At 42.0% G+C, this 246,636-nt stretch overlaps 8 protein-coding genes across 19 annotated transcripts; 4 read left to right on the forward strand and 4 right to left on the reverse strand.

Annotated features, from left to right (window-relative positions):
- Window positions 1-19,836: 19,836 nt before the first annotated feature.
- kmt2cb (lysine (K)-specific methyltransferase 2Cb) lies at window positions 19,837-80,027 on the forward strand. 6 transcript variants are annotated; one of them, XM_083992147.1, is made up of 61 exons: window positions 19,837-20,046; window positions 24,601-24,789; window positions 29,404-29,492; window positions 30,922-31,069; window positions 31,839-32,045; window positions 33,508-33,617; window positions 33,785-33,894; window positions 34,499-34,661; window positions 34,810-34,981; window positions 36,575-36,689; window positions 39,610-39,785; window positions 39,966-40,318; window positions 43,673-43,750; window positions 43,957-44,681; window positions 46,193-46,315; window positions 48,465-48,581; window positions 48,906-49,010; window positions 50,489-50,593; window positions 50,714-50,895; window positions 51,334-51,498; window positions 51,619-51,725; window positions 51,874-51,945; window positions 52,074-52,286; window positions 53,086-53,205; window positions 53,453-53,578; window positions 53,724-53,854; window positions 54,951-55,155; window positions 57,207-57,299; window positions 57,567-57,614; window positions 58,561-58,701; window positions 58,824-58,856; window positions 59,300-59,446; window positions 59,540-59,681; window positions 59,792-60,027; window positions 60,222-60,295; window positions 61,533-61,730; window positions 61,960-63,936; window positions 64,611-64,924; window positions 65,059-66,644; window positions 66,735-66,846; window positions 67,037-67,106; window positions 67,204-67,264; window positions 67,395-67,627; window positions 69,356-70,990; window positions 71,250-71,441; window positions 72,111-72,275; window positions 72,385-72,514; window positions 73,063-73,210; window positions 73,362-73,546; window positions 73,697-73,833; window positions 74,024-74,306; window positions 74,898-75,037; window positions 75,491-75,604; window positions 75,716-76,832; window positions 76,937-77,073; window positions 77,189-77,331; window positions 77,482-77,656; window positions 77,761-77,877; window positions 77,972-78,045; window positions 78,981-79,089; window positions 79,191-80,027. In XM_083992147.1, the coding sequence occupies exons 2-61, from the start codon at window positions 24,602-24,604 to the stop codon at window positions 79,281-79,283; spliced, it is 14,964 nt and encodes a 4,987-aa protein (XP_083848273.1). In that variant the 5' UTR covers window positions 19,837-20,046; window position 24,601; the 3' UTR covers window positions 79,284-80,027. The 6 variants fall into 6 exon arrangements, with proteins under 6 accessions (XP_083848273.1, XP_083848274.1, XP_083848275.1 ...); XM_083992148.1 differs by having other exon boundaries at window positions 72,388-72,514; XM_083992149.1 differs by having other exon boundaries at window positions 72,114-72,275; window positions 77,482-77,668.
- Window positions 80,028-82,417: 2,390 nt separating this feature from the next.
- On the forward strand, window positions 82,418-106,714 carry LOC311000947 (5'-AMP-activated protein kinase subunit gamma-2-like). Of its 5 annotated transcripts, none has more exons than XR_014596115.1 (16): window positions 82,418-82,726; window positions 84,267-84,332; window positions 86,109-86,370; window positions 94,329-94,555; window positions 96,652-96,703; window positions 97,828-97,934; window positions 99,323-99,404; window positions 101,218-101,276; window positions 101,382-101,427; window positions 101,551-101,605; window positions 101,699-101,825; window positions 102,084-102,249; window positions 102,342-102,379; window positions 102,480-102,626; window positions 102,723-102,915; window positions 105,173-106,714. XR_014596115.1 is itself a non-coding variant. In XM_083991867.1 (16 exons), exons 1-16 carry the CDS (start codon window positions 82,643-82,645, stop codon window positions 105,202-105,204), a joined length of 1,644 nt encoding a protein of 547 aa, XP_083847993.1. In that variant the 5' UTR covers window positions 82,418-82,642; the 3' UTR covers window positions 105,205-106,714. The 5 variants fall into 5 exon arrangements, 3 of the variants coding, with proteins under 3 accessions (XP_083847993.1, XP_083847994.1, XP_083847995.1); XM_083991867.1 differs by having other exon boundaries at window positions 102,723-102,816; XR_014596116.1 differs by lacking the exons at window positions 82,418-82,726; window positions 84,267-84,332; window positions 86,109-86,370 and adding an exon at window positions 89,038-89,653.
- A 2,290-nt stretch (window positions 106,715-109,004) lies between these two features.
- bcl2b (BCL2 apoptosis regulator b) lies at window positions 109,005-136,087 on the reverse strand. 2 transcript variants are annotated; one of them, XR_014596143.1, is made up of 3 exons: window positions 134,991-136,087; window positions 111,331-111,807; window positions 109,005-110,362 (listed from the first exon to the last, which is right to left on the reverse strand). XR_014596143.1 is itself a non-coding variant. In XM_083992185.1 (2 exons), exons 1-2 carry the CDS (start codon window positions 135,540-135,542, stop codon window positions 111,670-111,672), a joined length of 690 nt encoding a protein of 229 aa, XP_083848311.1. In that variant the 5' UTR covers window positions 135,543-136,087; the 3' UTR covers window positions 109,005-111,669. The 2 variants fall into 2 exon arrangements, 1 of the variants encoding a protein (XP_083848311.1); XM_083992185.1 differs by having other exon boundaries at window positions 109,005-111,807.
- An 889-nt stretch (window positions 136,088-136,976) lies between these two features.
- Window positions 136,977-143,513, reverse strand: kdsr (3-ketodihydrosphingosine reductase). Its single transcript, XM_083991748.1, has 10 exons — window positions 143,106-143,513; window positions 142,315-142,404; window positions 141,950-142,006; window positions 141,793-141,858; window positions 141,606-141,701; window positions 140,486-140,677; window positions 140,188-140,271; window positions 140,010-140,093; window positions 139,784-139,885; window positions 136,977-139,685 (listed from the first exon to the last, which is right to left on the reverse strand). Exons 1-10 carry the CDS (start codon window positions 143,292-143,294, stop codon window positions 139,566-139,568), a joined length of 1,080 nt encoding a protein of 359 aa, XP_083847874.1. The 5' UTR covers window positions 143,295-143,513; the 3' UTR covers window positions 136,977-139,565.
- A 369-nt stretch (window positions 143,514-143,882) lies between these two features.
- Window positions 143,883-152,500, reverse strand: vps4b (vacuolar protein sorting 4 homolog B). Of its 2 annotated transcripts, XM_083991262.1 has the most exons (13): window positions 152,035-152,500; window positions 151,036-151,147; window positions 150,720-150,820; window positions 149,192-149,303; window positions 148,781-148,931; window positions 148,556-148,614; window positions 148,316-148,435; window positions 148,050-148,206; window positions 147,817-147,965; window positions 146,062-146,143; window positions 145,756-145,975; window positions 145,507-145,647; window positions 143,883-145,417 (listed from the first exon to the last, which is right to left on the reverse strand). In XM_083991262.1, exons 1-13 carry the CDS (start codon window positions 152,053-152,055, stop codon window positions 145,316-145,318), a joined length of 1,527 nt encoding a protein of 508 aa, XP_083847388.1. In that variant the 5' UTR covers window positions 152,056-152,500; the 3' UTR covers window positions 143,883-145,315. The 2 variants fall into 2 exon arrangements, with proteins under 2 accessions (XP_083847388.1, XP_083847389.1); XM_083991263.1 differs by lacking the exons at window positions 150,720-150,820; window positions 151,036-151,147; window positions 152,035-152,500 and adding an exon at window positions 150,177-150,422.
- An 831-nt stretch (window positions 152,501-153,331) lies between these two features.
- On the forward strand, window positions 153,332-206,259 carry LOC311000346 (laminin subunit alpha-3-like). Its single transcript, XM_083991026.1, has 77 exons — window positions 153,332-153,794; window positions 154,278-154,424; window positions 163,718-163,835; window positions 166,998-167,116; window positions 167,221-167,391; window positions 168,124-168,230; window positions 169,152-169,267; window positions 170,458-170,576; window positions 171,061-171,151; window positions 172,084-172,215; window positions 174,211-174,261; window positions 174,367-174,414; window positions 175,580-175,714; window positions 175,916-176,050; window positions 176,456-176,590; window positions 176,846-176,898; window positions 177,428-177,527; window positions 178,327-178,379; window positions 178,533-178,638; window positions 179,145-179,244; window positions 179,349-179,505; window positions 180,032-180,170; window positions 180,364-180,506; window positions 180,607-180,707; window positions 180,986-181,145; window positions 181,517-181,680; window positions 181,796-181,904; window positions 182,000-182,097; window positions 183,134-183,332; window positions 183,500-183,626; window positions 183,869-184,017; window positions 184,520-184,635; window positions 184,889-185,100; window positions 185,289-185,493; window positions 186,803-186,947; window positions 187,069-187,209; window positions 187,587-187,748; window positions 188,560-188,661; window positions 188,754-188,837; window positions 189,100-189,330; window positions 191,943-192,056; window positions 192,744-192,862; window positions 192,968-193,048; window positions 193,175-193,275; window positions 193,386-193,439; window positions 193,557-193,708; window positions 194,227-194,337; window positions 194,444-194,555; window positions 194,675-194,842; window positions 194,955-195,151; window positions 195,356-195,472; window positions 195,744-195,898; window positions 196,129-196,270; window positions 196,394-196,493; window positions 196,574-196,690; window positions 196,810-196,980; window positions 197,079-197,230; window positions 197,345-197,539; window positions 197,630-197,775; window positions 197,936-198,098; window positions 198,206-198,333; window positions 198,701-198,848; window positions 198,953-199,048; window positions 199,151-199,305; window positions 199,395-199,512; window positions 199,622-199,759; window positions 199,865-199,995; window positions 200,150-200,284; window positions 200,439-200,559; window positions 203,004-203,137; window positions 203,357-203,537; window positions 203,681-203,839; window positions 203,937-204,102; window positions 204,574-204,728; window positions 204,960-205,053; window positions 205,165-205,284; window positions 205,423-206,259. Exons 1-77 carry the CDS (start codon window positions 153,531-153,533, stop codon window positions 205,566-205,568), a joined length of 10,236 nt encoding a protein of 3,411 aa, XP_083847152.1. The 5' UTR covers window positions 153,332-153,530; the 3' UTR covers window positions 205,569-206,259.
- A 1,827-nt stretch (window positions 206,260-208,086) lies between these two features.
- On the forward strand, window positions 208,087-217,490 carry LOC311000385 (tetratricopeptide repeat protein 39C-like). The gene is made up of 14 exons (XM_083991076.1): window positions 208,087-208,555; window positions 209,691-209,739; window positions 210,496-210,624; window positions 211,782-211,896; window positions 212,020-212,416; window positions 212,962-213,130; window positions 213,703-213,796; window positions 213,879-213,986; window positions 214,083-214,192; window positions 214,271-214,394; window positions 214,509-214,606; window positions 214,742-214,846; window positions 214,958-214,996; window positions 216,119-217,490. The coding sequence occupies exons 1-14, from the start codon at window positions 208,410-208,412 to the stop codon at window positions 216,206-216,208; spliced, it is 1,773 nt and encodes a 590-aa protein (XP_083847202.1). The 5' UTR covers window positions 208,087-208,409; the 3' UTR covers window positions 216,209-217,490.
- A 556-nt stretch (window positions 217,491-218,046) lies between these two features.
- Window positions 218,047-238,232, reverse strand: LOC311000920 (oxysterol-binding protein-related protein 1-like). The gene is made up of 28 exons (XM_083991825.1): window positions 238,152-238,232; window positions 237,763-237,953; window positions 237,553-237,638; window positions 237,397-237,471; window positions 237,134-237,245; window positions 236,962-237,047; window positions 236,367-236,511; window positions 236,137-236,204; window positions 235,303-235,347; window positions 234,900-234,973; window positions 234,589-234,652; window positions 234,315-234,416; window positions 234,087-234,206; window positions 233,880-233,958; window positions 232,891-232,997; window positions 226,527-226,698; window positions 224,683-224,875; window positions 222,699-222,774; window positions 221,871-222,005; window positions 221,518-221,615; window positions 221,210-221,392; window positions 221,014-221,121; window positions 220,625-220,714; window positions 220,247-220,373; window positions 220,015-220,131; window positions 219,762-219,885; window positions 219,582-219,672; window positions 218,047-219,137 (listed from the first exon to the last, which is right to left on the reverse strand). Exons 2-28 carry the CDS (start codon window positions 237,884-237,886, stop codon window positions 219,035-219,037), a joined length of 2,904 nt encoding a protein of 967 aa, XP_083847951.1. The 5' UTR covers window positions 237,887-237,953; window positions 238,152-238,232; the 3' UTR covers window positions 218,047-219,034.
- Between the last annotated feature and the right edge of the window lie 8,404 nt (window positions 238,233-246,636).

Raw genomic sequence — 246,636 nt, forward strand, 5'->3', positions numbered from 1 at the left:
AAGGGGGCAGTTGTCGGTCTGAGAAGTGAAGCTCACTTCCGCATTCAAAAAGCTGCAATCCCCTGGGCTGTCGCTGGGGGCTGGCTCCAGAAGGGAGCAACTCCAATCGAGCCCCATGTTAAAATAGCCGATTTTACAGCTTAAAAAAACATGTTTACAGCCTGGTACATTTTATTTTTTTGGTCTCAATCGATAGTTTCTACCCCCGCACACACTCTGAGGGGGGTGAATTTTTTTAAAACTCTACCATTTTACTGTTATTAGGGTTAAAGTTCTGGCCAATTAGGGCGCAGAACCGTTGAGTGACAGGTCCGGCGACCGCTGCTACGAGGCCAGTGGGCGGGCTCTCGGCCGGCCAACGGCCGCACCGCTCCAAATATGGCAAGTAGAATCCAACATGGCGCGGCTCAAACCCCCGTAGTAGCGGCACAAAACAGACTCCCCAAAACCAATGGGTGACGTCACGGACGCTACGTCCATTCTTTTTACAGTCTATGAGTCACACACACAGCAGAGGTACCTGTCTGCAGTGGGAATGCTTTCAAGCCGTTTTCTTGTTAGAAACGCCACATGTTTAATTAGATGTGTGGATACTTGGTTGCATTAATCCTCAAAGTCGGCACAAATGCCGGCTCGTTTGCGCGACCGTCTCGATATGTTTTTGTTTATATTTCGGTCATTTTACGCCACCCTTGACGACCTGTCAATCAAAAGAACAGCTGTGAAGCGCTTCGAACCCGCAGAATCGTTAGGAGAGAGAGAGAAGCAGTGAGGAGGATGAAGGTGCTTCAGAGGCTGAAAGTTCTGACTCATTTGATGAGGAAGATATTGAAAAAAGAAGAGAGTTGAGACTTCAGCCTGCTCAGACAGCAGGGCCACAGCTCCAGCTCTGTACACAGACCTGCTGAGCTCTCAAACCAGTTTTTTTTTTACCTCTCAAACAGCACCACAGTGACAACACATATAGGGTACATTATATAGGTTAAATATTGTAAATGTTGTGTTTTTTGTCTGTTTAGTTGATATTTTGTTTGGAGAAAAAAAGCTAATTTCTCATTTAGGGCTACACACATCTCATGAAGTTTGAAATGTAATGTGAAGTCAATATTTAGCTTCTTTTATTTTACATTTGAGACATTTGGTGAAAATAGAATGACAGATAACATTTATGCTCAAAAAGCAATTTCACAAAATATCATTTTAACTTGTTTTCCACACGTATCTATTAGCTTTTATTCATACAGTATATTCCACTGCTTTTGTGAAGCTAAGACTTTCGTATACCCATTTCAAGCATCACAACAGGTTATTCTCATGTTGTGTATCTCGGGGTCAGAGGGGACATACAGATACACTGCTACGTTATCATTATAATCATTATTGATCATTGTTGGGGGGGCGCCTGGGAGTAATCTCGCCTAGGGCACCAAAATGGCTAGAGCCGGGCCTGACCTGAGAACATCTTCAGTTCACTCACCTACTGACCGTGTGCTGTTCACTTGTATGTGTGACTCCATTCATGCATGCTTATTAAACCTCAAGAAAAGACAGCTGACGTGTGAAAAGTTTCTTTTAATTCTTTGTTGAACGAAGAGAACTCATTATTGCCACCACACCCTCAAACAGTCCTTTGGAGGACTCACAGATGTAGACGTACACACGCACATAAACCCAGGCACAGCATTATAAAGACCCACAGCCTGCATCAGGTTTCAGGGCCAGGTCTCCGACTTCCAGCCACTTTATCTCAGGCTGTGGTCAAGAGTGACATGTAGCCTTCCTGGCGTATTTCCTTTCAGTTGTGCAGTACCACACAGCTCCCGTTTACCACTCCGCTGACATCCACATGGTAATTACAGCTGACCCCAAAAGGGCCACATCCTTAGTATTTACACAGAAAGAAAGCATACAGACTGCATTACAGGCTGTACAGGAGCTGCTCCATATATCCTGCCTGTATATTAAATTCAAAATGTGCATCTTCATCTTTCTCTGGCGCCTGGTGTATAGTGAGACTTCTTCTCCTAAGATGTTTGTTTCAGAGTAGATGAGAAGATTAGCCAATGGGAGGTACAAAGTGTGACTTTCTGTATTAAAATAAACACCCGGCGCCTATGCCACAAACACTCGACAGTGGGAAAAACTAGAGCTCATGTGGAAGCGTCTAAGTGCCACCGGGGGATATTTGCGATGCTCAATTGCATGCAGTATGGCCATTTGTTCTGAGACACAGTCAAATTTGTTTATGGGATTTTGTCAGAGCTTTCATGCTTGTGCTGTATGGTAAACATTCATCAAATAATGTTTTAATGTGACATTCTTACATCAGTGTGAGGTATTCTCGACCCAGAGTTGGTGTTGGGGTTGTATTAGAGGGATAAATCACGCCATTAGTGGCTATGCTGTTTCACAACGCCACAAGGAATATGTTGGCCCAGATTAATCTTCAGAATGAGCCAACAATTCAATAATCTCCACGGTCTATGTACAAACTGTCATATTTTATTATAGAATTTGTCAACATGCGGATGAGAGGAGACAGATAGTACACAATATGAGCCTGCAAGAGATTTGATTTGGACACATTTGTGTGGGATCACAGCATTGTGTTCTGTACCGAAGAGCTAAGCAAACAACATTACGTGCCCGCGCGCGCGCGCACACACACACACACACACACACACACACACACACACACACACACACTGAGTAAGTGGCTGTCATGTAAGGTACATGCAGCATGGATAAATCTCTCCATTTTCTCATCCGAGCTCCATTCCCAGTCATTTGCCATTGCTACCATGCCTTTAAAATGCTCTCAATTGACGCTTCGCGTAAGCCCCGCCCCCTTGGTTACTGTTGCTACGGCGGGCAAGCTTTCACTCCCAGCCATGCTCCTGGCAGTATTTGGTATCGATTTCAAAGGAAATATCAGCAAATTTCTGGATAAACTGTTCTCGGATAATAGAGAGAAGAAGTCACAAAGATCATTCATAGTTTTCAGTGACGTGACTCGCGCAGGAGGATAAAACATCTGTTCAACGACACGACTGGACAATGTACAGAGCAGCAGTAAGGACCGGTCATTTTACCGTCTATCAACCCACCAAGACTTAGGTCATCTCACTGGTCATGAAACGTTGTCAAACTCTAAGTTTTTGGGCGATTGTGAACCACATACAGCTTTCGCTGCTGTTTTGTTTTCTCCCACCGCTGTATCAGTCAGTGAAAGCAGTCCCTGCCTGGACGATCCCTCGCCTAAAAGCCCAGGTAAAAGCCCTAAAAGTACAGCTGTCATTTCGGAGGTGAACATATGGTTTTCCCCATATTTACACTTGCTCAAGTCGAAAAAAAAGTCCGCTCGTATCTGAACATCTCTATATTGCTGCTGCCGCCGCCGCCACCGCCGTAGTAGCAGCAGCAACAACAACATCCTTCTCTACAAACAAATGTTTTTCGTCGTAGTCTTAAAATGTGTCCACAAAAGCAAACGTAATGACTCACTGCGGAAAGCTTGCCAGGCCTATAGTTACGGTTGCTACCGTAGGATTGGACAATAGCCGTTTGTGGGAGGAGTTGGCGAAGGGTCAATTACAGGCGTCAGGAGGTCAAGATGGCCGGTACACTCCAATCAGGTTCTCAATCAAAGAGAGCATCATTCTAAACTACTGCTCCATCACATCATTCCACAGACACCCACTTTCATGCATCACCTTGGCAGAACATTAAGCTTTTTGTGCGCTTTATAAAGAGGAATTATAGAAAAAGGCAAATGTAAGCCAAATATCTCACATCGACAGAAATATGCGGCACACACAAAGGTCATATACCGGCTCGCAAACAATTACTCATCATCAAAACCTTTTGTCTCAGTGTGCTTTGTTGTTTTGACAAAAAAGAGGGGGGCCATTCATCACTATGAATGGAGGGAGACACAGAATTTTTACCGTATTGTACTTCAGCATATTCAGCCACAGTCACTGCTGCCGGATCCTTGGCGTGACGACGACGGTGGTGATTTGTGGTTTATGATTTATGATTCTTTGGCCTCAGAAAACAAGACCACTGTATGTGTAAATATTTCATTCTTAAAAAGTTGGTAACTTGTATTCACTAAGTTAAGTTGAACAGATCGCAGGCACCACCCCAGGTTTAGGTAGTTCGGCGCATTACTCCTGTCCTGTTATAATACCATCATCATAATCAATCGCAAAGGTTGAACGATAAATCCGATGAGTTTTGAAATAATTAACAGGAACAAAAATTTTGAAAAATGTCTTTGCTTTGTTTTTAACTTCTTTCTTGTTTTTTCTTTTAGTCATAACTGTGTAATCTACATTCTAAGGACCTTGACATGAAAGAGCCCCCAGCCATGGGAGATTTTATGGGCAAAAGCTAATATCTGGACATCATTAGCACAATGATAATGTTGGAGACTGTCCTTTCCAACCCCACATGTCGTCTGGGCAACTTATTACAACCCATATTAAAGTTTTATTGTTAGGTGACCTCTTATGACAGGAGCAGGGAGGAAGTTAGTCGAAGCTGTATGAAAAAGATCGAGTAAAACTAGTATTACACTTTCTGCATTTGTGAGTCAATGAGGGTCCTTGGATTCTAGCATTCTGATGTTAAAGCAGAAGTAAGCGATCCGGTCGTTTTGGCTAATGCTGCGTTCCAGGCAGGCTTTTGAAACCTTAAGTTACAGCTTCAAGTCACGACTTACGACTTTGTAGCGTTCCAGGCAACCCGTAACTCGTGTTTTTCCGACCTGTTGCGTGTGAAAGTCACTATAACGGCCACTCGTAACTTCTGACCCGTGAACTCGTACCAGATCGAACTGGTACGACTTCACAGGTCGGAAAAACACGAGTTACGGGTTGTCTTGAACGCACCATAACTTATTGTCAGCCGATGGAGTTAGCAGCACCCGCCCTCGTCATGGATCATTGGATTGGTCCTCGTCCCTACGTCACCACATTCACGCGCATCCCTTGGCTGCACACACAGCCCTTCATGCCGTTCTCTCTCCTCATTGGATAAAACTTGTAGGATACAAGAAAAGTTTTCTCCTCGGCTCAGAGCAGAGTGACTGACAGACCAGTGTTTCAGACCAAACACTCTATGTAAGTGATTGCCGTCGGAAGATATAACTATTTAAAGCCTCTGGAAACCCAAATCCACCAAAGCCTCCTAAGTATGTATTTTAGGGTCTTATGTACATATTATTAAACATGTAAAAATAATTAGAAAAAAGTTTCCATCCAAATTCAAAATATTTGTCTTTTAAGGTTTTGTACAGTAGGTTTGAATTGGGCGGAGTTATCTCTGGGATTTATCACGCAATAAATCCCAACCACTCGCCACGTCAGTTCTCTCATCCAGCCCCCCAGTGGCAGCGAACAAAACCGTTCTGCTAACGGTCGCTCCACAGTCCGCACTCCTCTCAAGTCACAAACAGAGCCATGTCAACTGGGGTTGTGTGTGTGTGGCGATTAGCTTTTAGCATTTATTAGCTTTCCAGCGCGACCTACCTTGTCTGTCTGTCTGTGTGTCTGTCAGTGCCCACAGCCCCTCACAACTCCTCTCTACATACAGCCGGTTTTTGGGGGGGGGGGGGGGGCGGTGTAAATCCGCGATCAGCATTTAGCCTTTATTAGCATTCCAGCGCGACCTACCTTGTCTGTGTCTGTGTTTCAGTCAGTCTGTCTGTCTGTCTGTGCCCACAACTCCTCACAACTCCTCTCTACATACAGCCGATACAGCCGTTTTTTGTGGGGGGGTGAGGGGAGGGAGGGAGGGAGTGTGTAAATTGGCGATTAGCTTTTAGCATTTATTAGCTTTCCAGCGCGACCTGCCTTGTCTCTGTGTGTGTGTCTGTCAGCCCCTCCTGGCGCTCACACAGACGTGAGTGACGGTTAAAAGCTTTTTTTTTCTGTGAGACTACGACCAAAGACGGTTATGACGCTCCAAAACGAAGCTGGTAGTCTAGTTAGCTTTTTTTTTTTTTTACGGTCGCCATTGACGTGTTGCTATGACATTGTTTGAAGTGGGCGGGGCCAGAGAGATGTCAATCAAGACGAGGGAGCTGTCAATCATAGCGTTATCTGCCACGCCCACACTGTCCTGACCAGTGGCCTCAATAGCAAAATGAGCTGTTTTTAAACCAGGTTTTCTAATAGTTATGAATAGTTATTGTCACTCAGACTTTTGTGGATGCTTAATGAGGCGCTTGACTTTGATATAATATAAGCATTTTTACTATATATAGTCAGGTTTCCAAAGGCTTTAAGACTTATATTAACACAAAAATTCCGCTTACTTCTGCTTTAAGTGAATGTCTAGTTTAGCATGTTAAATATCTTAGTTTAGCTTATCAGCAAACTTAACATTTACTAATCATCACTTAACACAACAGCAGAAGCTTACGGAGTTGTTATCATTTTTGCAAGTATTGGTCAAAGTGAGTAATTACATTTTGCCCTAAGAGGAACATGGACACCTGGACCAAATTTCATGGCGGTTCATTCAATAGTTGTCAAGACATTTTATCTACAATCATAAATGAAAACATTAGGGTTCATTGTTTGGAGACATCTCAACATTTCACGCCAGCCAGTCTATCAAATATTTCACAGAATAAGTGTAAACTTTGGAGGCATTAAAAGCAAGATCAAGGATGACCATGATGTGCTTGCTTCACTTCACTGTATAGGGAGGAATGTCTGTACTAACCTTCATGGAAATTCCAGTCCGAAGCAAAAGACTGACCAGCTGATCAGTCAACAGACAGACCAACACTGGAGCCAAGCTGCCAGCATTATCAATCTGACTGAACCAGCAGCAAGAGGTCGAATGCTGATGTAGTTTTACTTTTGGCAGTCATGGGAGAAAAAAGGTTTGAAACCATTGTTCTTCTGTGCAAACACAAAATACTGGTTGGTTGGAGACAGTTTGGTTTGAATCAGTTGGGGTTTTGCATATACCTCAGCTGCAGACGGTGTGTTTCTTACACTGTTCATGCACTATTTTTGGCCTGATAACCACAATGTTTGTCTGAGGATTAGAGAAGACCATTACTGTTTTATGTCTGAGATTATATTTAACATTTCAAAGAGCCCGTGATCTGCCAAACTGCAGGGCCTTTTTTTTTTGGCTGGCTCCAGACATCATGCAGAACCTTAGCAGGAGAATCTGAAAGTGTCTCTCCCTTTCTCTGTCTATCTCTTTCTGTCAGTGTGCTGCTGCTGCACACATAGGTCTCAAACTGTCTTTATCACCACCTTCTTTATTACATCTAACTCTAGCTATGTCAGTAAAGCAAAAGGTGAATACCTGGAACTGAAAACAATCATTACACTTTGTACTTGCCATTTAAGATAACTTCAAAACACCTGAAAAAACCTTTTGTCGGGTTTGTGACGTCTGCAGTCTCATCGCCTGCCTCATCAAACTTTGAAGTGATCCCTTGGTAGCCGGCAAAGAGAATTCTGGCAATTCCCTAATGGACTTGGACACCATGACTTATTCAACAGTCTCACATTCAGCCCAGCACCTGAATTTGGGATAGTTTTCACCCATTTCATGTTGGTTCACTCCTGCATCTTTCCCTGGTCTAACAAAAAAAAAAAACCTCCAGCTATTCTAAAATACATGAAAACATGTAGGTTTGTATGAACTTCTGACAGTTTTCTGGAGGGGTTGTGCAAACAACCTAAGTGACCTCATTTAGACAGCTTGTATACAATCCTAATTAGTCTCTTTGATAATTCCATTAACCTTCACAGACATACTTAGATATTAATTTTAAAACAAACACGGACACTGATTTATGATTTATATCTGGGAGCCAGCAGGAGCAATAAAGCAGTGTCTATCCCCTTTCATAAGGATTTTTGCAGTTGGGCTGCAAACCTTCCTTGCTCCTTTTCCCTACCACAGTTGGCTAGAAATAGAGTTAACTTGAATTGAATGGCGTTTGATTTTCTTACAGACAGATTATAGTAACAGCCAGGATGTTTTCAACCCTTGACTAACCAAAATATTACCTGCAAACTTCATATCTTGAATCCATGAGTAGGCTACATGCTTCATTATTGACAGACGGACTCCTCACTCTCTTTCCAAGCTGAGATATCTAGGGCAGATGCAACTACTGGTTCAAGAAACTGGCCTATTTTGAAAGGTGGCTTTGTTCCCCTTGGAAATAATCCAATTGGACCCTTAGATCAGACAGTAAAGGGGAGGCAAATCAACAAAATGGAGATTGATGAAAACGTAACCTAACACTCATGACCCTAATGGTCATACAACTGTCATCTTGTCATTGAAAGGTTAGATTAATTAGAGCGCTCTGACCCACAGCCGAACAGGAATAGGGATGTCAGTTACTAGCTGGCTCGACTGAGCGCTGATATCAAAACTTAATGAAATGCCCTCAAAATGTATGCCTTTTCTCGGTTTGCTGCCACAAACAGAAACATTTGATCAGGCACAAGCTGCACCAATAACCTGCAGAGAGGACAGGGAACCATGCTAAGGTTATGAGTGTCTCTGGTTGCTCTTGTTGTTGAAGGTGTGCCGGTTACACACAGATCCATTCACTGAACTTGTATTGAAGGCCCGACATGAGAAATTGTTCCAAAAAAATGAAATAAGTCTATATTTTAAGCTTGTTTGTAGCGGAAGCTCCCAGCACTGCTCTTCCTGTGTCCGTGCAAATCTCGCGAGATTTTTCGGAACAATTTCTCATGTCGGGGCTTCAATACCAGAGGGACATTACAGACGAGCAGTATGGAGGTATTTGGATGTTTTTTGGTGTGTCTTTTTGGACGAAGAAAATTGAGCCCCGTTCGCAACCGTCATATGGACATGCAGTGCTGCGCCGAGCCCCGCTGTAACTCAGAGAAGGCATGGAGGACTTCTCCCAGCCCTTAGTCGACATGAGGGTGAGTAGATAATGAATGAAATTTGAATTTTGGCTGAGTTATCCCTTAAGTACCAAACGTAAAGTACAAGTGAAGCAAATGGTGATGCGTTACTTTTGCAGATAGTCTGTCTTTATAAAGAATGCTACTGGACAAATGGGTGCCGGGGGAAAAGTTTAAGTTTATATTTCATCCTGAGAGGAGCGTGAATGAAAAATCTGCAATCTGCAGAGTCAGTAGGATTCCTCTGGGCACCATGAATTGCAACTCCTTCAGTAGTCCTTGACATATTTCAATCTAAGTTGAAGTGGTGATCAACCAATGATGTTTGCATGCACATGTCCATAAATGCATTTCGGCCTCCCTGCAGCCTGTTAACATACAGGAGTCACATCATAGGTTTCGGTTTTATCTCTGCAATGTGAACCATTTTATAGCCCTATATTCTCTAATGAAGCTGAATGCTGTTAATGCATTTAGTTGGTGTCTGAAGTTTTATTACTTGGAACATTCAGTCAGAGTTTATTACAACCCATAATTCAAGAAAGCACTTCATCAACTAACTGAAGGAAACCAAAGCTGTGTGGACAATGCAGATTATTCAAATGCAAAAAGGCCATCATCTAATACTGTGGCTACTACTCTCAATGGAGATTTGGTGAACCACTGAAACACACAGCGTTTAATTGGCTCTGCTGAGGTCTGTGTTAGCCCTGTGGTAGACTGGCAACCTGCCCAGGATGAACCCCATCTCTCACCCAGTGTGTGCTGGGAAACGCTCCATAAACAGATGGCTGGACGAATGCTGAGATCTTCTCTTCTACGCTTCTTGTCCTCTCCACAAAATTTCAACTTTCACTACACAACACAATAAAATGTATTGGACATAAGTCAAAGTAACCTATCAGTTATATCTGAACGACACAGAGATAATCAGTTTAGGGTACAGGAGAACAAAGTGACAGTGTAAATTAAACCTCTCGGTTATCTCTGTCCTTTCCTGTTTTAACAGTTATTAATCTTTTCTCTGTGATTTCTGATGCCGTTCCCAGTCTAGACCAGTAATGAGGAGAAATACGAATGTCTGTAAATCACTTCCAAAACCATACCCACGCTTCATCATAGCTCATTGCTATGTAAACAAACATGACAGCTTGATAATACAAAGTGTAACTTGCTGTATTTCCTGTCAGGTATTCAGTATCACACTTGCAACAAACTGTCATAGATTTCTCCCTTCAGGACAAGCCTATTACCAGGATTCATATTTCTGGGGTGAGAGCAGGAAATAAAAATGAATGTAACAGAAGCAAATTGAGGGATGGTCTGACATTTTTTGGCACAGTTGATATTGGCGTAAATGTGATCAGTGCTGTAATGTTATAGCATTGTTCCAAACGGTCTGACAAGCATCTGTGCAGTGAATATTCAATGAATTTGGACTCCCATCATAGGAAAAAATAAAAGATACTGTAAACACAGATACATCCAATTTCCCTTTGATGTCTTTGGTTATTTATGAAAACACGTCAGGTGGCTGTCATGGCAGGCTACAAGGAGTGAAGTGATCTAAAATTTCAACAGGCTGGGATGTTGTTTAGAACTTCAACTACATTTTTTAAAAAGAAAGTCTGAAGCGCCGCGCCGCACAGACGTCCATCCTTGATCTTGGGAACAGTATGTGTGGGAAAGTCACATGCAGACATAGACCAACCCTTACGTCTAATAAGTATATAAAAATTGTAATAAAAATGTTGAATTCCAAAAATTGAAGAAATTCATCATCCAGGATCTTCAACGATGAAACATTCGGTCCGTAAACCTGCCATCACTATGTCAAATAAGGAGTCTAATAAAACAGACAGGGTGCGAATTCATTTTACCAGAGTAGGAATAATTTTGTAATCTCTTCCTTTCCTGCCCATTAAGAAAATATGCACAGGAGAAATTACTACTAAGAGCGAGGTTACAGTTCAAGTCATGTTTGATCATTATAATGAACAAATATGTTCTTATTGATCTTGACTCACCTCCTGATCTATAGTCCATTATTCACTTTCTTGCCACGCGTGAGATGAGAGGATTAATTTCACTCATGTTTTTGCATAACTAATATGGAGGCAATTAGCCTAGCTTAGCATAAAGACTGGAGGCAGGAGGAAACCCAGTTCTGTGCAGCACCTGTACAGCTCTTTCACTCCATTAATGCTGAAAATCAACACAAACTAAAACTGATTCTGCTTTCATATGCTGAAGCATGAACGTGCTCAGGATCTAACAGACCAACAAGGGTGAATAATGGGATACTATCTGATCTGGTGCCCCAGACAACCCCCTACCCTCACTCTCACCCCCCTCTACACTCCACTGATGAGTGACTGAGAGCTCTGTACTGTCAACAGGCCTTGGATGTCAGAGCAAAGCTCACTTCAATATTCTCTGTCACATTCACTCGGCTTGAGGACAGAGCATCAGTTCTGGTGTCTCACGGCCCACTACCCTTTCTCTCGGGTTTATATGGGAGCTTGAGCCCTATGAATTCATCTCTGCTGGCTCGAGAAATTCCATAAGGCATTATCTGACTCAGACAACTGATTTATGCAGCACGGCGGCTGCTTTATGGAGCCATATGACCTAATGGAATTTTCTGAGATACAGTATATGAGATAACGGTAGGACACAGGAACATTTCTATTGCAGTTTTTCATGAACGAGCAAATCACTACAGAAAAGGTGACAATCTTGAAAGCTCGCCTGGGATGGTGAGAGAACATTGTTTTCCTCCATTCTTTAAAAACAGCTTCCAATAACACATAATTAGGTGAAATAATCTCTGGCCCAAGGCAATACAATCTTAAAATGGCCTATTGCTTTCCTTTCCTCTCAGTAAAAACAGAGAGGCATCCTACCTCAGCTCATTCTAACACCACCAGGACTACTGTATCATCCTGTACAGTGCCTTCTGTGTCTCTGAGGAGTTCAAGTGCAGCAGAGAATCCAGGATATTAGAGAACTCTTTTGAGTGGGTATACTGGTATGAAGTGTAAGACAGCAGAGAGGGATTTAACCTTGGCTCTAATAAGGCCTCCTGGGTGTGCCTGCAAGGGAGCCCACTGCCTACCAACTCTCTGGTTCTTTTCCAAAAGAGAAAGTGGACAGCGGCTGAGTCTCTCCTCAGCGGAACAGAGGGACACTTCAAGTAAGAGAGAGAGAGAAGATGAAAAGATGGAGATGATGTGACAGGGTGGGATGGTGAAGAACCTTTGTTTGACAGACAAGAAAGTCATGTTTTATATGCTGGCAAGATATTTTCACTCTGTCACATCAATGAATCATGTTAGAAGTGGATCAAAGGCTATTGGAGTTTGTGCTATTTGTGTATCCTTACTGTTAAATAATCCATCCAAATAGACTTCAGTTCAATTTTGCTGACTTTTTTTCCACGTATAACTTTTTCATCTTAGTTATGCACCTTTTAAACTGTCCTCACCCCACATGCAGGGCATCCAAATAAAACTTTTTCTGACTTTTTTGTTTGTAAATACATCAAAGTATAAAGCTCCCAGGAACTCAGTGTGCAAAACATATGATACAGGTGTGAGTAAAATATTTTAAATTATATTTTGGCTTGTATAAAAATGATTTGACTATTTATACACACAAGCAAGAAGTACAGAATAAATGAAACCATTTTATTTCAACTCATTTTTGTCCATAATGCCTTAAGATAACTGTCTACAGATGAGTGACATACTATGTGAAAGACCCACATCAGTGATCGATATAATTATGATACTTGGAGAGTTATGTTATTGTACACAACACATGCAGACATTTTTGATCTATGTTGATGAGACATAAACAACTCATATGACAGCAACTAAAGCAGTGTATTGACCTGTCTGCTCATGCTTCTGTTCCACTTTTTCCATGCACGTGTGCCCCGGTGTTTTAGCGATTCACAAGTCCAGTCATATTATTAATGCCTCCATGTAAGTGGTTGATGGGTGGGCCACATTGAACTCGCTGCTTTGCATCTGCTCTGGGTCATATCACTGCATAAACATAGGTGGCTGGCTGCAGACAGCCGACAGCACGCACGGTCATGTTTTTTGCACAAAGCAGTGAAGCTGAGTCGGTTCCTGGCTCTTTGATGATGCAACTGCCGAGTGCGGATGAAGGTTAGACGGAGAGATGATGAGAATTACAAGATTTCTTTTTTCGATATGCATACATATCATAATATTATCTTGGTATATGAGTTGTGATAGTTGGTAAAGAGAGTCTACACATTTTGCTTTTTCCTCTACTTGTCCTCATGAGAAAGATCTACTGTATGTAGTCTACTGTCCCCCATGAGAGCTTCAAGTTGACTAACTTTTCTGAAATTTGTAACTTTAAAGGTTCCCCTTCAACAATGCACTTGGTCCCCTTGTGCTACTGAAGAATGTCTGGTAAACTGTGGCCTCAGTCCCAGAAGAAGAAAAGAAACTCTGTCTTATCTGTAAGAACCTGTTAATTTGGTTTTGCCTGGCTCCCTGAATATGAACTTCTTGGTTTCAGATATCACAGCATGCAGACTGATTTTATGACACTCACCCTCCCCTTTAGCCCCTTCTCTCTTTCTCTATCCTCTCCCTCACTGTTAGCTCTTTGGATATATTCCCCTATGATTATAAATAGATTCTAATTAGCTCCTCCAGCCATGGGCAATAGAATTGCTCATCAAGTAGGGACTGCACTCAGAAGCCTTTATACATTAAAGCTTGTGCAAAAGTCAGAAGAATAGCAAACCCCCCCCCGCCTGAATTAAATTTTTTCAGGGATTCATTTTCCTATATTTTATCAGTTCACAAATAATTCTGCAGTGCAATCAATTTCCCTTGTGATTCAAAATGACTGGAAGGTCAACTTAACCATAGGACTAAGTCTCACAAAATCAGATGACCTTATTGTGCTACAAAGTAATGCATTCGTTACAGTTTTAAAAATAAAAGCAGTAAATTAAAATTAGTTGTGTAATACACCCTTACCCCACTGAAATGAGCAACAGTACATGACCATAACCCATCGAAGTGTCTCTTCAGTGACTGGCTGATGATTAACACGTTGCTTCTTGGTTCTGTCACATATCTTACCCATGTCTGTACAGTAATGATATCTGGTCTTAACATCTAAGCACATTTGATTTGTGTTGTAACTTCACTGAGACCTAAAACTTTCAATCCCACTTTACTCAAAGCTTGCCAAGACCAAAGACTTGTGATTTCTGAGATACAGCCAGAAGAAGAGACACTTCCTTCTTTCACTTTCTCTCTCATATCCACTCTCCCAATTTTGCCTGTTTAATGTAGCCCAATTAAACAAAGTCCCTTGGAAAGTTTTGTTCTTAAAAGTTTGCATTTTTGTTCTTTAATTAGGCCGTGATGAAAACCCCTCTCTATTTAAAGGTAAGTAACAGCCATTTCACACTGACTTCAAACTCCCAGTTGACAGAAGAAATTATGATGCAGATTTGTTTCTGAAATATTTAAACATTTTATCTCTTTGAAATTAAAGATTAAAACAGATTCCCTATCCTGGAGCCTTTTGAAGTTTGTGTACTCTCTGTGGTTTTCGGGCACTCACACTGAGCCTAATTTTTACAACATACTACAGTTCTGAAGTGTGTTCTGCATGTAATTATAGGAAATAATTATCTGGATGTGCAGGGAATTCATATGAGCTGGATTCTACAATACCTGTTCTCTTCTACAGACAAAGAGCCCAGCCAGCATCTGGTTTCATGTTTCTTGTCTCTTCTATTATGTTAATATGATCCATCTGCTCACCTGGTAGCTGTCTGTCCTGTTATTCTGCAACTGCCTCTGCAGCTGCCTTCTGCCCTACCTCCAGCAGCATCAGTGCATTGTCTCTACAAGCCTCCTATGAGAAATATGCTGCAAACTGAAAAGTACGGTAGATGTTAACCTGAAACTCTGATGTTATCAGCTGTCTCATTCTTGCTGCAGGAGCAAGATAATGATGTATGATATTTCACCAGAATCTTTTTTAAATCCATCTATCTAGTTCGTATCACTTCACTTGCAATGTATTCAGTAATGGTGCATCTTTTATACATGTTGCCTATGCTGCATTGTAGAATGCTTTGCAAATGTCACGGTTTGCATATAATGAATCAGGAAAATGTATGTATCACATCAACTCAGAATCACGTAAGGAAAACAACCACCAAGCATAAACAGAAGGCAATTATTGAGAATGAGCGGCATAGCAGATCCCTTGCATTTCAAGGCTTCACACCCACATGATGACTTGCATGGCTAGTAAAGTGTAGGTCATTAGCCTGGAATACGCCTATTTTATCTCCCAGTCACATAGTGCCTCGGTATTCTCTTGAAAATGTGTCTTTAACGCTGATAGCCGAAGGGCATCAATTAAGCTCAACAACCAAAGAAGAGATCCTGCAGCATTTATCCATTCAGCATGTAATTATGTTTTATTTTTGCTGAAATGACTTACTGTATTACAGCACATTTGTCTTCTAATAATTGCATAAACCTACATTAAAGATCCATATATGTTTAGGTGAGCAAAATACGGTGTGGAGAGTCTTGTACAGAATTGTCCACCTAAGCAAAATGTATTTTTACCTTGTACTAAACAACTGAAAATCATCCCAGAAATCCTGGCAGAACATTGAAGAATATGATTAGTTTGGGTGAGATACATCAGATACATAGCTTAATTCTGTCATCAGGCTGCTCATCTCATTTATATACATTTATAAAAAAATGTTTTTTAAAAACTCATATTTTACAGTAAAGAAATGTTTTTGACTTACCGGAAAGTGAGGGAAATAAAACCACCAGTCCGGTTTGAATATTGTTAAGCACCTGAAGTTTTACATAAAAAATAGTAAAAAGAGGGAAAGGAAGAAAAAGACAGATTGCATTTTTTATGCTGACCTGTACTTGGCAGTTTTATCATTCCCAGTGTTGTAAAACAGACTCATGCTGCCCTCTGTCTGTAATTTACCAAAATGCATCTCTACCCTAAACACATGAACATTTTTGATATTGTTTTGAGAGAAACATGTGCTCTAGCATCATATTAAATGCTGATAAATCCTACCTGTTTGTCCGACTACAACACACATCTGAAATAAATCTCTATTAATTGGTAAATTAAGTTCTAGTCAACACATAAGATCATTTATTGCATGAGTAGTAAGTCCCTTCAACTCAATAGTGTCAATCACCTCTGATAGTGACTACAGACTATAGTCTTGAGTCTAGGTCAGTAGGTCCAACCCAGCTCAGATTAGGCTGACGGGAGTAACACTGATACACCACTGAGCAGCAGCTTGGTGTGTTTCGAGGTAATTAGGTCAATGGTAGTTAGTGGTGTAAACACACACCAGCCCAAAGGTCATAATTTAGAAAGTGACTCCTTTCCGTGCTGTTCTCCTCACACTTCGCAAACATTAGCCATTACTGGGGAATGAATGATTTATAACACATAGCCTATAAGCAGCTTGCATTATTAGAGCAAGGACAATTGTCTTATCAATTTTACTGCAATTATTGACATAAATTAATCTAGTCTGAAGAGCTGTTGTAGTCAATATCTCCATGTTTTGATGAGGAATTAGATGATGAACAACAACCAAATCAAACTCGATCCACTCCATTAGGACTTGTGTATCCATTCATTTTAAAGCAAAATGATAATATAATAATCCACTAGCCTACTTTACTGAAATTTCCAAATGACCTATGAATGTACCAATGTACGAACTCTCGTCTGGACTAAAAGATATTCCAATTACAGTATGAAGCTCATTTGTGCTTAGTGTTAAAAAAAATTGTTCTTAATGGTTATATTTTACCGAAAAAAAAGTCTTACTTGCAAAGCTTGTTTTCTCTCTCGATTCAAATTTCAGTGACTGCATAAGCTCCTACATGATGTATGTGATTATGCTGTATTCAGCACTTGTATAGCCTACTTTTCTATAAACTGTCACCTCTATCCCTTTGAATTGGGTTTGCGTTGCGCTTGCCCTTTATTCTCTGTATTAATAGCTTATTTGACTTTTACTATCGCATACTAGGTTTGGATCCCTCTTGTATGTATGTCATCTACAGGCTACATTATGTCTAATTACAGTGGAAAAAAATAACATAAAACGTCTTTGAATCCTCAAGCACAGATCTAGCCACACATGATGGTGTTACTGGGCACCCACCACCTGACATCTGTAGACGATGGTCAGTGCCACTAGATGTCACACTGAACCACCAGCATCTCTGACTAAAACAATTGCCTCTCAGCCTCCATTAGGCCTCAACACCCCCTCGTCCTCCACCCTCCCCCTCTCGCAGGCCCTTCGCGTTTGCCAGCCAGCAATGTGTTAGAGACAACCAGTGGGAAGCGCCACTAAAGCACACAACAAGAAGCATAAACTGAAAACAGTGGCCATGTGCATGTAGCTTCAGTTAAACTTATTAGCCTTTGCTAGCATTGCACAAAAAGGCACTGCAACATGTATGCATCCCATTCATAATGTAAGCAGCCAACTAGCTTAGCTTAGCATTGTCCTGTAGCCTAACTAATGACAATAGACATGCAGCATCATGCAGCACAAGATAGGCTACTCACATTTAGGAGGAGAAAGGCCAGGATCGAGTCAGGTTGGACCCTTTAGCAACTGGTAGGCTCGTCTATCCCCGTGGACCCAAACCGGGGCTGACTCCATGGTACAACTGGGAGGAAGGGTCAGCTGGTTGACACTGATGAGGGTTTAGAAACTTTGAGGTTATTTTGACCTATGGTTTTGACAGACCATATTCGGACCAAGAGCTCAGCATCGTTGGCCCACTCTTATATCTTTCTTTAGCTGGGGCCTTATTGCTTAAAATTGTGTTTTCTTCTTCAGGAGCGGAAATTGAGTGCAGGTGAAATTCACCTGGATGCTGCGGTGCATCATCGTCACGCATGTGGGCGTGGCCTGTGTGTTTATAAAGATGGGGGAGGCCAAACTGGGACTCATGTGCACACACTAGCCTATAACAAAAAGAAAGAGCAGGGAAACGAGGAGGTGTTTTCTTTGCCCCATGATGCCATTACTCAACAATATTTCACACAGAAAATTGTTGTTCCTTTGAAGAATCTCTTCTTTTTGTTAATGGGATGAAATTATTTTTCGAAACCTATGAGCGTTCTTAATCTGATTACTGTTAAATTCATAACATAATATAACATTTATATTTTTATACCTTTCAAAACACAGATTATCTTTAGTTTTCCCCATTTAAATATGTCACTCATTTGATTTGTTTGTGTTGTTCCCCCCCCCTCCCAAAAAAAAATGTAAACACTGTGCGTCTTGCCTTGTATGTGCCAGCAGGGGGAGCTCATAGTCTGTAGGAAAGGGGTGCCAAGGTTTACCAGGTTTACCATTTAAAGGAATAGGGCTGTGTTTATTTCCAGTTAATTTCGTGGGGGCTTTACTCGAAGATAATTATTATGTAGTGACGAAAAGAGCTCCGAAGGCATAGCACTGGTACATACGAAATATCTACTGTCTCCATAAGATATTATGTACAGCCGCTGGAAGCCGACCCCTGTGGGCTTTTCCGAAATTTAACCCCTGCGTGAACAGTATGTCGGCCTGTTTGCAGGCTACCTCTACCATATACTTTATGCAATGTCTGCATCAGTGCACAGACGAGTGTGTACGACAGAGAAACAAAGCAGGGAGGGAAACGTTGTGTTGGGGTTAGTATCTGGAGGGTGCATTTGGTCGTGGTCTATCTGAGTGGATGGTATCAGGACGAGCCCTGAACAACCACAGGATTAATATTAAAGTTAATCATTATTTTCCGTTTCCTCTTGCTGTGGAGAAGGCTGATGACAGCTGGAGTCACTACTGCTGCTACTGCCGGCGAAAGATTTGCATGAGCTGAAGCACCAACGCTGGACAAATCCTGCTCCACAAAAACCCTCCACTCCAGACTCCATCTTTTCGAGCCCTCCCAAGCCATTATTTTATTTACTAAATGCCCATATCCCTCCGCAGGGTCAGAGAGTATTTTGAAGAAATTGTCAAATGGTTTGCGTGGTTTTATTTTCACCGTGCTGTCATATTGGTGTTATTAAGCGCGTGTTGGACTCACGAAACATCCCTTTCTCGACGAGTCACGCCGATTTGGTAAGATTTGCGAGCCGTAGTTGTGGCAGTGGGAGGTGGGTCTAGTTTTTTGAAGAGCCCTACCAGGGGCTGTGCTCCGGTGCCACTTATCATTAGATATGGCCACCGTTACAGAGTACACCGAAGCGTCATCTTCAACTTAATTTTTCTGATATTTCGTAGTAAAAATACACAGTTTTGGCCAGTGCGGCGGGTGGGATGTCGTTTTTGGCAAGCTAATGTTTGTTTCTACATGTCTAGGGAGGCGGTTGTTGCTGCGTGGCAGGCTTAACTGTGAGAATCTCCTAACTGGCCGCTTGGTCCCGCAGCCTGTCGCAGCTGAAGAAGAAAATAGAGCCAGTTGCCAACCAAGCGGTCGGCGAGCAACATTTACTGTGCGCGTCGCTGCACCTTCACCGAGGAGGATTCACGTTTAAAGTTTCATTTTACGGAGTGTTGACTTTTGCAACCGCTTGGATTTTTTTCTCTTTTGTTGCTTTGATTTGTTAATACGTTAATGGTAAGATTGTTGGCCGTAGACTTGGGTGGCTAACACCAACTAGCTCTATATAACCCTAACTCGTGCGACGACAGCTGTCATTGGAGAAAGGAAAGTGATCCCCCCTCCTCTCCTCTCTATCCTCCACACACACAAATGCGTTTGCCAGTGAAGCCGTTTTCTGTTGGATTTACATCATCTGCCTTTCCATCAAATGGGCAAAGTTGGGAATAACATTGCAACCTTGGAGTATAATGATATGCGTTATGCATTTCTGAGAGCTGCGGTGTTGCTTCATTGGAGAGAGGCTAGCTAGCTCAGTTAGCCTGCTAGCCAGCTAGCTGGGTGATAAAAGTGCGACGTTTCATCTCCCCCCACCAGTATTTTGGACATGAAGAGGATAATTCGCTATTCATAGGGGCTGGAAGGTAAGCAGTTAAATTGTTTTTACGTGTGAGCTATTTTTCGTTAGGCATTCACCTTTTGAAGCAAAGCTGAGCCAACAGTATCCACCTCCAGTCTGATGTTGGGGGTTTGTCGCCGCCTTGGCTTTCATGACTCAGACTATCACACGGAACGGGAGCGTTGAATAGACCGGTCCATGGGTGCTATACCATCAGAAATAGGGGGATAAAATCACGTTTTAATGGCTTAACATGACGTACAGCCTCAATGGACGCATACGTCTCTTATTACAATGTAACAAAAAGCAAAAAAATCCCAAAGCTTACGTCATTGTATAGCGTATCATTATCACTTTTTGTGTAGCATTGTAGTTCCCCAGAACAGTTCCGTTCCGTTGAATAGACCGAGCCTTTGTGTGTATGTGTGTGTGTGTGTGTGTGTGTTTATGTGTGTGTATGTGTGTGTGTGTGTATTGGGCACAAATGCTCCCCACCATTGCCTTAGCTACTCCACTTGGAAGTTGTTGGCTAACACACTGTGTGGTTAAGTTTGCCATCATCCACATCATTGCACGTTAGCTTCTGGACAATTAAAACGCTGAAAACATTAATAATGTTTGGTGTTTTGGTGTAGGCGTTACGAGCCCAGTGCGATGAGTTGGCCAACTAACTGCAGCCATGGGTAAAAAAAAAAAAAAAAAAAAAAAACCTGTTTGCTATGTGAACCTCCTTTCTAAGTTTACTGGGGGAAATGTGTCTGAAATCCGAAATCAGTCCAACCATTGTCAAGATACCTACCGAAGATGGATCAGTTTCTTTGTGCATTTTCTGTCACATCTTAGACGATGTCAACGTTACTTTTGTGTGTGGTCGACAGAAAGAAAAGGCGACAGAGTTCAACACAACAGGCTAGCTATCGTTAGCTGTGTGCAACTGCTTTGTGCCCAGGCTTGAGTTAACAAAAGCTAACGTTAGCATGTCTACAATTGTGCCCATGGTGGTCGTGACTGCTCACTAGTCATCACCAGATCCTAACCACGGATGCTCCAGCAATATTCCTTGTCCTCATCACTTTCTAATGAAGCGTACCTGCTTGTAAGCTTGGTTATAAAATGATCCTTATCCAACTAAAATTTCTACCCCCTTGTGTTTTAGGGGGACAGTCTTAAGACCCTGTTTCTGATAAAAGGATGTAAGCTCAGATGAATGATTTTTTCAATTGTACTGACAGTCAGTAACTGTTGTAATGACTAATATTTCTTGTGGAGTTTGGTGGTGTTGGACCGCCATCTGTGCACAGAGCCTGGAGGCTGGTGTAGACCAGTATAAGCATTAAGAGAAGGAGAGAAGCACCACACTTTGCCAGCAAAAGATGGTGTGAGCTCTGCAATGTCGAATTGAACACATCGAGACCCCTTCTGGCTCACTGATACAAAATGTCTGATTAATTGTGGAAATAACCTAATAACTTAAGCACAGAAAAGTTGATTTTGTCATGATTCATTTTAATTATTCGTCATAATGTATTCTGTTGTAATTACATCTTGGTAGAGGGGGAAAAAAGCTTGCAAAAGGCTTTCATAGATTTTTGAATTAACTCGTATAGGAAAACTATCACAAATTCACTGGAAGGAACTTGTCTGCTTCTGAAAAGAAGGATGTTTTGCCAAAATGAGGACTTTACAGCCTTTACAGTGATGTAAACCTTAGTATCGATATTCAAGTGAAAAATGCACATTTTGAAAGATGTCCATCATTATGTAAGATTAATTAGAATATTTATCACAACCCAGCAAGGCTTAATTTTGATATTTCCACATCTTTCATACTGCATCACTGTCTGGTAACAGAACTTGGTGAAGTACAAAGTCTCTCATGGTACGATACAGTCATGCATTAGATGTCATATAAAAACAGGAACCATTTTTCAATTGCAAGATTTACTATATGTTGAGGTTCATGTTTGCAGGATTTTTTTCAAGACTGCAAAGCAAAGCCGCTGGAACAGCCTTGGCTTATTAAGCAGTCATAAATAATGTGTTGGCAAACAGTTACCTGCTCATATTGTCACCAGACACAAACCAACATGAGCATCCCATTGGATAGTAGTGATACTGTTTATGGAATGTAAATTTAGTCTTCCCAATTGGCTTTTACCATATGCACCGGCTGCAAAGAGTCTTTAGCTAGCTGGTTGCTCAAATTTCTTCATAGGCAATTGTTAATGTTGTTCTCGTCCAAGTTGGGTATGTAGTTAAAAGCAGCAGCTGCAGACAGTCATCACTGTCTATGCCAAATGGGTTCTGATGTGAAATTAGCTCTTCGACAGAGCAAGCAGACTATGGAATCATGGAATTTATGCACGTAAGTCATAAAATAGAAATTTGAAGCCTGAATACTCTTAAGTTGTTTGCAATTTTAAAGCAAATATGGAGCCAGTATGTTCTATCAGATGTACATGAGATAGTTGTAACTGAAAAACAGATGAAACCGATCAACTTGATGTTGGTTCTTTTTCACAAACCACTGTGCTTGTTTACTCTTCATAATCAGTTACAATTTGATATTTGCAGGCATGCCAACCTAAACCAATAATTAGTGAAAAATCTTCATTTACATCATGCAACAGTTTAGCTCTGTGTTGAATAAAATACTTGATACGCTGCATCGCTTGCCTGCAGCATGCACAAAGTTGTAACCACACTGCCTTATTGGGAGAGGGTTGATGTTCACAAGACACATTTCAAAGCAGCTATTAAGCACATAAAGAGAAAATCTCTTTCACAAATGGGTTTTAAAAATGGTACATACAGAGGACACAAGGTAGCCAGCGGAAGATGTACCCTCCACCTAATGACATAATGTCTTTTATAAGAGTCGCTCCAGTTGAGTTCCAGAGACTCACAGAGTCTAAGCCAAGATGCACTGGAGCTGCTATGGCAGCATTTGGTGGCCCAACACCCTCTTAAGGTAGTTAATGTTGGTTTTTCCTTTTAATTTGGCATCTACTGTTGGATTTTACTTGCAGTGGTGAGCTTTCCACAGTGCAGTCAAATTGCATAAGATACTGTTTGAAAACCAAGTGAAATGACCAGTGGTTAACTTGGCTGGTTTCCTCATTAGCTATAGAAGCAGTGTTTTTTGGATTAAATTTGAATAAAGGAACACAGAAACACACATTTTGGTTAACCGCAACACGTGTCTAATGCATGGATCACCACAGTTGGATGCTAGGTGTCATTTGCAAGCTCGGGTAATCATATTTACCAAACAAGATGGTCAGAAAAATACAAGCTTTCCCTTCGTTTTATATTTTTTCCAATAACAACTTGGAAGAAATGTCCCAAATTTGTTCCATGGCAATTGAGAGGTCCAGAGTGGTAGGATTGTGCCTCAGGTGGAAAGTGTATGTCACCCCATGAAAAACTGTATGTGCGTACAATGCAAATACAGTTTTTGTCTGGCTTATTTGTGTGAATTTGACTGTTGAAGGTTGATGCAAACAACCAATGGACATGTTCACTTGGTGTGAGTCATAATTTTAGTAAGTCCGTCCCACTGATTTTGCAACAATTATCCATAATGGCCTAACTCAGACAAATATGTTATGTAAATGGTATAGATTTTTTATTTTTTATTTTTTTGCAGGTACCAGATTTGTTATCATATTGCTATTTCACACCATCATGGTTTGCACAACTTACAGTGATTATGAATCAGTTTACCTTTGTTTTTCCAGTGCACTCTCGGTCCACCTTTTAAATTTCACTTCACATTGTAAAATGCAGCCTAGTGGTAGCATTCACCATATGTACCATTGAGTGGTTTGTAGTGGGTTTTCTTTTAGTGGGTGGGTTGCAGCAAAATAGAAAACCTGGGGCGGCTGGATATGGAGTGACTGCAGAATGCTTTGAGAAAGAGGTGGAAATTGCTCCACTCTGCTCACATCGGGTGAGCACTAAACTGAACATTTCTCTGCCCAGAGTTGACCATTTTTTCAGCTCTAAGTGCACAGGGTTATTCTGCACGAAATGCAGAAATCTCAGTTTGGATGAAAGGTAAAGACACTGTGGGCACATGAACAGCATCCAAGATGCTTAAAACCCAGTGATATGATCAGAACTAGTTGTCTTTCGCTGCCAAGATGGATACCCAGAGAGTTTTAATCTGGTGACCTAGGATCAAGCAGAACTAAGAGAGGGATACAGTTTTGGGAGTATTTAGCAGAAATGATTCCTAGTTAAGTCGACATCATCACATATAAGCTATTGAACATGCAACAGTTAAACTCAGGTTCATTTATACTGACCAGCTTTTGACTAGTTGAATATGCTTACTGTATGTCAACAATTGGAGTCAGTGAACTACGCTGCAAGCCTGCAACCAATGCTTGTTCTTTCATCAGGAAGATTTTTTTTCTCTCTGTTCCTTAAAAGCTTGCCAAGAATATGACATCAGTTGGGATGGAAATTGGCACCTGTCTTTCCACTTCCTGTTAGAAAAGCTGCGTCGATTTTCAAAACCTACATTACCTGCCATTCAATCACATTTCATGATCTTTCTCACCTTTTTTTTCAGAATGTCATCAGAGGATAAGACTGTGGAGCCCTCTGACCAGGGACCCTCGCCACCCTCCAGCAGTGTAGGGGCCACGTCCACAGGAAGTCCTGCCCACGCAGACAAGCGACCACGTGGCAGGCCGCGCAAGGATGCTGCTACCATCCTACCCCAGGCACCACCCTCATCCATGCCTAAGAACAGAAAGAAGTAGGTTTTTACCTCAACATTTTTGATTGTTGTGTGAATGTTTTATTTAAGTGTCCTGCACCTTTATGGTGCCCAGTCCATTTGTGCATGTAAGACCAACAAACACTAACAAATTTATCATGCAGCAGTGTATTTGACCCATTGCGATGGTCGTTTCATGTATAGAGTCATGAAAAGCTCCTTTGATAGATGATTAAAACTAAGTTATTTCCTCAAAAGTGCACCATTTTTGAGAGTAAAACAAGACTGAACTGGGCACATAACCCAGAAACAAATAAGAGACAGCTGTCTGTTTAAATTATGCATCAAAACATTTAAAACGAGAAAGTTCTGGGCACAAATCGACCTCTGCCCAGGAGTTATCATATATTAAGTTAACCTTAGCATATCTGAACAAATGCAGACATAATGGACAAGAAACATGCTCCAGAATATCTATGGCATCTTATCACGTTGTTTGTTATGAGTCATTTTTCCTGCCCTGAATTACCACAGCTGAGTTAGAACTAGTGTCCATATTACACTAGTTCTCACAAATGCAGCATATTCAGTGTTTTCTTGGTTGAATGCAGAATATTTGATGGTGTTGCCATTGCAGAAAATGCAGGATGTTCAAAACTGGTCCTGCTCTGGCCACTGAGCTGGCAGCAGTTTTATTTTGGCAGGGTCTATGGGTGAAATTCATTATGATGTAGGGTTTTTGGGGGGTCCACTGCAGCTCTAAATAATTTCCGACAGAAATTTCTTATGAGGCATTTGTGCAAGATACCTGGGTTCTTTGTGACTCCCATAGCAACGTATAATACAGCTTAGAGCTGCTCTGGTATAAAATGCCCGCAAGGTTCTTAACTCTCTCCTTAGCCTGTCCTCTCAATCAATCTTAATACCCAGCCTCCCAATGGATTGTTTAATCTGCAAGCATCCAGATGATGCGTTAATGCCACAGTGGAAGGATGACCTGGGACAGACTTGAATTGCATCATGTTGATGAACAGGTCAAGAACAAACCAGAAATGTGTTCCTCTTGTAGTTACTTGTGTTGCAATGGTCAGTGGCGTTGTGGTCAGAATCAAGACTATAGTTGCTTGTGTAAAAATCGGTTTGAGATAAGACTGCAGATAACAGCTAAAATGTTTGAAACGGTGAGAATTTGGACCGCAGCACCTCCAGAACAATCCTCCACCTCCACCAACTATCAACAATTACCAGAGTTGTACCAGGGGCTTTAGCCATCACCATACGCCTTTATTTCTAATAGAGATGCTCACAAGAATAAAAGACTAATGCAAGGCCCTTTTTAAAAACTAGATGAGAGACCAAACTACACTGCTATGTGACGCACTATGCTCAATCACAACACTCTATCCGTCTTGTGTTCAGACCAACTGGCTGCTTCTTCTAATAAGTATAAGCAATATGTATAAATAAATATTAAAATTTACCAGTGTTAAGTGTAAAAGCCAGTTTGCCTGTGACAAAGGAGGATGTGTCATAAATGGCTCTGCTAGACCTGGTTGTTGGAATTTACTCGATTTGCCCACGCTCCATCTGCTAGTCAGTCCATTTCAGAAAGGCACTGGTCCGTGTCAGGTTTTCCAGGCTGCAGTCTGCTAGCTGGGACTACTTACCATGGCATTATTTTCACCTTTTCTCTTCCCCCCCTCTCTCCCTGTGGTGGGACTATGGAGAGGGGTGGGAGGGGAGGGGGGTTGTGCAGGGTATGGGGTTGAATGTTAGTCTTGATCGTTAGTCAGAGAAATAACTGGCAGTCTCAGTGCTGAAATGTGATGCTTTTAGCTTTGTTACATGTAATTACAGTTCAACGTTGTATAGCCGACTATGTAAAGAGGTCACTACCAACTACTTTGTCTGCATACACTAGGTTGTGGTCATAGATGAAAGTGTCACACACGGCCACTTCAGTGTCATTAGTTACAGACCGTAGAAGTGTTTGGTGTGAGCATGTCAAAGAAAGCCTGTGTTAGAGAAGGTGTGGAAAGTATATGGCTGAAAGATGTAAATGGGTTTTTCTTCTGCTGTGACGCTAAACACGTAGCTGCATACGTAGCTGTCTTACCTGCTTTCGTGTGCTTATCAGGTGCAGTATAGTTTTGAACATGTATATATTTGCAGTTTTCATTGATTATATAATTTCACTGTGTTGTGTACAAGCTTCTTGTCTCATTGTTTACAAAGATTGATCACAGAACTATGTATTGTATATGTTGTTGTTGATTTGCATGTTAGTGCAGATGCCGTTGTTTTTTGCTGTTGTTTTTCACTGTTGTTTATCCATGTCCAATTTTATCATATCACATTTAGACATCAATTATGATTATTAATCATGGAAAAAATCCAGTTCCTTTCCTTATGATAACTGTGTAAATTTTGATCAGGTCACGTGCAAAGCTGTGATCCGAAGTACAGCGGGACAGTCCACATTTGACTCGACAACACAAAAAGAGCTCTTTGTTAAGATCCAGTCACTTGTTTCCACCTTATCAAGATTTTTATGTTTGAGTCATGCTTACAGGTAATTATGTTTTTAGCCAAGGTTTGTTAGTGATCTCCTCCATCATTCTTGAGTTTTTGGGTAGCTCCTTATCTTGACATGGAAGTCATTAAGAGGGAGGGGTTGATTTGGCATCCAGCCATTTGTGATTTTTCTCTCCAGTGGCATTGAAAATTACCCCCACCCCCAACCCCACCCCCAACATCATTACTTGACGTTGCTATTTAATTTGTATCCATGACAATTATCCCCTCCACATGGCGCTTCCAAGATTTGGTTAACATAGCTCCCATTGGAGGATGCTGACACTGACGGATCTCTCCGTACTGTATGTGCTGGTGTGTGTGCATCTGTACGAGTTGGCACACAGGCACATGGTTGGAAATGTTAATGTGGTTGTCTGATTTGCTGACGGGGCACATTCACTAAGATATAGAAGGGGCTGCACTTTCTTTATAATGGTAAAACTTTTGTCGTGCTTTAAGACAGTGATGACATCTTCTGAAGAGATGTCCAGGCAGGGCAAGTGGAAACAAAGGCCACAATTACATGCAATTTTGTCCTCCAGAGGGCAGATCTTGAGAAGGGGCAGTAATGAAACATGAGAAGGGATATACTGAAAATGTTGTTGGATTAATCCTTGCTTGTTAATGACAATGCAGTTTTGTTTAGTTTTTTGTTTAGTTTTTTTTTTCAAGCCCCAGCTTTTTATGTTAAACAAAAGAAACATAAGTTCTCAGTAGAAAATAAAATGGCCAAATGAAAAGGTCTCTAATCGGCAACACTTTCAATTTTATCAGGAACAATTTAATAAAGAATAAACATTAGATAACAAACACATGAGTTGCGTTGGGTAAAGCTTTTTTGACAGTGCCTTCACTTTGTTTAATGGTATTATAGATGTAAAGCTGTATTGTTAAGTGCATCATTGTGATAAATCATTAGTCTGTAGAAACAAAGTTGCAGCACAGTGATAAATTATCTAGTTGTCTAATCTCAGCATGGCCCTTCTGAAAATGACTGAAATGACCAAATGATATTCCATTTGCTAATGATGAATTTACTTTGCACATGTCAGTGGAAAATTAGCTGGAGCACTGACCTTTTCACAAAGCTGCTGTTCTGAAAACATAACCAGCACCTTATTACTGATGTATGTTCAAACCCAGCTATGAGTTTGTTTGTTTTTTCATTGCAAATGACTGTGTGTGTGTGTGTGTGTGTGTGTGTGTGTGTGTGTGTGTGTGGTTTATTTTTAATTGGATGATATATTCATATATACTGAACTGGGAGTTAAATACAGTATGTTTAATCATGGTAGTTATTCCCTTCCATTATCATTAGAACAGGTGGTACCTATCCATTCACTTCCCATAAACACAAGAATAATCAAATGTGCCAGTGTAATGGGAGAGTTAGTTTTGAGGAATTTGTTTCCAGGCTCATAAATGATGATTCCCTTTTTTTAATTGTAGTTTGGAATGATGACTCATTCATTCATTCGTTTTAAGATATACCTTCATGATTACACAAATAATCCTGTGGATATGATTGACAACTCCAAACATGACTCATGCACATTCATGATCAGATATTTGTTTGTGTTCTTCTAAATTACAGAGCTATTATCACATAATAAGTGATGTCTGTGTTCTGATTTGAAATTCAATAAGAGCATGTTCAGTTAGACTCTAATGAGTTGTCATTCCTCAAGGGAAATGATAAAGGTACTTGTTCCATGTTGCACTTAGGATGAACACAAGCATCTTATTATTTTTTTTCACTCCTTACTGCAGTACATTTTGAGTACTGACTGATTGAGTCTTTCGAGCAGATTGTCCAAACTGGCCATCTTCCATCTATAACTCCCCATATTACCAGTCTGTATTATACCACCCCCCCAACCCCCAATCTATTGCCCTTCTGCCTTACCCAGCGGCTTGAGTGCCTCCATTAAAAATCAGTGACAGCTGTGACTATATTTAACTAATTCATGACTGCATCACCACCCCCTCTCATGAGATGAGCCCAGACACTTTTCCTTGTGTTGTGTTCTTTTTCACTTCCACTGTTTATGTATTTGTTTTTCTTCCTTGCCCTAGGGGTCGCACCAGAGGGAGAGTTGTTGTGGATGAGGAGGACAGCATGGATGGGACTGAGATAACAGAGTCCATAGGCCCTCAGGACACAGGTGAGACTTCCCTGTTTTTTTGATCCATTATGTACATGTTGGGTCTGCCGGGAGTAATATAAGACTTGAACTTAGCGCATCTAGGCGGCCTCAAGCAGGGAGTGCTTCAGAGGATATTTCAGTAAAGGTAAAGGAGTCTCCCTCTCCTGGAAAAGAATAGATGAGAGCTTTTTTTTCTTGGCACCTCATGCTTCTACTTCAGGGCTATAATTGAAAGGGTTTAGCTTGAGCTGTGAAGCTGCAGTGGGTTTGTATTTTTTTTTTCCACTCCTTACTGCTTCCATCTCTCCTCCTGCTCCGAGATTGGCATTGAGGTGCAGTGGGAAAGAGCCCAAGGCTAATGCCCTCTAAAAGCTTTTTAAAATCCCATCAGTCTCTCCAGACCCATTTATGTGCTTTTTTTATGTGTGTACATCACATCATGTGACCATGCCTCCCATTCTCATACATCTCAGCGCTGCCCTGTTGCTGTGGTGGAGATATTGGGGAATCAAATTCTGCCGGTGGCTAGCTTTTCTTTTATTAGTTGTAGTTTACCTTACACCAATAACTGGTAATTTCTATCAGTTTTAAAATGTAAATTTTCTCTAATGAAAATGACATGCTCATTAGAATGATGTTATTGCTAAATATGATATTAGGTTAAGAAAACAAAGGGGATATTACATTCCCCCCTCATATCCCCAGACTGTGAGAAGTCTTTCACAGGTAGATTTGGTTATTAGGAGGTAATGAGCTTGAATTTGTCCTTGTGTAATTCCACTGGATGACACTGAATCATTACGGTATTAGCCTAATTACATCGCAATGTAATGTTAATAAAAATGTTGCATGGCTGAAAGTCTCAGTGAGAGGCACTTGTGGGAGTTGTTTAGCGTGATTAGTATGGTGAACTTGGCCTTTTTTTTTTGTAATTTAGATCAAAAGCACTCGTGATAACAACAAAATTGAGTTGAGTTTTAATTCAGGCAAAATATTCCTCATTAATATTAAACCCCACTTCTTGAGACATTTTGGCAGCAGTGATTCTTGTTTTTTTCCCTGCCTCTGTTGTTATTACTATTCTGTACCAGAGCTTGATGTTCCCAGTGGGTTTACTGTAATCAGTGCTTGAGCATATGGTCCCCATATTTTACCATCCTTCTCACTAATAAAGGCAGTGTTTTTGACCTGGAGGAAACTGACTAGAATGCAGTCAACCTGCCCTATGACAGCTTGTATCAGCCAGAAGCTGCATGCTGATTTTACAGTAATAATTGGCAATGAATTGAAGAGCAACTAACAGCACAGAGGCAAAGCGTGGAATGGGTTGCAGACAGTACTCACAAGTCTGATGGGAGAATGTAATGGTTCCTAAATTGTTGTTTGTTTACTGGCTAACTAATCATTTCATGTTTTTTGTTGTTGTTGTTGTTGTTGTTGTCACCAGAGACACAAATCCAGCCAGTGGAAACTGTGGAAGTGGTGACCAGTGAGGTGCCAGAGGAGGACAAGCCCTCTTCCCCTCTGGCCCAGAGCCCTCCAGCCGAGAGTTCAGCAGGACCATCTGTCTCAGCAAGTAGAGAAGTCAATAGCAGGTTAGAAACACTAAAACTTCCTCTGACCACAGTTACAAATGAGAAATTAAGATTTTTTTTCACTTTTTAATAAGCGTTAATGTGAACGGCTACACGCTCAGGCACTTGTATGCAATTGTGCGTGTGTGTCCAGCGATGTGGCATGCTGTTCACCTTGCTGTGTGCACATGCAACGGATGGATTGAAATGGAGTCATCAGCTGGTTAAGGCAGCACTCTCTTCCCAGGTGCCACTCTGGTAAAGGTTATAATCAATCTTCTGGCCTGTCTCTAATATTGATGTTTGTGATGGAGGGCAGACCAGCAGCTTCCCGGGGGATCTTATTAACAAGGCCATCTCATCACTTACAAATGTGATAAATATTTACAGAGCGTTTTTTTTTTTCTTCTTCTTTTTTCTTAACTTTCCATCTTTTGGCTTCTATTCTTTTTCTATTTACCACTCTTCTCCAAAAGCCTTTCTCACAAGGAATGTGCAATATCTCCAAAAACCAGTTATATGTGTATGGTGATGGTTTTTGTTTCCAACTCAGGTCCTTCATAAAAAACAAAACGACGAAACATGCTGAATTAACTGCTTTTGTGTGTTAAAATGAAGCACCTACCTAACAAAATCATCAGCGCTGTGTGTTTGTGTCTGTTGTGCCCAGACGGTTGTAATGCCATTTAAAAAGGAGGCCTTAATTCATGGTGACATGCATGGCCTTGTATTAAGTCACAGTAGGTATATATAATTAAACACCCCCTACCACCAATTCTCTTTGTTTCAGTGAGCGACTCTGTGCCTTCTGTTACTGCGGTGGCCGTAGCCTGCTGGGTCAGGGGGATCTGCAAGTATTCCGCACCACGCCTCAGTTCGAAGCCCTATTCAGCCACATGGGTGGAGGAGGCTCGGCAAGCGATAGCAGTGATGGTGATAAAACCACTCAGCCAAAAATGACTGGAGAGACCACCTCAGGACCGAGGGAAAAGACAAAGTAAGTAGGCTTGGCTGACTGTGTTGTCACAAATGGTTTGGCTGTCAGCGCTGATCAGGACAGCAAAGTTGTCTCTGGTGTCTCCCTGTAGGAAGCTAATGAGCTGCATGAAATCAGAATTTGTTGATGCCATCCCTACACCGATTGTTTGGTTGTCCCAAGCCCCTGTACAAGCTGAACACTGGTCAGGAAATAACAGGTGCTCCAGTGAAGTCCTAATTGTGGTTTAAAAAAACACAACAATAACAATAATAATTATTATTATAATAATAATAATAATAACCTCCTTAAAAATGAGAATAAACTTGTTAATAAATGCGCACAATTTTTACATACAAGTTCACCCCTACACACAAAGAAACATGCACACACAAACACATGCAGACTGCACAGTGATAGTGATAGGCTTGTGTTGTCATCCTACATTTGAGGACTCAATTATCACTTTGCATTAGAGGACATACTATCTGTCAGTGCCCTGAAGCTCAGGGATGCCACATCAGGTGATAGAAATCTCTCCTGTGTGTTGGTGGGTGTGTGCATGTGTGTATGTGTGTTGCCCTTGCATGCATGCACACTGTGCCAACAAAGGACCCTCCTTGGACACTTTTTGGCCAGCTGCCTAATTTGTTTTGGTCCTTTTGTAACCAATTGGGTGTCTCTCCGGGTTTCCAGTGACGTAAGCAGCAGTGTGAGCAGTACAGGTCTGGCAGCGGGCCAAGCCAACCAGTAGCTGTTGTGTTGTTGCTGTGTGATTGGTCATTGGGGCCAGCCCTCGGTTGAACCGCGCAGTGGCGGAGTTGGGAGCCCAGGGCAGGGGGAGAAATTGTATATTGATTTGTCAGAGAGGCTGAGATGGTGAACAAAGGGGAAAACTGTGGAAATATAGGAGGTGGGAAAAGATCGTTTCAAAATTGGTGATGAAACTTTGGCTGGAAACAATAAGCTGTCAGGGCTGTTTGTCATGTTTGTGCCATCATGCTTCCAGAAGCTAGTCTCTTGATTTTGGCCGTTGGTTTGTTTACTGGAACTTAGGTCCTTTTTAAATGCTAATGCTCCCTCTCCACATTTTCCGCATGCTATGCGGCTCACTAGTTCAAGCCAGGGACTCAGAGAAACACATCCTTTTCAACAGACTTTATGAGACAGAACAGCCAGCCTCTTGTGCACACGCCAAACAAGATGGCCCTCTTCCTCCTCCTCCTCTCCCTCCTCCCCCACAGCTTTTTATTTGCTCTCTAACATTTTTCCCCCAGCTCATTCTCTCTGTCTTCATCTCTCTGCTTTTGTAAAAACTGCACATCGTCCTCTACCCTTTATGTCTCTGGTTTTGATTCATTTTTAAGTTGATTCATGTTGTCCCTGTCTCACATAGCAAATCTGTTAGCTGTCTTCGCCTTTAAAAAAAAAAAAAAAACCTGTGCTGCCATGCTTTCTTTGCTAACCTTCTCCTTTGTTACAGTGCGTCTGAAAGCTGCGAGGAAGAACCAGACCCAGCCAGTCGATTTTGGGATGAGCTTTCTCATGTCGGCCTTCCACAAGATCTTAAAGTCCAGTCTGTCTTTGAGTCAGGTAAGACCAACAGACTAAACCTTTTACTTTCTTTTAACAAAATGTAAATTAAATTTAATTGATGATTGCGTTGTCTGTAAAGCTAATTATGTTGATGTGAGTTTATTCATGTAATCTGGCTTGGACTCAATGTCATCATCATATCTTACATGTTTTGAAAATTTCAGGGCAATGCTGGGCACATCAGAGTTGTGCCTTGTGGTCCGATGGTGTTTGTGAGGGCGAGGGACAATCTCTGCTTAATGTGGACAGAGCCATTGACTCAGGGAGCACAAAGGTGAGTCAGGGAAGAACATCCATGGACTAATAGGTGTTAACACCATCTTAATGTGTTGGGGCAGAAGGGAGGGTCTGCCTCAGTGAGGCACAGCAAAGCTGATGGATCAGACTGGCTGGTAAAGGTCGGCCCGGCAGCGTGGATCTCTCAGTTGTGAAATGGAAAAGGTCACGCCACTCAACAGGGCTGAGCTCTCATGGCAGCTTAGCTCCCAGCGTTAGTGGTGGCACAGCTCACAGCGCTCCGATTGCGTTTGCAGCCCATTGGTTGCGAAGCCCATCAGCGAGTCTTCTACTTCATCTCCAGAGTGGCTATTAGCGCACACTCTGAGAGAGCTGAGAGAAACAGGAGCTGTATGAGGATCTGTCAGCAGTCTGATCGTCAGGGGACCAAAACAAGGGTTTAAGCGGTGGTCTTGATCCTGAGCTGAGAAACCAGATGACTATTTTTTCCAAAGAGACATTAAAGCATAAAGGAATTACCATAAGAAAAGTCAGTCATAAAAAAATGTGGGCATGAATTTGTTGTTCCCTTGGGTTTTAATTCATTGTTGTGGAGGACAAGGAAATTTTAGACTTGTGTTTTGTGATGTCTTTTTCTGCAGCACTGTGCATACTGTAAGCGCCTTGGAGCATCCATTAAGTGCTGTGCTGAAGGATGTGCTCAACTTTACCATTACCCCTGTGCGGGGGCAGCTGGGACCTTTCAGGATATCAGGAGTCTGTCGCTCCTCTGCCCAGAACACGTTGAATTGGCCATTCACAAATGTAAGTTGGGTACAGATGTGATTGGGGAATTGGGTGAACTTAACTGTATTTAAAAGCTATAATAAAATAATGATCTTTAATTCTATCAACTGCAGTGACGTCAATAAGTTTTTCCCTTATTTCCCCCACTCTATCCATTTTCACATAGTTGTAGATGATGTAAACTGCGCACTATGCGATAGCCCAGGGGACCTACAGGACCAGCTCTTCTGCACCAGTTGTGGTCAGCATTACCATGGGATGTGCCTGGACATGGCCGTGACCCCTCTAAGGAGGGCAGGTTGGCAGTGCCCTGAGTGCAAAATCTGCCAGACATGCAAGTGAGTCATTATTCTGCCTCCTAAATAATCTCATACTGAATGTTTTCTCCTTTCTGTCTTTCGCTAGTCTTCTTGCTTGATTCCCTCGATAACTTCCAGGCACGATGTTCACTGCTAGGTTGTTTACTTCTGAGGTTTGTGAGCAGCTAACTGTATCCAGAAGCTCAGTCGTATAACCTCTGACCTTATATAAACAGCATAAGATATCTGTTAGCAACCAGGTCAGTTTGCTTAAGGGGAACATTGTCCATAGAGCTTTCAGTTTCACATTTACATAGAAACCCCAGTTGCCTACTGCATGATTATTAGGTAGCATGGTATTTTTATTTTTTGTTAAGATGATTGGATTCACAAAATGTTGTTGCAAACTGTCATGGATGGATGTGGATAGAGACAGATTTCAATGCATCTGGTTCCTTTGGATTGTTTAGCTCTGACAATACATATTCTTTTTATCGTTGCTTGAGCTCAACATGGTTTTTGTTGTGGTTACGTGACGTCACGGTTGAATCTTACCTGTATTTGTAGAAGTGAAAAAAATAGAAATCACATCCAGTGTTGGCCAGAAAAAAAAAAAAAAAAAAAAGGTTATTTATATATTTACAGCCAAGCTTTTTTTCCTAACCAGTTCCTCAGCCTTACTCATTCCCAACCCTACAATTAACAACTAGCACCCCCGCACAACATGACGCACAGCTTCATGCCCCGAGCTACTGTATATCAGCTAAGCTAATATTTTAGTATGGTAACATTTCTGCGGCAGCAAGCATGGCTGTGTGTTAAAACCATTGCAGTTACCATTTTATACAGAACAGTCAGAAGGCTATTGATTCTGCTAACAAGCTAGGTTCACTGCCCTTACTGACTATTATAATATTACGCTGCTAGACCTTTACCTTAGCCACGCGAACCAGTAATGCAGATGACGTTGTAGTGTTTGAAATGCATAAATCTGTATTTGTTAATTGTAGGCTTCTTAATGCTCTCTAGAGATAGTCAGTCCAGCGTGGAACGTATCAGGACAACTTGTTGCATGTCCTCGCCTACTCATTCCTGCAGGCCTCGTCCTGCATATGTGTTCAAGACCACTGGGTATTCAGTCAGTAAGTGACAGACAGTGTGCTCAGGAAGTCTTCCTGCTAGTTTGGCAAAGGTATAAGTTTTATTGGAATGATTATTTTCTGGGTTGTTTGGAGGCACAATATTGAAATGTTGGCAAGAAGTATACTACAAGTAAAACAAAACAATGCTTCCTCAGTTTTTCTGAAAATGGAATATGACGGAGAGCACATACTTACGATTCATGAGTTCATCAATTGATGTTTGCTATAAAACTGTGACCCATTATCTACAGAAACAACATATCTGTTCAAAGGACAGAAAGGTCTGAATACACCTAATGGTCGTCAGCCTTGGCTGGAAAATGCCCAAGAATTATGAATGAAAATATCTGCTAAGGAAACCCTAAAGACTCCCAAAAAGAAACAATACTACCATAACTAGTTAAAATGAATTGTTGTCTTGCTTTGTGCTGTGTATCAAAGTCCCTCTCTGTCTCTTTTCATACAACCTCTTCTCTCACTCTCACTACAGGAACCCAGGAGAGGACACTAAAATGCTGGTGTGTGACATGTGTGACAAAGGCTACCATACCTTCTGTCTGCAACCTGCTATGGACGCCCTTCCCACCAATGGATGGAGATGTAAGGTAGGAAAAAACCCATGACACAGAATGGCTTATTAAAGACAAAAAAGGCTTGTTCTGGCTTCGGGACAAAGACGGTTCATTTCCCAGAGCTTCATGATGCCCAGATTCTGTCTTGTCAGGTGCGATTTCCACAGCAAAGTGCAACACACAATCCCCTCTGTGCATGGACAATAATCACTGGAAAAATCTTCCAGATATGAATCTGGACTCTTACTGAATAAAATGTCTACCACCCATATGAATATGCATTTTGGTGGTTTCTATGCACGCTTCCTGTGGTTAAGAAATGACTCACACTGGCTGATCTTTAAAGGCTTCATTTCAGTCTCAGCGCCGTAAGATAATGTAGAGTGTGTGTGTGTGTGTGTGTGTGTACATGTGTGTGCATGTTAATCACACGCATCTCTCAGAACAGCCCCGCCCTTTATCTTCCCGCAGCGTAAATGGCGTGCTTGTCACTCAGGCAGCTGGTTATCCCGCCGCCCAATTTTCTGCAGCAGTCAGAGGAAGCCAGTGTAATAGACGCAGCAGGTGACGAATGGTCTTCACATTTCGCTTCTCTCTCTCTGACTCAGCACAGGAGGAACACAACCCACACATATCCTTGGCACTTGCCTCTCCTGAGCACCCGCCCCCAACCTCTGTCCCCACTCGGGCTGTGGTTTTTGTTCAGATCAATGAAAACCTGAGTCATAGTTCCAGTTTCAATGCTCTGTCAAGGTCCTCTTCATGTTGTCTGCCATGTATGAGCTCCAGAATGGCAGGCTGTGCTTGAGGGGGGAAAGAGCTTACTCGAGTGGCTAGCTAGTTTACGACACTGCAAAGTCACTGTGTTGCTGACAGAGAATAAGAGCTGGTGCATTTTTCATTTGCAAGCTTTACATTGACAATCCCTTGTAGAAATTTAGGAGAACAACTGGAAACAACCGTCACTCTGATGAATTTTATTATTCTTTCACTATTCTATTCACGTTATTTTATCACATGCTCACTGAAGACAAAGTCACCGTAGGCAACCTTGCATAAGTTCCTTATTAATATGTTTATCTTTTTATATGTATATATTTTTTGTATGAAAAGGTAGAGTGTCTGTACAATTGTAGCACAAGGATTTCGGACAGCTTCTTTTCATTCCCATTTTTGACAGAGGTCCAAGAGCTGTGTTAAGTGAACAGCCGACATGCTGCTGGGATAGAAACCAAATGACCACTTTTTTCTTTAAACCAAAAGCAGCTCTCTGATATTTTATCCAAGAAATGTTGGTACTTATTTGCTTGTGTCACTCAGTGGGTTTGTCAAATGATTTTTGAAAAACAGTTTTTGCCAAACAGTTTAGCTTCCTTAAATTTCACTGTTATGCCACAGCATCACACAACTTTGTAGTAGAAACCTAATTAATTTGATGTCAGTGTCGTAATTATGAGTCCTAATAATTTGTTTCATTACTTTAGTTTCAATACTTTATTGCCATGTCAACATTGTTGATTGGAATTTGTTTCAGTGGGCTTCACACATTGACATAAAAACATTCACTCAAAACATTCACTCAATACAATACATGATAAAACAAATATATGAAGAAGATCAAGATCAAGAAGAAGATGATACCAAGGCACATGTGTGTAGGGGTTGGCGGCAACATCAATTAACTGTGCAACTGCATGATTTGTGCTGTTGTGTGTGAATCTTATAGCGCTTTTCCACTACACTTTCACGGCACGGCACGGCTCAGCTCGGTAAAGGTGCTTTTCCACTACGGCTGAGTTTTTCTAGTACCTCCTCAGCGGGAGCGGGGTCGGCACGGGGGCGATCGCGGGGCCGCATTGTCCGTCTCTCTTTTTTCGATCCGCTCGTCAGCTCCAAACTCACTCGTCTGCACCTCGTTAACAGACCACAGTGTGGTTTTACCACACAGCAACATTTAACTCGGGTGAAGGAATAACAACAGTCTCTATACGGATGAGCGACCGCTGTTGCCGCTCTGTTTTTGAAATTTCCGGGTTTCTCATGTCGGACGTTGCGCTCGTGTCAACGCTCTGCCCAATCAGTGGAAGGCAGTCGGCTGACGTCACGTTATAGTATCGCTTCGGCTCGCTTGGAACCAGGGCTGCGGTGGTACTAAAAATGGTACCTGGTACCAGGTACTAGGGCTAGTGGAAAAGCAAAAAAGCGGGCCGCGCCGCGCCGTGCCGTGCCAGTGGAAAAGCGCCATAATGGCATGTGGCTGTGACAGGCATCAACTCGGAACCAGTTACTCTAAATGAGCTTTCTGAATAGGACATAGTCTTGTAAATCAGTTTCATGAAGCTGTAAAAATACTGATATTATTTTTTTGCCTGTGCGCTGGTGACAGTTGTGGCCGGGGGCATCATGTTTTCAGGGTGTTTGTATGACAATATCTCAGAAGGTAACGTCTTCTAATTTGGCTCCAACCTTCAGTTGAATTCAATATTGACCTGATGAGTATTTGGTGGTCAGTGTTCAAGGACCCTGACCTTAGAAGACATTTTTGCTCGTAACAGAATTTTTACTCTAATTTTGATAAATTTTGCATCATTGTCTAATAAGATAAAATGATGACACTTTGACTTAAAAATACAAAAAAAAAAACAGTTGGAGGGGTCAAGGGGAGATATGACAGCATGTCCTGCAGCTTGATTGATGGGTGGAAGCATGAAACCACGGGCCAGTACTTCTAGTCAGGTCATATTCCCCCAGTTCTGCCTCATAACTTTTGCTGGAAACAGTTCTGGTCTTAAATGTACACGCACGCTGTGGGCCTGGACAGGTTTCATACTTATTTCCCATTCTGTGACTCAAGTGCCAAATCTGCATTGCAGGAACACTGCTTTTCATACTGCATTTTGTCTAAACGACTTTGAACGGCACAGTACTGAGAAGGTCTTACTTTTCTCCACAGAACTGCAGAGTTTGCATCCAGTGTGGAACACGAACCAGCGGGATATGGCACCACACTAGCCTGATGTGCGAGAACTGCGTCCAAAACCAGGACCCTGCTCTGTGCTGTCCTACGTGTACTTGCATCCTGGACCCTGAGCATCACAAAGACTTACTATTCTGCCACACTTGTAAAAGGTAATGAACATTTGTTCGTAATGCTAATATCTTATAATTAATGCAATGTTCTAGCATTTGGTGTTTCCTAGTAACAGGATTAAACACGAGGAAAATTGTGGTAATAAATATGTCACATTTTAGCATTGCACAGAGGTTTTGTGTTGAACAATCCCCTAAATTCCTTTGCACTCCTTTCAGATGGCTACACCTTGAGTGTGAGCGTCAGAACTCAGGCCAAGCAGAAATCCACCCCAGAGAGGACTATGTCTGTTCCAACTGCAGGTCTCCTGCTGCAGAGCAGACGCTACAGGCAGAGGATATGGATACTGGCCCAGAGCTCAGCCCTCAGCCTGCCTCCATGCACACAGACTCTGAGACTAGCCTACAGCTGGCTCAAAAGCACACGGACCTAGAACCTGGCACTCAGCTGCCTCCTGAAATGCACAATGACCCCAAACCGGAATTACTTGCTGTTCCATTGCACTCGGATGCAGAGCCTGTTCAGGCTACTGTCCAGGAGGAGAAGCTGCCCATGTCAGCCCAGAAGCCTGGTAGGTCTTTGTTCCAAAGGGGTTAGATTATACAGCTCTGATCCATTTCTTGTCTCTCTCTTTTTTTTATCTTGAAGTTTTATTTTCCTTTATTCCCAAGTGTCCCTCCTGGGAATCTAAGCTGCTTTATCACGATATTAATCACGTTGTGTTATTGCGAGGACAAGCCAAGGGATGTAACTCTTTTGATGTATATGAAATCATCCACAGAAGCAGCAGCTTATATGATTGAAAATTAAAGACAATCTTTTTGTAGTTGAGGGTCCATTGACTTAGCCTCTAGCCATGCAGGAGCAGTTGAAAGTTTTGGCTATGCAACACCAAACTGGGCCATAGTGTCAGCACTGATGAAGTTTTCAAAGTCGCAGTTGCTGCAGATGAAATAAGAGTTTTTTTGGACTGGGGCCAGAGAGAATCACTCTGTCTTTTGAGCATTTTCTGAGGACTCCCCAATAAGCAGATGGTGTCTAACTAGCAGCAGATTAAAGCAACTCCATTGTCTTTGTAATTCTGTGTTTTGAAAATTGAAAGTTCTTTGTTACTTCTATCTTTCTCTACGGAGGTACAGGTAGTAATTGCTGGCCATCAATGTGAATGAGAAACTCAAACACCTTTTTTTTTTTTTTTTTAATTAAGTTCAAAATTGAATTGAAACTACACAGTGCTGCTTCAGGCAGAGATGGACGCACAACTTGTTGACCCAAGCTAATTTTTGTTTATGACAATCCTCTTGTGTATCACTGTGTGTGAGCCAGCACCAGGTGTGACAATAAATCAAGACACAGCGGTGTTTGCTTGTTATACAGCAGCTTCAGCAAGATTCAGAGTATGACTTATGTCCGTTGGATTCAGGGATTTGAGGTTTTGGCTGAAGACAAGAAGTGTGTTGTTTAAAGTAACCGTAATTATGGTTCTTTAACCCGCCTTTAGTGAAATTTCTAGAAATAGCCATCTCGTTTTCAATTCGGAACCCTTTGTGAGTTGACTTGAGCTTAAATGCTGAGTATCTTGTCTCATGAGCATCTCTGGATAAGAGGATATTTAGAAAGCAGCAAATCCATCACCATAGTTTGTTTCTGCCGGTCACAGCTCCACACTGTGATTTGTTATGGTGTCAGTTGTAGCAGCAGTCTCAGTTACATGATGCCGTTAATGTTCGTCTGTAGTTCAGGGCTGCACCTCCACTCTGGTTCATGTGAGGTCTGAGATATGACTGGGGATGCCAGTGGTAGCTAAGCTGCCCACTCTTGTCTAGACAGCAGACTCCAGTGGCAGGAGAAAATGGGCTTGAGCAGCATGATGGTGATGATATCAGATCCCCCGTCTGCAAACCTGCCTTAGAGCTACACTGCACTGGCTCGTTCTTGGCTGCTCACACAGCTTGCTCTGCTTACCATACACATGTGCTCACATTTTACTAGCTTTCTCCTGTGGCCATGAACTGACTGCTTCATCATTGGGTGTAGCTGGCACGGCAGTCACTCCCCCACTGTGGTTTTTAAATATGTGTAGAGCATGCATGTTAGCTGTATATTGATCTTTTGGATGTTCATGCAGAACAAGATCCAGTCGAGCTGTACCTGTTTTTCAACATACATGTCTCTGCACTTGGCAGTAGGTATCGTTTAGGAGTGTGGGTTGTAGACTCTGGATTTCCTTGTGTTTTTGTTGATGTTTTTTTGCAGTGTATTTGATAATATTGCTCCAGATAAGAGAGGGGATTTTTTTGATAATATACATGTGATTATGTATATATTTTTGGTTTTGTTATGCGAGATCATGACTTTGCTGCCAACCCTCCCGCACATGTAATGTAATTAAAGCCATTAACCAGAGCTGTTATTACCTGCCAGGATATCTCCACCACTCAGGGTTTAACAGCAGGCTTACCGTGACTCAACTGACAGATCCTTTCATTGAGAGCAAGTTAGACCTGACTTAAGGACTCTGCTGCATTAATCAAAGCCAAGTATTTATCTACACCATCACAGGATTCACAGTAGGAGATATAGGAAGCAGGGTGTTAATATGAATGAGAATGTGTGTTCAGCTTGGTCAATAGTTGAAGGCTGGAGATGGTTGGAAGCCCATCTCCTAATTGACTTTCTGGCATCGGCACCGGATGAGCACCTGCAAGCTGCACAGTCATGAGCCCAGAGCACACAGACCCTGGGATGTTGGTTGTCATGGTTACTCCCTTCCCTGGCAGAGATGCTTAGCAGGTGCATGTGTGTGTCAGGATCAGTGTGACATGGGAACTTGTGGATTGAAATGGTGGGTGCCTCGTTAAGACTAGGCTATCTGTACTGTCAGAGGCTGTCTGGCAGAATATTGGCTCTATGTGTGGATGCCTGATAGCCAGGAATGACTAGTTCTATTCATGCCAGACTAGTCAAACGCATTGATGTCTTTGATACAAAACCAAATGGAGAGAGAGAGGATGGGAGACACTACGAAACCAAAGAAAGTGAGAGAGGGAGAGGGTTAGGAGAACCTAAATTAATACTGAATGTAGCATGATATGAGCTTGTCTCATCATCTCTACATGTATTGTGACTGATTGTAACTCAGAAGCCACTCCCCCTCCAGTGACAAAACTCCCATTTAAAGGCTTGCGCAACAGTTTACGGAGTCTGAACAGCACAATTAATGTTACCTCCTTAAAATATTGTGTATTTTTTTCTGCTTGCACTTTATATAGAACCACATAAAATAAAAGTGTTGGCTGAAGACATAATTACCAACGGATAGTAAATGGGTTTTATGTGTAAAATCGGAGGTCATAAAGTAAATGGCTCATTCATTTTACACAGACTAACATTATTATTGTAGTACAGTTTTTTTTCTATCTATCTAAAATTATCAGCTACCTTTATAATCGGTTATTCATTTAGCAATTTCTTTCCTGTAGCATCACTGTAAACCAAATATTTAGAAATAGTATTGCGAAACAAGACATTTGCTCGTGTTACCTTCAGCTCTGCACAGTAATAATGGCTATTTACATTGTTTTTTAATATATAAAACTTTCTAATCAGGAAAAATCATCAGCTGAATAGTTAATAACAAAAAATGTTGTGAGTTGCAGCTATGAATAGCTGGTTTAGCACTAATGTGAGCAGATATTACCCTTATTCTTTCTCTCCATCGGGGTGACCAATGGGCATCCAGGCCTGACATTTCTGTACGGTCTGCTTCTTTATTTCTTTAGTGCCTTACAACTTAATCTTAATGTGCTCACAGTCTATTCAGACTCTCTTGTTTCTTTCCTTTTTCCATCACATTCAAGCATCCATTTTTTTTTCTTTTCAAATAACTCATTTTTAAAGGAATCTCCTTTCTTTCTTCTTTTAGATGTCTCAGTGGAAGCGGACGTTGAAAGGCAGGTTACCGAACCTTCTGTCAACAAACTCCTCACTGAATTCAACCCAGGTTCGTACTCTCTTTATCTTTATCTTTACTTTATCTGTATTGTTGAATGATGTTGTGATGAATGTGGATTTGCATTGATGAGTGGTGTAAGTCTGCATAGATGTAATTTATTTGAACAGCATAAAACAGTTTCTTCATGCTGTTAAAACACTGGATAAATATCGTTAATATTTGCCCTCCTGACCTCTGTGTGTTCGCTCCTACAGAAACAAAGCCAGCAGCAAGAACCCAGCTCACATCTACAGAGGGTCCTGCGTCGCCAACGACTCCCAGCCAGGAGTTGGAGTCTGTTTCAGCTCAGCTCTCTACAGAGGCTCTACAGACACAGGACACCACGTTACAAATCAAACCAGCAAAGACAGAGGCCTGCTCTGAACAGGGCATGGCCAACCCCAGCACAAAGGATTTTAAGGCCATCATCTCAGCCACCAAAGAACCAAGTACTGCATCAGTACCTTTCACGGACCAACCCATGGAAGTCTCACTACCCCAGCCTTCGAGTGTGGACGTAGCCAGAGCTTCCTTTCTGGAAACTGCTCCAAAAGAACTTATCAAGCGGGAGGGTATTTTTCACAGGAATCTGGCAGAGACTGTTAAACCCTCAGCTTCTACTACACCAGAGGAGATGGACACTACACCGGAGAGCAAGCCCAGTCTGTCCTTTCCCGGCTTGTCTTTAGAGGAGAAACCCCTCAAGACGTCTGTGGAAAAACTGGCAGAAATGGTTTCCTCTTCTTCCCACTCCTCTCCTCTACTCCCACGAGAGACGTCTCAGAGAGAGCCACCACAGAACCAGATCCTACCTTCACTGGGTGACCACAGCAGTGTGATGCCCACCACCACCCTCATACCACTCACCCCAAAGATTGGAATGGGAAAGCCAGCTATCACCAAGAGGAAGTTTTCTCCTGGGAGACCACGAGTGAAACAGGTAGGAGCCCAGATGTTACGTCATAAAGGATCACTGATGCATTTCTGTGTCAGTATCTGTCCCTGCTCAGATAATACATTCCTGAAGTGTAGCCTGGTAAAAAGGTCATGGATCATACCTCCATGCGCTCCGACCAACGACGTATGTGTTTTATGGAATCTGCTGTATGATGGTTGATTTGTGTTTTGTTTCCCTCTTCTTCTTCTTCTTTTTTTTTTTGGTGGTTGGAGCTTCTCAAATAGTTTAGGATATGACAATCATGTATTTCTCAGTCAAGTTATACCTTGTAGTACTTCTACAAGTGTAACAGGAGGACAGTACGGCAACAGACTCTCGCTCTCAGCTCCCCGCGCCCACTTCACATGTTTGTGCACCACATGACAAGTTAGTCACAGTGTTCAGACGGAGCTCAGTTGAACTATTAATTATTTCCAGTAGGAATTGTTTGTTTTTTGTTAGATTTTTTTTTTTTTTCAAATGGCTGACACACATTTTACTTACAGTCGACAGTCCTCACCATATTCCACCTACAAACCCTGTTGTCGCCAGTCCCCGTTCATCTCATCATCTCATGTCCATTCTACAAACGTGCCACTTAATTGTCCCACAGAGCATAAATGAGCGTTCATCAAGTCACAAATTACAGTGACCAAAACCATTACCATGTCTCAGTCAACTCCATATTTCACCATCCAACTGCAGCTGGTCACTTGTGGCTGTGAAAAAACAATTCCTAATGTCAGTGTGGGTCAGTGTCACTACAAGAAATGAATTATAACAGACTATAGCTGACACTGAGTGTAGACTCTCCCAGACAAGTAATAATGGGAATTGAATCACACCCAGGGCTATAATATATTAGACTAATTTACTTTGCGCGATGTATTTTCTTTCCCCACATACAGTATATCCCATCTCTTAAGTAAACATATGGCTCAAACTAATTTATTACACAAGGCCTGGGGAAATCCGCTCCAGAAATTCAAATGTTGCTCCTCTTTAGTCCGGCATGCTTTTGTCTAATGGGTTCATGTGCTGCTGCGCTGACGCAATTCCCCTTGTTTTGTCAACATGCCAAACATACACCGTTGTCATGGCGAGAGGTTACAGGGCCTCCTTTCCTGCTGTATGGTGCCATGATGCCCTGGCAGATCCTGCTGTGTGTAATGCAACTAACCCAATTGTGCACTCTAGGTTTGCCTTTACAAAGAGTCTCTCTCTAACACATATGCATGAAAGACCCCCAAGGATTGGCTCTAACACAGATTCTCAACCTAATAACTTTAACAATTCACAGTTAGACACATCTGATGCTCTCCCATACTGTAGCTCTGCATAGATGGGTGTGTATTGAATATTTCCCAAATGGCTACATAGAAGCTCACTACATCTCTCTAACATCTTTCTTTGTATGTTTTGTTTCTTCGCTGGCTTTGTTTTTAAGTTGCTGCATTTTGTCGCCCTCCTCCCTCCCTCTCTCTCACTCTCTCACCCGCCTCCCCTTACCTTAGGGTGCATGGAGCCCCCATAGCAGTGTGAGCTCCCCCTTGTCCTGGTCGCCAGACCAGCCAGAGGGGTGGGACGTCCCAAAGACCAGGCAGTCCTCTGGCAGCCCCGGCTGGAGCATCAGAGTGGTAAATACTGTGGCTCACCAGAGACGGCAGGGCAGCAGCTGCCCTCTGTTAGCCCTCTGTTTACCCCAGTGACGCACACTCCCCGAGTGTTCCTGAATGTCACTTTATTTTGTAGCCTACACTAACAATTACCACCACCTTACAGTGAGAGGATGAGATTCAAAACCAGCGTCTGAGCTGTTGGCTTCATGAAGTTGAACTGGAAGATGTGGCTGCTATGATGATGATGATGATGATGATAATGAGTTTTTTTCTGCCTTTGCAGTTGAATTGAGAAATTCAGGTTATGGAGGAAGAATAAGAATAGGATGCTATTATTATTGTCTACACAAATACATGGGTAATAATTTGTCACTAGTGAATAAATGTGGCCCATTTTCTTTGTCAACAATGCACTGTTGTGCTCTGTCTTATTCAAACATCTTCAATTGTTTTTTTTATAATATTGTTTCCTTCTTTGATTTCGGCTAAGCAAAAAGTCTGTGGCAGTTGGTTACCATGGTGACAGTCGTTACTCTTAACAAAGCCTGGTGAGGGTTAATTTGTATGCTGTGTCAGGGGTCCAGGCCAGGTTAAACGCCATCAAACAGCGTGTCCGTCAGGAGGCACAGCGGACGGGAGGGGCCACGGTTTGGGATCAGTGCCAAATCTGGGGGTAAATGGGAAGGGATTTTGGGGCAGGTGCTGGAAGGTTCAGTTAGACTTAGGGCCTGTCCCATTTCTCCACACTTGGCTCAGTGCATTTGGTTACACACACACTTTGGTGACGCTTTGCTGGTGGAACGTACATTTGCATATAGTGTGCAAGCATGTATTAAGTGGCCAAGCGCGCAGGGATGTATAGAAGCAATCGGGACATGCTTGACGAGTGAAGCCTGTCATCTGACTGCCGACACACACACAGCACAGCAACAGTTTTAATAAACAGTGCTGCTCGATCACAGTCTCATCTACTCCACAAAAGTGTCTCTATGCACAAGATTCAAATCAAAATGTGTAAGCCCAACTCCGTAAGTAAAAAAGGAAAGAAATAATTAAAAAAAGAACACATAGGATTAAACAGAGCGTGATGAAAAATATTCACAGAAGTTATAATCAACAGAAAAAATTCATAATTACGTGATAACAGGTCAAAAATGATCAGATGTAAAAGTAAACAAAGCCTAAATGAAATAGAAGAATATGAGATACAAGAATATAAAATATATGAGATTGAAAAGTCATAATTATGACATAGAAAGTCAAATTAATTTTATTGAAATGTATTCAATGGCAGCCGCATTTCCCAAATGTGGCTTGTGGCTCCGGGTGACGCATTGGCGCAGCTGGTGCATTGGTTGATTTATACTTGGCCAAATACTTATTACAGGCACCATTCAAGGACCGCTACGATGCGGTCTTAACGTAAGTGTTGGTAAAGTGCAAAACAAGCGCGCTGCACCTTTGCACATTTTCACTAAGCCCATGAACACGCACACCAAGTGCCCAAGCGTGCAAGTGTGATCGAGTGTGCTTATTGGGACAGGCCCTTAGTCACGTTTAGGCAGAGGCCTCCTGTCAGAAATGTGCCAAAGGCACAGGGGAGCTCAGTTTGCTAGAACAGCAGCTCAGCTTTTCCTCAACTATATCATTTGCTGGCTGCCTGGCAGAAATTGTAGTGTATCTCAAATAACAGCTATTTCCACAAACTATCAAAATGTCAAGAATCAGGTTGATTGGTTATTTTTTTTCTTGTTCAGCATTTGCATGATGCACAAATGTGGAAGAGCTCAAAAAAGTTGAGATTTTATTTTTACCCCCTCTTTTAAACTTTTTTTTTTCTTTTTTCGAAGCCATCTCGGAGATAAAATAAACACTTGAATGTATTAGGTAAATCACTTGTCAGGCAGGCTGTACGTGAGGTAGCAGCTTGAATCCAGGCCAGAGCATAACATTACATGCCTATAAGTAAACTGGGAGCGGTGAAGGGTTCCTCCCAGCAAACCCTTTAAATCTTGTCAGGCTGAACAAACATGCTGGCATGAAAAGTGAAACAAACTGCAAATGCAAAGCTTGCATCTATCCACTTTTGTTTATAAGATGAGGCCTGGTCACTGTTTGGTTAAATTATTTTATTTACTTATTTATTTTCTTTGTCTTGCCTCCACAGGGTCGAGGTTCAGGCTTCCCTGGGAGGAGGAGGCCCAGAGGGGCTGGTCTGTCAGGTAGAGCCGGACGCGGCAGGGCCAGAGGCAAGAACGGAGCGAGTCCCAGCATCAACCCTGGAGTATGTGCTATCAGTTGGAAGACTCCTTGACATAATTTGCAAATATTTCTCCATATGCAAATAAGTGTTTGTTTTCCCTCCAGCTGAAGACACGGATGATTTACTATTAGCAGCATTAATGTTGATGCTAGTATATAGAGAAAACTGATAGTTTCATACTTCTCTGAAGATTGACTTGGCAGTTGTGAATAGTAGATGGCTAATGTGTCTATTGCGTGTATTCTGATTGATAATATTGACTTTTATCAACATGGAGATAACATGATACTGCCATTTTACCTTTTTAATGTTTGTTTAATTGTGTCATTCTTTCTTGATGTGCAGATCACCACAATAGAGACGCCATACGTAGTCAAGGAAGAGGAGGAGAATGCCATGCATAACACAGTGGTCATATTCTCCAGCAATGACAGTTTCACACTAAAACAGGTGTTGTGTTTTGTTTTGTTTTTTGTCCTATTTGTTGCGAGTGTGCTAATGTATTCACTTTTGAACACTGATCCACACATTTGTCCGTTCATTTAGGCTACGTTTACACGGAAACGATCTGAACAGAAAACGCAAAAGTGGCGTTGCGTTCTAACTTTTTATTCCGTGTTTAGACAAGCGTTTTTGGGAAATTCCGCGTGCATACGGTGATGCAAAAGTCTGTGGAATTCAATGTTGTATGCACGCCAGGCGCCTAGGTGGCAGCATGCCGCACAACACAACACCACCAAATCTGCACACCAGTGTACAACCCAGAATTTTTTCCTCTTCTTCTTCATGATTTCCGGCAGGCTGTACGCCAGCCATCGTAATGCTGCCCTCCGTGCCTTCCACAGGTCATAGCAATCGGAGCAGACGTTTTGTGTTTTCACCCTTTACTGAGCGTTTTTAAGATTTCTACTCTGGAGGGCGGTTTCACTTTTTTGTGTTTTCAAGCCCCGAAAACGCCGTCGCCGTCTAAACGAAAGGCACATTCGATGAAATATTTTGCCGTTTTCATCCGCGAGCGTTGTCGTGTAAACAGGGTCTAAGATTGCCTGAAATAAAATCTGTGCTTAAAGGTCTCTCCCTCTCTGGAGATCATTAATTCCTGTGGAGATCCTGCCAACTGCCTGCAGGAAGTGCAGTAGATTATATAACACAGAATCATATTGAAATTTCAATTTTTGTATTTTCTGCTATTCAAGTAAAGCTTCTGTACTGAATTTAATTTAATAAAAAGTAAGCTGGTGACCACTGTCAAATATTCACCCAGGGTCTAGAAATGTCAAATTGCGAAGTTAGCGATAAGGCATAGTAATTGGAAGATTGAAATCTGTTACAGAATAGCTGTTCATTTAAAGTGACTAAACAATTAAGCAATACAGCTGAGTGGCTGTTAATTAAGGCACTGAGCCCTGAATGGCTCAAGTGAAACCAGTCAGGGAGCAAAAGACTCTATCTGGCTCTTAGATGTGATTATGAGTGTGATGGAGAGGCTGAAAAGGGCTCCCTCAATTATCCTGGTTTAAAGGCCAATGTTTCCAAAAGCATCCTGCATTCCTTTACCCTTGCATGTCAAGATGCTTTTATGCACATTAATATTTGAGGATATCGGACAACTGCACTGTCCTTATCTATCAAGCAGGTTTGGGGTAAAGAAAGCATTTTCTTTTCCTTTCTTTCCTTTCAGGATAGCAACAACATAGACGGTGACCTTTTACTTCTTCACCCAGTGGCAATAAATAGATATTCAGAACATATTGATACCCCTGTGATGAAGTAGTGAGAGAAATATTGAGCAGTTGTCAGATTTGTTCATGTAGACAAGCTGAAACTGACAGTAGCTGACTATTGTCTTTGTTGTTGTGCCCAGAAAAATAAAATGATTTCAACTTGGTGAGATGAGATAACTCATGATGTGTGTTTCCTCCTTGAAGGACATGTGTGTGGTGTGTGGGAGTTTTGGCCTTGGAGCAGAGGGCCGTCTTCTGGCTTGTGCTCAGTGCGGCCAGTGCTACCATCCATTCTGTGTTGGCATTAAGGTATATTAACCGCTGAGTTTGTACACCACACATACTGTATACTAAAGAACCTACCGTAATAAAAATGCAATCTTTTCACACACAAACCTACATGTACACGTCTTCTTGTTACGTTGACAGATCACGAAGGTGGTGCTGAGTAAAGGCTGGCGTTGTCTGGAGTGTACAGTGTGTGAGGCCTGTGGCCAGGCCACAGATCCCGGCCGCTTGCTGCTGTGTGACGACTGCGACATCAGCTATCACACCTACTGCCTGGACCCCCCATTGCAGAACGTACCCAAGGACAGCTGGAAGTGCAAATGGTCAGTAACTTGTTAATTATCTTGCCCAAAAAACTGCCTCAGACAGACAATTATTACATGAGAATTGAAATAGTTTGAAGTTTACAAAAAGAATGAAGCATTAAGATAATGAGTACCGTGTTGTTATAGTGACCAGCAGTTTACCACATTCCTTCTCCTCAGATCATTAAATATCTTGCTTTGTAATTATCCTTTCCCATCTCAATATGAAAATCTGAATCTATTTTCAACTTTGCAAAGCCATGTAAAGTTAATACCCTTTATATGGACTGATAACTCGACACAAACTCTTTTAAAAATCACAAACGAACAGGACATGGGGTCATCTCTGCAGCATGTTGCGAGCGTAGGCCGAGTTGTTTGCAGCTCAGTTCATCTGAGTTGTCCTCTTTGAAGTAACCTATGTGGAATGACCTCCGTCCTCTGCGTCTCCTGCAGGTGCGTGTCCTGTACCCAGTGTGGCGCCACCACACCAGGCCTAAGGTGTGAGTGGCAGAATAATTACACCCAGTGTGCCCCCTGTGCCAGCCTTCCAACATGCCCCATCTGCCTAGTGGACTACAGTGAAGGAACCATCGTTGTGCAGTGCCGCCAATGTGACAGGTGAGCAGTGATTTTAAAAAAAAATTTTTTATACAATATCTCGCTTTAAAAGAACCCAGTGCTGCAATTATTTTACGTAATTTTTTCTTACCTAACTTTTTTTTCTTTCTCGGTACATAGATGGTTTCATGCGTCTTGTCAGGGTCTCCATTCAGAGGAAGATGTAGAGAAAGCTGCAGAAAGCAGCTTCGACTGCACAATGTGTCGAGCTTTCAAGACCACTAAAGGTGTGTTTTTGTGTGTGTGTGTGTGTGTGTGTGTGTGTGTGTGTGTGTGTGTATTGGCTGTAGAGTGAATGGGCTCAACCATGACATTTGTTCCTTGTCTTTCTCCTGTTTATTTTTAATCGCTTTTATGTGTCCTGTGCTGCTGCAGTTGTGACCAAGGCCAGAGACGCTATTGAACCTCTGGTTATGCCGCAGAGTGTCACAAAGGCTAAAGATATGGGTAAGTTCATAGCTTAAGAAATTGTAGATTATAAGTAACAGAAGAAACTTTTTTTTTCTCTCTACAAGATGGCATTTTGACATTAGTTTACGCCGTATCTGCTCATTCGCATTTCCGGTCTTTTTCAGATCTGTCGAGGACCTACACCCAGGATGGTGTGTGTTTGACGGAGTCGGGGCTGTGCCAGCTCCAGAGCTTGTCTGCTACTGCGTCACGGCGCAGGAAACCCAAGCCAAAGCTGAAACTAAAAATCATTAACCAGAACAGTGTGGCAGTGCTTCAAGCTCCTGTAGACCCCCTCTCAGAACTCTCTCGCGATGAAGACATGGAGGACAACAGAGGTACTTGTCTTCCCCACACAATCTTCTTCTTTCAACTCAAGGGTGTTTATCAGAGACCTTCAACAGAGCAGTGACTTAAAGGCTTCCTCCCATTCTTCCAGCTGGGTTGAATGTGTTTAGCTTTTTCAACACTATCAGCTGCACTGTTAAAATTACTGAATGCTTACACAGGTTGACGTTTAGCTGTGCATTAGAAGAATGTCGTCTACATCATACATTATTTTTAAAGCTGTATGTACTTAGGTACACCTAACTAAAAATAACACCATCTAAAACAGAAGCCCTGGCATAGATTCTGCTTCTGTACTACTGCGACTGTACAGTATTATACAGAAAGGTGTTTCCGTTACTTAGTCTATCCCCCATAGTTTAATCTATTCATTCTATCACAAGATGCATTATTTGTCAACCCCGTTATCTATCAGAAATTGTTGAATTTTATGTTAAATGCCGATAACAGTTGTGGTAAGATGCAGGTGATTTGCTTGGAATACTGATATTTCATAACAATAGAACTTGCTTACCCTCCCTCTGTCCTTATCAAATGTCTTTCTGCATGTCAACGTTGAAAAAATAATGTAACTTGCCGCTGAAAAAAAAGGAAGGACTACACAAAAATCCCCCTGGTAATGAAGCTCCTTTGTAATAGAACTGGTGAACTTAATTTCAATCAGGCTAATGTCCTGCCACTGAGTGGAGTTCAGATAGAGCTGACCCTGGTGCTGTGTTGAGAGGCCTGGCCGGGGTGTTCTCTGCTGCAGGGCTGTCACTCATCATCAATGCTCTCTCCCTCTCACAGAGGCGGAGCTCATAGATTGTGAGGCGAAGTCTGACTCGAGCCTGGAGCGAGAGCCAGCAGAAGACGACTCCAAGGGGGCCGACGGCGGCAAGAAGAGGAAGAGGAAACCGTACCGGCCGGGTAGGGCACCTGATTGAAGGAGACAGCTTCTCTGAAGCGTAAAATGGTGCAGTACATGCCCGACGATGTTGCTCTAGCAAAGCTCTGCCATCTTGCTTTGGGAGGGCTCTGTCTAGTGTTTCTGAGCATTCATGCTGAATGCAATGGATGATTAAGAGAGCCAGTCAAAGCTCAGTATCTTGCATATCATATCGCCTTTGTTATATCAAAATGGTATTTTTATTGATATTAAATTTCCTCCTAAAAGGCATTGGTGGTTTCATGGTCCGCCAGAGGAGCCGTCCAGGCCAAGGTCCAGGCAAAGCCAAACGAGCCCTCTGCAGAAAGGATTCCTCTGGCTCTGTGTCAGAGATTCCTATTGGAAAAGATGAAGGTCTGTACAACAATAATGTATTTACATTGTAGTGGACTGTCCCTGATCTGTCATTTAATGTTTTAATTTCACAGTAAGATCTCAATGATACAACCCATTCAGAGGAGCTATTTCTGATGTTTGTTTGTTTTTTTCTTTCCTGTAGGATGGACAGAGACGCTGCCTGATACTCCTGTGGACGAGACACCTCCAGGACCAGAGGTCCCAGAAAAGATAAAGAAACGCTACAGAAAGAAGAAAACAAAACTGGAGGAGGCATTTCCTACCTATCTCCAGGTCTGTCTCCTCTAATGGTAGACTGGATGTTTGACATGACCAGTGAACTAACAATCTGAATAAACACAGTGGAGATATGACAGAACATCTGGTTTAATGTGTTTAAAAAAAAAACTGATTTTTTCATTGCTTCACTTTCTACTTGAACACTGACCAGTAGATTTAATAGCAGTCAACACAGCTGACTTTGCTAACATACATGCCACGCTTTTCTAATGGTAGATTATCTGAAGGTGGGTTCATTACTTATTGAATGTGTTAAAACTAATTATTTCATCAGCAAAACTATTTTATTTTATCGTTATGCAAGCCCGGCATTCACATACACAGACTGTCTGGTCTTGTCATGCCATATCTTCATAAAATGCGTTTTATCTCACCCTTGGGAAGGTTGGGAATCCAAAGTACATTGCCTGGAAACCACTTACAGAACTTTGATGCATGGTGCCCCTTCTGTGAGCTTTTCTGAAAGAGAAAGAGCCTAAAGGAAGCCACAGCAGAGGATACTCCTCTCTGATCATGCTCTTTAAATGGCTCCTGTCTGGGTTGTGAATTGACATATGAAAACTTAACTGGAGATGACTCCAAGGCTCCTTGTCTCTAGCCACTATCTCAGTGTCACCTTGCGTTGGCCAAAACATAGATATGTGATGTGCATTAAGCCACCGGCAGCTGTCAGTGCTGCTCTTAATCCCACCACAGTGGCAGAGAGAGGGGGGTGTTCAGTCTAAACCTAAAGGTCCGACACAGTGAAGCACATTTCATTAATTATTGAGGTAGCAACATGTTGGGCTTTTAATGTCTCGGTGCAGCAGGGAGCTGCAGTTACATGTCATTGAGGATAGTAGCGTAGTCTTGTGGGTATAAGTGGTTGGGGGGAGGCGGGTGCTGACAAAAAGTGAGATCGGCACCAACATGATTCTCGGTTTCAGAGCTTTCCTGTTTTCACTCTGGCCAGTCCTCATGGGCCGTCATTGTGCACAGAGTAATTTCAATGTGACATGGTGTTTCCCATGACTGATGTCAAGAAAGGTAAAGCTGGAAGGAAAAATGTCAGCACAGAGAAGTGACCAGTGCTTTGTGTTGTCATGTTCAGGAGGCGTTCTTTGGAAAGGACCTGCTGGACAAGAGTAAGCAGAGCAGGCAGCAGGGTGTTGTTGAATCAGGCTTACTGGAAGAAGGGCAGAGCCAAGTGGAGAGGAAGCATCCCACCACCAGATTCCTGGACCCTTCATCGGACCCTCTGCTCAGTGCCTCGGCAACCTCTCTCTCAACAGGGACCCACAGACCCACAGCAGCACGTACGTATACCCACTACTTTTGTACTGAAGTACGAGGCGTGACTTACTGACAGCAGCTTACATTAGAGCAGAGCTGGATACAGTCTGACATAATAGGAATTATTTTGTGTTTCTCTTTATTTTGGTGCCTAACAATGTCTTTTATCCCATGCGTTTTTCCTCCCCGTCTTTGCCCATTGAGACTATTAATCCTTTTCATACAGGAGTTAAAGGGTACGACCCAGGTCCACTGAACACACATTCACAGTGGATTTTACCCATTCATACAAGACAAAGTCAGAGTGTCACAAGTTAAACCAAAGACTCAGGCAGAATTTTATTCCATAAGTAGCAAAAAAAAGTGAAGTTTCAATTTCCTTTGCTAGCTCGCTCTGTCTCCCCTGCCCACTCACTCTGTCTCTTGCTCTCGCTAGCTTTCTCTCAGTTTTACATGAAATCTCACATACTTCTTATGCTGATCTGAATGACTGGTTAACATATGTTTCACATGGCGTGTCATGGCTGAATCAAAATGTTTGCTGTGTATGAGGATCCAATGCCCTCCAACAACGAATGGTGGTTTATTATGTTGCTGAGTGTAATCGCTGTCCGATTACGGTAAATCAGGTTTTCACTGTTTGATCAGCAGGTGATCAAGACAAGATTCCACATCATCATATCCACCACCTGTATTTATTCAAGCAGATTTCCACACAGCCAAATGGCGTGCAGCCACTGTCATCACAGTGTTTAGGCACAACGTTCACTAACTATCTATGAACAGTAAAAATGTGTCACTGAAACCAGGTCTTTAAAACTAGAAAATTATTATAAATGGACTGGATTCTTTCTTTAAGATTTCTTGTTATAACAACTGGCTAAACTGCAGTAAAGGCAGTGGAAATGTCTTGTTTTTGAATTGCATCCTGTTGCCTGGGATTGCATCACATAGTCTGGTACATATCAAATCAGTGTCAGTCGAAGAGGGATGAGGTCCGATAGCTGATTCTGTTTTTGGTCTTCTTCCCAGCTGCTGACATACCCAAATTGTTCAACTAAAAAGCCCAACAAACCTCTTATTCTTTTACCTTGTAGTTTTATCAGAAAATAATAAATTATATAGAAAAAAAAGTCAGGTGTCATGTCAGGTGTGTCAAGACCAATATATGAAACAGTCAAGTAGGTGTTGGTCAGGTGGTCCTGTAGAAAATACTTGAATTATTTCATGGACAGGCATTTATTTGTGCTCAGTACAAAGTTAGTAAAACAAGTTTCATTAAAGAAGACTGGCATTGTGAAACCTATAACCTATATTTAAGCCCTGCCCATAGTATGGTTAAAAAACATCATGAAGGTCACTTCACATTAGAAGAGGCCAGACATTTATTTGACATAGATCCTTGTTTCTATTCAAAGCAGAATATTTAAATTGAGGACCTACCGAAAGGGAGTACAAGTACATCATCACCAATGACAAGTGGATAGCATTTTAAATAATCAAAGTCCTTAGAAAACCATTGGGTTTGCAGTTCACAAATAAAGCATTGTATACTTGACAACGGTGACCCTTGGACAAATTTTTCGAAAATATTAGAAGATTTTGTAGGCATTTTAGAGAGAAAATGGTACACTCTTGAGGGAAAAGATTGTGCAGCATAAAACTGATTATGTTAGATGTATTAATAAGAGACTGAATATGCAAAGTACATTTGCTTTCAATCCTTCCTTTTCAAAATATTCACTTATGCAAAGCTTGAGGTCAAAGGACGACAGTATTAAAAGAAACCATGATGTTTAAGATGGAGAGCAGTGTTGTCCCTCATCCTCCATGTCTTTGCTTTAATCAGTTGATAATACACTTTGATGATCAGCTTGATGAAATACATTTCAGGTCATTCAGGGGCCACTCTGTATCATTGTTCTTTGCATATTGTGTGGTTTCCTCTCTTGTTTAAAACCATCATCCAAGGAAATGGACCCAAATCACAATAAGTTCAACATCACCATCAGTTATGATTTATGACAGTTTGGTTTTTCTTTTTTTTGTTTCTTCCTTTTTTTCCCATCTACAGAGACGTCCGAGGAACCATTAGTTGATCTATCTGATGTTCTGAACACTGATGCAGACATCTTGGGAATGCTCGGAAAGCCAAGCAATGACTCTGGTGCGTCATATATCTCACGGGCAGTCACAGCGCTAAGAATTTGCTAATGGTCACCTTATCAATGGGTTACAAAACCTTTCCTCCCCATTTAGAAATTTCCTCAGACAGCAAGTTTATTTTGAATTCACCACCTATTGATTTTTTTTTCAATGTCACATTCTTATCTTTGATTTTATCTTTTGTTTGTTTGCATTGTCTGAAGCGTGTTGTGCTTGTTCTGTCTTCACTATTTTTTCACTCATTTTATCTGGTTTTGGGTTCTTGTAGGTCTTGATTTTTGCCCCTTCCAGGTTGACAGCTCACCTCCTCCTTTTGGTAAGGGTGCTATGGCCTGCTAATCCCTTGCTTTAGTTCATTCTTCCTCTCTTACAGTGTGTGTCTCTATTTAAGTGTGCATGTATATAAGCTGCTTCATACTTAGCTTTTCTCAACCATTTCAGATTGTTTTAACACTCATAAACTGCTTTTGTACTTCCCTAACCCAGTGCACAATATTCACTCAGACGACTATGGTGTGTCAGTCCCTGATTATGAGCCTCCTAAACCCTTTCACAGTTGACTTTTTCTTCAAATGCCTACAAGAATAGATTCATTGCTACTTAATCAGTGATGTTTACAAGATAGAAAAGAAACAAACTGACAAGGACACTGTGGTATTCAAGAAATGAGCAGCTTAGAATGAAGCAATTTAGTGGAGAACAAGGGGCCTTGGTGAATGTCCTTCCACTTCCTGAAGACGTTGAAGGTCTTGTGTTCTCAGACCTGTGGCTGGATGATAAAAACATGTCTCTTTTTTTCTTTTCTCTTTTTGAAAAAAAAAAAAGCTTTAATGCTCCATTGGATATAATATATGAGATAATTTGGTTAATACAGGTATTGGTTACAACCATCTTTAAGAGATTGAACTGACTTTAGGACCAGTGTAAAGAACAGATCAGAGTAATATTTTCCCGCACAAACATTTAAGTGTTTGTGTATCTTTACTGAGAATTAGTATGACCTGTCTATCTCTTCACAATTCTGAAAACACTGCCTTTAAACAACACCGGCACCCCAAGGAGCTGTAATCATATACTGTTCAGTTTTGATTGCGTTCCACAGGCTGTTAAGACAATAAACATGCTCTCACGTGAAGTCTATATTTATGATCACGTTCTTGGTCGGGTATTTTGTTGGTTGTTTTGTGTGTGTGTCGGTTTGTCTGTGTCTGTGTGTGTGCATGTTGTGATTTGTTTTTCTATGTCTGTGTGTGTTTCCACAGCTGGTCTGGACATTGGGCCCCTGGCAGACGGTTCCCCAGTGGCGTCCCAGTCTCAGGCTGGCCGTAGGACGCCGCGAACCCTCCCAGAGGAACCTCTGGACGGGATTCTCAGCCCAGAGCTGGACAAGATGGTCACCGATGGTCAGTATAGAAGACCACACATTCATCCGTGCATCCATAGTTGTTGAACGCCGCTGTTTTAAAACTGAATTTCAGATTAATAATGTTTTTGTTTTGTTTTTCTGATTCTTTCCTTGTTTCAGAATCAATCCTGAGCAAACTTTACAAAATTCCAGGTTTGTAATTTTATCCTTTTCGTAAACTTAACTTTGCTCCTGTATTTCATACACTAATGAATCACCTGGACTATGGTTCAGTATTTTAGCTCTTTGGTTTTCAGGCTAGTGAGATGGTGCAGGTGTCAGTAAATCCCAGATGCCAGGAATTTATCAAACTAAATTATCCAAATAAGCTCTCCTAGTAAAGGCAAAAACGTGTTACCGTTTTAGACATTTTAATTCTTCTTTCCAAAGTTGTATTTTTTTGTCCCTGTTTCTGGTAAATTTGCATTTGCTAATGCTATACATTTATTTAACATGGCAGTTTTCAGCATCAACATATCTGTAGCACAGGGGAGGAATACATTCTGACATTTGGGAGTTGTATAGAAATTTTCTCTCCCGTCTTGATGAATGTTAACACACACAACACAACATTGTGCTGTCATGTTCTGTTACAGAGCTGGAGGGTAAGGATGTCGAAGATCTCTTCACAGCCGTCCTTAGCCCCAGCACGAGCCAACCACCTCCACCACAGGTGCCTCACCCCCAGGGTCCAGGGCCCCTCCCTGCCACACCTGGCACTAGCATGCCTCACCCCAACCCAGGTACATCACAATTACAATGTCACAGTCAGACATAATGAGCTTCACTCTAAAAGTAAACGGATCCAATTAATCTCTTTCAAATCATGTGCGTAGGGAATCCCATGTTTCCAAGGATGCCAATGATCAATGGTATGATGGGACCAAACCAACGCTTCCCCGCAAATCCAGGAGCAGGACCCTGTCTCCCAGACAACTTCGCCCCCCTTAATCGTATGCCTTTTACTGACAATCCAAGGTAAAGCTTCCTTCCTTCAAACTGTCACAAGTTTGATTTATTTGTTTCTGTTTTTTCCCCTTAACAAAACCATAGCGACCTCATCACCCTCTTTTCCTTTGTTATTACAGGGACAGAAAGTTTAATCAGATGCCTAGAGAGGCAGTTGGTCCATGGCCCTCCCCAGCACATGGCCCTGGTCCTACACCCCCCGGATCTCTGCCTGAAGGGGAGACTGAAGCCATGTCCAATGCCCAACGAAGTACACTAAAGTGGGAGAAGGAGGAGACACTCGGAGAGTTAGCCACTGTTGCCCCTGTCCTCTATACCAATGTAAATTTCCCCAACCTTAAAGAGGAATACCCAGGTTGGTGCATGGCTCTACCTTTTTATTATATGTGATTTTCTTCTGTTTGTGGTGTGTTATTTTTGCTATTTCTGTTATCTGTCCGTATTGTCTGGGTGTAGCCATCCCTGTCTCAGTCACAGAGATCCAAAAAATACCTTGTATGCTCTGTGAGACTGTTGGCATGACAACCTCTCCTCTTATTCTTTCAACAGACTGGTCCACAAGAGTAAAGCAAATTGCAAAACTTTGGAGGAAAGCTAGTTCACAAGACAGGGCCCCATATGTGGTAAGATCAACCGAACTGCTAATTTTCTTCAACTGTCTTAAAGCCTGGGCTGTCACTACTGTTTGCATTGACATATTAGTATTCAGAAGGCAGGTTCCTGTATCGCATCTGGCCTCTTGCCTCTTGCCAATGCAATTTGAAATCCGGCCATTCACAGATGAACTAATTAACATAGGAAGCTCTGCTCAGTGTTAGAACTCACTATGGTCGCAGTAATTAAGTTCACTGGAAGTAATTTTATCTGGCAGAGGCTAATTTCAAAGACCTAGTCTTGATTAAAAAATGCACCCTGTGTTAGAGATTTTTAAGGGGATTTTGCCATTGGTTTACATGACGGCTCTTCTCTTTCATAGCTTTTTCTTTTGATATCCAACATAATAAAACGCCCCTGTCATTATCAAGCAACAGTTGAGATCCCTGAGACACAGGATGACCTCCATCCTCCGTTTTACATAGAGCACAGACGAAGATCCTGGCTGTGCAAAAAGATCCAGTATGTCAAAGGAAAAATATTTAATTATTTAAGTCAAAATACAAAATGGCATGGGCAAAAATGATGGTGCAGGCAAACCCTTGAGCATGCTCAGTGATGTAGGACCTTACAGTATAAAATCAAACAAAAAAATGTCATATTGAATATCGATGGAGTTCATGCCAGTGTTACAGTTCAGCAAACCACCCTGTCTCCAGAAAGAGGGGTTGTTTTGGATGGAGATGTTGTACTCACTGGAAAAAGGGGATGAATATGATCAGCGAGAGTAGTTTTTTTTATCACTTTGATGCTTAAGCTGATCTTGTTTACCAGTGTAGCAATGTTGACAAATAGTCAGCATATTGCTGACTTTCCTATACCCTGCTTTGGGTTTTATCTGTTTGGGATGTTGGTGCTGATGCTAGTTGATGCTCAACCCATGCATGTGGGAGGTTGTAAATTTGAATGTTATTGCTCTTACCCATCATGCTATTGTGAGCATGAAATCTGTTCTTGGATAGCTGGACTTGGCGAGGGGAACTTGAAGTCATCATTTGATATAACCTTGCCCTCATGTGTCATACTGAGATATTGAAGCAAATGCTGTGAAAGAGAACTAAATAGGAATAGAAATGACCTCAGTATCACACTTGTTAGATAATGAGAGTTGCACAAGTAACCTCTTTTTTTCTGCAGTCTTGTGTTTATAAAGTGTTTGTGTCTGACATGTTTTTGTTTTGCTATTGTGATTGATTTGCTGTTTAGCAAAAGGCAAGAGATAACCGAGCAGCCCTGCGCATCAACAAAGTCCAGATGTCGAATGAACCGGTGAAGAGGCATCATCCACAGCAACAGCCCCCTGAGGTGTTTGATCCCAACATACCACTAGACACAGAACTGCTGTTTAAAGACCCTTTGAAACCAAAAGAGTCAGAGCATGAACAAGAGTGGAAGTTTAGACAGGTAAGAGTGTATGCAATGAAGTCAGCGAATGCAGCGGCAGGTCCACTTTATATTAAGACAGCTAAGAAGTGGTGCTTTAGTAAAGCTCCCTAAACAACTTCACTATCCTCCACATTAACCCTGATGACATTGGTGGTTAGTAGGTCCAGTTCATTTTTGGCATGAGACTGATATTTGCAGCATCCCTTTTTGAGATCTAATTCCGCGTTTCACTGTGCCCTTCCAACAGCAAATGAGGCAGAAAAGCAAGCAGCAAGCCAAAATTGAAGCCACTCAGAAACTGGAGCAAGTTAAGAATGAGCAACTCCAGCAACAACAGCAACAACAACAGCAACAGTCAGAGGGAGACGGCAACACAAGTGGGAACCAGAGTCCGGCCTCTCAGCCCAGCAACGGCAGCATGTCCCCCATGCAGCAGCTGAACTCTAAAGATGCCTTTGCCAGGCCACAGCTACCAGGGACTCCTACTTCAGGTCCTCCCGAGGACGTGTTCCTGCGCCCGCCTCCTCCCCCTCCGTCCGGACCTTCCTCGCAGCCTCAGTCCCCGCAGGTTTTCTCACCAGGTTCCTCTGGTTCCAGACCCTCTTCTCCCTGGGATCCATACGCCAAGATGGTCGGGACCCCAAGACCGCCAACTCTCGGGCCAAATACGTGTCGCAGAATGGTGGAATCTGGAAAATCCCCCACGTCCATGATGGAGCAGCAGGACAGAGGGCGGCCCTCTCCTGCTCATGAATCTTTTGGATCTCCAACGTCCATGAGCAGTGATCCCTATGCCAAACCTCCCGACACCCCAAGGCCGACCGGGGAAATGGACCCTTTTTTGAAGCCCATGGGTCCACCGAGGGCTAGCCAGGCTGCTCAGGGAAGACCACCAATGGGTTCTCCAGGCAGAGATCCGTACTCGAGGCCCATGATAAGAACGGAGGCCTATCAGCGCATGGCTCAGAACAGGATGATTTTGTCTGACCCGTACTCACGGCCTCTGTTAACACCAATCCCCGGAAGTAATGAATCTGGTTCTGTCCCTCTGTTCAAAACACCCATGCCCCCTCCTCAGGCTCAGGATCCATTCAGCCGACCAGGTCCACATCCCGCTGACCGGTTCTCTCAGAATCCGCAGAACGACCCCTACGCTCAGCCTCCACATACACCGAGACCGTCTGGGAACGACAACTTCACCAGTCCTCCTAGGATGGGCCAACATCACGCTCAGGGTCACTCATTTGCTCAGCCAGGACCAATGACTCAAATGTCTAGAAATCCTTACGCTCACGCACCTTCCACTCCGAGGCCCGACCACTTCACGTACGACCCCTTCGCCCAGCCCTCCGGTCCTAACAAGCCAGCGCCCGACCCTTTCTCTCAGCCCGCAGTGAACCAGCGATCCATCAATGACCCCGGTGCTCAGGCTCGACAATTTTTTGAGCCATACGCTCGACCTCCTGGGACCCCGCGTCCGCACGACAACTACGGTCAGCCAGCAAACACGCCCAGCCCATCTTCAGACCCTTACTCACAGGCTCCAGCTACTCCACGCCCCGGTGGAATGAACCAGTTCACTCATCAGCCGCACCCGGGACAGAGGATGTCGCCTTCCCACTCAGTGGATCCTTATGCTCAGCCACCAGGTACGCCACGGCCCTCGGTGGGAGAGAGGTTTTCCAAGTCACCGGGCAGCCAGAGGGGGCCGATAGAGCCGTTTACGAGTACACCTGGGACATCGAGGCCAGGAAGTAGCGACATGTTTTCTCAACCCGGGGCCCCCAGACCAATGCTTAATGACCCTTACGCCCAGCCTCCAGGGACCCCGCGGCCTGGTCCTGATGGGCTCAGCAGACAAGGGCCGAGGCCAGGACCAATGGGGAGCCAGGACCCTTTCACCTCACCCCAAGGCAGGCTTCAGGAGCCCTTTCCTCATCCAGGCTCACAAACACCAAAACACCCAAATGTGTCAGAGGATGGATTTACTCAGTCACCCTCCAGAAGACCCAGTCTGACACCGGGCCATGACCCATTTGAGCAAGCCCCCATGACCCCTCGTCCACAGTCGACAGAGAAAATGGAAATGAAGGAGCAGTCAGCTGTGGGTAACAATGGATCTGTCCCTCAAGACCCAGGCCAGCTCTCCAACAACCCACAAATGCCTGGTGTATCTGAAGCTCAGGGTATTGCGCTCGCTGAAAGTGAGGAAAGACTCAGACAGGTACCTGATACGTCTTGTTTATCTTTTATTCCATATATCATCATTCATTCTTGAATATTGAAATGTTACTTTTGGTTCATTTAATTACATTCTTAATCTTTTTATTAATAGTATTCATATTTTAATTTAAATTTGAATTTGAAGGAAACAAAATAAAATAAAATAAAATAGGTTTGGTCTATTCATTGATGGATATCAGTTATGTCAGTGAGTAAAAGGTATAAGACAGGAGTTATGGCTACAGTACAAAAATGTGTCCTAAGTTATTATATTAAAAAAAAGATTTTATTAATAGAGATTTAATAGGTGTAAGATTGCTAAAAATATAAGGTCAATAAAAATGTACCCTTTTAGTGCAGCAAATGTAAATATAGGGGAAACGGGGAATAAAGGGAAACGCATCATTAACATGACTTTATCTTTAGTCATTGTGAGTTTTCAGAACATAAATATAGGAAGTGAAAATATAGAATAAAGAAATGAAAACTTGCGTGCATTTGCAGGATAGAAAGTATGCATAAGCAGGTGATATAAAAAAAGGGGCATTTGTTTTGCATTGCTACATACTGTGTAGGACGAGCAGATAATCTCTGTGGACAGCTAACACAGACAGACATGGTTTATTGACCTTGTGTTTTAAAAAAGGCTTAAATTTCTTTATGCTTGTTTTTTAGCGACAACGAATTAGGGAACTAATCATAAAGCAGCAGCAGCAGAGGAGTGCAATCCGGCAGGAGAGGGGCTCTCAGGAGCATGCAGGTAACATTGCCCCAGGAACACCACGACCCTGGCCCCAGGAGGGCCCCGGGCAACAGGGGGAAATGTTCAACCGGCCTCCTCCACCTTACCCTGGACAAGGACCTATGAGAGGGCCAATGAGGTTTCCTGGACCTTTTCCAGGGGATCAGCGTGTCTCTTTCCCTAATGAGGGACAAATCCACCGGGGCCCACATCCTGGAGATCCTAATCTGAGACACCAGGGACCAAGGTTTGTATTACAATGTATTGTTTTTATTTCTGTTTGTGTTTTTAAATGCTATAATTGATAACTCCGCTTTGCACAAATCTAGAAACTGCTTTTTCCGCTTTTTTATATTTGTTTTTTTTTAAATCCTATTTCAGGTTTGCATTTCCACCCGGGGTTCTAGGACCACATGGACCGCAAGAGTTTTTTCCCCGTGGGCAACACCCAATGCAGGACATACCCCCTCAAATGAGACGCTCCATGTCTGCAGAAATGGCAAAGAATATGGGAGGCAACCCCATGGGGCTGCCCCAACATTTCCCACCACGTGGAATGCCAGTGCAACAGCACAACATAATGGGCCAGCCTTTCATTGAGCTGCGGCACAGAGTGGCAGATAACAGGCCACGTATGCCATTTCCACCGGGTGCCATGCAAGGAGGCAACATTGATCCCAACTTGCTGGGCCAAAGACCAGCAGGCCTTCCACCCGATTCCAGGTTCCTCTTAAATCAGGCACCTAGGATGATGGACCCTATGACCAGCCAGACGGGCCATGTGCAGCTATCTGCCAGCATGGACAATCTTCATCAGCAAACCCAAATGTCAGGAAACAACACACTCAAACAGTCTCCTTTGATGAGATCCATGAGTCAGCCTGCCTCAAATGAGACCCAGAACATGGCAGCATCAATGATCCTGACTGCACCCCCTGCTGGGCATACTGACTCTGTCTCAGTGGCCAGCACCGAAGCTGTGGAGGAGAAACTGGATGCAGAAGAATCAGCAGTCAAAGATCTTGAGGACGTGGAGGTGAAAGACCTGGTGGATGCTGACTTGGAAAACCTTAACTTGGATCCTGAAGATGGAAAAGACCTAGACCTGGAGACAAATGACCTGCACCTTGATGACTTCCTAACATCTGGCAAATTTGATATTATTGCTTACACCGACCCCGACCTAGATGACATCAAGAAAGACATGTTTAATGAGGAGTTGGATCTCAGCGATCCCATGGACGATAACCCTGACACCACAGACATCAACAAAAACTCGGGCACTGAGAGCGAGGCATCGTCCAGTTCAGCGTCTGCACTGGCAAAGTCAGAGGCCTCAGGTGAGCAGTCTTCAGCTGAGGTCAAACTGGAAGCCCCTGGGAATCAGGACTCTGCCTCTTTAGCACCTGGGCAAGAAATTAAAACAGAGGTTAAAGACTGTCAGAAACCCCCTGAGGTGTCAGACCAGCAAGCTGCTGGAAACACCTTAACCTCAAACCAGCAGGGAGTTCTGTCAGACTCCACCCCGGTCCTTTCTAGTTTACTCATTAAGCAGCAGCCTGAAGAGCAGTCATTAAATCCAATAGTTGAATCTGTCAGTCAAGGAGGTAACCTCATGGCCCAACAGAACCAAGTCACCGACGCTCAGCATACCTCCGGACTTACAATGAGTCAAACAATATCTGACGCCACCACTGCAGGAGAAGCCTCTATGGCAGGCTTCGGAGCCGACCACCAGGTGGGGCTAGCCGCTGGACTGGACACAAGCGGTCTGACTCCAGCCCAGCAGGCAGCATTGAACCAAGCACTGAGTCAGCACAACCAACAAAATCGTCCTCTTCTACTGGAGGAGCAGCCACTCCTGTTGCAGGACCTCCTCGACCAGGAGAGGCAGGAGCAGCAACAGCAGAGGCAAATGCAAGCCATGATACGACAACGTTCCAGCGACTCCTTTTTCCCGAACATTGGTAAATTATTTGGGCCAGAACTTAATGTTCATGTTTGATTTTATCGATCAGTTTGCTTATTTCTGACTGTGCATTGTTTGTTATTTACAGATTTTGATTCCATCACTGACCCCATCATGAAAGCCAAAATGGTTGCCCTGAAAGGCATCAACAAGGTCATGGTCCAGAACAACATGGGAATGGCCCCCATGGTCATGAACAGGTAAAAGGTTCACTTTGGTTCTGTATGAGTTTGTTCAGTTTAAAATGCGTTACTGCTCGAGGGAGTAGAGGGTTTTTAAAACATTTACAACAACCCAGCCACACTGATGTTGTTTAAAAATGTGAAGAATTTGTGCTGTTATTGGTTACATTTTTAAATGGTGTTTGGCTGTGGTATTACTGTATTACAGATTCCCTCCTGGTCCTCCTGTGGCACCATTACCTGAAAGTACACCGCTTCCTCCACAAGTTGTTGGACAGGTAGTGAAGCTGCTGCTTTTCTTACATGATATATAAATCTCTGCAATGTAAAATAATATTGAATGAATAACAACATACTTGTCAACCTTGTTTTCAGGATGGTAAACTGACACAAGTAGCAAGACCAAATCCCCCAAACTTTGGACCAGGATTTGTCAGTAAGTTTTGGAAATAATGTATATGCATTTTAAACTTTTTAGTTTGAAGGTTTGTCAGGAGTAGAAAAGTTAAAGTGTTTGTTTTTATGCTCTCAAGATTGCTAACAAAAGAGCCTTTTTCTTCTTTCAGACAATGCTCAGAGGGCTCAGTACGAGGAATGGCTCCAGGAGACTCAGCAACTACTTCAAATGCAGCAGAAGTTTCTGGAAGAGAAGATCGGCGCTCACAGGAAGTCTAAGAAAGCCCTGTCTGCCAAGCAGAGAACAGCTAAGAAGGCAGGGAGAGAGTTCCCTGAGGAGGACGCTGAGCAGCTCAAACATGTCACAGAGCAGCAGGGAGTGGTGCAGAAACAACTGGAGCAGGTAAATGCCGGGCCTGTCAAGCTCCACTGCTGAATTCTATCTCAGTCCTGCTCGACACAATGGCCATCCCTAAGCATGGTCTTTTTTTTAAGCGTCTCTATGAGCAGAGTGTTAAGTAGGCATCAATAACAGCCTGTGGGTCGAAAAACAACTTTCTACCAGCATTATTTTCACCTTACATGGGAGAAAACGGCAGGCAGAGTGGAACCTGGGCAGTGAGTGATGCTACAATAGGATGAATCAGGAAAAACATAGGAAAATACTCATGTTTATTTTAAATAAAACAATACTGTTTTCTATTATTAAACAATTTGATCAGTGTTAAGTTTTTAATCTCAGACAGAGTCGCATGAGACAATATGATTTCCAGGTTGCATAGCAACACCACTGACAAAAGTGCAAGGTTAAATCAGGACAGGATTAACACAAAATTTATGAGAAACAAATACTCTCATTTATCAGCTTCATTATCTTCAGTTCTTTATTGCACTTTTAGGTGTCTTTGACTGGATCTTACTGTGATGGCAAACCTAATTATTGATTAATTGGTTATGATTTTTTTTTTTTTTTAATAATCTAGCTAAATATGCATGACGTATAACAAAATGTATGAATAGGAAGTTATACATAAAGCTATTTCCTGCTCAGGAAGACTGGAACAATTGTATAATAACTGTACGTGTATATATTAACAAATCAAATCAAGAGTCATACGTACACAGTCTGTCAGCCACAGTCTGCGGTAGGGGTGTCACGATTCTCCAAATCCTCGATTCGATTTGATTTTCGATTTTAGGGTCACGATTCGATTCGATTCTCGATTTTTTTTCTTTTTCTTACAGCACAGAGGCCTATGCCATTTTCAGACTAGTCTAGTCTATAATCATTGGTTTTATTCATCAAATTTTGTACAGTAAATCTTATTTCAAAAGATGGGCTACATATAAGTGATGCAATTTCCATAATGTATCACATTAGGCACTAATGGTCACATTTAAATAATTTATTTACAATATAAAGGTAACAATTTTACCAAGAAAGCCCCCAAAAATCATGATCCAGGGGCCAAAATTGCGCCCAAGGTTTTGAAATATATATACTTATATCTACATTATCATAAGTCGTGTCTCATTATTCTCCTGATGTCGGCTTAATGTAATGTAAACGAGATTGCGCTGATACGGAGAGTCATGTGACAGACAGCAGGGCCGTGCTGCGATGGACCTGATCAGACTGGCGGTGGCCCACAGTGCATCAGTCCCGGATCCTCCACCGTCGATCCCCCAAAGCCCCCGCAAATAATACATCGACAAAAAGTGGCAAGTTGCACCTTTTCGTCGGCTTATTATTTGCGGGGGTGATGATCGTCGATCCTCTCTTTGACTTTGATGCTCGAGACCATGACGTAATTTCGATCGATTTCGATAAAAAAATCGAAATCGTGACACCCCTAGTCTGCGCTGCACCTGTCAACCACTTTTGACTGCCTAAAAGATCAGAGCTGAAAAAAGGCTTTTGGCTGCACTTTCCAAACCTGGTTCTTAAGTTAATTTTTTCCAGCTGCTATTTGAACACAGAATCATTCACCTCCTCCCTTGGGAAACCTGTCTTCATAAGTTTGTCTTGTAAACGTGATAAAACGTCTTGCAAGCGGTACTTGCTTTCATTGTGCTTTTCATAGAGATCCTCAACCATATTTTTTGTGAATGTCTGATGTTTTTGCTCTAGATCCGCAAGCAGCAGAAGGAGCACGCTGAACTTATAGAGGAATACCGAGTGAAACACCAGCAAAACAACATGACGCCCATAATGCCTGGGATGCACCCAATACCGGGCCCTGCCGGCATGGTCCCCGCTGGACCGCCCATGGTTCAGCCTCCTATGAATCCCATGATGCAGATGCCACTTCATCCCGGCCAGACGAACGCACCCCCTCGTATGCCCAACCCACCGCCTGGCTGGCACCCAGGTGCTCCCATGCCCATGAGTGGACCAGGAATGCCTCCAATAATGCCCCCCCAGGTACCGGTGAATCCAGGCCAACCCCATCCAATGCCGATGGGTAATATACCTCAACACCCACAAATGCCTGTGGACCCACAAGCGCCGCCGGCTCCACCAGGTGGTGTGAAACCCATGCAGGGAGGTGGTGTGAAGTTCGACGACAACAACCCATTCAGTGAGGGCTTCCAGGAGCGGGAGAGGAGGGAGAGGCTTCGGGAGCAACAGGAGAGGCAGCGGGTGCAGCTCATGCAGGAGGTCGAGCGACAGAGAGCCCTGAAACACCGTATGGAAATGGAGCAGCAAGGGATGATGGGGCCGGACGGGAACATGGCGCCACTCGCTCAAATGCCTTTTTTCAATGCAGAGCTGCCACAAGACTTCATGCAGCCTCAGCGGCCCCCGCTACAACAACAACCTCTCGGTCCAGTGTTTCCTCAGCAACAAGGCATGCAGCCTGGGATGGGCTCACCACCTGGGACATTTATGCAGGGTGAAAGGAGAACTTTAATGGGCAATGGAATGATGCCCCCAGACATGGGGCCTGGTTTAGGGCCTGATAACCTCGCCCTACAAGGACCTAATTTCCCCCAGGGTCAGCCAAGGCCTCGTCAGTTCAGTGGCCCAGGAATGATGCTTCAGATGCCCGGTGAGGGGCCACCGTTTGACTCGTCCACACCTTTACCATCTAACTTTCCAGGCTCAGGTCAGTCTCTTATACAACTCTACTCCAACATCATCCCAGACGAGAAGGGGAAAAAGAAGAGGACCCGCAAAAAGAAGAAAGACGATGACGCAGATTCAGTTAAGACGCCTTCAACTCCACACTCTGACCTTACAGCCCCTCTAACACCATGCGTCTCAGACACGTCCTCAACACCCACCAGAAACACTCATCTCTTTGGAGACCAGGACTTGTCCAGGTCCCCGTTACTGGGGTCTTCCACTCCCAGTCACTCGGAGCTGGAGAGGCAGCTCTCTGGAGGACAGTCTGGACAACCTGGTATGTCGTCAGACATGGCGAGGACATCGGCTCAGGAGCACGACAGGATCCTCAACAACATAAAGCTGGAGCAGACCGATGCCAGCGAGTGTCATGGGCCAAGAGAGGGGCCCATCGGCTCAGAAATGAGCTCTGTGAAGGAGGAGAGCGGTAAAGGGAGCACATCTCCCTTCCCTGCAGGGCAAAGTCCAAACAAGGGCGAGGCTGGCAATGAGCTACTGAAGCACCTTCTGAAGAACAAGAACACACCGCCCCCTGGTTTGCCCCAGCAGAGGTCAGAGGAGAGTCTGCGCTCGGAGGAGGAGGACCCTGCAGACTGCAAAAGCCTGCTGAGGCAAACCTCCATGGACAGCAACGGGGTCAGTCTTTCTTTTAGTCATCCAGTTAGAGAGCGCTGAGGAGATAATCAACATAGTGAGTCATAGCCAGGCTAAGTGATTCAGATGGGAGGCACATTATAGTTAAAATTGGCGTGAGTCATAGCCGTCAGTTTATGAATGAGTCATAGTTCTGTGTTTGAAAACATCGAACTCAAAAAAGCCACAATGCCTCTCAAGTAATTTGAAGTTTGTTCATACCTTTTTAATGCAACAACACTTTTTTTCTCCCAATTTCCAGGCATATTCAGATGGCATACCCGACTTCCCTGGACCTCTGCTGCCTGAGCAGGAGAAGAAGAAAGGGAGGAACAAGAGAGCACCCAAAGGAGGAGAGAAACCTGCGTCTCGCTACAAGAAGAGGAAGAAGGAAGGAGACGAGAGGCAGCTGATGCACTCTGGCGCTGACACTGTAATGACCCAAATCAAACAAGTGAGATTGATTTTTACCACCTCATCATCTGCTTCTCTTACAATGTTTTCTTCCAAAATTTTACAGTATTAATTACAGCCAGAACAGAGAATCATTTTTGAACAAGCGCACAGGCACTAATTTCACATATCATGAGCACATTAGTGTAATTAGGTTGGATGACAGTTGCACACCACGGTATTAGAAGCTGTTATTATTCGGGAGAGCAGAGGGGGGATGCGTGGTTATATTGCAAGTCCCTCATTGATTGAGGTTTATTGACTTAAACTTTATGAAGCTAATTCAGTCGTTAGAAATGCAGCATGATATCATCTCATCACATTTAATACACCAAATGAGTTCTGGAAGTTTCTCAGAAGTTTAACGGGGATTGGCTCAAAGGGTTAAAATTACAGCCTCACAGCCTCTTTAACAACTGTAATAAGTAATGATTAAACAACCTTCACACTTTACTGTTTATGTTGGTTTAACAGTGATCCTTTCGCACTGATAAAAAGTTTATGTGATCTTAAGAAAGTGACCATAAAAATACTAAAAACATACTCATTTCATTAATTAATAGACAAGAAAATAGAGAGATCCCCTAAGTTATAACTCTATCCAAGATTGTGCACTTGTAGACTTGTTCTTAACCCTGCCCCTGTTGTTTTTTTCCCTCTCCTGTCACAGCAGCTCTCCCTGCTGCCCCTCATGGAGCCCCTGATTGGGGTCAACTTTGCCCATTTCGCTCCGTATGGCAGCGGCCAGCTCAATGGAGAAAACCTCTTATCTGGTACTTTTGGCAGCGCCTCTCTTGATGGAGTCTCTGACTACTATTCCCAGCTGGCCTACAAGGTGCTTATTCACTTCTCTTACTATGTTTAAACTGGGTAAACCGGGGGATGCGTGTAAAGAGTGTGTGCAGCATGATGTGCTGACATTGTATTGATCTCGATTCCTACAGCAGAGTAACCTGAGTAATCCACCAACACCGCCAGCATCACTCCCTCCCACCCCACCACCTGTCAACCGTCAGAAAATGATCAACGGATTTGCCACGACAGAAGAGCTCGCCAGCAAAGCTGCTGCCATGGGTAAGAATATATGAGTTTGTACCTTAATGTTAGCCTAGAAATCTAGACGCACCCTAGCGGCAGCAAAAATATTTGCTCCGTAGGTGGGTCTAGAAACGAGCCATAGGAACTTTTTGAGTCTCGAACACCGATTGTGTTCACCAATCACAGCGCTCTATCTGTTTAGAGAGTCGTTGGGCGGGCTTAACGCGATGGCGACATACATTTTAATTGGCTTGTCAGGCTAACGACATCCTGCTCTTTGCTCTGATTGGTCGTAGCGCTACCCTATTGTGTGCAGAGGCAGTTTGAAAGACAGCCTTCATCCCACCCCCTGGATTGAGCCGAGGTCTACCGGTCGTTTCCAGACTATACATTTTAGTGATATAGTCTGGCTTGTCAGGCTACCTTAATGTCACAACTCTCAAAAATTGTAAAGAATAAATTAATTCCAACAAAAACTTTTTCCCACAATCACATATTACACTATTATGATTGTTTTCGTTACAAACGAGCAGTATGTGTTTGTACAGTGTACTAGTCTGACATTTTGCTCCTGTTTCATATAGTGTCCAAAGGCCTGGTCCCGAAGCCGCTACATGTCCCATTTAGGACTGAAGAAGATCTGCTGGCCAGGGCCATCGCACAGGGTCCCAAAACTGTGGATGTTCCAGCCTCGCTCCCCACTCCTCCGCACAACAACCAGGAGGAGCTCAGGTAACAGATGCATAACAATAATGAAAGCACCATCATCAACACTTGTGATATTTGTCCATTTTGATTAATCCTGTATGATCCTGTAATATGATGATCAATTTTGGCAGCATGGTTTTGACAGAGGTTTCTCTTCATCATTCGTCTATAACAGTAACCGAGGACAGGAGCCGTGCAAAGACAGGGACACCCCTGACAGTTTTGTTCCATCCTCCTCTCCTGAGAGTGTGGTTGGCATGGAGATCAGTCGCTACCCAGACCTTTCTCTGGTGAAGGAAGAGCCACCATCCCCCTGCCTGTCTCCGGTACTCCCCATGCTTCCTGCACCTGATGGAAAAGGTAACTAGAAACGACTACACAATCATCGCAATCAAATGAATCATAATTAATGGGATGTGTTTGTGTGTGCAGTTGAAAGCCAACTACAGAATACCTCAAGCGTGTGGCAAATTTGATGGATTTCCTCCTTTCTTTTTTTCAATCCTCTAGGGTCAGAGATCAAACTGCAAGATATCAAGACGGAGCCGTCTGCAATGTTCTTCGGCCCACCCTTTGGCCACGTGTCTAATGACTCCAAACAAAGGCTTGTGTCTGTGGCCATCACTCTAAGACCAGCCGCAGCTGAGGTAAAAATAATAATAAGATTTACTTTAACAGGAATTCAGCATAGATTTAGCCCTAGTTTTGTTTCTATTAATATCAACATGTAAGACTAAGCAACTATTGTTTTGCAGCTATTCATACCTTTTTATAAATGTAAAATAAAATCAACTCAAAAATTCACAATGATGTAAACATTTGTGTTTTTTTCCTCAGAACATCACAGGTGTAGTGGCAGCCATTTCAGACCTACTACGTGTGAAGATCCCTAGTAGCTATGAGGTCAGCAGCACCCCAGACAGGGGGTCTCTATCCATGTTCGCTGGTCCAAGGGTGGGCCCCCATGGCATGGACCCTCGGCCTCCCATGCTCTTTCACGGACAAGGAGACCACGGGGGACATCACGGACGGCCCGATCAGATGATAAGACCCGTTGGAATACAAGGGATGATGCAGCATCAGCAGGCGCATCATTTCCGCTTCCATCCCAACAGCCCAGGTGAGGGAATAAACCTAAATTAAACAAGGGCATCTCTGATTCCCCTAAGCACTGCAACGCAGCCTTTAATTGAAATGTCATGTCTGATTTAAGCCTAACGTAATGACTTCCTGTGGAAAAAGCACAAAGCAGCAACACAATCTTGATATGTAATTGTTTTCCCTTAAACATCCACAGCAGTGATTATCTTTCTTAACAGTATTTACTGATGCCTGTTTTTTTGCAAATCATTATGTGACTGTGGCTGAGGGCAGCGCATTGATTTAAGTGGTTGGTTCTCTCAGCTAATGAAATAGAGTAAACAATTGTTTTCAGTAGCACTGTAGCATGCAAACTCCTGCTTATTGCTGTGACAACACTAGTAACAGGCCTAATAAGTGTTGTCATCCTAGAACCATGTAGAGAATAAATTGACACTGAAGCAGGTACCACAATTATCTAGTTTCCTTTTGTTTACTGCATTAAGAGGGTGTTTTAACCACTGTCCTAATATTTATTATTTGCCTACATGAAGTAAAGCCAAGTGATACAACACAGGATGTATTTTGGAACTATGAAAAAAAAATTAAATTATGCTTTCTTCTGTATCAGGTGCAGCTGTAGGTCAAGGGCCTGACCATAAGACCCCTGCCAGCCCTGGATGTAAACCACAGTGGTGCTGCCACTGTAAGGTGGTGGTTCTGGGAAATGGAGTTCAGAAATCTGTCAAAGATCTGCCTGCCCACATGAAGGTATTGAATCACGTTGCATTGAGCTGAGTTGTATATTAAGTAGACAGTCAAAAGTAATATTATACCATAACCAAAATGCTCTACAACCAATAGGTCTAATAAAGTCCAGGATGCTCTAAATATATGGGGCTAGATGTGCCCACATTCAGCCTGAAGGGCTGCACACATCCATATATATTCATACACACACAGTATCACAGTAATGCTCTGATTATGTAAATCCAGCCTGCTGGAGTTAAATCCATTTTGGATCAATTAGTGGGTTAAATAGCATACCCCATGACGTCAGTCTTGAGAGTATTTTGGTTATTTAAATATTGAATGTTTTTGATGTTTATTTCATTACTTCTTTTAACGTCAGTTGAGCTTAAGCAGTTCACATTGGTCAGGCTTTGATTTAACACCTCATTGCTTATGCAGCCTTTTAAAACTTGGGCTAATTTCTCTCACCAGGAATCTGAAGGCCGTTTGAAATCTGAAGAGGACTTTGTGTTCTGCAGTCACAGCTGCTTCCTTCTCTACTGTTCCTCACCACCGCTGCAGTCTAGATCAGCCACAGAAACTAAGGTTTGTCTCAGTGCAGCACATGCAGAAACACCTCAGTGAGTCTAAACAACATGCAGTTGTTTTGACTGTTGTGTTTTGCTCATTGTCATTGTGCTTTTATCATATTTTCAGGAATCAGTGTCCCTCCTTCCAGCCTCAGAGCAAACCGAGATCCTTTCTAAAACTCAGCACCAATACAGTAACAACATGTCGTCGCTGGATGTTCACTGCCTGGCCCAGCTTCAGCCCAAGCAGTCTCCCCCCTCCACCCCACCGATCCCCTTCCCCACAGCAGGTGAAACACCAAAGATGGAGACAAAGTCCGATGCCATCAAAGTGACAGTGAAGCTGAAGGCCCGGCCGAGGGCCCACGACGGCTGGCACCAGGGAAAAAGACAGAAAGGACTCCGCTGGAGGAAGTGGACTGTCCAGGTCGTGGTGCCAAGAGGGAACTCCCAACTCCCGGACGAGGATAAGATCGACGAGCTTCTGAAGAAACTCGGGGCCTCCCTGCGTCCTCCTGTCTTACTGCGGGACCAGAGGCGCTGCTGTTTCTGCCACCAGTTCGGGGACGGGATCACCGATGGCCCTGCCAGGTTGCTTAATCTCGACCTCGATGTGTGGGTTCACCTAAACTGCGCCCTGTGGTCGACTGAGGTGTACGAGACCCAGGCCGGCGCCCTGATCAACGTGGAGCTGGCGCTGCGCCGCGGTCAGACGGTGCGCTGCGCCTACTGCCAGCAGACCGGAGCCACCAGCGGCTGCCACCGCCTCCGCTGCACCAACGTCTACCACTTCACCTGCGCTCTGCAAGCTCAGTGCACCTTCTTCAAGGACAAGACCATGCTATGTCACGCCCACAGGCCAAGGGGAACAGCGGGACAAGCGCTGGAGCACGAGCTGCGTTGCTTCGCTGTCTTCCGACGTGTCTACATCCAGAGGGATGAAATGCGTCAGATAGCGACTGCGGTGCAGCAGCCTGAGCTGGGATACACCTTTCGCGTCGGCAGCCTGGTGCTACACGCCCTGGGCCAACTAACCCCGTTTCAAATGTCAGCTTTCCATTCTGCAACCGCCATCTACCCAGTCGGCTACGAGGCTTGCCGGATTTACTGGAGCATGCGCCATGGCAATCGCCGTTGCCGCTACGTCTGCTCTGTTGAAGACAGAGAGGGCCTGCCAGAGTTTAGCATCAGAGTCATCGAACAGGGCTACCAGGACCTGCTCCTGACCGACAACTCAGCCAAAGGTTTGTGACCTAGTATTCCTGACAGACATGTGTTTGCTGTGTGTTCCAGCCATTTACAGAGTGGAGGTTTTACCTGTCGGGTGTGCTTGTCTCGCTGTAAACAGGAGTGTGGGATAAGGTTCTGGGTCCTGTTGCTGAGAAAAGAACTGACTCGGGCACACTGAAGCTGTTCCCTGTCTACCTGAAAGGAGAGGACCTGTTTGGGCTCACAGTCCCTGCTGTCACCAAAATCACTGAATCGGTACGTAGCTGCTTTTTTTTTTTTTTTTTTACCAATGGTAATGAGTGTATGATTTAAACCTATAGCGTTGTGTTGAGGCTGAAGCTCATACCTCCTCTGTACTCGTTTACCTCAGTTCCCCGGGGTGGAGGCTTGTGACAGGTACTCATTCCGTTACGGACGCAATCCACTTGTGGAGTTGCCTCTCATCTTCAATCCAGCTGGCAGCGCCCGTGCCCAACCAAGGACAAACTCCCCCTACATTTCACTGGTGATAAGGTACCGTTGGATGAAGCAGACATTAATCTGTGGTTTTACACATTCTTCCAAGCATTTTCTAAATTTACACTTTTCCCAAAAATATTATTGAATTACTGTTTTTTGTTTATATTGTTGTACTCACAATCCCCCCTCCCTTTCAAATTAAAGGCCACATCCACAGGCTGTATCCAGCAGCAATGCAAGGTCTAACCAGAATGTGGCCCAAGGTGAAGGTGGTGCCCCCCACAGCAAGCCTCCAGTAGTGCACCCCAGGTCCTCTCAGTACCGCTGGATGAAGAGTGAGTGGAGAGCCAATGTCTACCTTGGCCGCTCCCGCATCCATGTGAGTAAATATGTATGCAATTTTAATTTTCACTTCAAATCAAATATTTCTCCTGGATTTTTTTGTGGACAAAATTAATAACTACATATGTCATGTATTTGCAGGGCTTGGGGTTGTTTGCTGCCAGAGACATTGAAAAACAAACCATGGTGATCGAGTACAATGGAACCATCCTACGAAATGAGGTTGCCGTCAGCAAGGAGAAGATCTACAGATCTCAGGTACATATTTGTGTCGAGTACTTTTTGAGCTGAAATTACTTCTGACTGAAGTAAATGTTTTCATCATCAAGTAAATTCTCCCTCTCTCCTACAGAACCGAGCGGTGTTCATGTTCCGCATCGACAGCGAACATGTTGTTGATGCCTCCCGCACCGGAGGGCTCGCAAGGTACAGTGAGATTTCACGGGCACTGTCCGGCTGTGTGACTTTTAGCCTATTTTATATTACACATAATCAGCATATTGGTTGTAGTTTGTACGTTCACACAATTTCTATTAACCTCACTTTCTTCCTGGGTGTTGTGTGTGTGTGTGTACATAGTTTGCCACTGTTGAGCCCCTGGATTAGTGTCTTTGCCTGCTCACATGAAAGTAACATTAAACTGATAAAGCCCTGAGTTTCTTTTTAGAAATAGACACTGGACCTAATAGTTCAAACTGTGACAGTTTAGTAATGGATGTGTGCATGGGCCTCTTTCATGCTCCCGGACTTCCAGCTGTGGCAACATGCTGTGATTGTGCATTAAAAGAATTGGATTAAGTATTTGAAGATGACACACCATTCATCCTACTATGCCTAATATTGCCCAAATTAGAAGCATTGTGCAAGTCATTTTAAGAACTTGGCCTATGCCATACACAAATTTGTATGAAGGTGATTGATGAAAGATTATATTTAAGCAGTTGTTACTGGAATTTAAACAAAAAATACAACTTACCCTTCTTTTTCTGGAATTCAGAACCATTAAACAAAACAATCTTGCCATTTGCAATAAATTTGATTATAGAATAGAAGATATGGTAAATGGACTTGCATTTTAAAAGCAGTCTTACTTAGCACTCAGAGCACTGCACAATACTTCCACATTCACAAATCACATCCTCACACACACTCACACACTGCTGGAACAGCCATCGAGGACAGTGTTTGGGTTCAGGATCTTCTCTGAGGACACAATGACACGTGGCAGGAGGAGCTGGGCATCAGAGAGCCGTCCCTCTAATCACTGGATGAGCCGCCTGAGCCACCGCTGTTTACTTTAAAGTAATGTGTTGGATTTTGTGTGACATGAAATGAATCTCTTTTTTATATCTCTTATCCAGATATATCAACCACTCTTGTGTCCCAAACTGTGTTGCTGAGGTGGTGACATTTGAAAGGGGTTATAAAATCATCATCACCTGTGTTCGGAGAGTCGAAAAAGGAGAGGAGGTGAGTGTCCTTTTCTTTAATATGACTTGGTATCGGTGTTAAATGTGCACCTGTGATGCCAAAGACTTGATGTTTCTGCCTGTGTCCCTTTCTGTCTCCAGCTGTGTTTCGACTACCAGTTCGACACTATGGCAGGTCAGCACAAGATCGCCTGCCACTGTGCAGCTCCTGAATGCAGGAAGTGGATTAACTAAGAGCAAACGACAAACCTAAATGCATTCCTTGCTATAGTGTGTGGATGCTGTGATCTCTGCACAGAGGAAAAAAATGCTTCACACTAAAGTCATTTCATGAATAAGCAGAAGGCCTGAACCCTTGGAGGAGATGAATGAATTTTACATGTTCGTTCATTAAGATTATGGGAAAATCACGGGTGGAGGAAAGGAAAATGTAACACAGTAGCAGGATGTGACTTGTGCCATATGTGGGGGGCTGTGTTGTGTGAGATGCCCCTCTCTGTCTGTATGTATCTGTGTGTTTGTTTGGTGTACATGGGGTGAGGAATCCACCAGCGAATGAGAAAGCACTGTGCAGGGTGCGGCCTTATTGCTTACTAAGGGCAGGCCCTTTTGTTTCATACTGTTAATGTATACCGTATGACTAAATGTAGACATCACTGAATGAGGAATGTACAGCAATGAATACTGCGAAGGGAATATTAACTTGCACTAAAAAAAAAAAAAAAAACTACAAAAAAAATAAAATAAAACACACACACACACACAAACTTTTAAAATACTTGATTCCATGAGTCAGTTTTATCATAGGTCTCCGTCATGTGATTTGTGTGGAATTCGAGAGGTTTTGTATTTATTAGAGTGAATGAATTTTATTCTCAAAATGATGAGACTGAGTTGAAGAAGGCTAGATTGCTATTGTTTTTGAAGATTGAAGAAGACATGCTGTTACTTTTGTATAAATGTACATAAAGAAAACTATAGGAATAACCGACCAAATACTACCTTAACCTTCTTGATGTTTGGGTGTTTTTGAATTGTTTCTGTTCTGTTTGTCATTGAAATTTATTTAAGATGGACGTTATTTCAGTTTGAGAGTATATATTATGATTATTCTGTACAGAATTTGTAATATAACCACAATAATTCACAAAGTATTTTTGTTGTATTAAAAGTAAGGTATTGTAGCGTATTGTTTTGTGACTTACACATACTTTGACCACTCAAAAAAGAAATATTTTTGTTGACTAACGTAACGAGTTATCAGTTACAGAAACAAAGAAAAAAAGAGACTCTTCAGATAGTAAGAGATCATTGTGATCTGTTTGCTGTTAATCAGGTTTCATTTTAAAGAACTGTGAATTAGGTTTTGAAACCCAAAAAACAACTTTTTAACTTTTTAACACAAATAGGAACACCAACATGTATTTATCTGTTTCTGTTTTTACTTTACTTTTAAAACAAGGTGCAAACGTCTAATCATGATGTGAATTGGACGAACCAGTGTGTGACAGAAAGAATGGGGAACTCTTGTTCAGAACCATGGGGTGTTTACCTTTTTGGACAGAAATGGCATTCTCCTTAATCAGAAATATTTCTTATACTGACACTTCACAAGTCACATGCTTAGAAACGGAAGAGTTTTTGCGTGCACAATTTCAAGTTGACTGTAAAATTTTGGAGACAGTCTTAGAACTTGTAATGTATATGGCATGTATTTTTTTAACTTTCCGAAGACTCAATTGTATATATTTTCTCAATGAATGGTTGTAACAAAATTGTTTCTTGATATTTTTCTTCTCTTGTATGATATTACATCATCCTGCCAGTGTGTTTGTGCTACATTTTCTTGGTCGTGTAAAGTAGTCAGATTTTTTTTTCTTTTTTTTCCCCCCTTTTTTTTTTTTGAAAATGCCTTTTGAAGTGTACAGAGTATGGAGTTTGTGGAATTGAATTTAGAAACATTTACAAAAATAAACTATTTTACATGTTTGCCTGTCGTGTGTATGTTCATGACTTCGATTTTCATATATTAAGTATTTACCTATATTACCACTAGTCAGTCAGGGGCCTGGTCATGGCAGGCTGCACGCAAAGGTAAGTTTGAGGCTCTTGACGAACTTCTCTCATGTTAAGCACTGAGCGCCCAAAGCTGTTGACGACTCCTTGAAGATGAGCCGAGTAGAATATGGAGCCATAATGAGTGGCCACTCTCTCTTATTTCAGCCTAATTATCTAAAGTAGTCCCATTTTCATTCTTTGTTTCATTGTCATACACACTGTCCCCTGCTGACCCCACACACACACACACACACATTTCAACTAAGCATGCATTTATTCATTTCTTTAGAACATCTGATGTAAACATGTCTATTCATAAAGTTCTTCAAAAAGAATAAACTAAGATTCTTGTTTGGGTCATTGTGTAAAATGGACAAGGCAACATCTGGGTGATTTTACTCCACTATGGTCCCAGCTATCATGGAGCCAGTTGTGACCTCAGCTTTAACTCATAAAGTCATGTTTACAAAAACCTAGACTGCTTCCAAATATTGTGATCTTTCTTAAAATCTTGAGACAACAGAAAGTTATTCATATTAAAACAGGGAAATTGACGATTGAAACCATGTTGCAGTGGCTCCCCTTGGATTTTTACAACTGATAGAAGATATTGCAAAAACTTAAATTTAGATTAAAAAGAATTAAAAAAAAAAAAAAAAAAAGGCCAAGTCTGGAGGCTGTCTTCATTACTGAACTCTTACACAGCCACTCATTTTAAGAATAACTGTGGCATCACGACTGTGTAATTAATGTGACTCTTATGTTGCCTAATGTTTCTTTTATTTCCTGGATTTTGCTTTGTAACCTATGTGTTTTGTTTTATAGTTTGCCAGCTGCTATATTGACAGTACGTTGCCTAACGTTACATAATCCAGTTAAAATCTGAGTGGTACTGACATCTGTTGGTGAAGCGTATGCGTGCGCACCTACCTGGTGGTGCTATGACAGAATTAGCTCCCCCTTCAAAAACTTGTTTTCCTGGATGTGTGGCTGTGGCCCCAGTTAAGCCTCTTCTTTCTTTCTTTTTTTGCCACCGTACACGGAAATGATGATAGGAGGGAAAGGAAGTGCGCTTCAGAAATGTCAAATAACCTAAACATGGTCAAGTTTACCCCCCATTTCCTTATAATAGCTTGTTATCATAAAATATATCACCTGAACTCGACGGACTGACGCCGTTTCGGTGGGTCGGTCGGGTGGGGGGAGGGGATACACATTTGTCGGGGGCTGCGGACTGTGACACAACACCTGTAAACAGTGCGTAAAGGATGAGCGCGCCCAAGCTGCCTCCTCTTTATCACCACCAGGGCCAAGCCTACTTCCTGGTAGATGGGGCTGTGGGGCAGCTCCTCCGTGTTGTGGTAGTAGGCAGAGAGGGGGCAGTTCAGCTCAAGGCAAGGTGGAGGCGACGGTCGGCCGTGTGAAGTGAAGTCGCGGTGCAGCAGCTAGTTAGTCAGTCAGTCACTAGTCAGTTAGTTTAGTTAATTAGTTAGTCAGCTCCCTCCGTTTAGCGCCTGTGTGAACGGGGGAAGAAAATGGGAAGCACGGTGATGGAGTCCAGCAAGCAGAGCTCAAAGAAAATGCCAAAGAAGAGGAGAAGTCTGCGGATTAACATGCCAGTGAGTCGGTGAAGTATCAACTCATTTGGCTTCTTATTGTGACGGTTTCAAATAGAAGAAATTGAGTTGTTGTATTTGTTGATGTTGTTGAACTTTTCGTGGTCACGTTGTTGCTGCTTGTGCTCGCACGCGACGTTTGTATTTGAGCGTGCATGATGGACAGCTGTCTCAGCGTGCATGCATCACGTCTTTTCTTTTTTCTTCTTTTTTCTTTCTTTATTTAGGCTATTAGTCCGCCACACTATTATGTAATGTATTGGAGCGCTGTCAGTGTTGGACATCCGTTTGTGGACATTTGTCTTCCGTAAACACTGTCAGTGTGCCTACCCTGTAACGTGATGTCATGGAGCCAACTCCCCTGCAACGTCTGCAACTAAATAATACTAATCTCAATTAAAATGTCGGAGAATTGTGAAAAGATGCGCAGGTTATGTCCTCAGATGTCTCACTATGTCCCATCAGCAGTCAAAAACTCAAAATGACACTTGGCTTTGTGAAAATTATGGGCTACAGAAAAATATCTAATTTGAGACGGGAACTGATTGAAGAAAAAAGGTTGAAAGTGATACAAAGCCTATACATGAATATTGTGGGGGACATCAAGTGGCACTATAGCAAATGAAACATTTCATGTCACCATTCATTCCCTGTACTAAGGGTCTCTGTTCTCTCCCTAACCCAATTTCAGTGGTCAGGCCTGATTTACAATTGCCTCTGTTCATCACTCTGAACAATTTGTGTCTGAGGGTTTGTGTGTTTACTTTACTCCTCAAGTTTCCAAAGACTTGTTGTGTACACTTTGAACCAGCTGTTTTTAAGTCAAAATATCTCAAGGATACTGTGATCATGGCAGCTACTGTGTTTTGTCTTCCATCACTGATAGCCTTGAAGCTGTAGCTCACAAACATACATTTTTTTTGGATTGCATTCATCAGATCCACAAATGCCACAAATATTTTCATTTAATGCAAATATGTTTCCATCAAGTATAGCCTACTTTGCGTTGAAGGAAATGCAGGTGCCATTTGCAGGTGTGTTCATGAAAGGACTTCCTTCATCAGAACTAAGCTAGAGGTGAATACAACAATACTTTCACTGCCAATTCCCAAGTGCTGGATGTTGCATAGGAGTCGCTGGAAACAGGTTTGCATGGTCACCTAATTTCAGTGTCATTAAACTGCCGCGTCATGCAGAAGAAGCCTCATCTGTTTAAACTGGGACGTAAACTCCACACCTAGGGAAACAACAAGCTACTTGTTGCAGTCCCTTAATACGTTCCTGATGTGGCCAAACATGTTTGACTTCTTTCATCATGAGCATGCTAAAAGCCTAAAAGTGGTGGTGGGTTGGTGTGAAGTATTTTCCCTTTCCCTCAAAATGATGACGCAGAGCATCCTTGTCATTTTTGTTCAAACCTGGCTAAAGCAGCGTCTGTTGGCTAAGAAGACATTCACGTTGCCTGTGACGACATGCCATCTTGTTTTTCAGCTCTGTTTCAAGCTTGAGTTATCCTTGACACCCAGATTTCTCTTTTGTGCAGGACTTTGGTGCGTTTACTTCTCCTCAAGTTGAGACGAGCGGCTCAACCAAAAGTGGAGCTCAGACGGTACGGAGACGATTTTCATTTAAATATTTTTTTATGTCATCATTTTTCATTTACTCGCCAATTGTTTGTTTTCTCATGCTTGCTTTCTCCCCGGACATGATTTTTCTTGTCTGTTTGGCTCTGTTTGTTTGGCTTTGAACACATTTAGACGCGGATCTGGGAGAGCAAAACATTACACAAGGCCATCTATCCCATTCTGCCAACCCTCGCTGGCTTACAGTAACATTACGCCCACTGTGTCCAGGCGTAGCAAGATCACATACAGGAATACAGGAAATTGATTTTTCTAAAAGAAAGCAGCCTCTTCCTACTGTCTGCTCTAATTGATTTGAATAGGAATAATCCTCAACCGTCAAATGTTCGCTAGGGTACATATTTCAATTTTAACCTCAGCAGTATTTGTGCAATGCTGATTGAAAGTCTGAATTGTCTTGTGTTTTGAAAGAGCTGATCTATATCCAGACACAGGGGCTGATAGCCGTCTCACTTGCCCTAACAAGCTCTTGCACAATGACAGAGGGAGAGTTGTTGGCAAACAGGAGAAGATGGGTGTGTGCTCTTACTGCCTGAGATTTGTCACAGGATTGGTTAAACAAAAATGTGCGTATGGACTGGAGCCAACCTTTAGCAAATACCACCCTACTCCCTTGTTATGCAGACAAAACAATCCTCCCCTTTTTTAATTTGAATTGTTAAAATTTCAGAAGTTTATATTCCTTACTATAGAGTAGCTGTAGTCATTTCTGCACTTCTTATAATCAAGCAGCTCATCTGTTTTTTTTCCAGATTATGCAGGCTACTACTTGCAGTGTTACCAAAACACTACTGTTACATTTCACTGTTTTCAGTAAATATGACCCCTGAGCTGCAGCTCGCTGCATATTATAATGCTTTGCTGTATCAGAGCCCACAAATAGTTAAAATATTTGTTATTGGCACATTCAGAGCAGGCAGCAGTCAGTGGTGGGAGGAGGCTTTCCAGCTAGATTGGCTGGTGTCTCATGTTTTGGTTTGGTATCTGCACAGCGAAGAAGAGATGGATTTCTCAGCCTGTTTACACGATACCGACCTTGCATAGACAGACTTGTGAACACAGGAAGGCATCATGACAAAAATGACCATAGCTTAATAAAGAGAACTCCGGATTAACTGATAGTAAACCTTGTTGTACTATGAATGCTGTTAATGGCTGTTTATCATGGTGCTCTCTGAACGCACCACACAGCAAGACATGATATTTGTTAGAAGGAAGCACTGGATCTGTGTTTATAAGATAATTTCAGATGGTAAGAATTGCAACTGAGTGTTGCAAACATGTCAATACAATATTATGCTTAGGATTGGGTTTGGCTGGACTAGAAAACAAGAGAGAAATGTTGCATCAAGAAAGTTCAATAATCAATATTATTAGTTTTTCAGTAACTCTTATCTCCTCTCCTTGTTTAACAACTAGACCGTGAAATAGCCTGTGCCTTGCACTTTGCACATACAGCACTTTAGAGATACCATTAAGGGTTTCATTGTGGCTAACTATGCAAAACAAAGAGGAAAAAGGAGAAGTGACCAGAAAAGCATGCCCCTACAAAAAGTGCAATTATTTCACAATAAATCTCTCTCCTCTACATTGCTTCATTCAGTGTGGCTGTGTGTTTTGGATCTTGTCCTGTGCAAAGCTTTTCAGAAACCTCTTGCTTTCTCATTTTATATTGTAGGAACAAACTGTGCATAAACCCAAGTGCAGGAAAATAAAACTGCCTCCTCCTAATTGTCTCTCAGGGAGAGCGTCTCATCCGTTCAGCCAGCCCCACCACAGGACTGTCTACGAGGAGCCCTGCCAGTGCCCAGCTTCCCCCGTGTCCCCAGTCAGCTCCAGTACAAGTGAAGCCAAGCTCAGGTTCACCGAAAACTATCTTCCCCTATCCCTCCTACCAGAACTCCCCACCCAAGTCCCCCCGCCGCCTGAGCTTCAGTGGTATCTTCCGCACGTCATCCAACTCTACACCAGCAGGCATGAAAATCTTCTCCAGAACCAAGAGAGGTGAGTCACAAAACTAACATCTCACTGACTGGCCATTCAGGATGAGCACTCAAAGCTTGTTGATGGAAACTGAAAGAGTGGCTGCTCGAACTCCAGCTGGTGAATTGACTACAAGTGTTTTATAACTTCCAGTAGGGAAGTTGATGAAAAAGAGTCTGTCATGTGGTGAAAGGAGATCAATACTCGTGTTATTTTGTGCTAAATGCAGACCTATGAGGAAGACAGTTGTAGAGGAAGTAAGGCACAATAGATGAAACCATGTTGTTATCTCAAAGGTGACCTGGTTTTATATATACAAAGCAAAACCACATACAGGAACCTTTACTTATGTGATTTGAGTTGATGAGTTCAGACATTCTGCAGCGTGACATAAAAATACAGCATGCAACATTTAATATTACTGTTTTATTTTGCTAATTAGGAAGTAGAGGCCTGGGTTTCTTCGCGGTTAAATAAAACCCCAACTTCTTTGTTTTGTCCAATGCAGTCACAAGCCTTGCCAGGCACATGTCTCTTCATTATCAGTCATCTTCTTAATATTGTCAACAGCTTTCTCCAGGAAATGGTTGGCTTTGTCTATTGTATGAATAAAATAGGCTTTTTTTTTAGCTTTTAATTCCTTGCAATACAATCCTAGCAGTGCGTTACAGAGCCATTTTGTTAGATTAAGTTACAGGTTTTCTATTCTTCAAATGGGCACATCGCAGTATCACCATTAAAATTTAATAATGACATAATGGCACTACTGGTATGTGCAAAGAGGTGGAAACGGCACAAAGTAGGCAAAACAAGGCCTTGCATTATGAGGAACAGACCTCTCAGTGCAAATAGTCCAGCTCTCGTGTCTCCATGTATTTGGGTGGCTGACACTGCCAAACAAAAACCAGCCTGTTTCACATGGTAACAACCCCTGCTGGAACCAGAATCAAACGGCGCAAAGATGAGTCATGTGTTTTTTGGCTCGTGCATATACCCATTCTTCTCCGTTTCCTCACAGAGAGTCAGTTTGGCAGCAGTCGGTGGAAGAGCTCTGTTAGGGCCAGACCTCAAGAGTCAGCATGCTCCGTTTACTCTGGAGATTGTTATTGATGGTAACCAAAGTAAAACACAGCAAAGCACACCAAGCTCCTGTGGCCTTTTCATGTCAGCTGCTCAGGATTACCAGTGTCTGCTGTGGTTTGAGACGTTACATCCTGTCCAGCGGTTCCCTGACTAATGATGTGGATTTAGGTGAATGGTGGCCAATGATTATACTAACAAAGTATGCTTATAAATGAATATCGTAGCAGATGAGTGGGCACACCAGCCTTTCTATTTTTATTAGGATGTTTTTGTAGACACCTAACTTTCACCACAAGGGTGTGCTGAAAGCATAGCCTTCCTTTATTTGGCTTTCAGACTATAGTTGATGGTTTTATAACATCTACATTATTACTTTATCTATTTATTTGGGAATTCATGTATTTCTGAGCATTCGATGTAGTAGTGTTCACATATTTTCACTAGATAACTGATTTTGTATTTATATCCATATTTCCAATAGATATGAGCAGAATGTCCTCTCATTTCCAGCTGTTCTAAATACGTGTTTTCCCATCGCCTGGACATTGTCAGTCTCTCACTGCTGAACTGTAGTGCTTTCATACCCTTATCTGGAAGTGACCAGCCTCTCAGGAGCTCCTCTCACAACCATGCAAGTTTTTTTTTTCACTCTCTCATTCTCCCCGTTGCTACCGTGTGCTGTATGTTGTCAGTAAATAGAGGAACCGAGCAGTTTTGACTTTCCAGATTCACAAAACGGGGGCCTTACAAGGACAGGGTGATTTATTTTAAGTGGGGAAGCGAAGCTAGGAAAGATCTTAACAAAATACACCTCTGAGACATGGATGTGTTTTTGGAACCAAAACATTATTTATAATCCTCCTGGATCTGAAACTTAGCAACCTACAATGCAAATGGAGGTGAATACATTTTTACAAGGGTATAAAAAGTTATTACAGTTGGTATCACAAGACGTCTGAGGTGGGTGATCATCATTGATATGGCAACTCCTGCCTCATATTGGCCATTGACCCACTGAGCAGAGTGGAGCACTTGCATAACATGTTAATTGAGATCTGTCCTGGACATGCTGTAGCTAATGTGAGCAGAAAATACAGGGTGTGCCATCTGTTGAGGGTACAGCAGGCTAGTGGTATTGAATGGAAGCTTTCTGATCAGCTGACAGAACATGGGATGTCCCCCTGCTGTCATCTGACAGGGGGCTGGTCTGTGCAGTCTTAAAGGTCAGGCCCCCAAAATTTTTACAGACAACTGAACGTGCAAATGAGAGATCTGCAGGACGGACGCCCAACTGAAAGCCACAGCCTCTCCGCCTTTATTTGTAGAGTCTGTAATGACTCAACTGCAAGTTTGGAAGAATTTCAAAATAGAGCAGGCTTTTATCTCAGGAAATTGTGTGTAGACGGAGTGAGACAGATGTGCCTGTGCTGAATTTACTCTGCGAGAAAAGGGAGGGCAGTGCAAGAGGGGTGGGTGGAGCCATGTGCTGCCTGAGCCAATCGCTGGTGTAACCTTCACAGACTGGCCTCCTTTTACAGGCTGCTGACACGGGTGCTATATTAAAGAGACGCCACCCACAGCTGCACCTGACAATTTAAAGCACTGGCACTGCTGAGAGAGGGGGGGGGGAGGCACTCCGCTACGTGCCAGTTGTTATTTGCATCACTTGCGAATGGGACATTTCTTTGCTGAAGCTGTGTGGAATTTACAGCTTTTACACCCTCCAAGCCTTTTTCATCAAGAATACACACTCGCACAGATTGCCTACGCCAATAGCGCTGCCGGTGTAAAAGCTTCCCGCAGCTTCCTGGTCCTGTGCTTTGTGGCCCTGTGGGATTTTTAGCCTTATTGGTGACTTGCTGCGGTTGTCATATTCTCTTCTGCTGGAAAGAAAAAGTGGAATGTGCAACTTTCTGGAATAGCCAAATCGATTTATCCCCTGCGGACTGTCATCCTCTGAGGAGAAAGAGGAGCATTTCTGTCCAAGCTGTTTCAAAGACCTTAACTTCTGCACAGCTTTCCTCACTTAAATGGAGTGACGCTCACTTTGAGCCACTTCTGCGCCCCTTTCGTGATGCAGATGGTCATGGTCAGATTTACTTTTGAGCTCACAACCCACTGTATTCGATGAAGAGGTTTGGCAGCCTAAGAAGGAGCAAGAAACGGAAGGAACAAGATGGGTTAGGAGGGAGGAATCAGTCTGAGGCGTCATGTCTTTCAGGTAATGTGCTTGTGCTAAAGTAGACTTTTATCTTGAAATGTAGCTGCTACTAACTTCCTCCAGTTGTTTAGTTATCTTATTCTAAGGACATATATAGGATTCAGAACAATAAATAATTAATTGTATTAACGCTGCATAATTAATCTTATGATATTACAATAGGAGAGCATCTATGTTTTTAAATGATTTGGTACTGGTATTAGCTATGTCCTGAATACTGCTGTAGCCATTGGTGCTCTATATACAGTAGTTTAGGTTATGTGGCCACTCTCCAGTTTCACATACGCATTCAAAGCATCCGCACAAAGTGACAGGGCATAAGCTTAAGTGGTAAAACTGTATGTGAGAGGCAAGAGGTCAGCCATCACTCATTGCTTGGCCAAATCACATACATAGACACATTTGAATCACCGCACATACAGCAATGTGCATTGTGCATTGCACTTATGTCTGCAGTGATTTAAATGTTCTACTGCTATGTGTAAGTATAAGCTAAAATCTCGTTACTTAATTCAGTGTCTGAATGAAATGACACAGCAATAAATTTATTTTTATTTTGTAGTAATCCTGCCATTATGGTGGAGTAATTTATAGCCATGCTACTTGATATAGTAAGTTCTGCGTCATTATTCTGTCCCATATTCGTAGTCTCTTCAGAATAGCTGCTCCATTTTGAAAACTTTATTAAAAGAGACAGAAGCGTCTCAGATTAACTAGTCACACTCATAATGTGCTAAACAGGATTTTTCCAGCTTGTCCTTGTGTTTTTGAACAGGGGTGTCATCGCCTAATATTCTTTCAGGTTTTCACTACAGGCAGTGGGCCATGACAGAAAGGATAGATGCCAAATAAAAAGCCCAGTCCACCATGCAGACTTAATGCAGTTATGCTTGATGAGTGGAGTGGTGGGGCGCACACTGTGTGGTGTTCAAGTGGCACTTTATCACAGACTTCACAGCTCCTGATTTAGAGCCAGCCTGACCTCAGTGCAGTAGATGAGAGAGGCAGAGTCCTGTCGTAATGATGTACGTCTGTGTGTTGTTGTGTGAGATATAGACTTCATCATAAAAACGCAGTATAGGATGTGGTGACACCGCAGCCTAAACCCTCAGTCCTTTGATCCAGAGCACTGCACTCTGGAGGCTGCAGCTATGTTGCCCTGTGTTCACTGCACCCTTTAAGAGGCTGACGTTCATATGTGAAATTTCAGAAGTGGCTGGTTAAGAGAATACCTGTGCGCCTCCAAGAAACACTGTATGTCAGGTTGAATTATGAGTGCTCATATAAATGTTTTTGCCATGATGCAGTCAGCAAACTTTTGTGGCTTTGTACCTATGCTTTGTACCCTATGTAGAGTCCTTTTTATACTAGGAGCCTGTATGATACCCAGCACAGTGTTGCTAATTAGGGTTACTCGCTATTTGTCATATTACCTATCGCTTCACAATCTAAACACCAGTTCTAACCAGTGCACTTTCCAGCCATTCACAGTTGTGAATCATCGTGTTAAATGGCTGGCCAGGGATGGCTGCAGCAGTATGTCCATCGGGCCTGTATTGGCCTCACTACTGCTCTGACATCAACCAATGGGGCTCATGTTACTCCCAGTCGGGGGAGCCCCACGTGACTGAAAACACCCTGTTTTTCTCCTGACGCCTCAAGGGGCATCCAGACTGAGAGGATCTGGTCAAAAGGTGTTGGCAGCACAGGACTACATTAAATTACATTACATTCAAATAAACAGCAGATATTAGCCTAGTTACACATCTCTGAATCACTGCACAGTGCACACACCTATCTGTAAATCTGCAGGCTCTTATTTTTGAGTAATTGTTTGATCTACATAGAGTCAGAATATTCTATTTTATTCTCACATACAGAATGGAAAAAACTGAATTTCCTAAATCCTAAAATGACATATTTACATTGCTTGTTTTGTCTAACACTCCAAAACCCTGAAATATTCAGCCCACCACCCCAGATGAAAAGAAAACAGTTTTTACAATTGAGAAACTAGGATGAGGGAATGTATCATTTATCATTTATCAGTTATTAAAATTGTTGCAGATACATTTTCTGTAGGTTAACTAATTGATTACTTTCTCTAAATCTGTGCTGCTTTTGTCTTCCTGTGTAGACAAAGCTATGTCTATCTCAGAACATCTTAGCAGTATCCAGTAGGCTATATTCCTATAGATATCTTCAGTCTAAAATATAATATAGGGCACACTGTGTGAGGTGTTTTTTTTTAATGCACGTAAAATAAGATGGACAGGACCCTGGACTCTATTTCCTGTTTCCTGGGTGGCTGGTCCTTAATAACCAGTCTTAGGAGAGGGCTTCCAGCCCCGCTGTTATCTCCTCCTGTGGAATGTGCCACAACAGCGTGGCTAAAATAAGAAGGCTACACAGCGGAAGCAGGGCACACCAAAGAGGGTCGGTGCCCGCCAACTAAATGTCAGGAGATAGTGTGGAGTGCACTTCAGCAGACCAAGAAAAAATGGTTGCCTAGGCCTTATTTATAAAAACCTCCTCTCTGATTTGATCTCTGTTTTAAGCTCATGTTTAGATAGCAGATATATTCAAGTGAAAATTGTTTACCATATTAACTGATATTGGACCTGACCGCTCTCTGTGTATAGTATAGACGTTTCTCAATCATTTGTTTATGTTACTCGGTGATCTCACATCGTTGCATACGAGTCAAGTATGATGATTTAGTGAAACATGCAGGAGCTTGAGCCAGATTCTCACTTAGCCTTACTGTCACGCCAATGTTGGCTACATGGACATGGTGAGTCTCATGGTGGAGGCCCTGTAACGTGAACCACTTGGTCCACATCCTCCATGTCCCTCATTGTCTGGCTTCAGAAATATGTCAGTAGGGTGGAGCCGGGGCAGCGCGGTGGTGTCGCATGTCACCACCGTGCATAAGATCGTGACGCCTGAGTATGTGCAGGGGCTGTCATGTGACTGACACCTTCCCCCTGACACTGTCACAGGAGGAGCTGCGTCACAGACAGCTGACTGTTACTCTAGAGTTGGGCTTAATGCAGCTGCTTATGTTGTAATCGGCCTAGTTATTATGAAGGGACTCGTGAGACAGGAAGAGAGGACCACATGATTCATCGTGTTTTGTGTACTCAGAAGTTATCCGTTATTGATCGACTGATTGTTTTTTATTTTTTATTTTTTTATTTATTCTTTAATTTAGAATTACTTAATGAAATGAGCTTTGGAGTAGCCTACCATCAAGGGATCTTTAATTAACACAGTCAGAAGGATGCAGATGTGCAGAACATCTGTCACTTTACTGCATTGTTATCAAGGAATATGCCACAGGAATAATTATAGCCTAGAGTTAGCTGTTAAATATAATCAGTTAGTTAATTAATACATTTTTAAATATGATTAAACTTTTGATAAATGTGTTCAGTATTTTGTCGAGTTGTGATTTGTTTGAGGGGTTTTTAATTATTTATTTATATTTATTTATTTCCAACATTGAAGCAGCCAATTTGTCACACTAAAGATTTAATGAGGTGCAACCCACAGGGAGACGTAACGGGAGCTCTTACAGGTCAGCTTTTGCCTTCTGATCACACCACGTGCAGGATTAAACCCACCTCTTCCCTGAATGTCGCCCGCAGCAACATGTAACACATCACAACCGGAGGTTTAATTTTAAGTATGGATATGACCACACACAAAAAAGTAGACTGTAACGATTGGAAGACACACCTGAAATTAGATTAACAAGACTGACAGGGCGCTGCACACCCACACAAGTGTTTTCACTTGTGGCTAATTAGAGGTTGAAGCTGGGTGGAGCTAAACTCTAATTACATCCCCACACATCGCCTACTGATGAGGTCTTAATAAGCAAAGGAAGTGAAAACACCTGTGTGTGGGTGATCCATGGCTGCATAGGGCTGTTATAATTATAACTAATGTTTTACAATTAATTTGCTTGTTACTTAAATCTGTTTTTCATTAAGGTGTGACAGTTTTTCAAAAATGCATCTATCAACACTTTTTACCCCCCCCCCCAAAAAAAAAAAAAGAATCTGTAATTATTGTGACAACAGTTTAAGAGATTTTAAGTTGAAGTTGTGTTGTTTTAACCATACTCTGGATTGAAAGAAAATAACAGACTCCTTTATTTGTGTATCCCCACACTACAGAACCTACAATGTGTAGTGGCCGAAATAAATTCACTGTAAGGGTTGTATACTTTACTGCCCAAAATGTTTTTTTTTAATACTTAAAAATTGTGGTTTAATTGTCATACATCTCCTCAAGCATGCATTTATACGTTTTATTGCTAATATGATCATTTGTTTGGTGTAACTCTGTTTCCCAGCTCTTTACCTCTGCATCCTTGTCTGTCAGCGACTGAGCGGAGGATTAATCTCTGGTATCTTTGTTGTTTCTCTGTACTGTTCGGCCTTGATGGATCAGATATGCATTCCTTCTCTGTTAGAGCATGTGACAGCATCGATGGTATCTGCTGCCGTCACGACTGTAGCACCTCAGTGTTAACAACTAAGCCTATCATCAATGTCAATCGGCACTGCATCTCGCGGTCACTGCCAACACAGTATGGATTGACATCGAGAGAAACAAGAGATAAGTTCAGGTATCTACATTGAGCCTATTTTTAATCTATTCACAGCCTCTGGACTCTCCACCCCACCCACCACCCCGACCCAGGTGTCCAGCCAACCTGTGTTCACCCAGGAGGCCCAGCCGAGCAAGCCCAGCCCTGAGCGCTTGGAGCCGAGCTCCAGATCCCGCTCCCTCACCACACCCCCAGACACAGGACAGCGTCTCAGCCTCCCCTCTGCTAAACCCCCGATCCCTTCCTCGAGCCCTGTGCCGCCTTACTCTACCTCACATCAAGTGAGTCTCACTGCAAAAAAAAAAATGCAACTCATTTTAAAGAGCCATTTAAATTGGAATGCCTTGTATTTTAAGAATTCATGTTATTTGTTTTATTGCCTCAGGGTAGTTCAGCCTCTGCTTGAGAGCCCAGAAATAATAAATAAATTAAATATTTATTGCTTTTACTCCAAAATATGTCTGAATTTGGAGATGAAATGCTGTATCGCAATATAATGATTCGTATTTTCTGAAAAGCTGCGATAAAACTGCTTGGGTCATGGGTTGTTGAAGCTGATGACTATTTTCGTTTGTGGCTACATAAAAGTGGCCTTACATGCCTTCTGTCTGAGTCATGTGCTGCTTTACTCAGAGTCATAAGGGTTTAGTTGGACAGTGGTGAACAGAAAGCATGAAAGATGCAAATCTCTTTAGTTAGAGCGCTGATCCTTCGTCGTGCAGTTGTGTCAACAAACCTTTGCTTGCAGTATTTGCTCTGAGCATCAGTGGCAGAACAGAAGGTGTAAATATTGTTTCGGCATTGAGGCAATGTCTCAAGCCGTGTGAGGTGTCAGCTCTTTTTTGCCGTGACAGTCGATTGTGCAGCCACTTAGCTGAGAGCAAATTTAGACTTTTTTTTTTTGTTACAGGACTTTTTATCAGGATTCGGGCAGCATGAGTCAGGATGGGAAACCAGATTTCCAGCTGCTAGTGATGAACTACTGCATGGCTGTGCGCAAATGTAATGAATAATTATCTGAGGGTCTGTCTCAACCTGTGCTGTGAGTCACTGTGGCTTCTAGCCAGAGTGGTTAAATCAATATTTCATCAGCAGCATTGTATACTGTTTATATTAACACCCACTCAGTGCCTGTCTGCCTCTCTGAGCCCCCTCATCTTGCATAAATGGAAGGCAAATCATTTTCTAATTTGACTTTTTGCCACATTCATTTCATTAAAACCAATTAATAGTCTTGTGTCCATCTCCCCTGGAGTTTGCTGTTAATCCAGCTCCTGCTGCATGCCTGCTGTGATGCCGCAGCGCAAGATTTATGAAAGCGCAAGAGTAGTTTTTGGCGAAAGAAGTGCTGTGTCACCATTGCAGGACGACACCATAGGGACTGTTGAACATCATAGAGCTGGTATGCAGGCTTGCTCATACTGCAGCGCTGACTGGTTGTGAATACACTGAATAAATTAGCGACTCAGGGAAATCATGTATCCACAAGCACACTTTTAATATGCAAATTTCTCAGCATGACACAGCATTTGTCAAACTGGTAAACTGGGCTGCACTCTATGCCAGATGCAAAAAGCACAGTTGATTTTTTCATCGTGCTGCTGCTGCTGCCGAGGACCAGAGCTGTAGAGTTGTACTGTACATCTGTAGATCTCAGCCATGTTGCTCGATTTGTCAGTCGAGAAGATGAAGCGTGATGATGTGACAAGGCATCCCCAGCTTCTTGCTGCTTAGCAACGCCAGGGATTTCCTAATATGGCGAAGCACCCAGGTTGCTTTGCATGGAGGGGTGTGTCCACAGCGCGCGGAGCTTCCTGCTTATTACCTTCGCGCTTCATGTCAGAGACATCTCTCCTGCGGTGAGTGAGGTTCGGTAGATTAATACTTGAATAATGAAATCATCTGGGTTATTTAGAGGGACTTTACTCTCACACGCTTTTCGGTGAAGTGGTTGTTTGAGCGGCGTGTGCGCATTGGTTCCCCTACTGCAGCAAATGGATCAGGACTATTCCACTCGGAGTTTTCAGGGGTGTGTGTGTAGTCTAATAATAATGTGCCACTGAAGTTTCAGCCTCACAGCACAAGGGTTTTGTCACGTTACCTGTGTATATTTAGCGGAGCTGGAGGAGCTTTATGTAACCGGTAAACCGCTGGTGGTGCACGACCTGTTGTTTTTATTTTTTTCCTCCCTGATGTTTGCGCACCACGGTCGGACTCGGTGTAGGCAGTCCGCCGGGGCCGCTGGTGGAAAGTCGCTTCAGTCTGCTGCTCTCTCACAATTTACAGCAAAGTTAAGTCGTGTGTTGTTGTTGCTCCTCGGATCTGCCGCGCACCTCACCGCAAACTTGTGCTTTCTCCTCCTCCCCCCCTCTCCCAGGTCTACGGTTTATTCGAAGGCATGCTGGAGAAACTTGAACTAGATGATGATGGTAAGTTGTACCGATGCGGTATCTGCTGACCCACTGCTCTGTCTTTTTACTGCCTCCAGCGCAATCCTTCTTGTCTTAATGTATCGTAATGGTGATCAGGGTATGAGTATTTTAGTTATGCTGCCAGTTGAAGAGGATATTTCACCACAGATGTGAGTTAGATCCGTCTGTGTGTGGACTGAGCGTCTGCAGAGCTCCATCGATTCATCCACTGTGATCATCTGTGTCATAGATGTGAGGGATTCCCTCTACAACATGCTGACTTCACCGGTTTGTTGATGACAACCAGTCTTTAAATGGGAATTTTAAAGCTGTGGTCTGTATGCTTGATGCAGTGCTATAGAGAGAGACGAGATATTCAACAGGCCTTTGCTTTACAGTTGATCATGGTGCAGTCTGTGTTTTAGCAAATGACTTCAGTCAGTGGATCATGTTGTCTGTAAAATGTAAAACACATTAGGTCCTCTGAATTCCAGTGTTGTTATTTAACTAGATTGAATTAAGAATAAAATTATTTAATCTGGTTAGGACAAATGTTCCAGCATATGACCTCCCAGATCAACACAAATGTGAAATCAAATGTCAAATGTGAAAAAAATAAAACACAGTTAAAGGCTGTATGCTCAAAAATCCAACTGTCTGTAAATAGATTAGGAAATGAATACATGATTTTCCTTCTAATAGATAAAGCAATTATATCTGACTGACGGATCTAAAGCTTCTTTTTAGCGTTGATATTGATATGAAAAGCGGAGAGCAGTGAGTCTTCACATTCATTTCGCTGGAACAAACAATTATTTTCAGTCAAACTAATCTGCTCAGTGACAGTGTTACTCCACCACATGTGGGAAAAAATTACCGTAATCTTCAAAGTGCATCATCTATGACAGATCTAAGCTCTCGCAGTACTTTGCTACCCATGTTTTTCCACTGTTTCTGTACTTGTTGGTGCTTAAAGCAGAGTGTAATTATCAGTGAGATGGAGCAGTAAAGTGGCAGTAAGTGGTCCAAAGCATAATGGTTGTTTAGGCTTTAAGAGTGTTTTGTTTCCAGGCGCTCATTATATATTCCCTGTGAGACCTATCCCTCCTCTAAAAGTATTTTCCTCCCTTCTTTTCTTGCAGCTGCTGAACCTGAGAGTGATATTTACATGCGCTTTATGAAATCCCACAAGTGCTACGATATCGTCCCAACAAGCTCCAAGCTGGTCGTGTTCGACACAGCACTCCAAGTTTGTACTGATTATCTCTATGTCTCTCTACTTGCACTTCCCCTTTTTGTGATGACACTTGAAGTGCATGACAAACAGTTAATTTAGTTTTCCAAAGTCATATGTGATGACGTCAAGACTATTTGCCTGCAGAAGAACCATTTATATAATAATTGTATCATTTTGTTTATAGAGCATCATTCAAAACATAATTACATGTTGATTAACAGGAAAACCAAAGAATAAAAGTAACAGATTAAAAAAACATTGAAATAATTACAGAGAATATGATATGTGGTTTTGAGGTTGCCTGTCCTGAAAACCAAAAGAACCCAAGTTAATGTGTGATAAAATGAGCGGGGTTTGCCTCAGAGCAGTTTTTATGAATTGGTTGATGAGATTGTCATAAAGTAGTTAAACAGTAAACCTGTGGAGGTCCCACGTCTTTGATGTGTAGATCTTCAACCACTAAATCCACAGAGGCCAAGGGTTAAGAGCCCTTATCTAAAAGAGGGAGAAATATTAAAACCAACACAAAACCATCAAGAGTCCAGGCAGGCAGCACTTCAAAAGAGACGTTGGTCTACTCGTGTGAATGTGGCGGGAACAGAAAAAGTCTTCAGATGGAGATCAGTTCAGTTGGATATTAGTTTGTTTGCATTCCATGAAATGTCAAGAAAATGGTAAAGAATTCCCATAATAAGGTCAGAGAGCTTGTAGTACCTAGATCAGATTCAGAAAACAGAATGAATCAATTAAAATATTTCAGTGTTACAGCAATAGAAAGGATAGTCATATGTTAGGTATTATGCATGATATTATCATGATCAAATTTTCTACCTTTAAAGCAGATATCAGTGGAATGTTTTTGTTAATATAAGTCCTAAATAGTCCTATTTTCCGTCAGCAATCACTTACATGAAGTATTTCAGCCTAAACACGAGTCTCTCCGTAACTCTGCTCTGCTGTAACCCGAGGAGAAAATTTTCCTTGTGGGATACAAGTGTTATCCAATGAGGAGAGAGAACGGCATGAAGGGCTGTGTGTGCAGCCAAGGGATGCGCGTGAATGTGGTGACGTAGCACGAGGACCAATTGATGCCTGACAAGGGCGGGGGCTGCTAACTCATGGTGCGTTCAAAGAAACTCGTACTTTGTGTTTTTCCTTCCTGTGAAGTCATACCAGTTCGATCTGGTACGAGTTCACGGGTCGGAAGTTACGAGTGGCCGTTATAGGGAACTTTCACAGACAACAGGATGGTAAAAACATGAGCTACGGGTTACCTGGAACGCTACCAAGTCGTAGTTGTGACTTGAAGCTGTAACTTACGGTTTCAAAAGCCTGCCTTGAACGCAGCATTAGCCGAAACGGCCGTGAAGCTGATATCTGCTTTAAATGTCTCTTGACAGGTTAAGAAAGCGTTCTTCGCCTTGGTCGCAAATGGAGTCCGAGCTGCCCCACTGTGGGACACAGAGAAGCAAAGCTTTGTGGGTAAGAGCATAAAAACCTGTCAGGAAATATACTTTATGACCTTTTGTGTGTCTTTTCCTTTCACATATTTAAATAATTGTGTTTACAACGTCTACAGTAGGAAATATAGTCTACTGACAGTGAACACATTAAAAGGAAATGCATTGTGCAATTCAGCTGTGATCATCCAGTCATGCTCTACGGCAGGTATAAACATGCTGAGCAGGCCTAGTTTATGATTTTGTGTCCAATGCCATGAGTAAAAGATTTAATTGACTTTAAAGGAGAGTTTGTTTCCTTGTTTGAACTTGGACTACAGGGCTGCAGTCAGAAAGATGTTTAACTAGCTGGTGTTTCAATAGGAGCCGTTAACTCTGTGTTTAGATCAATGGGAACAGCATCAGTGAATATAGGGTCAGAAATTGTGGTCAGCTGCATAATTTGAGAAGCGTGGATAGCGTGAACAGAGGAGCAACTTTCCATAAGGTGACAGAGAACGTCAGCGCGTGGTCAGCAAGAACAGTTCATCCACAGTGACACAGAGAGGGATACATTTTCACACTGGTGCAAAAAACCAAAACCACTGGTCTAAGGAGATGTAGAGAAAAGTGATAGTCGATGAAAAATGCTTCACGTGGGAGAGTGCACATGCACACATGCAGTGTGGGGATCATTTGTTTTAGGTGTACAGGTAGTTTGGATCCACTTGTCCTGAAACAAGGACGGGTCATTGCACGTCATCCACACACAGTTGTATCCTGTGATGAAACTTGTGTATCCTGATGAGAGTGGTCTCTCCCAACATTTCAGAGACCCAGTCTAGTCGGGTCTGAATGGTTTGATGAGTGTGAAAATGTTGTCATATGCTGTAGCTCCTGCAGTCACTAGATCTCAACCCAGTTGGACATGTATGTGAAATTTTGGATCCAAATGTTACATAGATCTATCTTGACTTGTAGAGTCACTGCCAAAGAGTGTTGAAGTTGTTGTGGCAAGTGGTGGTACCACAACTCACTGAGACATTTTACATGGTTGTCTTTTTGTCAGTCATCTGTAGTTTTTAGGTAATATTTGTGTTTGTGTGTTTTCCAGCAATGGTTAAATCACAGTAAGATTTATCATTGTAAACAAGAAAAAGGCTGCCACACATCTACACACAGCAGATTTATTAGCCTTACTTTCAGTCAAAAAACTTCTCCAGATAAGACACAATTGACTTTCATAAAGGCAAAACTGCCATGCTAATTTTAGTTCCATAATTTCCCTTAGCTGAGATGGAAAATGTGCTTGCTGTGCTGGTGCACCGTTGCCAACTGAACACAGAGGCTGTGTATTAATGCCGCTGGTCATGGCCAGTGGAGCGTGATGCTGTATTGAGCAGAAGTCATTAGAGCTGCCATAAACCATTAAGCACAGCAATGACTCCTCTGTATTGACCTGTGCTCAGACAGGTTGAAGACTTAGCAGGATGAGAAACAGGAAAAAAACAACAAAAAAAACAATCTCTACAGAATTTGCCCAAAAATAAACCTTCTGCTACGAAGGATCTGCCAAAAATCCAAACCCAGCGGTGAATTAGCTTTGTTGTGCAGCACAGAGTTTATTGCAAGTCAGCCTGTGATGAATAATGAATGTCCAGTCAGCGTGAGGATAAAGCAGGGGGCGGCCGTGGGGGGGGGGGGGGGGGGGGGGGGGGGGTCGTCGTCAGTGATGTGTTGTTTGAACCACACCCTTGTAAGCGCTGTCTCTTCTACCCAGTTGCACAGCACCAGCAGGCATGGCGCTGTATGTCGTTTACAGATTCACTGCGATTCACTGCCCGTTTCCATTGCAGGAATGCTGACAATCACAGATTTCATCATCATACTACACAGATACTATAAGTCACCAATGGTAGGTCCACTTGTCAGTTGTTGCATGAGGTATGCTTTTTGCACATTGAGGATTTCCTCCTTTTTTCTTTTTTTAAACCAAATTATTTTTGTTGTTGTATTTCAGGTGCAAATTTATGAATTAGAGGAACATAAGCTTGAGACATGGAGAGGTAGGTGTCATGTTTATGTTCTCGTGTTCCTGTAGGATGCATGAAGTAAGATTTTATAGCTTTTATTTTATGAGCACAGTTGTAAAATACCATGAAATAATATTTTCTTTCTTTGTTACACAGAGGTTTACCTTCAAGCAACATTCAAACCTCTGGTCAACATATCGCCTGATGCAAGGTATGTGTGTAGTTAAATTTGTGAAGGCATATATTTAACAGATGTTACTGAGCACCCTGCAACTTGTGTTTTGTGTTTGTTTTTGGTCTGCAGCCTATTTGATGCCGTGTACACCCTCATCAAAAACAAAATTCACCGCCTGCCTGTCATCGACCCAGTCACGGGGAACGCACTTTATATTCTCACACACAAGAGGATCCTCAAGTTCCTCCAGCTCTTTGTGAGTCCAACATATGACGTCTGTCTGTGAGCTAGTGTGAAGTCTGCACGGTTAAAACGCTGTGACTGATAGTGATTCTGTTGGAGACTTTCTCATCTATCCTCCTGCTGCCCCCTAGTGGTCAATGTGGAAAATAATAAAATATGACTCAATCTCAGTGAATTAGGATGGTGATCTCACTCGCTGTGTGTCGCTTTCTTGTGTTGTGTGTGTGTGTCGCTTTCTTGTGTTGTGTGTGTGCGCATTTGTGTTTCGCAGATGTGTGAAATGCCAAAGCCGGCTTTCATGAAGCAGACCCTCGGGGAGCTGGGCATTGGTACGTACCATGACATTGCTTTCATCCACCCCGACACGCCCATCATCAAAGCACTCAACATCTTTGTGGAGAGACGAGTGTCTGCTCTGCCTGTGGTGGATGACTCGGGTAAGATCACGCTCATTACAGACACCACACATTTTATTGATATTACAAAATTAACTTTGTTACTAACTGGCATTGTCTTTGCTCCATTACAGCCAAAGTTGTGGATATTTACTCCAAGTTTGATGTTATTGTAAGTTGTCATTTTTAACAAGATGCCAAATTTCAGAGGCTAAGCTGCTCCGTGGTTTGTTTACTTTCTTTATAGCACATTTTCATGTTTGTGTCTGTAGAACTTGGCTGCTGAGAAGGCGTACAACAACCTGGACATTACGGTGACGCAGGCTCTGAAACATCGCTCTCAGTACTTCGAAGGAGTCGTGAAGTGCCATAAAATGGAAACAATGGAGACCATTGTGGACAGAATAGTCAAAGCTGAGGTGAGGCTGACTCTGACAGAGTATATGTTAAAGAAAAATAGTCTCACCAGTGTTTCTAAGTTGATCTGTGAACGTGTTTTTTTGTTTTCTTTCCAGGTGCACCGATTGGTGGTGGTGGACGAACGCTCCAGCATCGAGGGCATCGTCTCCCTGTCGGACATCCTCCAGACCCTGGTACTCAGCCCTTCAGGTATAGATGCTCAACACTGGTAGCCTCAACTCCCCCTCTGTCCTGGACCCTGAACTCCCCACTCCCCGCCCCCCCACCCGCCCTCTAACTCTGCCCCAGGTAGGAAAAGCATCGGTGTTACTCGTGGCTGGCTGTAAGGAGGCATGGTGTCGCCCGTGCAGAGCCCTGTGTTTCCTGCTGGATGCCGCTGTGTGCAGCAGTGCTGTGTGGATATTATAGAAAATGGCAAATCATAGTAGATTTTTTTTCAGTATATAGTGGTTTCATGGGATGGATCAAGTTCGGTATCATTCTGCAGTTATTCGGAGGGAGGGAAATGGTGTGCCATCACATGTGGTGCAAATTTTGAAATGTCTAGTGGAGGCTCGAGGCTGAAGGCTACATTGGCTGTCACCATCACAACACACAAAGCACCAGCCTTCAGTTGTCCAGTGTTGCTGTGAGTAATGTAGGTGTTTTGACAAAAGAAGAATGTGTCGTGTATAAAAAGAAAATGTTGCTATGTCTGGCTCTGCTGCCTTGGTTTTGATCTCGGCTTTTTTTTCTGAACTGTCCATCACTGGTCTGACAATGTTAGAAGAAGTTGCACCATTTTTGCCAGTCGGTGGAGAGGCTTTTACACAGGGAGCTGTTTGAGCAGATCACTACAAAATATGGAGAACTTACACATTTTGGACATGTTTAGGTTTTAACCAAATATTTCAGTCATAAAGGAAAGAAGATTATATACAAATACTAAAAGAACAGACCAAACTTGTAATAGCTTAACAAGCAGAACTGTGACTTGTAATGTCCAGCTCGTTGTTAGAGGACAAAAGCACAAACTGAGGTGAAACTTGGTCTCAGATACAGTTTAAGCTGCTACAGTTTGTTTGGGTTTTTCCCCCTTGGCCCCAAAAACCAGTCAGCCTTGTAGTATGACAACTCACCCACTCTCTGTCTGTTACACAAGATGAAATCATTGTTACGTACTTCATCAAACCTTTGGTTCACTTCATTGTGCTTTTTGAGCCAAACCCCCCCAAAACAGTCACATTTTACCTCATGGATTGGATCACAATTACTAGATGTGAATATCAGCTAGATTACAGCTCAGGTGCATATTTCCATCCAAACCTGACAACACAGTTAATGCAATATGAACACTGAGATTGTGTCACCCTGTCACACCATTGTTACAGCTCACAGTTTTCCTCGACATATGTACAGGCTCCTTATATGACCGTCATAAGTCAGGTATATATTGTTTTAACACATATTCACTATGTAGTCTCATCATCAGTTCTTCACATGCACAATTGGCCTCTTAACTAACACTACCACTAACACCACCTATTGTTATTGTTAGCTATTGCTAACCATAAACAAGCCAAGCCAGTAGATGCATTATATTTGATTATTTTCACACTTATATTTCCTTAAAGCACCATGTTATGTCTGGTCCATTCTGATTAATAGTTCAAGTCAAATGTTCGCTGCCTGTTGTTCGGCCAATGTGACGCAGGCCTCAATATCATTTCTAAATTTTGGGGTCAGGCATTTATTTACCCTCTTCACTAAACTTGTCCTATGCAGTGGCTTTGCATAATATTTCTGCTCTGTTTCGCCAGTAGCAAGTTTCTCTTTGATGTGAATGTTTTGTGTTGATACGCTTGAAAGCAAATAACTGACGCTTGCATAATTCTAGTGATTTTCTAGCATTGGAGGTTGCCATGAGTTCAGATTAATCCATCAGGGCTGTAAAGAAAACATGACATGCAGGCGAGCGCCAACTCTCCATGTTCTGTTTTTCGCCACAGGATTCACTGAAATGTTTTTGTATCATCATTTATATTTTTGTATCAACACAGCTTCCAGTTGTCTGCTGCTAATCAGTCTGCTGCAGCTTCTCACAGGGTCTAAACACTGTCCGATGGAGCAGTGGTCAAAGGCTTCAAAAAGAATGATAAATCTTGACTAATCGTAGCGTCCTGCTTTCAAAAACATCTACAAAGCTGGCAAATTATGCCTACTCCTTCTTTCATTGATTTTATTTTTACTAGTTATAACCTCACAGAAATTAAGCCATTAAAAGATGCTAGAAAGACTGGGTTCTAAAAAAAAAAAAAAAAGTAGTACAACATATGTCTAAATAAGCTCATTGTGGTTTTGAATGCTAAATGGTGTTTTTTTTTAGTGAGATCCTACAGCAGAGTGGGAAGTTTGCCAAGCCTCTGGTGAGACTGTGTTGTGCATAATTAATAATGATGAAACCATTTAAACAAAGTTTGGGTTAAATAAAACCGATCCTGCCTATATTACAACATGTTAATTTCTGTCTGACGTGTCCTGACTGGTGATGTTTCCTCCTCACCAGATGCCTCTAAGGAGGAGAACCTGACTGGGTGAAAGGGAGGGAGCATCGGCAGAAGTGGAGACGTGATGGGAGTGAATAAGTTTGGAGGTTGCGGTGGGGAATGTGAGGCTGAGCAGAGCCAGTCTGAAGGTCCCAGAGACGCCTGCAACTGATGCACTATAGAGGCTTGGAAACCAAAGAGCTAGACAGCTGAGTGAAGTGGAGTCCCTGCACTGAGGATTGGTTTTCTGATTATTATTATTTTTGTTTGTTTGTTTGAACACTGATCAGATGCACACACATACATACTGTGTATATATATCTATCTATCTCTCTATATATAGATATAGATATATACACAATACACACACACATACCAGAGATGCATTATGGTTAACTACCAGGGGGTAATGTGAGACATCGAGACAGGTTCTCAAAAAATTTGGGCTTCAGTGTTTTGGGTTGAAACATTCAGATCAAGCTGCTGTCGTCAGCTGATCTGTCACCTTTAGTAGTTGATGCTGAATGTCGTCACCTGTAGGAAAGGTATTCGCTCTAGAAAGGTGAACATTCACAGATGCAACTTTTAATAGTTTGGTAGCAAAACTGTGCTTCACCCACAATGTGGCCAATGTCTAACACTTTGCCGGTGCCAATAGGGAGCGCTCAACGCCCAGTCATGATTTGTGCCTTTTTGTTTGCTCTGTCCACACCAGTTGGTATTTTGTATTCATTTTGAATTTTTGTTTGCGAGATCGGTCAGTGCAAATCTTTTTGTCATTTTAAATAAACCGTTACAGGAAGATGTGTAATAACAAAAGTAGTGGTTGAGCAGAATGCACCTTCTACTTCTTCAAAAAAGAGATTCTCCTGTGTTTGGTCTCAGTTTCTGTGACTTAAATTCAAACCATGTCAGAAATGTTAAGATTTTTCATTCAGTCGATTTCACTCGGAAAATAATCCTAAATAGAAAAATCAGTGAAATCATTTTGACACAACATGCAGTGGTCAGAGGCAAATATAACAATGTGTATTAATAAGGATTCTCTCAGCCAAGAACCATGAGTGAGGACGTCTCATTCCTTTTACATCAGTAGTGATTAAGAGTCATTGTCGTGACTTAAAGATGCAAGATGGAGAATGTCTTTTTAGATGTTTAAAAAAAAAACGTTCTTTTTTTTTTTGTTTTACATTTATTTTCCAGAGTTTTGTTGCTTCAGATGATACAGACACAATGATGCAAACCAACTCGGTTATCTCAGCTGTAGCTCGACAGGACTCATCTCCATCTTCGACTGTAAATAGGATCGTTTTTTCGGGAAACGTGTCACAGAAAGCTTTATTTTTATGAATGTGTCAAACATGTTTAAAGAGACTGCAGTTTTAATGTTATTTTTGTAAATATCTTGTGGCAATATGTCCAGTTCAAAGAAACTTTGTAACAGATCAACATGTACTGTAAATGTGCAAGCATGAGAAACTACACTTCAGCAGTATGAATGTTCTTTGTTTTACTTTTTCTATTTTTCTGGCTGCAGAAAAATAAATGGACACTGAATGTACTTTAAAGCTGTGTTTATACTGGTTCTTCACTGTGCACAGTCATGTAATATGTGGGATAAATGTTTATAGTATATTCACTTTGATGTGAATGTTCATTTATTACCTCATTGTCACACCCTCAGTAACACCACATGGTGTTGAAACAACTGATTCAGGTCACCTCACACCAAATTGTAACCATGTACCAATATAGCCATAAAGGTTATTTTTTCTTAATGTAAAATTTATTGTGTTTTACCAAGTCATTCTCACTCCTTAGCCAAATTTGGCAAAGTGAAGCAATGTCTCAATTAGCTGAGCTACAGAAAAATGATTTGTTTGTAACAAAGTCAACAAAACCCTGTTTGATCATTAGTTGCACCCATGTGTTATGACTTTGAGATGTTTGGGTTTAGAAATCTAAACAAAGAATGAATGAAAGTAATCATCAGACAAATCAGTAATACCGATTGCCTTAAATATTTAGAATGATATGTAGTGCTAGAATAAGTCTTAAATAAGTTAAACACTGTGTAACCGAGTAATTGTGACCCAGTCTATTTCAACACATACAAATGTTCAGTTACAGTGTTACAATAGTTTTATTTTAATTGTTGTTACTGTATGTTGCTATATATCAGGGAAATTCAGTAGTATCAGTTTTCCTTAAAGCTTTTTAAATCAGCCACTTTAGGTTTGATGCTGATCACTTGATCACAGACCAGGTTTGTCAGTAGTTGCACCTCAAACTCTCTCTGCCTGCTCTTCACCACGTTTTTTATTTTATTTATTTTTTATTTTTTTTTGACTGAGGGTTTGACCAACCACAGATGGCTGAGCAGCCCTCAACCAAAGCTGTGAGCTGTTGAGCTTTCAGCCCTGGAGCCTTTTTCTCCTCACAGCATCCTGCCCTGAGGAAATCTTAGAGAGGGGGGAGGCAGCCATGTGCTCGAGTGGCAGCCATCCGCTGATCGTTCATCCACCACACACATACACACACGTTCCTGTAGCTGAAGAAGACTCTGGTTGCCTGGTGTCTCAGTTGCTGGATTATTTGGGAGGGAGTGTGTGTGTGTGTGTCTAGTAACCACAAGGTGACACTGTAGTACACAGTTCAGGCAATTTGAGGTTTCAACCAAAATCAGGTTCTGCAGCTGTAATAAGTAAAAAGCTCCTCCTCATTCAATATTTACATTCTAATAGCAGATGAATGATTTCCAAGTAATTTTTTTTAAAAACTACTTTCAAGGAAATTGCCTGATTTCAGCAGGAAGTTTTTTAATCCAGAGGTTTTCTCTAAATGAGGCAGAGGCAGATACACCATGCCTGGATCTGATGGATTTCTAAATGAGGGCTAAAACTGGACCAGATTTACTCCAGACAATCTGCTATGATCTCCCAATCTCCCCTGTGATGCCCTGCACTGGGAAAGCCTCTCCTACACCTTGTAGCCCTAAAGCAGAAAAGGCAGGAGGGCGTCTCTAACCTCCCCTCCTCTTCTCACTGCCCATCTTTCTCCCTTTCTTCACACACACACACGCATACACACACACACACACACTGGACTCTCTTTTGAAAGTCTAGGGCTTGATTTAAAATTCCTCTTCAGACCGTGTCATGCATTTTATATGCATGGCGAGTGGGGGAGAGAGAGGAGGGATTGCGTGGGGCTCCAGCCCAAATGAACTTCCCTCCGCTATTGGTCTCCTCAGGGATATATCCACACACACATACACACACATACACACACACACACCACCACTTCTCTTTCAGTCCTCTCCCCTCATTTTCTCGCACCCACTCAACTCTTTCAACATTAGTTTTACTGCATCATGCTTTTCACAAATTCCACTGAGCGGGGAGAGCGCCGTAGCCTTTGAAGACAAGTGTGATCAGAACAGAGGCAGGGGGTGTATATTAAAAAAAAAAAAAAAAAAACCTGGCCGCGGGGCATTTGGGGTTTTGCACTCGTGTTTAGCAGCGTGTGGAGCAGAAGAGGGAGGCTGACAAGTGCAGTGTTTGGGGACAGCTTTGATGTCTGATGGGGCGCGGCTGCTGCTTCTGCACAGTCCTTCGCAAGGAGACTGTCACGTTGACACAGGCAGGGCTTACATTTACAGTTCATAGCTGTGGATAGATAAGAGACAATCAAAAGAGCTCTGTTGATGCACTGCTCACCACCTAGGCATCTCTTATTCTCTTTCTGTCCTGCTGACACGCACAGAGATGAAACTGAGAATTGATTAAGGAAAGCAGACGCAACGTGAACTTCAGCTGCAGCTGCTTGAGAAATCTGGTTTATTAGGAACAATATGATCCCACTAGCTTATTGTGGATATTGCAGTAAACAACAGAAACACAATTCACTTTTTTTCTTTTCTTTTTTTTTTTTTGAAGTGCTACAGGGTTTTTTTGTTGCGATTATAGACATAAAACAGTACAGCAACCATAGTGCCTACATTCATATAATGCACAGAGAATATAAAAATTACAGTATATTGCTGTTAAACTGTTCCTATTCCTGCTCATGAATCTCCCTCCATTCCTCCCTCACATACACATCACACCATGAGCTGTTGTAATGACAATGGTGTGCTTTGTTTCTTTTCTTTTTCTTTTTTTTTTCTTCTTTTTTTTTTTTTAGTGAAGACTGAGACAAGATTCAGGTCTGGCAGGTCAACATTTCTTACAGAGAAGCACTGAGTTCATTGGAGCACAAAGTTGACAAGTTAAGATGATATAGTACAGTAACACTAGACAAAACCCTCCACAGGGAGAGATCACAAGACCTCACTGAACAGACTCAGTGAAGTGAAGCAACGTGTATTCTCATTAAGCTACTGTTGTGTTTTCTTTTTTTTCTTTTCTTTTTCTTTTTTTTTTAAATTAAAGATTAATTCACGTTAACTTTGGTTTCCAGCTCTCTACAACTATACTGTTAATTTGTGGCAGTTTAAGCTGTAAGAAAAAGTTAAAAATCAACAGCATAGCAGCCTTAAGCCGATATTAATACAATACAGAAATTCACTTTTTAAAGATTTTTGTTGTTATAATAGCAGCCAGGAAATAATATAGTTACAGTGTGATTCCATAGAACAGAAAAAAAAAAGTGGAGACAACTGAATTTTCATCAAAGTACTGTTAAAAAATCTGATCTGGTACCTCTTAATAAATACAAAATGGAACTTCTTTGTTATTTGTTATCTTCTAACCTGTTCATAAATATGGTTACACGTAATATCTATTGTGTGAAGACAGTATCTTTCATCCATGCAACAAAGAAGGTGAAGATTTTTTTCATAACAGAGGGGGAAAAATCACTGTTCCATAACCAACTTGCAAAATACAGTATACAAAAAAAAAAGAAAAAGTGGAGCCTGTGTGATCCTTTTCCAAAAATCAGACTGTAACACAAGACGGACATCAATAAAAAAATTTTAAAAAGAGGCTGAAAGGAACAGATCAATGACTGGATGCATTTGCAGACTGGAGAGAGGGGACATCTCAGGTTCCAGCACACGGGACACACTGGCTCTAGTGCTACAGTGAAGCCCTGCTGCAGTGGTTTTCCACTCGTCCGTCGTCTGTGGGCTGAAACCAGGCTTTCCTGGTCTATGTCCACATGAGTCTTTGTCCGAGTGGATTCTGGCCTTATGGTGGCCTCAGCAGCTGGGGGGACACATGTTGACGGGTCAACTGAGTGAGTGAAGAGTAGGAAAACTGCAACAGAGGTAGAGGATAAAAAAAAAGAACTGATAGCTTGTTAAGGGTCGCTCTAGGTTTAGGTCTTGAGGGGGAATAATTTAGCAGAGGTGCGGCCTCCTTTACATCACTTCACTTGAACACAGTCTTAAAATCTTGTCCGTTTATGTTTGCATAAGATGCAAAACATAATCTTTATGTACTTCTCTTTACTCCACTCTTTCATTTCTTTCTATATCCATCAGTTTTTTACAACAACATGCTTCTCCTGTGTGTGTGTGTTTTTTTTTTTAAATCTCCTTTTAAAAAAAACAACCCTCTTTCTCTGCTGGGGTTTGGCATGTTGCAAAAAATTAAAATCAACATTAAAAAGAAAAAAAAAATGCAATCAAAGAGCTTTCAGAAACTGCTCAGTCTTCCACTGGTCGGTCCTCTGTCGAAGTCCAGGGAAAGTATAATGGTGCAGTGTGTTCAGAGTTCACTGCTGTGTGTGGAGTGAAAGCAGCATACACACACACACACACTCACACACACACTCTCTCACACACTCACGCATGCATGCACACACACCGTGCTGGTTGGAGCAGGCTGTTTCCATTATACATTCTGAGCAGCTGTTCTGTGGAGGAAGTCCTTTGAAGGACGGCTGCAGGGGGGGTAACCGGAGTCCACACAGTTCAAACGGGGTTCTTCACCCTAACAAGCAGGGGCGTGGCTGTGGCCGCTTCCTCGTCATCCATCGTCATCATCATCACCATCATCACCGTGATCATCATCGTCCTCGCATCCCCATCTTCAAGGCCTTCAACTAGAGGTCTCGCATGAACTCTGACACATGCAACGTCTACGCTAACACTCAACTTTCATGCTATAACTAGTACAGAAGCAGGCAGAATAAAATGAAATTTAAAAAAAAAGAAAAGGTAGATGCATACCACTGATCCTTCCTCTCTCCTCAGATGTAGTCAGCTTAGAGTGATTACATCTAAGCTGCCTCTTTTCAAGACGTCCTTTGCTCTGTACGGGCTGCGCATCTGGTTCTTTCAGTTGTTTTGATTTGTGTCTGTTTTGACACGAAGGGGCGAAGAAGAGGGGAGATTTCTGAGAGAGGGCTTTGAAGAGAGCCAGAAGTCGGAAAAAGTCTGAAGGTTGTCTCTGCGGGGTCAGGAGCGTCTTTAAAAAGGCAACAAAACAAAAAAAGAGGCAGGAGGCACGAGGAAAAGGAGGAGGATGTTGAAGGGATAAAGTCGAGCTGATAGAACTCAGGGCTTGGTTCACTTCTGTGTAAGGTACGCTCCGATGGTGAGGCTCGCCGCCCCGAGTGCAGCCAGGCCAAAGACCGTCTTGATGGAGGGCCAGGAGCAACTGAAGACCGACTCCCTCTGTCTGTCATACAGCTCCACAAAGGCATCCTGGGAAACAGACAAGAAGAGAAAGTCAGACAGTTAATTGGGCTCAGGAAGATGCATGTTTACCTGCATTTGTATTTTGCATCGGTTGGTTATCTGATGGGTGTAGAAAAACATCACAGATCAGGCAGAGATGTCTATTACTGCTGCTAAAAACGTTCAAATGTAGCTATAAATAAAACATTCAATTTAAGCAATATATATTAGATAGATAGATTATTCTAAGATGGACTTTTCTAAAACACCTGGTCACTGTAGTTTTTAGCAAACATTGCTCAAACAACAATAAACAGTGGACTACTTCCAGCTGCAGTTTATTATACATTTGGCTCTGTGCTTAGTATTTACAGCTATTGGTATGAAAGACCAAAAAAATAAACTGCACAGACACATTATGTCTATGTCTATGTGTAATAGTCATGGGACACAATGGAGAAATAACATTCACCTTTGCTGTATAAACAATACCTGTTCATTATCAATTTATTAGGTATTGATTTTGGAGTGTCATGAAATCATTGAATATCAGTAGTATCATCCTTCAAACTATACTGTACCTTCATTTGTAGCCATTCAATATAGTTTTGGTTTTATTTACCTAAATTTAAAAATGTCAATTCAAATGAGTAGCTCGTAATGAAGAATTACGGCCAAAGAGGAATATTGATTCTCATCCCTTTTTTACTGGTTTGGCAGTAGGATAGATACAGTACCAACGGATATCAGAATCCATTTATTTAATCTAATTAGAGTGAAGTGACCCTTTAAGACATAAATATCTTCAGTTGCCACCAAACATGGCTGGAAATAGTGTTATTACACCCATGCTGAAAGCAGATCCATTACTGTTCATCAGCTCTCACACCCCCCTACGCACAACCTCAGACGGCCTTCAAACACACAAAACACCCAGAAACACACACTAAGCAAACATGGGGATCACCAAAAGAGCCCATTCGCTACTGCACAACAACATTTTTTTTTCTCTTTTTGCATGTGGTCGAGCGCCGTAGCACTGAAGCATAAATACATTAATGTTACTCAGAGGGGGCTCTGCTTTCTGCTGCTAGCAGGAGTTTTAAATGAGGCCTGTTACAAATTGAGAATGTGTGAGTGTACGCAAAGTCCTGTGTGTGTGTGTGTGTGTGTGTGTGTGTGTGTGTGTGTGTATGTGTGTGTCTTAGGCGAGGAAATACAGACATCTGCTCATAAGCAGTGACAACAGGAGCAGCTGGACAGGAAGTCATGGTGCTAAGCCCCCCCCCCCCCCCCCCCAACACACACACACACACACACACACACACACACACACACACACACACACACACACACACACACACACACACACACACACACACACACACACACACACACACACACTATCTTGCACCGAACTACTACAGTGTATTTTAACGGGAATAGCTACTGTCTGATTGAATATCAGCTTGTGAAGCTAACCACATTAGTAGCAGCGTGTTGAAGCTGGACATATGAGCTCCTTTGATCCTTTGTGTTTTTACTTGTAACTTGACCGATCTGCGTGAACAATGGTGAATTGTTAAGTTTAATTCACTACAACATTACTGTGTCAGTTCCCATGAGAATCTGTTATCATACTATTTTAATCCGTCTTCATTTAACTCAATTTACCTTCAGTAATTATGTTTTGTGTAGCTCCAACTGGAATACACACATTTCACTCGACCTTGATCCAGTCAAAGTAAAACTGGGTCATTATATCCTTTTTCACAAGTGTCATATTTTAATATACAGTTTCCTTTTATCAAACAAAAGCCCACACAGGACTTTTAAAAAAATGAGATATCAAAAGTATTTCCTGTTTCCTTCTCCTCCCTTCCTGTCCTGTGGCATTCCTGAGGCCGGAGGCCAGTCTGTGACACAGAGGAGGAAGGATCAGCAGTTTCTTCCCAGTTTAGATTCTCTGGTGTCAAAACACGCTGCACTCTTAAATCAGCTGGCAATGGCTTTAACCACATGGCATTTCCTTTGTTGCAGCTGAGCGATTTTAATTATCCAGGGCTAAAACCAGCTTGAGTCTATACCGCCGTGCTAGCAGCAATGTGAGAGCGCACAGGAGTCAAATGTGAACATATCAGCACGAGCTAGCTGTGACAATGCTAATGTGCTGATGCAAGACAGGTAAAAATGTTTACCATTTTTGCCATCCTAGTTTGGCATGATAGCATGCTTACATTTATAAATTAGCACTAAATGCAAATTATAGTCGAGGTTGATGATGATAGGAGTATCAGTAGTTATGTATGGCTTCATATTGCTATTGGACAATGATTATGGTGTTGTTGTTTGTATCATGTTAGCATGTAAATTAGCACTAAATAGGATAAAGATACATTATTTAGGCAGGAATGTGTTCATATTGTTAGAGTATTGGACAATGTTTATGGTGTTGGATGGTGTTGTCATCCTTTTTTAGCATAGCAACTGTTACAAATTAGCACTAAATATAGGTTACATGGGAGCGTGCCTATGTTCCCACAGCCCTATGTTCCCACAGCCCTATGTTCCCACGGCCCTATGTTCCCACAGTTCTAAGGTTTTCCTCAAAATTAGGCCCTATGTTCCCACTGGACTCTCTCTACCTATCTGGACTCTATCTATCTGGCCTGTCTAGCCTCTACCGGGTCTTTTTACTAAACTTAACCAACTCTTTTCTTCATTGCCTAAACCCAACCAATGGTGGGACCAAAGGGCTGTGGGAACATAGGGCCTAATTTTCAGTGACAACAGAAGTTAGAAATGTGGGAACATAGGGCTGTGGGAACATAGGGCTGTGGGAACATAGGAATGACCCCGGTTACATTATAGTAAACATAGTTGAGGTTGATGATAATAGGACTTGCAATAATTTTGTATAATTAAAGTATAAGGTGTCGGATGGTTACGTTCTTGGTTTTTATCATGTTAGCATGCTGACATTTTCAAATAGGCAATAAATGTAAAGTATAGTTGAGGTTGAAGATGGCAGGAATAACAGCAGATTAAGTATTGGCCAACAATTATGGTGTTGGATATGAATTTGAGTAACAAATGTCCCAACTATCCATTTTATAGATATTCCACTCAAAACCATGTGAACCTCATGAAGAAAATCAGTAAGATTTATTGAACCATGACTTTATTAACAAAAGTCCATCCAACAAATTGTGAGATATTTCAGTCTGGGCTAAAGAAGTTGACTGACCAACACTGCTACACTGAAGTCTGTACAAGCCCTGTCTTTCACTGATGACAGTGCCCCCTCCCCACCTCCTCTCCAGCATTCAGGTACCTATTAGAGAACAGCCTCTTCAGGCAGATCTCCAGCTGAGGTGAACGTGTTGTTTGGCAAAAACACTGCCCTCATCCCCTTTTTTTTCCACCTACTTCTGGAAAATAACAGTTTGCTGAGGCAACAACACAAACCAGCCACTGGGTCCAGCATCAAGTGCATGTGACTATGTGAGTGACCACTGGCCCGGCTCGACAAAATGGCAAACTCATGATGCATGTCCTCGATATGTCCCAGACAGTCAGCATAGATTATCATCTATTTAAGTCTGAAACAAAAGCAGACCAATTACAGTAAGAGGTTCGTAAGAGCGGTGATGGATGTTTGAAAGAATCCCAGAAGGACACGGACGGTAATAACTCCACAGTGACTCAGGGGAGAGCTGGGAAGCGGAGATAGAGGGAGGGAGGGAGGAGGAGGGGTGTCAGGTGGATATCATGAGACTGAGGCATGCTCCAGTTCAGCTCCTGAAACTTTTTTCACTCACACGTTAGCAAGCAGAGCTGCCACAATCATGTGAGCAGTGTGAAAAACAAACCTTGGCACTTTCTATTTTTTCCACTCCTTCCTGTCTCTCCTGTCTCCCTCTTTCTCTCTCTGTATTGACTGTCATTATGAAAATCTGAGCCTCTGAAGAAAATAATAATGAGCAGTTGGCAGAGGAGGACACATAGGGATGACCGAGACAGTAAAGGACAAAACATCTGCATTCATCACATCAACAAAAGACTCTATAATCCTCAAAAACTCATCTTTGCCCTGCAGCAAACCATCTGCCGTCAGCAGCAGGTGTGCATCTGGGAAATAAAGTCCGGGCTGCAGTTCTCTACAGTATTCCTTTTTTTTTTTTTTGGATCAATGGCTTTTAAAAGGTCACAGCCGGCCTACAGAAGCAATGAATCCAATGGGAAAATGCCTAGCCTGGTTTACACACTAGCCTCTGTTTCTACTGCACACAATGAATCCCTGGGAGAGGCGCATACAGCGTAAAGGAGCGAGGAGTTTAGAGGTTCCCGTACTCAGCCATGGGGTGGCAACTGGCTCCCTGAGTGTCATGGTTACCCAGACTGGAAGCTTCACACATGATTTGCTTTTCCCACCAGCAGGACAGAGCCTGTCCTCGACCTCTAAGATTTGTTTTTCACATGATTTACACCTCTGGGTTTTGCTCGGTGCCTTTCTCGTGGACACAAAGACATTTTGCACTGTTGTCTTCCTCGGATGGACTAACACTATCTTAAAGGCAACAGGAAATACCAAACATTTACCAATTCCTTCGGGGCATCCCCCCTCGCTACTTGGAAACATCCTTTGGCTTGTGTGGAAGATAATGAGTCATCTTGTGCACTTGGCTAGCTCCGTTCAAACCCCAAGTAGCGCTCTGCCAAAACAGAAAAATGATTAGGCAGTCATCTCTGGTTTGGGACGTTTCTGTGGGTAATTGCGGGCAGACTGAGGCCGAGAGAAAGGGATGTGGGTTAAAGTTCAACTTGTAATTAAAGTGCCTGTTGTGGCTTCGCTGCTATATTCACCTCTGAACTGGGCCTCTCCCCACGCTCTGTTAAATTCCTAAGCATTCACATAGTAGCATACTTATAATATTGCATACGCTGCTGCTCTTTGATTTTCTAATGAGCCTCTCGCAGACTTCTCCGCAGCTAATTAGAGTCAAACAAAAAACTCCTATTTCAGGAGCCACGGGGAAGCAATGGGAGATTTTAAAAAATGCAGGAAGGGCATTAATGTCCTTGTAATTGATCTGTTTTGATCAAAATATACACTTATATCGCTCTTTCATGTGTGCATATTATTATTTTATGTGTAAATGCTAACGCAAAAATGTAGTACAACTGCAGCTCTCTCCAGACACAATAGGTGACAGGACAGCGAGCTCTTGTCTGGCAGCAAGGTCACGTTGGATCAAGTCTCTGAGGTGTCATCCATCGACCGCCCCGGAGGAAAAAAAAAAGAGATGACGGAGGGGTTTGTTTCAATACTCATTACCCAGTGAATCCCCCTGTGTCAGCACCAGCAAACAGCTTGGAGCTGAGGACACTGAGCCCTTCACTACTCTGTGACAATACTGCAATACTTGGAAACAACGGCATCACAGCCAAGTGATGACAGCTGGGGGAGGGGACGCTGTGAAAATCTGGATAACACTCTCAATCAATACACAAACTTTAATGGATGGGACTAGCAAAGCAATAATATTAGATTAAATGTCTGAGTGACATCCTTGATCTTCAACATAGATTTAGAGCTCAATTTTAATTGATTAGTTGATCAACGAAAATCATTCACCAACGATTTTGTGTTCAACATTCCAAACCAATACCACTACACATTTAACCAGCACCTCCGAAGCTAACTCTTGGTCTCAACATATTTCATGTTGTTATAAATTTCCTGTATGTTTGTATGTGAAACTAGACTCCAGGGTGTTACTGTTCCTGGCTGAGAAGTGGAGCAGCACATAATGGAACAAATAACAAAGAACGGCCATTTTTCCTCTTTACTAATTATATTTAATTCATGCAATAAATGAACATGATTCAACATAATGATTAGAAAGCAAACAATAAAACTATATTTCTTGAAACACCAAAATAATCCAAAAAATGTCCACCAAACCAAACTGGTATAGACCAAACAATTCACATGTTAATTGAGATAGGCAGATAAATCTATATGAAAATAATTATTAAATGCAGCTCTAATTGACTGGATGATAATTCATTTCATGATGCATCTTTAAATTAGCACACACACATTAAAACACACCTGAAAATCTCACGAGAGACGTGAGCAGTTACAATTAAAACCATGTCTGTCTGACAGACATTTTCATCTGATGCAATGGCATCGGTTTATTCTGGATATTATTTCAGTATGAAATAGTCGGGGAACGACGTACAAAAGGTGTTTTAACCTCTGTAGCCTGACAGTCTACACTCTTTTAACATGTCGGGCCTTTTAAATATTCCCCATAAGGGAAGTAAGAGTGTTTTAAATGGCCAGACAATATGGTAACGACAGAGTAATATCAGTCGTCTGATAAAAAGAGATCAAAAGCAGAGTGCTGACATGAAACAAAGGAAAAACGAACCCTTTTTAAAAAAAAATTTCCTCCACTAGAATTTCATTGTAGACTCAGGTTTCACACTACAACAGTCATTACACTGGACTTGAGTGTAAAGCCAGAAACAGTTTTGACGTTGGATGCTACCCTAAAGGCTCATAAATATTCAAATGTGCGTCAGCAGCAGCAGCATTTGTGTGTTTACAAAACAGCACGCTCTCCCATGAGAGTGAGCCTGCTCCACTGGAACATGAAATGTGATCGCCAGTAAATCACCCACACTCCTCATGACAGTCTGCAATTTTTTTTTTATTGTCTCCATTATTCATTGTCTGAACCGCCAGATAAATGAGGACTGTAACTTTACACATGAGACTTTGGTTTCTTAGGAGATGAATTACGCTTCAGTAAACTTGGTTTTTATCCCACCAAGGAGGCGGCAGGAGGGGGAGGAGAACCACTGGAGTTAAACTATCCAATTTGTGCAGAGGTATCTTGTCTTCTTTGGGTGTGGGACAGATAGATTTTGAACGCACAAACATGCCTGCTCTACTCACCTAACCTTGACTGAGCAGTTATACGATATTTATTCTTGCTGAGCCCACTGATTTTTATTGAACAGCTTTGATCCCACATGAAATGAAGGACTGTGCGACCTTGCAAGGCTTAGAGAAGCGAGGGTGAGTGCATGGATGTGGAGTGTGTTTGCTCTCCTGTCACCTTCTCTCCCCCCTCTGCACTCCTGGTTTATTGGCACCTCTGCACTGCACACCTTCCTGAAGCTCAGACTGTATCATTTACAATCAGTCACTTCTGCATGCAGAGCGAAGCAACATCAAAGCAGAGGGGAAAGCCACAGAGAGATGATCCTTTTCTCTCACAATAAATCAAACAACCTCTGCAGCTCACACAATATGTTTCTTTTCTTCTTTAAAACAATCCAGCCCTGTGATTTTGACCTTGAAATGTATTTCAACGTTAACAATTGATCCAAAACCCTTTGCAATTGCCAAAACTTGCCACAATGGCTTCCTCAAATAGATACAATGCAGCTAAAAGGGGATGTCTGCCTCATCAGAGGATGTCTGCCCTGAGCTCATCCGGCCCCCAGCAGAGGAGGAAGTAACAGAGTCGATCCGGACAAAAGTGGCATGACTGCTCTGCTGCTATAAATACCAAAAGGCTTCGACTCTGCTCCTGGTTCAGGGCTGCCCGATCTAATAAAACACATCTCATCTCTGCATGGCCAGATTTTAAAAGGCCACTGATGACGCGAACGGGCAAGAGAGGAGAATGGTGAAGGGGCCGCTGAGTCATCATCCCACGTGTGGAGGCTGGTGGTGTGTTTGGAGTGCATTAGACCTGGCATGAGTGGCTTTCAAGAAAAGACAGGATGTCTGCCACTTTGGTGTCTAATAACTCGGTGTTCTCTCCAAGGAAGCCACGTGCGCTACATCTGCTGCTCCGCTGACGTGTTCTGTGGCTTGAAAAATCCTTGTGAGCAGTGTGTGAATGCCAGGAAGCTGCGGTTCTTTTGCTGAGATAATTGTGTGTAACTCTCAATCCTGGGTGGTTTTGTTCAAATTTTGCACACAGGAATGCGAGGGTACAAAGAGCAACTTGGTAGGGGAAAATAGTATCTGTGGCATTTAAAACATGCAGCAGCACTCTGCATATTTTAAAAGAAAGGCCACATTTCCTCTCTACAGTCCTGGTTAATGATTAGGCACCTTTGGTGAAACTTTCACATTTCAAACAGGTTTATCAGCTTTAAATCGGCTTTCGATTGATGCATAGAGGAACTGAAGCACCATTTATTTTTGGTGAGAGCGCATGAGAGCTGTTGCTGCTGAACTGCTCTGCTGGATTGGTTCAGATAAAAACCTCTGATAGAGACCGTGGGAACCAGTAGATTCCCAAGCGGCCTGTTGCTTCTCTTGTGACAAGCGCAGGCCCTTGGGAGTCGTTCATTTCCTGCGACAGGGGCGGCACGCTGCCTCAAGCCTTAACAGTCACATCCACTGACCCCTTAAGAACTTGAGACCACACAACTACCATCTCAGCTGCAGTGGAGCTGATAATAGACTGACTGGTCTGAGCCAAAAATGACTACTGTAAATGGAGTAATGACTGGGATGTGTGGGAACACCATCTGCAGCATAGTCGATGTGAAGCACATGTGGTGGCTGATTGTTCTGAACTCACACCAGAAAATGAAGTCATTTGCTTTGGGATTCTCTTGAAATGATGCATTCAGCTTTTTGTGGTTTTGTGTGCATCTTTTTTTTCCTTTCAAGCAACAGAGATTACGCAATCCTGATGTTCAAAAAGGGGGCTTTTCATCAGATCAGTGATTAGCCAAGTCTTTGTAAAAGACCTCAACTGTTCAGTTAGTGTTAAGTCACTTCCTGTGCCAGATGCTGTGGGGATGACATCACCGTCTAGTTTGAGACTATGGCCTCTCTGTGGTAGAGCCAAGTATGGTTAAATCACAGGCTCTCTGTGGGTAACTAGGGAAAGACTAGAAGCAAGCCAAACATGTAGTCATACTAATACCGTGGAGAAAGGGAGGGAGGGCAGCAAGGGAGAGCTACAGTTGGTTAGACACTGTAACTAAGAGATTTGTATTTGTTTTGAACCATTAACTGACTCCTAAATCTTAGCCCCAAGTCTACGAAAAAGTAAACTTTAACAAAGGAGCAAGTTTTGTGTTCACAAAAGGCAGCAATGTTGTGATCTTGCCTTTGATGAAAGCCCAAAGTCACCCCCTGTAATTTAGAAAGCACTGCCAAACAAGTGGAGTATAATATCATCTAATAGAGAATTAAACATGCCAGTGGAGGAGAAAGTATTAAGACATCAAAGCTATAGACGCCCAGTGCCTCTCGTAGTCTCCTCTTTCACACAGGAGACGTCTTGTAAAGGCGGCTGATAAATGAAAGCTTGTCAGTTTTGGCAACAACACGATACCGGAGCGGTTTACATGGGGCCAGGTTTCAGGTTAAGCTGTGTTCTCCGTGTACCCATGTAAATGAGATAGGCCACAGTCTGCGACAGGACATGCTGCGAGCGGAGCCGAACAGATCGAGGATCTCAGATGTCCGATAATGTCAGAGAAAACAATCATCTGTTTGAGGTGCAGCTCCCTGGTGCACACCTTTGAAGTGGGGAGAAGTGGAGCCGGAGCAAACTGGAAATTTTCCACAGTCACAGTGAAGGCATCTGCTGCCAGTGGAGGAAAGTAACTATGTACATTTACTCAAGTACCAAACAGTTATTCTTCAAGTCTACTACATTTCAGAGGGAAAATACTGTAGGCTATTTTTTTATGTATTTATTTACTACCACATTTATCTGACAGCTACTTTTCATCTTAAGCTTAAAGCAGAAGTAAGTGGTCCGGTCGTTTTCGCTAATGCTGCGTTCCAGGCAGGCTTTTGAAATCGTAAATTACAGCTTCAAGTCACAACTTACGACTTTGTAGCGTTCCAGGCAACCCACTCGTGTTTTTCCGACCTGTTTTACCGGTGAAAGTCACTATAACGGCCACTCGTAACTTCCGACCGGTGAACTCGTACCAGATCGAACTGGTACGACTTCACGGTCGGAAAAATACGAGTTTCCTTGAACGCACCATAACAGTCCTCGCCCCTACGTCACCACATTCACGGCGTTCCTTGGCTGCACACACAGCCCTGCATGCCGTTCTCTCTCCTCATTGGATAAAAACTGTAGGATACGATAAATGTTTTCTCCTCGGCTCAGAGCAGAGCAGAGGGACTGAGAGACCCGTGTTTCAGTCCAAACACTCTATGTAAGTGATTGCTGTCGGAAGATATAACTATTTAAGACTTATATTAACACAAATATATCACTTACTTCTGCTTTAACCTTAAATCATATCCTAATAACTGATATGTGCTCCATTCAGGGTTCAAAGGACGCAATCTAAACAGGCGACGCATCCATGACTGTAGCTGTGGCTACTGTTACCATTGCCTTGCAAAGCATGGTGCATGTCGCCTAGCAACCTTGACAACACATAGCCAACTTCTTTTCATGAAAACACAAAAAGGTTTTAAAGGCCCCTTGGTGTTATTAGTTATAGGCTACCGTTAGTTGAAACACAACACAGAGCCACGAGTGCAAGTGGCTCTCTGTCCATGTTGTTTAGGCTACTTTCATTACCAGTGCACAATGAACCTTCACGAAAAGATGGCTACATTTTAAGGAGCCATTGAAATGAGACAACATAGTCTATATGGAGCCTCAGAGGGATGTGGCCTATGATTGTGACATCTCATCCATGTTGGAGCCCCTTGTCGTCTATTGCACAACATTGTCTCCCTTGGGTTTCTCAGATGCTTTCATTAAAAAAAACATTTCAGGTACAAAAAAAAAAGTTTGGCAAAACTATGTGTTTCCGTCTTTCTTCTCCCATTAATCATTTCATGACCTCAAATTCATCTTGTGTCACTTTAAAGGGGCCATAAAAATATATTTCTAGTTTTGCTGTTGCTCTAGCTAATGTTAACATAAAAGCCTGTAGCCTAATGCCAAAAGCTAACCATCTGCTAACCTCAGTAGAATAAAACAGTAAAAGAAACAAAACAAGAGCGATTTTCCACTGCTTGACGAGTAGAGGAATAAAGTTTGATTCTGGTCTTGTAACATTTTTCACAACTGGAGAGTAAACAGCAGCAAACGCTAACGCTGCTATGGTAGCATTGCAAAAACCTCTTTTAAAGTTTTGAATGCAGAACTTTTTTACTTGTTTAAAGTGATGCACTGATACTGTTACTTTGGAAAATTGTATAACAAGTTGTTTGCTACTGTCATACTTGCATCAGGGGATTGGAAAACAGAAGGTAGCCTATCATGTGGTAGGACAAAGCAAAACGCAATGTGGGAAGGAAGGAAGCTTCACCATAGACTGGGGGCTGAAATTGTGAAATGCGTGACAAAACTTCTCTATCCTGCTTGGAGCATGAGGTCATTTAGAAACACACGGGGGGGAGGGGTGGGGGTTATTCTTACACAACTGAACTTCCGACTGAAAAGTCTGAGCAGATACCCACAGCCTAGATGTTCTTGTATTCTCTCTGATTTTCAGCTCTAATAAAGATACTCTCAGAATGAACCCCCACTCCCATTCCTCCTCCTCCTCCTCCTCCTTGTTCAGGCTACTAGGGAAAAGTTCAATTACCTCTCTCAGGCAACCAGCTGATTTTCATCCAGGCCTGGGGGAAAGGAATGAGAGGAATGCATTGATGTGTGGAAACAAACAACGGCACTGTGTGTGCCCAAGAGGCCTGATATGAGAAGGAATGAACCTTGAGATAGCCAAGTCAACAGCAAGGAATAAGCTGCAACACACAATTGTATTACGTAATGAAATAACTTCAGATAAACCCTTTTTTGAAATAGATGAATGTAATTAAAGCCTAACAGAGCAGCAAAGAGCTGGGGTGGGCTTTACTTATCCCATGTCCTTTATCTTGCCTTTGGACGGGGTTCAATGTGACTCTGAGGGACCTTGGAGACAATATTTTGAGCTATTTAAAAAAAAAAAAAAAGAGGCCGATTGTTTGAACTATCTGTGGCAGGTTGGCTCACTCAGAGCTGTGTGACCTTCCCTGTCTGTCTGTACACATGGAGTAAAGGGAAACAAGCACAGCCTAGCTACATGATGAATGATAATAAGTTGCCTATTGTGACACTGAAGGTCTGGTGTGAAAATGTGCGGAAAGCTAATAAGGCTCATGACAGTTTAATAATAGAAGGGTTTTTTTGGGGCATTTTCTCTGTGGGATAATCCATGGAAAATGTCATTAGTTGTACCCAGTGACTGCCTGTTGTGAGCTGAGCAGATGTGATGTTGGTGTACGCTGAAGGTGACTTTTCAGCACACCGGAAAAAATGTATACCTCTGAATCTGTGTCGCAAATGCTCTTTTTTTTCTCTCGTATTTTTATGTTGTGCCATTTCATGTCTGTGCAGATGTTTCATGAGTGCATTCCTCTGCTCTCTCGTCAGCAGATGGATCAGCTGAGAATCAGATGATTGTTGAGTCAGATGACTTCAACAGTCCACTTTAACCAAGTTTGCTCTATAAATTTCTGTGCAGTGAGCTAATCTATCCCCATTCTACTAAACAGCAAGAACTCCAATTAAATCAAACCCATTTGCTCTACTGGCTCCATTTTCGCTTTGGTCTTTCAACCCTGGTGGTCTGATCCTACTTTGCCAACCGTCCATACTATTTTTTTCCCCACAAGCAATTACTTTGTCAGTCTCCACCTGGTTGCAGCACATGTGGCAGCAACAGGGACTGGACCGTCTGTTTATAGCTTTATAAACCTCCTCTCCCTGCTTACCCGTCCACCTCTCCTCCTACGCTACAACCCTTTTAGTCTCACCTCCTGATCAAAGACACCTTGTGAAGTCCAGCCATTTCATCCAGGAATATTCTTTAACCCCTGGAGAACAGGGCCGTGGGCTCCCATTAATTCAAATCTGGAAATCCTGAAGGTCAAGGAGTCTGAGTGCCTGTCCTGATAGACTGGGTGGTATCAGAAAATGAACTCACCCAGCTGGCAGATAATTTGGCACAGTGACAATCGAAGGTCGTTTTCACAATGGTATGCTGCTGAAATTCTGTTGATTAAATGGAGAGAATAAAATACATACTGTAGCCTACTTATTGGCCTCTGTCTTCATTTTTTTTTTACAGCTTCTGCACCACCACAAGAAGCCGTAAAATGTGAAAGATAAATGAAGCACTTTATAGGTCAATTTGCAGAGTTGATTAAACTACTGGTGGTTAGATTTGCCGACACGAGCCTTGTCTAGACGTGTCACAGAGTTAACGCTTATAAAGCATGACGGCGCCTGACATAACTGAATCCAGGCATCATAAAAAATTTTCCCCGACATAAGTCACAAGATGATGCATCCTTAGAACATACACAGACACAAATCACAATGTTGTCAAAAGAAAAAAAATATGCTAAACAAAATATAGAAGAAGAAAAGGAATCACTTTCAGTTCTCCTGTTTTCAATTCTCCCCGTTTTCTTTGAAGTATCTGTTATTATTTGAGTTGTAATGACAGCCCAGCAACCAATTAAAGGCAGCTCCTTCAGAGTTGGCTCTAGAGTGAAATTGATGCAATATTACACTGCGACAATCCTGGTTGTACCCCTGCTGGCAGAGTATTCCTGTTAGGCAGTGGTGGTCCTCTGAAAACAGCAGGGGTTATCAGTGACAGTGACAATATGGCCTCATTGCAGCATGCTGACAGAGTGTGGTTGTAGGTTTGTTGGAGGGTGGTGGTGGTGGTAACAGTACACAGCAGCAGCAGCAGCAGCAGCACTTGTTCCCCTGGCAAAGCTTTTATCTTCCAAACGTTTGGGGCGTATTACTTTTTCTGCACTTCAAACCCAATCAGTCGCCATCAAAGGTGACTGCCAGCAGGGTGGTGCTGTGTGAGCTTTGCCAGGGGTGAGAGCTTCCGGTTGTACATACACACACACACACACACACACACACACACCTACACACCTACACACACACACACACACACACACACAAGCTGAAAGCCGTCAGCATAAAAGTGCTAAAACATCTCGCCAAGGTCTTTCCACAGAGACGGTTTTCAAGTCAATCCCAATAAATCACCTGCATACACAATCTGACACGAACAGTCACTGGTTCACTGCGTTAATTGAGTCTTTGCTCAGAGATACCAACACAAACCCGTCGGAAATGCTCAATCAATACAACATAGTCAAAGTGATATCTGAGCGACGCCTGACCTCACTCAGCGTCGACTGAAACAGATCAGATTTCCTGAAAGCTATTTGCTGGGCTGCCAAAAATCACATTGGGGAGGGGGTGCAGAGAACTATTTACTTCAGACCTCCATGGACGAGGCAGAGAAATCTATTTACCATTATCTGGCTGTTGTCATTTTTTGGGAGGACATGTACTCAGCATTTTAGAGAGGAGCCAATAATGGCATGCTGTTTGTTAATGGCCAGTGCCGTGGCTAGTTGCATTGGGAAATCCCACCGGACATGGTGGTGGTGTGGTGTGTGTGTGTGTGTGTGTGTGTGTGTGTGTGTGTGTGTGTGTGTGTGTGTGTGTGTGTGTGTGTGTGTGTGTGTGTGTGTGTGTGTGTGTGTGTGTGTGTACAAAGCTGAATGGCACCACTAACAGGAAGCTAGGCACCCCGGGGCCATCTGCTCCCTGCCATGGCTCACATGTCACCCTGTGACAACACAGCATTATTGATTCACAGTACCACATCCACTTCTGTGTGTGCACACTGATGTGCCACAGTATGTGTGTGTATGCATATGAGAGAGTGTGTACACAGCCATTTTGTGGACAGCAAATAATTGATTTGCACCAGCACATCCGCTTTAGTGTTTGCATGCCTCTCTGTGTGTATATATAAACTTTACACACCTTAAAGGGTCAGTTCATCCAAATCACAAAAAGATATTTTCCACATGTGTCGTTGGTCCCTTGCCATGCACATCATTTCATTTTTGGAATGTATTTGAACTTCCGCTGTTACAAATCTTTTCATAGCAGCTGATTGGATAGCTGTGTAAAATTAGAGGTGTCGCCTGTAGTGACGGAAATAAAGAATTAACACCTGACTGCTGCAGTTTCTCTCAGCTATACAGAGTATTTTAGCTTCTTAACATAATTATTTTGGTTTCATAACCTGAAACTTAACAATTTTGCATCTTTCCTTGGTTTCATTTTGTAATTTTTATCATGTTTAGCTGCGTCAGGCAGCTATATTCAATATTACAAAGGAGCTTTAAAGCAGAAGTAAGCGGAATGTTTGTGTTAATATAAGTCTTAAATAGTTATATCTTCTGACAGCAATCACTTACATAAGAGTGTTTGGTCCGAAACACGGGTCTGTCAGTCACTCTGCTCTGCTGTAAGCCGAGGAGAAAACTTCTTGTATACTTCCTTGTATCCTACAACCTTTATCCAATGAGGAGAGAGAACGGCATGAAGGGCTGTGTGTGCAGCCAAGGGATGCGCGTGAATGTGGTGACGTAGGGACGAGGACCAATAGATCCATGACGAGGGCGGGGGCTGCTAACTCCATCAGCTGACAAAAAGTTAGCCAAAACAACCGGATCGCTTACTTCTGCTTTAATCAATAGAGACCAAAATAGAGTGAATAAGAAACTAATAGATGACTGAATGTGTAAACAACCAATAGGCAGTTGGCAAGAATAGCATCAGTTTCTTCTCCTGAATCTTGTTCCACAACTGTGAAAAATGTATGTTTGTCATCAGCATAAAAAATAAGTCTTTGAAAAACTCAACCACAATGGTTCTTCCCAGAAACAATGTCGTGGCTACTAATTTCACAAACCGCTGTGTTTGGTTTTCGTCATTCGGGTCATCTGACCTTTAACAACTATTTAGGTGGTGCTCACCATGCAACCCACTCACTCTGTGCGAACAAGAAAACCATTTTAGCAACAGAAGCAGCCACATTTTAAACAGCTGTAGACATTGTTGCTCTGGAAATTAATTGAGAATATCATATGAAATCTCTTTAAAAACCCTTCTGGGGCTCTGTCCCAAAAATATCTACAGAAACTAGACAATTGCAGGAACCGTTTAACCTTGAACTATATTGATATACTGTGCCGCTTGCAAGGGTGTGCCCAGTGGCAAAGTCAACTGGTGTCTCAGTAGGCTCCTCATTATCCAGCTCCCACCATGACAGGAAAGGTGGAAAAGTTTTTTTTTCTTTCTTATCTGCCGTCTCAAACGGTTCATTAGAACATGCTTTCCATGCAGATTGGCGGTGGGTTTGTGTGAGCGTCGCGATGAGTGCAGAAGCAAACTGGGCAGGGATTTATGTGTAACATGACAATTAAAGGACCACACGGGAGCAGTGGTGGCAACACTTCTATATTTAGAGGCCTCTCACATGTCCCTGCATTTTTCAGCGATCTGGAGCGTTATCTGATGCTGAAAGCCCGGTCTCAGGGTATTAGTGAGCTGTTTGTGAGGGGACCGGGCACGTGTATGTTTGTAAATGAGTTCTATCTATGGTGATGGGGTGAGAGCCAGACAGAGTGGGACTGAGGGTGAGAAAGAAAAGGAAGGGAAAAGAAGAGGTTAGGCTGTAGACTGGATCTCAGATAGCCTTTGGGGGACATCCATTTAGTGTCCGAGTTTATCTGCACCATATATTATTCATCAGTGTGTGTTCTGGCCGGGGTAGTGGTGCTTTTAAACAGCTCAGGCATGTGAAGCTCGTGAAACAGGAAAACAGCAGGTTGAGGTGACTGCTGATTTGAGCAAAAATAATAAAAAGGAACCACAATCATATGGCTGAAATCACAAACACCAATCTGTTGGCTCACGTGGCTCCAGTGGTGCTCACGAAGAGACAAAATAAACAAACAAAAACCACACATACATAGACACACACATCAGCGCCTACAGTGGTTCCTGAATGAAGCCTACTCAGCTGACACGATTGTCCAACAAAAGAACAAAAATCGCACACACCCTTCACCGGCCCACTCAGGAAAGGAACACCCAGGTCGTCTCCATTATTTATTTACAGTCGCTGTTCCCCAGCAGACATTCCTCCCACTCTCCCGAGGAGGCCCAGAAATAAGCACACAGGACAGGGTGGAGGGTCTCTGGGGAGGAGCGAGGTCGTGGAAAGAGGCAGCGCAATCACAAAACACCAGACTTGCGTTCCTGAAACCGAAACAAAACAGTGTTTTCGGTGCTGCTTCTGAGTTCTTCAAGTGCTCCCCACACACAGCAAAGGTGCACATTTCTGGCACATTCACGAAATGCTCGGCACGCGTGGAATGGTAAACATGACATAGAAGCAAGGAGTGTCATGTCAAGCTGAGAAGATCTCAAAGTGCATGCCTGACCTTATGTTCAAGTCAACAGACTGGGGAGAAAAAAAAATCCTTTTATTTTGGTGAATTTAGTTTTGTAGTGTTTCTATAATTAAGACTGACAGCCCGTCTGCAGGTTGACGATCAACTCGATCTCATTGTCAGAAAACAAAAGAATTGCGGTTCAAATTTTTGAATAAAGAGCTAAATTATTCATGGCACAGTTTCCAGCTGCCACAAAAGCTTACGTCTGTTATTCTATGTGGTAAAAGATGCTAAGGTGATGACATAAAACCATCCATGCTCTTTCTATCATAGGAATTACTCCTTTTTTTGTATGAAATTAGCCATAGTGAATTTGCGGGAAGGGTTGCCATGACAATGACATAAATATAAAAATGATATGACTTTTTTTAAGTAGCCTAAACGGTGAGATAAATGTCAGATGATGTCATTATTGATACCAAACCAGTAAGTTTCAGTTAGGAAGTGATTCAGATATCAGTACTGGAAATGATTGAGTAGTCTCTTTATTGTCAATCAAACTGCACCATCTTCAATATTAACGGTTAAACGTGCTTTTTTTTTTTTAAGTATTCCACGCTCTGGACTGAATGTGTGAAAACAAAAGTCTTTGTGCTTTTGAGCATCTCAGAGAACCAGGAAGCAGAGAGACTGGGGAGCTCTCCTGGGCTCCTCCTGACAGAAAGTATTCATGTCCAATTGATTCAGAGAGTTACAGCCCAAAGCTCCCTTCTGTCTGTAGGAAACGTTCCTGAGATTACAGTTGCTGGGCTGATGGGTGTAAACACAGTGGCAGATGGTGAGTGACCGAGGCCTGCGCAGCAAAAAGGAGTACGATGCAGGGGAAAATCTTGGCTGCTCCTCGCCACACTAAGCTCCTTTGTGGTGTAGATTCTCCATTACAGAGCCCCAAGTCCACATCAAGAGGTAACGTTGTTGTCATAATCTCCAAACTCAGTCTCAGTTAGTTAGAGACTTTTCTGCTCTTTCAGCATTGAAATTATGTCGTTATTCTTTTCTGTTTTGAAAACGATAAGTGGGAGGGAAAAACCCAAAATGCTATTTGAATGAGTAATCATTTACTCCTCTGTCTTGATCGCTGCATGGGAATGAGAAATCAGAGTTTGTCCCACACTCTAATTTTGAGGCCAGACTGATAAACAATCACAAATTCACAAATGGAGAGAGGAAACAACTGCCTGTGACAGCAAGCAGTGTGAAAAGAGAAGGTTTGCAGCTCGATCAATCATGACTTATAGAGCTCATTACGCTGAAAAGCATGTCTCCTCAGATGTAGCATCCCCTTCACTGTCGATACAGACTTCCTTTTAGTTAAAAGCCTTCGGAAGCTCACACTCAAACACTTCCTAAATGGTGCCGTGCCTAGTATTGACTTGTGTTTAACAGAAAGAATTTACATCAAGGAGACACAAATTGGCTATAAGTGAGATCTCATCTGGATTTTTTTTTTGTTGCCCTCCTGCAAGAGGCTGCATGTGCTTCCTTTGTGATTCAGTTTGTTTGCTTTTTTCCCCCCTCCCTCCTCTGCTACGCCAACATGTCACCTATATGGAGATTAATGACTTCCTCGCTCTTCCAGATCCACTCAGCCTCAGCAAGGGAGTAGTGGGGTGCAGCCAGATGCCCGCAATACCATAGCAACATGCAGGTCCCACCCGTCGCTGAGCAGATTGTGCTCAGGGAATCCCCCACAGGTTGGACCCAAACCTAAGCCAACTTAAGTTGTCCACTCCCCTCTCTCTCTCTGTCCCTCACACACACACACACACACACACACACACACACACACACACACACACACACACACACACACACACACACACACACACACACACACACACACACACACACACACACACACACACACACACACACACACACACACACACACACACACACACACACACAGAAATAGGCCACCTGGATAGCAGCATTCCTCAGACACACGATCTTGTTTACAGGTGATTTCACATCTTACTCTTATCTACTCCACGAAAACAAGACTCAACAACAGGGCAAGAGTCTACAGAGCTAAATGCTAATGCCAGTGTGATTACAAGCTCAGAATAACCATGCTAACATGCTGGTGCATTAAGTTTGCCTAACACAGCTAAAGTAGACGGAAGGATTGTTGAGTTTATATTTTTCTATAAAATGAAGTTGGTCCTGATGAAAAGCCAGGGTTCACAAAAGATACAGTGCATCCTGGGGGCAAAGTTAATGTGTGTGCCAAATATGATGGGAAACATCCAGTAGTTGTTGAGATGGTTCACTCAAAATCAAGATTTGAGGAATTGTCATTGGATCACCAAAGTCAGTATGTGATTCATCCTGTGGGGACAACAAACCAATGCCTGTTTAAACTTTCACATCCACTAGTTGCTAAGATGCTTCGGTCTGGACCAAAGTGGTGGACCAACCGGCTGACAGACATTGCCAATCTCTAGAACGTGGCTAAAAATAACTGGGATGCCAGAGAAGAAATTTGTCAAAACATCACATCTGAAGCTGCTCTCAGTTAACCTTTCACAGTTGTGAAACTGTTGTTTTTCTCTGCAACACATTTTGGCATTTCGCTGCAAGCCGCCCCCTCAGCCAACCAAATGTCTGAGGTCAAGCATATAATTTCAGAAGTCGGACGCCGCCTGCCACTTTGTACAATCATTTGGCATTTACTGCGAGCGCCAGTGAATAAACACAGGTGTACTGTGTGTGGGTGACGCTGTAGCCTAAATGCAACTGTCCCCTGATTAGAGCAATTTCTGTCACCACAAAGGCTGAATTTATACAGGTGGAGAAAACCTGAGTGTTAGAGACAATGAAGGGACAGTGTTTCACGTCCTGGAGCGTGGGAAGTAATCAGTGCAGAATGGGCGCAATTTCACCCTCAGCTGGGTTTCTGCACATACAGTAAGTGCTTTGTTATTTCTAATTGCTAGATAGTTTGGTTTAAGTAAGACTACACTTGACTCACCGGTGAGGCCTAGACTCAACAATGATTAGTGACCACTCCTATTTTGGGGCTCAAATCACCTAAAAAACAACAGGAAACAGAGGGTGGCTGATAGAACGCTGTTTCCACTGCACTCTCACATGTCAAAATGTCAGTAATAGGTTGATTAGGCCTCCACCTTTGTTTTAAGACTGGTGGAAAACACAAGAGTCACCTCTGAGCACACAATAACACAATGGACAGAGAGAGTGACCTGAACGCAGCCTGTCCAAATGCACATATAACCACGTTTGTTCCGTGTTGACGTTGTTAGGAAGCTGGTGTAAACTTGAGTAAGAAAAATAATGTCTCTCATTTCAGTCTATGCCCTCACAGAGCCAGAGGCTCATCAGAGAGGTGCGGTGACTGAGACTGTTTTATTCTGATTCAAGTTCTTGCAGCCACCTGGCAGGTGGTGGATGAAACAAAGGAAATAATTGTGATCCATATGCACTTTGAATGTGTGACCTCAAAATGCATGGAGTCCACAATGAGAGGCTTGGATAGAGAAATGTGGCACATTTGCTTCATTGCAATCCACTGAAAGCTTTCACAACAAAACACATTGGTTGCCACATTATTTCAACAGTGGCAAGCAGTCCGACCATCGGTCTGTAAAGGGCTGTGGAGGACACTGTGGTCCTGTCCTCAGTGACTTTAGAAACTGTGGGTATTCATGTAGATGTACACTTAAAAGGCAGGATGAACATTTAAAGTGCTGGTTAAAATATTTCAATACTCAGATATTGTCCATCCAAAGCAGACAAAAAAAGGAATGGATGAATAAAGAGGCACTGAGATGTTAGTACCTCTAATACCATGGTCATAGCCCTGAGAGCACTTAGAACATCTGACAACAACATGTGGATTATATGAATTCAGAAAGCAGTAAGAGGTCCGATCACAGTCAAGCAACTTTTAGTTGCCATCCAAAGCTGAAAACATCCCAAACTCTCCAGTGCAAAACAAACTCTATAGGTCCGAGGGCTGCTGGGAATAACAAGAGAAAACACACTCTTTGGCACAAGCTGAATGACTTTCATTATATTTCAAAATCTAACCATCTAGTTAGTAAAAAAAAGAAAAAGAAAAAGGAGAAGCTGAATTTCACAAACCCAGTCTAGAGCACAGACAACGCTCTGTGCCTGCAGTGTCAGTTATTGAAAGGTCAGGAAATAACTGAAACACACACACCTGAGGAAATTCCCCAACTGACAGGCATTCAAATTAATATATAAATCAACACCTGTGCTGTGCCTGTTTGAATCCAACGGGCTGAAGCCTGAAAACATTCAGAGTAATTACAGTATTATGTTTTAAGAGGTTTTTGAGCCTAAATTAAGCCAACATCATAAGAAGGTGGTATTGATTGAATAATGAAATGTTAAAAGCAGAGATTCACCAAACTGACCCTGACTGGAGACATACGCTCTCAAATAATCCTAAATAATCCTTTGGATTAAAAGACTATGCTTTTACTTTCCAGTGGATGCAGAGCAGCAGAGATACAGTCATCTCCACCCAGCTGGAAAACACAGACTATGATGACCTACATTATTATACAGTGGGCACAGGCTCCAGAGACCTCGAGCAGGCATCTCGACAGGCCGGCCTGAGCCAGCTTCAAGGCACAGGTCTGGAAAAAAAACAGACAAAAGAGTTCCAACCTAGATGCACAGAGGGCTGCATGTAAAAAAAAAAACAGTGGCTGCAGATTAACACTCTGTGTTCCTGGAGGGCCCTCCCTCTGTTGCTGCCTTTGATATGTGGCACAACCTGCCACCTCCAGGGGCAAGGCACACACTCAAGGGGAATGTTAAACGGTCCTTCCCTTTGAGATGAAATGTTCAATATGAATCATTGATGACGCTCCCCCCTCCAAATATGATACCTTCCAGCTAAGATCACCATGCAGCACAAATGTTATGCTCTCATTAAGAGCACCTCTGCTGATTAAAGGCTAATTCGTGGCAGATTGGTTTATGGCTTTCGAGGAGGCTGCTGTATGCTCCTCGCTGGAAACAAGAGTTTGCAGGAGCATTGTTGTTAAAAAATAAAAAAAAATCTCTCTGAAAGTGTGCAGAGTTTGGTCTATACCCTCATTAGGCTACCTGAAGGTTACGTATAGTTTGCAGAAAACTGCCCTGATGGCTGAACCATGCTCAGCCATGCCCAGAGGCCTGAACACATTAAGTCAATAGTTTTCTGTTTGCTGACATGTGTCTGGCCTCCTCCCTTCTGCTGGAGCCATGCCCTAATGCATCACATCACAGCTGCACTGGAGCACTTTTGGTGCATCAATCTTCAGGAGCAGGTAAATGGTAAAACCCTTCATACCGTGCTCTCTGGTGTGACGCACGGTCACCGCTCACACAGGCTTTTTGTGGTCTTTAATTTTCTCCCGGATGACACTAATCTACTCTGTGTGCTCCGTGACAGCTGCGTGGCCGCCACTGGCCATCCACTTGACTGGGCGGGCTTTGTGTCGCAGCGTCGGGAGGTGTGACAGAGCACGCTCTCTGATTGGTCAGTGGAGTTTAACAGCCATCGTGAACGTCCAATCGGGAGCAGCTCTGGAAGTGAGGCCGTCCGCCTCGAACATCCGCGCTGCCGTGACATTAGAGATGGATTTTTTCCCCCCTGTTTTACTAAGGATCACCTACAGATGTGCTTTCGACAGTGTTGATCCTTACCTCACGTTTAAACCCCCATTTAAAACAGCTGTAGCCTAAACATCTGGTTCACCGATTCATAAAAAAAAAAAAAAAACCTTAGCAACTGAGGACTTTTGCGCCACCGTGGCACCGAACTGCAAATGGCTCAGAAACACGGAATCAGACCTACCCATCCCCCGTTATCCTTTATCCAGCTGTTTAGAGGTCCATTTAAATACTCCGTCATCCACTCCGCGATGTTCTCCACCTGCGATGACATCTCGTCCTTGGCCGCGCACTCGACGCACACGGTACCCCCGAACTCGAAGAAAGCGATAATCCGGCCCCAGTTCACTCCGTCCCGGAACAGTTCGTCTATCACCTCGGCGAATCTCCTCTGCGCCGTGGTGGAGGTGAGATACAGCTGCCGCGACATCTCCGTGAAATCCGGCTGGTACAACCTCTCCAGTTCGTCCCCAGCCTCGCGCAGGACCCGGTGGATGGCGGCGTACGGGTCGGACAGCGAGAGCCGCCTGCAAAGGTCGGCCGGGCTCTCGCTGTCAGGCCCGCTGCTGCTGGCTTCACGGCACCGGCGGACCAAAGTCGGCAGAGGGGCAACTATAGAGCCATTATTAGCAGCATCTTCATCCCGGACACCGTCAAATTCCCACACGTACCCCCGTTTGGAGAGTTTGTGGCAGAGATACTTTTCCACAATATTGCGATTACTGTCGCTCGCCATCCCGGCTTAATTTCTACAGACAGCGTGTGTCCTAAATAAAATGCATTATGCTACGAATGGTGTGTGCACTGTATGTACACTGCTCTGCACAGGCTTGTTCGAAAACTCGGGTTATAATCAGATGTAGCCCGAGCGGTGCAACGAGTAGCCTAATCCCAGTGAAATGGGCAGATAACGCTTCGAGAGTTGGGACAAATTCCTCGATTAAAACTACACAGAAAACGTCTCAAAAGTAAAAATAAAATACAGAGTCCATGAAAGCAGCAGCAGTCTTCATTTCCCGAAATCCTTGACACAGGCGACCTTCTCTTTGCATAGAAATCCAATATGCGGAAGAGGTTTGGAGTAGTGTTGATCTATTCCTGTGCATAGACGTGAATGTGTTGCAAATGTAAAAAAAAAGAAAAGAAAGAAAAAAAGAAAAAAAGATGAATGAAGGCCGGAGTTGTACGCGCCTTAAGGGGCTTTAAACGCCGCCAACTATTTTAGCAGCGTTTTACGCACATCCATGCGCAGGACTGTGAGCCAGACAAGGTCGGACTGAGTCCTCCTCAGCGATTGCTCCACTTATCCTCCTCGGCAGCACCCTGCCCACCGCCAGTGGGCCGCGCTCTGCTAGTGAGGTATTCCTGACGTCAGCCATGTAATTCCTGTGCGTGGAGACTCCAAGTGCATGAGGAGCTGCACTAAAAAAACAAAACAAACAAACAACCAAAAAAACACACTTAATGTCTCATATTCTCGCGATTGCACGGTTATGACTGAAAATCCAGGATTCACCCTGAAGAGCAGAAGCAGAGATGGTCTTCATTTAACTGCCTACCTTGACACGTGCACGAAAAGCTCTGGAGAAGGTTTTGGTTAATTCATGAGCAGCACAGTACCATCCTATTCTGATGAAGAGCAGCTTTGATGTGATCCAGCCCCCCCTACCCCCACTCATCTGGTGTGGACGGAGATCCAGTGTTGCAGTACAAAATTCATGTACCTGTGTACAATCTCCCTGAGTTCTTTGATGCCCTCTCTAGTCTCCTTTAGCATCTTTCACCCCATGTGGATTCTTCTTATTCTCAGACGGGGCAAATAAAGCTTCTAAAATCCTGTCTTCTGTGAATCTGAGAGCTGCTGCTCTGGAAAGTCCTCTCATGGAAGATTAAAATCTCATCTCATCAAACAGAATACTTAAATCCCCACAACTCTCCACGAACCTTACATCAAACTTCTCGTAGATCCAACTCTCTCCCACTGAACTTGCACTACATTTTTTAGCAAAGGGCTCCCTGAACTAGAATATAACCAGACAGGTCCGCAGCTGTTCAAAGTTACATATTCAAACAGAGACAAGATCATATTTTAGGCCACATACATCTATCTACATCTACAACTAAGGATGAGTTACACTTTGTTTTTCCTCACAGGTATTTATTTAGTTTATCATGTAAGAAAATAAGACAAAGAAACGTTTACTTCTCACATTTTCTTCAATGGCACACAAGGTGAAGGTGTTAAGTTTTTTGGCAGAAAACAAAGTCAAAAGCAAGAATGAGAGTGCATTATGACTTCCATGTTCAATCCTCAATAAACTCAATAATTATCTGATGATGACACCATTAATTAGGGGGAATGATTGAGTGTTACAAAACTTATATCTTGACTGAATGTTTAAACATATTGTAAGCATAGGCTTCATTTGCATAGCTTAAAAAGGTGTTAAAACAAAACTGCTTTTATACGGGCTACATGTTCTATCAACTATGTTTTGCTACCTCAAGGGGAAAAGAAAGAGAATTTCTGAAAGCAATAAATGTACAATTATGAAAAGCTCTTGAGTGCAGGACAGTATGCCTTTAACCAATGTCAAATGAGAACATCATCAAACATGAGTCACCCATTCTCACTTTCATATCTTGGATTCCAGTAAGGCTTCTTTATGTCATACAAAGACTGGAAACTGACAAAATACACACACACAGAAAACAGTTGGCATTTTACACTTAAAAGTCATATTAAATGAACTGGTAAACCACATGTGGGTCACGCCACATTGTTCTGTGGACAGGTCCATTCTTATAGCATTAGCTTTATCAGTAGTCACGTCTTAAGGCTTAGAATGGGTCCCCACACTGCTTCGCATCTTTTACAAACTAACTCTAAGATCAACAGAGCAGCAACATTGAAATTAATCTCAAATAAATGCATTGCATCTACAGAAATTGTCTTAACACATTTTGGCATTCAAATATTGGTGTATTTAAAAAATAATATTCCTATGTTCTGATTTGTACGCTTTGTATTAAAGTACATTCTCCCTGTTTGTGATGGACCAAAAGGAAGACTTGCAAGAGTCAACACTGTACTTCTTCTCCCTCAATATGCAAAACAATAAGAAGGTCATATGGTAAATACAGGACTTTTCCCAGGCTTGACAGAAATCAGGAGGGAATCGATAGTGTTATTAAGAGAGTTACAAAGTCCCAACTGTGCACGACAGAGTCAAAGCAGGTCAAAATCAGAGGGACAAGGACCACACTTCCACACTAGTCCCTCTACTGTTTAGGCCTTTATATGTAAAACAAATCTCCAGCGCCCTCACTAGACGTGCAGGGACATGACTCGGACCAGCGAGTCTTGCCCTGCCCTGACTTTTACACCACCCTCATAGATTATGGATCCCACTTGGATCTTGAACTGGGGTGGTTGAATATGTGCACAGACACACAAAACTGCATGTAAAAATGATACGCTTCCTTTCACACATTTAAGAAAAGAAAAAAAAAAGAAAGAAAATGTATTGAAATTCAAATTAAATCCACAGGTGAAAAGTGAAATCACCTGAGCTGGTGTGTGTTTTTGTTTAGTTTTTTCTCCATCTTTTAACTTCATGGCTTCAACCCATAGTACCTGCTTTCCTTTCTCAATAATATAAACTGGGATGATGAGAAAATAATTTGGTCTGTTTATTCCCGAGACAATAAAATCGAATGGCTTTTCTCTCCCCGGGGGTTGGCTCAGTCACAGCAAACGCGAACGCACGCACACGCACTCATGCAAAACAATTCACCCAAAGGGTCTTTGCCCCAACACCATGTCCAAAATTTTTGAATATTATTTTCTGGATATTATGTTTTTGCATTAGTAAAATTTAAAAAACATCACATGCTCACGCTCTCTCTCTCACTCTTTCTTTCGCTCGCTCGCTCGCTCTCTGATGTCACTGAAGAGTGCTGTTGTATCACATCCTGGTTTGGTTCACACACAGAGCACAAAAACAAAACATCCCACAGCAACAATAAAACGCTGAGGGTCAAAACTGGTTTCAAACACAGAGGTTATTCAGTCAAAAAGGAAGGTGCTTTGCTTGCAAAGACTTGTGGTACGAAAATAGGTAGAGGAAGAAGGGACTTGTTTAGTGAAAACAGTACAATTCTTACAAGGTGGACCTACTGTAGTGTTGTGATACATGCAACAATATGGCAAAAGGTGAAAGTTACCATTCTGGTTTTCACTATAGCCCCTGGTGGGAAGGAATCGGAAGCCATATTTGGCACAACTGGTCGGACAGGCTATCTGTTGCTTTTTCCCCTCTGAGGGGAAAAAAAAACCCAACAACACTGTGCGAGTAGAGGCCTGATATCTAACGTAAGTGGTTCACAAAGCCTACCTACTTTAAAACCAGGCTGTGGGATGTTTAGTCTGCCCTCATTCCCCTAAAGTAAGGCTGCTCCCACAAAAAGAAGCAGGTGGACACATTAAACCGAAAAGTCACTGGAATGCTCTGAAAGGAGAGTAATGGCTGTGAAGTTAATGGGGGAGTTGCGTCACAGGACAAGCAAAGAGTAAACATCTGCCATTTTCTTTCATCCCATCTGCGGAGTTGATATCAGAAATGCACTCAAAGCTTGGCCCCCCCCTACGGTTGTGCACTTGTACAGCTTGAAGGGGAGGGGATGGGATAAGGGGTAAGTGGAAGAAGATAAGGAGAAGGAGGAGGGGCACTGGGCTGTGAAGAAGGCAAGGCTGCTGTCACTCTCTCTTGTCAGCTGCTTTCAACTGCTCCCTCTGAATCATGCAGCGGCGCACAATGCTGTCAAAACTCCCCAGGTAGAAGAGGGCGATGGTCCGAAATAACCCCATGGTAACGATCTGTGCAGAAGATAAGCCGAGGTTAGAATTTGTTATTATAAATGGCCAAGGGGAGCATTACTTAGGCCAGTGTCCCACTCTCGTGCATGTGTCTGTACCTGCTGCAGACCCTCTGTGATGGAGGTGACGGGTGACATTCCACAGGTGAGGGCTGATAACATGTACCCATCGGGTCCCACCGAGCTGTTGAAGTTCCCCTGCTGTGAAGGCAAATAGGACAGGTAGGCACATTTAACACAGGCTATTCAGATGTCTTCACAAACATTTACTTCATTTTTAAAAGCTAAACAAGAAGCCTAGTGGTGGGTGAACTGAATTTCTTACCACTGCATCTCGCACAATGATTTTAGCCACTTGGTCTGGTTGACAAACTCCAGATGTTTCGGAGATTAATTTGGTCTCTAGAGGCTACAAGAGAAAAGAACAAGAGAGGAAAATGTTTTACTAAGGTAGGGGAATCAAAGTGAAATCCTGTTACTGTTAGTTGTGTTCAAGAATTTACCTTTGTTTTGTTTTCCTCAGCCAGTCCTGGAGTGTCAGTGTCAGGGGGGTAAGCCAGAGTCACATAGATATTGTATGGCTTTATCTGGGGGACAAAAAAACAGCAACAACATGGATTTGAGGCAATCAAAGTAAGTATGAATGCAGCCTATTGGTATATTGGGAATCCTTATTACAATATTCATACCACCAACATTTACACCCACATGCTTCGGGAGCAAAGTGGTGCAGAAATGAACAAGATAGAGTATGTGTTAGATAAATTTAAGCATATACAATTGCAAGAAGGTAAAACTCACCTCCATCTGCAGTGACTCAGCTAAGCCACGCAGGGCAAACTTGGATGGAGAGTAGGCAGTGTATCCGAACAGGCCGATCTGGCCTGCTTGGGAGGACACAAACATGATGCGGCCCATTCTTCGCTCCTTCATGGTGGTTATGACGGCTCGTGTGGGGTAAACGCTTCCCAGGTAGTTCACTTCCATCAGTTTCTGTTGGACATTCATCAAAGGTTATGACAACAATGTCAGACAGCAGTCACACCTTTCCTGATTATTATTTAATTAATAAAAAACAGAGTGTTGTTGATTTGGTATTAGTGCAAATTTATCATGTTGGTCAAAAATATTTTGTATGTGTTTTGTAAATCAATTGATCTGAAGTCCACATGGATTTTCAATTTTAATTCTAATATGTCCATAACATTTCTGGAGATCATTCCCCCTATTACTTTGACTTCTTGAAATCACTTTCCAGGACATTTTCAACTGCTACAGTATGACAGACATGTTATTACACCATACGCTCAAACATCCCCCCCCCTTTCATCTTTCGGAGAAGTGCTCTTTTCGACAGTTGTACCTTATTTTGTACATGATTGTTTCTATGTATATTCCTCTCTCACCCCCAGAAGTCTGATTTAAAGATGTGCAGTCTATGGCTCTAATTTATCTATGAAATAATCTCTTACATGCTTAGAAATTATTATATTATCATAGAACAACGTAAACATGTTGTTTTTGTTTTTAAACCACGCCCACAACAGCTCTCTGCTGCTCCTCTATCTTTCACTCAGCAGAGAAAACCCTCACTCTCCTGGTCCAATACTGGAAACACTCATCAACTCAAAGTCGCCAGTTTTCTTGCTAGGCACTTCTTTGGAAAATAAATCCTTAGTGGGGTCGGAAAAAGTCAAACAGAGCTCTGGCAGCTGATGTCACGATGTGATAAATAATTATCCATGACGACTCGAGCTTTTCCAGGACATTTGACTTTTTTTTTCAGGACACGTGGGAACCCTGCAAGTAATCTATTCTATTTAATCTTTTTTTATTTTTTATTAGTACTGATCAGAGTAGATTATTGAATTCCGAGTATATAGATAATACTTGGGTCCTGGTAAGGCTCGTAGGTGCTTACTTTAAAACGATCCACCTCCACTTCCTCGAACTTTCCAGAAATGGACATTCCAGCACAGTTCACGAGCATATCAACAGGCCCCAGCTTCTCTTGAGCCTACACAACAGGAAAAAGCCACTTCAACACTTCTGCACTGAATTATTAAAAGGAGCCTGAGATGTTCCATTACACTGGAGAGTAACATTACCTGTTTTATCACACTTTCCACCTGACTGTAATCACTGGCTACATCCACTGATATGCAGAGCACCACCTGTATAAAGAAATTGTACATGATCTTTGTAAACTAATGTAAAATGTCAAAAGAGGTTATTCTTTGTAGAAAAGAACAACTAAATCCATACCTGTTTGTCATTGATGGCAAATTTCTCCACCTCTTTCTTTGCTTGAAGCAGTTTAGCCTAAAGGGAAAAACATGCATATGATCTGTTCAAACCTGTGTAAATTCTTTTAAAAGTCAGTCTCACCCTTATTAAAAATCAAATTAAATCTTCAGGACATTAATGCTCACACACAGGTGGACTGTTTGACACAAAGGCACATTTTGCATGTGATTAGAGCACATCTTTAACTGACATGGAGCAAATTCACCTTTAGAATTGTTTTTTTTATGTGTTTGACATCAAACGAGTCTGATATAACAACAAACAGGTTGTGAACGGGCTGGGCTGGACTGAGAAACAGTTGACTGAATGGGGTTTGTACTGACCTCATCTCGTGCCACCAAGGTGATGAATGCTCCTTGCCTGTAGCACTCAATTGCAATGCATTTTCCAATCCCACTTGAGCCTCCTGTCACCTGGAATTTCAAAGAGCAAAACGATCATTCATCAAAGGTCAAATATAGGGTAGCTCACCTGTAGCTCATGGGTGGCGAAGGTAAACCGAAGATGCAATGTTCATAAAGTTGAAAATGTGCAAGTTTGTTCTGTCAATGAGTTATCACACTTGCTTGATTAAGGAAGAATAGTTGCACTGAGAGTCAGCCTGCTCAGTTTTTTTTTTTGCACAAGCTGTCACAGACAGTTGCTGGTTCAACTGGCTGTTTTTAAAAACTTGAGTTGCTGTAGTTGCTGGTACCATAATATACTGAGATGTTATAACGTTACTCAGTGACATTACGTTGATTATTAACTTAGCTTAGTTAGAGCCTCTGTACTACTATTTAAAACAAAACTGAACAATATAACTATCACTATGGTAGAATGACTGCATTAAATGGCAAAATGCGTCACGTGACTTTAGGTGCACATAATAAATTGGTTTATTGAGTAATGTTAACCGTAACGTTGCTTGACCCGTGTGGGCGTGTCTCTCCTTATAACTGTCAGTCAGCTATACACGGAAAATTAATGTATTTCTCCGTCAAAATCGTTAGTAATTATTGATAATGGCGTCAGTGCTGCAGGCATACAGAAACTATACTCTGCTAGAATATAAGTTAAAGCGAGCAGAGGAGCTGCAGAAATGAGTGAACGTAGCATATAGCTCTCCACTTACCACGACGTGGGCCCCGTTCAGTTTCAGAGGTTTCGGGCTAATAAGGGGCGATATCATGTACAACAGTAGCACAAAGGCAACAATGAAGGCAGCGACGACAAGGAGCATGATGAATGGCAGGAGGAGCCACCAGGAATTGATGAAAATCCAATCCGCGATCGTTGAGCTCAACCCTTCTTCAGAGGACATGGGTGAAATCTGGCAATCGTTAGCTTGTTTGCTAACTAGCAGGCCAGCTTCTCGGGTCCGATAACGGAGCTACGGGGGCAGGCGGCGGCGGCCCTGGAAAAGGGGGGAGGGGGTGGGGGGTTGTCGTAACTAGGAGCTCAGAGGAGGAGTTGCTGCTGGAGGTTTTGGCGGCGAGTCAAAGGTGTGTAAAGGTCAGGTTAGAGTACCGCGGTGGACCTTCGCTCCCCGTGACAAAACGCAGTCGGCATAAACCAAAACAAATCGAACTGTGCAGTTAACGGACGCTCGGCCGAGGTCGCAGTTGGTACTTGTAGTTCTCAGGCGGGAATGCTCCCTGGAAACACAGCGCTGCTCGAACGCGCACTGACAACAACTCCCACAATGCAACGTTCCGCTTCCTCATTCGTCGTATCCGCTTCAGCTAGCCGCGCACCTATCTACGCAGCCAAATACATCCATGGCCAGCACCCACCCAACCAGCCGCCAGGTATGTCAACTGGTAAAAAGTAGCCTATCAGTTTTAATGTTTACACAAATTGATTAATGGACCTACAAATCAATCTTTGTCAATAACAAAACTTATTTCCTTGACAAAGCTATTACCTTTATTTACACAATGGAAACGAAAAAAATAGGAAATCGTATGCATGGTTGACCTCTTTTCAAAGAAAAGGCTGAAGAGTTGGCTATATGTATAGACATTTACAGTAAAATAAGATATGTTTCCCAACAAAACTCAAAGGAGACAGCACACCTTAGTAGCAGAAGAGTACAGCTGTATACAATCTCTAAGAAAGCTTACATGAAATGTGCAAGTGTTATACATTTCTTAGTTGTAGTGACAAAGCACTCAATATATGAGCAGACCAACATAAAAAAAAAAAAAGAATATCATTTTGCGGCTTTTCTGGAAGGCACATAGTGCACACTGCCTCTTATGGCTACATATACTCCATGCTTGGAGATGCATTCCTGTGTTGTCAAGTGTAAAAGATTATCTCTCCACCTGAGCCACTGGTGTCCAACTCAAACACCTCAGTCTTAATTAGCAATGTGACTTTATCTTAATATAAGGCTTCGTTGAAGTTTGCATTAAGGGTAATTAGCAAAGCCAGAGGACACTAATGAAAAAATGTACATTTAGTTGTGAAAAACCCCATGAGCCGAGTGGAAAAGCAATTCAAAGCTACTGAGTCCTTTGAAAAACAAAATGGTAAAATAATGCTGGTACGGCACCACTGGTGAGTCACCCCAACAGCCAAGAGCTGAATTCCAATGACAACCAAGTAACTGAGAAATACAACTGTCATTTGTTTGGAAACGTAATAAACAATCCACAGGGGTCAATGCAGCTCTCATCCTGAGTGTCTCTGTCTCAAACTCTGTCCACCACCTTGAGACAAGAATGGAAATATTTCACCAAAACAAAATTCTGTGAACTCCTGCCGTCTGCATCACTTTCCCAGCCCAAGATGTATATATTCCACAAAGTACATGATACACTATAAAATGCTTGTTTTTTTCTTAATACAAAATAGAGAATATGTAAGGGATATTTACTAGTCTAGTGAGATGCACTGACTAGAAAATAAGGACAGTGTGGTCCCGACCTAAAATAAATAACGCTGACCTCATTTGCACTAATTGTTGTGTACGTCTTCTACTCGTTTCCCTCAGATGCTTGGGTATTCTGCTCATCAATACCTTTAGTTTTTAGTGCATAAGTCAAACAATCCTCTAAGTTTCCTATGTAGCATTGATTCTTTTATCAGTTGGAAGATGGAATTTTTTTTAATCTTCTTTGGACAATGGTGAATATCAAATAAAACTAGGTCTTCCACCTTTGTGTGTGGTTATCAGATTGGCAGAACAGAACAGTAATCTCTCCCACTTACAATAACCATTTACCTAGTGGTGAATGGCTAAGATGAGATAGAGAAAGACAGAGAAAAAGGGACAAGGACAATAAAAAGAGACAATCAGCTCCTTTGCTTTGGTTTGACTTGGCTCATTCATGCTGCCTAGCCTTCCTGGCCAAAGTCCTCTGTGAATTTTTTCAGTTTGTCCAGGTCTTGGTCATTGACTGTTGGCTTTGTGTTGGACTGAGACCTCAGCATGTCAGACTGAAAAGAGGAAAAAAAAAACACATTAGAGTGTGGGCTTTGATATACATTTATATTAAAATATATTGCTAGTCCTTATATATCCTTACCGTGCATACTACAGGCTCCAATAACTTCTCCCCGGGGACTTCCATCCATGTCATTTCAATTGCGTTGGGATCGCCAGGAGAGCAAGGTGTCAAGAGGTCATCTATAATCATGTTGGGGTCTGTTCTGGATGGACCCCGTACCTTATTTAAATCAAATCAGACAGAAACAAAAGTAACAGTTAGCTGTAAGACATTATTGTTTAGGAGCATTAAAATTGTATATGAATTTCAAATTTGTAATAGTCATACCCGTTTGAAGTGGGTTGCTGACTGGACCTTTCGAACCGGCTGCATTAGAGCGTCTCTGACAATGACACTTATATCTGCTCCTGAGTAGCCGTCTGTCTTTTTGCCCAGAGTGACGAAGTCAGATTCAGTGAGGCTGTTTGGGGTTGATCCCAGGTGAAGCTTGAACATGAAGGAACGGGCATGCTCTTCAGGCAGCGGGATGTAGATCCTTTTCTCAAATCTGAGAGAATATTATGGGTGATCAGTCAGCACAGGGGAATGACAACATGATTACAGACAGGTTTTTTTCTGAGTAATAACATTAACCTTCTTCTGATGGCTGAGTCTAGTGTCCATGGGATGTTTGTTGCTCCAAGTACCAGTATTCCTTCATTGTCATTCCCAACACCTGCGAAACATCAAACCCACTGTAAGATGCAACTGAAATAAGGGCTGCATTAATTAAATACAAAAAACATGATTTTGTGATTATATGGGCTGTGATTGTTTGTGATTCATGATTTCAGTTGAAATGGTCATTTTTGCTTTTTATTATTTTCACTCGCGTTTTGTTGGGTCTTGTACTAAACAGACATGCCCCTTTATGTAGAGAATACGTTTTGTTGGCCAGGGCGGCAATTATGGTGCTAACAATTCACAGTAATGTTGTGACACATTTTACTTTTATCAAATAAAGAAAAACATTGCAGCACCTGCGGTTTTGATATTGCACTTGTCCATATTGTGATTTCAATTACATTACAACTGTTTATTAAAAAGTGTACACATGCAAGAAATAAGTCCTGGAGAGTTGCTGAATACAGCTTACATAACAACTGATCATATTAAAGAAAATTTGCTTTAGGTTTATAACAATAAAGGATTAAAGGTGTTCAGAAAAGAAAATTGAATTTGAGCCCACTATGGGTCTTAACATTAGTGTAATAACTCATCTATCAGACGATGAGGCCCAAACTTTGTGCAAAATTCTATTTTTGAGTAAATCCGGGATTAAAGTGGGGTAGTTTTTCACATTGGATAATGCAGGCACACAAATTATGCGTCACATTGCTCACGATTCATCAGCCACTGATATTGGATCCGTCATCCGTCAATCAAACGTCTGAGACACACACACCGAGCTCGGTCTCGCCCCAAACATTGAATATTTGCCCGCTCGATTACGACCAATCAAATTTGTTTTCCTTACTCGGGTAAACTCGTGCGGCAACTCGTGGAAACTCGTAGAAGGAGGCGCGACAAACAGGACCATTTCTGAACACCTTTAAGGAATATGTCACTCACTGACATCATTTCCTGTCAGTGAGGCAAAGGAATTTACCAGTAGTGTCATTTTAGCTGGGCTATTAATAGCTATACCAAACCTTTGGCAACATTCTTACCAGTGATGTCATAGCAGGTGTTTTTCCTCACCTGCGCTGTGATATGTGTTTGGGGCAGTGACTAGAATCAGCATGTTGTAAAGTTTGATTGTATTTGGAGTGCTGCAATAGCAGTTTCCGGCCTCATGTGACTCAGTGCTCATTTAAAATGTTCACACTTCAGTTGGTACGAAGTGAACAGAAAAAGGTGCAGAGAGAGAGACTGAGAGAAAGTCCACACTGCCCTTCTCTGGAACAACTCCTATCCAGTCCAGAGGACATTAATCTGGATGGATGGGACTTTATCTGCCTATAACGCGAAAGTTTTAACGTTGCCCAAAAGCATTGAGCTCATCATCCAATTATTGCAGCTGCAGTTTCTATGTTTAAACCTTAGTCAAATCCAAGCTTTCCAATATAATACTGCCGGTGAAAATGTGGGGACTGAAACTAAACGGGTCGCTTCACTTAGTGCCTGAACAATCATTTTTTAATCGGACTGACATTTTAGATCCTACAGGTTGTTTTCTAATTCCAGAGTATTTATGAAAAAAAACATTCACCGACACGAAAAAAAAAAAAAAAATCTGTATCTCAGATTTGTAAACAATTTAAGATAAGAAGTGGGGAGTGCTCAGCAGCCATATCTTAGAAACTATCAAACACTCAATATATATATTTTTTAGCTCATCAGACTCACCCTGCATCTGGACCAGGAACTCTGTCTTGATACGACGAGCAGCCTCACTCTCGTTCTCACTTCTTGAGCCACACAGGGAGTCGATCTCATCGATGAAGATGATGGAAGGCTTGTGCTCCCTTGCAAGGCTGAAAAGATTCTTCACCAACCTGTGAAGCAGTAAGAAAGTTTTCAGGACATGAAGTAGGAGAATGCTGTTGGATACGACATATTTCTATGCTTATATGACTCACTTTTCACTCTCTCCCAGCCATTTGGAGACGAGGTCAGACGAGGAGATGGAGAAGAACGTCGAGTTGTTTGCCTCTGTAGCAACAGCTTTAGCCAGATAGGACTTTCCTGTACCTGGAGGACCAAAGAGCAAGATTCCCCTCCATGGAGTTCTCTTTCCTGTAATCCAAGCACAGAGGTAATTTAATTAATATTACCGGTAGTTATTATTGTTTGCCTCCATCATTTAATAGAGAGGTCATTATTTAAACAATAGAAACTTTAATACCTGTGAAAAGGTGGGGAAACTTAATTGGAAGAATAACAGCTTCTTTCAGAGCCTCCTTGGCTCCTTCTAAACCAGCAACATCATTCCATTTGATATTTGGTTTCTCCATAACGATTGCACCTGGAAAAAGAAACATACTACAGTAATGCCTTGACAATGACATGACTTAATTTAACAAACTCACAATAAAACACAAAGTATGCAGAGAGCCAAATAGTTCCTAAAAATGATATTACAAACCTGAGAGTTGATTTTGGAACTTCTTTTTCTCTGGATCATCACCTTCATCGCTTTCATTCCTATACACACAAACATCACATTAAAAATATATTCTGCTGACTACATTTCAAGTAAAAAGAGATTATATTATCATATTTAAATATATTGAGGGAAACTGATTGTTCCTGCAGATGTGAAGGACGGCATGTAAGCAGACATAACCCACTGCCCCACCCATCAACACACCCTTTGTCATCAGACTGCGATTCTTTGACAGGCTTAGAAGGAGGAGCTTTCTCTTTCTTCTTTAGGTACTCCTTCAACTTCTCTGCTCTGTCCAAATATTCAGCACATTTCGCCCGGATGCTCTGTTTTGCTTTATCACCTTGGGCTTCATCTGTCCAAAATAAGTACAAGTTAGAGGTTAGACAAATTTCAGGCTGGAGGATTAGACATTTCCCACCTGCATTTCTTGGCATTGTTAGTACACTCATAAACCAATAGTTTAAAAAGTTAAAAGATGATTAAGAAAAACAAGGATAATATTTCTGGGTTAATTAAGGAAGAGAATGAAGCCATTTTTAAACATATCAACCACAGTCTACAGTGTCATCTGTCAGCGTATACTCAATACCAAAGACCTGTTTCATGTCTTACATTTCACAACATGAAGGAAGTACTGAACAGCAGCCTGGTAAAGCCGTAGAGCCTCCTCATAGTTCTGAGCTTTATCCTCCTGAGCCGCCTTGCTGGCAAGATCAATGGCTTTCTAAAAAAGAAAATTAAAAAAAGAAAAAAAGACACAGAGCAACATTAGTTACATTGACCCCTGTAGGTACTGACATGCACAGAGAAGGCCAATAACAATCTGGCAATGAAACAACAAAGATGCCAGAAAGTTATGAAATCAACTACCGTAAACAATACAAACAACAACTGAATAAGTGACATTTAAATTCATGTCAGCCGTACGTTTACCGTAATATATAAATAGCGCGTGTTCAATGCTGCACCTGTCATGCGTGATGACACTGCACACACCGAGGTAGGACTTCGTCAGGACTTTACATAGACAGCAGTTTGTTTCACTTCCTTTTAGTTGCCGTACCTGCTAAAAATAACCGCAATGCAACGTGCATCTGTAACACATACCCAAGTATATAATGTTAATAATTTTCGCTTTCTGTTGGATGTGGGAGTCCTTTGGAGGCCAAATAAAACCAGCTAGTTAGCAACGCTAATCTCATTAGCGGTGTTAATGTTGGTCAATAGATCCGCTAACGCCAATGTTATTTGGGGAAATTAACCATGCGCGTGTACTTTAACAACGAAAACACTATATTTAATACCACATACAACTCGCAGTGTCAGCTGTTAATGGTGTTTTTGCTGTTGATAAGCAGCATACCGTATGCACGCCTTGTTGAGGCTGGGCTAGCTAAGCATGCTAATTAGCAGCTAATGTTAAAAACGTTACGGTGAAATCCTCGGGGGCATTTACACTAAACACCACCCAACAAAACCAGACCACGAACTTCGGTTGACAACAACTACGACGTTTTTTTTCAGTCCGTTTTTACGCCATGACAACTTTTTGAGCTTGTTTACGCGTCCTCGGCCCCGAGGTTCGTCTTCAACTTACCTGTAAATTATTGTTGGTAGCCATAAGGCCCGATCACTTAAGTCCAATAATCGAAACGGATGACACACCACCGTGAGTAAACGACTTTTAAACAACCCTCTTCAAGCTGTAGCCTTACAAATTGGCTGTTGACTCGGTAAACGATGTTTTTATGAGGTTTGTTTTCGTTCCCCAGAGCGCTCCCGAGTAAGATCGAGGAGGAAACTTCCGCATTGAAAAGTCGATACTCGCGTGCACGGAATGTGATGACGTCAAGACGTAGCGTCTGAGTTACTTGCGCTACTGCGTTTCCAAACTCCTGTCAGTAGGGTAACCCTCCAGTTGTAATAGTGTACCATACTCTTTCAAAAATGAAACACTGACAGACTGAATGAACTAGTGATTTCTATGTTGAAGCATTAATAATTTTTTCAGACACAAGTGACATATTTTCTCTTAAGCAGCAGTAGCCTAATAAAGATGCTCAAGCACACCCATGTTCATTCTACCATTATGGAGAACCATGTCCAGACTTGTAAGATGAAATATTTTTTTTGTAAGAACCTCTTTATTCACTAGGTACTGCTGTAGTTCTTCCACTCTGTCCAGGTACTGTTTACACCTGTCTCTGATCTTCTGGTTGCCATCTTTACCCTGGGGTTCACCTGATGGGAAAGAGAACATTAATTTAATTGCGTTGTTGGATAACAGCACAATTTAAATTTTGTACATAATGGACTAATTTCACTTCTGCATGCTAATTTGCCCACTAGGCAATGATAGTGACAAGCGGTTGCTAGAGGGTGCTGCAGTTATTGTGTGATGCTGCTATGTGACTTATCAGGTGAGGTGCATTTTGTTCCCCACAATAATGACGCACGTTTTAAAATGTGCAGAAAGTACTTGACAGCATGTTGGTAGGAGCTGATGGCTTCTTCGTAGTTTCCAGCCTGGTCCTCCTCTGAGGCTTTCTGTGCTACAGCAATAGCTTTCTGAAAAAGCAGAAAATCTATTAATATTTCAGATTCAGATGTTCCTGTGTATGAATCTCAAGATGAGTGAGTTCACATCATCTGAATATCCCACAAACTGCAAAAATGATAACCAAAGTTATATTTTCTAATGAAAACTGTCTGTACTTACTTTTTATAGTAAATTATTAATAAATTAAGTGATTGCCCATTCAAATCTGTCAATAAAAACCTTTGATATGACCAAATGATTATTGATGATGATTATTTGCTTATGAAAATAAAAAGACTAACGTTAGCATCTGCAGATTGAAGCTTATAACTCAAGTAGTAATTTTTTTTATTGATTTTAGAAGAGGCTCATCTGCAGCACCTGAGGAGGGAACCCCTATACCTCAACCACATACAACTGTCAGATATGGATACCTGCCATTTCGAGCATTGAAAGAGAATTGCAATGCATATGAGAAATTCCCTATATGTTACAAAGACATTTTAAAAAGATCAGACTTAATAGGAGACTTTATAAATGGTAACAATCTTCCTGTTCAAACTATGAATGAATCATTTCACAGAACAACGCTGGATCTGATGTGGATCTCTATATTTGGACTTAAGTTAGCATTCAATAAGTTGACATAAAACATCCCATAATGAAAATAACTTCCTATTCTGTTACTGTTACTGTTAAATATAACAATTGTAATGGTTTACATAAGCACGCGGAAGGCTACCATTATAAACATCGACACCGGACCATATTTAAGCATCCGCCAAAATGAAACTCGTCGGATTGGATACAAATACACTCGGTGAGGTTGTTCTGTAGAGGGTAATAACACTTGTTCCACTCCACGCCATAAACAAACGAAACCGTATCCAGTTCTAAGTAAAGTTATCCTCCCTACCTGTAGGGTTGTCGGCTCCATGCAGAGTCCTGGAAGAAAAAGAAAAACACAACAGATTCAACCTGTGATCCACGGCTGTCCGGTTTCGTTTATCCACTCCAGTAGTCACCGCACAACTTGTTCCTGTTTGCTTATCAGTGCCACAGCAATGACACATGCGTTAAAGAAAGCGGGCCTGCCCAGTCTGAGGAATGGTAGCGATGCTGGGACGCGGAAACCCTCCTGCCACTGAGTCATGATGTTGAGGCTCAGGCTGGTTGTTGTTGTTGAGCGAGTTTCTAAGACGACACAACTTTCCAAGACTGGGGCCCTCCTCGATTACATCATTGACCCAAATAGACTATATAAAGTTATTTCACTTTTACTGTGAGAATCATATGAGACAGCAGCCTAAATAATGCAACACAGAATAAGACAGGACATAGTCGTGTTACTTTTCACTGTATACGGAAGTTCTTGTTACTAAAAGCTAAGCGACATTTGAAACCGGCCCTCAATTGCGTGCGTCGTGCACCAAATTAAAACCCACCTCTCCAATGACTGGTGTGATGACGGTCTGTTCCACTAGAGGTCGCCACAAGATCATTGTCAAAGGATAAAAGACATTTTGTAGCCTACACTGGTGGGACACATCACAAATATCTATCTATCTATCTATCTATCTATCTATCTATCTATCTATCTATCTATCTATCTATCTATCTATCTATCTAGACATTAATACAACGCCTTCTTAACCTTCTTATTAATCATAGCCTAAATGTTGTTTTATTATTCAATTTCTAACATATCTTTTTATGACCTGTTTTGGTTTTTATTGTGCATTTATTTCAAACTACCTCATAAACTGCAAAATAATTTTCATAGTGACTAACGTATTCATATTTGTCCCTTGTAGAGTGATTGATTGTGGGATATAAAAACAAAGTCTGCAAAAAAAAAAAAAGGTAGATTAGACTTTTATATATATATATATATATATATATATATATATATATATATATATATATATATATATATATATATATATATATATATTTTTTTTTACAGTAGGCTATATTTTCAATGGGGAGACTATATAGTTTGTTTTTTATTATTATAAGAATTAAAAAAAAAAGAGAGGGTGAGAGGGACACGTGCTGCTGCTTAAAACGCAGAAGAAACAGTGATAGAGACCTTTGGCCCCGCTCAGTGGATTAAAAGTTGAACACAGACTATAGACAGGCTGACACCTGAGAGCTCTAGTGCCACGCACGGTTTGGTGAGGAAGACGGAAAGCTGGCGTTGTTGAGTGTGAAAACATGCAGCGCGGAGAGAGCACACCTTCAGCAGTGGAAGTTCAACCTATAGCTGTGCGTGAAGACTGAGTCCTGCCGAGAGAGCCCCGCGCGTAACCCCGCGCAGCCCATTAGGCGCATTTCATGGAGATCTATAGATGACAAGACCTGCACGCTGCGGGTTGCTCTCAGCATCTACGAGGATCTCTAACGCGGGACATGGCGAGGGGGATGAGGGGAGCTCATCTCCTCGCTGGATTTTTGACTTTGTTAATAACACTTTTCAGGAACGTAAATGGACAAGGAGCGTTTGATGACTTAACAGGATTTAGTTTGAGTCCTCCGTATTTCAACCTCGCCGAGGGCTCCAGTATCTCTGCCACAGCAACCTGCGGTCAGGATGAAGTTGGGACACCGAGAAATGATTTATACTGTAAGCTCGTCGGAGGACCCAACATCGGACATCCGACTCAAAGTATACAGGTAAGAACTGAAAGTTAGAGCTTGATGTGATCCCAGCGCTTCTGTGCATGGGACATGCAGAAGTAGAACCACAGCATTATAAAAGGGAAATTACAGTGTTATCTGTACACTTAGACAACAGGAAGTTGGATAGGTCTACACATATTGTCAGATATTAAGGTATAATTGAGGTTAATTAGTAACAGGATCACCTCTAAATGTGTTGTGCCTCTGTAAAAACAAAATGAGTCATTGAGTCCCAAGCTTTCCAAAGGAAATGCCCTTTCAACACTGGTCTCAGAAGTTCCTCTGATGTGGGCTATGCAGTTTGACAATGAAATGCCCAGGCTTTCCTTCTTTTCCACCTTTGCAGTGTTTTTCATATTTTGCAGTATATTAATGTTTTGTAAGCATCTCTCTCCATAATTAAACCTGCATCTAGTTTGCTGCAATTTATTTGGAGGTGTGTTTTTCTTAATGCCGACTACTTGACACCATTTGCAGTTCTGTGATTACTGCAATGCTGTTGATCCCAACAAAGCCCACCCTGTGACCAGCGCCATCGACGGGACCGAGCGGTGGTGGCAGAGCCCTCCTCTCTCCAGGGGGCTGGGGTACAACGAGGTGAATGTCACCCTGGACCTTGGGCAGGTGAGATTATCATACCTTCCTCTGCTATGAACAGCTGTTTACCTGCTGCTACCTGCACTGTGTATAATGATTGCTCTGTGGTGACAGTTAAATGCAGCACCTGGATGTTCCAGAGGCGAGGGAAGGAAAGTGCTTTCTGTCTTGGTTCTTGTTCTGCAGCAATTAGATGAGTTGTGTCAATTATGTGGCCTAGTGGGAGCACCAGTTTTTTTAAATGCATTTTGGCAAATTGTTCTTCTCCAGTGCTGTGTTTTTGCTGCTCTTTATTTCTTTTGGGTCATCCTCTGATTGACTCATGGTGTTACATTCACAAACATCCCAAAGGTGTTACATGATTATGTTTTCAGATTGAGCTTCATCACCTCGGCCAGCAGTGATCATGTGAATAATGTCCTGCAGTTGGTTGCTTGCCAGGAATCGGATTCACGCCCCTTTGGCTGGCGAATATGCTTCCATCATGACCCGTGTCTCTGGCAGGAGTTTGGCTCACGGCCCATAAAACTGTACCTCACGCTCAATTATCCACTGTGAGGAAAGAGAGGAATTCTTGTCTCAGGATTAGGGATCAGAGGGATGTAAAATCAGATTTGAGGAGTGCAGGTGGTGGCCTGGACCTCTTGTGTGAGCTCTTGTGCCTTTGACTAGTTTTGGAGTAGACTTCAAAACAAGAGCAACAAAAAGAGCCCCATCTCCACATGTGTTGCATCTCTGGTTCCCGGTGGGCACGGAGTCAGACAATGGGTGTTGGCTCTTCTTTCTCTGTTTTTAGACAGACTGAGCTGAGCAAAGATCCTACATGGCTAAATATAGTCCACACTTACAAGAGGATGGACGCATGCGGGGTATTTAGGGATGTCTGACTTTAATACGTGGTAATGCTCAGTTTATTTGGGAGCAGGGAAAACAGCATTATTGTATTATGGTGTGCTAAAAAGAGCGTGGCTTGATCTGCGGCTGTGACTACCAACCACACAACCCCTAACCCCCCTCCTACCTAAAACACATACACACACCTGTCACACATTTTTCTTTTGATGGCATCTGATGCGACCACCAAGACTGTAAACAATGCTCACCTGCCACAATGGTATTTTAAGCCACAAGGATGTATTAGCACTGAAATTCACCTATTCTGAAGAAGAAAGATGGGTCTACATTGGGAACACACAACAACCTGGCTTTGTGGGGGACAGATGCGATCTGTTAATGAGAACTTCTACGAGCAGCTTTTTTTCTTGTGGTGTATTAAACAAGCACACTCAGCATTCTCAATAGATTTTGCAATGTCCCCCGCTCATGCCAATACAATATAACTGAAAAAATTAATAATTTCAGTTTGAAAGGTGGTTTTCCTGTTTCCTGAGTAAAAGTTAGTGCTGTATTTTCCTACAAGATTGCTTTATTGCCCTCCTCCACCCTACAAATGCAACCTCATGCATTATCCACAGCAGGTCTTGAGCTGTCAGGTTTGTTTGACTGTCGCAGGTGAAGCTCTGATAGCTTTGTAGGTTTTTCTTTTGTTTTTCAAATCTAGAGGAAAATGTATGTGTTCAATGAAATATGTGGGTTAGACTTTGTTGAATGGGTTCTGTGGTTTCTTTCAAGACCAACGCAGGTGGCTGTTCCCCTGTTGTCTATATAGCTCTTAGATATATTAGATAATGGCACAGTTGATGTTTATGTTAAAGTGTTGAAGTTCAAAGAGAGGAGCTTTATTGACGGAGCTGGCTCAGAGTTTTCTGTAAGGAGGATTGTTTGAAGCAGTGTCTGCCTCAGTTTAAGATAAACTAATCTGGCTAAACCGGAACTAAACGTTTTGTCTAAAAGCTGCAGGTCCACCACTTTGGTCCAGACTGAACCAACTCAAAAACTGATGGATTGCTATGAAATTATGCACAGACATGGTCCCTAAATCATACTGACTTTGTCTCAGCCCCTACCCTTAACATGAAGTTGACATTTTTGAGTTTAGATCAATATCTTGACAGTTATTGGGGTGATGCGTCATAAATGTCCCGCTCATGATGAATTGTAAAAACTTGCTGACTTGCTGACTTTAAATTATAACCACCATCAGGTCAAAAGTTTAAAGTTTGTCAAATACTTTGATTCGTGACTGAAAAGAATTCATTTCACACCTGCCACTGTTTTGTGTTGTTACAGGCGTTCACATACTATCACTAAACTAAGATGGTAACAGGACACTTGCCAAACATCAGTATGTCTGAATTGTCACTATGAGTCTGCTAGCATGCTGATTGAAGCATTTTATTCAAAGCGCTGCTGTGGCTAAGTACAGCCTCATCAAGCCCCTAGCACGGTTGTAGACTCTGGGTATTGTTTTCATTCAAGCAGCCTATCTTCAAATCTCAGAGCCACTTTCATCAACCAGCCGAGTTCTTCTTGGGACATGATTACTACTTTCTATTTTGCTTCCAACTCAACCATCTCTTACGGATAACTCCTCTGTCTCACGCAAGCCAATAAGAGCAGGCCTGCTACTCCCTGTTTATGTGACTTCTTGGCTTTTGACCTGTGAACCTTGATAATGGATTCTTCAGCTGGCTCATGTATGACAGATAAGGCGTGTCAACTTTTGCCCAAATAAATTTGATTGAAGTGGATATTTATGGCAGCCCAGATCACATCTCCTTTGATTTCACATCTTCTGCATTGCATATAGGCTATTTCTCATATTCACAAGTCAAGATCCAATAAAACACTTGTCCTTGGCCTTGCCAGTATAAACTTATACCACATACTCTACGTCTCCACTAAAATACTAGATAGTTTTCCAGGAACCTTGGCCCTGGTTAAACTATTTACAGGACACAGTAGGCAAGCCATTGTTCTGGTAAACATTTACACCACATATCAGACTGCCAGTCAGTTCTTTTTTCTGGGGAATGTATTTTAGGAGCCCTGACCACATGTGCTTATCTGCCTGAGTGAGCTCAGAGTAGAGCATGTGAGGCGAACATGCCAGGGCTTACTGTTGTCTGTCTCCCATCTGATGAGTCTGAGCTGCTTCTGATTGGTGGGTGTCAGGCAATGAGTGAACATTGGACATTATTAGTTTAAATCAAGTTCGTAGTAGTTGCTGGACTGATGTTCAGTGGATCAGTGGCATTTTTTCTGCGAAGGTTAAGGCTGTGGATTATTACTGTGGGTGACAGGTGTTTGTTGTGTTCATGATGGAGCTTTGTGTGGTGGTTTTGTGGCTTTAAATGGACTTTGATTGCAGAACATCTTGTTGTTTATCTTTGATTTATGGGCTTATTTGCTCAGCAGGCTATGATGTTTATCAAACACCATGAATAATATGATTAAGCGCAAGATTGTGCACTTTGAATACGAAAGTTAAAAAAGATCTGGTTCAAGTTAGTGCAATGGCTTTGGACCTGCTCTGAGTTTTGCAATCGTTGATAGACAAAGCTTCGAAGAACTCAATTTTATAGACATTCCCCTGGAGCCTAATCCCCCCTCTTAGGGGTCCACCTCCCACCGAAGTTGGTTTGAATGTTTTATTTGCAGCCGTTGGCCCCTTTTGTGATAGAATTCTTCTAGGCACTATTGTATGACATCCTTTCTGTGCTCTCACACTCTCACAAAGGTCTAGTTCTTTTTGAGCCTTGCTGAAAGTGACCTGGTCCTCCCTTTTCATTGGTTAAATGGACAGAAATGGAGAGGTGGTGTAATTTGGTGGTGAGAAAATACCCAAACAGAAAACACACACACAAACACACATGTCTTGGCTGAAAACATTCCACTTTCCTCGCTCTGACATAAGACTTCTTACTGAATAGACATTCAGAAGAAGTTTAAATGCATGAATGGATGCTGCACAGATTCAGTGTATGGCATATTGTATATTGCTAATTGAGGTATCATGATCTAAATATGTATGTAAAACCCCTATCTAGTTATGCATAAATATGCTTTCTATTAAAGATTTGCTCATACAATGCAGATGGCACCGTCCGGCCCTTGAGACAAAATTGGCTGTCAAACATGTCCCTATTGCTGTGGTGACGATGGAGGTGATGTAAGTGCCTGCCTTTAGCTGGGCTGCCTGAGGCGCCAGGCCAACCCTGCAGATATTTACTACTCTGCTAACAGCCACCTCATGCTAGTTAGCAGTAGCTCTGTGGCTTGGCAGGTGCATCATGTCGTCCTAAATCTGGAGCTCCAATGTGGAAAAGCTTGTGGGGGTTAACGTGGGATCTATTCACCTTTTCAAGGCCATTGTCATAAATTCATACGTGGAGATGCTAATTAGTTGTCACATGTTTACTGACGCAGGCATTGATGCAATGGGATGTGTTAGAGAGCAGGAGTTTTCCTTTACACGTGTGATGGGGCTGCAAGTTCATCCATCAGCCCTCTTTCCACTGAGGTGAAGTAGATATAGGAACAAATGGAATAAGTCAATATTGCAATATTACAATTATATTATGATAAATTATGTAAATTTTTGCACCAAATACTTGCAAATCTTGCTGTCAATTGCAATGAAGATCAATCATGTATTTCAGGGACAGGATTGCAATGATCCTAACCTCAGGAAATTAAAATAGAAAGATACTGAATTTCTCACTAATTTAAAATCCAGAGCTTTGTTAAGATCATAATAAGTTTAAATCCACTGATTTCAAAATGTTTAGCTTTAATTGATCAAGTTAATGTCCAGCTTCTTTGTACTGGTTTGAGTTTGATATTTCATGGGTGCAAACATACTGTATTCAATGCAATTCAATATACGCAAAATTCCCAAGCAACTGCACCTCAGGCTTTTACAATGAGAACATTGCATTGAGAACAAGTAGTAACTTGCATATACCCTGTGTTTTCTGGTACAACTACAATTCCCCTGTGACTTTTAGCCAACTGTTCGTTGTTACCATATAACTAATTCTGTCATGGAGACAGAGGAAAATACACCAGACTACCCCTCTCCCCTTCCACCACCCACCTGTTGCACACAGACAAGCAGTTGTACATTGCATTGTTACAAACTGGAGGGCAACTGTTCCACCCCACTGGGCTGCAGCGTGCTTTGTCTGGCAGGCCTGATCTACTCCAACAGAAGGTGATGCCTCCTTTCCTTTGAATGGTGTTTTTCAGATCTCAGATCAGACTCTTAAGATCTCAGATGGCCTCTATCTGTCAGGACTCTGATCTCTCTGTAGATGTAGCCCTCTTGGCTCTGCAGTGCCCTTTAGTTGGAATTTGGGATAAGGATATTCTGTGATTTGTTTGTTGGCTGCACTTTCTGAAAATGAAAGTGATACAATAATATGACAAAATATGATTAAGTATTTGATTAGTTAGGCATTTATTACACATAACACCTCCACATGGCACCATGCAGTACCTGCTATTTATTCTATACAATGAGAATTAGAATGTCAAAAGTGTGGATTAAGACACAAAGGAACAGTAATTGTTGCAGACATCATGATTTATGATTGAGAAGGCTGTGAGGAATTCCTAACCAGTTCACTTTACAGTACACTTCATTTAATCAACACAAAGAGATTATAATTGAAGAGATCCACGTGGCAGGCACGGCAATGAGAGCATGGCAAAGGCTCACGCAATCAGCCCTTTTTTCAGATCTTTGATATTTCTGTGAGTGTGAAACACTGCTTTACAGCTCTTACCTATTACCTGAAGTGCAGGCATGTGTGAAGTTAGAGAGTAGGACTGTGCATAGAGGAGCATTGCTGCTGTAGTTGACACTATGGGTGCTAATTTATTATACTTGAGCTGCCACAGACAAACTAGGAATTAACTTTCAGAGGTCAATAATCACTAGATACACTACTGGGCATGAAATGTCAGCAGATTTAGGAATGACGTGACTATGTTTGTCAAAATAAATGTATGTTAGGCTACTACAAGTGTATTGAGAAAGGGGTAAAAATGTTAATATGTTGCTGTTAAAATGGTGTTTGGTCATGAGGGACAGAGCTGGCTCTGTTGGCTTGTTGTGTTAATTGGAAGGTTAGAGAAGACCTGGATACTTTATGCCTTGTATATGTGACACCATTGTAGGGGGCCAAGGTCAGGAATTTGAGAAGGAGGTAGAAGGCAGAGAGGGTAAGTGTCAAACAGTTCATACCTGTCACAGCTCAACCCCTGACCTTTCTGACACCCACCCACAGCCTGCTACACTAAACCTTCTGGCATGACACCCTTGTCTAAACCTTGAAGCTGCAGATGCAGGGAGGGGCAGATGGCTCTGCTCAGGTGTTATTCCAAATGTTTTCGCCACAAGCTTGTCAATCTGTTTCATGTCTTTCTACACCACTGGGATCCTCCACTGGTGTGCTTAGCATGCCATCACGATATTTCATGCTCCCTCCAAACAATATGTAGGTGCTGGACATATTTCAAGAGTGTGTGTTTAGACTGGCAGGACACAGTTAGAGAGACAGGCCTGAAATTAAGCAAAGCCATGCCATGACAGGCCTTTTCTTCCAAGATCATGCTGACTGGGTTTATTTCCGGAGGATTCACTTAGAGGCTGGCATCAAGACAGTATTAGATACCACAGTGAATGACATAACCACATTCAGCCAAGATGAGAGATTTTGACTGAAGTTGGCGAGCAATATTTTCCCTTTGATTTTTTCTGCAGGGGTACAGTTGTGTGGGCATGCACAAGCTTGGGACCCATCTTTACATCATCAGCATCATGGTTACATGCACATGGTGCAACAATATCTTAAAACTACTTTACAATTATTGATTATTATTTTATAGGCAATTATTATAGGTAAGGTTCTTTTCACCTTTTGTGATCTTTTTCCAGAGGCTTTTGGTCTCTTAAGGCTCTGGAGGCCCAGATTGTTGTAACATAATAAGCCTCAATATGGAACTTCCACAAACTTTATTGAACATAAATAGAAAGTGCAAGCTGTGGTTGTTACATTTTGTTTTGAGTGGACATAAGAAAAAAATTGGATTGTCTGTTTCAGTCCTTTTATGATGATGAGATTTTAATGGAGACTTTATTTAATATCAGAAGGTTCCCTACACTGACGTACAATACAAATACAGAGATCAGTGAACAATACAATGATTGGTTCTTCACCAGCAGGTCTGCACTGAATATCTGTATGCTTTTGTTGGTGACTGAAATGTCCATTAAAGTTATCATCAGATGATTTTGCCAGATTGATTATTGTAATAATGTCATTGTTATGTCATTATACAGCATCACTTCACTCCGTGCTCACATAACAATAGTTAAGCTAATGTAAATGTGTCAGTCACCCTAACTTACTAAATTCAATGTCTGACTGTTATGTTTGGAGACAAAGCAGAAACAGTGTAGGACATTGTTATTCTTGGGAAACTGTAGAATCCGTCTTGTCGTTACCATCTTTATCTGTATCCATGACAAGTGGCGGAGCAGATTTTCACTGCTGTGTGTTGTTGTCAGTGACAGGTCCCTGAAAGTGGTGGCACGCTCTGCTTCGAGGGCATTATGAGGGAAGGGGAATGTGGCGCTATGTTTGGAATCTGAGATGGGTCGGCATGCCAGCCAGCACGTCTCTAGCCACCCCTACCCTTTTTCCCCCCCCCCCCCCTGCTCGCTTTCCCTGGCCCTCTCTGAACGTCATTACAACCCATGTGAACCAAACTTCCTCCAGGTCCTCAGCAGAGCCAGCATATTGATAGTAAGCAGCTCTGCAGTGAGATCCTGGCGTCTGTTTTTAGCAGGACAACGGCCCACGTCTTGTTTGTGTATGCCATTAATCTTTTTTTGTTCTTTGAGCATCCTGTTCCGTTTGGGTGGATTTCTTCTCTGATTAATTTCAAGACACACCCCATTCAGGGATGAGGTCAGGAGGAGGCGTTCTGAGCTATTCTATTTACCCGCAAACTGACTGTGTTTCTCAATGGCAACAGTGATTAAAGGACAGTCAGACTATTCCTGATTTGCAACTTAATGATTTTGCTGTTGGTTATAAGAGCATGTTGACAATATTCAGAGAGCAAGGCCACACAGTTTCCCAGCTGACCTCCGATCTCTCTCACAATTCGTCAACCCAGTAACTACTTGAACTTGAGGAGGGGGGGCACAATCCATCAAGATAATTGTGATCCTTTTTGACACAGTCCACAGTAAAGCCTTTGCCGTCTGCTGCTTTGCTTTGATATGGTAGCACAGCTCCCTGCCTCTGTAAAGAGAGACTGAAAGCTGAATGTTTCAAATGCCCGTGGAGGTTTTCATCAAGCTGCTGAGGGATACTAGACGAGTGTGGGCCTGCCTTCACTCCATCCTTCTCAAAGAGAAGACAGACTACAGAAATGTCATTGAAATAGCACACAGTCATTAACGTACAGTTTCCATGCAACACTTGAATCCCGTGGACAGATATCACAAGTTTAGCAAATATGCCCACAGCAACATGTATTTGAAACACGTCAGTTGTTGCTTTTGGATCCATACCAACACTGACATTGCACAAAGATTAAACTGTTTCAGCCCCATAAAAACAAGGCAGGGCGTGGTGGTCAGGTGTAGACAAGGTCTTTTGTTGACACTGTAGGTGTCACGTGTAGGTGGGTGTCACAGGGTTTAAATTCCTAGCCACGCCAAGTCTTTGCCAAACCACGACAAAGACTTCTTTGACTATCACAAATTACCTTTCTATTGTTCAACTTTCAATCAAGCTGAAGTCACCCGCTTTTCGGGCTTGATGAGGATGTTGATGAACTGCAAAGAGAAAGCGGACTGTTCTGAGCATCACGACCCTGACAGAAAGCTCAGTGTTGGCAGAAGCAATCATTGCATCATTTTCTGCCCTTGTATGGCCTGTATATTCTGATGGAAGGTGGTGATAGAGAGTTCAGAGAACAGACGTGAATCATGTGGGCTTAGCTAGTGTCTTTTCACTAACCTGGCTGCACCTGCACCGCTTTTATTGCTGACAAATGTTGGTCAATTGTTTGTGCTTGGCTGTACGGCCACACAGATGCTGCTGAAGTTAAGCTGCAAGAACAGTCAAGCAAAAACAGGAAGCCTTCATCTTGATTCAGTCTAGTCCCCCATTTAAGCCATCAGTTCTGTGACGAGCATTTGCAGAAATGCATCCATGCTGATTTTGTGCCCTGGCTCTCACCAGAAAGGAAATAAGAGTATTGTCAGACTTCCCGGCCAAGATTGGGGCCTTACTTGAGAGAGCAAGTAGAGCACAGGAAACTACTACATTTTGCCAAAATCCGTTCAAAGCTCTGACTGCCTGTTGTTTAACCCGCTCTTTGTGTTGCTTTTTTAGCTCTTCCATGTGGCATACATCCTCATCAAGTTTGCCAATTCACCTCGTCCTGACCTGTGGGTGCTAGAACGCTCTGTGGACAACGGGAGAACCTTCACCCCTTGGCAGTATTTTGCACGTAAGTGGTATTTTTGTTTAGAAATACTTCAGTTTTAAGTGTATTCGAAAAACATAAAACACTTGATGTGCACGTCCTTATTTCTTGTGCTATGAACCACATTTCATTTAATGATTGAGCAAATCACCCTCAGGGAATGTCTTTCAAATAATGGGCAAGTACCTAACACATATGACCTCTCAGTCCCCCATGTTAGATACTTGAAAGCAAAGCTTATTAATCAGGGATGTGCATTTGTATTTTAGAATAAATACAAATATGTTAAGTTTTCTTTTAATTAAATATTTGCTGTTCTCTGTAGCTGACTGTCAAACACAATAGTGATTTAGGTAATCCACAGGTGCCAGAAGCTTTCTCTTGAAATGAAACAGTGGTGTTCCTATAACGACCAGAACCAGGATACAAAGAGATTTCCAGGAAACACTTTCCGTCAGAAACCCAACAGCATCATCGACCCATTGGCACCCCCCCCCCCCCCCCCCCCCAAAAAAAAAAAAAAAATCACAAAAACACAGGATAAACAAAACAGTTTACATGCTTTTGTTGAAACCACCACATCCCATAGGCTTCATTGCATTTTATGGCAGACATTCTACCTACCTGCACAGGTGTATCTAATAACATTAACGACGGCTCATATCCCTCCATGTGTCCCACTAAACTATGCCAGCGATTCAGAATGTGCAGCATCAGAGTGGAACTGGCACAGCTAAATGGAATGCAGCCATTATTATTGTTATTAATTACACCTGTGTGTTTCCTGCTATGACAAGTCGAAATGTGTGCTGTGAAAAAGGCCCATCGGGAAGATGGATTATAATTAGTTTCCTGCTGCACTAATCAACCTGCCTGCATGTTTTTGTCTGACATTTTCTGCTATAAACACCACTCTTGTTTGGACCGGTAGTCCTCATGAAGACTAATGAGGCAATCGTCATTTCCGAGGTCCTGGTTAAGGTTAGGCCTAGGCTGTCCACAGTGAATGGAAGTCAGTGCAATGTGCTGCACAAAGAACTGAATGACTTCAGTTACGACTTCAGTTTGGGCAGATGTTGTGTCAAGTTTTAACATGCAGCCATTATGAAACTTGGCCCATAATATTATACGACATCCAAATTACCCGAACTAAATACCTGAGTGCATCCTCTGAATTAGCTTGCTCACCATCCTGGAGCCAGACCTGGGAGGGGAGCTTGCTGACAGGTCCATATGTACAGTGGGTACGGAAAGTATTCAGACCCCTTTAAATGTTTCACTCTTTGTTTCATTGCAGCCATTTGCTAAAATCAAAAAGTTCATTTTATTTCTCATTAATGTACACTCAGCACCCCATCTTGACAGAAAAAAACTGAAATGTAGAAATTTTTGCAAATTTATTAAAAAAGAAAAACTGAAATATCACATGGTCATAAGTATTCAGACCCTTTGCTGTGACACTCATATTTAACTCACATGCTGTCCATTTCTTCTGATCTCCTTGAGATGGTTCTACTCCTTCATTGGAGTCCAGCTGTGTTTAATTAAACTGATTGGACTTGATTAGGAAAGGCACACACCTGTCTATATAAGACCTTACAGCTCACAGTGCATGTCAGAGTAAATGAGAATCATGAGGTCGAAGGAACTGCCCAAGGAGCTCAGAGACAGAATTGTGGAAAGGCACAGATCTGGCCAAGGTTACAAAATAATTTCTGCAGCACTCAAGGTTCCTAAGAGCACAGTGGCCTCCATAATCCTTAAATGGAAGAAGTTTGGGACGACCAGAACTCTTCCTAGACCTGGCTGTCCAGCCAAACTGAGCAATCATGGGAGAAGAGCCTTGGTGAGAGAGGTAAAGAAGAACCCAAAGATCACTGTGGCTGAGCTCCAGAGATGCAGTGGGGAGATGGGAGAAAGTTCCACAAAGTCAACTATCACTGCAGCCCTCCACCAGTCGGGGCTTTATGGCAGAGTGGCCCGACGGAAGCCTCTCCTCAGTGCAAGACATATGAAAGCCCGCATAGAGTTTGCCAATCCCAACAGTGAAACATGGTGGTGGCAGCATCATGCTATGGGGGTGTGTTTCAGCTGCAGGGACAGGATGACTGGTTGCAATTGAAGGAAAGATGAATGCGGCCAAGTACAGAGATATCCTGGAAGAAAACCTTTTCCAGAGTGCTCAGGACCTCAGACTGGGCCGAAGGTTCACCTTCCAACAATACAATGACCCTAAGTACACAGCTAAAATAACAAAGGAGTGGCTTCGGAACAACTCTGTGACCATTCTTGAATGGCCCAACCAGAGCCCTGACCTAAACCCAATTGAGCATCTCAGGAGAGACCTGAAAATGGCTGTCCAGTGTCCACCAACATTCACCATCCAACCTGATGGAACTGGAGAGGATCTGCAAGGAAGAATGGCAGAGGACCCCCAAATCCAGTTGTGAAAAACTTGTTGCATCATTCCCAAGAAGACTCATGGCTGTACTAGCTCAAAAGGGTGCTCCTACTCAATACTGAGCAAAGGGTCTGAATACTTATGACCATGTGATATTTCAGTTTTTCTTTTTTAATAAATTTGCAAAAATTTCTACATTTCTGTTTTTTTCTGTCAAGATGGGGTGCATGGGAGTGTACATTAATGAGAAAAAAAATGAACTTTTTTGATTTTAGCAAATGGCTGCAATGAAACAGAGTGAAAATTTTAAAGGGGTCTGAATACTTTCCGTACCCACTGTATATATACTATATATATATATATATATATATACACACATAGCTGTGACTAATCATTTAAATTTCCTTTTGAAGGATTAGTTTCCTAATTCACAAATAACTAAATAATGGGCCTCCAATAATTCTCACCCCTGGTCCACTAAATAGAAATGCATTAAGAGCCTTCTTAAAGTGCAAACAATAAACATTATTCTCCCATTTAAATTAACATTTATCAGATTTTAATGTTCATGAATTCAAGACTCTTTGGCAGATACATGTTAACGATCAGATGTCAGAGCACTAACTTGAGTTGTCAGTGCTTAACTATGCATCGGTGTAAAAGTGATATTGATAAGGCATAGAGAGTAACTTTATAGAAGTTATCAATTTGATATTGTCAATACTTTAATAAGAATGGAATTGTGATGAAAGATATGTGCATGTATTTATTTATATTTTTGGCAGACTCAAAGCGTGAGTGTATTGAAAGGTTTGGAAAGCAGCCCAATGCTCGTATATTGAACGATGATGACCAGCTGTGCACCACAGAGTACTCACGGATTGTGCCTCTGGAGAATGGAGAGGTAAAATATCATATCAAATTATTTTAGAAACTAAACGGTATATTTTTTGTTTTATGGGTTGAAAAAAAAGAAACTCCAAGTGAAATGAATGCTGTTTTATCCAGATTGTGGTGTCTCTGATCAATGGTCGACCGGGATCCAGAAACTTCACGTACTCACCAGTGCTGCGAGATTTCACAAAGGCCACCAACATCCGCCTACACTTCCTCCGCACCAACACCCTGCTGGGACACCTCATCTCTAAGGCCCAGAGAGACCCCACTGTCACACGCAGGGTGAGACACTTAATGTACAAACTCACAAAAAGGTGCCATGCTGGCAGACTCTTGTTTCCCATTTGGGCAAGCCAAAGTTACATCTCCCTGCCATCCTTTCAGCTTCCTTTTTGCTGACACAAACATTGGCCTACTCTTCTGCTCACACATTCAGCCTTGTCGAGGCCTAGTGCCAGATCTGTCTGTCCAGTCATCATGGTAATTCCTTTGACAGACATTGCCAAGACTGGTTTGGACAGCTCCCATAGGATGCAGGTGCAGAATATGGCATTTCTCCTTGAAGCAGGAAAATATGTTAATAAAAACCATGAGTGTCAGAGTGATGAAGCTACAGCTTATGTTTATGTTCGAGTAGCAGCTTAAGATATCCTGTATCATAGCTATAGTGAAACTGCTTTCTCTTGCAGACTTAATTCCACAAATATGTCCCTAAGGTTCATGTCAGAAGCAGCATTTTAAAACAAGCTGAAAATAAATCACTGATGATGTGATTTCAGCTGCTGATTCTTATCTTATCTTTTTTTCTTATTTTTTATAATGCACTGATTCACCTCACAGAGTTAACCTGAGCTCACAGGTTATGGCTTAGGGTTGTGCTTGCCAAAGTGCATGAGTCACTTATGCTGCCAAGCACTTTAGTTCTGGTTTGGGTGATGTTGCTGAGTTGCTGGTAACACTGTTGTTACTTTAAAATGGTGTGGTGCTGATAACATTTTCTTTATTTGTTGACAGTATTACTACAGTATCAAAGACATCAGCATTGGTGGACGCTGTGTTTGTCATGGGCATGCACAGGCATGTGGTGGGAGGGGTAACGCAGACGTAGACAATCCAAGGAGGTAAGAAATACTTTTCATCTTTCATAGCTAAATTATTGGCACATGACACTCTTCATATTAGACTTTGTATGCACTAAAATGCAAACAAAGCATTGTGTAAGCAAATGTAATTGTACTCATTAATTTTCCTGAGCTGGTTTTCTCATGAGCATTTAAAAACTTAGCTTTAAAGTATGACTTCATTCAGTAAATCCATTTTCTATTGTCTATTCATTAACAGAGCTGACGTCTTCCTGCACAGTTGGCTCCACTGTGTGTAGCAGTGTAGTGAGATGAGACAAAGACCACACAGATGTTACTAAGTCTAGTGATTTGAGTGATAGCAAATTGTTTCTGAGGAATCAACAGTTACCTCATATGTTTGTGCATTGACATCACCATTGCAAAAAGGCAGCAGTTTTGTTTGCTTACTGAGTGCGTCATTGTCAATCGTTGGTAAAACACAAGATAAAGATAAAGTGATTCAGTAACCAACAGGATTCATGACTCAAAGCTGCTCTGAACCAATATTTTTAAGGTGTTACAACCACGACACCGCAGTTCCACTCAACTTAACAGGGCCATTCAATGCCTTTCAGCATTGTTTTGGTTTTATAGCCCTTAGCTTTGCTGTAGTATTCAGATTCTATCTCACTGCTCTAATTAGCGTAATTTCTAGACACAGCGAAAAGTTGATTTCAGCAAAAAAGCTCTGAAGTTGAGTTGAGGTTGAGTTGACTTTAATGTAATGCTAATGTTGGACTGTCTGCTGCATGTGAACTGAGGCAGCTGTTTTCTAATATGTTCATCATTATGACTATTTAAGGTGATATCATGTTTAAAGTGGTTCAAAAACAATTCTTGGACTCTGTGCTTCTAATACCATATGCAAATGAAAATCTGAGCTTTGCTAAATCTACCTGTCTTATCTTCCGCCTTTAGACTCCAGTGTGAGTGTCAACACAACACCTGTGGTGAGTCATGTGACCTCTGCTGCCCAGGCTTTAACCAGAAACCATGGCGCGCTGCAACTGCCAGTAGCCCGAATGAGTGTCAGCGTAAGTAGACTTATATATTTCATAACATAATATGTTTCTATTGATTTCTCAACAAAACCGCACTCTGATACTTCTCAATACCGCTGGCTCTTTGAATTACGACCCCTCCTCCCAGACTGGACTGATGTGTCTAGCCTCGTAAACCAGCCTCTCGCGGAAATGCATTTCATTTCATTTCTCGGGAGAGTCTGGCCTCATCCCCCCTGTAAGCGTTTGGGGTGGGCGGGAGCTGGGCGGGAGTAGTAGCAAAGACGGTTTAATATCTTTGGTAGTAGCGTTGACAGACAACCCCATTCAGCCAATCAGCAAGTTGGTGTAGTGACGGGGCGTTGCACCAGTCGGTCCCTGATTGGCCAACGTGCTGTGTCAATCACAGCGGAGACGCTGATTGGCTCGGCCTTCTGAGGGTTTCAGTCCAAACGCTTACGGCGGCAATGAGGCCAGACTCTCCCTCGGAATGAAATGAAATGCATTTCCACGAGAGGCTGGTTTACGAGGCTATGATGTGTCCTCTTGCCTCTGATATTTAAGCCCTGTTGTGGATGCCCTGATATGGTACTGTAGAGAGCTCAGTGTTGAGTTGAGAGGACATTCCTCATATGGTATGTGTAATGAACAGCACAGCGTACAACTAGGAACTAGGATAGCTGCTTTTTGTCTTCATAGCCAGCTAGTCAGCCGGCTAGCCAAGCCCGCAACAGTCTACCAAATAGTCCCCCATGCCAGCTTATCGGCGAGCCATCCAGTCAGCCAGCACACCCTGTCTCAGCTGGAATCTAATTGCTTTGGACTGCTGACAGATTTTGGCTTCAAGAAGTACATACTGTATGACCTTGTTGCAGCAGCCACAAAAAGCAGAGAGAAAGATGAAGAAGACTTGTAATCCAATGAGTGCATACCGCAGTGGAAATAACCCCTTGCCATTCATAAACATTAATGAGACACAGGGGTGGCATACAGGAAGAGGATGTGCCTTCTTGTTTAGTTTTGATTTTATAGTTTCTCTTACTACTTTACAACCAGACTTATAACTCCTTTTTTGGAGGATGAGAAACTTAAGGTGCTTAAAATAAAGACAGGGAAGTCCAGGGTGATCTGCAGAGACATATCGAATGATCATATGTGTGTGTGTGTGTGTGTGTGTGTTTGTGTGTGTATTTGCACGTGCATCTCGGGGGTTTCCTCCTCAGCCTGCCAGTGTTTCTCCCATGCTTCTGACTGTTATTACGACCCAGAGGTGGAAAAGAGGGGAGCAAGTTTAGACACCTTCGGCAGGTACGACGGAGGAGGAGTGTGCATCAACTGCCAGGTATGAAATGCACATCAAGTCTAAACTGATTCCTGTGTGTGTTGTGTATGTCTGTGAGTGTGTGTGCGTATGTGTCTGTGCGTGTCATTGTTGGGGTGGAGTGGGCACAAAAAATGAGGATAAAACCCATGTTGCCTGTGTATGTCTTGATACAGTTCTCTATGGAGCATTGCATACTGCACCATTTGCTCTGCAACTTATGCAAATGGGTCTGTGAAGCCAAAACAAACCTTTCTTTTTCAATTACCCTCTACCAGAAATAAATGTTGCATCATGTTGTTTTTGGTCAAGTATTTTCTGGAATGTGATACAGACGAAAGAGAGCATGTCCAAGTGCTGTGGACCGTCAAATACACGCAATATGAAAATAAATAGTGAGAGTGAGAAGAATGTTCTTCTGACGTTGAACTTGTTGTTTTCTGTTGGGCACCTATGTTTCTCAGTTTAATATAAGGGATGGCTACATCCTTGTGTTCGTCTCTAGCACAACACTGCTGGAGTGAACTGTGAGCGATGCATTGAAGGCTTCTACAGACCCCATGGGGTTCCTCCCGAGTCTCCCAGTGGATGCATACGTGAGTCACTTTCTCAAGACTCTTGACACTGAAACACCCATTTTTCAGTTCTATGTATTTTTTAAAATCTTGAGATTGGTTCGAGTTTGGTGAAGATACGAGTGTTGCTGAACTATTACGGAAATATGATATGGCCGGATGTATTTAAGCTCATTTGTGTCTCATATCTAAGAACTGCAATTGCCTAATGTCTATTTTATCTTTATTTACTGTTTATTCAGACAGCATTCAGAGTTTCCTCTTTTTCCTCTGCTGTTTTAATAAATACAATACAAGAGCAAATTCTACTTGTCTCCCAAACCTGTCATCGGGCAGATTTCCAGGAGACAACAACAGGTAGTTCTGAGACTAAAATATTGCTTCACCATGTAGGTATTTGACTGACAGTATGTATGACTAACAAGTGGAGCCAAAACAGTGTTCAGTTCAAAGAGATGCATCAGCGTCTTGTTTGAGACAGACACAAATGGCACCATTGCACAACCACTGGCACCACAGCTTGTATTATTGCTAAACTGGGCTCTGCTGGTGTTTACATTACTTTAATGGCCCATTGCTGCTCCTCGCCATATAAATAGCTGCCAGTCGTGTTTGGACATTAGAAAGTAGCGGAATTGAAAAGGTTGCCCTGAGCGCTTTGAAAAGTAAACCTTAGAGTCTGCAAACTCATTTAACTGAGCTTAGCAGCCGAAAGTGTTCATTTTGGCAGAAACAGAGCCAGTAAGAGTTCAGTAATTATTTGTTTCTAAAAGCTTTCCTTCCAAGATAATGGATGGTTAAGCTTTGTGTACTTGTTTCTGAGATTCTATCTTTAATATTCTTTACAGTAAACGTATGTCTGTCATATGTGTATGTATATATATATATATATATATATATATATATATATATATTTTTTTTACCCCCCATGAAAACGTGTAATTCCCCACCAGCCTGCAGGTGTGATGAAAGGACTACGGCTGGCTGTGAAATGGGATCTGGAAGGTGTATCTGTAAGCCACGTTTAGCTGGAGAAAACTGTGATCGCTGTGCGGATGGATACTATTACTTCCCTCAGTGTATTAGTAAGTTTAATTTTGGTTAAATCCTTCAAAATTCTGAATATTAATTTTTCTTAAAAGGTTGTAAATAAGTAGATGGGCATTTGGGAAACATAGGAGTGAATATGCTAAAGATGTAACTCTGTTGTACAAAACCTGTGAGACATAATTTATCTGCGATATAGGCATTGTCAAATAGGAAGGTGTCATTAGTCCTACCCTTGCACTGTGGAAACCTGGATAAAAGAGAAAACATAATTTGCTGTTGTTTGTGCCTGCGAGCTCAGAGGGTGGAGCTATATTAGGTCAGGAGAAACGAACCTGCTGTTTGAAGGGTGGAATCAGTTTCATATTCATTTTTTAAGCCTTTCATGCTTTCAGTCTGTCAGTTTCCCCTTGAGGGGACTTTTCCTTGGACAAAGGCTACTTGAAACAGGTATGCCTTTAATGCTAAAGGCTACCTGCAGAAGGTTGCATGCACATGCTACAGTATTGACAGACGTTACTGCACATTCCTTATGCCATACCTCTATCCAAACAAACAGATAGAGATATTAGAGACACAAAGACAACATCCTCATATCCCATTCTGACTTGACTGAGGAAAGCTGCAAGGGCAGGGACCATCTTTCATCATTTAGAGAGATTTTTTCTTTCAGTGTTTTTTCTGGCTTTGACTAACATAAGCCTTTAAGGGTCTTTGTGTGAACTTGCCATCATGCCCTACTTCTGTGCTCCTGAACCCTGAGTGAACATTGAACTGACATTCATTGTTTCTTTTACTGTAAAACTGATTGACTTGTGCTATAATCTAAAACTGTGTAGTTTTATAAAGCCATTATACAGCAGATCTCTACTCTGCCCCAGGTGTACTGATTCTCATGTCGTATAAAATTAAGATTAGCTGTGCACTGATCCAGACCTGGCATTTTATTATCAAAAGATTTACTACTAGAACTTATTAAAACTGGGTCTTTCTGACAAACGGATCTAAACATGTCGACACAGTCAGTAATAGGCGGTCAGGGTTTCAGGAGATGCCTCTCTGCTGTTTGTTGTCACGGTATGAACTTTATACAACTACTTTTGTGTTGAGTATTTAAAGTGAGGCTTCATTACTTTTGCTATAAACAGCCACTGTTACTGAACCACAATTTCTAAATCAGTAATATTACACAATTATAGAGATAGCTAACATGAACACTTGCTTGTTCCAGCTACTGATTGTAGTACTACTGTAGCTGCAGGCTACCTATAAAAACCTGTGGCTGTACAAACCCCAAAGCAGTTTGAGGCAAACATTGTTCGGGGAATAAAGAAATTAACTTTCTTGCCACAAGTTGGATGAAAGCATTAATGCCAGACTTACCTCTGAATTAGCTTATTTTAGCATAACAGCTGGAAGCAGGATGAGACAGTAAGCTTCCATGGACTGCAGCCACCAAAATCTACCTCCTAGCACCTCTGTGGATAATTAATATAACTATACATTATTTGTTTAATCTGTGCAAAAATTGAAGTGTAAAAAAAAGTGCCAGACTTTTTTCTTGGCTGGAAGTAGTAATTTCCTGGAGTCTCTTCTTGTTTCCTGGCTGCTGCCTACGGCCAAGAAATAGTTTGGCACATAACTCGCATATAACATCACACATTCAATTTTATATGAAGAAACCATAGCCTAATTCTTACAAACTGTAGATTTACACTTGATTTTTGGTTCAGAAAAAAAGATGTGACAAGTTAATTTAGTGAGCTCTAGATGTGTTGGTAAGTGACTTTTGTTACATATTTAGGTGAAGTTTCATTCTCCCTCCAGTCCTTATGATGACTCAGTGAACTGGTAGCTCAGATTTTAAACTATAACTCTCTAGTGTTTGACTCAAATTGTGTTGGAGCCTATTCTGTGTTTTGTGTTATTACTGTATATTCTACTTTTGATATAAATGAAGACCTTTGGTTTTACTTTATCTCAATTTCTCATCAGTTTTTCTCATCAAGTTTTTACCTCTCCTTGTCAATCAGCATATCCCATCCACCCAGCAACCACCAAGTCCCCTGCAGGTCCTATTGTGGGTAAGTTTAGAGAAAAATATTTTCTCGAGTCTCATACCACACTTGAGCTTGACAGACACAACCATTTCAACTGTGTTTTTCCCTCTTTTCTTCTTCTCTGTATAGACCCCACCACCTGCCCCCGAGGCTATTTCGGCTCACCCACCTGTCAACGTGAGTGTGATTAGACCGATATGTTGTGCTTCTGCACTTGTGTTTACATGGATACCCCTGTGTTAACTATTTTTATTGCTTCTTGTCTTTTGTATTTGCTCTATCAAAAAAATGGTTGAGATTTTCTTTTTGTCAGTGCACTGCACTCACAGATTTTGTTGTCAGCCATGTCATTTAAAGGCAGCCCAGGTTGTTAGACAGGACTTTAGAGGACCATTTAAGGGACTTCTGAGTCTGTCTGGGTTTTCTGTAAAGAGTTAAATGTTATGAACATGTGGCGGTGGCTAGTTCAGGAAGTGCTTCATATATATAGCCTACAGTAGGTTATGTACAGTAATGAATGAGTTTATAGGCTTAATTTATTATTTTTATAGGCTTAATGAAAAAAAAAGGATATTGTGGGCGGATTTATACAATGGTAAAAATACTGATATAATATATTGTCACAGCAAATCTTTCAGTTGTAGTTATTGAGCATAACAGCCTGATCGTCTTAAATTCTGTTGTCTATCTGTGGGGATTTAAGTTCAAGTGGCCTCTTTTCTCTCATGATAGCATTAGTCAGTTGGGACTGTTCAGTGAGAGCTAACCAGTCTATTATTAGTTATGCTTTCCTGACTAAATTCCCTTTTCTGGCTTCCTCCAAGCTGGGAAACTCATTATTAGCAATATGGCGTTTCTATTTTAAAGACCCTTAGCTCTTTGCTTCTGTGTTTTATCATGTATCAGAGAATCTAGATAAACAATGTAAGCTTTCTATCTAAAGCAATCTAAACTTGACTGTTCTTCTTTCATCCCGCGGGCTGACTGAGAAGGAATTTCATTAGCAGCCTTTGAAAAGCTGATTTTAATGTTTGGAAGCTGCTTAGGGCAAAGAAAACTGGCAGCCTTCCTGGTGGCTGTCCTGTATTAGTGCCAAATCTATTCACATACCAATACCAGGCGAGGCTTGGCAAGGTGTGGGCACTGTGTGGCTTTACCACACTGTGTGCCACAAGTAGTTCAACTGTTGCAGCTATTTGTGATTCCCTGTTGTTCCGTTTGACCAAAGAAAGTGCCCGAGCCTCAGACCTCAATAGCATTTCTGAATTTGTGTTAAATAGGAGAAATGAAAAGATTTTCCTTTAATTGTTGAAATAAACATTTCTAATGTGTTTGTGCACAGAGTGTATATGTGACTACAGAGGGACAACATATGGGGTATGCGATACCTCAGGGCGCTGCCTGTGCCGTCAGGGTGTGGAGGGGGAAAGATGTGACCGCTGCCAACCTGGATACCACTCTTTTCCAAACTGCCAGGGTGAGACCACTGAGCTTTAACCCCCCCACACACACTGTCCAAGGACGTTTATGGCTATGCTCGTATTTGGGGCTCGTTGCAGAATGTTACACAGTAGAGGGCAATCTAAGGGCCTATGATCTGTGATATAGGTTGGTATATAGATATTTAACAATTCAAAATGACAAAGCATCAGTTAACATGCTTGCTCTGTTTGTCTAGCATGTCTCTGTGATGGGGCTGGTGCGTCTGACGGTTTCTGCAGTCCCAGTGGTGCGTGCATTTGTCTGCCCAACTATGGGGGCCAGGAGTGTGATGAATGTGCCCCAGGCTTCTATGGATACCCAGACTGCGCTGGTAAGTGAGGTCTCATCCCTCTACCTCGCCAGCGTAATTAGATAGATAAACCAACTGCGTTTATGTGACGTGACCTCTGCTGACCTGAGTGCTGATGGAAAAATGTTGACGCTGGTTTCACTGGACTCACTGTGGCCTCTTCTCATGACTCCGTGGAGCAAACATCCTCATTCTCCCACAGTAAAACTCTACGTTGTCATCCAAACTGATTCAGCTAATGTAGCCTGCACGACACGACGTTTCACAGAGAGCTGAGACAGAAGATATATATGGACCTCTTCCCTCTGTGGGAATATATTCCCAGGAATATACAAAAAGATAAATGGGAAGCGCAGAGGGAGGAAACAGTATTCATTTTAAACCTCTTGTCATGCATTTAAGTTCTGACTTGTTTCCTGTCACCAGCCTGCCAATGTTCACCCGAGGGCTCGCATGGCAACACCTGCAACCCGCTGTCGGGTCAGTGCCTGTGTCTGCCAGGGGTGGTGGGTCAGCAGTGTGACCACTGTGCCTCTGGACTCAGGTTCCCCCACTGCTCAGGTATTGACGTTGGACCATCATGCTCCTACTGTATATGCAGTCATCTTTGGACGGAGGCTTAAACAGCCCCTATTAGTTAAAGAAATATTATTTAATGTAACAGTGCTGTTTGAAAGGGTCATATAGAGGCCTGTTAGTTTTTAAAGTTGTTTCATGATTTGTAAAATGTTTTTGCCATACTTTCTAGAGCATGACAGAAACTAACCACGTAACTTACACGTTTTTTTTGTTTTGTTTTTTACTTCATCCTTCCAGCCTCCATTAGTCAGTGTAATGTAGCAGGAACTGAAGTCACCGATCCACAAACGGTATGACACTCTATGAACTTTACAGTAATTCACACTTAAGTCACAGCCCAACCTTGAAGTTTTTTCTTCGCCATGGGAAGAGAAGTGCTTTTAGTCTAAATGCAGCACTTGTCGTGTGGGTGTGGGTTTATGTAGACTAACAGCCCAATAACTGATAACACAGCTGTGCAGCCAAAACTTCAATCACCAGATTTGTAAAAGGAAGTGTTTTTCCCCTGAAATGTAAATGTAATTTAAAAAAAGGGAAGAGAGACTTCCTTCCATTTTGAAGGGGAAGAAAAAACAACATGAAGTGATTTTCAGCTATTTCAGTGTTTCTGGAAGGTCAGTTTCTTCCTTTTTATTTTGGAATTCAAAAGAAAGAAAGAATAGTGGCCAATTTCCAGTCATTCAGAAAACTCGCACTGTTGTACAATATGCAGGCACTCAGGGCTGATTTCAATCTGTCTGATAGTAAACAAACACAACTTTGCTTTCAACAGTAGCCACCAGTCTCAACAATCTTCAGTTTCCTTATCTGTTGTTTCAGGGCTCGTGCCGCTGTCTGCCAAATGTAGAGGGAGCCCAGTGCAACAGGTGTAAACCTCTCTACTGGAATCTGGCTGCAACCAACCTTCATGGGTGTATAGGTAAGTGCCTTCATTTTGTTAAAGGTGAAGGAGAAAGAGGTGTAGGAGTAGGAGTACTGATGACTGTCCCCATTTTGTCCCACATTATTAAAATCACCTGTAGCAATCTGACAAGGTACTGATATGGGTCTTGGCCCCTCTAACCCAGAGGATATGTCAACATACCCCTGTCAACAAGACCGGATCTGCCTTCTAGTCCTACATGGGAGAGCTGAGTAATAACACATTAAATACAGGCAAATTCCTGTTAACGGCTTTCACCATGGAGCTGCAAGTGAACCTGAGATTCAGACTGTGACAGAGCAGTAATGATTATCTCATGGCACATTAAAGACATACAATACTTTCTGGACCTTGTCTTTTTCAACAGCAGCAACTCTAAAAACAAACCACTAGTAATGCGTACTATTATTCAGCCAGTGAGGGACACAGTTTCAGGCTTTGTCTAGATACCTGTCTAATGTTACAGTTATGCTCTCGAGCAAGAATGTTATCACTGCCATGCTGCCTGAAGACACAAGGAGAGGGGGGAAAAAAAGAGCTTTTAATATCCTAAGAATGTTTCTGGTTGAGTGTGGCTGGATGTTACGGGGGAAGTTTTTTGGCTGGGATGAAAGCAAGCTGTGGCAGTAAAGCTCCTCTGCACCATTGATGTGCAGTCAGATGATTGGAGGGTTTTGTGCTGCTGCGTTTCACCCGTGAAAGTGACAAAATCCTGTAATCAGAGTCTATTCACCGTAGATCCCCCTTTACTTCTTTGCAACCTTTCCCCTGACAACATGTTTCTCTCTCGCACCAGAGTGCCGGTGCGATCTGAAAGGGACGCTGAGTGGTGTCGGAGAGTGTGAACAGGTGAACATTACAAAATGACTTCCGATGACTTTCTGTACATATGTGCATGAATCAAAATGTTACATCAAAGTAGACAATCACAGAGTTTTGACTGCTTTGCTCAGGCACATTTTAGTGACACTGTATTTTCTCCTGGTTTATCTGTTTTATTAGAAAAATGGAAAGTGTCACTGTAAACCCAATGCATGTGGCCATTCCTGTGACACCTGTAAGGACGGATACTTCATGCTGCAGAGGAAGAATTATTTTGGTTGTCAGGGTAAGATATCCTACTTAACCACGTAATATATAAACATGCAAGTCTTTATCCTCCAGAGGATAAAGACTCCAAGGACCAGAATCCAAGAGGATTTTAATCAGGTTACTTTAAAAAGCAGCTTAACACCAGCTGAAAACCTTGTATTTTCTGAGCTACAATTAGTTTTTACTTCACTGAACTGATGTAGAAGTTTGTCTTACTACACCATGATGTTACTTTTGGGCGTGGTAATAGGTGGAACACAGCATGCTTCTGACCCAGACACCCAAACACACAAATTCAGCCATGAAGCGAAGAGTACTGTCATAGGCCCAACACACTTTGAATAAAATAAATTGCTGGTATTAAGTTGCAGGACAACATTGTTTCAAATCCTAGCTCTCCCTCTATAACATAAAATCTCCATGGTTTTGCTAAATTTGGATCTGTACAAGGAAACGTAATAATTGTCTAAGTCTCATCCATAAACCTTTAATGGTAAATAATATTTTTTCTCTGCCTCATAGGTTGTCAGTGTGATGTAGGTGGCGCCATCGGTATGGCGTGCAATGAGATGTCTGGACGGTGTCAGTGTCGGAAGAATATAGTTGGCCGTGAATGCACTGAGTAAGATGAGACTTTAAATCACGCTGAAACTTTACATGCAAATCGATGTGGTTATGGTTTTCACTGAGCGTGGGTTTAATTAAAATTTTCCTGTACCTCGTCAGGCCAGCACCAAACTACTTCTTTCCTTCTTTGCACCAACTGAAGTTTGAGATTGAGGATGGCACCACACCAAACGCCCGGCCTGTGCGCTTCGGTTATAACCCTCAAGAGTTTCCAGATTTCAGCTGGAGAGGTTATGCTGTAATGTCCCCGGCACAGGTTGGTGTGGTCTGCTATGTTGATGTGATCTATCCGCTACTCCCTTTTTCATCGATTTTCTCTTCTAGTCTTTTCTGACACTGCGTGATTCTTTTCCTTTTACTTTTACTGATGTTCCTCTAAAACACACGAGCATCTCTTAAATCAGGGCTGATATGGGAATGTGGACTAACACTATCTCTCTTCAGCCGGAGGTGATCCTAACGCTTACCCTTGGCTTTCCTGGCCCTTTCCATATTGTATTGCGCTATACCACCACCCCGAAAAAGGGGAGAAAACGAATCAGGGCAAGGATCATGGTGGTGGATGAAGCTGGCTTTCAGTCTTGCTGTAATTGTAAGTGAAGGGTCTGTCTTCCTCTTCCTCTCTTCACCTTGCTTGCCATCTGTTGATTAACCCGCTCTGTTTTTTTTAACATCTCTACCCGCCAGACATGATTCTTAACCCCTCTGTTAGTGTTATACCCCCATCGTCTACTCAAACCTGCGCCATCGCAGTCAGCCGTGTGTCATTCTCATCCCTGCAGAGTGAAGTCAGAGTAACAGTGCATGTTGACCCAAAAGAAGGGACGCAGCACTTATTCCGTGTGGTTCTGCGGTTCATTAACCCCGGCAGCACCAGTGTGACCGGTAGCATCACGGCTACCAATAACAGAGGCACTGCAGGTAAGGCTGCCTCTGACCCTGAATCAGCTTTTACATTTCAAACTTTCATCAAACTGTCAAATCTAACCCATCATGTTAGAAATAGAATAATTTCCCTCATGGCGTGTCTCATGCTGATGGTATCCCTCCCAGTGCAGGTATTCTCTGTTGGTCTGTAAATGTCACACATGACATTTGTGCTTGTTTTCGCCAGGGTCAGATCAGAGTAAGGAAGTCATATTCCCTGAGAGCCGCTCCCCGTCCTTCCTCACTGTCCCAGGGGAGGGCTTTGCTGAACCCTTCGCTTTGACTCCTGGGAAATGGATTATTCATATAAAGGCAGAGGGGGTACTGCTGGTGAGTCATTGAAGAAGACAATGACAGAGTTCCTAATTTTTCACCAGAGAAAAATATCATATGTACAACAGTTTGAATTCTTGTCCCTTACAATTCCCAGGACTATTTAGTACTGTTGCCCAGGGATTACTATGAGGCTCCTCTGCTGCAGGAAAAGGTCACCCAGCCCTGCACGTACCGACCCAGGAACAGGAACACAAAGTAACTCATTAAAGATTTTGTTCAGCATTTTTTGAAGTCCGTCTCTATTTCATACATAGACATATATAGGTTTTGTTTTCACAGCTAGAACAAACAACAAGCTACATGAGCTGATAGTTTCCACAGGGAAAGCCATCAAATAAATATTCCCTGATGAGCAATACTTCACTTCATTTGGCATTGGCATTATTTTTTCCACATCAGCCGAAACAGATTGATGGTGGTATAATCTCTTATTGTCCTCACTGATTCCAGCTATGCCTGTGTCTCTGTCTCAGCTGTCTGTTGTATAAGCATGTAGCCATGGACGGCTTCAGCTCTGCGCTGGGCTCACAGGGAAGACTCTCCAGCCGCAGCGGGCGCAGGAGGAGGAGGCAGGCTCGAGTGCGGCGTCTCACGCCAGATCACCCTGAGATGGTTGCTCTCAATGGCAGACAGGTGGGAAGCTATAATCCAAACATCTGCACCGTAGAGATGAACTGATTTATAGGATTCAGAGTTTGGTCTCAGTGTTACAGTATCAACATTACCGTCTCAGATTAAAGAGGTTGTACACAAAGCTATAAAAAAAACATTGGGCAGGTTCCTGTCAGCTGTTTTAAAGTGGGAAATAAAAACAGGTGGTTTCTTTTTCCCATCAGGACTCTTGGACTGTTGTACAGTTAGCTAAGGCTAAATCTGTGTCATCTGTTAAGTTAGCTCTTGACCCTTTGTTTGACCTTTTTGTAATTTGGCTGAATTTATTTTTACATTCATTCTCATTTTCTTAAAACTTACTACAATTTTATATTATGTCACGTCTCCATCAGTCTCAGCTTCATCTCAGTCTTCGTGTGCCTCACTCTGGCCCATATGTGCTTGTTCTGGAGTACGCCAGCGAGGTGGACACTGTGCAGAATGCCAACATACTCATCAGCGGCCAGCAAGATGGTCAGATCCCGGCCAGGGCTAATATTTACAGTTGCTCCTACAGGTAAGTCCTGAATTTATTGTCCTTATTGTTTTTGCCTCTGTATTTTTATTTTTTTTTAATGAAGGGAATCGTTGTAGAATATGTAGTTGTAGTTGTTATCTTGTGACCCCTGCAGCTTCTTGTGCCGGAGTGTGGCGGTGGACAGCAGTAATCAGGTGGCGGTGTTGCAGCTCACTCATAAGACAGAACTTCTCCTGCACACTTCCACAGCCTCATTCCTGCTGGTGAGAGAAATGTTTCATAAAAAGCTCAATTATGTCTCATAAATTAGTACCAGCATTCAATTAAAGTTAAAAAATTATCTTGTTTCTGTTGGTAGTACAAAGTGTATGCAGTGCCAGCAGAAGAGTTCTCCACCGAGTATGTGGACCCCAAGGTGGTCTGTGTCTCCACTCATGGCCGCTTCACCCAAGACAGGTAAGTCAACATTTCAAAATAATAATAAACCCCACTGCCTGTTTTTCAATTGAAGTTACTAATCAGGACTAGTTATCTGTATTGTGTTGGTGTTTGGGAGAGTGGAGAGTCACATCTGTTTTCCAGGTGTGACTGCATGCATTCCTGTAGCTGGGCAAGGTCATTTACCTGAGGCTAAACTTAGGGTCAAGCTCTCCCTTTCTCTCTTTTGCACAGTAAATTTACTCTCACTCAGACCCTAATGACCAGGTTAGCTGTTACAGTCACACATGTGTGCAGCCCTGTCATTTCACATGTAATTGACTCAGAACAGAGAAGGAACGGGCCTAATGGAGGCAGAATATAACTTAACTTAACTATAACTTATTTTTTTCATTAGTATTATATGAATAGCAGAAGGGGGTAGGACCAGAACAGTTTTTAACTTCTTCTTACCCCTGTTGTCATTTTGTTTGTTTTGTTTTTACTCTTGACATGTTCAATAAAGAAATGAAATGAAATGAAATGAGAATAGTCAACAAAGAATACGATGGGATTGACTAGAATACATGTTAAAATTCATGTTTCATGTTTTAAAAGTACAAAGTAAAAATAGGAGTCAGTTATTTCATGTGAAAAAAAACGTCTCTGTGTACCGAGTTTGTTTCCAAATCTGGAAACAATTGTGCAAATTTTACCAAGAGGGAACATTCAGAGAGACTTTCCAGGAATTTTAACCAGATATGAAGGTGAAACGGAGTGCAGTGTTACTAAGATAGCTCTGAGTCTGGAAAACTAAATCTTTCTTTAGAGGTATGATAGGTAAATGTTTGGAACCAGGATTTATGCATATTGGTGAGAGAAGAGTATGATAGTTCGACACATGTCAACACTGAAAAGAGGATAATAGGAGAGTTATTTTGTTCCACAGGTCATAACCTTTGACTGGCCACAAAGCCCTCTCCTAACAAGTCACATTTTTATGCTGCACAGGGGTTTTTAACCACCGTCAACAACCTTTAAGTAACAACAGCTTGTCTCTGTTCAATGTTTCCAGCCGGCACTGTGTTCTGAGGCGGTTTGACAAGCCAACTTCAGCCTTTATTTTGTATGCAAAGCGTGATGGACAACTATCATCCACCCCAGCTGTTGCTCCCCTGCAAAGAGAAAATGAGGATTTGAGATGGAGACGACAGACCGGGTTGTTTCCCATCCATGAATCACAGAGGGATGGGGTTCTGCTAAAATTCCCTCAGGTACCAGAGTTAAAAAAAAAACCCACAACAACAAAGGAGAGCTTTTCTGGATTTACCACGGGGGGAATTTGAGACATTCAATGAACACCCTCTGCACCAACATAAATTTTCATTCTCACCTTGTCTGGTTGACAGTTTCCACAGTTTCTTTTCAATCTTTCTTACAGACAGAGATCAGTTTCACTCCCAGGGTGCCCCTCCCAGGCAGGTATGTTGTTGTAGTCCATTATCACCAGCCTGAACATACCTCCTTCCCTGTGGAGGTCCGAGTGGACGCAGGGCGTGACTGGAGAGGTGAGTGCGTTTGAGCAAGCGTGGCTGACTAATGTCTGATCAAATAGAATTAAGGAGTTTATTAACTCACTCAGAGGGTGATACCTGCCTAAGAGCAGCTTAAGTCACTGAGCTCACACGATGATCAAAGGATTTAGACACACTTCCCTATATGGCTTTAATAGAGCATCAGATTATTGTGCAGCATGCTAATGTCTCATCTCCTTTTTATACTCTCTTTTAACTTAGTTCCTCTCTTGCAGGTTCAATAAATGCATCCTTCTGCCCTGCAGTCTCAGGCTGCAGGGAGGTAGTCATCGCTGATGGGCGCATTGCCCTTGACTTGGACCAGAATACTTGGCAGCAGCCCAGCATCTCTATTACTGTACCACCAAGGAACACCCTTATTCTGGTCAGTGGTGCATGACATAAGTTAATCATTGAGTCCACATTATGTTTACTCATTTATTTTTTAAGAATTCAGCGAGGCTTGTTTCTGTGTAAAGTTTGAAGAGTCTGAGTCCAGGTTTTATTTCGGAGTTGTTCAAGTTGAGGACCTGGCATGGTGAGGTCCTCTCTCCTCAGTGTTATACCATACCCCCCCAACAACAACAATGAAGAGACTGTATTCTACCTGGCAGCCCATGCACTCAGCTTTATAAAAACTGAGCTTCCAACCTCTGTGAGGCTGGAGCTGGTTGCGCTTTGTTGCATGTTGTTCGCTTGCTTGTCCAGATAAAATCAGACAAAAATTGTTGCTAAAACACTGAAAATCCCCAGTTAATCTGTTTATCTCCCTCTTCATCGTACTGATAAATAAACTTAAAGCACAAAACAAACCAAAGAGTGGAAGTGTTCAATGAGATTGTATCTGTGGGTGTGTGTTTTTAAACCCTCTCTCATGGTTTGTGTAGGATTACATCTTGTTGGTTCCTGACAGCAGTTACACCCCTGATCTCCTGAAAGAGAAGCTGCTGGATAACTCTGCAGATTTCATACAACAATGCAGAGGAGAGGGGTTCTATATTAAGTAGGTATCCACCAATGCATTTGAATGGTGCTTTAGAGTTTGGATTTGTTTCCTTTCTCTCTTAATGTATGATATTGCTTCTATGTTTTTTCAGAGCAATGATCCGTTTGTCCAGCTTTAACAGTGCAGCAGTTTTACAATAATATTCACTACAGTGGAAGTTTATGTAAATTGTGCCCTCTAGCTGTAATAGTTGGGTATAAATCACTTAAATGCATTTGAATGAAGTCATTTTATTTTTCTGCGTCCTCAGCCCAAGAACTTCTTCCCAGTTCTGCAGAGACACTGCCCGCTCTCTCGTAGCAGCCTATAACGACGGAGCTCTGGCTTGCAACTGCGATAAGTCCGGCTCCACGGGGTCCACATGTGATCCAGTGGGAGGACAGTGTCCCTGCAGGCAGCACGTCATCGGTCGACAGTGCACGAAATGTGCCACTGGATATTATGGCTTCCCTTACTGCAGACGTGAGTCAACATTTACCTTTAACTTGTGTTGGCAGGTGAGGATACAGTACAGAATAAGAAGATGCCAAAAATATGCATGGATGTTACAAGCTCTAGTTCTTTACACAGCTTTTCATTTTAAATGATCACCTCCTCCCTGTAGCTTTCAAATGTATTGCATCTAATAAAACCCCTTATCTCTACTGCAGCATGCGAATGCGGTCGCCGACTGTGTGACGAGGTGACGGGACGCTGTATCTGCCCTCCTCAGACAGTCAAACCGGCCTGTGATGTGTGTCAGAATGAGACTTTCAACTACCACCCCTTGCTGGGTTGTGAGGGCTGTGAGTGCTCTCTGGATGGCATCAAAGCCAACGCAGGACCAGAGTGTGAACTCATCACTGGGCAGTGCAAGTGAGTAGAAATATGCAAGATAGTGGGCACTCATCAAAAGTATATTTTAGCATTTATTAGCATGCTGGGCAAATTAAACATTATGTAGTTTTGTTTACTGTGGATTGTATCCACACAGGGTCCACGTGTCATTGAGTTGGAGGATAGAATATGTTCAATTTTGATCTTTTAAAATATGTATTTTTCTCTTATTGCTTAAAGAGAGGGCTTCTTTTTTGATGAAGATGATCATTAACAGACTCAATTGAAACCTTAAAGGGACATTGTGTAACTTCTCCTGTTATCTATTCACGAAAATCGATTATTTCGTTCAAAAGTAATCAGTAATCCCCCCCATCAACAAACTGAAGTGTTCTGGTAAGCTCTGAATTTGCCGTTCATATCATTCATATATACATCGAGCGGGTAAGCTTGTGTCGCTATGTTTTTACGTTCAGTGGCAGCGTGACGGTAGGAAACCACGGAAACTCACCGGAGACACCGGAGCTGTGGGCTCAGGTCGAGGTGGCGTCTATGAAAAGTCACCGTGGTAACGCAGTGAGGAGGAATGGAGCGTTACACTGATGCTGCATTCACGTGCAGTCGGGCAGACGGCCGTCGGTAACAAATCTGTCGTCCATCTGCCGTCTGCCCAATTTCATGTGAATGCAGCATGAAACATACGATTGAGTTGCTTGCGATATACAACCGCAACGCTAGATGGGAGTAATTCTTCTTACGCAATGTACCTTTAAAGGTTTTCTGTTTTTTCACTTTTATTCTAGATTTGTCAGATAAACAGTTGAAATGTTACATGAAGATAAACATTGCTCAAATTCTTTTAATAATATTATTATTTTTTAATTTTTTACTAATCTTGCGATTTTGCAATTTCTCTGTAGCCTAGAGTTCCTGTTGAACAGCTGCACCAATAATGGTTTTCTTCCTTGCCAGTACACTTTCTCTTTCATGCACTAAATTTATGAGTGATGAAAAAGGCAGGAATGTGAGGCCTGCAGCTTCTATCAGTGAAAGTGTAAGGTGACACCAAACCACTTAGAAGTGATTAATGAGGGGATTAGCTCAGAGTCCAGTCATGCTGATGTGCAGATTGTCTTTTCTGTCATGTAGGTTTTCAGTCTCAAAGTCAGCTCCACCACCCTGTTGATGTGTTTTCTCCTATAAAAGATAATGGAATATGTGAACAAACTTAGCAGTGCATTCAATGTGTGTTTACTGCAATGTTCTATTCACAAAAAGTGACTTTATAAATGCACCAGAGTGAAGCCAGAATTTGACTTAATACTAATGTGACTGTTTTTCTACATAGCTGCAAGCCGAGGATTGGGGGCAGACAGTGTGATCGTTGTGCATCAGGTTTCTATCGCTTCCCTGACTGTGAACCTTGTAAATGTAATGACGGTGGTGTCACATCTAACATGTGCCACCCAGAAACAGGGAGGTGTCTCTGCAAGGTGAGTTAACCTGAGCTATTAAACCTCTGACTTTAAAACTCTTTCTTACTCATTTCCATTGGCTCATTTGTCTTTTCCTGCTCTGACCTCCTCCTCTCTGTTATTGCTAACACATTTGTAGAGAAATGTAGCTGGTATCAGGTGTGATACCTGTCGGGATGGTTCCTTCTATTTTGACTCCTCCAACCCTCACGGCTGTACCAGCTGCTTCTGCTTCGGAGCCACTGACCAGTGTCAGAGCTCCAGCAAACGCAGGGGGAAGGTGTGTGCTTGTGTTTCGTGTCCTTGCATGTCTATGAATGCCTGTGGAAATGTAATGCCTATGAAACCCTCTGGGTGAGAGCTGCTACATGTGTTAAATTAATACTGCACGTACAGGTGTGGTTCAGCATGTTGGTACTTTGGGCATCTGGGAACAGTTTATTATTCAGATTTATTTTCTTTTAATTTTTTTTGCATTTTAGTTATATTTGAAATGTTATTCCATGAATAGACATTACAAACATGAGGACAATATCAAGTCAAATCTCTTTGCTGTGTTTTCCACAAGAGTGAGGTGTGACACTACTCTAGTAGTACTCACAGTATAACTCACTTTTTGGATGGAGTTTTCTCTTTAATTCGCCTTCCTGTTATTAGTTTGTTGGGATGCGGGGCTGGCGTTTGGAGAGACCTGACCAGGTGGAGGTCCCCTCTGTGCTGAACCCAACCAGTAACACAGTGGTGGCAGACATCCAGGAGCTTCCTCCTGCTGTTCAGTCTCTACACTGGGTGGCACCACAGTCCTACCTGGGAGACAGGGTGAGTCAGCGGACAGAGACAATGCCAAGACAACGTGAAAGTTGTTGTCAATAAGTGTTTACTTAGGTTTAAGATATGGTGCTGTATTTCAACAGTAATAGGTTTAAAGTTATTTTCTTTATTCAAAATCAATACAAAAAAAACTCTTGTGTCTTATTTTCAGAGTTTTGTCTGTCTGTCCCTATTTTACTAATCTGAGGAACTTACTTGAAACTGAAAATATCAATGTTAACTTTTAGCTACTTTATGGTTCACTTTACCTACATAACTTACCAGTGTTATGTGTATTGGGCATTTGAAGTGTGTTTTGAAATACACGGTTGCCCATGAAGTTAGAATAATTTTGTTTTCAGACACATTCCTCTTTTTATTCCTATTATAAAGGTTAATTGTGGTTTAATTGTCAGAGTGATATGTTTGGAAGAGATTGATCAATACAGTTTTGAGAAGATATACACTTTATTTATCAAGAACAAATCACATTGTCAGAATCATTTCATGAGAAGAGGTTAAAAAAATATTTCATTTCAACTTTATGGGCAACCATGTATTTGAGTTCAGATAATATTATGAAATGATATTATGTTTTAATTTTCCTCCAACCTTTTGTATTTTGCAATGTTCCTGTATTCTTTGGAAATATGCTGATATATTGACTGATGGTGACCTCATCATTTGCTTCCTAGTTGAGAAATAAGACGCAGGTTGCATAAACACAGAATTTTCAAATTATCTCTTATATTTCAGCTCAGACCGTTTCCACAGTTGCAGACAAACTGAAAGATTAACTTTTTTCCTTTTGTTTTACTAGGTTACATCTTATGGTGGTTTCCTCACCTACCAGTCCAAGTCCTTTGGGATTCCCAGTGAGGGGATGACTCTGATGGACAGAAAACCGGATGTTGTGCTGACTGTGCGTAGCGTCACAAATTTCTTCATTCTTAGATGTCTCTTTTGTCAGTGACAGAAACACAGCTCATTTATCCATGTTGTATTTCCCTTTAGGGTCAGGGTATGACCCTGATCCACATGGCTCCACAAGTCCATCAGCCAGACAGGCTGTACCAGGGCAGAGTCCACCTCGTGGAGGTAAAGAACGCACCAGTTCCTCACTCCTAGTTTAAGATCCAAATCTTGTGATATTAATTTAAGCACATGTGATATGCCAGCATTGGAAGGACTGAACTAGATAGGTATAATTTAATAACATGTTGGACAAATGTGCTGTACAGTATACAGTAAGGCACCTCTCTGTTTTAGGTCCTCTTAATACAAGATGAAAAATGTTTTTTTGAATGGACTCCCTTTTTTATCAGCATTAGTGCCCCAATAACAAATCTGTTGCCTGCAGGGAAACTGGCGCCACGCTATTACCAACAGGCCTGTGTCCAGAGAGGAACTCATGATGGTCCTGGCTGGTCTGGAGGGCCTGAGGATCCAGGCCTTGTACTACACACAGAGCCAGAGGCTCAGCCTGGGGGAGGTGGGCTTGGAGGAGGCGACTAATACAGGGACGGGAGGTCCCGCAAACACGGTGGAGCGTTGTTCCTGCCCTCCTGAGTACACTGGAGATTCCTGTGAGGTGAGAAATTTCAGAGACCTGTGATATTGCTTGCCTAGAATAAAATTCAGTTTAACACAAGTTCAGAGTGTTTAAAAAGTGGGTGGAAGCTTTGGAGACAAAAACTCATAGGATTTAATCACCACTGAACCCACTGAACCTTTATCCACTTTATCCAAAAACTTTCACTTGGAGAACACATGGAAAAAAACTACAAAGAGAACCAGTCTTAGATACAGTGGAAATGACAAGCAAGGGTGGAGCAAGGTGTTGACGAATAAGCCAGGCCTCATTCTCAGATTTTTAGGGTGTTCTGACACGCCTGAGCCAAGTACCACACCCTTTACCTAAGGGTGAAAAAAGTCATCAGCTGAGGAGCTGCGGGTGGACTGTACTGGAAAAAACCGGCCGGATTGTGTAGCCCCGGGCTGGGATATGTTGCACAATCACGCAGACATAATATTAGTGATTCTACAGCTATAATCACTGGCATGGCTACAGCTCCCAGAAATGTAGTATAAACAAGCATGATGTAGTTGCTAAGGAAAGGCTTTACTTGAATTCTTTTTATCCTGGGAATGGCGCTGATTCGACTTACAGTGTTTGTGCTTCTCAAATCGGATCTGTATGCACATGATTGAAGCAGTTATACCCACAAAACCAAAATGAAAATTAGAATGACGCAACCGTTAATAAAAAAAAAAAGGTTTTCATAAACCACATTAGTAGAGCGGAACAGTTTTTAATATGTGAGGATGTGCTGTTGCCAAAGATGCGGTAACCAAGTGATTGGGAGTGTTTGATGGAAGCTGATTATGTGTGCCCCGAGGTGGTATGACAGGGCGCCTCACCTTCACAGGTAGGTGGGGTGTGGCAGTTAGCAACACAATGTTACTCATAAACCTGAGTGTGCACTTGAACTGTCTGTCTGTGTGTGTGTGTGTGTGTGTGTGTGTCTGTAGGTACAGTTGCCACACCTATCTGTGTCTGTTGTGTGTTTGAGGAGCGTGATTCAGGTGTGAGTTTGTTGTCTGCGGATGTCTGACTTTCCTCTCAGTCACATATGCTTTCATAAAAACCGTTACACACACATGCACACGCATCAGAATATGAATATACAGTTTAATTTATTTTTTTTCGTGCTTTTTGAGTGTAGGGTTTATCACCACACCCTGGCCGATTTAAGTAAACACAGTTTTTCTCTATTCAGAAATGCTAATAGTAGATTTCCTGCATGTTGTCTGGGCACCCACATGTTTCTTGATGTATCTCAAACAATTCTGTCTTTGTTGTGTGTGTGTGTGTGTGTGTGTGTATGGGAGAAAAAGGAGAGAGAGAGAGAGAGCTTGTAAACACTTGCATGTGCGTGCTTGTACACCTGCATACACTCATAGTGATCTACAAGTCTGAGTCAGGTAAAAAACGGGGCGTGTCCTCTCTGGGTGCGTGTGTGTGACTGCGAGGATGTGTGCTTAAGAGGCTGAGGCAGGGGAGAGCAGATCATTATTTCACACAGACCAAATGCAAGGAATGTCAGATACGCATATGGATAGACGGCGATGTACTACGGTTCTGCTAAGGACCCTGATATGTTGGACTTTGATTGGACTTTGCTGCGCTGGCCCCAGGCCCTTCAGGAGAGGGGAGCGAACCCGTTACCCCAGACATCACGACAGATGGTCTCAGAGGATACAGTACCCTTCGCTTCACGACCGGGGAACTCAGCAGATAGCGTTTCCATCAGTAAATGACGAAGGCACCCAAGTGGTCCGCTACCCCTCGGACGGAGGACAGAGGGTTCAGTATCCCTCAGTTAATGATGAGGCCGGTTCTCAGATTCAGGTAAAAACCCGTGAAGATGTGATGGAACTTGTTGAAGGGATCTTGTTTCGCTCTACGTACGCTGTGCGTTACAGTTGTCACTGCCTCAGGTGTGGATGGTTGGTGACTTGAGGAATGTTATCTCTGAAGGCAAAGGTCATGCTTTGACTCCTCAGTGTTAATTGTTAATGACAGCCGTTTTAGGTCAGGTTCATTACCACGTGACACCAAGCAGAGCTGCTGTATGGGTGGTAGTTTTTAATTGTTTATTGTAAATAGTGGCTAAATCTCTGGAAACACTGGTATGTTTAGATGCTAAATTTACAATTTATGACTTTGGTCCCTGTTGAACCAAAGAGTTTTTTCAAGGTTAGGTAATGTTGTAATAATGTCTACCCTCAGAAGATAGGAACTTAGCAGTTTTATGGGCTTCATTTATACACAGTACATATGTTTTGTGCATAGACAAGATGGATTTTTGTATTACAATAAACAGCACTAATTCCTTTAAGCGTTTAATTCATTGGATTTCACCGCAACAGATCTAATCTTTAAAATGTTTCTCAACTGAATTCAGTGCTGTGTATCCTTATATATAATGTTATACATATTATATTACATTAATATAACATGAGAGCAGATTTAATTTAATTCTCTTTAATCTAAATTCAATTTTTCCACCCTCTGTATCATAATTGTTATTACAAAATTGCTTTTAAATTCAGTTCTACTTACACGGTCACGATGGGGTCCATGTTTTGTACTGTGTACAGGCAGCATCTTGAGTAATCATGTCTGTGTGTCTTTTTCAGAAATGTGCTCCTGGTTACTACAGAGATGGCAGCGGGCCTTACGTGGGCCGCTGTGTGCCCTGCAAGTGCAACGGTCTGGCCGACGAGTGTGAAGACGGGACAGGAAGGTGTCTGGTAAGTTTCCCTTATCGATGATTTCATGACCGCAGGTGTGGTTGGACGCTCACTCATACACAGTAAAATCAAGTGTGATTACATGAGCCCTGCTGACTCCATAGTGAGCCACTGTTTGGTCAGAGTCTAGACTTCTCACCCGCAGGGTACATCTGTGGGCGACGTTTCATCACCCAGCCCTGCCTCTTTGCCCATCATGCGTTTTTTTTTTTCTTCTACCACCACATCAAGTACAAGTTCCTGTTAGAGGGCCCCTCTCTTTCATTATTATCTTTGTGGGGAAGATGAGCCTTTACCAGTTTCAAAATCTTGGCCATCTCTCTTGTGTTCTTATGTAAGACACTCAAGACTGGGCCTGTGCTGTGTGTGCAATGTGCACTTGAATCCACACCCTTACAGCTCCAAGTCAAATGGACACAAACACTCTCTGTGGACTGCATCAGACACACTCTTTGTGACTGATTGGGAATGAATCATATTTTCTCTCTGCCCCTAGATGTTTGCATTCCTTTATCAGTGTAATAAAAGGCCCATGTCTGGTTGATTTGGTACAGCATGTGTTTGTAAAAGGCTGGTGGCAGCGCAGCCATAACACTTAGTCTTGTTTTTTTAATACAGTGTCTGGTATTTTTGCTTCATCACAGTTTGCAAGCGGTTTAATGAATACATCACTTTTTTTTTTTCCAGAACTGTCAGTACAACACAGCTGGGGACCAATGTGAACGCTGCAAAGAAGGTTACTATGGAAACGCGGCTCAGAGGACTTGCAGATTGTGCCCGTGCCCATTCAGCGTGCCCTCAAACAGGTGGGTGGAAAAAAAAAACAGAACACCCCTGAACAGCTGTGCTATGTAATTAAGTAGAAATGTATAATTCAGGAATTAAATCATAATCTCGCTATCACTCCACAGTTTTGCGGTGGGATGCAAAGAGGTGTTTGGAGACTTCCAGTGTATCTGCAGACCAGGCTACACTGGTGAGAAGTGTGAGAGGTGAGTGTCAGGATGGGCCAGTCGGTCTATTAGCAGCAAGAAATGATGTTGAAATTCTGAGCAGATACTGTAGATGCATTTAAATTTAGTCTCTTATTCTGTCTCTCTTTTCCTTCTTTGCCATAGATGTGCTCCTGGTTACTATGGTGACCCAGTGACTCCAGGTGGAAGTTGTAAGCCCTGTAAATGCAATGGCAACGGTAACAACTGCGATTCCCGCACCGGAGGTTAGTTTGTGGACTGACATTTTCAAAAACAATACATTCATTCACAATATGTTTGTGCCACATGTTAGTCAGTTTCATTCATTTAAATGTATTTTTCATGTTTTTCGTAGTTTGCAAGAACACACTGGAGCCTGGAGACACGAACACAGATGGGAGCTGTCAAGGTAAATAAATGAGCATGATGATGAAAAAGAAGTGACATCTAACTCTTGGACATTGCAGAGTTTGTGTTTTGTTGCCGAGGGGTCATTTGTGAGTCAAATCCTCCTTATGTGTTGCAGAGTGTGACAGTTGCGCCCAGACGTTACTAAGTGATCTGGAGAAGTTGGATGATGAGCTGGGAAAGATCAAGGCTCAGCTGGACAACGCCAGTGCCAGTGCCTCCTCTCAGGACAGGCTGAAGAAGCTGGAGAAGGCCGTGTCGGACACCAAGGTAACATGCCAGTTTTCTGCAACAATTTCCTCAGACCACAGACGTGACTGAAGAATAAATGAAGATGTTTATAAAAGGTCACAGATACAAATTCAAACGATGTCAGGTCCGAGTGCCAAATGTACGACTATAAGCACAACAAGATCTGGCCACTCACACATGCACACAAACAGCGCGGCGCAGGATGGGTGTGCTTGTTCAAACATTCGAGATCCCTGCTGATAAGCAATCTCAGTGAATTTTGTCCCACATCCTGTGTGTCAACACGAGTTAGAGACTACACCACTGGATGCCAGTGTTTGTCGGGGCAACTTGTCGTTTCTCATTCCCACATAATCCGAGTGTTAGATCCACCTTATTCAAGAGCACATTCGTTGCTCGTTTATGACGTGCAGGTAAATAATTCCCACAGCACTGTTTGAAAACAGCCCTGTCAGCCTTAAGCTTTACCGCAACAACACACAACATCTGAATTTGCCTCTATGCATCTCACTTTCCTGCTCCTTTGCTTCTTGCAGACTCTTGTCAACAAATTCAGCTCTGCAGTCAACATCCAAAGGTCCAGAGTCAACCAGCTGGAAGACGACATGAGCACTCTCACAGACGACATCAGCTCCCTCAAAGACAAGGTAGAGTGCTGGAGCCAGCGTCCGGCTTTTCAGTAATATATCAGCATGGTACAATAAGTGGGAAAATGTGTGTAAATGTGCATTGTCTCTGTGTGTTTTTATGTAGGCAGATAAAAGTGCTACCGATGCTGACAAAGCAGTGGCAGATGTAGAGAAAACCCACAAGAGGGCAAAGGATCTGGACTCAGAGATCCGAAACATGCTCAAGAAAATCCAAGGTGACGAGAAAAATGTCTTTATCTACACTTGGGGTCGTTTGTGCACGTCCCATAACATTTAATGCCACTATCAGAACCTAAACATTTGTTTGACTGAGTGTTTTTTTTTGTGTTTGAAGCTCTGCTCGACCAGCTGAATGAGGCAGGCACCAGCGGTGATGTGGTGCCCAATGAAAGCCTGGCTAAAATGTTGGAAGATGCCCGGCGCATGGTGAACGAGATGGATAGGAGGGACTTCACCCCTCAGAAGACAGCTGCCGAGAAAGAGAGGGACGAGGCCCAGAAATGTACGAGACTTAGCCTCTATGTAGCAATTTCAGCACATTCTTCTAAAACATACTATGTAGATGTATCGGTGCCGACTGTCCAGTAAGACGTCTTTTCTATTCTTTTCTCCAGTGCTTGACCACATCAAAGCAAATGTAAGTAAACAGTGTGTCCAGAACGAGGAGGCAGCAGACAAGATTCGAGGTCTTCTGAAGACTTACGAAGACAAGCTGGAGGACCTGAACGCGGCTCTGAAGGAGGCGTCAGACTTGGTGAAAAAAGCCAACGCTGAGAACGGGCTCAACGCTCAGGCACTGGATGACCTGCAGGTAACTTTACAAGTCATTTATCAGTCACGAGGAGTGTGTGTGAACTTGTTAGTTAATAGTTAGCAAATTTGCTGAAGAAGGGATACAATGAAGATATGCTTTATTCATTTGCTATCAACTTTATTGTAAATTATTATCTCAGTGTTACTGTTAGTGCCAGTCATCACACAGTTGTAATGATATTCATTCATGTGCTTCCCACAGAAACGTATTGAGAACCTCAAAAAGGAGCGAGAGATTGTTGAGGACCAGATGGCCTTGGCAAAGAAAGAGCTGCAGAAAACTGACGACCTGGTGAAAAAGCTCACCAACAGTAAAACGGTACATTTGATCTTATACCTTCATGTACTCAAAGTATACAGTATACTACTTGTTCATCTTTTACTTTACAGGCCGTATTGTTTTGACACTCTGTAGCTATGTCATAGTTAACGGACCGATCTCTGATTCCACATCAGGGGGCCGCCAGGTCCTAACTCGCCATCCACTCAGATAACTATCAGTGTTTTGTTCCCTGTGCTCTGATGTGAAGTAAATGGCTTTTTTCTGCTGTTCTAAAACTTGCACCCATTCCTGTGCCTTTCTGCTTTAGGAGTATGAACAGCTGGCAGCACAGCTGGACGGTGCCAAGACTGATTTGACCAAGAAGGTGAATGAGATTACCAAAGCAGCAGCCAAGGAGGGCATCGTGGAGGCTGCAGAGGATCATGCGAAAAATCTTCAGAAGCTGGCCAAGGAACTTGAAGAGTAGGTTTATTGTGCAAAGAGGACTGACACTTTATCTCAGTCAGTATAACCTGATGTTTAATAAGTGGATTTCAGCGACACAGTGTTGTTTATGCTGAGATTTCCCTCCTGTTTCACTGCTATTTAAGCAGAGTCTGCCAGTTGTTACTACTTGAGATTTGTATCTTTCTTTTTGCTTTCATTCTTGTGTCTCTTGTGGTTGATTTTCCCTCTTGTGTTATCTTGTGCAGTGCCGTGAAAAATGCGAGCGGACGTACTGAGGTGCGCAACGCCAAAGATGCTATCGATGCCTACAAGAACATCACAGATGCCATTAATGCTGCTGAGGCGGCAGCGAACGAGGCCAAAGACGCAGCAGACAACGCCTTGAATGTAAGCGACACATTATATTTTCACTTTCCACACTTTCTTATGGCACAGCATGAAATACATTAATAATATTAATACTTCACACTTGATAGTATTTAAAAACAATGATGTCTTATCTTCCATCAGAATGTAAACAACCAGAAACTCACAGAAAGAGCAAAGGACCTGAAAGAGACTGGCGATGACCTGCTGGCGAATGCACGCGACGCAGATAAAGACCTAAAGAGTAAACAGCTCTCTTTTTAACCAGTCTTTTTTTTTAGTGACCCCAAAACCCAGGCACTAATCTTTGTATTTCTTAATTAGACGCCACCGGTGAACTCAATGACCTGAAGAAGCGCATCGATGATGCTAAGAAGAAGAAGAAAGCTCTTGAGAAAGACCTACTTGACGCTGAGAACGACCTAAATGACATTGGCAGAGGTAAAGCAAGTCGAGGCATGACAGGATTAACGTGACAGCTAAAGTGAATGTGTTTAAGTCTGATGCCAGAATTAATATTTCCTCTGTGTTTTGCTTAATCACTCATTTCCCCCATGCAGATGACATTGCTAATATGATTGATGAAGCCAAAAGAAAGGCGGCTTTAGCCAATGACACAGCCAGCAACACTATGAACAAACTAGAAGACATCAAAAAAGAAGTTGACAAGATCAATGTCTCTCCTGTGGACCCTAACCTGAGCAATGTATTGGACAACGTGGACAAGTCAGGTGAGAAGTTGAAACAATGTCATAGGCACATATGTCTATATGTACATATAGTATATAGTATATACAAGTTAAGACTGACTGTTATCCTCTCCCTGCAGTGAAGGACTTACTGAACACCATCCCATCTCTCAATGACAAGATCTCAGAGGTGGAGAACCTTTCATCCCAGTTCTCACCCATTAGCAACATCACTGACAACATCAAGAAGATCAAAGATCTCATTGAACAAGCCCGAGATGCAGCTAACAGGGTGAGGTCCCGCACTGTGAATACATCCAAACATACCCATGTTATGTATGCACCTCTAAGCCCAATCTGAACAAACTTTAACCTAAAATCTCTTTTTTTCATATGTTCTCTCCAGATCTCGATCCCGATGAAGTTCACAGGCGAGGGCCACGTGGAGCTGCGTCCACCAAGGGACCTGGAGGATCTGAAGGCCTACACATCTCTGTCTCTGTCGCTGCAGAGACCTCAGGGCAGGGGAGATGGAAGAAGACGACGCAGACAGGCCTCAGACAAAGGCGACATGTTTGTCATGTACCTCGGCAATAGAGATGTAAGTGACTCCAAATGCACACCAGTACTTACAGGCATACAGATTTACTTTGTAATTATAGACAAGATGTTAACAAACTGTGTTTTGCAGTCCAAAAACTACATAGGTATGTATTTGAAGGACAATAAGCTGCACGGTGTGTACAAGCTCAACGGGAAGGAGATCACGATCGATTCGGGCTACATCACCAAGTCTGCATCTGAACCGGCCAAGTTTGACAAAGTGGACCTCAACAGGTAAACTGACAGCTAATTAGTCATCCATCTGTTTTCAGTGTCAATGCACATTTATGTTTCATTTCCACTCTTTTCCACTGCAACTTGCTACATCACCGTCTCCACTTTAAAGATGTGATGCCTGTATAAATTTGGATATATTTTCTGTCTTATAATTTAGAATTTACCAAGATGCAGAGATGATCCTTACCAAAGATATCACCAATCCCACTCCTGGTGGTCCCATTAAGAGCAGCAAGAAAGGAGAGGAAAACAAGAACCTCCTGGACCTCAGCCCCAATGATATTGTTTTCTATGTCGGAGGCTACCCGTCCAACTTCACTGTAAGCAGCAGAAGAAAAATAATTGCTGTTATTGCTTTAATGTTTCTATTTGTATTATTTTATTAGCATGTTTTATTAATAACTTTCCCTGTTGTGCTTCTCCACAGCCACCAGCTTCTCTGAAGTACCCCAACTACAAGGGTTGCATTGAGTTCTCCTCCTTTAATGACAGAGTCGTCAGTCTCTATAATTTCCAAAATAAAGAGAATATTAATGTGGAGTTGCCATGCAAGAGGTACGTCCCGATATGATTAACACTGAGAGAAACTAGATGCACTTTAAAACAATTAAAATGCTTGATGGCTTCTCTTTAATGGTGCAATATGCTGTGTCATTACAAAATACAGCTGATAAATCAGGTAATCTGCATATTGCCTGCCTTGGATTAGGTTGGTAACATATCAGTTCCTTTTCTGCTTTTCGTCTAGTAGTTACTGCAATAGCCCAGCACTGTGATCAGGAAAAGGAATTGTTTTGTATAGAAAAGGGAATTGATGAAATAGGCCTTCAAGACAAACAGGATTTTAACATTTTCTTAGGAATAATGTTCTCAGTTTCAGAAAGTTGAGATATTTTAAAACCTAATTTCCCCCTCTGTCCAGGTATGTACCACCAATGGACTCTGACTACTTTGAAGGCACTGGATATGGCAGATTGGTGGTTGGCAAAATATCCTCCAGAGCGCTCCTCATCACTATGTCCATCTATGCTCGGTCAGAAAACGGTCTACTCTTATTCATGCCAAATAAGGTAAATTATTGTTCATGTTATTACTGTATTGGTAGAATATATAGAAACAGAATTATAGCTGCTTTTTCCACAATGGTGATTATTCTGTTTCCTCTTCAACATAGGACAATTACTTCATGGTGACAATAGAGAAGGGTGTCATCGTCATACGTAGTAATTCCGGCAATGGACCAGCAACAGAAAATGTGAAAACATTCCCGGTAAGAAGCGTTATTTTGTGTTGTTTTCTTCAAGATCTCGCACACAGATAAGACAAGAATTGTTTTTTAACCACATCTCACTTCTCTCTCTTTTTTCCACAGAACTCTGGTTGGGTAGATATCCTCATCATCACACGCAAAGGAGAACTTAAAGTACGCGTAGACAATGTAGACAGCGCCAAACTCCAAGCTGAGTACAACCTTGACGACTTTGAAGAATTGTACCTTGGTGGTGCGCCAATGAACGTGAGGGAAAGGTACGTGGTTTTTCCATTTAGCTTGTTATCATGTATCGTGAGTTATAGCAAGTAATTTAATTTACTAAATTTCCTGTTTCTCCTCACAGATATAACATCACAATGCAACCATTCAAAGGATGCTTGAAGAATCTGAAGATGCAGCAAACCTTTAAACCCATTGATGAGCAAGTGGGCATCAGCAAAGGTTGTCCCAAGGATAACCTGGTAGGACATGAACTTTTGCGAAACCAGTTTGCACATTCGTATCTCTGCCCAGACCACAGTGAGGTTGTGTGTCTAATGAGTTAATGCATCGTCCATATTCTCTCTCTAGGTTACTCGTAAAGCCGAGTTCAGCTTGGGGAGCACCTTGTTATCTAATTTCAACTTAAACCTGGCCAACGACATTACCGTCTCTCTCGGATTCAAGAGCACAGAGAATCAGGGTCTCATTCTTCAGGACAAGGACAAGGTCAGTCTTTACATTCAGTATCTTTTGTAATTACATCCTTTAAGATCTGAATTCAGTGACTCAGATTTGTAAAAATCTTGCACTTCTTTTATTGTTTTTCTCCAGGCTAATGGCATCAATCTTGCATTGGAAAATGGCCACTTGATTTTCACCTTCGACAACAAGATGTGGAAATCTAACAAACAATACAATGATGGCAAGTGGCATTACTTGACTGCAACCAGAAGAGCTGGAAGGTATGAAGAAGGCAGTGATTATATTTTATTATATTATATTTCAAAAACATTCGTGTGGCATCTATGCGAGAAGTTTCAAACAACAACAAAGTAAATCACTACAACACAAATAAAATTGTTAACAATAAATACTATGATGATTTTCCTACAACAGCGTTAATCTGCTCATCGATGATGAAGATAATGGTCAAGAGCAGAGTGGCAGCATTTCCATACCTAACACACCTGGATTTTTAACACTGGGAAAAGACCAGTTCAAAGGCTGCATTTCCAACCTCTACACCAGACGGTAATGTTTCCTCACTCTGCATCACTCTAAAATACTCTAGTTCAAAATGTACTGTATGTAGTGCACAGTTCTTATCTGTATGTGCACGGTTCATGATTACTGCTTGACGTACTATGTTTGTATGTTGCCTGAATGTTTTTGTTTGTATTTGCAGACCAGACCATCTGTTCAAGGCTGAGGACTTGAGCTTCTTCACAGGCACCGGAGACGTCCTGCTTGACATGTGCACTTCTGACAGTCCTGCGCAACTGATGCTGGATCGCTATTCTAAGAAGGTGAGGGTTTGTCTTACATTCTCACACACACTGTAATCCATTTCGTTTATCTGTTTATTCAGAGAGATCATATTCAAAACATTAAAAAGTGATCAGAGAATTTACCTGGATCCTTTTTTTTTCTTAATCAAGAGCTGTTATTGTTAAATTACTGGGGCAATTCATTGTATTTCAGTGCATAACTGTTAAAACTAACATGTTTAGTGTGAACATGGTGACTTGATGATGATTGATTCCACTCGCTAGCAGTAAGTCATGCCGCAGCTCATTCTTGCACAGTGTTTTGTTGACATTGTTTACATTATATTTTGCTGCCTCATTTTCCAGAGATGAAGAAGAAGGAGCCCTAAGACCTGCTGATGCTGACAAGAATCTAATATTGACATGAAAAAACTTGTTCACGCCACAACGTTCTGCTGCTTTTGCACCAGCTCATTCATATGCAGTGTACTTTAATAAAGACTAGCATGAATGTTCCCGTAATCGTAAGAATTATAAAAATGTGTTGTATCCTTGTCTATTCTATTTAAGTATTTTAATAATAACTCAAAACAAAACCTTGTGAATAACAAGCTTGAAATCATTTCACGTCTCTTCTCTTTCTTCCATGTAACTGAGTCATGAGCCATTTTCTAACAGTCATTCACAAGCACGCTCCCTCTAACTCACCACTTTCACACTTCATGCACATGATCAGTAATACATGTCTGATGACAGTAAAGGTGACTTCACTATCTAGATAAAGTTACTCATCAGGATGCTGAGCACATAATCTATCACTATGGAGACAGCTAACACGTTATAAATACAGTGGAGTCTCAAGTGTTTTTGGACTCTAAACCTCTGTAGCTTGAATTCAAAATTAATTAAAACAAAATCAATTATTGTTGTGGGTCAGAAAAGCCCTATGAGACAGTGTAAAGTCGTTTCAATTTCAACATTTTGAAAATCTGAATGGGATCCCAATATTAAGGTTGAAAAGCACCAATCTATGTAATAATATAACATTAAAGTAAATAATTTCCAAAGATTACAGAGTATGGTAATATTTCATTATTTCAGCCTCACAGTGAAATGTTGTAGGCCTAATAGGAGTTGGATGTATCAATGTAATACAACTTTTCAATACAAGTTACACAAATATAAAACTTACATCAAACATCACTCTCATTGAATGTTTGCAGTGGCATGATTACCACACAATTCTTTCTTATCACTGTGAATCTTGCATGTCCATCATCTCTTACTAAACCCTATTGTTTGATTAGAGGATGCCTCATCACAGCCACAGTCTGTTCTCCACCGTCCTCTGACTCACAATAAATCAGCTGAATAATGAATGTTGTACTGCTGCACGAGTTCACAGTGCAATACCCAGGTCACACAACACGTTGGACTTAAAACACTGAATACAGAAGAAGCTGCTTTGAAATTCTCTCATGATTTACAGGCTTCACATGCTGGAGTTTGTGTTGATGCACACATCACATCGTGATGTGAGCCTATGATCTAAGCTGACCCTCAACCAGTACCCATGTTTTCCACCATAACAAGACCTCATGGGTCGTTTCAGTAGTGTCTTTGAACTTGTTAACACTTCATCTCTGAGTAACCTTGAGCCCATGTCAGTTTGAAACCACACAAATCATGTGAACAGCTTCTTTCTAGTATGTTGGAATGAGAAAACATAAACTCCCAACTGTGTTGAAATCGAACACTCCTGAGTAGACAGAGTGTGTGAGGTTTTTGCAAAACCCAAGAAACACAATGTGATAGAAGTCTTAACAATATATAGAGAGAAGTCTTAACAATATATAAATTTAGCTGTAATTACAAGATCCATACTGAGCAGCCAGTCACCTCTCTACTAGGTCTGATCACACCTGCTATTAACATCAGTGAATGATTTATAGGCCTCACCCTATACATCCTAACTACCTGATTATATTTGACTTCATACTAAAACTATCACATTCTCCTATGGAGACATCTAGTGTCTGCAAAGAAGCAGCAGTCAAGTAACTGGTTACTTGATTGACAGAAAATTGATCTGCAATAACACAGATAATCCTTTAAATCACCTATTAAACACAAATTGTATGAAATTCACTTATTCTAAAAATGCACATGGGAATGATTGCTTGTTCTCTTTGTTTTTGGCTGTTGGATGATCATGTCAGCTTGTGCTTTGCGAAAATGTAATGACGTTTACCTAATATTCTTACAATTAATATACTAAACTAATTAATTTATGTAGAAAATAATCAGTTTTATCACATAGGTTTTTATGTTTCATAATTGTTAGTGTTGTCACTCTTATCACTCCCACTTTTAGTCACTGATCGAGTGGAGGCCATCAAAGAGATGTAAGCAAAGATTTCAGTGCAGACGTTTTCTCCACCGTGTTCTGAATGTTTCTTGTGTTTATGTGTGTGCTGTTTCAGGATGTGGCGATACAGACCAAAGATGAGACTGCATCAATGTGTGCACAGCCAGCCCTGGTTCAACAGGGTTATCGCATGGGGGGCCCTGTTAGCAGCCTGACCTACAGCCTTCCACTACAAGTCCTGCAGCCCAGGTCAGAAACCAGTCTCACCTCACTGCACTGATTTCAAAGTACACACACACACACACACACACACACACACACACACACACACACACACACACACACACACACACACACACACACACACACACACACACACACACACACACACACACACACACACACACACACACACAGGGGCCAACACATACAAACACTGAAGATGCTGCTTTTTTGTGTCTTCTGCAGACCCCACTTCTCTCTGGATGTCAAGACTCGATCTCCTGAAGGCCTGCTGTTCTTTGTTGCTACCAAAGGAGGGCGCTCTCACCTTGCTTTGTACATGTCCAAGGGCAGGATCAGACTGTCTGTAGGCAAACAGAAGGAGATCTTCAACCGAGAGAAGTACAATGATGGAAAGTGGCACTCGGTCAGTGGACTTCCCTTTTAATTACATCTTATTTAAGCAGGAAGTCTAAGTTCAGTCTCTTCAGTAACTACAAGAATGAAGTCATTGAATCAACATCAGAGAATGAGACTATATAACCACTTAATTATGTTTTCTGTCTGTAGGTCATATTCAGTTTGGAGAAGAAGAAATTCAGGTTGGTTGTTGATGGGATCAGAGCCCAGGACGGTCAGCTGACAAACACTGAGCTCACATCCATGCAGGAGTTCATGTCACCTGTGTACCTGGGCAGCTCCCCAGAGACTCTTCACAAACAGTTAAAGGTGAAAAAAATCCCACCAAAACTGGTCAATACACATATATCCAAACACAAATTCATTTTTTGTAATCCCTGTCTTTTCTTTTCTTTTTCTTTTTTAGTCAAAGGCCCTCCCAAAGCAAAGTGTGTCTGGCTGTATCCGCAATTTTAAAATGAAAGGAGAACTGATGTCAAATCCAACCACAAACCATGGTGCCGGCCCGTGCTTCGAGGGACAGACACAAAAGGGGGCTTATTTCTCAGGGAACGGAGCTCATGTTATTATCAGTGAGTCCTCACTCAAACAACAGCCTGACTCAGCTGCAGACAGAGTCATTTCTACTGACTATTGTGATTTTCATCCACCAATCAGTAGGAACTGCAGCTCCTCACAAAATGATAATAAATAATAATTACTGTATAATAAGCCTAATAATGATAATGCTAAGCATATCTGAAAATATGAAAGGATATACATGTAAATGAACACTGGTGTGGTTTTAATTTACTAAAAAGGGTCAGAGTTAGGGAAGCATCCTGAAAAGAACTATAGGTATGTTACTTTTATTTCAGTGTATGAAATGAAGATAGATGACAAGCACATGACAAGTTAATTTGTTGATTCCTCTGGTGGCAGTAATGTGCAATTTGCAATTTGCATCACCGAAGTTTGTTCTTTCAAGCACACTTCACAGGAACTTCTGTCACATGAGTACCAAGAATGACAAGCATAATGTTTTCTGTTTTTTTGTATTTCAGATGACTCCTTTGTCGTGGGCTCCAGCTTTGAGCTGCTATTAAACATTCGTCCGCGGAGTCCGACTGGACTCCTGCTACATGTTGGTGATTCCAGCAGGATACAATATGGACCCACAGCAGGCCACTATCTCAGCATCTACATGCTCAGAGGAGAGGTGAGATTCACCCAGACTACATCTGTGTTGTGGGATTTTCCCAGCTCTGAATTCCTAACCCAAGTTTTTGAAAACTGGTACTTTATCAGAAACCAAATCTGCTGACGGTTGTTTCACATCTACAAAATGAACAGAAACTGCTGCACCATGCCAACACGTGTATTTTACTTTGAGTGTACTCCTTCTCCATGTGACTAAAAGCTCCATGTTTGGACATGCTCTTGTTCACAGGTAGTGGCACAGGTTAACAATGGAAAAGGGGAATTCATGGTGTCGGTGAAGCCAAAATCTTCTTTATGCGATGGAATGTTTCACAAGATTTCAGGTGAAACACCCAAAGTCACTTCATAAAAACTAAAACTCCTTTTTACGGCCTGTTGGCATGCTGCCGCTGCTGCTGATATGCATGAAGTCACTGTCTCTGTGTTCCTTCTAGTAATCAAGAGGAAAAATGTTGTGCAACTGAATGTGGACACAGTGGACAGTTACAAGATTGGACCACCATCTTCCACCACCACTTTGACCAAAGACCCCCTGTATGTGGGTGGCATTCCTGGTGAGTGTTCATCAATCTTGAATTAAAAAATCTATTCCCATTATTATAATTTTTTTGTACGATATACAGTAGTTACACCACAGAAAACATTTTGCACAAGTTTGACTATACCAGTTCTCTCTGTTTACCTTTTCACAGAAGAGATGTTAATGCATCAGGCACTTCCTGTCACGTCATCATTTGTGGGATGCATCCAGGACATGAGGATCAACGATGAGCCGGTCTCTTTCGAGAGGCTCTCTTCTGTGTTTGGTCCAGTCAACCTCAAAGAGTGCCCAGATTGAACATGAACGTCTCACTGCATCATCATCATAAAACAAGCCTTGGGACCACATCTACAGCCAGTCAGTCATGTGCAATCTGTTACCAAGACAGAGAATGTGTTTGTATGTAAGATTGTATATACTATGTGGTGAGTGTTTCATTGTGTGAGTGTGTGAATGTGAGTGTGTAAAATAGAGTTATGAGCATCAGCTTACAGTTTCATGATAATTGTTGTTCTGTTAAACACTTGTATTTATTTTGTGATGAAAAAAATCTTGTAACATGGCACCAATACATGAATGCATATTCTAATAGTTGTTTTAAAGACTGATGTGTTGGTCCATCGATTCTCTGTCAACAATCAAATGCTACTGAATATGCTTGTGATTGGTCGGGGCTGCACTTTAAGAAAACAATGATGCTTTTTAGGGATGGTGCTTTGATGGAGTTCAACATTAGTAGTCTATGTTTTGTTTTTTTTTGTTGCTGAAAAGTTTAAGAATAATTATGTTTACACCCAGGGTGCTTACTTCAGTGATATTTCAGGGGTTGTCAAGCTATTTCTTGTTCACATTCACATCCATGCCTCATAGAAATCTGAATTTTAACTAGTTTAATAGAAATGGTGTCTTCACACCTGCCATGAGCTCATATGGTTTTTCCCATATTGTACTCTTGTTGTTCTGAATTTATTTTCGATTTTGCATTCCTTTTGCATGCAAGAGTATGGACTGTGTGGCTGTTAATGTCAGTTATGCCAGAAAACAGCATTACTGAATTTTATGGATTATGTCTCTACGTTTAAAATCCAATATTCTGAAGTTTTTACTTGGTCAGTAATGTTTTGGGACCATTTAGCTCATATTAATATAAAGCTTAAAGTAATATAACAATAAATAAAAAATGTATCTGACATAGGCTACCTATGTTCACCAGCAACTGTTTACTTAGGCCTACCTGCTTTGTGCATTTACATACCAAAATTTGTGATACAAAAAATGTGCATGCTAGTTCTATGTATTTGTACATGCATTGTTGTGATTTGTAAACCATTTCATAATTGCACAATCAGTTTCTTTGTAAATTAAGTAGGCCAACAAATATCTTTTGATGTGTGATCATGCATTTCATATAATTTCATGTAGCCTACTGACACATGATTTTTGAGAAATCTGGGATTAATTGTTGAATTGTACTCAGCAACATGTGTATACTTTTGATTGTGTGATTAGAAAAATATAATTTGCAGTTTTTTTTTAAATGTCATGTTGGTTTTAGGAAATTGGTAACCTATTTAATCGGTGATATACATTCAGAATTTCAGTTTATCCCCATCTATATTATGGTTATTTATAAAAAGGCTTAAATTACCATTATTTTAGTTCAAGTGTTCAGTAACTCTCCAAGTGTTCACACACTTTTAATCGCCCTGTGGGAATCATAATATTCTTGTAATTTGATAAGAGAAACCGGTTTAAACTTGTTTGGTCTGAAACTTGTTCCGCGTCGATCATTGGGTGAAAGAATCTCAAGCTATAAACATCACGCCCACCCTGGTGCTACCTTCACGACCTCTACGTGAAAATGGGAAAGTTGTGCATTGGTTAATATACTTTAAAGACAATACACAAATACAACCAGTTTTGACATCTGCTCAAAAGTTTAGTCTTTTTTAATGTTGCCTAGTTGACCCCCTATGTTTGGAAACAGTTACCAAAATAAACTGGGCAACACGGGAACTATCAGCCAAGACAAAGCACACAGATAAAGGAACAACAAACTGTTGGAATTATCAACAGATTAAAAAGGCAGTTAAACAAACGTGATGTTCTGGTATTTTATAAACTGAACAATCAAGCAATTGATACAGAAATGTAGCCTATAGCCTACTGTCAGCTGTTTTGATCATGAATAGCCTATAACCTGAATAACCAGATCTCCTGTCATGGAATAAGACAACCATCCCTCACATTTTATGAGTGTTAATCACTTGACACAAACAATCACTACATTATGACTGAGCTCAAACATTAACTAAAACCATCTAAACTTCAAGATTGAAGGTTTATGGACACAGGTCCCCTCTGCAAGATGGAGAACTATCACAGCTGAGCTGTATCACCAGTGTAGCCTACTTTTTTTTTTTTTGACAAATTTACCACTAATCAAAGTAGCCTATGTAGGTTGAAATTATGGTGGACTTTGAAGATACCTGCTGCATAAAAAACCAGGCAAGGCCAGGCAGTTTGTCTCAAAGGGCTTTTTACACAGCATCAAGACAACATCCTCTGCCCTTAGACCCTCACATCGACTGAGGAAAAACTCCCAAGAAAAGTCTTTCAACAGGGAAAAAAATTGGAGAAACAACAGAGTAGGGACCCCCCCTCATATAAAAACGTCAGTCAAAACCATACTGACAACTCCACCACTAAGATTGATGTATTCGGTGTAAATTCCGATTGCACTTGAAGGCACCACATTTCCTGTATGAGCCTATTTTACGTACAGTGTGGCTCTGAACACCCAAACGCAGCAGTGAGGCGGCGGAATGAGGAGCAGCGACTCATCCACCGGGACAACCGACAGCTCACCGACGCTCTCTCCCGCTTCCAGCCCTCTTTACCCTCAGTTACTGTGAACCTGTCTGTCCCGGTGCCGCCGCTCTCCTCCTGCAGGAAATATGCATTCACCTGCGTTTACTCCAAACTGCGCCACCGGCTGAGACTCTTTCTCTCTCTCTCTCTCTCTGTGAAGTAAACTAGCCAGACACCACCGCGCTCAGCGTCCCCTCCCTCCCCTCCACCCCCTCCACCCCTCCACCGGCCGCCTTCAGTTCCTCATCTCCGGTATCGGATATCTCAATGGCGGAGCCGGCGAAACCAGCCGCGGGAAGCGTGGAGGAGGAGAAGCCGGAGCGTGTTAACGACGCGGAGCTGGCTCTGAGAGGAATCAACATGCTCCTCAACAATGGCTTCAAGGAGAGCGACGAGCTATTCAGGACACACAGGTCTGTGTTTGTGTCAGGAAACATCTCAGTGATGGGTGCTGCTGTGATATCCTCCATAGGGGGCTAGTGGGAACTGATAGGACAGGTGTATCTTATTATTATGTTGACACAATGTATCAACCAAATAAGGACATGTATTCTACTCCTACTGTCGATTTTCAGCTTTGCTATGATGACAATTTAAGAAAAATAACACCACAACATCTTTGTCACGCTCATTTGCTGTAGCACCATAGTGGTCACAAGCAGGATTAATCCTGGTTAAATACCCCGAGCAAACATCCACACCCATAATGTGACATGTGATGCTCACACAGTTTCCTTATTGTAACAGCTCCCTATGTTTGTAGGCAGGCTACTGCTGCTGATGCACTTGTTGAGGCCATCTTCACTGACTGTCAGTGAACACATGGTTTTCTTCAAAGGGCTGGGCTTTCCTGTCATGCCAGTTCATTTAGCATTTAAGTTCCTTTGAACAGGTTCGTGTCTGTCACCTCCACACTCCAGGACAATCACACGGAAGTGAGGTGGTTGTTGGAAGGCTTCTCTAACCTACTTGTTGTGGAAACAAAGCTGCATTTACGGGAAGGAGTAAACCTTTAAATGCTCCTCCTGGGGGACAGGACCCCCCCCCCCCCCCCCCCCACCAACACACACACACTTTTGAGGCCTGCTCAAGCCCGGTCCTGGCCTACACACTCCTGACCAGCAGCCATTGACACAAAGTACACAAATAGGAGAGTTTGTGTACTTTTTGTGCTGCTGTGTTGTTGTTTTTATAAGAGTTGATTAGGAAGGGTTAATTTGTTTTCAACCAGTAGGTTGAAGGGCAGCCCCTATGTGTCCTGACCCCCCAGTGAAGACGTTAAATGTCACCTCTCCCACTAATTGGGTTAAGCTGCTGGTGCCATCCTGTTATGTTTGCATCAGCAAGAAAAGATGGAGGGAACTGAAAGACACATACTCACTCAGAAACTGAGAACGGACATCATGTGACTTTCTAACCAGTGTCTCACAGGCAAAATGAATCTGCCGTGTTTCATTAAAAGAGTGTAGAATAGATCTCCTACAACTTCTACACCTCTTACCTGTTCTCTCACGAATGTCACTATTTTTTTTTCTCCATCTTTTCCAGGAACCACAGTCCTTTGATGAGTTTCGGGGCCAGTTTTGTCAGTTTTCTGGTAAGTTGGGTGGCAGCTGCATGTTTCGTCCAAATGCTGAATAAAATGATTGATGAATTCCTCTTTTTAAAAAACAGTTCTGTTTCATAATGAGGTTCGAAGGAATTTCCCTTGTGTGTTCAGTGAGCATGAAGCCAAGCCTCTTATTTGTCACTGGCACCAAAACTGAAGTGTGACTGACCTTAATGAATTACAGTTAGCAATGAAATTGTGTTTTCATAATGAAATTTTCACCCATATTTGTTTGAATTATGACACAACATTCATTTGGCAGACACCATTTGTCCAAAGCAACTTAGAATAACTAAGTGCTTTCGAACTTAACAGAAACAAGCCAGATGTCATTGAATTTAGTCGCTCACTTGTCACACTGTCACAAGGTTTGTCAACAGCTGAAATACACTCTTTTTCTTTAAAGTTACAAAAGTGAAAGTAAAAATAGCAACCCCAATAACAAGCTAGCCATTTCCCCTTGGTTTGACTTTTACAGTGTTTATTTTATATTCCATTAATAATTGATTGGAAGCTCTTTTTTGAAGTTTATGCTTGTGTGTAGGTGGTTGTGTTCTACAAGCTGATCTCAGATGTGTAAAAGGAAAAATACAGGATTCTCTAAATAATAGTAGATTGTTTGCATGAAAAATTAAACCCAGAATGAATCTTTGCTTCACTTCTAAGACATGTGCACCTCCAGCCTTGGCCAACAGTCAAGTATAATGTTAAACAGTGCGGTCTACTGTATCTGGCTGTTTTCAGAATGCCATGATGACGTTTGAAGAGGAGAAAATGCAGATGGCCTTTGAGGACCTCAAGGCTACAGAGAAAATGTGTGAGAGTGAAAACACTGGTGTCATTGAAACCATTAAAAGCAAGATCAAGAGGAGCGTGAGTAACCACTTCAGCACTGAATTTAATGGAATATACATGATGTACAGAGGCTCCAGAAAGTTTTCAGACCCCTTCACTTTTTGAAGAGTTCATTCTGTTGCAAAATGGATAACATTGCATTTTTGTGCTTTAGTCTAGATTCAATAACATAAATATCAAGAATCCAAAACTGAAATTTCTCATATACAATATTATTCATTCACTGTAGATCGTTCACTGTAGCAAATTGTGGTCAGATCCACATGCATCCTATTTATTTTAATTATTCGTGATACAACTTGATTGAATTGGCTTATTTTAGAAACACACATGGAGCCGTGGAGTCCAAGGCACCTACTGTAAACCTCTGTGATAAGACAGTGGTGAAACATAGATCCAGGAAAGGCTATAAAACCATTTCCAAGGCCACAGTAATTGTGAAAATGAAAAAGTTTGGAACCACCTGGACCTTTCCTGCTGTTGGCTGGCTGCCCAAACTTGAATTACCAGGAGACAAAAATGCCAAAGTGCATTTTAAGGACTCTGTGTGGACAGATCTTCAAACTCTAGGTGAACTGCTCATCACCTGACTAATACTGTTGCTACGGTGAAGCACGGTGGTGGCAGCATCATGCTATAGTGGCAGCAACAAGGAGACTGGTCATTAAGTGTGGGAAGGAAAAATGCAGGAAATGTAATATACAGTAGTTGTACACAGGTGCAGGTTCACATTTCAGCAAGTCGATGACCAGAAGGAAACAGCCAAGAAGTCACTGACAACAACTGTGGAGCGAAGTTGACAGCTCACGGATGCTTCCCATCCAGTTTATAAAACAGATTTACTCAAGGAGATTTGAAACTGTAATTTCTACCAAATGGGCTTCTGCAAAGTACAAAATATAGTCTAGTTGAATTTCTGTAAATGAGACATCGCAGATAGATTTGCAAAAATTTCTAAAAACATGTTTTCACTTCATTATTATGGATAAAATGTGATACACACTGAATGGGGATTAATGCGGAAATTGGTCATTTTATCCATCTGAAATTTGATCAACGACACTCAAAACTGTCTGAATACTCTCTGGAGTTACTGTATAAAGAACTAATATGTGCTTGGGAAAAACAGCATTTTAACCATTTTTGTGTGTGTGTGTGTGTGTGTGTGTGGGCAGGGGGACTCTCAGCGATCTGGGGTGGCGGCTCTGGATCGACTCCAGAGGCAGATCATCATTGCAGACTGCCAGGTTTACCTTGCAGTGCTGTCTTTCATCAAACAGGAGCTGTCAGGTGAGGAAAGTTTTAAGAAGTTCTTGACGAACAGTAAAAACAATCAGGACAATCTGTGTGAAATTAAAGAAATGAATATTCTTAAGTATCAGTGGGTGCTTTTTCACTTAAATCTTCTGACAGCTTACATTAAAGGAGGCTGGATCCTCCGAAAAGCCTGGAAGATGTACAACAAATGTTACAGCGACATCACACACCTGCAGGAGGGCAGCAGAAGACGGGCCTCCGAGCAACAAGGGATGCCGTCTCCATCTCCGTCGTCCTCCTCCGACCGCAGCCGCTCCTCTTCGCCCGGGCCAAGCCCTTCCCACAGGCGCGACGGTATCAGCCCCGAGGCTCTGGATCGGCTAAAAGGTTCCGTGAGCTTCGGCTACGGCCTCTTCCACCTCTGCATCTCCATGGTGCCGCCCCACCTACTGAAGATTGTCAACCTGCTGGGTTTCCCGGGCGACCGTCTCCAGGGCCTGTCGGCGCTGACATACGCCAGTGAAAGTAAGGACATGAAGGCTCCCTTAGCTACGTGAGTACGTGAGTAAGTACGTTTGTTTGTCCGTATTTCAGTTGTAGACGATATGACAACATTAATGGAGACGTAATGGATTCTAACTTCCCTGGATATTCACCAATAACTCGCTGTAAAACGTTTAAACGATGATGAAGCATTTTTCAGTCTTGTGTAATTGACAAACACAAAATCAATACAATACAGGACTTTAATAATAGACTGACTCCAGCCACTGCAGCATGAGTTAATCCAATCATGTCTGAATGAATCATTTTGAAATCCTGCTAATTTCAATAATACAATACCCTCATCATCAGTGGGAGTCGGGTCTTGTCTACCCAGTCAATAAGTGTCAGTTATTAGTACTGAGAACGAACGCCTCGTTAATTAATATATTTTTTACATAAATCTCTCAGTATTTATTACAGACAATTAATTCAAAGGCAATATTGTTCTGTTTGGCACAAGATGGTGTCATATCAGGAAGATGACACTACAGTACAGTGCAGTACAGTATACTGTATTCCCTCTCAGTACAGGATCTGTGCTTCCCTTTACAGTTTGGCCCTCTTGTGGTACCACACAGTAGTGCAGCCCTTCTTTGCTCTGGATGGCACCGACACACAGGCAGGTCTAACAGAGGCCAAGTCTATTCTCCAGCAAAGGGAGGCCACCTATCCCAACTCCTCGCTCTTCATGTTCTTCAAAGGCAGAGTCCAGCGGCTTGAGGTAAATGCCTACAGTACCAGTCAAAAACACACCTTCACATTCAATGGTTTTTCTTTATTTTTATTACACTCGACATTCATTCATACTGAAGACATTGAAACTATGAAGGAACATATGGTCTTATGTAGTAAACAAAAAAGTGTTAATTAAAACAAAAGTGTTTTCTGTCATCTGACCTAAACCCAACTGAGATTGTTGGGAAGAGTTGGACCGCAGAGTGAAGGCAAAACAGCCAACAAGTATTTAGCACCTCTGGGAGCTCCTTCAAGACTGTTGGAGTGTGCAAAAAGCTGTCATCAAATCAAAAGGTTGCTACTTAGAAAAATCTAAAACATATCCTGCTTTGTTTTACACTTTTTTGTTCACTACCTAATTCCATGTGTTCCTTCATACCGTAGTTTTGATGTCTATATAGAAAGTAATACAAATAAAGAAAAACCATTGAATGAGAAGTTGTGTCCAAACTTTTGTCTGGTAGTGCATGTTGTTGTGTTTGTTTTTGTCTGGTGCCATGTAAACTCAGTGTTGTCTCACTGTAACTATAACTCACAACACAACGTTCCCCTCTCTAGTGCCAGATCACCAGTGCCTTGACGTCCTTCAGCGATGCCTTAGAACTGGCTTCCGAACAGAGGGAGATTCAGCACGTGTGTTTATATGAAATAGGTACCCCCCCCCCCATCAGATTTCAAACCACATTTTTCAGGGCTGATCTGAGTGATAATATCTGACTGTTGATCATTTTTAGGTTGGTGCAGCATGATCGAACTGAACTACAGGGAAGCCTACAGGGCCTTTGAGCGACTGAAGGTGGAGTCTCGCTGGTCCCAGTGCTACTACGCCTATCTAACTGGAGGTACTAACGGAGCAGTTGACTTAAGATTTTAAGGGCATTTCTGTTGGACTTTGTATTTGCCACCGATTCATATAATGTGCTGTCCTGGTGTTGTAGTTTGCCAAGGAGCCACAGGTGATCTGGAGGGAGCCATCACCGTTTTCAAGGATGTTCAGAAACTTTTCAAACGCAAGAATAATCAGATAGAGCTGTTCTCCATGAAGAGAGTGAGTATGCATCCAGCTGGTTGTGTTGTGCAAATTACAGAGAGAATCAGTGAAGTGTTTACTCGTGTATTTAATCAGGCTGAGAAGCTGAGGAGCCCCAGTCTATCCAAAGAGCTCTGCATCCTGTCTGTGATTGAGATACTGTACCTGTGGAAAGCTCTGCCCAACTGCTCCACTGCCAAGCTGCAGACGATGGCACAAGGTACCAGACCGTGAACGGTTGCACTTGTATCACGGATAGTGACATAAAGCTTTTAGTGTGACGTTGTTTCCCTGTTTGTTGTTGTGTCACTGAGTGCATTTTTCTTGTTTTTAGTTTTACAGGGCATTGATGATGCCTCGAGTGCAGGCCTGAAAAACCTGCTTCTTGGTGCCATAAACAAATGTCTCCAAAAGACCAAAGATGCTACTCAGGTACTCTCATGTCTACTAAATGACATAATTCACTGTACTCATCTATGACACTTGTCATCTTAACATGCACACACAACTACTACAACAGATTTTGTCTGGTGTGCTGTGACTGAATTTCCCTTTTTTTATCTTCAGTTTTTCCAACTGGCTATGAGGGACGAGGTTGGTCCTCTGACCAACTCTTATGTTCAGCCCTACTCCTGCTACGAGCTGGGCTGTGTGCTGCTGAATACCCCGGAGGTAAGTCTTCTGTGTGTGAAAGACACAGAGAGAGACTGTGTGTCTGGTTTATCTGAGATGGCGGCAAAGTCACGTAGTCTAATAAATATTTAATTCTGTCTCTTTTTCCAGTCGGCTTGTACGGGTCGCATGCTATTGCTTCAGGCCAAGGTACGGTAGATGTCTTCATTATGCTTTATACGTCTTCTCATTCTCAACTGTTCGTCAACAAACTGCAGCAGTATTTGGTTCATTCATGATAACTAACTGATCTCATGTTATAAAGCAACAGATCTTCACCAGGCTTTTAAGTCTTCAAAGGTTTTGATAATGGACCTGTTAGGTTCTTTAGGATGTGCATTTTTCTGTCTCACCACTTAAGAGACAGATGTCAGACTCAGAGTGGTGAGACAAAGTGTCTTCATCTGTCCAGTTAAAGACTGGTGGTTCCCCTTAAAGTCAGTCAACAATACACAGTGTAATGTGAACAGTCAGCTGGACATTTAAACTGGAGTTGTAAGGGGGTTGATGGTGCCACACCTGCAGGGCAAAACTTTAGGAGCCAACTATTTGGGTCATGGATGTAGACTGAGATTGAATAACTGTCGCTGGCAGAGAGGCTTATTTTCTGATCCCACCATGTTGTCAGACCTGAGGTGTTGACCTTGGAAATGCGCAGCAGTCCTGAAAGCGATCGGCTCGAGGACAATTGCGCTTCACTTTCTCCCACAGAGAAAGTGGCCAATATCGTGGCTAATTCACTACATCTTGATGAAGCAGCCTCTTGTCCCATGTTCTGGGCTCTTGGGAAGAGGGAGACCTCATAATGGCCTGTTGAAGTGTATCTGATCGCAGCTGAAAGTTACAGTATGACACTGTAAAGTGGGTCCTATTCTATCCCGTCTGTGGTCCAACCCAGAATAACAGAAAGGTGCATGAACACCTTTTAGCATTAAAGAAATATTTGGAACTATATTTCTTTAATGGGAGGCTTCACAGGCCTCCTGTCAACACACTGCCAGTCACTGGACAACTCAGTTCAGATGAGTGAGGCTGCCTCACTGCGTTGGAGACGTCTGGTGCAGCAGCATTGACTTTGTTAGTCAATACTGAGCTGATGTTGACAGGACATAGATCTCACTCTCTGCAGAAGCTGCAGTGTCAGACAGCAGCACAGGAGGAGTCGAGAATAGGGCGGTCTGAGAGTGTCTGAGTTACAGGGCTGAGCACAAACAAATTAAAATGTTATTTTATTCACAATTTGACTGTTTTTTTTTTCCATGGCCCATACAGGAGGAATACGCTGGCTATGACTTTGAGAACAGGCTCCATGTTCGTATCCACTCAGCCTTGGCCTCTCTGAGTGCTGCAGCCCAGCCCTGACCAAGCTTGACCAGCGCCACGGAGACAACTGGAAGAAGCCGTCTTTGAAAAAGCTAATACCATCTTTGGGCACTTATGTACCACTGTTTTATTTGTCTTAAATAATTTATTTTTATTTTCATATTATGAGCCAATATATCATTTTAAAATGTGTGCAATATGGAAGAACAGTTACAGGAGGAGTTTTACTGATCTGACACTACACCGCACAATACATTTAACAAATTAGTATTTTTTTGTTTACACTGATTTCAAAACTAGATGCCAGTTAAAGCAGGTGAAAATGTATTAGTTTTGAAAGGCATCAGACATATTGCTTCCACTCAGAGTCATATTTTCCTCTGATCCAGGGAAAAGTCAGGTCATTAAAGGCACATAAAGTATTAGCTCAAGAAGCAATTAAAAGGAATGAGAACTCAGCCTATGGCTTTTAGAAGCTGATATTCTTACATCAGTGTTGGTTTTTGGACTTTGACATTCGTTCTGTAAAGGCTTTGCAACTCCATAGGCATGACTAGTATACAGCGAGCTTTCTCTTTTAGCATCAGCCTTTTTTTAAACAGAATTATTCTTATCAATGTAAATATGTCTTGCACACAATATCAATGTGCCAACATGGTGTTGTGTCACTTTTCAGTGGCCTAGATACACAGTGGTAACATTTGCCATAAACTGGCTCTACTTTCTATTTCTATTTGTTTGTTTTGAGATAATAAAATGGATATTGTAAAATGGGATGTTGTTCTATCTAGTAAGTTTGATAAAGGCGTCATGTTTAAGTGGGACACCAAGAAGAACAGAATTTATACACCGTTGTATTCAGCAGAAATTATACTTTATATCGTGAAACGATTTACACAAGCTGTTTACATGTTTAATAATTTCTAACAAATCCAGAGGAGCTACTCACAACACAAGCATCAGGGAATAGTTATTGCACTTTTAAGTTTAGAACAATAAAGCTACAGCTACGTATGTAGCACTGATTACATCAGATGTTTGCTACAGTACTGGTGTATTTTTTTCCCCAAACATCTCTGACAATCTCAAAAGTCTAACCTTTATTGCTGTTCTTGAAAAATGTGTTACTACTGATTTTCTTTTAAACTATTCTCCAGTTACTGTCTGTTTATTAAAGTTTTGGCTGGTGTGTTGCTTTTATACCTTGGGTGTAGTCTTATTATGGTAGTTGCAAAGACTGAAGCAATAATGGAGATGACCTGCATTGCACAGATATGAAATGGATTGCCTCACGTTCTGTTACATCATGCCATTAAATTGATTCACTTGTGTATTTGCATAATACTGTGCTAGTTTCCATGTTCGTAACCCTTGTTTTGAGTTTCATGGCCTTCATTTTACATTTCATGCTGAATAACTTAGCTCTCTTAACACATGCTGAACTATCTTGTGTATATCGATCCAAGATTTTTAACCAGGACTTTGCCTGATCCGTAGATGACGAAATGAAAACCTTATAGTGAGGGAAAATACAAATTTTATTAGATAAGAGCAGTGAAGACCAAAGTCTTCACTTTGCCGTGTACCACTCAAGATGTCTTCCGAATACTCAGGTTTTCTTAAAATCAAAGCAAACATCACAAACTCGTGGATTCATATTAAGCTTTTTATTTAGCAACAATAGAAATTATTTTCATTGATACCCAAAAGAGTGGTAAAAGAAAAAAACAACTACAACATCTAGCAGCTATCCACAAAATAAGAGAATGAATATTTCAGTGCTTGATTGTGAAGGAGGTAAGGCTTGCATAGTTATAGTGATGCACATGCATTTATAGTTATAGTTAGACTTCAATTAAATCAATGGACATAGCACTAGAAATATAGATAATTATACTTAACTATGGCAAGACCTTTACACGCACACACACACACACAAACCTATACTATAAGTGCAGAGCCAGTGTCCCTGCTTCAGTACAGTTAGAAAAAAGTGCTACTGTGTCCACAGAATCAGGTAGACTTATGTGCATTGCCGTTAGTCTATACACATCTATACAGTACATAGTTAAGGGCTACAGTATATTTTAAACATTTATTTCATAGGAAAAGTCTTAACTGCTGTAGTAGTGACCATCATTCCAGTAAGATAAGGTAACATTTTACTCACAATCACGTCTAGATATGGATTTACAATCAATTCTAAGGGACACTGCAAATTGAGGCAAATTCCAAACATCCAGTTAAACACGAATTATCTGCACCACTTATTGCACCAGGGAGTGAGAATTAAAGCGATTGCACTAGAGTGGTCTGTTACTTTGCACCGCATAATAGTATGCATGCACAAGTAGAATCAGCGTCAGGGTTAAAACATCTAATCAATGCTCTCCATTGTAGCTGTCTGTAGTAATGGGTGTCCACAATGAAGCCGATGAGTAAAATGTTTTTATAAATAGAAGGAACTGTGGACAGACTACAAACAAGCCTGAGGTTGCTGTTCAAACACTCCATCTAACACAATATATTTCTAAAATACATTCTAGTTTTTCCATTACATGCCTAAACCATACGCAACTGGTCGACAAACCATGATAAAAGGAACAAAAGACAGTTTTTGTGCTTTATTGTTCATACAGATCTATTGATGAATATATACTCTTGCTTCATTCTGTGTTTTACTGCCTTTAAAAAACGACATGTCATTAAGCATCATTTCTTAAATTGAACCCTATCCCTACCTGCTGGACAATACAACATTTAATTAGACTGATGCTTATGCAAAGGAGGCCCAGCACAAACAAGTACAGTCCATAGGAGGGAGAAGTAGATATCCATGTGTATGGTATCTGTGTGAGTTTCTTCTTAGTAGATGTCTGGCAGATGATTGTAGTTCCTGTCCCAATAGCCTTTCAAGTAGATCCAGTCCTGAGCTTTGTTGTGAGGGTTGGGTCCTTGTTGAAACCACCTGCAGAGATTTAATAATGACAGGAAAAAAATTACACTTGCTGATGTCTTGCTGAGGAATTGAAAAAATAAAAAAAGATGGATCACACACAAAAACCACAACACTAGTTCAATGTGTACAACTGGAAAAAGTTGCCAGTCCCCCTCAAGTCCCCCTGGGTCGAACCAAATATCCAAGTGTCAGCTTCAGTTAGAAACGACACAGTTGCAGTTGTGTGTTTTGTCCTGAGGGGGGTGGTGTAGTGCAACACTTCACACCAAAGCAAACAACAGTGCAAAAGCAAAGCTCTGAGCCAAACCTTGGACCAAGTGCTGCATTCCTTCTCAGTTATAATAAGGGGAAGGCACAGTGGATAGTACAAAACAAGAGGGAGACATTAAGTGAGAACAGACCCACAATCAGCCATTTAACAGCAACATTAAACCATATTTCTCAGTGACTTACCTCGTTTTCCAATCGTCTGTTGATTTGGAGCGGTTTTTCCGGGCCATCCTCTGTTTTTCCTCGAGTCTCTTCTTCTCTGCACTTGCCAAATCTGTGAGACACAGATGCAGAGATCTGAAAGTGGGGCTCAGGTGGTGTGGCGAAACATGCACTCAGATCGAGGTAGTCAAAAAAATGTACCTATATCTCCATTCTCCATGGCGCGAATGTCAGGTCTGAGGCGACTGTCTGTGTAAGGCATGACACCCTCCATGCTCTTCTCCAGCTCATTTAGCTGCATTGCGAATGTGGAGAATGCATAGAACTGCCAGAGACAAAACAAAATGACCGCATTTTCAACTGCAACAGAACGACCGAGGAAGAGAAACTTTTTTTTTCTGTTTTAAATTTAGAAACTCTTCTCCTTTCTCCTCCACCTGCCGTCTTCTCCTACCTTGGCTGAGTTGTCTGGTCGAGGTGTGATCTTCCAGACAAGCTCGCTGCCTGGGATGACCTGCACCGTTTCAGCATTAGGTGGGGGCATCTCCTCTGGCTCCTCATCCACATTGCTCTGGGGTCACAGACACACAGAGACACACAGAGACACACAGAGACACACACACTTCAAGTTCAAGTTCAACCAAATGGAGGTGAAATATAGGCGGCTTAGAATTATTTTTTTCTACCTGTTTACTGCCCCTCCTTTCATCTGAGCTCTTCTTGTCAGACTTTTTGTGGGCATCAAAGGAGGCAGGGTCTATTGTGTACAGGCATTCAGTCCATTTGCCATATATTGCACAGAGCTTCTTTTTGCTGTAAACATACAAAGAACAAACATGAGTAACACAAAGCTTTAGACAGCTGATATTTGATACATCATCTCTGAGCATTATTGTTCTGACAATACTGATGACTACAACTGCTCTGAAATAAACTGTCATGTTACATTACATGTGACAAAGTGATTAAAAATGTAGTAATTTATGTCCGATCTGCTTGTTGCTTTAAGGCAATATTGGATGTCTGATAAATAATAAAATCGTTGGTTATTCAACAGACGATACCTTTTATCTAGGATGTATCCCTCCACTTTATGGAGCTCTTTTCCAAAGAGGCCACAGGGTTTGAACGTCATGCTGCATCTCTCTCCAGTCCTGCCACAGAATGACAGAGTGCTTACTTATTCTCTTTCACCATTCTCCTTCTGCGAGCTGAGGCTCTCAAACATTAATTATCCTGCTCACGCTTTTCTATTCTAATGGCAACTGTCCCAGTTCTGCTCCCATGATCAATAAGCTGAATCTGAAAGTAGATCAACACTCCACTGCACAGTGCAGAAAAGAGATATTCATGTAATTCCTCTAAGCATGCAAATGTAGTAGGCAGGCTAGTTTGTAGATAAACATATACAGACGAGGCACAAAGAGAAGAGTTTTTTTTTTTTTTTCTTTACTTGTGATTGATCACTTCCACGTTGCCGTACTGCTCAATCCAAAGCTGACCGACAATGATATTGTGGACACAGCAAGTGGGGTTTGTCCAGGTGTAGGCTTCATTATATCTGCAGTGACAAAGAAGACAAACACTATGTAAGATGATGCTAATTCAAAATGAATCAAATCAGATGCAGCCTCAGGCCGTGCACTTACTTGGGGAGCTCCAGTGTGATTATTCCCTTTGGCTCTGCTTCTATGCTCTTTCCCCAAAACTTGAGTTTGGGGTAGATGGATCCATGGAAGACAAAATCCTCCTTGAGGCCTTCAGCGTGAAAGGCACTGACTGGAGGGTGATGGCTTACTTGCTCTGACACCCACCTAAAGCCCAAATCGTCTCTAATAGAGAACACAGACATGGCTGCTACTGCAGGGGCAGTTCACTCAAAATCTTCATCTGACGCAAAATACTGTATATTTGTTCATGACATTACATGTGAATTTAGGATGATCAACTCTCTTACCTGATGAGTTCAAAGGTCTCCCCCAGTAGTGGGTTAAAAGGCTTCCCAGTCCTCTCCCACTGTGATGCTACAGCTGATACAGCAAATGCTGCAACACACTGCAGAGCATTGAATTGTGATGAATTATAGGCAACTAATTAAATGTTTAACAACAGAGAGAATAAAAGTAGTAACAACTGAGTCCCACAACAGCATAAAAAAGACACTGATGAGACAAAGTTATATAACAGCACAAAGGTTTATGAGTTATGATTTGACTTGATTCAAATATATAACAACATATTACCATGGAGATTTACTATTAGTTTTTTATGTGATTTAATGAGGAAAGTGAACAGTGAGCCTGGTGATACCTTCATCCTCTCGACAGAGTCTGTTGTGGCATTGGCCTGGTGGATGAGGTAGGTGTGCTCCATGTATTCTGCTAGCCGCTGGAGAAAGCTCAGAGGCTCATTAAATATCACAGGCATGGCAATCTTTGACAGCTCCTGAAAGAGCAGTTGGACGAGACAAAAGAACAATGCTGAGGGCACAGGCTGGTGCATGAGCGGCGAATGCAACTGAATACAGAGGAGCTGCAATCAGTGCTCTCTTTCCAAAGCCACCACGTAAATCAGTTTCATGAAATGTGCATAAACACGTGAATATAATGAGAGAGTCTTTCTAAGGAGTGCCTTGGATCATGTCTAAAACATTTCACTGTGATATCGAAGGTTCACTGTTAAGATCTCAGAAGAGGTTGGTTTAATTTTGCCTAACAGAGTAGTTTACAAAAGAGACAAAGAGAGAGAAGACAGGAGATATTATCTTAATTCAACAATCAATACGACTGCATTCTTACACAGGCTTTAAGTATACTGGAGTATCCCATGTGTGGCTGTATATCTAGTTGTTGGCCCACTGCATGGCATATGCAAGACTCATTATCCATGATTAATTAAGGAGTACAACATTAATAGACATGATTAAATGTAATGAAATCCAGGCAGGGTCTGGAGTGACTAGGATCCCTTAGGACACTTTTTAAAGTCTGATTTTCTTAACAGTGAAAAGGTAATGAGGAAGCAAACAACTGATTTATCACAGTGACCTAACTTTTTCCCCCATGTTTAGTACTTATTCAGTAATACATTTCATTAACGTAAATTTCATTTAAGTGCAAATTGTCTGTCTGTCCTCACCATGCCGATGCATTTTTTCAGGATACTCCAGACGCTGACGTCATTCCTGGAGAACATGGGAGCCGGTAGACAGTCTCTGTGGACAGTGGGACGAAAAACAGGTTGAAACACTGTCAACTGTGAGAGAGAATTACCTTAGAAAGTTGTTATTGTAGGTTTTGTGTCACGTGCAGGAAACATCAACGCCACAGGGAATGTGACCTGGATTTGTCTAGACTCTAAAATGATTTACTTTCATTTGCTAAGTTTTGGGTCAGCCACACTAAAAAACTATTACTTTGTCTGTTATCTGTCGAGATCAGATACTGTTTGAAACCTGCAGAGGAGATAACATAGCTTGACCCACCATTTGGAAACAAAGTCATCTGACACCTGTAAGCTAATGAGCAGTCAGCTGGTCTGGTCAAACCTCATTCAATATCCATGAATGGATGTACAACTTGCATGTGTGTGTTGGCGTTTAAGAGTGGTTGAAAGATGCACTCCTTAAATTGTTCTTTTTGTGTATTAAATTTTGTTTAGAAAATGTTTTTATATAATTAAGTTTGCATACCATTCACTGTAGATTAACTTTGTCACACACAGCCACTTTCCCCCTGCCTCTAAATCTTAGACTTGGTCACAACAGAGACTTAATTTAGTCAAGCAGCAATGTTTATCTTCCAGTCTTGCTGACAGCTGTAGTGTGGACTGATTTACAAGGTTTACTGGCTGGAGGCAGATGGTGTCCTTGTTTGGAAACGAGTGCTGGAGCAACCACACAAATAAAACCCTAAATTAGCTAAATAAACAGAGAAGGAGAGAGTCTGTGTTTGCTCCACACTATGCTCCGTGCTAGCTTCTGCTCAAAAATGCATTTAAGCATGGACGATTTCTCTAATTAGATGGAAAAACAAAAATAATGTTTTCTATTTTCTAAAGTAAACTGTATTCACAGCTGTACTTGTGCATTCCCGAAGATGCATTAGAGCTGTATTTTTGACCCATTTACTATGTTGAAATGCTCTACTCTTCAGGAATACAGATAAAATGTTTTCTCTTATGCATAAATTGTGAGATGTTGTGACTGTCAATTATTTCTATGCACTTCCCACAGGCAACACTATCTACAGTTGAGTAAAGCAGTCTATGAATTATTATCTCAGTATAATATGCATGAAAATAAAACATTTACAACACTGCATTTCTGTTGTCATAAGTGAAAAACAGAATTCCTTGGACATTTTTTTTTAGAATTAGTGGTAGAGCACTATCATCGAAAGGAAAAAAATTAGATAAATGTTGAACAACTACACTTAAGCCGATCTACAGGCAACCAGGGACAGACGTATCTTTGAATGACAGGACTAATTCCAAATAAACAGACACCTCGTAAATCTTTAATAACTACACACACACACACACATACACGGGCACGGGCACGGGCACGGGCACGTGCCTACACATATACACACAGAGCCAACCAGTCAGCCAGCCAGGCCCCTTTCCTCCAACTCCTACTTTGAGCCAGCACAAGCTAAATTATTCATGGATCACTTGTTGGATTAAAGAAGAGGCCGAGGCAGAGCCAGCATGCATGGAAATGAAAGAGACTGTCAAATTCTTCACAAAACAAAACACCAAACACTGTGCTAACCTGACTGTTAACTAAGAGAGTTGGATCTGTCTGGGAAAAAGAAAAAAAAAACACAGCAGAGGCTATTCTCTGTGGATTGGGTGCTCAAACAAAAACACTTGACTAGAAAAACAGACCAGAGTGGGAAAGTGGTGTCCCATTAGACCAGCTCTGTCATATAGACTAACCTATCAGCTTGAGGTCTGCAAACCAACAGTCCTTCTGTTAATTTAACATTTTAACATTTCACATTAGCTCTACAGCGAGATGGAGAGCGCTCAGCATGGATGTCTTTGCATTTCCACCACTCTCACTGCCATCATTTAGGCCAGTAAACAAGTATGACATCATAACTGGAGCATGTCCCACCTGTGCTTCTTGACTCCATTGTACTGGGCTGGTTGGTTGCCATGGTTACCCTCCCCTGACATTCCGGAAGGCCCCCTGTGTGCACTGGAATGGCGGAGGCTGCTGCGAAGGGGGGTGTCTCTCCCCTCGTCCTCTTCACAGGAGTGACTGGCGACGGACAGGAAGCCGCTCACAGAGAAGTCCGACTCCGACTCTGTGGGATGATGACAGGGGGCAGATGCCAGGTCATGCCAAACGCCGTCTTTCTCTCTCTCTCTCTCTCACAGACACAAACACACGCACGCGCACAGGTTCGAGTGGCCGGCTCAGAAAGCTGCAGACTGCAAACTGTCTGCAAATAAGCACCTGTGCTCAAGTTCCTCTCCAGCCTCCCCCCCCTCCCTGCTGCCAGCCAAACCCCACCTGGGGATTGTGTTCCAATGAGAGGCCACACTGAGGCTTCATTTCCTCCGACATTGTTTGCTCTGCACTTTGCTGGACACAGCTCCTCCCCTAGTCAGCACTGTCAGTGACATTACAGGTACTGTCACATACACAAAGGGAGGGGGAGAGTAGTCTGATATTTGCACACTGTGATGGAGGACTGTAGATGCTCATCTGAGTTACAAGTGCTTATTTTCAGTGTGTGTAGCTGTTTATGTGCTGGCAGGAATTGCAGTTGCATGGGTGAACCGTGTTGTACAGTAGCAGATACAACACTGCTGCGCAAACATACTCTGTTAAAATAAAACAAAACATGGTTGGGTTTACACATTCAGCCTGAGAAAATCTCTTACATATACTGAGCACACAACATAACTCAGAGCTACCTATGAATAATGCAATGATTCTATAGCAAAGATTGCTCCATAGTGCACAAATGTTAGAGTAGAGGGAAGGTCTGCTGTATAAAATCACCATGACAAGGCTTTTGAGTAGACAGAGAAGCTCGGACACAGACATGTTGGTTATGCAATTACAAGTCTAATTCTTCTCCATTAACTAATGATTTGAATTGTACTTAAAAAAGAAAGAAAGAAAGCCTCAGCATAATCACTCTTCATTACCCTTGAGTATAACACAAGAAGACATTGGCAATGTTGTCTGGGCAATTTCAGAGACAGTCACAGTGCCAGTTGTCTGTCACTGGGTACAACCACACAGACACAAGCGCATGCAGTGTACGCTGTGTGTTACTGTGCGTACAGGGAGACCTGAAAACTGAAACAATTTGGAGCAGGATGTGCTGTTGGTGGAGTTTTCTCGGACACAAGTGAGTAAATATGCATCACGAGTTTTCTTGTAAACACATACCTATGTTTACATTTAATGTGACTCACTAAAAGCAATATTTCATCGCCGATGCCTGATAAATGTGTTGAATGCGCGCTTCATAAATGATTTGCGCAGGTGATGTTTTTAAATGGCATTTTCTTTTGTTCGTTGTTTATGTACGTGTTTGTAAGCTTGTACTCCTCTTCCCCCCAGCCTTTGTTGCTGCACATAATTACCACCGACTGTCAATCAGCAGAAGAGTGTACAACCAACAGCAGGAATGTGTATCATGCCGCCTGTGTGCTTGTGGGCGATGCAAACAAAATAGGACCATAGCCTGCTCAACAGGGTAACCTGTGAGAAATGCACACAACTCACTGCACTAGCATGCATTCAACTAAAATATATTAAGCCAAATGAGAAAATGATCAGAGAACACAATCCTTGAGACTGCAACTTTCTCACCTGACCAAGACACTTCATTAAAAACTGCACTATACAGTATATTGGTCTTGTGTGACCTCAGTGAGATACTCTTTACTCTATTACCGTACATCACTAACTGACCACTTACAGTAAGGGCTGCTGACCTGATTCAGCGTCATAGAAGTCATCCTTGGTGACAGTGCTGAGGGTTGATGACGACCTCCTGCTCTTGCTCAGCGACTGCTTGAGTTCGTCGTGCTCAGTTGCCACCGTCTGCAGAGCCTCTGTCAGAGCTTTATTCTTCTCTGCCTCCTCTTCTAACTTCAGACTCCACACCTGCAAGCACAGACAGTGCAGTCTAAGAAGGGAATATGATTAGCTATTTTTAGCCAACATTTCTGACGCATGAGTACAGCACGGAACTAACAAATATTGACTGATGGATTGAAATTAGTGGTTCTGATAGCGGGGCATTGTTGTAACCCTGCCCACAGATCTGGTTTCCTCCAGTCGGAACCAAATACCCCAGTCTCTGAGAGCTCTGTAGCCCAGGTCTGAGTGTCCCGTCAGAGCAACCTGAGCCAGGTTTGTGTGGGACAAACTAGATCAATGTTTCCTATTGTCTAACACTGCTGTCGTACATCTTTTTCTAACTGAATAAAAGACATATAATTTAAATAAATACATAAGACAAATCTACAGCTGCTATTATAGATGATAAAAGGGTGGCTTAAACAATTAAAAGAGATTACAAAGTCAATTTACACATCAATTATCTATAACAGAAAATAGAAAAAACACACACACACAGAAAACAAAGTTCACTGATCATTAAAAAAAGAACTCCCACGGTCACCTTGGGCACAGATTGAAATCTGAGAGAAATAGGAGCTTGTGAATTACACCGTAACTCTGAGGCTGCAAAGCAAGGCAAGGCCAGTATCTTCTATTAAAGATGAAAAGTTCTGCCTCATCTCTTCCACTGCCTGAGAGGTTATTGTTGTGGGCACAGTCATGCACAAAGAGGCATTTTTCAACTAGTCTGCTGATGTGCTCAAGGTGGGTTTTTTTTTGTAATTCACTGACTGTAACCAAGTCTATCTATGGCTCACCATTCCCCTCTCAGATATTGTGCCTAGAACCATTAAAAAAAATAACATGGTTCTGAAATTCAAAGATGTGCTTCCCATTAACATAAAAACAGTGGCTGTCTGTCTTGTGATTAATTCATTTGACGATATGTTGTGTAATTACAAGATAATATATAAGACCGTGTATATAGAACAGCCCCATTGCATTTAGTAGCTTCAACTTCAAAAATCCTGCAGGTGCCTGTGTGGTGGAGATGGATGAGGCAGTGGAAACAGAGACACACATTTACTTACTTGCAGATTAGTTTTTTCTCTGATCAGCAAACTTCAAGGCTGCTAATACATCCATTTGTAATGAATATTGATCTGATTCCAATTGGAGCACACCTAACACCAGCTAAGGGCTTACTGTAGGTACATTTTGGAAATACAGTACTGTGCATAATGTAGACACAATTTCTTTTGTGCTCCATAATTGACTCAGCAAAGAGGATGTGAGGATGCCTTACATACAACAATGTGCGACGAGCCATGCAACTCCTATGATCAGAATGTCACACCACATTAAGTTTCTTAACTGACTGTTCGTCTCCACTGATGTGTTTGTGACCTTACCACATATTACCCCATTTGCACATCTGATGTATAGAAAAACCCACACTTACTTAAATTAGCCATGATGACTTTATATAGCACATCCTTGTAAACACAGATTTCACTGAGACTTCTCCTGTAACTGACACAAGAAGCTTCTTGCTCACGAGGTTCAACAGTCGTCTGGCACCTACAAGGATAAACCTAACACTTTCACTCTTGCTATCATCACACTTGCTATATTGCTTGTGCTTCAGCTTGTGTTCTGGCTGAAAATAGGAAAACAGTGTTTGTGGATATCCAACACTTTGAAAATCGACATCATTCTGTTTGTGTGCTCCAGTTTCCCCACACGTGACTCCTAATAGGCCTAAAAGTGAACTACAGCAGAGGCACAGTGTGACGCTTGCTAATAAAACCATTATACACATCAAATGTGTGTCCATAAATAGATCGCCCTTGAAAAACATCAGCCAATCCAACCCTCTTTCACTATATGGTATGAAATAAATGAACTCACTGTGTACAAGCATAATGTTAACACTCCATGTCCCAGGCCCTTGGCTTAAGAGCCCATCCAGGAACACAACACTTTGTTGTGTAAGTATCCCAGCCAGCTCTCTCGCTCTCACTGCATCCTCTCGCCTGAGCACAAACAGCGCTATTTTAAGCCCTGCTGAGGCTCTGTGATGGAGCTGGAGCTGGAGCTGGAGCCTGGGAGGGATGCTTCTCCTTGGCCAACACCCCAAAGGGTAGAGCATTTACTTTGTTCTAAAATTTGCTTCCTCTGCCGAAGGGGAAGCAAATCTCTGAGGGAAATTTTTATTACAGCTCTATATGGTACCGTTATACCCTATTGTCCCCAACTAATTGTAACTGTATATCAAACAACATGACTCAATGTCGGCTAGGAGCTAAGCAACTAAAAAAACTTTATTGGAGTGTGACAGAGGAACTGCCGAGAGACATGACAAATAATTACACAGAAATAAGGTTGTGCTTCTATATACAGGCACAACTTGCATCCCCCCAAAAATGAATGTATGCTTCCTCATCTTATGCACATCTCATGACCTGAAAAAGGGGCCGGTGCAGGAACCTACATCAACAACGTTTAGCAATGCTCACTGAAGCCTGTCTCTCCTGGGTATGATATGACACTTGGAAGGTCAGTAACACATGCAGCTACGGTTGAAATAAAAGTCCAACTGTACTTTGTCTTTCCCCCAATTCCCAAGGCTGTAAAGACAATCTGCTTTCCTACACTATGCCGATCCGAATTTATGAGTAACTACTCCACAATCTCTTGCCTTCAGAGCAAAACAAAGTGACAGATCCGCTTGGTGTGTCAACACTAAGTGGTTTCATGCTAAAAGCCTCCATTCGTTTTCTTGACAGATGTGGAAGCATACTGCCTGAATGCCAGAAAGGTTGGGCTTATAAATCTGTGTTGTCTGAATTACTGTAACAATCTCTGGGATGGTTTCTGCTCAGAATTGCCCATTTGCAGCTGAACCTTCATTATGATGCTCTGCGAAGAAAGTTAGCATCCTCCCTAAATATTATCCAGTCGCCAGCCCGTCATGTGTCCCTCCGAATAAATGTGGTTGCTCTGACTGGCATCCTTTAGCTGTGCAGCAGCTGCTGAAATGGGTCAGACTGCCTCTACTCTGCTGAAGGGCAATACTGTGCAAAACCCTTTGAGATATAATTCATGCTCCTCTGTTACACATCTGCCTGGAAATCAAAGCACAGCTTCCACAGCACGTGACTCCTGTGTGCTATGTACTGTAGAAAAACAAATGTGTTAGTGGGACCAACGGCGGCATCTGTGGCAGGACAATGGGAATGTGGGATTAAAGTTAATACTGCCTAATACAGCCAATCTCAGCAGTGTAGAAATATAATCCATTTAGTGCACGTAGTAGCAGAAGCTTAACAGGAGACTGGTGGCTGTAACATGCTTGTTAAGACATTTTCTTTGGTTGTTAGAAGTGAATTAAGTGTCCTTTGTTACAACATTTCCAATGCTTCCTGGGTGATTAGACCGTGATGAATGTCCTCAGCTTCCCTGTGATAACAACAGTGGGGTTTTCCATGTGACAGGACAGCAGCTGTTGCCAGTTCATACCAAGATAATGTGATTTGGCAATGCACACGTCACGTTGTAAACATGCCTCTTTTGGCCATTGTTGAACAATCTAGCTTACTTTTAATGCACCTTATACAAACACCATGATACAAAGTCCTTAGTTATGTCTCCATATTAAGTTAATTTTCTACTTCCTAGTTGATTTTAAAATAAGAGATGTGTAGTACATGCTACACTCGGGAATGATGCAATACAGTCTCTTAATTGGCAGTGGAACAGAGTTTGACACAGGCGTATAAAATCTTTGAATTCTTAATTGAGGTGCTGCATTAGGCTACTGTCTGTCAGACACGCAATCATATCTTAAAGAAACCTTATGTATCACCATAACAAATAAGTCCTCTAAGCATTTTCATCTCCATACCATCAGTTTGACTCAGAATTCATGATCTCATTAAAAAGATGCAATGAACAGAGCGTTCAGCACCACTTCAAACAAGTTACATTCACAGGCGAAAATTCTGATAATTAAATCCACAGTAATGACCTGCGCATACTGATAAACCGCTCTCGTTTGTGCCAAAGCTTCAAACCAACTCTCGAATCAACGGGTACACTAAAAACATCAGAACTGATGCCAAACTTCAAACACCTTACGCCAAGTCATCTGGGACCAGCCCACAAACAATGCCAGTTATTCAGATGACAATTTAAAAAAAAGAGAAAAAAATGATGAGAGGAAAGCAGAAAAAACTATTTGGTTTGTACCTGTGCAGAAAGTGGCGTTGCTGTCTCTTCTCTCTCCTGCGCTCGGATGCTCTGGCATGTGGAAGTGTGCCTGCGAGCGTGTATTTTCACTGTTGGAGGGTGAAAGCATGTATCGCCAGCTGAGCCTGTGAATATGCACACACTTGGGTTCCCTCACTCAATGCACAGCCTTTCCCTGGAGCGGGAGTGTGTGGATCCAAATCCAAGTGTGTGTGTGTGTGTGTGTGTGAGTGTGTTTGTGTGCGCGAGTGTCTACACTGATCTGCAAGCTGAATGCAGACCTAAGCATAAAAGCGGATCTTGCCTGTGTCCTTCCTACAGACATGCCAGTGATTACCAGACTGTTCTACTGCTCCCCCTCCCCAAGGGCATGGCATAACCACGAGGACAGGTGGACAGGGACGCCAACACACACTCACATGAAAACTTCAAACCTGATTGGTATGGAGGAGATAACGTAAAAGGGAGGAGCTATGTAATCATTCAATACTGGTATGGAGGAGATAACGTAAAAGGGAGGGGCTATGTAATCATTCAATACAATTTATTCAACCAATAGGAGCGCAGCACGTGGGTTAGGGTAGGGGAATCAATGAGATGAGGATTCATAGAGGCTCTATGAGCAGCTATATACAGTAACTAGATTAAATTAGATGTCAACTTTCTATGAAATTTGTTTTACATCTCGAGGTGAACACCACTTCACTTTCACAGGAAAGATCACAATATATATTTAGTCAATCGATTGACAATTTGTAATCGTGATTAATAGCATTATTTCCGTAGTTAACTCGCGATTAATCGCAATCACATTTTTTTCTGTTCCACATGTACCTTAAGAGGGATATTTTTCAAATACTTAATACTCTTAACATGAGAGTGGACAGATTTATGCAAATGTATTATTATTATTTCAACAATCTGAAACATGGACAAATCATGTCCAGAATATTCTCCAGAATAACCTCTGAGGTGGGTTGGTTACAGTTGTCCATACCGGTGCGGACCAAGAGTGCAACCACATTTTTCAGCTTGTACGGTTCGCATTCACATGTTTGTTTTCACTCTGGTCTAAACGCCGCACCATGGGCGGAGCATCATTTTTCCATGACGACTGACCAGAAAAAGACGTGTAGTACATCATATTTACAGGGCAGGTCCACGAAGTTGGAATGGAGAGGGGTCTGGCCATGTTCACATAACAAATGGACCCACCATAGTTAAACTGTAGCTGCACCTGAGTGTGACTGTTAACTGGGCTGAACTAAACACTGTCACTGCCTGTGTGAAAACGCACATAGTAAATGCAAATAAGTTTGGTCTTGTCTAGAGAACCATCTGGTAGGACTTCGAAGCTGGATTTCCTGTTTAAAAGACCCGTTTCTTTATCATTTTTTGAGGTTTGTTTTTACTTGCCATCCACACCTTACTGCTGCGTGGCCGTGGCCTCAATTAAAGCAGAAGTAAGCGGAATTTTTGTGTTAATATAAGTCTTAAATAGTTATATCTTCCGACAGCAATCACTTACATAGAGTGTTTGGTCCGAAACACGGGTCTGTCAGTCACTCTGCTCTGCTGTAAGCCGAGGAGAAAACTTACTTCCTTGTATCCTACAAGCTTTATCCAATGAGAGAGACGGCATGAAGGGCTGTGTGTGCAGCCAAGGGATGCGCGTGAATGTGGTGACGTAGGGACGAGGACCAATAGATCCATGACGAGGGCGGGGGCTGCTAACTCCATCGGCTGACAAGATGTTACCCAAAACGACCGGATCGCTTACTTCTGCTTTAATGTATTGTTGTACATGCTTTAATCGCGCGTCAAAATGATTTGTGGTGTTTCAAGTAATTTGCCTTGTTATTATAGTGTTAACTTTGGCAGCCCAACAATATACACAATGTTTTCATGGTTTTGACAGCAGTTAGGTCAGAGGAACGGCATGACATTATAATTTGACTGTATTGTGTTTGTTAGTGTGCCTACCTCTTCTTGTTTTGACAGCAGTTCAAGGCACAGATGGAGGGCAGCACAAGTTTCAGAGGAAAGCTCACTGGTCTCTTTGGCTTTAAGTAGAAGAGGAGCAGCCAATGCTTAAACAGAAAAAGACACAATATTATTGCTGCTTAAAATGTATGGAATTATTTTGTAATGGAAAATTATGTGTGATTATTTCCATTATTAACTCTTTTGCAACCTTTGACAAGTTTTCTCGTTATTGCATGCCCGAATGTTGGCGACCTTGGACGTGAAAACTCGTAAAAATCTGTGACCAGTGTAGCGTGCCGTACACATGCTCGGATATGAATAGGGAATCCCACAATATCAGATCCCAGATCTGAGATGAGATTGAGATACAACAACAGCACCTCCCCCAGAAACCGGTGGGCAACGAGATTGGATGAAAGGGTCAGGTTACATCTGACCCACTTGTATAACGTTAGCTGCCCCCAGTGCATTTAACCATACAAAATCATTTGGGAGACATGTCACACTGCCAGGATTGCCACCTAACACAAAGTGTGTTTTTCTCTGAAACTTGAGTGGGAGCTCTATTTTTGGAGAAACTGGGCTCTCTTCTTCTCCTTCGTGCTCACGAGCGAAACGGTGAAGTTTTTTTGAGGAGCATGTTGGAAATTCACTCTTCAACCACGCGAAAACCGTTTGTTTCTGGGCCTTGTACAGAGTTAGCTTCAATGTTGGAAAAATGTAACAAATAGCTAAAAACATGCGTGATGAGCAATTAATTGAAGTCGCGAAAGAGTTAACAATAATGAATCACTGTTTATTTATGTAAATTGTTTATTCTATGATATAAAATATAAAAATAAAGGGGTATTTGCTGACTTTTTGTCCAGAACCCATAATGACCTAATTTCTTGATTTGTCCCACCAACTGACTAAACCCCAGACATAATACAGGTAGATCACCACCTTTACTGCATTGGTAAGTGTCAAAAGTCTTGGACACTTACCAGAGTTCTGCTCATTCTTCACCATTGACAGAAATATTGAAACTTCACTCTCCAGTTTCTGTTGGCACGTACTGGCTGCCTGCATGAAAGAGGCACTTAAACAATGGAAGCTTCACAGCTCAACAAACATGCATTTTAAAAAGTAACATTGTTGAAACAAAGGCTCTAAATTGCACTGTTGCACTTACAAAAAACATCAACACCTACCTGAACTGCTTGTGTCAGGTTGGCCACACCACCATCACCGTCATCATCACTAAAAATCTCTTCTTGGGTGCAGTGGCGGGTGCTATAGGATGAATGGGCCGCAAATGCATCCAACCATTTCTAAGGAGAGAAATACTGGTAAATCTGTCTACTGGTGCACGTGACAAGTAGCTGAATCGGTCAGATTATTTCGGGAGGTGAGGGTAGGCAAGGTGAATCTCATCTCACTTTTCTTGTTGCGATTGAATCTGTTTTTGAGGGGACCTTAAAATACAGCACACTGTCATCAAAGCACCTGAGCATGAAGAAGCAATGATCCCATGGTTTGACCTGGAATGACAAACATAGAATCACTTATGGCCATGCACTGATGCAGTGGATGTCAAACATCATCATGTCATGAGCTTAATGTGATCATAAATGAAACATCTAAGGCCAGAGCATCTATGTGTAGTCATGAAGGTTAATCAAACACAATGAGCCTATCACCTCTTCTACTTACCATGCAGTAGGCCCGTGTTAGAGACTTAGAGCCCAGTTTTCTGACACCAGCCCGTGCATCAGCCCTAGAAATAGAAAAAAATAGAAAGTACACAAACACTGGACAATGTACCAAATAAATCACAGCAGTAATACATGAAATACAGATACAGTCGCTATTTAAAAGGTCAGCTTTGCTTGATGAACCATTTCATCTCCAGCAAGAATTGTTTTGAAGGAATTATATTTCCTTTTATTTAGACTTTCACACATTCTCTGTACAAACTATAATGCTTTAACTTCAGATGACTGTGCACTGATGAAGTTGCTCACTGTCTGTGGTACCAGGAGAGAGTTCCATCCTCAATAACCACCCAGTGGGACCGCCATCCGAGAAACCGTGAACTCTGTCAGGGACACATGACATCAATAGCAGATGTACAAAACTGTGTGGTAATAGTGAATAATGTCAATGTATAAAATACCTTGTGCAGAAAGGTGGAGACCATTATTAATTTTGTACCATTTCAAATAAACTCAGGAAAACAGGCACACAAAACTTTTGTGAGGGACACTTACTGTATACAACAATAATAATATTAATAATGATGTGTGTTGACTAACAGGACAAAAGTAAAAGTATACAAAATCAAATCTGGGTCAGTCTGAACAAAACATTGCCTCATGCTTCTTCTTTTTAAAGAATAGTCAAGAATACACTTCAACATCTGGGTACCTTCCAAAGAGGGCCTTCAATCTTCTGCACCCCACTGTTCACATCCTTTGTAGGCAGAAGAAAAATGTCAGACAGAGCCTGATTGACAGTTTTGAAGATGTTTCTGAGTCCCTCTGTATTACACTAAACCCTCCATAGCTTCAGGGGTAAATAATTTTTTCCAATTTACTTAAGAGCATACTGTCTTGTCTTCTTTATTCCCCACCGTGACTATGCAATTCTCTGTATTGACACTGTGCCAGGCTTATCAGACATCCAGGCAAGAGCAAGGACTGCTGACTTGCAAGGTTTTTCCAACACAGTTGCCAGACCTCAAGTGAACATGTACAGAGCGGCTGTGTGTGAAAAGAAAAAATACAGAAAGATGGCTGTGCATCTACTGTATACTTGGGGCCAAGTGCAGATAGCAAAGACCGTTTTTCCTACAAGGGAAAATTAAGACATCAAATCTGCTATTAAGGTGCTGAGCACACAAAGCAGTTTCAGTACAAAAAAATGAGTTATTAGTTCATGGAGTGCCCAAGATTGGAGCTGTTAATCCTCAAGGAAACATGAACAAGGTCAGCCAATTTCACAAAATTATTTGGTGGATTTTATTTTTCCAGGCTTAATTCTAGCCAGGTGCTGGAGGAAAGGCCGGAGGATCAGTAATCAAAGGAATAAATCCATCATTGTTTATGGACCATGAATCAAATACCAGATTTAACACTGTCTGAAGTCCAGAGTCAAAAGTAAATATACTGAGTTTTGGCATTACATGTCAAAGGAATGTGCAGCAGTGACCTGATAATTCAAAGGGAATAGAAGGTTTTAAACGCACTCATCTGCCCTCACCTTGTCCTGATAGGCCGCTAAAATGTGTCTGAGTTCATCACTACGGACCAGGTCCAGCGCTGTCTGGTCTGCAAAAGAATCAGCCATACAAACAAACCATTATGCATTTAAATCTGCAGAATTTATCATGTTATGAATCCAAGGATTACTGTTACAAACATTACAGAACTAATGAAATATCACTCACAATAATTAAAAAATAATGTTGAAAACATTGATAATTGATGTACCATTGTTGTTCTTGATACTCGGGCTGGCGCCAGACTTGAGCAGCTTTATAATGCACTGCTTCTGCCCTCTGTAGGCTGCACAGTGTAAGGGTGTGTTACCCACTGAATCCCTGCAGTGAATATTTGGAGCCTCCTTTCCACTGAGCTGAAGAAGATAAAGGACAGTTGAACTACAGGGAAGCAGCTTCACATTGTGCAGTAAACACACCCATAATCAATCCACCTTAAATCAGGAAAACACTATAGACAATTAAGGCCAATTATAGCTCTGATTTGGTTAGTAAAAAGATACTGCAGGTCATCAAGGACAGTTGGCACACATTGTTACAGTATGTGTGTGTGTCTTGAAGAGGCTACTGACCGAGTCTCCGACCTTTTAGACCTTTGACTATATCAAATATGACTTTAACAACTGAAAAATAGACAAATATAAACCATATTTCTGTAAGTCGTGCTGGTTAATATTTTCGGCACGGACAGATAGAAAAGTCTGTTGTTCCATTTGTGGTTAATTTTGTGGATTGTAACATTTTAATTGTTATCAAACCAATATACAGACACCCTGCCAAGGTTCAACAAAGGTTCAGATGCTAACCAGTTTAGACAGAGTGGAGATGTCCCCCTCTCTGGCTGCCTCCAGAAGCTTTTCCTCTCGCCGCCTTGTCTCCCTCCTCTCTGCAGCTGCACAAACAAACACTATTTGAGAACAACGGCAGCTGATCCACAGTGATGAGAAGCCATCAGCAAATATTCCCATCATTTCATACCCTCCAGCATTGTAATGATTTCATCATCCTCTGTGACATCTTTAGGGATTTGAGCTGTTCCATTGATTATGTTGGCACAGGCATCATACCGCAGCAGCAACAGAACAATCTCCTTCAAGATCCACAGTAAAAATAAAATAAAAAAACAAAAACAAAAAAAACACTAACCATTATGTATCATTAAGCTAAAGCTTCAATTGGAGAAAATTAGATGGAATCTGTGACAGTATACCACAACATTAATGTGCCTGGTGTATTTTCACCTTCCTTCCTGTGTGAGCTGCTTTGTGTAGAGGCGTGTCTCCCATGTTATTCTGCACATTCACATCAGCACCTGCCTGGACATGAGATCCATACAATAGATGTTCACTGGCAGCAAATACAGCATAGTGAATATAATTATACAGTAGAGCTCTCACCTTCAATAGCTCCTCCACAACATCTCTGTGTCCAAAGTAACAGGCCAGGTGGAGGGGTGTCCACCCTGAGCTGGGTTTGGACTTGGCTACAGAAAGTGACATAAAGAGGAAATAAATGAACATGTCTCCCGTGTAACCCATAGACTGCAGGCTATATAAAAGAGGTACCTGGGGATGGTGATGTTATTTTATTTTATTTTCACTACGTACATCTGCAGTTGATGTGGACAGAGATGCTCCGGTCAATCCTCGACTGAAGGAGCCTCTGAATGTCAGAACAGCTGCCATCTTTAGCATAGAGGAGAAGCTGGCCCTCAACTGTGTCTGCCTCCATTTATCAGCACAAAGGTAACAGACGTTAAATACCTGCACGGGTCGGCTTCACAGGAAAGAAATACAACCTGAGAGGAACAGGAACAACCAGAAACAACAAAAAACGTAAAGACACGGTGAGTCAAAGGGTTCATTGAGCCTGTTTACTTTTCTCCTGACTTGAAAATGACAGGTTAACAACTTACACACATGGAGTGAGGTAATTTTACCAAGACATTTAACTCGTTAACATGTTAGCTATAGTGAGGTAGCAACTGCAGACTTACACGTAGGGGTTTTCAACTCTTAATGCGACAAATATAGAGTTTGGTTTAGTTCAGCCAGAGAGTGTGTGTGTGTGTGTGTGTGTGTGTGTGTGTGTGTGTGTGTGTGTGTGTGTGTGTTGGAGCCTCAAGACTTCACTGCCGAAATTTGATCATTTCAATCAGCTGACAGCCGTTGGGCAGCACGTCACGTGACGAAGCAGCTGCTGCACGAGCCCAGAGCGATTGCACGAGCCTACAGGGTGTGGTGTGGATACAAGGCAAGTGGTCTCAGAGTTTTTGACCGTGTGTGTGTGTGTAACCCAAAATACAAAAAACATAAAATAAATAAATAAGGAAGTTAAACACTTTATTTATAGAGTAACCTACAAAGTGCTTAAAAGAGAAAATAAGCTGTATAGAATGGGCTGTATAACAAATAGGTAAAAGACAGTGGGAAACAGAGGAAATCAGCAATCAGATAAAATCAGGAAATGCTAAACGAAAGAAATGTGTTTTAAGTAGAGACTTAAAAGACAACACTGACTTTTTGTTTGTTTGTGTTTAATATAAGTTTCTGCCCTAACTAAGTGTTCATGATGGAGCTGTCACTCAAACGTACAGTATACCCACACAAAAGAGCTTTATAATCAGGCAACGTCAGTGAAAATACTTGTGTGGGTGGTGCTGACCACATTATATTTCTCTCAATAATTGTTATAGCAACTGTGCTATAGACCAGACTGTATGCAGCACCATTAGTTTGATACAACCTCATCTTTCTATCTAAGTTTTTCCCTTGGTGGACATCTGTCATAAAACTATTTACAGCTGACACCTCTGATGGCCTCACTCTTCTGCTTTATTACAGCAACGTATCATTATCACTGGTGGATTAGTTTGGTGACCTTAGCTACTTCCCAGCATGGCTACACACAGCTGCAACCTGACTAGAGCTCTAATTAGCCAGACAAATTGAAAACATTTTAATCAACAAACTAACTGAAAAACAAACTAGCTGAAAAAGTCTATTTTGAATTAAAAACCAACAACAACTAATCATTAAAGCTGTTATCAAATCACATTTGCCAGAGTAAATGAAACACTTACCTGGAAGTAAAATGTTTATCTTCACAAAGTTCCTTCTAGATGCACACAGATTTTTTGAGGCAATGAAACTAGCTGAAAAAGTCTATTTTGAATTAAAAACCAACAACAACTAATCATTAAAGCTGTTATCAAATCACATTTGCCAGAGTAAATGAAACACTTACCTGGAAGTAAAATGTTTATCTTCACAAAGTTCCTTCTAGATGCACACAGATTTTTTGAGGCAATGGATAATTATGATTATCCATTGGCAATTTTCGGTGCATTTCTTTGTTTTCACTTCCTAATAATTTGTTTTACATAATCAAGTCAAACTGGGGACTTGTTCATAACCTGTCCTCTTGTTATATTCCATTGATTCCATTATAGCACTGTCATTATGGTTCCTGATCAATCAGGCTGCATTGGTGAGATATTTCTTTCATGTCTATGTATACAGTCTCTCCAAATGGTGGTTTCGATGAATTTGTTTCTTGTCCTGACTTGTTAATGAACTCTTGACAAAATTACTCACCATTTCTTCATTTGTACACTAGATGGAAGCATTTGCTGCACCGTGTGATGTCTGCATAGTTGAGGGTTTTGTTTACTTTTAAGCTGCTGCCAGAGAAATTTGCAATCTATAATTTTGCCTCACTTCTTCATAAAAGCAAGACTGGGTGAATAAGGAAATAGATATCATGAAAAAGTCTGCAGTTGATTATAAAAGAACATTATTTACAGTTTTCTGGAACTTTGTAATGTATGCATATGCATTTTCTGATTAATTTGCATACATTTCCAGAATTTGAACATTGCAAGATGAAAATTATTTAAACTAATATCAATTTGTTGTCATATTATTGTATAGTGTAGTAGTAGTAGTGTTTTTATGTAGGGAGGAATTTTGGGTGTTTCTTTTTATCATTCTATAAATGAGTAAACATTGTCATCAGGCTACATAAAAAACATCCCTCTGTACCATTACAGATTATTAATTTTGAATTATTTTCAAATTTGTTGATTTTTGTAGATGCAAATAGACATGGAGCAAAAACAAAACAATTGTACAGTATGATTTTTTTCCACAAATCTGAAAGACATGTTATGGAAGCAACACATTACCCAAAATCTCAAAATTGACAATTGTGTGGAAAAAACAATGTTTCTCCTACACTACTGTATCTTGCTTTAAAGGTCATCCGTCCTTGACATTTTAGGGCCTTTTACCCTGTGTGAAAAACTGTAGCTGCAGACATTTTTGAGGTATTGAATGTCAGTTTCTTATGTGTAGCTTTGAAGGCCCTGCTAACTTCAAGCAATTAGGTCCCCTGAGGTATGTGAACGTTTGGCGTGGAGGGGAGGTCACGCTGTAACGAAGATGGGTGTCAAAGAGGACTTTAAAGATGAGTTACTGAGTCACCTCTGAGAAGAGAGCTGAGGAGCTTTTGTTGACCAGGAAGTTTATACACAATAGAGGCAGGGGGTAGACAAAATAAGATGGTGTAAATCACCACTTTGGTGTATGAGTTTTCAAAGCAACATGAGCTGCGTCTGAATTGCAGATGCAATCATCGGAATAACAGCAGAATTCATCATCACAGGGAAGTCTTGGATATCCTAACAATAATGACATGTGAGGACAAACTGCTCTGAAAAGAGGAAAAACAACAAAAGAGAGAGATAGATCTAACAAATGTTTTCTATACAGAGGGCTGACAAAGGCTGCTAATTGGCATGCAACCTATCTTTGTTTCAGTGGTTAGAATTATATTTTAGTTGCATGATAGTTGAAGTTCTCACATTACGTTATTGACCCAGATTCACCTCTAAAAAAAAAGTAGATTTGATTACGTGCTTTGTGGTTTTGTAATAATTTACAAAAACAACAATGTTAGGCCTCACTGGCTCATCATCATGTATCTTTGGATGTTTTTGCGGCTGTTGAGGCAAAATACTTTTTTACTCACTATTACTCGCTGTGTTCGAATGCAACCCTCTCACCTTTTCAAACAGACAACACCATGTGAAGCACCCCATACTGGGGAAAGAAAAAGCCACTTCACAGCTTCTTTTTCAGTGTACCTATCTTGTTAATAGTAGTAATTGTTGCCATGCCCTATATATTCCTGATCGGAAAAAGTAACCATTTCCATTATTTGAGGAATGCATCATGGGTTAAAGGTGGTCTTTTCAAGTCATTATGCTTGAGATGATCATACTTGATCCACACTCCAGGGATTGTTTGTATTGATCTTATTGCAATCACTCTTCTCTACGCCAGGCCAGCACCTATAAAACCCTCTCATTGAAAACAGGTTTTCTCTTTGTCCTTCAGAAAACAATAGCTCTCTCAATTTTATTTGTCAGCACATATCAATCAGCGATTATTATTGATGACACGCTTAATTACAGCAGATCGGAAGTTATGGAAACACTACTGCAGACATTAATCAAAGCATATTCATCAAATCAGGTCTAGTGAGGGAAAGAAGCGCACTGGGCTAGTTCCTGCTAATTAGCATGGCAATTATTGTAAGCTGTCACAGTTCTTAAGCAACGGGGTGGACTGTGTGTGCTCCAGAGCGTAATCCCTCACAAATTACAAGATAATGGAGGCAAAGAGAGGCCACTGCTTCAAAAGGAACCAAGAGATAGAATCCCCAGCAGGGACATTTTAGGGACAGGCGGCGAGAGAGAGACAGTGAGCGAGGGAAAGGTAGGGGAAGAAAGTACAGCATATATTCCCCTCACATAGAGCTGTCTGAATAGGAGAAGCTTGTTTGACTGCTTAGTAAAGAGCTCAACAGAGATATAGGTTGGAAAAGTTATTCATCCGCTGTCACATTATGTTTTTTTTTAAAAAATCTGTTAGATGATAATAGCTAATAATAAATCGCCTGCAGTTCCTCTGTATTTCATGATGTGCAGCGTGAGCTCAGTGAATTTTTCAGCTACAGTAATAACCACAGATCAATAGCCATTCTCTCTCTTTGAGTCTAACATGTGGCCTGCGTACCATGGTGCAAAATGTAATATATATTTTATTGGAGGATTCACCGGTTTCTAATATTTTTTGTGTGTTTTATTGGTCTGAAGATAAAGTATTTTCAAGCAGCAGGGATAGATAATTGGCATTTGCTTGAGAAGAGACCACTGTAGCTTGATGCACTGTGTGTAATGTTGCTGTCATACATTCAAACATGCAGCATGCTAGAACACACTGTATTACACTGATGGTTAGTTTTGTTGTGTCTCTTCTTCCTTTAATGTCCTGTACACCCAGGTGCACAGGTGCCTCATGCTCAGGGTGAAGTTAGGTGGAGGTGTGATCGCATTGGGTCACCAAGCCAGATGTAACCTCTGCTGCCCAAACAGGTGCAACACAAGAAATAGGCCCTTTTCACAGAACCCATTTTGATATGTAACAATAGGAAAATCACACTACATTACAATCAAGTGTAAATAACAAAATGAATGATGGCTGAGTTTAGTCCTGGTGTGGTCCATGCCTCACTGTCAAGAGATCAGAGCCATTCTCAATGTTTTTAGCAAAATGTTATATTTCATGTCAAAATGTCCTCTGTGAAAATCCAGACCAAAATTCAGTTTCTATGTGGAATGGGATGAGACACATTCACTTGATAGCTGCAAACCGAACCCCTCATTTTTGCTGTAAGGAGTGTTTAATCTGATTAAACTCTGACACAAGTCTCTTCAATGTCCAGGGACTTTGAGAAGAAGCAGCATCTCTCAATCAAGAATTGTTTATATTTTTATTTTTATAGCTGCACGGTGAAATAACACAAAAGAGGGAGGGCAGCTGAAGCAACAGAGAATGACACACTACAACCGTAAAATGTTTAATAAAACACTAATCACAGCCAATCTGAACACTCCTCCACCACCCTCAGGTCTGATCAGTTTAACAGAAGTGAACTTACCTGTTTGGATGGACCATGGTTGCAGAGGATCTTCATGGTTTTTTTTTCTTTTTTTCTTTTTGCACCACTGCTCGTATTCAGGAGGTTTTATGAAATAAATGGTGCAGGTAATTTGTTATTTTCTGTCTTCTATTTTCTATATAACTGCTTTTTATATGGAAATAACCCCAGGTGCCACATTTAGCACAGAGTTTACAATGCTTAAAAAAGTAATTTTCACACAAGATTTGACTCATCACCAGACACTTTCATTGTTGCTCTAAAGTGGTCTTAAGTGCATTGTCCCCAGTGGGTCATTAGGTTTGGCTTTTATTTTCATAGGGGTATTGTCAACAGCACTGATGGGTGTTACGAAAGTAAAGCATTGATTCATATGAGGGATATAACTGTAAATTGCTTTAATATTGTGTTGATGCTTCGGGATACAGATGTGACACTATTTTGGGACAGATTATTTCCACTTATTTGTTTTTCATGTTTTGCAAGGAAGCTGAAGTGCAACCCTAATTTTGAAAGCTGCATGCATATTTATGTCACAATGACTAACGTATTTATTCAGAAGCAAGTATAAGCAGCAAGTTCGGTGCTTTATGCGTCATGTTGAACAATTGAAAGCGAAAACAAAGGACAGCATCATATTGGGTTGCAGACAGAAAACCAAGGCACTCGTGAGGGTACGACCAATTAAAATGCCTTTATTGGTACATGGCTAATCTATTTAAAAGCGAGTCAACGCGTTTCAGCCAAACTGGCCTTCGTCAGGACAAAAGTGAAAATGTTTGTCAGTCTCAGTTCACAATTAAGTAGGTAATTGCAGACAGCTGCTCAGTGTGAGCAGGTAGGAGGTCACATGACCTGAACAGCAAGACCTGCCAATGACAAGCAGACTCTGTACAAAAAGAAAAAAATAATAAAATCACAGAGTCAATAAATCAGCATTGCACATTACATAATCAATTAAACAAATCAGAAATGCATACAATATAAGTATTGAGCCTAATAAGAGACTGAGGAACCGTCATCAGAGTCAATCTTAAAGGACAACAACACACACCAAAAGTCACAAAATACACTCACAGAAAAGGAGAAAAATCGAGTTCTCCATTCAACCCTGGATACTGAGTGGCCTTTAATGTATAAATCCAGAATGACTCTCTTTGCAGGAGTGTTTTGAGTCTATCTCCTCCCCTGATAGAGTCTTTAATATGTTCTATACCTGATATCTTTAAAGAGTCGCAACTACCATGACTTACATCTTTGTAATGGACAGCGTTCCTGACAGCATCATATTACTAATAGCACAAACAGCTCAAATATGTTGCCTATAATTAATATCCAAGATTTCCTTTTAATTCTTACATAATTCTTACAGTAATAATTACTGCTCAGTGATGTTCACAATGACTTAATAAATGTTGGTATGAGGGTGGGGTGCGGTTTTCTATGGATTAACCAGCTTGGCGCTTTTGATAATGAGATGAAAAATTTAACAAGTCAAAATACTGTCAGGATGAGGCACACCCACAGCATTTCAATGAGCTTCTGTGGATTTGGAGCGTAAGTTAAATGCCAGCACCCCTCATCTCGCAGGCAGCTCTGACAAGCAGACTGTGAGGTGAGGCTATCCAACTATGAGTTTAGCTGTCTCATTAATGATTAGCATTTATTATGTAAACTGTGACAGCTCTGATGTGATGTGAAGACTGAGACTACCATGGGATGTTTCTGTTATGTTCAAATAGCAATTATCCCACACCATGAATACTGAAGAAGCAAATCGACAGTTGTACCATCCTTTTCTGTCTTTGATTTTAGAGGGCAATCAATTATAGGTGGAAACTTGGCAGCGTTTGTGATGAAATGCAAATTTCATAATGTTGTTTATAGCAACTGACTATTTTCTTTGTTTTTCAGAAAATGATAATTGTAAGATAATTGTTCATATCGTTGTCCCAGCTTTGTGTTTGAATTACTTTCCAAAGTCAGGTATTGTTTGTCGCTGTTGTGAGCCACTTCACAGCAATTCTGTATAAAGGGACATAAGTCATCCAAAAACATTGTTTGGTAAACTGCACACTGGCCAGAGTTGGCCAGAAAAAAAAAAATTGCTACAGAAATAATCAGCAACTGCTGATTATGAAATAATTATTTAAGTCAACTCTAGTAAATTATAGTAATAAATTACAGAAAATGCAACCTATAGTTACTTAACTGTAAACATCACACCTTTAATTCCATGAGTTTATAAGCAAAAAACATATTGCTCTAATTCTCTGGAGGAGAATCAAACCTGTATTACAATATTACAATACAGATTGGATTCTCCTCAAGTCTGTTAAGTTGCCACTTGTTTTGCATGTTTCAATTTAGACTGAAGATGCTCTCTATAAAAAAAAAAAGAAATACTGTAACTAAAAGTTTTGTTGTATTTTTATCCTCAATAATTTTAGCAATATGTTTATAGTCTAAATTGTAACTTACGTTTTTGTCTATTTATAACCTCAAAGCCTTATCAACAAAAGATTGTTAAATTGAAATCAATACTGTATAATAATGATAAAATGTTATGTTCAGATGCAGAATTAGCAACAACATGTTATATTATGAATGCGACCTTGGAAGGACTCTTAAACAGCCTCTACTGGGGTTTAAAGTGAGGATGTGAGCTGTACATGAGATGATTTGATTCTGGATAGACTGACTATGACACTGTGAAAGCATCAGTACTCCAGCCAGGCATCCGAACACAAACACTTGAGCACTAGGGTAATGGAGAGCCACAGCAGGGCGCAGTATAATCGGCAGCACTGGAGCCTGTGTGTACCCTCTGTGACACTACTTTGTTTGTGACACTAAATGCCCTCCATATTCAGATGACTCACTGCACATGCATTTCTAAATCCAGCCTCAATGCACCTGCCAAATTGATTGGTTCCATGACACACTTTCATTGCATTCTGTTTAATATTCATACAGTAGCTAATTAAACATATTTTATTAAGGCAAAATAGAACATACTGTATAATGCATCTTGGGCTTGAGGTGCAGATCCCAATATTAATTTTAATTCACCCTGTCTGTTATCTGGAACACATTTGTGCATGACCTTTGGAGTACTGATTCAATATTAATGTTGCATTGGTCTTTTCATTATGTATGACTCTTGTTAAATTTTTGGGAATAGAATATGTCCAATATATTGAAAGCAAATCAAAAACAAGAACAAAATCTATGCCAAAGCTTCACCTATCAGGATGAATTCACAATTTGTGATTTGCGCCTCATCATGACAGAGAGGAAAACAACATTATGTGAATAGCGCCTCTGGAGTTTAAAAATATTGCAGCACTGTTGTAAACAAATGTGCATTATTTTCCAGGATGGCACGATGCCATTTTCCATGATACCTTTTTTTTTCTTTGTTGGATACTTGAATTACTGACATTTCCAATTGTATTATCTCTAGCCTTTTTTTA

Source organism: Trachurus trachurus, assembly GCF_905171665.1.
Source record: "Trachurus trachurus genome assembly, chromosome: 17".
Lineage (NCBI taxonomy): Eukaryota > Metazoa > Chordata > Actinopteri > Carangiformes > Carangidae > Trachurus > Trachurus trachurus.

Coding starts and splice junctions, on each gene's coding strand:
- kmt2cb (XM_083992144.1), top strand. CDS start 24,602: ATGTCATCAGAGGATAAGACTGTGGAGCCCTCTGACCAGGGACCCTCG. Junction 52,287..53,085: donor AGACATGGAGGACAACAGAG/GTACTTGTCTTC, acceptor TCCCTCTCACAG/AGGCGGAGCTCATAGATTGT. Junction 59,682..59,791: donor CCTTTTACTGACAATCCAAG/GTAAAGCTTCCT, acceptor TTGTTATTACAG/GGACAGAAAGTTTAATCAGA.
- LOC311000947 (XM_083991867.1), top strand. CDS start 82,643: ATGGGAAGCACGGTGATGGAGTCCAGCAAGCAGAGCTCAAAGAAAATG. Junction 99,405..101,217: donor AGAGAAGCAAAGCTTTGTGG/GTAAGAGCATAA, acceptor TTTCCATTGCAG/GAATGCTGACAATCACAGAT. Junction 101,606..101,698: donor AACATATCGCCTGATGCAAG/GTATGTGTGTAG, acceptor TTTGGTCTGCAG/CCTATTTGATGCCGTGTACA.
- bcl2b (XM_083992185.1), bottom strand. CDS start 135,542: ATGGCGAGCGACAGTAATCGCAATATTGTGGAAAAGTATCTCTGCCAC. Junction 111,808..134,990: donor TAAAGGATAACGGGGGATGG/GTAGGTCTGATT, acceptor TCTGTTTCCCAG/GATGCCTTTGTGGAGCTGTA.
- kdsr (XM_083991748.1), bottom strand. CDS start 143,294: ATGTCCTCTGAAGAAGGGTTGAGCTCAACGATCGCGGATTGGATTTTC. Junction 141,859..141,949: donor TTGCCATCAATGACAAACAG/GTATGGATTTAG, acceptor TTCTTTATACAG/GTGGTGCTCTGCATATCAGT. Junction 139,886..140,009: donor TCATTGTGCGAGATGCAGTG/GTAAGAAATTCA, acceptor TTGCCTTCACAG/CAGGGGAACTTCAACAGCTC.
- vps4b (XM_083991262.1), bottom strand. CDS start 152,055: ATGGAGCCGACAACCCTACAG. Junction 145,976..146,061: donor GACTCAGCCATCAGAAGAAG/GTTAATGTTATT, acceptor ATATTCTCTCAG/ATTTGAGAAAAGGATCTACA. Junction 145,418..145,506: donor TGGAGCCTGTAGTATGCACG/GTAAGGATATAT, acceptor TCCTCTTTTCAG/TCTGACATGCTGAGGTCTCA.
- LOC311000346 (XM_083991026.1), top strand. CDS start 153,531: ATGGCGAGGGGGATGAGGGGAGCTCATCTCCTCGCTGGATTTTTGACT. Junction 185,494..186,802: donor CTCATCACTGGGCAGTGCAA/GTGAGTAGAAAT, acceptor TTTTCTACATAG/CTGCAAGCCGAGGATTGGGG. Junction 200,560..203,003: donor TGGATCGCTATTCTAAGAAG/GTGAGGGTTTGT, acceptor GTGCTGTTTCAG/GATGTGGCGATACAGACCAA.
- LOC311000385 (XM_083991076.1), top strand. CDS start 208,410: ATGGCGGAGCCGGCGAAACCAGCCGCGGGAAGCGTGGAGGAGGAGAAG. Junction 208,556..209,690: donor GAGCTATTCAGGACACACAG/GTCTGTGTTTGT, acceptor CATCTTTTCCAG/GAACCACAGTCCTTTGATGA. Junction 214,193..214,270: donor AGCTGTTCTCCATGAAGAGA/GTGAGTATGCAT, acceptor GTATTTAATCAG/GCTGAGAAGCTGAGGAGCCC.
- LOC311000920 (XM_083991825.1), bottom strand. CDS start 237,886: ATGGAGGCAGACACAGTTGAGGGCCAGCTTCTCCTCTATGCTAAAGAT. Junction 234,207..234,314: donor ATTCAATCGCAACAAGAAAA/GTGAGATGAGAT, acceptor TTCTCTCCTTAG/AAATGGTTGGATGCATTTGC. Junction 219,886..220,014: donor GACCAGACAACTCAGCCAAG/GTAGGAGAAGAC, acceptor TGTCTCTGGCAG/TTCTATGCATTCTCCACATT.